Source organism: Oncorhynchus mykiss, chromosome 1 (genome assembly GCF_057628025.1).
Source record: "Oncorhynchus mykiss isolate SJ-2025 chromosome 1, ASM5762802v1, whole genome shotgun sequence".
Classification (NCBI taxonomy): domain Eukaryota; kingdom Metazoa; phylum Chordata; class Actinopteri; order Salmoniformes; family Salmonidae; genus Oncorhynchus; species Oncorhynchus mykiss.
In genome coordinates, this window is record NC_143022.1 from 30,221,443 (window position 1) to 30,509,800 (window position 288,358).

Genomic DNA, 288,358 nt, shown 5'->3' on the forward strand with positions numbered 1-288,358 from the left:
AATGTTGCAATTCTTCAGCCATTCCTGGACCTGTGACCAAAAATGAGCTACATATGGACAATACCAAAATAAATGATTTAATGACTCTGCCTCCTCACAGCAGAATCTGCAGAGCTGGGAAGATTGTATCCCCCATATATATAACATTCTATTAGTTGCAAGAATTTTGTATAGTAATTTAAATTGAAAAATTCGAATTTTTGCATCCGGCGTTGTTTTGCGTATCAATTCATAAACCATGTGCCATGGAACATCGAAAATCTCTTCCCAACTATTTTGCAATTTATATGGCACAGCTGTCAGTTTTTTGGTCCTTAAATGAAATTGGTATATGTTTTTATTTATCACAGTTTTTTTAACCATTTATGTTCTTTAATACAGGGCCAACATACAAGTTCCTTACCTTTTTCCCCTTCTACTTGCCTCTGCCATTTTTGTGGTAATGCTGCAATTAATTGGTTGTGATTTTGGGTAGAGCAGACATTTCCACCAGTCCTATTTATGATATCATTCACAAAAATGATACCTTTTTTAAAACATTTCTTCGAAAAAAACATTTTTTCTAAATCAATTAGTATATTTGAATTTAACAACAACATTTGTTGGATTATATGTTCTGTCTTTTCAGGTGGATTAAACTGAAATTGAAAACTTTCTGAGGCTTGTTTAAAAAAGAAAGATATTTTGGAGATTATTTCCTTTTCAAACAATCGAAAGTGGGCAGGTGTAATCTGAATAAAGGGAAAAATGCCCTTCTTGAACATAGGATGAGACATTCGTACCAATTTACTAGAGAACCAGTTTGGATTTAAGTATAACTTTTGTATGACTGCCTTTAGTGAGAGGTCTAATGCTTTAATATTTAATAATTTCTGCTCTCCGAATGTTTATTTTATCTGGCTTGCCGTTCCAAATAAAATGGAATATTTTATTTTCCACAAATAGACAGGTATTTGCCTTTCCATGGTAGTAAGATCTTATCTATTTTTTCTAACTTTCTATAAAAATGTATTGGAGTGAGATCATTTCTTTCTTTTGGGATTTTTATACCGAGTATGTCCACATCTCTGTCAAACCATTTTATTGGTAAACTACATGGTAATGTAAAATTAGAATTTTTTAGTGATCCAATATAGTATAATTTGGTTTTAATCCAGAGAGAATAGCAAAAGTATCTAGATTCTCTATTATTCCGTGGAGAGACTCTAATTGTGGTTTTAAAATAAAACATGAATCATCAGCGTACAATGACACCTTAGTTTTTAAACCACGGATTTCTAATCCCTTCATATTATTGTTTGATCTAATCTTAACAGCTAACATTTCGATGGCAATAATAAATTGATATGCCGATAGTGGACAACCTTGTTTTACTCCTCTAGCTAGTTTAAAACTTTCTGAGATGTAGCCATTATTTACTATTTTACACCTAGGGTTATTATACATAACTTTAACCCATTCTATAAGAGATTCCCCAAAATTGAAATATTCTAGGCATTTATATATAAACTCCAGTCGTACTTTATCAAAAGCCTTTTCAAAATCAGCTATGAAAACCAGGCCTGGTGTCTCCGATATTTCATAGTATTCTATTTTTTCCAGTACCTTGTATTTATTATTTGCAAACTTTGCCATGAAATGAGCAGCAGCAGTACAGAACCATGGCTAAACCAGAACATCAGACTGCACAATCCTCACTTGCTAGATACGCAATTGAAGGAGAATTACAGATTTTTTTTTAAATGTGTTAGTTTTCTTCCAGACCTAAAAAAACGTTTTTTCTTCTGGTGTGATTTAAGCGTTGGCATGGACTCAGAACTTCCAATGTTGTTGTTTCTCTATGAACAATTGTAATTTTGAGAGTGAAGTGGGGTTATATCCTTCCTGTTTGGCCCTGTCCGGGGGTGTCCTCGGATGGGGCCACAGTGTCTCCTGACCCCTCCTGTCTCAGCCTCCAGTATTTATGCTGCAGTAGTTTATGTGTCGGGGGCTAGGGTCAGTTTGTTATATCTGGAGTACTTCTCCTGTCCTATTCGGTGTCCTGTGTGAATTTAAGTGTGCTCTCTCTAATTCTCTCTTTCTCTCTTTCTTTCTCTCTCTTCGGAGGACCTGAGCCCTAGGACCATGCCTCAGGACTACCTGACATGATGACTCCTTGCTGTCCCCAGTCCACCTGGCCGTGCTGCTCCTCCAGTTTCAACTGTTCTGCCTTATTATTATTGGACCATGCAGGTCATTTATGAACATTTGAACATCTTGGCCATGTTCTGTTATAATCTCCACCGGCACAGCCAGAAGAGGACTGGCCACCCCACATAGCCTGGTTCCTCTCTAGGTTTCTTCCTAGGTTTTGGCCTTTCTAGGGAGTTTTTCCTAGCCACCGTGCTTCTACACCTGCATTGCTTGCTGTTTGGGGTTTTAGGCTGGGTTTCTGTACAGCACTTTGAGATATCAGCTGATGTACGAAGGGCTATATAAATACATTTGATTTGATTTGATTTGATTCTTAGACTTCAATGGCACACATTTCTATGTGAATTTGGTCGGGTAGCCCAAAAAGTTAAATATTGTAGCTTTAATCTGATTTTGTTAATCGAAAAGCAAATAGACCCGCGACGCTTGGTTGGAACATTAACACGGATCGCTTACAGTTTTGCAAGCATAAGGACCTTATCTTTCATATCGACGAGAAATAATAATAATAAAAAAAGGTGACATTTATACCTTTAGAAATGGCCATTATTATTCCATGTTACAGCGGTTGCTTACGGAAAACAGATGGAAGACAGAGTGGACTACCTGTTCTACTTAGCTATCTGTGTCATCGAACCTGTGTGTAAACGGAAGACGGATGCCACAAAATTGTTGTCACTGAAAAATTGTTGACTGCAACTATGTTAACACTGGTTTAAAAAATGTACAGTAAGTGTGTATTTTGCATTTCTGAAATAGAAACGCTTGTTTGCAACTGGTGGACTAATGACTACACTCTAGATCAGTTAGATGCACGCAAGAGTGCGCCAGTTGGTATTGAATGTGTCACTGTCTGTCACATTGATTACTCAAATTTTTCTCCCAACCTGTGCACCTATGTTGTAAACTTTAATTCATAGGCTAGGTTGTAGCAACCTCATGATGGGTATAAGGAAAATCTGGGTATCATAGAGCCTAAACCTATCGATGTTACAATGAGATGGGTGAATGGAATATGAATGATAGTCATCAAATATGGCTTAATAGAAATATGGCCATGCTTATAAACAAAATAATCGTCATCCCCATCTTAAATGTCACCGACCAACCCTGCTGCATACGGGTCTGAATACCAACTACTGAGAGGTACTTAAATAAAATTGGCCTAAATGACTTTAAATATGCACTCAGAATACTAAAGGTACATAATGTAGTTAGGCATAGTGTTTAAGTTACTGTTGGCAAGTATGGATTCAGTGACAATTATCCATTAACATGCTCCAGATTTTTTGGGGGATTATGATTTCAGAACTGTAATTTTTTTTCTCTCCCAATCATAACTTCCTAAAATGTATTTTCTCCTGCATGAGTGCTGTGAAGAAAAAATAGCCACTCATTAGCATATGTGACACGCTGGTGGTAAACACTTATTTCCACTTGAGTGCTAGGGCAGAATGAAATCAAACAAGTGGTGGTCAAGGTAGGTAGGCCATGGCGCCACTCTTTATGAGAAACTGTTTACAAGGATTTAACAAATGCAAGTGGACAGGCAGGTCAATCACTGGAGACCAGGGATAATTATGCAGGGATGACTCATCATATCTGCAGTCTGGGTGGCCAGATATCCTCTGCTTGTTTTTTGTAATATTTCTCAGTGAAAGGCTTAATCTCTTTGATACAGTTTGATTTTCTGATACAAAGGTTCTGCAGACACGCAAACAAATGACCAACATAAAATAAAGTATTTATGTTTTCAGTCATTACAACCAGAACTACTGTTTAACCTTTAATTAACTAATATGACCTTGGAATATTTTCCTTCAAAAACTACTTCTACCTATTTGTATAGAGTATTGCAGCCTCAAAAATCCTCCAAATCGAAGTGTTTGGGCCACACTACAAAGCTTCTATACACCTTTTCACAGTTTCTAGTTAGGATCAAAAGAACAAAGCGAGAGAAGCCTAGATTTATGACTGATTGACCATTTGGTCTATTGGCTTGCAATAATACTTGCAATACAACAGGGTTTCAGACAGAACAGACTCTGAAAAAGCTTTGACAGAGTAACACAGTCATGTACCCAACACAGTTTCAAATACCCTGGCATGAAGGTGCATTGTCCTCAGTGGTGCGTCAATACTATCTTTGAAGCAACAGAGGGCGCCAGTTATAAAAATTGTGCATGGACATAGCTCCTTGATTGCATGGCATAGAAGTGATCTAGACATATGGTAAAACAATACTGAAATGAATGGTTTGCAAATGTTTATAGGAGCAGTAGTTGACAGTAACATCAGTAGTGGTGGTATAATACAGGCACAAGAGTGCCAGTAAAATTGCTTTCATTCTGTGTCTCATTCGCTGTGTTATTATTTTGGTTTAGAGGCATCTTTAAAAAATATATACAGTTGAAGTCGGAAGTTTACATACACCTTAGCCAAATACATTTAAATGAAGTTTTTCGCAATTCCTGACTATTTAATCATAGTAAATCATAGTATTTATTTAAAAAATTTGAAATGTCAGAATAATACTAGAGAGAATGATTTATTTCAGCTTTTATTTCTTTCATCACATTCCCAGTGGGTCAGAAGTTTACATACACTCAATTAGTATTTGGAAGCATTGCCTTTAAATTGTTGAACGTTTCGTGTAGCCTTCCACAAGTTTCCCACAATAAGTTGGGTGAATTTTGGCCCATTCCTCCTGACAGAGCTGGTGTAACCGAGTCAGGTTTGTAGGCTTCCTTGCTCGCACATGCTTATTCAGATCTGCCCACATATTTTCTACGAGATTGAGGTCAGGGCTTTGTGATGGCCACTCCAATACCTTGACTTTGTTGTCCTTAAGCTATTTTGCCACAACTTTGGGAGTATGCTTGGGGTCATTGTCTATTTGGAGGACCCATTTGCGACCAAGCCTTAACATCCTGACTGATGTCTTGAGATTTTGTTTTAATGTATCCACATAATTTTTCTTCCTCATCTGTTTTGTGAAGTGCACCAGTCCCTACTGCAGCAAAGCACCCCCACAACATGATGCTGCCACCCCCGTGAAATCACGGTTGGGATGATGTTCTTTGGCTTGCAAGCATCCCCCTTTTTCCTCCTAACATAACGATGGTCATTATAGCCAAACAGTTCTATGTTTGTTTCATCAGACCAGAGGACACTTATCCAAAAGTACGATCTTTGTCCCCATGTGCAGTTGCAAACCGTAGTCTGTCTTTTTTATGGTGGTCTTAGAGCAGTGGCTTCTTCCTTGCTGAGTGGCCTTGCAGGTTATGTAGGCCTTGAAATAAATCCACAGGTACACCTCCAATTGACTCAAATGATGTCAATTAGCCTATCAGAAGCTTCTAAATCCATTACATAATTTTCTGGAATTTTCTAAGCTGTTTAAAGGCATAGTCAATTAAGTGCATGTAAACTTCTGACCTACTGGAATTGTGACACAGTGAATTATCAGTGAAATAATCTGTTTGTTAACAATTGTTTGAAAAATGACTTGTGTCATTCACAAAGTAGACGTCCTAACCAACTTGCCAAAACTATAGTTTGTTAAACAAGAAATTTGTGGAATAGTTTAAAAACAAGTTTTAATAACTCTAACCTAAGTGTATGTAAACTTCCGACTTCAACTGTCTATGTCTGTCACAATACATTTGAACAGACAGTATGTATTTTATGTTTATACAATTGTTAAATTCATATATCATAAACAATGACTGAATTACACCTGAGCAGTGGCATCATGCACCAACGGTTTTTGAGAGGGCACTGATGTTCACTGTGTATATATACTGCTTAGGTGTAATTAAATAATTGTTTATGAAATATGAATTTATTAACATAAAATACATGCTGTCTGTTCAAATGTATTCTGACAGACACACATTCTAATGAGAATGCCTTCATAAAAATAAATGAGTAGTAACTCTAATTGATTACATATCAAAACATTATTGGAGGTTTGGGGCCACCCAGATAGCTTAATGTAATGATTTGCAGGGAATTAGCTATAAAACTGCAACATTCTCTCTCAGCATCATGGAAAAAAATGTAGAATTGCAGGAAATTAGCTTTAAAACTGCAACATTTTCTCATAGCTTCTTGACAAAATGTTTAGAATAACATGATAAAACGGCACCTTTTTTCAACAACCTGGAGGTTGTTAGTCCGGCCCTGATTCTCCACATCATTTATTTATTATTGCTGAACAAATACACTATAAAAAATATGTACTAATATTTTGTAAATAACAAAATATGCTGCAAAATAAAATACGTTATGAAACAAATGCAAACAAGTGAAACTTTGTGAAACAAAAAGCATGCACCTGCAACATAGATGGCTCAGAAGTGCAAGTGCCTTTTGAATTTTGAAACAAAAAGCATGACGTATCTATAAGCTAACACCCCAAGTTAAAAATAAGAATTTGTGACCTGTTTTATTATTTGTATCCTATTCAAATTATAATGTTACTTTTGCAGAACTAACATTAATTATTTGAGCCCTGCCCATTGCGCGCTATCAATACAAAACAAGCGAGAGAGAGAACACAGATGAATGAACGCTAATATTGAGTCCAATCCGTGCATTTGAATGATACTCCATGGCGGATTTTACTACTCCCTTTGGGCTATGGTGTGTCAGGCAAAGTACTGTACGTGCACATCAAAAATGTGGAACTGGGTAAGATTATCTATTTGAACATGGTCAATATAGGCTATACAACACATACGGCAGTCTATTATAAGACTAGAATCAATAATCATAAACATTTAATTCCAAACATAAAGGTAGGCTATATAAACTATATAAACCTACATTTCCATCCATGTACAACCAACATATCCCGAAAGAATCAAACGGGCACTGCGGAAAATAGACTAGCATAGGCTAGGCTATTTATATGTTCGGTGTAAATTTATAGGCCTACCAATAATCTAATATAACAAATTGTTTTGCATTGTAAACACAATGCATCCAATAATAAAATGTTGTAGCCTACTGTGATTGTAATTATTTGCTTGCTAAATGTTTATCCCGGACATAGGACTTAGGCTACCTATTTTGAATTCAGAGGGAGCTGGATTCTAAAGTGTTTTTACATTTAAAATAACGTTTAGGCAACTGTTATATAATTCACTACTCCCAGGGAATAACAAGTAAATGAGCTCTTCTTCCATATATCGCACTTATTAGGCTACTACACAATATAATATATGGAAAGTAGATATAGCCTGTAGGCAGAATAATGTATATTTACTTTGCTTTTATTACCCTATAGACGAATATGGAACGTTATAACCTAATGACCACCAATCAAAGCAAATAGCTTAATTTAAGGCAACACCATTGGCTACGTGATTTAACGGTATGTAAAGGGTTTAGCTGTATGCAGATTCTAAACTCTTAATTACTAGTTAAGATATTATAAATGTAATGTAAATATAATACACAGTTATAACACATTGGTTGAAACTGTGTGTTTGTTATGGTGCTTGCCCATGACTGCACGGGCAATAATAAAAGTAGCCTAATAATGAATAACAGTAGCCTGGTCATATATCAACACACAATTTGGCAAATTCAGAAATAACAATCTCACAAATGTTTATTACAGATTTACAAATGTAGCCTATACAACTGGAGCTATAATTAACCGTTTACAAACGATTTATAACCTTTTGTTACACTTGTTTTGGAGGGATGCATCTTTTTTAATAGGCTAAATTACATTTATAATGACCTTAACATTGGTTATCCATGTCATTGGCTGCTTGCTCCATTCCAGCTTTTCTCCGTGACTTGCCGTATGCTTAGTGCTATGTGTTTCTGTGTGAGCGGAGCTTACTCTTGTTTACAGCAGTGATTCTACGGACTGGAGACCGACAACGAGGGCAAGTGATAGGATTGCTGCTTACTGGAGCTATACGGGAAAACTAAAAAATACACATCATCACCCATAAATGGCTCACAGGACATAACGGAAGCTTGAGTTTGGTGCAAGTATACCATACTACACCCCAACCGAAGCTCTTAAACTTGATAGTCTACTGTTGCGTGGCATAGGTATTTTTTTCAGCCGCAAAGGAGACGATTGACTGCGTTAACGGCGAAAACAGACAGTGCAGGGGGCGGGAGAAAAGGGGGGTGAGATTGGTGAAACAATTTCTGTTGTGGAGGATATTTTGGATTGCGCCCTGTTGGAAAGGCTCATTGAACGGAGTTACGTTCTCATTCATTTCCCATCTCAGCCACCACCCTGTGGAACTGGCCGTAGATTCTCCTTCTAATTCTCATCACTCAGACGGAAATGAATGATAGAAGATTGGAATTCCCTTTGGTCTACTACAAGTGAACGTTGTTCGATTGCGAGTCATAAAAACTCCTGCGCACAATTACTGGGGTTTCAAGAAATGGAGACTGAGGATGCGGATTACCATCATCTGTCGAGTGAAATCAGTGGCACGAATGTCTTGCCAGCAATCCTTAAATCATTGTGTCGTTGGCAAGAATAACGAATTGTTTTAATTTATTTAATCTTATATATATATATATATATATATTAAAATATATAGGCCTAGGCTATATATAATTCCACCAAAACACAAAACTTGGAAAAATAGTAGGCTATACTCTGAACACGAATTTGTATCTACCTGTCAAACAGTGTAGCCTATTTGCTGGACCACGTTTTTTTTTTTTTCTTTTACTTTTTGTGAACTCGGTGGCATCATCTCCCTTTTCCACTATTTTGGAATTAAGTTATTTGCTTTTTAGAGAGGTGAATAATTAATTGATCAGGAATGAGATCTGGGACAGAGAGGAATACTTTGACCTTGTTTTGGGGTCTGACGCTATCTGTCTCCACTATCTACCTATGGACGGCAAATGGAGAAAGTAAGTGCCATTGTGATGTCCTACTCAAAATAATACGGTATACATTGTCAGGTTTCTTCGGGTTTATCCTCATTCATGCGAGCCGTTACAATGCAACAATGTTTTTCCGCCAATGGTTTAACATTGTAGCTATTTTATGTTATTATTATTTAGTTACAGCTGTATTGTTGGTCTGACTACAGTACTAGTATCTTGTTTTGGTCCACATGACTGTAAAGAGATACATAGGCCTACATGCTAGGCTACATGTTATTGTAGGCTTCATCGCCAGCCTCACGTCAATTCAGAGATGAATTAATTTGGGAGTAGGCTGAATAGCAAAAGCAAATTGATGATTTAAAAAAATAATGCCGTATCTAGCTTGATTTAGCTATGGAAATAGCTGAAAATATGGTCACATTGCACAATGTAAACATATATCACATTAGGCTTTGAGATTGTTGATTTTTCCACAGTAGCCCACAAACATATTAGCCTATATGTTTTTGATTTTGATTCAATCTTACAGGCTCATATATTTTAGCAATGAATTAGGCCTACACCCGTAAAAATGTGAGCCTTTATAATGATGCTTTCCCGCAAACGAACGAGGATGAATCCATGGATGAAGGTTAGCCTACTACTTTGACCATGTGGCCATTTTGCATTCGTAGCGGTGGTGGTAGCGCGCGGTTTCCGAGTCCACCAATGTCATTATGTGTATGCACATGCACGCGCAAAGTATAGGTAAATACTGTCCTATTGGTTTATCTTAGCTTTTGGCCTTTTATTTTAGCGACAAAAAATGCATATAGGACCTGATGTCACATCCTGGAGGACTGTGTTAAATGAAATAAGCCTAGTTTTTCTCCAGTTTACAATAGCCTATACAAAGGACTAGTGCGTCTCTTTATCCACTTCAGTGCCTTCAAATAAAGGTACAGTCTTAGAAGAAAAAAGTGCTATCTATAACCAAAAAGGGTTCTTTGGCTGACCCAATAGAATAACCCTTTGAATAACCCCTTTTGGTTCCGTGTAGAACCCTAACTGGTTCCACAGCTGTTTTTTTAGTTTACTCAACTTTTGAATTAGTCTTACCTGAATGTAACATTTTTTTGTTGGCCCAAATTTAGCTCCAACTTGAGAAAATGTTGTCGATTTAAAGTTTTGTGTTTGCTCAACTTGTCTCATATGCTTGCTCAACTTGTCCCATATGCTTACTCAACTAGAAATTATTATTTGGGCATCTTCACTAAAAAATGCTGTGGAACAGGTTACACACACACAGTGCTTTTGGCATGCAATGTTTTCAACATACATATTTGACACACTTTGACATACATCATGACATTGTGCATGTATACAGTAATTATTATTCAACATCTCCTCACCTGGGATTTTAGCTCATAATCCCTTGGTTCACGGCACACCGATCTTCCTGCTATGCCACCAATTCTTTGTCAATGACTGATTTCATCTGTATTGCTATACTTTGCACTTCAAAGTAAATCTCAGCTCTGTTAAAAGTACACTCAAGTAAAAGTATTATTAAAGAGTAACATTAAAACAAAGTAATATTCCCCAACAACATTAGGCAAATATACAGGAAAAAAAAACACATTTCATTAATAAGTCAATCAAATCAATGATGAGAGAATAGTCAGATGAATTGCTAATTGACACAGACATGGTGGTGTAGAAGAAAGATCGGAATGCTGTGAACCAAAAGGTAGTCGAGTTCAAATCGCAAACATGTTGAATAATAATTACTGAATATGAACATGCACAATGTAATCATGTGTGTCAAATATGTACGTTGAAAATATTGTATGTCAAAAGCACTGTGTGTGTGTTACTGCACAGACTTGTTTTGTGTGAAAATGTCCAAATAATATTTTGTCTAGTTGAATGAACATATGAGACAAGTTCAGCAAAGACATAATTTTTGCCTAAGTTTTCTCAAGTTGGTGCTAAGTTTTAGCCTAAAATTTTTAAGTTCAGGTAACACTTTGACCGAAAAGTTTAGTAAACTAAAACAGGCTGTGGAACCAGTTACTTAATAATAATTAGTTGAAACTACTATATATATTTTTTTGCAGTGTATGCAACCTCTTAAAAGGGGTAGGCCTTTTCAGAAACAAGGATAAAGTCATTGGATACCCAAGTATCCAAAATGATTGTTTATATGCCATGAGTAGGCAAACAAGTGGTGGAATGCATATGAAATGCAGACATTCTCTGCTAAATTAAATGTACAATTGAGCTGCTACTCAGTCCTATTTCTATTGACAATGCCTCCAGTCTTATCCACATGCATGTTCTATGTCAAGGAAATAGACAGTTCTCAACTATTTTCTTTAAAGAATTTATACATAGTTCACACAAGTGCACCACACTGACTTTGAAGGACTGAGCAGCTTGTAAAGATGTGGATTATTTTCCATAGCATAAAAATATCAATGTTTTGAGGACTGTTGCTGTTGTCAGATCAGCATTATTCTTTACATTTCCTGTACCTCATCTGTCTTGCAATTAGTTAACATTTTAGTCATTTAGCAGATACTCGTATCTAGAGCGACTTACAGGAGCAATTAGGGTTAAGTGCCTTGCGCAAGGGCACATTGACAGATTGTTCACCTAGTCGGCTCGTGGATTCAAACCAGCAACCTTTCGGTTACTGGCCCAACACTATTAACCGCTAGGCTACCTGCCAGCCATTAACTATTGCTTGCTCTAGTGGTTACCCTCAACAGCTCAGGGAACCTGGGCACCTGGTTCCTGCAACCTGTCATAGCATCTTCCAATTGTGCTGAGTTATGTTAATAGTGTGCTTCATGATGTTTTGAGAAGGCTATGAAAAGGCAATGGCTTATTAGTTAGTGGAGAAGACAACTGGGCTTTGCTATAGCTTCTGACATCATCATTTGGAGCCCAGTTTCCAGCCAGCCTTCAAGAAGGGTCAGGTGTTTTTGGAGAGTGAATAAAGGGTCAAATGTAATAAGGTTTCGGAGCAAGCTTTGCAAGGTTTGCGCAGTATCCAATTTTCTTGTCTCATTCGTTTACACCAGTAAAGACAGGTGGAGGTGTCTAACTAAATAGAAAATATAACAAATGTTTAATCCAGTCATGTATTATCGGAATGGGAAAAGTCTAATGAGGCTCAATGCATTTCTGAAGACTGTGTCCCCTCTGAATTGAGTATATGCCCAGTTTGTGACCATTAATAACATGTAGGCTACTGTAACAGCTCACTTTGATCATGTTTGAGTTTGACTGCTGTTAAGCAACTTAGTGGAGTCTCTAAGGCTAAACACCATGTGGTGGAGCAAAGTGACCCAACAGTGACGGAATCATGTCTCCTGCAAAATCGATTAGGGGTGTAAAGGTACACATATTCGTACCGAACACGGGGAGTCAGTTCAGTCCGCACTGGGAACCCGAATGAATGCATAAAAAATATACTAAACAAAAATATAAACGCAACATGCAACAATTTCAAAGATTTTACTTAGTTACAGTTCATATAAGGAAATCAGTCAATTGAAAAAAATGAATTAGTCCCTAATCTATAGATTTCACATGACTGGAAATACAAATATGCATCTGTTGGTCACAGATACCTTAAAAAAAAGTAGGGGCGTGGATCAGAAAACCAGTCAGTATCTGGTGTGACCACCATTTGCCTCATGCAGCGCAACACATCTCTTTCGCATAGAGTTGATTAGGCTGTTGATTGTGGCCGGTAGAATGTTGTTGCACTCCTCTTCAATGGCTGGTTATGGAAGGAAACTGGAACATGCTGTCAATCCAGAGCATCCCAAACATGCTCAATGGGTGACATGTCTGGTGAGTATGCAGTCCTTGGAAGAACTGAGACATTTTAAGCTTCCATGAATTATGTACAGATCCTTGCGACATGGGGCCGTGTATTATCATGCATAAATATGAGGTGATGGTGGTGGATGAATAGCATGACAATTGGCCTACGGATCTCATCACTGTATTTTGGTGCATTCAAATTGCCATTGATAAAATGTAATTGTGTTCGTTTTCTGTAATTTATGCCTGCCTATACCATAATCTCACCGCCACCATGGGGCACTCTGTTCACAATGTTGACATCAACAACCCGCTCGCCCACACAATACTATACACGTGGTCTGCGGTTGTGAGGCCGGTTGGACGTACTGACAAATAGTCTAAAACGACACTGAGCGGGCTCATTATAGAGAAATTTACATGAAATTATCTGGCAACAGCTCTGGTGGACATTCCTACAGTAAGCATGCCAATTGCACACTTGCTCAAAACTTGAGACATCTGTGGCATTGTGTTGTGTGACAAAACTGTACATTTTAGAGTGACCTTTTATTGTCCCAGCACAAGGTGCACCTGTGTAATGATCATGCTGTTTATTCAGCTTCTTGATATGCCACACCTGTTAGGTGGATGGATTATCTTGGCAAAGGAGAAAGGTTCACCAACAGGGATGAAAACAAATTTGTGCACACCATGTCTGGGATCTTTTATTTCTGCTCATGAAACATGGCACCAACACTACATGTTGTGTTTATATTTTTGTTCATATAAAAACTAAAAACACTAGGCCTATAGGCTATGCTTATGCTGTGTTGTATGCCTTGAGTAAATCTGAGCTGACAAAAATTCAGGCTATTCCGTTAAAACAACGAGAGCCTATGCGCACGTTGTTATCAAAATTCAAATCTTAATTGGTGCATTTCATACTGTCCTTTTGTGAGCCGCAGCCGGGAACTAGTTCTGTACGATGGTGAGTGGTGGGGTCGATGAACCAGGAGGATTCTCTATCTTTGTTTAAATCTCCAGTTTGGGAACATTTTGTCTTCCCAGTAGATTTAATAGCGTTGGACAGAGTACTTCGCCACTGCTCAACGTGAATAACCTATACAGCTGCCAACACCTCAAACATGTTGATGCATTTACACCGACATCACTCTAATTTTCCTACCTGCGGAGCAAGATGGAAACGCAAAAAAACAACACAACTACGTCTCCCCTCTGCACTCAAGCAGCCCTTTGCAGCTGATTCTGACCCGGGACAAAGAAATTACAAGAGCAATATGTATGTTTATAGCTGTGGATATGCGCCCATTCACGGTGGTTGAGAAGAATAAGGGGTTTCAGCACCTTGTGAAAGTGCTCGAGCCACGTTACAAACATTGTCCTCTCGGACCCATTTTAGCAAGCATGTAGTACCTGCTCTATATAAGCAGGTTGAAGCCGAAGTTGTCAATGAATTGGCCAATGCATCCTGTGTTGCTCATACCACAGATGGATGGACCCTCAGGTCTACAGAGAGCTACTTAACAGTGACCACCCATCAACAACAAAAACAAACAAGTAAAACTACAGTAACTGTTGGCATTTCATTTCCCCCCTGTACCAGAACCGAACTGAACTGTGACCCCAAAATCACAATACCTACTGAACTGTGGGTTTGGTGAACCGTTACACCCCTAAAATCAATACATTAAGGCCCTTCAGAAACTAATGTTCAGAATTGCTCAATAAGGGGGTGCCATTTGTTTATTAGTTAAACAATAACATTACAACTCACAGATTATACGTAAGTACAGTCTTCATTGCTACTGTCTGTTAGTTGCTATTTATTGGTTGTCGGCTGTTTATTTTTGATAGAGGCCTATATCTGTAGTACTTTGGTGGTTGCATTTACGTTATAAGTGAGTATGGGTATCTATCAGAAATTAAACTGACAGTTGGCTTCTTTAGGAGGGGTGCTTGTTTATCTATGTGATGTCTGGTTGATTTTGTATAGTTACTAGCTAGTGTGTGTAGCCCTGTGGATGTAATTGATGAGAACGGCTGTGTTTTGTGCTACGAGGAAAGGAAGGGGATGTGGGATATTGCAGATGATTGTGACATGGAAAGGAAACAGGGAACAACCTCAATTAGCATTAAAAAAGGAGGAGGACTCAAACAACAAACAATTGAGAGCTATTGTCCAGTGTGGTCAGGCCAGTGTCCTCGCCACTGTGAATCACAGAGTGGGGCATTTCTCAGCATCCTGCTGAGCACGGCAGAGTCCCACCGCCTCTGTAAGGGCATGACATTTTTTTAATCTTGAACTTTGGGATTCCATTGAACTTCAGTCCCTCAAGCCATGGGTGGAGTTTCTCAACATATAGCTCACCATCATGTGTAGGAGGACTGGAGACAAGTTCAGAACTTTCAGGTGTCAGACCAATACAGCCAAGATAATGGTAAACAAGTCTGTGTTTACCATTTCACTTAGAGCAACAAACCTTGGTCACTTTCATTTCATGGTAAAGGTTTTTTTTACCCTAAATTATTGTTGATGCCGGCCAATCTGTTTTTACAATATACAGGGTAGAGGTCGACTGATTATGATTTTTCAATGCCGATACCGATTATTGGAGGACCAAAAAAGCCAATACCGATTAATCGGGCAATTTTTTATTTATTTATTTGTAATAATGACAATTACAACAATACTGAATGAACACTTATTTTAACTTCATATAATACATCAATAAAATTAATTTAGCCTCAAGTAAATAATGAAACATGTTCAATTTGGTTTAAATAATGCAAAAACAAAGTATTGGAAAGTAAAAGTGACAAGGTGAAAATCTGTCAATCTGCCCCTGAACGAGGCAGTTAACCCACCGTTCCTAGGCCGTCATTGAAAATAAGAATGTGTTCTTAACTGACTTGCCTGGTTAAATAAAGGTATAATTAAAAAAAAATAAAAATATTGCCAAATCGGCGCCCAAAAATACAGATTTCCGATTGTTATGAAAACTTGAAATCGGCCCTAATTAATCGGCCATTCCGATTAATCGGTCGACCTCTAATACAGGGTACAGAATATACATGTATTTTACTATGATATTGCCCATTTCCCAAAGGGTTTAAAAAATCTGCAAAATTTAATCAAGGGCTATATTTTATGCATAGAATATACAATTATTCCGGGCATAGCAAATTAATGGCCATGCTCCATCAAGTCTTGTATACTTTCTACCCTATGCATTTTAATAATCTGTCCACGCTAATAAAATTTAATTAAGTTCGCTTTTAACTCTCACCACAGTAAACTTTCCATGCCATTGCTTCCAAGTATACAGCAAACAAGGCTCAATGATACATTGAGAGGGAGGGAGAGAGAGCGAACGAGAGAGAGAGAGCGAGAGAGAGAGAGCAAGAGAGAGAGAGAGGGAGAAAAGGTGTGAGAGAGAGTTAGAGAGAGGAGAAAGTTGGTGTTTGGAAATAGAATGTGCAAAAATACTCCCACTAGGGAAACAGACATGGTTTTGTTGATTGAAAGAGTAGAGAGTTTGTGAACTGTTTTATTGGTCTTTGCTGTTCACACGGGCGGTCTCTGGACAGCCTGGCCTGGCAGCAGACAGATGCTCCTATCGAGTCCCAGCCACACTCTGACACACACACTATTTGAGGTACTCCTTTTGGCTAGCATGACTCATCATTTTACTCAGCTGCCTCTTTGCTGCAGCTCAAGTAAAGGTTTAAGTGAAGTGTGGGATTCAGGGCTAAAATCACAATTTAGAGTAATGACGCTATCCTCAACTGGATGGCCTTGAATGAAGACAGATCTCACTGTGTGTGCGTATTGTTAGACTCAGCTTCCTCTGTTTGTTCATGTCCTGTGACTGCTGGCTCTTGTTTAACACAGACACACTGGCATTTCTATTGCATAGTTACGACAGGACCCATTCCTCCTCGAAAGCAGAATGGCATTAGCTGTCACCAAGGTTACACAGAATGGGGGTTAGATGTTCCTCTGCACTTGACATCCACGCTCCCTCTCTACCTTTGGCTGAGTGGTACAGAGGACTGTGATGCAGTGGTCCTCGTGACTAGGGCTTGGGCTAGTGACTCAGACATGAATGCATCCTCTCTCTCTGTCTCATGGGTGAGACAGTAAGACTCTAGGGATGTAATGATTAACCAATACGCATCAATCCCTGGTTCAAATGTTTAAGATGCAAATGCATTCGGTTTGCGGGACCCCAAACTGATCCAAAATAAGTATGCATCGGAAAGAAAACCGAATCAAACGTTACGAATCACCGGTTTATTAATGTTTTTTACTTCTATTGTTTTATTCCGAAAATAAATCAATTTTGTGACTGAATTGATGCGTCCTCTCCTTCAGTTCAGTAGCCCAGGGGTTGCAAAGTTTTCACTCACACCCCCCTTCCAGCATTGGGGAACATCCCACGCCCCCGCTGCGCGAGCTCGTGCCATATGGGCGCAAGCACTGTTCATGACATAAATTGTTCACCTTTTGTTGGCGGAAAGAAAATGTTGCAGGTTTAATGCTTATTTCCTGCAATTATGCACATGATGTCATGGGGTACATAGAAAATGTTGCAGGTTTTTAAAAAATGTATTTTGCCATGTTAAATGTGGATTCATGTGATATTTGAGTAACTCGAACATTACTACAAAATCTACGGGCTAAAAAGCCTAGCTAAAAAATGTTAGCTGACATGAGCTAGTTGATCTGGACATTTCTGACTAGTTATAAATAGCTCTCTGCGGTATACAATGACTGACATGACAAGAGGAATACTGATGATGTACTACTCAATTTAAAAATGTCACCTTGTGCGTTCTACTATTACAACGTTCAAGAGTAATTTAATGTACGCTACCAGTCAAAAGTTTGGATACACCTACTCATTCAAGGGTTTTTCTTTATTTTTACTATTTTCTACATTGTAGAATAACAGTGGAGACATCAAAACTATGAAATAACACATAAGGAATCATGTATTAACCAAAAAAGTGTTAAACAAATCAAAATATATTTTATATTGTAGATTCTTCAAGTAGCCACCCTTTGCCATGATGACAGCTTTGCACACGCTTGACATTCTCTACTTTGAAGAATCTCAAATATAAAATATGTTTTAATTGTTTAACACTTTTTTGGTCATTGCATGATTACATATGTGTTATTCCATGGTTTTGATGTCTTCACTATGTCCCATAAGGCAGTGCACAATTGGCCCAGCGTCATCTGGGTTAGGGTTTGGCTGGGGTAGGCCATCATTGTAAATAAGAATTTGTGCGCTGTCCTATGGGACTCCCAATCACGGCCGGTTGTGATAAAGCCTGGTTCGATTCCAGCCTGGAATCAAACCAGAGTCTATAGTCACGCCTCTAGCACTGAGATGCAGTGCCTTAGACCAATGCTCCACTCTGGAGCCCAAAATGTATAGAATTGTGTTATAAAACAGCAATTTTTGTCTCTGCACCATGCTAAAATGTGTTGAAATGCAGTAAGTTACCTGATATTTATTTTTAGGATGAATAAATCCCCTCCTCCAAAAACAATATAAACCACACGCGATAGTCCTGTCCTACTAATTTCTAACATGCTGACCGCACCACTTGCGTTGCAAAATAAATGTAAACGTTCATGTTATTCAATTTTTGCACCCACACTGCTCGTGCGCGCCAATGAGCGTCTGATTTGCCAAGCGCTAAAATAGAAGTAAGTTCTATTTGTGAAGCTGAACACGATGCAAGTCCTGCCTCTTCCATCTCCTCATTGGTTATTCCCCCGTGGGTGATTGAAAGATGAACTGAGTTCGGTTGGTAGTCATGGTAACTATGAAAGTTAGATGCCAATCGCCATATGTCCAAAGAAGAAAAAGCCTGGAAGGAGGAGAGATGACTAGAAAATATTTGGTTTACCCTTTTATTTGTGGATTAATTGTCAGAGTAGAGGACCTTGTGCATTTCAGATAAAATAACAACTCACGGTTTATATCCTAGGACAAATTAGCTATCAACAGCAAGCTAGCTAAATAGGACAAGTTAGTTAGCTAAATTTCCATAAATATTTAATGCTTTTCGACCTGTCCCCAAATTAATATAATTGGTTATATACATGACCTGCGTGTCATGATCAAGTTCGATGTGGGGGGACAAAACCAATTTGCGCAAGATGGCGCACGCGTGCGGCTGGTTTGGGTTCGGTGTAATTGTAAATGTTAACATAGTACTATCTAGAAAAAAAATTTATCTGCAAAAATGACAAGTTAATCATTGTGTGAAGATGATTTCAGATGAAAGTTGGGTGGTATCTTATAGTGGGGTGGTAGATGCTCAGTCTGACCTATGGCTCAGCTCAGGTGCCTACACACACCATTGACATTGACACACACACACACACACACACACACACACACACACACACACAGCTTAGAAAAGTAATCTCAGAACGATCCAGCTCAGAGAGGCCCAAGTCCTGAGCTTCCATCATCAGCAGATATTAATTTAAAATGGAAAGTAATGTGTTCATTCAAAAAAAAATTGTGTGCATCGAATTGAACCGAATCGCATCAATTCGTTCTCCTAATCAAACCGAATCGTACACTGAATCGTTTCAGACTAAAACGTATTGTTCCTGTATCGTATCAGAGCCCATGTATCTAGATGTGTATCAAATAATTCATGAAAGGAGAGATGCACATTCCTATAAGACTCCCACTCTATCTCGTGACTGGAAGTGCTCGGTCTTTCCCACTATGCCTCTGCCCATCCCTCAGCCCTGGTTCCGCTAAGGGGGCAATGATGCCGGCATATCGTGTCTCACCCCCAGCGAGGGAGTCAGCGCAGTTTGCATGCCTGTGTGTGTGTGCCTTGTGCTCAGCTCTGCTCTCTCACTGCAGTCCACACAGCATGGCAGGCAGCCTGACAGGGACTGTGCAGGCAGGGATGGGAAAGTGTGTCACTGTGCTAGTTTATGAGAGTGCAGTCAAATCCTCTCCTACGGCCTCTCCAGGCCGCCAGCTGAGGTTTACAATGCTTAATTAAACACTTATTTAAAGTGGGCTGTCAAGAGTATTTGCTCATATGCAATCTCTGGCCAGACGCATACATGATCATGTACTGTGGGCCACGGGTTTAATAGCCCATGGAGTATTGTACAATTTGCAGTATGATTGCAAATGTTATCTCTTCTAATAGATTGCACAGTGACAGGCCGCAGATCAAGAGACTGTGGCCAGATCCATATTGAAACAGTGACTTTCATAATGTTTCTGATTGTTCTGGGGGAACCTCCTCTCTTTGGTAATGTGCAGCTCTTTGATTTGTAACACTTGATATGGACAAACCATATAAATAAGCTGCAACATACTGTGGATGTCGTTTCAAATGGCTGGGGAGGTAATGTTTCAGCCTCAATAGCTCAACTGCTAAACTTAAGTGGTATTGGAATGTGACCTGATTGTGCAAACCCATTAAACGTGACTATAAACTATATTTAAAAGACGACAGGTATGTGTGTGTTTACCCCTTCTCTGCCATGCTGCAGTCGGGCCGAGATAAGGGTTTGGAGTGTGTGTAAGGGGGTGACAGTGTTGTGTTACTAGTCTGGGTCTGATATCTGAACCTGTGCTTTTGAAGTGAGGACCATGCAGGGGAAGTGGCCCACCAGACCACTGGTCAGATGACTTCCAGCATGTGAGGGATTAAGTCAAGTTGAGGTGTCAGGTGTGAGGGACAAGTTTCAAGTTTTATTAGTCGTATGTACAGGATACACCTGGTATTCACCGTCTAATTAAATCCTTACTTGCAGGTTCCTTCTCGGCAATGCAACAGCAATAAGAAATAAGAAAAGATAAGAATACGACCATAAAGTACATGGCTCAGAATAGAATTAACATCTGAGCACAGTATAAAAAAACAAACCAAGGTTGAGCAGGAACCGGCAAGACTCGTGCCCTCCTCAGCGCTGCCATCTTACATTAAACTCGGAGGGATGGAGGTGACCTGGTCCACTGCATTTGCAACTGCTCATCAGGCTCTCACATTTGTCTGCATTAGAGGTCGACCGATTATGATTTTTCAACGCCGATACCGATTCTGATTATTGGAGGACCAAAAAAAGCCGATACCGATTAATCGGACGATTTTTATATATACAGTGCCTTGCGAAAGTATTCGGCCCCCTTGAACTTTGCGACCTTTTGCCACATTTCAGGCTTCAAACATAAAGATATAAAACTGTATTTTTTTGTGAAGAATCAACAACAAGTGGGACACAATCATGAAGTGGAACAACATTTATTGGATATTTCAAACTTTTTTAACAAATCAAAAACTGAAAAATTGGGCGTGCAAAATTATTCAGCCCCTTTACTTTCAGTGCAGCAAACTTTCTCCAGAAGTTCAGTGAGGATCTCTGAATGATCCAATGTTGACCTAAATGACTAATGATGATAAATACAATCCACCTGTGTGTAATCAAGTCTCCGTATAAATGCACCTGCACTGTGATAGTCTCAGAGGTCCGTTAAAAGCGCAGAGAGCATCTTGAAGAACAAGGAACACACCAGCCAGGTCCGAGATACTGTTGTGAAGAAGTTTAAAGCCGGATTTGGATACAAAAAGATTTCCCAAGCTTTAAACATCCCAAGGAGCACTGTGCAAGTGATAATATTGAAATGGAAGGAGTATCAGACAACTGCAAATCTACCAAGACCTGGCCGTCCCTCTAAACTTTCAGCTCATACAAGGAGAAGACTGATCAGAGATGCAGCCAAGAGGCCCATGATCACTCTGGATGAACTGCAGAGATCTACAGCTGAGGTGGGAGACTCTGTCCATAGGACAACAATCAGTCGTATATTGCACAAATCTGGCCTTTATGGAAGAGTGGCAAGAAGAAAGCCATTTCTTAAAGATATCCATAAAAAGTGTCGTTTAAAGTTTGCCACAAGCCACCTGGGAGACACACCAAACATGTGGAAGAAGGTGCTCTGGTCAGATGAAACCAAAATTGAACTTTTTGGCAACAATGCAAAACGTTATGTTTGGCGTAAAAGCAACACAGCTGAACACACCATCCCCACTGTCAAACATGGTGGTGGCAGCATCATGGTTTGGGCCTGCTTTTCTTCAGCAGGGACAGGGAAGATGGTTAAAATTGATGGGAAGATGGATGGAGCCAAATACAGGACCATTCTGGAAGAAAACCTGATGGAGTCTGCAAAAGACCTGAGACTGGGACGGAGATTTGTCTTCCAACAAGACAATGATCCAAAACATAAAGCAAAATCTACAATGGAATGGTTCAAAAATAAACATATCCAGGTGTTAGAATGGCCAAGTCAAAGTCCAGACCTGAATCCAATCGAGAATCTGTGGAAAGAACTGAAAACTGCTGTTCACAAATGCTCTCCATCCAACCTCACTGAGCTCGAGCTGTTTTGCAAGGAGGAATGGAAAAAATGTCAGTCTCTCGTTGTGCAAAACTGATAGAGACATACCCCAAGCGACTTACAGCTGTAATCACAGCAAAAGGTGGCGCTACAAAGTATTAACTTAAGGGGGCTGAATAATTTTGCATGCCCAATTTTTCAGTTTTTGATTTGTTAAAAAAGTTTGAAATATCCAATAAATGTCGTTCCATTTCATGATTGTGTCCCACTTGTTGTTGATTCTTCACAAAAAAATACAGTTTTATATCTTTATGTTTGAAGCCTGAAATGTGGCAAAAGGTCGCAAAGTTCAAGGGGGCCGAATACTTTCGCAAGGCACTGTATATTTGTAATAATGACAATTACAATAATTCTGAATGAACATTTTTATTTTAATTTAATATAATACATCAATAAAATCTATTTGGTCTCAAATAAATAATGAAACATGTTCAATTTGGTTTAAATAATGTAAAAACAAAGTGTTGGAGAAGAAAGTAAAAGTGCAATATTTGCCATGTAAAAAAGCTAACTTTTAAGTTCCTTGCTCAGAACATGATAACGTATGAAAGCTAGTGGTTCCTTTTAACATGAGTCTTCAATATTCCCAGGTAAGAAGTTTTAGGTTGTAATTATTATTGGAATTATAGGAATATTTCTCTCTATACCATATGTATTTCATATACCTTTGACTATTGGATGTTCTAATAGGTACTTTAGTATTACCAGCCTAATCTCGGGAGTTGATAGGCTTGAAGTCATAAACAGCGCAATGCTTGAAGCACAGCGAAGAGCTGCTGGCAAATGCAGGAAGGTGCTGTTTGAAGGAATGCTTACGAGCCTGCTGCTGCCTACCACCGCTCAGTCAGACTGCTATATCAAATCATATACTTAATTATAATATAATAACACACAGAAATATGAGCCTTAGGTTATTAATATGGTCAAATCCGGAAACTATCATTTCGAAAACTTAACGTTTATTCGGAACTGTTCGAATGGGTGTCATCCCTAAGTCTAAATATTGCTATTACATTGCACAACCTTCAATGTTATGTTATAATTATGTACAATTCTGGCAAATGAATTACGGTCTTTGTTAGGAAGAAATGGTCTTCACTCAGTTCGCAACGAGCCAGGCAGCCCAAACTGCTGCATATACCCTGACTCTGCTTGCACAGAATGCAAGAGTTAAAAGAAATTCATGTTAGCAGGCAATATTAACTAAATATGCAGGGTTAAAAATATATACTTGTGTATTGATTTTAATAAAGGCATTGATGTTTATGGTTAGGTACATATTGGTGCAACGACAGTGCTTTTTTCACGAATGAGCTTGTTAAATCATCACGTTTGGCGAAGTAGGCTGTGATTCGATGATAAATTAACAGGCACTGCATCGATTATATGCAACAAGGACAAGCTAGATAAACTAGTAATATCATCAACCATGTGTAGTTAACTAGTGATTATGTTAAGATTGATTGCTTTTTACAAGATAAGTTTAATGCTAGCTAGCAACTTATCTTGGCTCCTTGCTGCACTCGCATAACAGGTAGTCAGCCTGCCACGCAGTCTCCACGTGGAGTGCAATGTAATCGGCCATAATCGGTGTCCAAAAATGCTGATTACCGATTGTTATGAAAACTTGAAATCGGCCCTAATTAATCGGCCATTCCAATTAATCGGTCTACCTCTAGTCTGCATATCTGAGAAAAACAAACTATGTGAAAAATAGACTAGAACTGAAAAGTGTACAGGATAGCATAATGTGTTCTGATGGACAGAAACTTGTGGGTGAGTAAATTCAACAAGGTCCAGCCCCAGTGTTTTTTCCCCATCACATTACATTTCAGAGCCAAGAAAATACTTCCTCCTCTTAACAACTTTTCTGGAGTTTACAGCAGGAAAATATACAATTAATCCCATTCTGAGAATGGTCTCATAACGATCTTTTAAATGGTTTCAGTAACCTCTGATTAACAGATACTGATCTTGAGTTGGTACTGACTTCCTCTCCTGTTATGGGACGCAGCTTAACCGTGAAAGTTCAGTTAACACAGAATGTGCATTTTTTTATCTGTTAAAAGATTGCGGCTGATATATTGTGATAGTCAAGTGGTTTACTACACTTGGATTTTTACTTTGTTTGAGGATAGCAATATGCTGCGCAATGGCCATGTCTTGATTTCACTCTTTCACAGGGTCACCTGTGTGTGTGTTTGTTTGTGTGTGTATGACTGTGTGTGGAAGACATTCCTATGTAAGGTCAGGGCAAGGTTATCAATCATAACCATGAGCCGCTGGATTCCATTACACGCTGGAGATACGTGTGTTTACTCAGCAGTATGAACAGTGCAAAGGGACAGGAAGAAGCACTTTATTCTATGTGTGCTTATCCCACTGTGAGGACAGTGGCCAGAGACAGCTGTTACACAACAATAGGAAATGACTCCTGTCATGGTTGGCATTTTATTAATTTCCCCCATACTCTCTGTTCAAATGAATTTGGACAAATATGAAGATTGTTTTAGATTTAAAATACAATCAAAAGGGATGCCAGTGTAATGCACCTTAATTCACCTTTATTGCTTATTAAGTGATAGCCCATCACAACATATGGATCAGGCTTAGCAGGATGCACAGATCCCCGATGGCTTACCTTTGAAGCAGATCTACTCAAGCCTTTTCCAAGGAAATGATTGGAATTCCTGGTGCTTAACACAGTTAATGACTATAACAAGTGTGTGAGAAAGGAGGGAGTAGGAGTCTCTTTCTCCTGCTCTCTCTTTCCCCATTTGTTGGCATTATGTGGGAGAAGAGGATGTGGTGTTATGTTGGTTTGAGAACAGAGATGTCGCGACATGTTCAAGTGGAGGATTGTCACAGGTTTACTAGTACTATTATACATTCTTCTGCTAGTGTGGTCTTTTGTCAATCAATCAATCCAATGTATTTATAAAGCCGTTTTTACATCAGCGGTTTTCACAAAGTGCTTATACAGAACTGAGCCTAATACCCCAAAGAGCAAGTAATGCAGATGTAATTGCCACAATAGCGTTCCAAAATAATTTAATTCACCTTCTCCTTTTATCGCCGACGGGTTTTACATCAAGAGCAAGGCCTCAGATAGTCTTGCCTGGCAGAAACCCTATCTCCTCCGTTGCCACAATATCCACCACTGCCCCTGCTCCTGTCTCTTCCCCACCAGACTCCCCCTGATTCTATTAATGCCTCCAACAGGAAGTGAGGCCAAGAGTTTCTCTTTACTTAACAAACAAATTAGTCTTTGTGTTTGAGTTGCTCCACCCCTCCTCCCCTCTCTCTGGCTGGTCGAGGAGCAGGGAAATTCTCAATGAAACAAAGAGGACACGCAGCTTGGTGGCTCAGAAGTGGATCACCAGAGCTTTAGTGTCGATAGGAGAAAGCAAATACTATTTTCAACGGGAGTAATCATTTCCGTTCTAAATTTGAAAAAAGTCTACCACACTGACAGGAGAAAATAAAGTCCATTCATCCTGATAAACAATGTGCTCACTATTTTTGGCAGGATAGATTGAAAAAGGAACTTCAAGCAGGATATTTTGTCATTACTGAAGTTGAATCTCTTTTAGGCTAGCCTACTGCTAGAAATAATTTGAGAGTAAATGTTTGGCCTGTGGTGCAGTATGTGTTCTATGGATGTCATTCATATGAAAGTAGAGATGGCATCTTTTGGCTTCCATTCAATTTCAATAAAATTCAAATCTAAGTAGCAGTAGATCAACATGATTCAACTGGGAAGCTTTTGTTATGGTCATTAATGTGAGGTTAGATACAGTTTAGTTTATTGTTCAACTTTGTGGAAATTAGCAGAAAACATAGCGTCAATTAAATGGTGTGTTGACATGGATCAGGGCCGGGCGGTTTAAAGCAGGACTATTTGTCACTGCACAGGCCCTGTGACGCTGACACTCATTGAGAGGGTGTCCTAAGCCTCTGTAAGAACATTACAGGTTTAGCCAAAGGAGCTCATATGTCAAGACATTTCTCCTACTGATTACTTCACCTTCCAAGTAGCATTTCAAACCTCTTGTAGATCTGTCGGGTTTTCTATGTTTTTTTTGTTGTGTTTAAAATTTTTATATCACACATTACTGCCTTGACCAATACCTGCCTTGAAAAGGGAGTTGGTAATGAGTGTAGCAGGTCTCCCTCCTACTGTGAAAGGGCATATGTTAATACTGCTTGTTTTGTTTTGCCTTTGTACTACAGTCCTGAGAATCGTAGCACATTCCATGGTATGTCATGGCTTCAATGTAGCTCTGCTTCCCTGGTGTGAATGGACTGTTAGAAGAAATCATTATTACATCATTACATACTGTACGTATCAATACACCCAGAGGAGATGGCCTGCTCCAAGTGTTACAGTGAAAGGATTATCTTGGGTTTATAGGGAGACAGGGGCCAAGCAACAGCCAATACAGGTAGATGTGGGACATATAGTTTAGTTTACATTCTGACAGTACATTTAGTGTTATCCATGAAACACTTAGATAAACAGGGACTGGGTTTTATTTGGTTTGTTATCATAGCAGTCTTTCAGTGGTGATATCCCATTATGTATGCTTGTATCCATTCCCACTTGGAGTAATTGACAGACACAATTAAAAGCAGAGATGATTGTCATTAATGAATAATAGATCAAGGTGTCTGTGTGTATGAGTGTGTGTGTATGAGAGAGATAGTCAACTTCGGGGACTTTGGTTTCGTGTGTTGTTTTCTGTGTGCTGAGCTAAGATGGATGGGATCTTTTTAAACACGGGTTATCCCGGTAAAGGAGAGGAACCTAGGGTCCCAGATCTTACCAAAATATATAGCAATAGAATCTCAAAATATTGACCCTTGTCATTGAGAGAGAACTTCCTACGCCTGCTCAGAATGAAGAGCACACTCACCTCAGATGACCCTGTCTGTTTGTCTCTCTCTTTTGTCACAGTAAAATGAATAGTTATGTCCATAAAACAAAAGCAAAAATAAACTGTTGTACATGAAGAGAACAACATAACATAAGACATCCTGTTTTAAGCACTTTCAAGTCCAGATATTTTCAGAGATGATCTCAAGAAGATTAGATTACATCCTATTAATGGCTGCTGTGCTTGTTATTTTGGTGCTGTCATCTTACAGTATGTCTGGGACTGGCTGACAGTGAACCTTTAAGCCAGGTCACTACCTGAAAATACTTGAAATTGGATTTACATGATAGACATGGTAAACGGATTAACACAATGAATCGGTATGCAGACAAATTGATAAATACATTCTAAAATCAAATTAAATGGTACATTTTATTTAGGTACATTGAATAAAGGAAAAACAAATACTGTGTTTTAAAATGATAAACTAAGATGTGTAATAATTATGTCATGTGTGATTTTTCTTTCCCTTTCTCTGTCCAGTCTGTGGTCCAAGTATTGACATACGTAATGACATCAGTGAGTTCAAGCGTCTGGAGAACTGTACGGTGGTGGAGGGCTTCCTGCAGATACTCCTCATCGGAGACAAGACCAACAACCTCAACCAGGAGCTCTTCCGCTCCCTCAGCTTCCCCAAGCTGACCGTCATCACCGACTACCTGCTCCTGTTCCGGGTCTCCGGCCTGGACAGCCTCAGCACGCTCTTCCCCAACCTCAACGTCATTCACGGACGCAACCTCTTCTACAACTATGCCCTGGTTATCTTTGAGATGACCAGTCTGAAGGACATCGGCCTGTACAACCTGAGGAACATCACGCGAGGGGCCATCCGGATCGAGAAGAACCCGGAGCTCTGCTACCTGGACTCTGTGGACTGGTCTCTCATCATGGACGCAGAGTTTAACAACTTCATTGCGGGGAACAAGCAATCCAAAGAGTGTGGTGATGTGTGTCCAGGCATCACGGAGGACAACGCTCAGTGCATCAAGACCAGCTTTAACGGCAACTTTAACTCTCGCTGCTGGACATCCAACCACTGCCAGAAAGGTAAGGAGCTCTGAGCTTTTCTCTTTCCCACAGTGTGGGCAGCAGAGACCCAGTCAGGGTCACAGAGGACAGCCTGTTCACAGAGCTCCTGTTTATATTGCTAGCTATTTTTTTTACGATCTTTGTTTACACCTGCAGAAAATGAGATTTTTTAAAAATATTCTTTTAAGGTTTTAAGGTAGATTATTTCCCAAATACCTGGGATATTTGTCTATCCCACTTGTGATGCAAGTCTTGCATAGGTCTCTGACATCGGTAGGTGGGTTCCAGTCTCGCAAACATTCTCAAATTGTGCATTTCTTCCCCAGTGAACAAATCCCACGAATCTATGCAGTGTTTTCCCTTCATATTCAGCAGGGAGAAGGATTGTCCCCGGTCCAGTAAAAACCTTTCCTCTCTATTTATTATGGACGCCTTTTCTTTAGATCAACCTATTTGCTGACAGAACTAAGGATGGGTGCATTATACAGCTCTTGGTATTAAATACATGTTGAGTTGAGGTTACTTTTGCTCTTCCTGTCTAGACCATATCAGGTCAATATTTACTATATCTTACCTGATGTGATGAATAAGTTATGACACACCACACACAAGTTTTTAAAGGCTATGAAAAATGAAGGATACGTTTCAGGTAGCCTCTTTATAGTTATATTATTAAGATGTATATCTGTCTATTACTCACAGATATAACATTTGAATTAAGTAAATAAATATAATTAATTTCTGGTTGTAAGACTTTAACAGCTAACAATTTACTTATTTAGGACTGGACTCCTTAATTGGTGAAACTGACACGCCTGTTTGGGATATTGCAACAAGAAAGATGTTTCTACAAACAACAAACACAGTTTTTTCCCCCCTCGGTCATCATTGCACACACGATAGGACAGCAAAATATGCGCTGCAATGCTCCTCTTCTTTCTTTTCATCAACAAAACAATAACAAAGACACTGGGCGAACAGAGAGGCTGTTTACCCTAATGCGGATTCCATCTTTAAGGTCAAGGCATAGTGGAAAAAGTTGTTATGTTGTCTTTCTTAGGCATAGTGGGTGTTGTTGTTGATGTTGATGTGTGGGTGAGAGGGTGACAGCATTGACCAAACAGACTCCCACCATAACGTATTTATTTGTTTTGTCTAGACTATTAGAGAGAGCTTGAGTGAGACGGCGCCTGTTCAAAGCCTGTTTCGAGTGTCTCTCTGTGTGGACAGTTTCTGCAGAATCTCCCAGGTCCAAATCAAAGAGGTTCAGATACATTTGCCAGGTGAAGAAGATGAGGTCGACCTTGACTCCCAAAAGGTTGGGAGGAAAACAGGGCTTCTATGCTGCTACTCCTCCTGCCTGCCTGTCTGCTCCCATTTCCACTCATCAACATGGAATAATGGTGGGAAAATGTCCCTTCAGCCCTGGCCTTTTGAAGACCTGTCTACAAATCCCATGGATAACTGGTAGTTCTAAACATCTCCCCTTCCCTTCAGACCCAGAAAACAAATAGAGGAAATCAACCTCTAGCGACTTCCTTAGTGACCATTTATGTTTCTATAAACAAGGAATTGTCTTTATTGTTGTGATTATTGTTCTTTGAATGCAGAATTAAATTATTCAGGATGTTGAAGTTATTTGTTGGGCCTCTGGTGTAGCTAACTGTATGTTACAGTATAGACAGTCGTGACTGGCCGTGATGGACAAACAGTTGAAGTCGGAAGTTTACATACACTTAGGTTGGAGTCATTTAAACTTGTTTTTCAACCAATCCACACATTTCTTGTTAAACTATAGTTTTGGCAAGTTGGTTAGGACATCTACTTTGTTAATGACACAAGTCATTTTTCCAACAATTGTTTACAGACAGATTATTTCACTTATAATTCACTGTATCACAATTCCAGTGGGTCAGAAGTTTACATACACTAAGTTGACTGTGCTTTTAAACAGCTTGGAAAATTCCAGAAAATTATGTCATGGCTTTAGAAGCTTCTGATAGGCTAATTAACACAATTTGAGTCAATTGGAGGTGTACCTGTGGATCAAACTCAGTTCCTCTTTGCTTGATATCATGGCAAAATCAAAAGAAATCAGCCAAGACCTCAGAAATAAATTGTAGACCTCCACAAGTCTGGTTCATCCTTGGGATTCATTTCCAAACACCTGAAGGTACCACGTTCATCTGTACAAACAATTGTGCGCAAGTATAAACACCATGGGACCACGCAGCCGTCATACCGCTCAGGAAGGAGACGCATTCTGTCTCCTAGAGTTGAACGTACTTTGGTGTGAAAAGTGCAAATCAATCACAGAACAACAGCAAAGGACCTTGTGAAGATGCTGGAGGAAACCGGTACAAAAGTATCTATATCCATAGTAAAAACAAGTCCTATATCGACATAACCTGTAAGGCCACTCAGCAAGGAAGAAGCCACTGCTCCAAAATTGCCATCAAAAAGACAGACTATGGTTTGCAACTGCACATGGGGACAAAAATCATACTTTTTTTGAGAAATATCCTCTGGTCTGATGAAACAAAAATAGAACTGTTTGGCCATAATGACCATTGTTATGTTTGGAGGAAAAAGGAGGAGGCTTGCAAGCCAAAGAACACCATCCCAACCGTGGCAGCATCATGTTGTGGGGGTGCTTTGCTGCAGGAGGGACTGGTGCACTTCACAAAACAGATGGCATAATGAGGAAGAAAAATTATCTGGATATATTGAAGAAACATCTCAAGACATCAGTCAGGAAGTTAAATCTTGGTCGCAAATGGGTCTTCTAAATGGACAATGACCCCAGGCATACTTCCAAAGTTGTGGGAAAATGGATTAAGGACAACAAAGTCAAGGTATTGAAGTGGCCATCACAAAGCCCTGACCTCAATCCCATAGGAAATTTGTGGGCAGAACTGAAAAAGCATGTGTTAGCAAGGAGGCCTACAAACCTGACTGAGTTCCACCAGCTCTGTCAGGAGGAATGGGCCAAAATTCACCCAATTTATTGTGGGAAGCTTGTGGAAGGCTACACGAAACATTTGACCCAAGTTCAACAATTTAAAGGCAATGTTACCAAGTACTAATTGAGTGTATGTAAACTTCTGACCCACTGGGAATGTGATGAAAGAAATAAACGCTGAAATAAATCATACTCTACTATTATTCTGACATTTCACATTCATAAAATAAAGTGGTGATCCTAACTGACCTAAGACAGGGAATTTTTACTAGGATTAAATGTCAGGAATTGTGAAAAACTGAGTTTAAATGTATTTGGCTAAGGTGTATGTAAACGTCCCACTTCAACTGTACTTAAGTGACCATCCACTGGGCACAGACATCATTACAACATCTAACTTTGATTTACGTTTGCTGGAGATGTCAACAGAAAATACTAAATTCCCTTACGTTGATGACTTTTTGCAAATCCAATCAGCTTTACATGTTGATTCAGCATCATCAGATTTCATTTTTGGCTGAAATAACATGGAAACAACGTTGATGCAACCAGTTTTTGCGCGGTGGGCTATGCGGAACGAACATCCCTGATCTACAAAGATTTGTTTGTGCTTTACCTGATGTTGGTTGGAACCAATGTTAGGGGCCAACATCTTTGTTTTTCATAAGATTTGTAACAGAAAGTAGAGAAAGGGCATTTTTTATTTGCTCTCACAGATCCATTTTCCCACCTTAAAGCAGGATAAATCCTCTGAGCTTTGTGGTCTCAACTCTGAAGGTAAAGGCTATCAGAGATAGACTGTGTTGTGATATCACGATAGAATGGCTTATTTAGAGGGTGTGTGATTGTGGTTTAGTGGTTGTACTGCTAGATTTGTAGGCTCAAGTCTCACCCATGCAATGGTCAAGTCTCTGAGTCTAGCAGAGATGAGACTTTCTCTAGCCCTCACTGAAGGGTAGATACTCCACTCTGCATAATTGCCTTGTTTTTCTCCAGTACAGATGTTTCTTCAAGGGCATGCAGTGCAGTGGTTTCCTAGTCAATCCAGACCAGTCCTCTACTCTGAATGCCTCTCTTTAATTACAGTACGTGACTAGGAGATGCTTTTTGCTAGTAGGACTAGTTTAGCCTCCGGCGGATGTTTTTTGGAGCACTATTGTTTGTCAGGTCAAACAGGCCTTTACTCTATACTTGCCTTGCCTGCTTGTATATACACGCTGTGTACAGATTTAAACAACACCAACCTTCATAATGTTAGATTAAAAGGAACAGATAGCCTCAGAGATGCACATGAAAATAGCAACACATGACAGGTTAATTCCTGGCTCTATGGCTGGGCGTGGGTAGGATAGGATAGGGTTACCTGGCTGGTATTTGGCTCTTTGTCTGGGATAAGGCAGAGCCGGGCCGTGGAGATTACTGAGTTCTCTTTAGTAGCAGGCTGCGGTGTGTGGCGAGGCGCTAACGGAGGGCTTATATGAGGAGGGGGTTGAGGGAAAAATGTCACAGAAATGTCAAGTGCACAAGCACAATGGCAGGTTCTCACTAACACCCCGGAGGAGGCATAACACAGCCCAGCGCCCTCCTCCTCCAATGTTCCCCCTTTCCCTCCTTCCCTCCCTCCTTCCCTTCATCAGGTTTGGTCCAGACGTCTTCTTTTATTGGCCTTCTTGATAGTTTTACCAGTAATTTCCCTTCTCTCTTCCGCCAGCCTTATCAGAGGCTGTTAACAACTTTGACTGTGCGATATCTCTTGACTGTTTACACACTCCAGCCACCATACAGTGCAGTTGAGTGGTTTGGCTGGCCATGGCCCTGTGACACTGCGTGTTGTTGGTGTGTGTTTTTGGGTCTTGTGACTGAGCGTGCTCTCTGGCCTGCTTCAAATGGGCCCCTCAGGTCGCTCTGTTCCAGACAAGCATGTCTTCCTCGCCCAGAGGAGAAGGGAGCAAAGCCAGCCAACTGGAGAGAGACAGGCAGCATACAGGCAGGTAGACAGGCTGTCCCAACTAGAGCTGTTGTGGTGACCGTATAACCGCCACACCGGCGGTCATGAGTCATGAAGGCAGTCAAATTCTACATGACCGTTTAATCACAGTAATTAGGCTTCTCCAAACTCTGATGCTGCTGATGGTCATTAGTAGCCTACTAAACTTGCTAACTGCCTGGTACTCAGCACTCTATTGTCCCACGTTAATCCGCTTTACAAGTGGTGTAGAGCCTAAAAAAGCAGTGCGTGAGTTTCAAGTTTGAGGAAGATAATTTAACCATAAAAAGGCACCTTTATAATAAAAGCATTACACGCGTAATCACATTTGCGGTATCTTTTGATAATGGTGTTTTCTCACTCATCGAACATTCGCTGTTATACTGCCCTAACAAGCAACAAGGCAGTAACTGCTCATTTGGTCGAAAAATGAGTTAATGTCATTTCTGCTACATTAAATACATGCTTAATCATGTGGACAAGTATCCTACCTCTATTGTATTTTGGAGCAAATGGGGGTCATGTTAGCAGTAACTGCATAAAGTTACTGTGAAACCAAGGTTAATAAAAGCCATATTTCTCAGTTCCATGATATGAGCAGTTACTGCCTTTTTGCTTGGTAGGGCAGTATAGCCTGCTGCCGTGTGCGGATTGCTGTGCTTATAATGTGAAGAAATAGCCAAATAGTTATCAATATTTTAAGCTAAACGTTCTGATCTGTTGCGTCAGTCACATTGAATAAAACATGTTTTTTTTATGCCAGTGGTTGTATTCATTTTGGATTTATTGCACCGCACAACTGTCCCAGACTATGTTTGGGATATTTATTTCTCACACAGGATAAAATAGGTTGACTTTTGTACTATGGGGGATAGTAGATTCACATAGGCTAGTGCTTTTGCTGTTCATTAGGCCTACTTACAGTGCCTTGCGAAAGTATTCGGCCCCCTTGAACTTTGCGACCTTTTGCCACATTTCAGGCTTCAAACATAAAGATGTAAAACTGTATTTTTTTGTGAAGAATCAACAACAAGTGGGACACAATCATGAAGTGGAACGGCATTTATTGGATATTTCAAACTTTTTTAACAAATCAAAAACTGAAAAATTGGGCGTGCAAAATTAAGTAAAACCCTTTACTTTCAGTGCAGCAAACTCTCTCCAGAAGTTCAGTGAGGATCTCTGAATGATCCAATGTTGACCTAAATGACTAATGATGATAAATACAATCCACCTGTGTGTAATCAAGTCTCCGTATAAATGCACCTGCACTGTGATAGTCTCAGAGGTCCGTTAAAAGCGCAGAGAGCATCATGAATAACAAGGAACACACCAGGCAGGTCCGAGATACAGTTGTGAAGAAGTTTAAAGCCGGATTTGGATACAAAAAGATTTCCCAAGCTTTAAACATCCCAAGGAGCACTGTGCAAGCGATAATATTGAAATGGAAGGAGCATCAGACCACTGCAAATCTACCAAGACCTGGCCGTCCCTCTAAACTTTCAGCTCATACAAGGAGAAGACTGATCAGAGAAGCAGCCAAGAGGCCCATGATCACTCTGGATGAACTGCAGAGATCTACAGCTGAGGTGGGAGACTCTGTCCATAGGACAACAATCAGTCGTATATTGCACAAATCTGGCCTTTATGGAAGAGTGGCAAGAAGAAAGCCATTTCTTAAAGATATCCATAAAAAGTGTTGTTTAAAGTTTGCCACAAGCCACCTGGGAGACACACCAAACATGTGGAAGAAGGTGCTCTGGTCAGATGAAACCAAAATTGAACTTTTTGGCAACAATGCAAAACGTTATGTTTGGCGTAAAAGCAACACAGCTGAACACACCATCCCCACTGTCAAACATGGTGGTGGCAGCATCATGGTTTGGGCCTGCTTTTCTTCAGCAGGGACAGGGAAGATGGTTAAAATTGATGGGAAGATGGATGGAGCCAAATACAGGACCATTCTGGAAGAAAACCTGATGAGTCTGCAAAAGACCTGAGACTGGGACGGAGATTTGTCTTCCAACAAGACAATGATCCAAAACATAAAGCAAAATCTACAATGGAATGGTTCAAAAATAAACATATCCAGGTGTTAGAATGGCCAAGTCAAAGTCCAGACCTGAATCCAATCGAGAATCTGTGGAAAGAACTGAAAACTGCTGTTCACAAATGCTCTCCATCCAACCTCACTGAGCTCGAGCTGTTTTGCAAGGAGGAATGGGAAAAAATGTCAGTCTCTCGATTTGCAAAACTGATCGAGACATACCCCAAGCGACTTACAGCTGTAATCGCAGCAAAAGGTGGTGCTACAAAGTATTAACTTAAGGGGGCTGAATAATTTTGCACGCCCAATTTTTCAGTTTTTTGATTTGTTAAAAAAGTTTGAAATATCCAATAAATGTCGTTCCACTTCATGATTGTGTCCCACTTGTTGTTGATTCTTCACAAAAAAATACAGTTTTATATCTTTATGTTTGAAGCCTGAAATGTGGCAAAAGGTCGCAAAGTTTTGAGGGGGCCGAATACTTTCGCAAGGCACTGTATCTTGTTGGCTGACAAAAATAAATATGGACAGTTCTTCCAATATCTTCAATATGCACTTCGGAATTGGATAAGGAGGCGCACAGTTTCGTCCCTGATGTGTCTGTCTTCACTTGTAGCCTGTGAGATAGACCCGATCATGTTACGGAGACCCATGTGAGTGAGAGGCGCTTCAGATTGTGCAGCACTCAGGGAGAAGTGAACAACACAGCACTCCAGCATGGATTTTTTTTTAGGGTGCATTACGGCCACAGAGGGGATGCCGCCATGAAATTCGATGTGTACAGCCTTTGCAAAAAACATGACAGAGCTCATATCGTTCAAGTTACTTTTTTCAAATCATCATTAGAATCTCATCATGCAGCCTTACAATGTATTAAAAATCAAAACATATTGTATTCTTCATACTATAAAATAAAATAATGCCACAGAATTTTAAGAAAATCTTGTCTGCTAAATTAACTAGTGTAGCCCACAGCCATTTAGCATAGCCCCATCAGGAACTAACTCCAGAGTATGCTATTATTTTCTTCTGAAATAGACTACATTTTCTTCATATCATGCTTCTTTAGACCTGTCTAAAATACATAATGGTTTTATTGTGAAGGTGAAGGTGTACATGGATTTATTATTCTTTTGAAAATGTAAATGTTCCAAAGGTCTGCATCAGTGGAAGCCAGGAGATGCTACATGTGTTTATGTTAATTAACTGTCAATTACCGTGAGACCGACAGTTGCTTGACTAGCACCGGCGGATGAAATTTTGTAACCGCCACAGCCCTAGTCCCAACCAGCGTTGCTCTATAAGGGAAGGTCACACCACACAGCTCTGGAGAAAACTACTGAGTAACAGTAACAAGACACTCCTCGTCTGACCTCACATATCTAACATATTTGTGTTTGAATAATTACTTAAAAATTGCTCAGCTCCAATGAAACTCTGTTGTCTGGTTTCTTAACCACACTGCCCTTGACTTACATATTATTATGCAATAATGCCCGTGGAGGTGTGGTATATGGCCAATATACCATGGGCTAAGGACTATTCATAAGCACGACGCAACGCGGAGTGCCTGGACACAGCCCTTAGCCGTGGTATATTGACAATATACCACAAACCCTCTAGGTGCCTTGTTGCTATTATAAACTGGTTACCAACGTAATTAGAGCAGTAAAAATACATGTTTTTTCATACCCGTGGTATACGGTCTCATATACCAAGGCTGTCAGCCAATCAGCATTCAGGGCTCAAACTACCCAGGTTATAGAACCTGATAACACCCTATTGGTTTGTATCTTTCACTTTTTCCAAATATGTCAACTGTCCAAGGCAGCTGGTTTGTGATTTGTGATAAATCATCTGTGTGTCTACATGTTTCTACTATGCCCCGTTAGTCTGCATCTTGCAAGACTGGTTGTGTGTTTTCCTCAGTCTACGTAGTAGTAAAACTAGGCACTTGCCTTTCCTCGTTTGATGAGAAGGTTGATAAAGGGTCTTTGTGTGAGTTGATATGAGGGTGGGTCTTAGGGAGTAACTGTGGTATTAACTCAACTAGTGTTGTTGTGTCAGTGTTAGGGTCAAGGTTGGAGTGACTGTGGTATTAACTGAACTAGTGTTGTTGTGTCAGTGTTAGGGTCAAGGTTGGAGTGACTGTGGTATTAACTCAACTAGTGTTGTTGTGTCAGTGTTAGGGTCAAGGTTGGAGTGACTGTGGTATTAACTCAACTAGTGTTGTTGTGTCAGTGTTAGGGTCAAGGTTGAAGTGACTGTGGTATTAACTCAACTAGTGTTGTTGTGTCAGTGTTAGGGTCAAGGTTGGAGTGACTGTGGTATTAACTCAACTAGTGTTGTTGTGTCAGTGTTAGGGTCAAGGTTGGAGTGACTGTGGTATTAACTCAACTAGTGTTGTTGTGTCAGTGTTAGGGTCAAGGTTGGAGTGACTGTGGTATTAACTCAACTAGTGTTGTTGTGTCAGTGTTAGGGTCAAGGTTGGAGTGACTGTGGTATTAACTCAACTAGTGTTGTTGTGTCAGTGTTAGGGTCAAGGTTGGAGTGACTGTGGTATTAACTCAACTAGTGTTGTTGTGTCAGTGTTAGGGTCAAGGTTGGAGTGACTGTGGTATTAACTCAACTAGTGTTGTTGTGTCAGTGTTAGGGTCAAGGTTGGAGTGACTGTGGTATTAACTCAACTAGTGTTGTTGTGTCAGTGTTAGGGTCAAGGTTGAAGTGACTGTGGTATTAACTCAACTAGTGTTGTTGTGTCAGTGTTAGGGTCAAGGTTGAAGTGACTGGTCACAGAGAAAAAAATCAAATGGCAGCTGATTTTACAGTTTCAAAACCTTATCATTTCTAAACAAAATACCTTTTGGGGCGATTCTAATGAGGCTACAATGTTTTTTGGTTCATTGTTTGAACAGTCACGGAGATTATATTGGGTTATCAATTCAAAAATAGGCTACTTTGATGCATGGGCTATATAGATCAGCTTAAGGAACCAAGCGAGTTGGTGGTAAAATACAGCGTCATTGCCTACACAACAACTGCCTCCACGGCTGCGCAAACAATTATACGGTGCGTTCCAAATGTAATAGCACACAGGAGTACATAGAATGTTTGCACGTACTACAAGTAGCCACCCCTTTTGTGCCGAAAAACGACATTGCAACACTGCGCTACGCCCCCATACTTCCGTCTCCATAGGGTATAAATACTCCTTAACAGAGTAACAGACACTCATCCTCATCTGACCTCACATAGCTAACTTTTCCCTTGAACGTGTTTGAATATTCACTTACAATATGCTCAGCTTCAATGAAACTCTGGTGTCTGGTTTCTTACATCTGGCCCTTGACTTTCATATAACACCTGATAACAAACACCCTGTTGGTTTGACTGATAACAAACACCCTGTTGGCTTGACTTTCATATAACACCTGATAACAAACACCCTGTTGGTTTGACTGATAACAAACACCCTGTTGGCTTGACTTTCATATAACACCTGATAACAAACACCCTGTTGGCTTGACTTTCATATAACACCTGATAACAAACACCCTGTTGGTTTGACTTTCATATAACACCTGATAACAAACACCCTGTTGGTTTGACTTTCATATAACACCTGATAACAAACACCCTGTTGGTTTGACTTTCATATAACACCTGATAACAAACACCCTGTTGGTTTGACTGATAACAAACACCCTGTTGGTTTGACTTTCATATAACACCTGATAACAAACACCCTGTTGGCTTGACTTTCATATAACACCTGATAACAAACACCCTGTTGGTTTGACTTTCATATAACACCTGATAACAAACACCCTGTTGGTTTGTATCTTTTACTTTGCTCCAAATGTGTCAACTGTCCAAGGCAGCTGGTTTGTGATTTGTGATAAATCATCCCTGCATGTGTGTCTACACGTTTTTACTATGCCCCGTTAGTCAGCACCTTGCAAGACTGGTTTTGTGTTTTCCTCAGTCTACATAGTAGTAAAATAAAAACGGTGTCAACTTTTTGCCACTTGCGTTAATAAAGGGTCTTTGTGTGAGTTGATATGAGGGTGGGTCTGTAAGAGTAACTGTGGTATTAACTCAACTAGTGTTGTGTCAGTGTTAGGGTCAAGGTTGGAAAGGGAAATTCCTAGACAATTGTACATCTGAATGCATTCAACTGAAATGTCTTCCGCATCTCTGAATCAGAGAGGTGCGGGGGTTGCTTTAATCAACATCCTTTTACCCGGGGAACAGTTGGTTAGCTGCCTTGCTCAGGGGCAGAACAAAATATTTTTACCTTGTCAGGTCAGGGATTCGATCCAAAAACCTTTCGGTTACTGGCCCAACACTCCTACCAACCAGGCTACCTGCCTCCCCTAGTGACTAGTGTTGAAAAATGTATATATTACACATTTAACCAAAGTAATGCGTTAATTTACAAAATCACTTTGCATGGAAAGGAATGCCTTATATTACTCGTTATATTACTTTCATGAAATAAATCTCAAACCTCACCTTTTTGACTGTCTGAGGGAGTGAGGCGTGCCACGCACACTCTATCACCGATAGGCTACTTACTAACTCAGGTTTGATCACGGCAGGGTAGCCTAGTGGTTGGACTAGTAACCTGAAGGTTGCAAGTTCAAACCCCTGAGCTGACAAAAGTACAAATCTGTCGTTCTGCCCCTGAACAGGCCGTCATTGAAAATAAGAATTTGTTCTTAACTGACTTGCCTAGTAAAATAAAAACTAGTTTCTCTTTCCATCTGTGGTGCTGCTTTCCTGTGCTAGTCAAGAAGTGCTGCACAATCATATGGGCTGCATAATTAGACATACTGTACCAGTCAAACGTATTAACCAAAAAAGTGTTAAAAAATATACAATATTTTAGATTCTTCAAAGTAGCCACCCTTTGCCTTGATGACAGCTTTGCACACTCTTGGCATTCTCTCAACCAGCTTCATGAGGAATGCTTTTCCAACAGTCTTGAAGGAGTTCCCACATATGCTGAGTATTTGATGGCTGCTTTTCCTTTGCTCTGCAGTTCAACTCATCCCAAACCATCTCAATTGGGTTGAGGTCGGCTGATTGTGGAGGCCAGGTCATCGGATGCAGCACTCCATCACTCTCCTTCTTGGTCAAATAGCCCTTACACAGCCTGGAGGTGTGTTTTGGGTCATTGTCCTGTTGAAAAACAAATGATAGTCCGACTAAGCGCAAACCAGATGGGATGGCGTATCACTGCAGAATGCTGTGGTAGCCATGCTGGTTAAGTGTGCCTTGAATTCTAAATAAATCACAGACAGTGTCACCAACAAAGCACCATCACACCTCCTCCTCCATGCTTCACGGTGGGAACCACACATGCGGAGATCATCCATTCACCTACTCTGCGTCTCACAAAGACACGGTGGTTGGAACCAAACATCTCAAATTTAGACTCATCAGACAAAAGCATAGTTTTCCACCAGTCTAATGTCCATTTCTAGTGTTTCTTGGCCCAAGCAAGTATCTTCTTCTTATTGGTGTCCTTTAGTGGTGGTTTATTTGTAGCAATTTGACCATGGAGGCCTGATTTAAGCAGTCTCCTCTGAACAGTTGATGTTGAGATGTGTCTGTTACTTGAACTCTGTGAAGCATTTATTTGGGCTGCAATCTGAGGCTTGTAACTCTAATGAACTTATCATCTGCAGCAGAGGTAACTCTGGGTCTTCTTTTCCTGTGGCAGTCCTCATGAGAGCCAGTTTCATCATAGCGCTTGATGGTTTTTGCGACCGCACTTGAAGAAACTTCAAAAGTTCTTGAAATGTAACGGATTGACTGACCTTCATGTCTTAAAGTAAAGATGGACTGTCGTTTCTCTTTGCTTATTTGAGCTGTTCTTGCCATAATATGGAGTTGGTCTTTTACCAAATAGGGGTATCTTCTGTATACCCGCCCTTCCTTGTCACAACACAACTGATTGGCTCAAACGCATTAAGAGGGAAAGAAATTCCACAAATTAACTTTTAACAAAGCACGCCTGTTAATTGAAAGGCATTCCAGGTGACTACCTCATTTAGCTGTTGAGAGAATGCCAAGAGTGTGCAAAGCTGTCATCAATGCAAAGGTTGGCTACTTTGAAGAATCTCAAATATAACATATATTTTGATTTGTTTAACACTTTTTTGGTTACTACGTGATTCCATATGTGTTATATATATGTATATTTCAAAATCTTTCTCTCGAGCCTCCAGTTCTGGTTAGACTGCACGTACACGGACCCATAAAGATGTATAGATGGCATACTTGCCACTATACGGGAAAGCCCTCTATGCGGGCTTTGCTATCAAAGAAGTGATCAATGGCAAAGATCAGATGTGCGCCCTCTATACATTTTTATGGACAGCAGCTGTCATGACATTTCTCCAAACACTCTTTCTCCTTTCGCTTGAGAACTAAATGAGGAAGCAAGTCGAGATTGGATCCTGGAAACATGCACCCGGTAGAGATATGATTCTGAAAGTAACGCACGTGTTACTTAACAAAGTAACTATAATTATATTACCCAGTTTTCAAAAGTAACGCAATAAATTACTAGTTACTCATTAAAAATCATCCGATTACATTACGTGTCACTTTTGTAACAGGTTACCCCCAACACTGGGAGTGACTGGTCACACAGGGCTGATCACAGCATGTCCCAGCCCTGAACCCCTACAGAACCCAAAGGAACATCATTAGGAGCCTTGGCAGTTGGCACCATTGCTCTCTGCTCTCTCCTGCTCTGGGAGACTTAATCTATTTACTCCATGGATGCCAGAGACACACTTGATATCACTGCTCTGTGTGCTCTGACCTGAACTAGGCCTATGGTACAGAGGACAGACTGTGGGTGTCATTGTGGTTAAGGATTTTAAATTAAATGTTTAGTTTGTGGGATCTGATACATTTAACCTACCTCTACAGCAGACCTAGAGTGTGTACTGGACAGGAGTTGGGAAAGGGGCTTGTGACTGTCTCTTTAAGTGAGTATATAAGGTAGGAATTCCTGCTGGGTAAGTCATTGCAGCTCTGAGAGGATAAAGAGGGGAAACACACAGAACAGCCTGTATGTAAAGAGGCCATGTGGTATGGTGGATAAAGAATGTTTGTGAAAAACCAAGAGATCACTGAATGGAAGTATGGATGATGATGAGGGTGGCAGAGACAGGCGCTGGGAATGTGTTTGTGTGTGTGCACAGCGTTAGGTGGACTGTGTTATGCGATCGGTTGTCTTGTTTTTGTTTAACCAACGTAATCCCAGACCTTTGCCTCGACATGCAGGGAAGGCTTTTCAATTTTTAATGGCTTCTCTGAGGCTTATCAAAGGGCCGTGGTGAGGGACAGAAAGCAGGAAGGGCTCCAGTTTCAGCAGCCTCGCCTCCCTGGCCTCCAAGAGGCCTGTGCTTTCCTGGGGGTACGGTATTGCTGCTGGTGACTCACTGCCTGGATCCATCTCCCTGCGCCAGGCCTGCCTGGCTCTGCTCAGGCAGTGTGCCACAGTGACGACAGAGCCATGCCACTCTGTTGATCAACCTCACACCGTGAACACTCCCTCTCTCTCTACTCCCTCCTCCCCCACAGTAAAGACGGCATAATCAAATCCATCATCTTATTCTCCACTGCCCTCAGCCCTGCAGCATTCTCAATGGGTTACGACAGTGAAAGAGGGAAAAGCCATGGGAAACTGGGTCTGCACTACACACATTAGCTAGCTAGCCTAACCGCCATGTTTGTGTTGTGCCTCAAGGCCCTACCCACCAGTTCATCTGAGAGCAGTACAACAAAGCATTACAGGAGAGGTTCCCCATATGGAATCTATCCCCGATAGGTGTGAGAAGGGGGGTATTAATCAACACGTGAGACACAGTCCTCCTGTTCAGTTAACCCTGGGTCTACTACTGCTGTGTCTGCCACTACGCCCTTGTCTTTATTATTTTCCCAGAGGACTGAGCACGGTTGATTCCTGTTGCTACTACATGGTGCCATTGAAAATAAATACATAGAGAAGGTAGACAAGCCCCTCCCTCTATTTCTTTTCTCAGACTGTCTTTTTAAAGAGTGGTCGGGGGCAAGCAAACTGACAACAGGCTGTAAATAGGGTTATATGGTAGCATAGAGAGCTGATTTATCAGTGGACTGAGATTCTCCTCTCCCCTCACTACTGCCCCCTGTAGACAATAAAATCAACACCGTCAACTTGACGACAGTGAGACACTACAACTTGTGTCTGTATGAACACAAATATGTTATAGAGTGCTTATTAATGTTTAGGACTTGTGCAGGCACAAGTACAAAGTTTTGTTGCCCTAGAGTGGCTCTGTGTGTGTGTGTGTGTGTGTGTGTGTGTGTGTGTGTGTGTGTGTGTGTGTGTGTGTGTGTGTGTGTGTGTGTGTGAGTACATTCCATGCAGCTCTTCCCTCCCTCTCACCCCTCGCCCCTCTTCTGGCCTCTGACACATTTTCTCTCATCTAGGTCACATTCATAAATGTCATTCTTGAGAAATGTGAGCAGGAGATCTTAATATGTTTAGCTGTTACAGAGCCGCTCTTCAGTCGGCCCCAAGAACCTGAGACCTCGGAAAGCAAGGGAAAAATCTATTTGGTTACAAATAGTTTTTCTTCACAATTGGTTTTATAGTTTTCCTTTAGACTTTTGCTAGCCATAGAGGTTGAGTGGCGAGTGTGATTGGTCGGACAGGAATTATTTTCCCTCACTGTTTAGTATGTTTTTAGTTCTCCCCAAAAGCATTTAAAAAAACAACATATTATATACTGTTTCACTGCATTCACTGTTTGTAGTGATGAGGGAAGAAATCAGTAGAGTAACATATCGGGTTATTGTTTTTGATGATGTCTTGTATCGTTTTGACAATATCTCAATATTATGTTTGCGCTAGTTGGCTGTACCTGTACCTGCACCAAAACGTCAGTATTCTTCCTTCATAGATTGTTCTTCATTTCCTTTTTAAATAGGGAGCCAATTTCTTTTCAGCACTTTTATTTCCATGACTGATCAAAACTTGTTTTCTCATGGCTCTCTCATCCCTCTGCAGCAGACATACAGTTTGGACCATTGGATCGCAGATAAAAGCCCAGTATCGAATCAATAGATATAGAATGGTGAGAATCGCAATACATATTGCATCAGCACCAAATTATTGGGACAATCGTGAAGTCCCTACTAGTAAGTCCCTACCACTTACATGCCTGCCATGGTTCTGTCAACAACAAGTTCACTACAAAGCATTTTGAACAGTAATGTCTTTCAAGTTGTAATTTTAAATGTTTTGTTTATCTGCTGTTTATTTGTAAAATGTGAATACTTTTTTAAAATCAAAATACTGTCCTCAATGCCCTTCTAAAGACATTAAAAAGCTGGACAGTGTAGCTTATGCTGCCACTCCGGACACACACACACACGCACGCACGCACGCACGCACGCACACACACACACACACACACACACACACACACACACACACACACACACACACAGTGTGTGCGAGCCACTCAGTGCCTGTTCTGATGGGCTGCCTGCTGCCTTCTGGCCGCTCCGCGCGGCAGCTGTGACTCATCCGGCGCTCTCAACACTCATTCATAAATCTGTGTGAATACTATAACTTCCTCTCTCAGCGCCATGGGGCCTCCGCTCCATGGTAGATTCCGCTCAATCCTATTGTAATGGCAGGAAGGATGAGGCCTATCTCGTCTCCGCCTGTTAGCATTGCTACTTGCTAGCTGCTCCATACAGAGGTGAAAGGAGTAGCCGTGCCATGCCACCCTGCTCTGTTCCTCTCCACGCTGGGACTGCCTGCCTGAGCTCTCTGCCCGCTGTGGCCACTACTCACTGCTGGGGAGGCTTGGCATTGCCAGGGAGATAATGCGTCATGCCCGCAAGTAAACTCTTAAAGCCCAAGTTAATTCCACAGTTAGAAAAATAATATCTCATGCCGACAAATCTCTCCCGCAGAATTGAGGGTGTGTGCAATGTTGGTGCCTTGCAAAAGTATTCAGACCCCTTGGATTTCTTCACATTTTGTGTTACAAAGTGGGATTAAAATGGTTTTAATTGTAATTTTTGGTGAACAATCTACACAAAATACTATGCAATGTCAAAGTGGAATATGTTTTGGGGGGGGGGGAATATAGCCGTTGCATAAGTATTCATCCCCTTTGTTTAGGCAAGCCGAAATTGGTTCAGGAGTAAAATTTGTCTTACCAAAAATCACATAATAAGTTACATGCACTCACTCTGTGTAAAATAATAGGAGTCGACATGATTTTTGAATGACAAACCCTTCCTCTGTCCCTCATCTGTAAGGTCCTACAGTCAAGTATTGAATTTTAAGCACAGATTTAACTACTAAGACCAGGAAGATTTCGGAAAGCCTCATAAAGAAGGGCAGTGATTGGTAGATGGGTAACAATAACAAATCAAACATTGAATATCTCTTTAATTATTATGCTATGGATTATATATTAAACAACCCAGGTACAGCAAAGATACAAAAGTCATTCTGAACTGAACTGTAGGAGACGAATGAAACTGCTCAGTAATGTTACCATGAGGCAAATTTGTGAATTTAAAACAGCTACAGAGTTCAATGTCTGCGATGGTAGAAAACTGAGGATGGATCAACAATATTGTAGTGACTCAACAATAATGACCTAAATGACAGTGAAAAGAAGAATACAAATATACGGAATACAAAACTTGCATCTTGTAAGCAAAAGGCACCAAAGTAATACTGCATAAAACACAGCAAAGGAATACACTTTTTGGCCTAAATGCAAGGCCTTATGTTTGGTTGCAAATCCAGCACAACACATCACTGAGTACCTGCCTCTTTATTTTCAAGCATGCTGGTGACTGCATCCTGGAATGGGTATGCTTGACCTCAGAAAATATACTGGGGGGTTTTTTAGGATAAAAAGAAATGGGATGCACAGGCAAAATCCTAGAGGAAAACCTGCTTCAGTCTGCTTTACCCCAGAGATTGGGAGAGGAATTCACCTTGCAGAAGGACAATAACCGACAACACAAGGCCAAATCTACACAGGAGTTTCTTATCAAAAAGACATAGAATGTTCCTGAGTGGCCAAGTTACAGTTTTCACTTAAATTTGCTTGAAAATCTTTGGCAAGATTAGAAAATTGCTGTCTAGCCATGATCCCCAACATCTTGACAGAGTTTGAAGAATTTAAAAAATAATAAAGGGAAAATTTTGCACAATCCAGGTGTGCAAAGCTCTTAGAGACTCACCCAAGACGACTCACAGCTCTAATCAATGCCCAAGTTGTTTCTAACATGTATTGACTCAGGGAGCTGAATACTTATGCAACGACTATTTGTTGTTATTTCATTTCTAATCATCTAAAAAAACAATAGAATGCTTCCACTTTGACATTACAGAGTATTTTGTGTAGATTGTTGAAAAAAAATGACAATGAAATCCATTTGTCCCACTTTGTAACACAATACAATGTGTAGAAATACTTTTGCAAGGCATTGTATTTGACATACCGCAGAGAAGGAATATTTTTCTGCCATGGTTGAATAGCTAGTTTCAGGGTCAACAGGATCAGATACGTCTCTCTGCTGGCATCTTCCCCTGCTCCCTTTATGGTGTGTGTGTTTGTTTATGTGTGTCACGCCCTGACCTTAGTTCCTTTTTTATGTCTCTATTTTGGTTTGGTCGGGGCGTGAGTTGGGGTGGGCATTCTATGTTGTTTTTCTATGTTTTCTTTTCTGTGTGTTTGGCCTGGTATGATTCCCAATCAGAGGCAGCTGTCTATCGTTGTCTCTGATTGAGAACCATACTTAGGTAGCCTTTTCCCACTTGGTGTTTGTGGGTAGTTGTTTCCTGTTTTGTGTTTTCACCTTTCAGGACTGTTTCGATTTTCATTTCTTACGTTCACTTTGTTATTTGGTATTTTCGTGTTCTGTTATAAGAGATAATCATGGACACTTACCACGCTGCGTTTTGGTCCGATCCTTCCTACTCCTCATCCGATGAAGACGAAGATCGTTACAATGTGTGTATTTTCTGTTCATGTATGAGGCCCCTCACATTGCATAAATGTGAAGGCAGAAGCTTATGACAGACGCACTGAAGGGACAGTGTGTGGATGTGGTACGTGTGATAACTGAAAAGCAGGTGGGTCCATCCTGAGATGCCCAGTGGAGCTACATGGATCTGGGCCCTGACCCAGTCCCTTTGGGTAGTGAGGAGATATCAGCTGGTAGGTAGACGAAGGATGAGACCCCAATGATGTCTCAGTTCCAGAACAATGTTGATCGCTCTCTATCCTTTCTAATGTATTTTCTAATTTTGCTTATTATTTTAGCTAGGGTTTTTGTTACTCTTTACAGCTGGGTGTGTGATAAGATAGGGTAACAGAAATCACTGGTCAATGCTATCATGAGTTCATATCATGAAGCAATTTGGTAAAGGAGCAGTAAACGGACACTTTAGGAGTGTGGGGAAATTTAAATAATGCTCTTCAATGACAGTAGGCCGTCATTGTAAATGATAATTTGTTTTTAACTGACTTGCCTAGTTAAATAAAGGTAAAATCAAGTTTAAAAAAGTTTTAAATTGCTGTAGCTGGTCTTCATCGATAGAACAAATGTACGTACTTTTATGACTTATCTCTTTCAGGATGAAGTGGTAAGGAACTTCTTTGAAATAACAGAGGTTAGTATAACAACTTGCTCTGTCACTTCTTAAGAGTTAAAGAATAGCCACATGAAGGAGTGTGTGTGTGTGTGTGTGTGTGTGTGTGTGTGTGTGTGTGTGTGTGTGTGTGTGTGACAACAGGCTGCAACGTGACAGCAGCACCAACGTTTATTCTTATGCTAGCTTGTTCACACTGAGGAGATGAAACGGTGTCATAAAATTACAAAGGAAATCTTATGGAGTTACTCAGCTCATTGAAATGCCTCTTCACTCTCTTCAATGTGAAGAGAGAACAGAATACCTTGTTGATATAGATAGGGCTCACTCAACATTTATAGGTAGCTAGCCTCCAGAGTCCTTTAGGTTCTAGCTTCAAATCAAATCTAGCTTCTGTCTATCTTAGCATTGTAATTCATGTGTGCTCTGTCTCCGATTTGTTGGTGTTCGAAGGATGATCTTGACACCATCTGCGAGGAGAAGGAGAGTGCTTCCTTTTCCTCTGTCCCCCGGTCTGTTTGATTCTAATCCCTGAGCAGTTGTTAGCACCCTGGGTAATATGCTCAGGTGTCTGTGGCTCCTGTGGTCTTCTGCTGCTGGCCCTCAGTCTTGGCCTGTCTGTCTCTCCTGGTCCTGGCAGGCCCACTGCCTCTTGGCCAGACGCCCCACAGGGCTACTCCGACAGACCAACAGGCCTATAACCAGCTGGCGCTTTGCTAGCACCAGGGTGGCCAAGGATGAAATATGTGATCTTCAATGCTCTGAGTTGCTCCTGTTCAGAGAACTCTGTAGGTGTCTTTGGGCACACAACATTTTTTTCTTGAGGCAAGCCGAAGTCAGTAGCTGAAGTCTACGCCCCTTCGTGGGTGATTGGTCAACAGTAGTGATTCGTCAGTACAAGTCTGTTCTCATTCAACGAGAGACGACTCGTTTTCATGTACATTTTTTCATTGAGAAATAATGCACCAAAATTTTGTGACTAAGATCTCCTTAACTCAATAAATCTTTTTTTTTTGCTATCTTAGATTAATTCTGATTATTTTGAGTAAGGGTATACAGACTACAGCATCTCAAAATGGACAAACAGTAGTATTGCCATTTCTCTTCTCATTTTTCATGCGAAGGTCTTTTAAGGGAGCATGCAAGCACACTTGTTCGGTTCGCCAAGCCAACTTTGGGTAGCTGCCATGCGAACTGAAGCATGCTGACTCCTTAAAGAGGAGTTAGACAGTGCTGCAGTTTGTTTCAATATAATTTCAGGCTGATCTTGTTGGAGGTGTAAGTGCTCTTCATTTTTGGAGGATGTTATGTTATTTGATATATGTTTATGTCTGGGGTGTATTTATGTGCCATATCCTTAGCCCCGTTCTCACCCCCATCCTCACCCCTTGCTGCATTGCTGTAGTAAGGTCGGGGGGCTGAGGAGGTTCAGCACAGCTGCACTCCAGTTTCATCAGCAGACGGAAGAACGGCCGGTGGGCCGTTACTGTGTCAGTTAAATATAGACCATCTCTGAAGCAGCAACAACAGCAGCTCTATCTCAGCCTGTTAGGAGGCGAGGGAGAGGCCACGTCACCTAGGGAACCTCACTATCCTCATTCATCCAGCCGGCTATACACTAATTTAGTGTTCCTTATTGTCATTTTAAGGCTGTAGTTTAGGGTTAAAGAGGGGGTAAGGGTTAATATAAGGTGACACCAGGGGATAGTCTCTCTTTTTCCTGTTACGTTTTCCATATTTCCACAAAGTATCCGAAGGTCACCCCTGGTATCACTACTGGTAAATAGTTGGAAAACAGCCTATTTGTAAGTGACGTCATGGAGATGGACACTGTTCCTCTCTACCATTCCAAGATGGAGTTGTCTATTGGGTATCTGTTCGGATGTCCTACCGAACCCCCCACACTGTCTGGCCTGTTTCCCTATTTCATGTCGTTATCTGGCTCCCATCCCCAGGCCCAGTGCTGAAAGAGCATAGTAGAGTGGCGCTGTGGGAGCGAAGGTGCATTAGTCTTCCTTTCATCTGCCCGTCCTCTTGTGTCTGAGGAGAGCACGTTTGTTGATAAGTGTCCAACAGGCCTTTGAAGTCCCAGCCTCCGTTACTCTCTCCCCAACCATCCTCAACCCCCCTATCCCTCCCATTAGTGCATCAATTACTGAGACATGACCAGCCGAGCCAGGCTAGTTTGCACTTGAGTGTGTTTTAGGGTCCACCTCTCTCTGGTCTTCTGATAAACATGACAGCGCTAGCCCACAGCGTTCATGTAAACACCTCTGATTCTCATTCATGTTTTATTAGGCCACATTACTTACACTCATTTACACAAGGCTGCCTCTTGTTGCTAAACAATGTTTTTGGAGGGTTTTTGTTATACTTGCCTGGGTCCTTTGGATATAATTGTAACATTGACTGCACAAACATGAATTATTGTGGATACATGAGTTAGAATGGTCTTTTCCGTCACGATACATGGCATCATATCTCCTCTGCTGTGTGGTCCCATCTCCCATATCTCCAGTCAGTCTTTCTCATGTACTGCAGTTAGCGCTGTTTCTTGGCCAGGCATGTACTAACGTGTTAAAAGGCTTGTTTTTACATTCCACCCTCTTCACTAGGTGATATATGGTTTATATTGCTGTTTTGTTTAGTTTTTCCCTCCATCCACATGTGGTAATAATACTGATGCTCCGGTTGAGGAAAGCCCCTGGAATCTCAGGCTGGTGGTTTTAGCTGTTACAGTTATGTAACTGCTCTGTCTGTCTGTCTACCCAACCAAACTACTGCTCTATCTGTCCATGTACTGTATATGCTGTTGATACTGGCACTGAGGGTAGTTAAGATGTTTCTGAAGAATTAAAAAAAAAATATGAAAAGATATGTTACATAAGGTTGCTTTAGGGATGCACAGTATATCGGTGAACATCGGAATCTGGTTTAACATCGGAATCATCGGAACATCGGAATCTAGTTTAACGCTGATGTTAAAAACCGATGTCAAAGCTACTGTGCAAACCTATGTTATGCCCTGGCCATAGATGCTTTTATTCTCTATTTTGGCCGAGTGTGGTTCCCAATCAGGGGCAGCTGTCTTACGTTGTCTCTGATTAGGAATCACACTTAGGCAGCCTTTTTTCCCACCTGTGTTTTGTGGGTAGTTATTTTCTGTTTAGTGTCTGCACCTGACAGAACTGTTTCGTTTTTTCACTTTGTTATTTTGTTTGAGTGTTTTTGAGTAATAAAGAATCATGAACACTTACCACGCTGCGTGTTGCACGCAAAATTGTACATGGCGTCATTACGTCATGTACCAGAACTGTTAAGTCTCTCGTCGGAAGGCATGGACCAAAACGCAGCGTGGTAAGTAAAACATTTAAAATAGTTTTTCTCCCCAATTTCGTGGTATCCAATTGTTAGTAGTTACTGTCTTGTATCATCGCAACAACTTCGTACGGGCTCAGGAGAGACGAAGGTCGAGAGCCATGCGTCCTCCCTGAAACACAACCCAACCAAGCGGCACTGCTTCTTAACACAGCGCGCATCCAACCCGGAAGCCAGCCGCACCAATGTGTCGGAGGAAACACCGTACACCTAGCGACCTGGTCAGCATGCATTGTGCCTGGCCCGCCACATGAGTCACTAGTGCGTGATGAGACAAGGATATCCCTACCGACCTAACCCGGATGACACTAGGCCAATTGTGCGTCGCACCATGGACCTCCCGGTCGCGGCCGGCTGCGACAGAGCCTGGGCTCAAACCCAGAGTCTCTGGTGCCTTAGACCACTGCGCCATCCGGGAGGCCCGCAACACAGCATTTCTAACCTAGCCCACACAATGTCTGCTGTGTGGATCGAGCAGTCAACAAGTCGAGCAGTCAACAAGTCGAGCAGTCATTTGAAAGAACATTTCAGTGAGACAACTCAAGGCGAAATCCATTAAAGCCAAGATAATGGGTGATGTTGGCTTTCGCCGACTGGTCGAGCACTGGTACACACTACCAAGTGGGCTACTTTTCAGATGTTGCCCTACTGTAACGGTTTTCTTGTGTCGAAGGAGAGGCGGACCAATACGCAGCGTGGTTGAAGTTCATGGTTTTTAATAAGAAAAACTATACATGAACAAACTACAAAACAATAAATGTGAAAACCCTAAACCAGTCCCGTGTGGTACTGACACAGGAGACAATCACCCACAAACCCCAACACCAAACAGGCTACCTAAATATGGTTCCCAATCAGAGACAATGACTAACACCTGCCTCTGATTGAGAACCATATCAGGCCAAACACAGAAACAGACAAACTAGACACACAACATAGAATGCCCACTCAGATCACACCCTGACCAAACAAAACATAGAAACATACAAAGCAAACTATGGTCAGGGTGTGACAGTACCCCCCCCCCCCCCCCCAAGGTGCGGACTCTGGCCGCAAAACCTGAACCTATTGGGGAGGGTCTGGGTGGGCATGTGTCTGCGGTGGCGGCTCTGGTGCTGAACGTGGCCCCCACTTCACCATAGTCTTAGTCCGCCCCATTGTCCGCTTCCGTGGCCTCCTACCCACGGCGACAACTCTAAATGAACCCACTGGACTGAGGGGCAGCTCGGGACAGAGGGGCGTAAGCTCTGGCGCCTCTGGGCTGAGGGGCTCTGTCACCTCTGGGCTGAGGGGCTCTGGCGCATCTGGGCTGAGGGGCTCTGGCGCCTCAGACTCCGGCAGCGCCGGACAGGCGGGAGACTCCGCAGCGCTGGAGAGGAGGAAGGCTCTGGCAGCACTGGACAGGCGGGAGCAGCTGTAGGGATGAAACGGAGAGACAGCCTGGTGCGGGGGGGCTGCCACCGGAGGGCTGGTGCGTGGAGGTGGTACCGGATAGACCGGACCGTGCAGGCGCACTGGAGCTCTTGAGCACCGAGCCTGCCCAACCTTACCCGGTCGCCCTGCCAGTGCGGCGAGGTGGAATAGCCCGCACTGGGCTATGCAGGCGAACCGGGGACACCATGCGCAAGGCTGGTGCCATATAAGCCGGCCCAAGGAGACGCACTGGAGACCAGATGCGTAGAGCCGGCTTCATGGCACTTGGCTCGATGCCCACTCTAGCCCGGCCGATACGCGGAGCTGGTATGTACCGCACCGGGCTATGCACCCGCACTGGGGACACCGTGCGCTTCACAGCATAACGCGGTGCCTGCCCGGTCTCTCTAGCCCCCCGATAAGCACAGGAAGTTGGCGCAGGTCTCCTACCTGGCTTCGCCACACTTCCTGTGTACCCCCCCCAATAATTTTTTGGGGCTGATTCTCGGGCTTCCATCCACGCCGCCGTGCTGCCTCCTCATACCAGCGCCTCTCGGTCTTCGCCGCCTCCAGCTCTTCTTTGGGGCGGCGATATTCTCCAGGCTGTGCCCAGGGTCCTTTTCCATCCAACTCATCCTTCCATGTCCAGTACTCCTCGCACTGCTCCTGCTGCCGCTGCCTGTCACCACGCCGCTTGGTCCTGTTGTGGTGGGTGATTCTGTCACGGTCTTCCTCCTCTTCATCTGAAGAGGAGAGGCGAGAAGGATCAGGTGGACCAATACGCAGCGTGGTTGAAGTTCATGGTTTTTAATAAGAAACTACAAACTACAAAACAATAAATGTGAAAACCCTAAACCAGTCCCGTGTGGTACTGACACAGGTGACAATCACCCACAAACCCCAACACCAAACAGGCTACCTAAATATAGTTCCCAATCAGAGACAATGACTAACACCTGCCTCTGATTTAGAACCATATCAGGCCAAACACAGAAACAGACAAACTAGACACACAACATAGAATGCCCACTCAGATCACACCCTGACCAAACAAAACATAGTTTGCTTTGTATGTTTCTATGGTCAGGGTGTGACACCTACTGGAGTTACACAATAATAGCGTCACTGCTATTAGCTTCACGACATGCATACTATGGAACGCCGTATGGGTCTTTGCATGTCAAAAAAGATACAGTAGCAGAATCAAAGCTGCACAAAAAAAGTCTGCAAACAAGAAAACCCTGGACACGAACGATGTGTTTACAGTACCGCGTTGGTAATAAAGCATAATTTGTTTGACCGCAACTTCTGGGGTAGCTAGCTAACCTTGGTACCTAGCTAGCACCAATACAACCAGCCTGAAAACAATGACCAGTAGAAACTGCAGTCATTTTCATTATTCTTAGCAATGATTTAGGAATCCTTGTGAGTAAGTATTAGCAATGTTGCCACTTGTTGCCACCTATTGAAATTGAACTTCAGTTCATGAAAATAAATAGCTAGCCACCTACTTAACCCTGTTGCCCAAAGCTAACGTTATAATCAACCAGCTAGCTTCATCAAATAATAACTGTCTTATAAATTAGGGTTATTGTAGATGATGGCACCTAGCTAGCTAGCTAACTATAGCTACTGACACATTATGTCATTTTGCTGTGTTTTTGGGAAAGAACATTGCTTACATCCATCAGCTAGCTATCTTTTTTTATGACCAGCACTGTAGGTGCGTGAGACAGTGATAGTGTAATCAATGAAATCCTGGTTGAGGATGAAACGACTGAACAGATGAACAACGAAATAGCACAGCATGTAAGTGAAAGAAATTGGTTTTGATTATGTTTTACTGGTAATGGGAACATACGTAAATGCCAACAAAATTACTTTTGGGTGAGTGTGTGTGTGTGTGTGTGTGTGTGTGTGTAACCTTTGTTTAACTAGGCAAGTCAGTTAAGAACAAATTCTTATTTACAATGACGGCCCGGACGATGTTGGGCCAATTGTGCGCCGCCCTATGGGACTCCCAATCACAGCCGGATGTGATACAGCCTGGATGTGAACCAGGGACTGTTACGCCTCTTGCACTGAGATGCAGTGCCATAGACCGCTGCGTTCACGTGTGTGTGTTAACTATGTAACTGTACTAGAATGCTTAAAAGGCTGCAAAAATGTTAAATATCGGTTATCGGTATTGGGGTTTTTTTTGGCAAGGAAAATATTGCATATCGGTATCGGCCAAAAATGTCATATCGGTGCATCACTAGTTGCTTTACACAATCATTTTGTTCAGAACCACATTGTGTTCTCTCCGGCCTGGTGTAGTTGAGAGCTGACAGACCTTTCGTCTGTTACCAGCTTGAGAGTGGCTGTCTGCGAATAACTCTAGGCCTACATACTGGATGCATGTGTTTAGACAAATACGCCCTTAAACGTCAAAGCCCAAAGCCCAGCTCCAGATGTGTGTCCTCCAGCTAGCTGGGGTTTGGAGGCGTGGTGTGATAGGAAGTGTGTGTGTGTAGCATGCCTGTAGCATGCAGGAACACAAAGTGGCTTTTGTTCAAGGGGATTGCAGCATTGCTACTCTGATGTTTTTCACTCTGCATACGAAGTCATTCATCCGCACCATGGAATGCTGTTTCCTCTAGGTCATATTTATGCGTGTGGAGTTATTTTCTCTCTTTCGCTCCATTTTTCTCATTTGCTAATTTTTCAAAAGACTGGCTAATTTTGTTTATATCAGAGTCATTAAGGGTGAATCGTGTCCCCAGCACCGAAGAGGGTCTGCATTGTGCCACACAAATGGCCAATTGTAGTCGTTGTTGATTATTAGATTAAGCACTTAGTTGACCCCCCTTTCCAATGTGTTTTCATCTGTTCTCGTTAACTGTGGATTCATTCACTCTCTGCTTCCATTGCTCTGCTTTGTGTTTTATACATGGGCAGAAAATGGAATCCAATATGTTTTTAACTGTGGGCTGTCCCAAAGGGACTGTGAATATCACTGGGCTGTGTGAGAGAACGAGACCATGCAGTATAGATGGAACTGAAATAAACCATAAACCAGGCTGTCTGTCAGTCCAAGAACTCTGCTTTCCTTTGTTTGATTACCACTGGCTGACAAGATGCTTGATCAAATAAAACTGATATGAGAGGACATTGAGTTTCATTGGCTGGCAGTGGGAGGATTATATTACGTACAGTACCAGTCAAAGGTTTGGACACACCTACTCATTTTTCTTTATTTTACTATTTTCTACATTGTATAATAAATAGTGAAGACATAACACATATGGAATCATGTAGTAACCAAAAAAGTTTTTTAAAATATATATATTTTATATTCTTCAAAGTAGCCAACCTCTCTTTGCCTTGATGACAGCTTTGCACATGCTTGGCTTTCTCTCAACCAGCTTCACCTGGAATGCTTTTGCAACAGTCTTGAAGGAGTTCCCACATATGCTGAGCACTTGTTGGCTGCTTTTCCTTCACTCTACGGTCCAACTCATCCCAAACCACCCCAACTGGGTTGAGGTCGGGTGATTGTGGAGGCCAGGTTATCTGATGCTGCACTCCATCACTCTCCTTCTTGGTCAAATAGACCTTAAACAGCCAGGAGGTATGTTGGGTTATTGTCCTGTTGAAAAACAAATGATAGTCCGACTAAGCGCAAACCAGATGGGATGGCGTATCACTGCAGAATGCTGTGGTAGCCATGCTGGTTAAGTGTGCCTTGAATTCTAAATAAATCACTGACCGTGTCACCAGCAAAGCACCCCCACACAATCACACTTCCTCCTCCATTCTTCACAGTGGGAAACACACATGCGAAGATCATCCGTTCACCTACTCTGTGTCTCACAAAGACACGGCGGTTGGAACCAAAAATCTCAAATTTGGACTCATCAGACCAGAGGACAGATTTCCAGTCTAATGTTCATCGCTCGTGTTTATTGAACCAAGCATGTCTCTTCTTCTTATTGGTGTCCTTTAGTAGTGGTTTCTTTGCAGCAATTCAACCGTGAACAGTTGCTGTTGAGATGTGTCTGTTACTTGAACTCTGAAGCATTTATTTGGGCTGCAATTTCTGAGGCTGGTAACTCTAATGAACTTATCCTCTGCAGCAGAGGTAACTCTGGGTCTTCCATTCCTGTGGCGGTCCTCATGAGAACCAGTTTCATCATAGCGCTTGATGGTTTTTGCGACTTGAAGACATTTTCAAAGTTCTTAAAGTTTTCCGCATTGACAGAGCTTCATGTCTTAAAGTAATGATGGACTGTCGTTTCTCTTTGCTTATTTGAGCTGTTCTTGTCATAATATGGAGTTGGTCTTTTACCAAGTGGGGCTATCTTCTGTATACCCCCCTACCTTGTCACAACACAACTGATTGGCTCAAACGCATTATGAGGGAAAGAAATTCCACCATTTAACTTCTAACAAGGTACACCTGTTAATTGAAATGCATTTTTCATGAAGCTGGATGAGAGAATGCCAAGAGTGTTCAAAGTTGTCATAAAGGCAAAGAGTGGCTACTTTGAAGAATCTCAAATATAAAACATATTTTGATTTGTTGAACACTTTTTTTTTTTTTGGTTACTACATGATTACATATGTGTATTTTTGATGTCTTCACTATTATTCTACAATGTAGAAAATAGTCAAAAATAAAGAAAAGGGGTAGGTGTGTCCAAACTTTTGACTGGTACTGTATCTTTATTGCTGACCTTGTATGTGTTCTGTAGATCCTGGTGGTCCTTGGCTTTATCTAGTGTGCAGCACAGTGAATGTTGATGTAACATGATCTCGTTACAGCCAGGCAAACGGACTGGCTGGAGCCTCGCTAGGGGCTGAACAGAGGAGAGAGGACGTCTCGCTACCTGACATTTACCCTCCACTCTGCCGTCGCCATGGAAGACAGTGCTGACATTAGTGCCATACCACAGGATTCCTCAGCACAGCACTTGCTGACCGGGTGGAAGAGCGGCAGGTGCAGCCGGTGCTAAAGTTCACAGGTTTCCCAGCCAGGGCTGAGGACTGAGGCCCCTATTGGTGCTAATGTATTGTCTGCTGCATCTCACTCCCTGTCTCTCTCCTCCCCCTCCTCTAACCAACAGAGAAGCTAAGAATTGGGGTTAGTTAGAGTCTGGAGTGCTTTTTGTGTGTGTTTTTGATGTTGTCCTCAGCCAGTTGTGTTGGTAATACGCAGTACAGAGTAGCATGGATAGTTCAGGCTTGAACCCAAGCAGTGATACGGGTTGAAAGGGGGAGTATGTAGAGGTTTTTAAAGTTTTACAAAGTTGCACAGCACAGGAGGTTGGTGGCAACTTAATTATGGAGAACAGGCTTGTGGTAATGACTGGAGCGGGATAATTGGCATGGTATCAAATACATCAAACACATGGTTTCCAGGTGTTTGATGCCATTCCGTTCATTGTTATGAGCCGTCCTCCCCTCAGCAGCCTCCTGTGGCGTACAGGATAAACCAGGTGTAAAACAGTACAGTGAAGATCTTATCTTGAGAGCTCTTTCATAACAATGCATTGAAAATAATAATAATACTTTATTATCGTATCTATATTATTAGTATAATCAAAAATATAAATATAAACCACACAAGAACTACGATGTGAGTTAGACACAAGAATGCAAGTATATAGAGGTAAGTGCCAGCACGTTCCTCAGTGGGGTGGCAGGTGGCCTAGCGTTTAGAGCGTTGGTCGGTTGCAAGATCGAATCCCTGAGCTGACAAGGTAAAAATCTGTCATTCTGCTCCTGAACAAGGCAGTTAACCCACTGTTCCTTGGCCATCATTGAAAATAAGAATTTGTTCTTAACTGACTTGCCTAGTTAAATAAAGGTAAAAAAATAAATGTGCAGGGGTACTGGAGTGGTTGTGGTGGGTTTATACATAACAAGTGACTAGTAGTAGGAAATACAGTGCCTTCATTAGTCACACCCCTTGACATTTTTCAAATGTTGTGTTACAGCCTGAATTTAAAATTGATTAAATTGTGGTGTGTCACTGGCCTAAACACAATGTCCCATGATGTCAAAGTGGAATTATGTTTTTAGAATTGCTTCGAAATTAGTCTAATATTTTAAGCTGAAATGTCTTGAGTCAGTTTGTATTCAACCCCTTTGTTCTGGCACGTATAGATAAGTTCAGGAGTAAAAATGTACTTAACAAGTGATAGGAGAACGCTGAGGATGAATCAACAACGTTGTTGTTACTCCATAGAAGTAACTTAAATGGCAGAGTGAAACTAAGTAAGCCTGTACACATTTTTTTCTCCCCAAAACATGCATTTTGTTTGCAATAAGGTACTAAATTAAAACTGCAAACAACGTGGCAAACAAATCAACTTTATGTCCTGAATACAAATACATATTTTCAAGCATGGTGGTGACTGCATCATATTATGGGAATGCTTGTCATGGGCAAGGACTAGGGAGTTTTTTAAATAAAAAGAAATAAAAAGAATAGAGCTAAGCACAAGCAAAATCCTAGAGAAAAACCTGGTTCTGTGTGCTTTCCAACAGACACTGGGAGACAAATTCACCTTAAAGCTGGTCAATAACCTAAAACACAAGGCCAAATATACACTGAAGTTGCTTACCAAGGCGAAGTTGAATGTTCCTGAGTGGCCAAGTTACAGTTTTTACCTAAATCGGCTTGAAAATCTATGGCAAGACTTGAAAATGGCTGTCTAGCAATGATCAACAACCAACTTGACAGAACTTAAAGAATTAAAAAAAAAATAATAATAATAATAAGACTCATGGTTGTAATCGCTGCCAAAGGTAATTCTAATGTGTTAACTGAGAGGTGTGAATATGCATGTAAATGAGATATTTCATTATCAAAAATGTACCAAAATGTCAAAAGTTTTTACTGTGTCATTAATCCATTTTGAATTCAGGCTGTAACACAACAACATTTGAAATAAGTCAAGGGGTATGAATACATTCTGAAGGCACTGTACATGTAAACACTAAAAGTGACTGGTAGCAGGAATATAGAAATACGTATGGTAATATACTAATGGTAATATATACATGTAGTAGGACCATGCCTTAGGACTACCTGACATGATGACTCCTTGCTGTCCCCAGTCCACCTGGCCGTGCTGCTGCTCCAGTTTCAACTGTTCTGCCTTATTATTATTGGACCATGCTGGTCATTTATGAACATTTGAACATCTTGGCCATGTTCTGTTATAATCTCCACCCGGCACAGCCAGAAGAGGACTGGCCATCCCACATAGCCTGGTTCCTCTCTAGGTTTCTTCCTAGGTTTTGGCCTTTCTAGGGAGTTTTTCCTAGCTACCGTGCTTCTACACCTGCATTGCTTGCTGTTTGGGGTTTTAGGCTGGGTTTCTGTACAGCACTTTGAGATATCAGCTGATGTACGAAGGGCTATATAAATAAATTTGATTTGATTTGAATAGGAGTACTTGTGACCAGTAGCAGGATAATAGATAAATACTAATGCTAATTTCAATCAATAATTGTATTTATTGAACCTTTATTTTGACAGAGAAGACATATTAAGACCTAGGTCTCTTTTCCAAATGCACCCTGTATTATACAATATAAAATACATATTAAACACACAAAAAAAGAAAACGAATATATATACACACACACACATTTAAAAAAAATAAAGTCATGGTAAGCACAAATAAAACACCACAAATTACCCAGAAAAACAGTTACGTTCATCCACAAATCCCCAATCAATATTTTAAATTGAACAGACAGGAATATATTTTACATTTTGTTCCAGCAATTCGGTGCTTTAAAACTAAAAGCAGATTTACCTAACTCGGTGTAGACCCTAGGAACCTCAAGCGTTAACCAACCCTGTGAACGGGTTAGGAACTTTAGGTGTCTATACTTCAACAGCAAATTTAGATAAGATGGAAGTTTATGAAGTAGGGGCTTGTAAACAAAAAGGTAGTAACGTAGAGATCTATGGGTCTTTAGCAAAGTGCAGCCAATCTTTTGATACAGGATACACCGCTGAGTGTCAAACCTTTTGCCAGTAACAAAATAAAGGACACTATGTTAGATGACATCCAAAGGTTTAAGAGTCGTAGCAGCTGCACTTTGATAAATAATATCACCATAATCAATAACAGATTAAAAGGTTAACTGGATAATCTGCTTCCTACTGCTTAAAGAAAGGCGCGATCTGTTTCTGTAGAAAAAGCCAACTTTAAATCTTAGCTTCTTAACCATCTATATATGTTTTTTTAAATCAATGGACAGCAGTTTAATGGAGTAATAAATCAAATCAATAATCATTTTAGCAGCAGTGTAGGTTGTGTCTGAATGGGTAGAGACCTGTGGATGGGCAAAGAGTCCATGTGGATAGTCTGTGGGAGAGGAATAGCAGTAGTTAGCCATTTATACTGAATCCTGGTTGGTTAAAATCGTATTCCAGCCGGTGTCTTTTCGACAAGTCACCACTGGCTAAATCTATGACGTTAAAATGCCTATTTACTCTGTTCCATCTGACTGTGCAATCCACTGTCTCATCAACCCAGCAAAGAAATGTATAAACTTTATCTCCACTACAAATAGCATCTAGACATTATCTCACATTTCTTTTAGATTAACATTTAGTTTTCAACAGCGGAGATTTGTACACACCTAGCTGTCTGTCTCTCCGACATTTGCAACATTGTTTCAATATTCAACTTCGATCTCCATCTGTCCCATAGTAATGAACGTGTCTGGAGTCGGGACAAGACAGACAGGCAGGCAGCATTTCTCATCCAGTTGAAATCATGAATCAGTATCATTTTTATGGATGTTTGCAAAGAAATGTCAATTAAAAAAAAAGGTCAGACGAAACAAAGTGCATCTAGTTTGCAGTCTTTCCATCTTCAGTTTGAAGTGATTGTTTTAGCTGTGTTGTTGGCTAGCTCCTCTGAAGATCTGTGTCCTGACGAGTGAGCACATTTTCTATGCCTGGCGAAATCGCGCCTCATTAGCCCATTGTTATGGATGTGTCCAAATAAATGTCACTAGTAAACAGCTTAAACAAATGCAAATGCAGCTACTTTGTTGTTATTCTGACTGCACTTTTTGAAGTGACTGTAAGTTAGCTGTAGTTGGCTAGCAAGCAAGCAAGGGATAAGAACGTTGCCAGCCAGTATAGATTTTTGTCCGGACTATATCTTGTGGAAGGATGAAATAGTATGAATAAATTCAGCAAAATACATTTTTTTACTAAAATATGTAAATCATTATTTGAATATGTAAATAATTACTCAACTTTGTCTCGGGCCTAACAACACACGTGCTAATATAACCTCTAAACGCTGGCTTCTCGGGCATTATCACTTAATTAACAGTCTTATTGTATTGATCAGGGTTGATTGTGACATCTCTACTTCAGTCTGACAGAGAAAAGGCCATGTTCAGGGTCGTCTGTGTCTGTATGCCGCACAAGCCCACTCACTGGGGGTCTGCTCTAGCACTGACCCTGAACTCACTATAATCTGCTCATGTGGCTTGTGTGAGTGTCTGAGGCTGCGATTACACAGGCAGCCCAATTCTGATATTTTTTCCACTAATGGGTGTAATGACCAATCATATCAGCTCTTTTGACAAAAATTGGGCAAAAGATCACAATTGGGCTGCCTGTGTCTTTGTGTGAGAGTTCATCTACACTCCAGAGAGCACAGCTAAGATGGAAAGATACATACTGCACTAGGACATTATGCGTGTCCCCCCTCCCGGAATAAATGTTTAACACTTTTCATGAACCATCCATATTGGATTCCTAGTATGTCAGATGGGCTACTGTAAGAAGGAGAAGGTTCAGTCAGCCAGGAGGAGTCAGATGGCGAGGCACTATGTTTGCATGACTGGCACATAGTCAGACATGCTGGACTCTGTCCCGCTCCCTGAGTTAGTCAGTGTTACCATTGGTACACTAAAAATGAAGTGCTTTGTAACACTAAAACTAGTTGCAACTGAGCTGCCATCACCTTAAAGGAGACAACCTTAATTTTGCTGGAGTATTGAAGACACATGGTTGTGAAGGTATTGGGACAGATTTAAGGTGTACTTAAACATTTACCCTGAAGTCTTCTGGAACATGACATGGTGTGTTGTAACAAACCATAATCAAAAGTTGTGCAACACCTTGCCAGAGACTGGGAGCCCTAACCCAGAAAAGGTTGTGCACACTTATGTTGTTTTGAGTTCTATATAGTGCAGCATTAGATCTCTTCTGGAGTTTCCAAATATTGTAAATGGGAGTCTCTCCCTGATTGTATATTCCCTGCTCTTATATGGTTTTTATAAACGCCTCAGTAATTCTAAAAGGTCAAATGGACAGTATTATGCTCAAAAGACCCACACAAAAATGTTGTTAAAATACAAATTAATAAGTTTGTCCAGGATAGTAATTAATGAGTACAAAATGACATTTTCAAGACACAATGGGGCTTTAAATGCTTTATCTTTTAGTAACAAATTATCACATGACAAAACATTAAAAGGTCTTAAACATTTGTATATTGATAAAGGCATTTCAAAGATCTGCAAGGTATTTATCATATCCTTCAAGATCAGAATGTGGCATATTCATGGAAAAAAATAGACAATGACCGCTAATGTCAGAAGTGGCACTCATACAAAAACTGTAAAAGAAAGCATTGAACTCTGGGCTGAAGAGTTATCGACCGATCATCCATTATGCTAATTCCTGAACAAGGTAGTTAACCCACTGTTCCCTGGTAGGCCGTCATTGTAAATAAGAAATTGTTCTTTATTGACATGCCTTGATAAATAAAAATTTTTTTCGATGAATTGAATCACAATACAGTTGAGTTAGATGATATGATCGACAGTTGACAGTTCAGTTGGCTGTAGTCTGATCCTGGTCTTAATTGGCTTTTGGTATGATTTGCTAGCCGGTGGGAAACATGTATGTTTTTCAGCAGGAAGACAGAAATAGCAAATAATAACAAGCAATAATGATAGTACATTAATACATAATTAGGTCAAATACTATATTAATATGAATTATTATTATTAAACATATCAATACCAATATGCAAAAAGCTAATACTTGATTAAGCTATGCAAATATTACAACAAGATAACAATATGAATGTCAAAAGTGGGATGCAATAATAACAGCGTGTGGTAGGCCAAAACTAGAGAAGGCTAAAATGGCAGTGGCTATATAGTGTAGCATATAGCATGTGGTGTATACATCAAACAGTAGATACAACTTAAAACTAGTGGGCAAACAAGTCAGTAGTATTAACTCAAAAGCAGGCCTTCATTTGCATATAAAACAAGTGCACAAAAGGTGCAAAAATGACATGTCAATTAACAGCATGTAGCATCAAGAAAACGGATCAATGAATCAAAATGTCTGAAATGCTACACAAAACAAATGTTCTTATCGAGCGAATTCCTTTTCTGTTTCCTTCAACGTAATAACATTGTGTACTCAAGTTTTCATTGACGCATCATTTCTTGGATTGTTTTGGAGAGTTTCATCTGAGCGTTTGGTGTGCTCTCAGGTGTCTGAGTTCCTGAAGAACCTGAATACAGTGGAGTTGCTCGCAAACTTGCCTATTTTTATGCTTGACCATAAAGTTTGCTAAATGGCACGAATGTGCTCCCTCCACCTCTATGCCTCAGACTGGGGGAATTCTGAACAGTACAAAAGCACACGCTTGAAGTTCACATTTAGTCTTTAAATGAAACATTTTGTCTTCTGATATGAAGGTATGAAAAAATTAAGGTAGTATTTTACGCAAAAAAAACATTCTCCCTAGGCCCTATTCAGACTTGAGATAATTTGATTTAACGTGGACTAATTATGACTGTAGTCCATTTTTCTTCAGTTCATGTAAAGTCTACTTATGTCAAGTCTGAATCAGGCCCTATGTGATCAGTGTAACAAGGGTTGTTCAGCACAACAGTTTACTCCTGAAGACTGGCTGAGTGGACTAAAGGAGCTAGAATGCTTCAATTTGCCTGGTGGCTAGCTGAAGTTGGCTAAGCGAACCAAACAAGTGTGCTTGCATACTCCCTTAAAAGACTTAAACTAGAAAAAAGTGCAATAATCTTAGAATTAATCTAAAATAACTCAATAAATTTCTCATTAATTTTGACATTTTTGCGGAGGAGATCTTAATTGTGCAATTTTACATCTAACTAAGATGTTTGGTGCAGTATTGTTCAATGAAAAAATGTGCATGAAAATGACTCGTCTCTTGTTCAATGACAACAAAGACTTTATTGAATAATCCCTACTGTTGACCACTCACCGGCGAAGAGCCGTAGACTTCAGCTTCGAACTTCAGATTGCATCCAGAAAAAATGTTGTATGCCCTAAAAAAAAAACTCACAAAAACGTTACAAAATGTCCTCAGAATATATGCACAAACTCTACTGAACTGTTTCGGCTTGGAGGCATGCGGTCCCCCGAAGGCAGTGTTTTGACAAGCAAGAGACCTGGGTTCACATCCACCTTCTCACATGCATACCATTGATGAAGGCTTACTTTATACATGTCACCTCTGCTATAATTTACATAGCCCTAAATAACATTATTTATAATCTCATAAAGTTGCCTGGCAACTGTAGCCTGTAACTAGTGCCAAAGTTTACCCTAGGAAAAGTATTACTTTCCCAGTATCTTCTTTAAAATGTTAATTCAAATATTGACTGAAAATTCAATTAATATTTATAACCAATCAATATTTATGTTATGTTTATATGAGAGACAGTCTGCCAAAACATTTGTGCTACCTTTTACATGCACTGAAACACCAAAAAGTGTTTTCACAACACTCTTAAAAACACAATGATTCAGAATGAAGAACCACTTTGGGTGGCTCAGAATGCTTCCATTCTGTTTCGAAATCCATTCAGTGTATCATAGCACTTCCATTGAGTTTACATTCAAACACCCTCCAAACGCCAAACATCTCAGCTTAGGTGCATTACTTATCATGGTTTTACTACACAATGATGATGTTTTGAGTTATTCTACTTTAACAGTGTATTATATTAGCCCGTAATCCCTCAGGAAGGCCTCGTGGTAATAAAAAGACTCCCTTGCCCTACTGGTTATGGTATCGGAGTGACATGGAATGCTCTTGAAGTGATACACCGGCCAATGTTTGAATGAACTGAAAGCAGTAAGTGTTGGTGTAGTTGTGTAAGTATTTCAGACCACCAGGGATGCTTTTGACTCTTGACCTTTTTCCACTCAGTGCTTCCTTTGCCACTTAAATCAAGGATTACAGTAAGACTTGATTTTGAGCTCTCTTGGAATTCAGTTTTTCCTAGTTGGTTTCACTTCAAGCTAGGCAATTGTTCTTTATTAATGTTCTCCGCTTAAGTGCTTGGTAGTTTTAAGATTGGTATTAGGGTCTTTTGTTTGTGTAGATTTTTATTAATAGTGTAAAGAGTCATGCTCCATACGGTGTGAGTGAACTGCTCCTAGGCTATGGGGGAGTACAACCTCCCTCTACCAAGCTTGAAACATTAAAAGTGTTTTAAGTGATCTCCTCTTGGTTGTTTCTCTTCAAGCTGCACAGCAGAACACACGAGCCCATTGTGATTTTGCATTGAAGTGTATGTAAATATCAAAGGCGTTTGCTATTTCTTAGCGTGTAAGTACGTGCTCCGGAGAACGCACTCCCCACACTGCCATGGAGACAGACACCTCTGTGCACTGTACGTCACTTTGTGCCTGCAGGTGATGAAAAGTGCTGCACAAAAGTATGTGTTTTAAATCTTGGCTCCTCACAGGCCAGCGCAGTGGGAGGAAGCGGCCTCTTGGAGTACAGCACAGAAAGGCAGCGCTGCAGCCTCTTTTTTTCAACTGCACAGTGGAGACGCGGCCTGTGATTTATGGAGTGAGTGGGAGCTGGGCAGGTCATGTCCTGCCGGAGAGCTCTGCTACTGGGGAGGTGGATGGACAGGCAAAACTTTGGACGGAGGGAGGAAGGGAAAGAGAGAGAAAGTAGAGAGAGAGACAGAGAGTGGGAGAAAGTAGTCTCTCTCTGTCTGTCTCTATCTCCCCACTGGGCTCAGAAGTTTCTGGCCTGGGTCACACACAACACTAAGATCTCTGGTCCCAGTGTTGGTTCTCAGGGTTGATACTGTATATGGGCCTTTACTAATCACCAACTAAGGCTGCTGAGAAACTCACAGGAGATGGAACTTAATATCAGAAGGCCCAAAACACTTCTGTTTGATAGAATCATTTTCTTTCAAAGTAGGCTTACATGTAATTGGCAACGCGCATGCCCCGCCCCCCTGAGGATCTTTCCTTTTCAGCCACTTCAATCTTGCTGGATTGATTGCTTTCATTCTAGTCTGGTGACTCTTTCCCACTCTTGATTGTGCCATTTTGTTTTTTTCCCTTTAATGTAAGAATTGACTAATATTTGCCATATTCTAAAAATTCTCATGTACCAACAACGACTGTGGAAACATTTGTAATGACCTGTCAAACACACTCCAGTAATGGCTGAAATGGGCTCAATTGAATACATTAGGCAGGTTTCCATTGACCCAGGTTTATTCAACAATTGCGACATGTGTAATGGAAATGGCAGCTAAAGGAAAAATGTTCTAAAGATTTTCTTAAATATCTGTTCAACGGGGTTGGATTTATTTTCTCAAACTTTCTTTATTGCAACAAATGATGGAAAGTGTTTTTCGAATAAATTAAGACAGCAGAATAATTTTGAAGGTATGCGGTGCACGTGATACCATCATAGAGGCCTAACTATAAAGCTCCACTCCACATGCAATTCTAAATGCCTATTGCTTCTAAATCTATTTTCAACTCTAAAATAATGTTTCTGCAGGACAAGAATTGTCCTGACTTTCACGAATTTCAGATCTACAGGAGTGCAAGTTTCCCCATGGCACGGCCTGTGGTTATACGTTGTTGGTACATGAGAATTTTTAGAATATGGCAAATATTAGTCAATTCTTGCATTCTATCCATGGTGGATTTTACGAGCTATCTGAGAAATGAAACAGATTATAATGACAGAGAGCCAGACCCAGATGCAGACACAGGAGGCAGATGGTTTGAGTCTCTATTTATTAAACAACAAGGGGCAGGTTGAGGACAGGCAAAAGTTCATTAACCAGGTCAGACTTCCAAACGGTACAGGGAGGCAGACTCAAGGTCAGGGCAGGCTGAATGGACAGGCAATTGGGCAGGCAAAAGGTCAAAACCAGGAGGTCTAGAAAAACAGAGACAAGTAAAAAGCGGGAGCACGGAAAACACGCTGGTTGACACGCTGGGTGGTGGGTGGAGACAATCACAAAGACAGGTGAAACAGATCAGGGTGTGACACAGAAGGTGGAAGGGCATACAGGCTGTCACCAATTGATACATTTTTTGGGGTGTGGTGTCATTATGTCCAGGTGTTTTAATCCCATGACAGTTCAATGGAAATGCACTGTAGCAGGTAACTGACACATCTATTTTCTTTGCAAACGTTTTAAATGTTGACAAAAAAAATCACTGGACAAGTTTGTTAGGCGTAATGGAAAAATAGCTAATGGCTTTCTGTTGCATCTATAAAACACTAACACTTCGTCAGATTTAACACACCGTCTCTATACCAACTTCACAAAAAAGAGAAGAAAGATAGCTTTATTTTGGTGGTTGTTGTTCTTTTGTGCAACTGAAAAAAGTAATGATTTAATACAGTTGAAATGTTTACAATTTAGATATGCTGAAATTAAGCATGTTCCGAAAAGGAACACTCTGAATAAAGGGATATTATGTCTTATCTCGCAAACAATTTAAAGTATGTATCGGTAGGTATAATCAAGAGCGAAGTGTTTGGTTGTAAATTGCGTGGGTTTCTTTCTCTTGACACACTTGTGGAATTATGAAAGTGAAAGTGACAACAGTAATGAATAATGAATGAGGCAGTTTAGACAGTGCAGGTGCCATAAGTTGGCCTAGCCCTGGCCCTAGACCTAGCCCTGGCCCTAGACCTGGCCCTAGCCCTATACCTGGCCCAGCCCTATACCTGGCCCTAGACCTAGCCCTGGCCCTAGCCCTATACCTAGCCCTGGCCCTAACCCTAGCCCTAGTCCTAGACAGAGCAAGTTTTGTTCCACCCCTTTCATATTAATTTAGTCATGTATGCAAATACATCCAGTGTATATGCAAATGAAGCACATATAATTGTCTTTATTTTATCCCAAAGTATTCAAAAAATACCTGACATACAAATACATTTTATATTTGAGTGCATATAAGAAACATTTTTACATTTTACAATACATGAAACATCTGGATTCCCACCAAAATACCTGAACTGCATCCGTTATTCGTCTGTGTCAGTACAATGTTTTATGTGCTATAATTCAGTCAGAATCTGATACATTTTTTTTATTCTAAATGTTTGTAGTATCTTTGGCCATTTATTCAAGTTTGTATTCAAATTCAAATGTTTAACCTTTAACTATTTTGATGACCGTTGCTTGATGACCGTTGCTTGATGACCGTTGCTTGATGACCGTTGCTTGATGGCCGTTGCTTGATGACCGTTGCTGATGTACCTCAGCCCATTGTTGATTATAGCTGTGAGGCTTTGCCTAGATGCTGTGGGAGAGGAGAGCAGCTCTGTCTCCTCACTGTTTGCCATCTGTAATTGTAGTGAGGGCATTGTGCTGAGAAGAAGTGCATCCGTCTTTGACATTTTCTCTCTTTGTTATTTTTTTGTGTGTAAACGGACACACCCATTACAGGAATCTGGTGGTTTTACTGAGTTGAACTTTCCCATCTAATTACATCCCCTTTGACTGGGGGAAGATTAGGGTTATCATAGATTGATTAAAATATTGGCAATAGGCCAAGGTAGGGATGCTTATAGTGTGGTATTCTCTGGCAGCACTTGATGGAGGAGGTCTTGTCGGTCTCCTTTTAGGTGGTGGGGGCAGGGGTTATGAAAAAACAACAGACGACAGCTCTGGGGTCTGTCGCCTGTTCCTAGCCTCTTGGCAGTGAACTTGATCCGTGAAGAAAAATACACACTCTGCCTTTACAATGAAGCCCTTTGTCTCGGGTCGGCATCAGAACCGTCAACCATTTTAGAAATAGTTTCCAGCTTATTAAAACGGTTCCAGACCGTGACTGTTGAACCAGTGAGTTTCCATTTAATTGCTTGGCATCCATCTCCCTCTTGGGCTGCGGGCATCCTTTGAGAGCAAAGGCATTCTCATTCGGATTAAAGTCCTGAGAATGGTGGTGTCACCTCACTGGTATAAGCAGCAGAAAAGAGCGATGGCATGATGACTGGACTACCCCCTCAGAGGGAAGACACATCGTCACTTCAATCCCCTCTGCTTGAGCCTTTCTTTCTCTCCTTTAGTTTACCCTGCCTAATCTTCCCTTCTTCCTGTCCTCTCCTCTTTGATCAACTCTAACATATTTGAAGTGTGGCCTCAGTCTTGAGGACTCATCCTGACTGTGAGTGTTGTAAGCTAAAGCTAGGCTATGTTACTCAAGAGAAATGAAGCAGCTCTCTGTGCTAATGGCCTCTTACAACTGGGGATTAATGAGCTGTTCGTTTAGTTTGGAGTCAACACGGGGAGAATGCACTTATTCTGGACTTATTCTGCTCCACGCAGTTTGACACTTGGCTCTCCCATTGGAGGCCCCAGACAAAAGGCCCCAGATGACCTCACATTGGTTTCTTGAAATGTACATTGGAATGGAGAAGTAATTATTTTGTAGTCTTGTTGTTACGTTGGTTGACATTTGGCAAAGTAGCACCATTGCCATTTTATTAAATCTGAATATTGAATATTTCACTGCTGCTATCATTGTTGAATTGGTTCCAAGACGTAAATGAGCCTATTGTTGTATAATCCAAGGCTAGTCCGTGTCCATCTGGGCAGCACGGTTGTCCTCTCTCTCTCCCAGGCCATGTGTGACTTGAGGCTGAAGGGCTATAAATCTGTTAATTGAGTTTTCGAGAGTGTGCCGCTCTGTTAAACCCATAGAAGCAAATGTCTCAACCAGGAATAAACAAGTGAGCTCACAGACGTTATTGAAAAGAAAAGCCTCTTCCATGATTTCATTTTGCTCTGGCTCTTCTGGCATTTTTTCCTCTGGGAGGGAAGTACACAATGCCTTGTATAAACTCTAGGTAATAATGCTCTGTCTTCTACAGCGTTCAATGGCTGTGAAAACTGAGGATGGATCAACAACATTGTAGTGATTCCACAATAATGACCGAATGAAAGAGTGAAAAGAGGAATACAAATAAAAAATATTCTAAGACAAGCATCCTGTATGCAACAAGGCACTAAAGTAGTACTGAGAAGAAGAAAAAACACAGCAAAGGAATACACCTTAGGGCCTAAATGCAAAGCCTTATGTCTGAGGCTAGTCATGGTGATGGGTACATCATGGTATGCTTATGCTTGACATAGGCAAAGACTGGGGAGTTTTTCTGGATAAAAAGAAACGGGAAGGAGCTAAGCACAGGCCAAATCTACACTGGAGTTGCCAAGTTACAGTTTTGATTTAAATCGGCTTGAAAATCAATGTCAAGACTTAAAGATTGCTTTCTAGCCATGATTCCCAACACCTTGACAGAGCTTGAAGAATTTTTAAAAGAATAATGGGCAAATATTGCACAATCCATGTCTGTAAAGCTCTTAGAGACTTACCCAAGACGACTCACAGTTGTAAAGGTGCTTCTAACGTGTATTGACCCAGGGGGGTGAATACAAGGTATATTGGGGCATTGGTTAGAGCATTGGACTTGTAACCGAAAGGTTGCAAGATCGAATCCCTAAACTGACAAGGTAAAAATATGTCGTTCTGCCCCTGAACAAGGCAGTTAACCCACTGTTCTGACTTGCCTGACTTGCCTAGTTAAATAAAGGTAAAAACAAAAAAACATTTTGGTTATATTCGTCACTAATCTTTAATTTAATTTAAGAGTGTTTTAGATTGTTGACAAAAAATGACAATTAAATAGATTTTAATCCCACTTTGTAAAAATAATTCCAACAGGGGAGAATACTTATGATAGACACTATTTCTGGCGACTGACCATGATCAAACAGACACTCATAAAGGTTACTGTGAAACCCAACAGTATATGTTTCTTGGAAAGAATACTGGCATGGAGAATAGGATATGAGCTTGGGTGGGTTATTCTTCTCTAACCTGCTATCTCCTGTTGGAGGATCCTTGATCTTCCTCAGAGAGACTCACCTGAGGTGTCAGTTGACCCAGGCATGGCCTAAATTGTGGGCATTCCTGCTGCATTCTGGGAATTCTTCTGTCTGGGCCAGAGATAAGGAGACGAGACAGACAATGGTGCCTGGATCTGAGAGAGACAAAGCGATGAGGGATGAGGCACTTCAAACCAAAGTCAAACAAAAGTCAGATTCTTAGTTGGGATGGGTATGTGGTGTTGGTTGGTATTGACCCAGGCTCTCAGAGTGCCCCTACTTGATTGTCATGGCTTTGTCGTTATTCATCGCCAGGTGATGTCATGTCTAGCTTATGGCAGTTTGTTTCTTGTTATTCTTTCAAAGCAGCGTACGGTACGACTTAGTTACAGCTTACATAACAGCACAATAGGAGACGGCTAGCTCCTCACTGTTATTGCTTTTGTAGGCCACTGCTGTGGGCGCTCATTTCATTGGCTTCAACTCAAATCCAATGTTATTCGTCACATGCTTCGTAAACAACAGGTGTAGACTCACGGTAAAATTCTTATTTACTGGCCCTTCCCAACAATTCAGAGAGAAAGAAAATAGAGAAATAATAGAAAAGTAAAACATGTAATAATAATAATTCTCTCACAGAGAGAATGATTCCAGGAATGTCTATTGTTTTCTCATGACTTGTCTGATGAACTCTGGGACAGCTCCATCTGGTCCAAAAACTGATAGCCTCTCTCTTCACCTGCCCTATTTATTCTTTATTTACTCGCCCCCTCTTCCTCATTCTTTTCCCTCAGCTCCCCCTGGTCTGCTCATCTTTAGTAGAACAGCTGCAGAGCAGAGCAGGGAGACCTCTCCTCACCCTGTGGGCACTGCTGGCCTGCTTACCCAGGATAAAAAGCCTTGATCTGGACAGGATTACGTAAAGGATACTTTGTCTCTCTCACGTCATGGCTGCTGCTGTTGTTGTTACTCTTCTATTGTTACAGAGGGCACAGTGTGTTTGTGTGTGTGTGTGAGTGTGTGTATGTGGCGCTTTATGTAATTACATAGGGAAAATGAGGACACAACCTCTGTCCTCCCAAGACCCTGTTCCTCAATCCACCCTCAATCCAGACAGACAGCTGGCACTCCTCTGCCCATCTTTCCTACCCTCATTTCACTGGATAAGTACAATTAAACAATGTAAGCCGGCACATTTAAGCTATGACTTAATGTTTTTCCTTGTGTCATTTTGTCCAGAGAGTGCAAATGGAAAATGTGGAGTTCTGAGAGGGTATCATCTGGAATTTTCTTTGTAGTCTCTAATAAAAGAGAGCATTGGGGATGTGGAGTTCCTAATTGGCTAGCAGTGTGTTGTTGAAGAACCAGAGGGCCTAGTTCTGGTTCTGTCCTGTCACCATGACGATGCCGTAGCATGACGTGCGTTAGATTAGTTTAAACAGTCATGGGAACACAGCTCAAGTAAAGAATGTATGATGGGAAATTAGCCTCCCAAAACATCACTCCCTATTCAGCTCACACCAGGGCGTCAGAACACAGCTACTCTATCATGCCGCACTTAGCCTCTTAGACCCCAACAATCAAGGTATTTATAGCAAATTCCGCCCTTCTTATGTTTTTTAAAACTGTTAATCGTGATTAGCGGATACCGAATGGTATTTGGGATTTCCATTGTTTCTCTCAATGCATTGGAGGTGATGGGGAATCAGGGTGAAGAGTTAAGGGCTATGCTAGGCTGTCATGCAGGTGGTGTCATGAGTTGGCAAGTTTATGCTGTTTTAAGGAAGCTGATCTGGTTTGGAGGAGCATTGGTGTGCTGGTGCTGTAACTCATAGCCTGCCCACCATCTGTGTGTCGTTCTAACCCGGGAGAAAGAAGAGCTGGCTACATGGCCTGCTACTCCTCACTCTCCCATTGGCTCAGTGCCATATTGCACCTGTTCCCAATCTCACAAGACCCTCTCTACACCCTTTATTGTAAATAAAGTTAAAGATAGATTTATCCACCTCCTCAACAGCCCTTGGTCCCATCTATCGAACCCTGCTGCTAGGTGGTGTCTGTTTCTTCAGAGGTTTTGAGTAATGGCTTGGAATGCACTCATGGAACGGTTGCAATTGAATTCCAAAAATATTGACAAATGTTTAGACTGTCGTAAGCTTTGGCGGTATACCGTATACCAGGGTATTTATAAAAACATTTAGGGGGAGGGGGTTGGGTGCCCCCTAAAGCTCGGTTGCGGGGGTGTGTGCTATACTACTGCTTATAAGTTAACTATCTAAGAAAAATAAATTATCTTCAGCTCAGGGCTCCAGTTATGCATTTGGTTTGCCAACTTGCTAGCTAAGTGGCTAGATTGCAAGATCAAGCTTCTTGTTTACAAGACAATCAATCCCCTCCTTGATCAAGATCCCTTTAGCGTCATTTATCAAAGGCGCGTAACTCCAAACCCTGCCTTGGGTTGGTATTTATCCATTTTGAACTTGACGTGAAAGTATGAGTATCTCCACGCAAATCTCAGATCATGCGTACGCACAACTTCTAGTGGTTGATCAACTGTATTGCAAGCAAATATTGTTATTTTTTGGGAAACGGAGGTGTTTGCTGTGCACAGGAATTATGATAATGATAAAACAGATACATTTACATACATCTGTTGGTAAGAGGATTGCATAGCAGCATGTCTCCTAAAATATTTTTTTCCCTTTCATTATATAGGTCTAAATTATAAGCATATTGCAGGGCATGTCTCTCCTTTTTTGATATGACTGGTTTATTAACAAATATTATGCTACCATTTATCCATCACTCATTCAAATGCCAAACATGCTTGAAAGTAAATAGACTGGTAGCCTATGGCAGTATGGGTAGGCTACAGTATTGCTGTGTGATGGGAGCGCAGCATAATATCCTATTTAATCTCAGAGCCTATACCAAGGCAGGATATTGTAATCACAATAATGTATTGATAAACAAAATATTGAACAATTTGTCTTGAACGGTTTTTTTTGTAAGTGCGGGCTGTATGCAACATTTCTTTTTGAATTGTTCAATAGACAGTCTTGCAAAATGCGTGGCCAATTTTTGGCACTCGCTATAGGCGGCATGCATTTTCTATTTAAAAAGTCACTGCAAAAGATGAAAACATTCTGCCCACACCTCTACAGAAATGTCATAACATTTGCCATTGCGCTTTAGAAACTGTCATGGCCCAGTTCCAACATCTCCACATCATACAGCAAGTGAGCACCTTTTTCCTTTCATAAAAGGTGAATGGAGGGCAGGGTTGTACGCTCGTTCACAAGCGCAGATTTATCAATAAAACATGTGGATGTTTGTTGTGTACGACAGTTTGATAAATCCCAATAATATGTTGCGCATGCAAATCCTAGAATCTTCACATACGGCAGAATTTTGTGAGAAATGTTATGCATGGTTGATAAACGAGGCCCTTGCTGGTTAAATTTGTTTTGTGTGTAAAAATAAATGCAAACTTTTTATAATAGCTTCCCTTGGGTGCACTGCCGGTAATACTGCATACCCGGGTTTGGTACAGGAATGGTATGAACATCTGGATACCGGCCAACCCTAGACTGGTGGAACCTTTTTGAAGTCCCTCACGAGTCTACAGTACCTTTTTTTCCTGTTCTGCTTGTGATCGGAGGATAAGTGGGATGGATGACTTGGAACCATTACCCCTGTTTAATTCACTAAATGGATTAGAGGTACCCTCTGGAGAAAGGTGCCAAAATGAGATTTTTTTCAACAGAACATGGAGGTATTCCCACAATAGCCCAAGTCTCAGCTCTCTCATGGCTATTAATCACATACCTGTATATGTATGTGACACATACCTGTATATGTAGATGAATGGGTAGAGAGCCTAGAGCCTTGTGACAGAGGAACTCTGCTGGACAGCTGTCTAGAGAGCCAGCCAATCAGACAGGTTACCAGTTAATTTCCTCTCATAACCACTTCTTAACCTGCGCCCTGTGGAGGTAGCCTGGTAGGCAGGCTGGCAGTTTAGGGTATGTATGATGGAAGCTCTCTGCTCTGCCCCCTATGTGAGCTTGGTAAACATAACAGTCACTCTTCTGGGCCTCCCTGACGGCTGCAGCGATCTGAGAACTCTAGGAGTCAGGCGACTGGGAGGAGGGATGTAGGGACACACCTTACAGAAACAGCATCGAACTGAGGAGGGACAGAATGAGGCATAGAGAGAGAGAGCCATGTGTCCCTCTTACAAAGTGGGGTTAAGTGCCACCCTGCCATGTTCTATTATGAGTTGCATTTCGAGGAGGAGACAGAGGGAGCACAGGGAATTTTTCCCATCAGGACTGGGTGTAACTGAATGGTTTGAGTAATGCCTGGAAATAATGTGCGCGCACACACACACACACACACACACACCAGTGTTTCCGTTAGCCGGCAATAACCAGCTTTTGGGCGCTACATTTTTATAAAGGCCGATAAATACAATTGGCCCCTGGCCAATTGTCCGGGAGAAGAAGAAAAAATCCCATTGCGAAATAATGCTTTTTAGCCTATTCATTGATGGAAATAGCAATTGATATAAATACATTTGACTGGTCATGCTTATCAGTCTATGGGCAAATTTGCATATTTAGTGGAATGAAATTGGAGCGTGTGTACAGTATATTCGTTATGTATCTTATTTATCACACTTGTACAGCATACAGATACAGAGCATTTGAGTGGAAAATCTGCTGCAACAGCATCTCAAACAGCAAATGCAAAGACCACGGAAGTCAGGCTTCATCAGCACGTCACAAACCACTTTGCAATGAGCTGGAGGCAGTATGCATTTTGAAAATAATTGTTAATTGATTGAAACCTGAACGTTTTACTACATATTATGAGGCATATCTAAACAATCTTCAAAGTAGCCAAAATCACCCCATATACGTGGGGGCAATTATTTTATATCAACTTTCTTTCATTGTCCTGTAGCCAAAGGCACAATCCTAGTCATATTGGCAACCCATGCTAATTGTTGCATATTAGATCTCCCCTCTTTCTAAATGTCTAACGGATATTTTCATCTCTGTCACATGAAACCGCTCACATGTGCGGTGTGCGTTTGACAGCTGTGTTTTCCCGCAGCCTATAGGGACGAGGTCAGAGACCTGGCCATGTGGTTCCAGGACAACAACCTCTCCCTCAATGTGATCAAGATAAAGGAGATGATTGTGGACTACAGGAAAAGGAAGACCAAGCACACCGCCATTCTCATCGACGGGGCTGTAGAGGAGCAGGTTGAGAGCTTCAAGTTCCTTGGTGTCCAGATAACCAACAAACTATCATGGTCCAAACACACCAAGACCTTTTTGAAGAGGGCACGACAAAGCCTATTTCCCCTCAGTAGACTGAAAAGATTTGGCATGGGTCCTCAGAACCTCAAATGGTTCTACAGCTGCACCATCGAGAGCGTCCTAACTGATTGCATCACTGCCTGGTATGCAACTGCTCGGCCCCCGACCCCACGACACTACAGAGGGTAGTGCGTACGGCCCAGTACATCACGAGGTGTCAGAGGAAGCCCCTAAAAATGGTCAAAGACTCCAGCCACACTAGTCACAGACTGTTCTCTCTCCTACCGCACGGCAAGCGGTACCGGAGTGCCAAGTCTAGGTCCAACAGGCTTCTAAATAGGTTCTACCCACAAGCCATAAGACTCCTGAACATCTAATCAAATGGCTACCCAGACTATTTGCATTGCCCCCCCCCCCCCCCACCCCTCTCTTTTACGGTGCTGATACTCTCTGTTTATTATCTATGCATAGTCACTTTAACTCTACCTACATGTATATATTACCTCAATTACCTCGACTAACCGTTGCCCCTGCACATTGACTCTGTACCGGTACCCCCTGTATATAGACTCACTCTTGTTATTTTACTGCTGCTCTTTAATGATTTGTTATTTGTGTTTTTTTTTACTTATATATTTTTTACTTAACACTTATTTTTCTTAAAACTACATTGTTGGTTAAAGGCTTGTAAGTAAGCATTTCACTGTTGTATTTGGCGCATGTGACAAATAACATTTGATTTGATTTGGAATTTGGTATCTAGCATCCCACAACTGTCTCAGAGTCTGTTTGGAATAGGCTATTTCTTTCTCGACAAGCTGACCAATAGAATAGGTAAACTTTTCTGCTATGGGATATTAGATTGACATAGGCTAGTGATTTTTCTGTTTGTTACTCATCTTGTTGGCTGAGGAAAAGAAAATGTTGTCAGTTAAAGTGAGCTCCAGAAGTATTGGGACAGTGACACAATATGTTGTTGTTTTGGCTCTGTACTCCAGCACTTTGGATTTCAAATGATATAATGACTATGATGTTAAAGGGCAGACTGTTGGCTTTAATTTGAGGGTATTTTTTAATCCATATCGGGTGAATTCTTTAGAAATTACAGAACATTTTGTACATAGTCTTTCCATTTTAGGGGACCAAAAGTATTGGGACAAACTCACTTATATTTGTATTAAAGGGATACTTCGGGATTTTGGTAATGATGGCCTTCATCTACTCTCCCAGACTCGAATAAACTTGTGGATAACATTTTTATGTTTCTGTGTCCAGTATTAAGGAAGTTAGAGGTAGTGTCACGAACCAATGCTACGGTATATGCATGCTAGCATATACCGTAGACTTCCAATTACTTAGCTAATGCTGGTTAGCAATTACGCTAGCGCAAGTTAGCAACTTCCTTCAAACTGCACGCAGAGACAAAATGGTATCCACGAGTTAATCTGACTTTGGGGAAATAGATAAAGGGCCTCTTTGCCAAAAAGTATTCTATTAAAGTAGTAAAAAGTTAAGTATATGGTCCCATATTTATAGCACGCAATCACTACATACAACATTAATGTGGATGGTACCATGATTACAGATAATCCTGAATGAATTGTGAATAATGATGAGTGAGAAAGTTAGAAGCACATATCATACCCTCCCAAAAAATGCAGGATTATTTGTAATCATGGTAGCATCCACATTCATGTAAAAGTGTTTAGAAACATATTCTGTTCTTATTTACAATAAAAGTTAGTCCTAAATGACACAATACATTATTTACCATTCATTTCTAATGGGCACAAAATAATCTGAAAACAAACAACAAATGCATCCAATGAATTTGTGGAGTCACAAGCTTGATGTAGTCATTGCATGCTATGAATATGGGACCAAATACTTAACTTTTTACTACCTTAATACACATACAGTGCATTCTGAAAGTATTCAGGCCCCTTGAATTTTTCCACATTTTGTTATGTTACAGCCTTATTTTAAAATTGATTTAAAAAATGTTTTCCCCTCGTCAATCTACACATAATATCCCCAAATTGATTTGTTTGATTTTTTTGCAACAAAAAAAACTAATTTAAGTATCACATTAACATAAGTATTCAGACCCTTGACTCAGTACTTTGTTGAAGCACCTTTGGCAGCAATTACAGCCTCGAGTCTTCTTGGGCATGATGCTACAAGCTTGGCACACCTTTATTTGGGGTGTTTCTCCCATGCTTTTCTGCAGATCCTCTAAAGCTCTGTCAGGGTGGATGGGGAGCATCGCTGCACAGCTATTTTCAGGTCTCTACAGAGATGTTAGATCGGGTTCAAGGCTCTGGCTGGGCCACTCAAGGACATTCAGAGACTTGCCCCGAAGCCACTCCTGCATTGTCTTGGCGGTGTGCTTAGGGTCGTTGTCCTGTTGGAAGGTGAACCTTCGTCCCAGTCTGTGTTCCTGAGTGCTCTGGACCAGGTTTTCATCAAGGATCGTTGTACTTTGCTCCATTCATCTTTCCCTCGATCCTGACTAGTCTCCCAGTCCCTGCCGCTGAAAAACATCCCCACAGCATGATGCTGCCACCACCGTGCTTTATGGTACCAGGTTTCCTGCAGACATGACACTTGGCATTCAGGGCAAAGTGTTCAATCTTGGTTTTATCAGACCAGATAATCTTGTTTCTCATGGTCTGAGAGTCCTTTAGGTGCCTTTTGGCAAACTCCAAGTGGGCTGTCATGTGCCTTTTACTGAGGAGTGGCTTCTGTCTTGCCACGCTACCATAAAGACCTGATTAGTGGAGTGCTGCGGAGATGCTTGTCCTTCTGGAAGGTTCTCCCATCTCCACAGAGGAACTCTGGAGCTCTGTCAGTGACCATTGGGTTCTTGGTCACCTCCCTGAGAAAGACCCTTCTCCCCCGATTGCTCAGTTTGGCCTGGTGGCCAGCTCAATGAAGAGTCTTGGTGGTTCCAAACTTCTTTCATTTAAGAAGGAGACCACTGTGTTCTTGGGGACCTTCATGCTGCAGAAATGTTTTGGTAACCTTCCCCAGATCTGACCCTGGACACAATCCTCTCGGAGTTCTACAGACGATTCAATTGACCTCATAGCTTGGTTTTTGCTCTGACATGCACTGTCAACTGTGGGACCTTATATAGACAAGTGTGTGCCTTCCCAGATCATGTCCAATCAATTGAATTTACCACAGGTGGACTCAAATGAAGTTGTAGAAACATCTCAAGGATGATCAATGTAAACAGGATGCACCTGAGCTCAATTTCGAGTCTCATAGCAAAGACTCTTGTCATTATGGGGTATTGTGTGTAGATTGATAAAAAAATATATACAGTGGGGCAAAAAGGTATTTAGTCAGCCACCAATTGTGCATGTTCACCCACTTAAAAAGATGAGAGAGGCCTGTAATTTTCATCATAGGTACACTTCAACTATGACAGACAAAAGGAGAAAAGAAAATCCAGAAAATCACATGAATTTTAATGAATTTATTTGCAAATGATGGTGGAAAATAAGTATTTGGTCACCTACAAACAAGCAAGATTTCTGGCTCTCACAGACCTGTAACTTCTTCTTTAAGAGGCTCCTCTGTCCTCCACTCGTTACCTGTATTAATGGCACCTGCTTAAACTTGTTATCAGTATAAAAGACACCTGTCCACAACCTCAAACAGTCACACTCCAAACTCTACTATGGCCAAGACCAAAGAGCTGTCAAAGGACACCAGAAACAAAATTGTAGACCTGCACCAGGCTGGGAGGACTGAATCTGCAATAGGTAAGCAGCGTGGTTTGAAGAAATCAACTGTGGGAGCAATTATTAGGAAATGGAAGACATAGAAGACCACTGATAATCTCCCTTGTGCATTCGGAAATTAATGGTAAATAATATATTGTGTCATTTAGGACTAACTTTTATTGTAAATAAGAATAAGAACATAATATGTTTCTAAACACTCGAAATTGAGCTCAGGTGCATCCTGTTTACATTGATCATCCTTGAGATGTTTCTACAACTTCATTGGAGTCCACCTGTGGTAAATTCAATTGATTGGACATGATCTGGAAAGGCAAGATCTCACCCTGTGGGGTCAAAATGATCACAAGAACGGTGAGCAAAAATCCCAGAACCACACAGGGGGACCTAGTGAATGACCTGCAGAGAGCTGGGACCAAAGTAACAAAGCCTACCATCAGTAACACACTACGCCGCCAGGGACTCAAATCCTGCAGTGCCAGACATGTCCCCCTGCTTAAGCCAGTACATGTCCAGGCCCGTCTGAAGTTTGCTAGAGAGCATTTGGATGATCCAGAAGAAGATTGGGAGAATGTCATATGGTCAGATGAAACCAAAATATAACTTTTTGGTAAAAACTCAACTCGTCGTGTTTGGAGGACAAAGAATGCTGAGTTGCATCCAAAGAACACCATACCTACTGTGAAGCATGGGGGTGGAAACATCATGGTTTGGGGCTGTTTTTCTGCAGAGGGACCAGGATGACTGATCCGTGTAAAGGATAGAATGAATGGGGCCATGTATCGTGAGATTTTGAGTGAAAACCTCCTCCCATCAGCAAGGGCATTGAAGATGAAACGTGGCTGGGTCTTTCAGCATGACAATGATCCCAAACACACTGCCCGGGCAACGGAGGAGTGGCTTCGTAAGAAGCATTTCAAGGTCCTGGAGTGGCCTAGCCAATCTCCAGATCTCAACCCCATAGAAAATCTTTGGAGGGAGTTGAAAGTCCGTGTTGCCCAGCAACAGCCCCAAAACATCACTGCTCTATAGGAGATCTGCATGGAGGAATGGGCCAAAATACCAGCAAAAGTGTGTGAAAACCTTGTGTAGACTTACAGAAAACGTTTGACCTCTGTCATTGCCAACAAAGGGTATATAACAAAGTATTGAGATAAACTTTTGTTATTGACCAAATACTTATTTTCCACCATCATTTGCAAATAAATTCATTAACCTCTAGCGACGAGCAATCCCATATCCGGGAGCGTAGTCATAGCCTCAAGCGCATTACCATAACGCAACTTTTCCTATTCACGAAAATCGCAAATGAAATGAAATAAATATATTCAAACACAAGCTTTGCCTTTTGTTAAAAACACTGTCATCTCAGATTTTCAAAATATGCGTAACAGCCAACGCTAGACAAGGATTTGTGTAAGTTTATCATGGCATAATGCTATGCTAGCTCTGCTGGCAGCAGGCAACATTTTCACAAAAATAAGAAAAGCAACCAAATTAAATAATTTACCCTTGAAGAACTTCGGATGCTTTCACTCAGGAGACGCCCAGTTAGATAGCAAATGTTCCTTTTTTCCAAAAATATAATTTTTGTAGGCGAAATAACTCCCGTTTCTTCATCATGCTTGGCTGAGAAATCGACCGGAAAATGCTACAACTACAACGACAAACTTTTTTCAAAATTTGCTCGATAATATCGACAGAAACACGGCAAACGTTGTTTAGGATCCATCCTCAAGGTGTTTTTAACATATGTATTCGATAATATATCCGTCGAGGCAGTTGGTTTCTCATAAGAAATGATTGGAAAAATGGCTACCTCAGTATTTTACGCAAGGTTTTCTCCGGGAGACACCATGCGACCACTCACCCTATATGGTCTCTTACAGCCATTCTCCAATGGAAATGCCTAAAAAGACGTCACAATGCTGTAGACACCTTGGGGAAAACGTGGAAAACGTAAGCTGACTCCTAGCTCCTTCACAGCCATATAAGGAGTCATTGGCATGAGGTGGTTTCAAAAAATACGGCACTTCCTGATTGGATTTTTATCTGGGTTTCGCCTGTAACATCAGTTCTGTGGCACTCACAGACAATATCTTTGCAGTTTTGGAAACGTCAGAGTGTTTTCTTTCCAAAGCTGTCAATTATATGCTTAGTCAAGCATCTTTTCATGACAAAATATATTGTTTAAAACGGGAACGTTTTTCATCCAAAAATGAAAAGAGCGCCCCCTATATCCAACTAGTTAAAAATCCTACAATGTGATTTTCTGGAATTTTTTTCTCATTTTGTCTGTCATAGTTGAAGTGTACATATGATGAAAATTACAGGCCTCTCATCTTTTTAAGTGGGATAACTTGCACAATTGGTGGCTGACTAAATACTTTTTTGCCCCACTGTATATCCATTTTAGAACAAGGCTATAATGTAACAAATTGTGGAAAAAGTCTAGGGGTCTGAATACTTTCCAAATGCACTGTATAAATGAATTTGTCTCTACTTTTGTTCCCCTAAAATGGGGGGATGATGTTCTAAAAGTGCTGTAATTTTTAGAAGATTCACCTGATATATATGTAAATACCCTCAAGTTAAAGTTGACAATCTGCACTTTAACCTCATAGTCATTGTATACAGTTGAAGTCATCACATTCCAGTGGGTCAGAAGTTTACATACACTCAATTAGTATTTGGTAGCATTGCCTTTAAATTGTTTAACTTGGGTCAAACGTTTCGGGTAGCCTTCCACAAGCTTCCCACAATAAGTTGGGTGAATTTTGGCCCATTCCTCCTGACAGAGCTGGAGTAACTGAGTCAGGTTTGTAAGGCCTCCTTGATCGCACACGCTTTTTCCGTTCTGCCCACAATTTGTCTATAGGATTGAGGTCAGGGCTTTGTGACGGCCACTCCAATACCTTGACTTTGTTGTCCTTAAGCCATTTTGCCACAACTTTGGAAGTATGCTTGGGGTCATTGTCTATTTGGAACACCCAATTGCGACCAAGCTTTAACTTCCAGACTGATGTCTTGAGACGTTGCTTCAATATATCCACATAATTTCCACCCTCATGATGCCATCTATTTTGTGAAGTGCACCAGTCCCTCCCACAACAAAGCACCCCCACAACATGATGCTGCCACCCCCATGGCATGGTGTTGCCACTGGGGTGGCAGTCAATGTTCCTGGATGGTTGGGAGAAGTTTTTCTCGGAGGATGTTTTGGTACCATTTTTTATTCGTGGCTGTGTTCTTAGGCAAAATTGTGAGTGAGCCCACTCCCTTGGCTGAGAAGCAACCCCACACGTGAATGGTCTTGGGATGCTTTACTTTTGGCATGACACAGGACTGATGGTAGCGCTCACCTTGTCTTCTCCGGACAAGCTTTTTTCCGGATGCCCCAACCAATCGGAAAGGGGATTCATCAGAGAAAATGACTTTACCCCAGTCCTCAGCAGTCCAATCCCTGTACCTTTTGCAGAATATCAGTCTGTTCTTGATGTTTTTCCTGGAGAGATGTGGCTTCTTTGCTGCTCTTCTTGACACCAGGCCATCCTCCAAAAGTCTTCGCCTCACTGTGCGTGCAGATGCACTCACACCTGCCTGCTGCCATTCCTGAGCAAGCTCTGTACTGGTGGTGCCCCGAAGCCGCAGCTGAATCAACTTTAGGAGACTGTCCTGGCGCTTGCTGGACTTTCTTGGGCGCCCTGAAGCCTTCTTCACAACAATTGAACCACTCTCCTTGAAGTTCTTGATGATTCAATAGATGGTTGATTTAGGTGCAATCTTACTGGCAGCAATATCCTTGCCTGTGAAGCCTTTTTTGTACAAAACAATGATGACGGCACGTGTCTCCTTGCAGGTAACCATGATTGACAGAGGAAGAACAATGATTCCAAGCACCACCCTCCTTTTGAAGCTTCCAGTCTGTTATTCGAAGTCAATCAGCATGACAGAGTGATCTCCAGCCTTGTCCTCATCAACACTCATAACTGTGTTAACGAGAGAATCACTGACATGATGTCAGCTGGTCCTTTTGTGGCAGGGCTGAAATGCAGTGGAAATGTTTTTGGGGGATTCAGTTCATTTGCATGGCAAATAGGGACTTTGCAATTAATTGCAATTCATCTGATCACTCTTCATAACATTCTGGAGTATATGCAAATTGCCATCATACAAACTGAGGCAGCACACTGAAAATTAATATTTGTGTCATTCTCAACTTTTGGCCACGACTGTACTGTACTGTACAGCTGACAAACAGGCTCCATCACACTGTTGTTGTTTTCCTCCTCTTGTCCACATTGTTTGGATCACAGTAGCTCTGTAGCTGTTATAAGCTGGTGTGGAGGGAAATGGCTGCTCTGTCATACTCACTTTCCTCTGGTGGATTATGTCTCTTACACCATAGCAATGCCATAAATGACAGTTTGAACAGCAGGAGACTAAAGACATGGCTACTGCAGAGCTGCGAAGTACATGTTTGTGTCATACAGTGAGAGAGAGACAGACGTGTGTGTAGCTGCAGTCCGATCTGTACATCAGTCACCGTCAGCTACACACCCACCCACCCACCCTCTACATGAGGCTGTGGGCGGTAAAGATGGCGGCTGATCCTGAAAGTCCATAACGAAGGAAGTCAATATTGCCTTTTGTTCTGTTGGAAGAGAGGTTGACGGTTGGTGGCGTAAATGGGAGGAGTGGCCGCTGCGCGGGAGTGTGTTTAGCCTTTCAGAGCACTCCCTTAAGTCAGTGCGTGAGTGAGGCGCTCTCTAGCCGTCTTTAGACAACAGACAGCTGGTCAAACAGGGTTTAGGAGAGCAGTGGGCAGTCTGGACACTCACTTAAACCCATTAGGCCTCCTCCACTCCCCATTGGTCACAAGGCTCAGTTCAAATGCTGCTCCCATGTTTTGATGGTAACGTAGTCTGGATGATGGGTGGGGAGGTCTGTAACCTTGACCATATGGAGCCTCACCAGCTCACCAGCACAGGAACATAATAGATATCACAAATCAAAACATTTGGGAAAGACTTCAAAACCCTTTTTTTAAAGATATATTATGACATGGCATTGTTTGTGGGAAGGTCTTTGTATTGAGGCCATGCATCCTGTTGTGATTGAGTGTTATTGGTTGTGCTGGGACTGCCCCATTCCTGCCATTGTGTCTGCCCAGCTAACAACAAATGTTACCACAACTTTAGAGAACGTTCCCTTATGAGTCTCATTAGGTCATTAATGTTTTCATAGGAATGTTCCCGTGATGTGCAAGGACTGTTTCCAAGAGACCATTCCCTTAATGTCAATTAGAACTTACACAGAACATGGTTGCCATGTTCTTAAAACATAAGATATTAATGATCTAGACACGTTTCATGGGAACCTTGCAGGAACATTTCCGTGTATCAGTTTTCAACACATGCCTGATGGTCCCAAAGAAACATTCTCTCTCCTCAAAGTGTTTCATTACCTAAACCCTTACTGTTGCCGAGCCAATCAGTGTTTTCGAGTTACATATTTGACGATTACATTGTCCTTGTTCTTTCATACAGTAATTATTATTCAACACGTCCTCTCCTGGACATTGAACTCACCAATCTCTTGGTTCACAGTAGTCCAATCTTCCCGCTACACCACCATGTCTTCGTCAGGTGTCGGTTAATCTGACTATTCTCATTGATTTGATTTACTTATTTCAGCAATTTAAGGGCTTTCAGTAGAGTTGTCTAATGTTGGTGGGGCATGTTAACCTGTTTTTAATGATACTCCTGAATCACTATGATCAGTAAATGTTTATCTTGAGTGTAAACATGGGACCAACACTTTACATGTTGTGTTTATATTTTTGTTCAGTGTACATAAGTGCCTAGAGAGGAGGGGTTAGGGTTTCTTCTGGACAGGTCCTAACTATACTGACCCAATAAGCACATGCTTATTGATATTCCTTATTAGCACAGTGGTTAGGGTGTTTGACATTGGTGTAGGTGGTTTGGGTTTGATATCCACTATAAGGAATATCAGTTCCACTACTCTCTTGTATCTTAATGTCATTATTTGGCAACAGTTACAACACACAAATCTGATCTAATTAAAAGTAGTTTGTCAATGGTACTTTTGTATATATAGTGTATGTGGACACCCGTTCAAATGAGTGGATTTGGCTATTTTAACCACAAACATTGACAGTAGATTGGCCTTACGGAAGAGCTCAGTGACTTTCAACGTAGCAGCGTCATATGGTGCCAACTTTCTAAAAAGTCAGTTTGTAAAAGTTCTTCCCTGCTAGAGATGCCTTGGTCAAATGTAAATGAATGCTGTTATTGTGAAGTGGAAAAGTCTAGGAAAAACAACGGCTCAGCTGCAAAGTGGTAGGCCACACAAGTTCACAGAACGGGACTCGTAATGCGTAAAAATGGTCTTTCCTTAGTTGCAACAATCACTACCGAGTTCCAAACTGCCTCTGGAAGCAACGTCAACACAATAACTGTTCGTCAGGAGCTTCATGAAATGGGTTTTAATGGCCGAGCAGCCGCACACAAGCCTAAAATCACCATGCGCAATGCCAAGCGTCGGCTGGAGTGGTGTAAAGCTCGCAGAAATTGGACTCTGGAGCAGTGGAAACGTGTTTTCTGGAGTGATGAATCACGTTTCACCATCTGGCAGTTCGACAGACGAATCTTGGTTTGGCGGATGCCAGGAGAACGCTACCTGTCCAAATGCATAGTGCCAATTGTAAAGTTTGTTGGAGGATAAATAATGGTCTGGGGCTGTTTTTCATGGTTCGGGCGAAGGCCCCTTAGTTCTAGTGAAGGGAAATCTTAACGCTACAGCATACAGTGACATTCTAGACGATTCTGTGCTTCCAACTTTGTATTAACAGCTTAGGGAAGGCCCTTTCCTGTTTCAGCATGACAATGCCCCCGTGCACAAAAGGAAGTCCATACATAAATGGTTTGTTGAGATTAGTGTGCAAGAACTTGACTGGTTTGCACAGAGCCCTGACCTCAACCCCGTCGAACACCTTTGGGGTGAATTGGAACGCCGACTGCAAGCTAGGCCTAATCGCCCAACATCAGTGCCTGATCTCACTAATGCTCTTGTGGCTGAATGTAAGCAAGTCCGCAGTAATGTTCCAACATCTAGTGGAAAACCTTCCTAGAAGAGTGGAGGCTGTTATTGCAGCAAAAGGGGGACCAACTCCATATTAATGCCCATGATTTTGGAATGAGATGTTCGACAATCTGGTGTCCACATACTTTTGGTCATGTAGTGTACTTTTTTCCTACATGGTATATGGGGTGTAGATTTAAAAAATACGGTAGAGTTATATTTGAGATGTTCAGCTGTATAGAATTAATAAATACTGAATTCATGTTGAAAGTGGAAATTTGGTCATAATTCATTCTAAAGGGGAAATCGTGACCTTGGGACTGTATGGTTCAATCTGCGCAAACCATAGTTCTGAGATATTGAGCATCAACGTTTTCACAGCCCAGATCTCATAACTGTTTTGTAGTGAATATTTTTATCAACCATTATTAAGGTCCTCACCTTTAAAGGCACCTAAATTGCAGACTATCAACATGTGTTTTAGAGTTGTGCAGATAGAGCCTTATGGTTCTGAAATGTCCATCTGGGTTCAGCCCTAAGGTTCTATCTGGCACAGAATGTTATAATTATTTACATTTCAATAGAAAAGTACAGACATTCAATTATTATTATGTCTTCCTCTTTTATGACTCAAAAAGTACATCACATTACACACAATTATTCACAACCCAGCATTGAGGGACCTCCTAAAGAGCAACTCTATCTTTTTTTTTTTTAAACCAAAATGTCAGATAGAAAAGTATATTCCCAAAGTCTCGAAATCCTACATATTCCCATCTTTTAATGAAAAACACATTTTAATTCAATCAGATAGGTGTGTTCAAATAATGTCAGTAACATATATTTTGGTAAGACTTTTAGAGTAGGGTGATTCCCTCAGCAGGTCTCGAGCCCAGGGCCAGAATAGTTTGGCCCTGTCCTGTACAGAAGAAAATCTACCCCTTCCTCCATAGGCACTTGTATAGATTTGAAACAACTTAATAGGTGTAAGGCTGTAAGCAATAGGGTGAATGCTCTTTGAAGTAAATCTCAGCTCTGTTAAAAGTACCCTCAAGAAAAACATTTATTGATCATAGTGATTTAGTATCTCTAACCTTGCCAACAGACAAAGAGCTATAAATGGATCAGTGGTTCACCAATCAGGGCCTTGATTGGCTCGGCAACAGTAACAAAGCGTGATGTGTAATAAAATATTTTTGGGTAGAGAACGTTTCTTTGGTTCCATCATGCAACGTCCTGACGACTGATACACATAAATGTTCTTTCAACGTTCCCATGAAACGTGTCAAAAAAATAAATATTGTATGTTCTGATGGTAACCACGTTCTGGCTATGTTCTGTTTCACATTAAGGGGACTCTAATGCCAAAACATGCTAAAAAAGGTTCTCGGAAAGTTTTTGCCAACATAGAATGTTCCCCTAACTAACGGAAAACTGGACACTCAAACATTAGGGGAACATTACATGAAACATTACAAAAACGTTCCTTCTACCTAGAATTGTTAGCTGGGTATGCTGTTGTGTGGTGTTGCAAGTATCCCTGTGGAATGTCAGACCCTGCTCATGCCGGGTGGCCCTAGGGGAGGAGTCCCAGACTGAGGCACAGGGAGTCTGCAGAGGGAGGGATGGAATGCACTCCGAGGTATATGTTTATGTGGTTTTTTTCTCTCTTTCGCTAACCCCCTTCTCGCAACCCAGAGCTACTCCCCTTTGTTTCATTCATCCAGTCATATCTAGACAACTCAGTTGAGCGGCAACAGGATGCCATTTATTAGTTAACGTAATACAATATTAACCCTGTCATTCTGTTATCCCTCACTGGACAGAGCTGGAGTACATGGTTGCTGTTTTAATAAGGAATGTTGACTTAAAGAAGTCAGTTACATGATTTCATTTGTAGAGACCTGTTTTTCCAATTTGACTTGACTTTGATGTACATTATATCTCCCCCTGTTTATTTTTTTGTTGTGTTTATTACTATACACTCTGCCATCCTTATCTCTTCTCTGTAAATATGTCAGCACCCACAGGTCAACTAGACGCAAGTGTTTCTATGCTTGCACTGAAATACTGCTGCTTTATTTTGCTACTCTAATCAAAGCTGATCTCACTCTATCTTATGGTGGGCCACATTTTCAACATGACATCCAGACAGTTTTTTCCCTCGTTGAAACCAAGTCCTTCAGGCTCCTGGTCAAAGCACACATCTGTTGACGTCACACGGGCCGCTTGCGGGCTGACGTCGTTGTTCATCTCTGGATATATCAGAGGAGAGAGTGGGCTAGAGTGTGGCTGGGATCTCAATCCACAATGGCTCCTGTTCAGACCTCATAGTGACTGAGATACCACAACCACACTAGTTTGTGTGTGCGTGCTTGTGTCTGCTTTCACAATGCAGGCTGGTGCAAATCTGATGCAACACTGGATCAAAAGTTCAGTATGTAATTTCTGAGAATACTGAGCTGAGTATACTTAAACTGAATGTTTTTCTGTCCACATCTGAAAATGCATGGGAGTACTGTACTATGATTATAGAGCCAGAGGTGACTGGATTACTGGTTGACCAGATTCTCCATTGTCCACAGTCTGAAAACCGCTCTCTTGACTGGACATCACGTGTGTGTGTGTGTGTGTGTGTGTGTGTGTGTGTGTGTGTGTGTGTGTGTGTGTGTGTGTGTGTGTGTGTGTGTGTGTGTGTGTGTGTGTGTGTGTGTGTGTGTGTGTGTGTGTGTGAGAGACCCTCTCCTGGCCTATGTGGCCCTTCCAACCCCCTGCGAGCTGTGCCCAGAGATTGATGATGTGTCATTGGTAGGTTGGCCACTGGCAATTCACCATCAGGGGTCACAATACATTTAGCCATGTCTCACAAGTACTCATTGTCATTCAAATGTTGTGGTCCTGCAGGGGCGGGGAGAACTACGCTGGGCTAAGCTCTCCAGATGAGCACACACTTTACCCTGACTAATTCTTAAAATCTCCAATGCAGCTTGACCAGGGCCAATGAAATATTTAAAAAAGGTTTACCCATTTTTAATGTTATGTTGATTTTGAGTGATGTTCTATCGATTCCCTGGGTAATTTAATGTTTTGATGTGTATCTGTGTTATTGGCGTTCAAGTAGGCAGAAACCCGTCAGGTATGACGTAGCACTGTGATAAAGTCTCTCTCAATACACTGGAAGTTAATAGGAATACTACTTTTAGATCACGAAAACGTCTATCATACATTTCAGATTTCAATACTGGTCGATTTCATAAATCGGGAGGATGTCTTCTCTCGATTAAGCCATTGGGCATATTTTTTGCGATATTCCTACTTAGAGAAATGTGTAATTTAACGGAGGGTCTAGCATATAGTTCCTATTTGTCTAGCTCTTTAGTCCAGGGTGCATTGCATGGTGCAGTTACCATAGATATTATATAAAGGAGTTAGAAATCCAATGAATGAAGGAATTTATAACGCCCCCCACATATAATCGTGTTCACGTTGTCATGCTGCGTCACACGGTTGCTAAGTTAATTGTCACGCAATCCCTTCTCAAAGTCAGTTTATATGTTGAAAAACGTGCCTATTTTCCTCAAAAGTAGGGAATGTCACAATTCCTAAGCTATACGATACTACAGATAGCAAGTTAATTATCTCACATATCGGAAAAGATTTGTAATGTTGTACTTCTTGTTGACGAAATTCGTGCTAATGTTAAGTTTTTGAGCTAGCGCCCAATCGACTGCCATTCACTCCTTGAAGGAGTGTAACGATCGAAGAATTGGACCAAGTTGCAGCGTGGAAGGTGTTCATCCAGTTTTATTAATGTGAGCCAGCAACAAAACAATAAAGAGTAACAAAACTAACGTGCAGCTTTGTAGTGCAAAAAGGCTACAATACAAAAACAAGATCCCACACACAACAGGTGGTAAAAGGATGCCTAAATATGATCCCCAATCAGAGACAACGATAGACAGCTGCCTCTGCCTAGAAACGAAAAACTAGAATGTCCACCCTAGTCACACCCTGACCTAACCAAATAGAGAAAAGGATCTCTAAGGTCAGGGCATGACAGTACCCCCCCCCCCCCCCCAAAGGTGCGGACTCTGGTCGCAAAATCTGACTCTATAGGGGAGGGTCCGTGTGGGCATCCAGCCTCGGTGGCGGCTCCGGTGCGGGACGTCGACCCCGCTCCGCTTGCGAATCCGCCAGCTCAGGTGGCGACTCTGGTGCGGGGATCATCGCCGGAAGCTCCGGACCGTGGATCCTCGCTAGAGACTCCGGACCGTGGATCGTCACCGGAGGAACCGGACCGTGGATCGTCGCCGGGGACTCCGGACCGTGGATCGTCGCCGGAGGCTCTGGGCCATGGATCGTCACTGGAGGCTCCGGGTTATGGATCATCACTGGAGTTCTGGAGCGCAGAGCCGGCACAACGTGTCCTGGACAGATAACCACGGCAAGAAGAAAGTTCTTTGTTTCTGGCCATTTTGAGCCTGTAATTGAAGTCACAAATGCTGATGCTCCAGAGACTCAACTAGTCTAAAGAAGGACAGTTTTATTGCTTCTTTAATCAGGACAACAGTTTTCAGCTGTGCTAACAAAGTTGCAAAAGGGTTTTCTAATGATCAATTAGCCTTTTAAAATGATAAACTTGGATTAGCTAACACATGCCATTGGAACTCAGGAGTGATGGTTGCTGATAATGGGCCTCTGTACCCCTGTGTAGATATTCCATTAAAAATAAGCAGTTTCCAGCTACAACAGTCATTTACAACATTAACACGGTCTACACTGAATTTCTGATCATTTTGATGTTTTAATGGACGAAAAAGTAGCTTTTTTTCCAAAACAAGGAAATGTTTGTGACCCCAAACTTTTGAACTGTAGTGTATGTGTGTGTGTGTGACTGATGGGTGATGTTTTGAACAAGTATGTTTAGGATGTTGGTATGTGCACTGTCCCGCCCTACACATCACGCGGTACTGTCCAGTCTCTATTTGTCTCTACATATTTGTAACGTTATAGGAATGTATGTGCCTGTGAACTCTTTGAATGTTCATATTTCCTGTCTTAAGTGTGTGTGTTCATCTGTACTTGTCCCATATATGAATGTTACGACTCTCTCCTCCTTGTGAACCCATGTTGAGGGAGAGTGACATTGATCTCCTCTGGTCTCTCTCTAACTTAGTATCATCTCCTACCTGTTTTTTTGTGACTGAGTGTTCCTTGTTCAGACACCGTAGGGTGCCACTCTGGCCCAGTCTGTCTCCTCCAGCTCTGGTTCTGTCTTGTGCCTTCTGTCTGTCCTCTCACATCTGGATTCAATAGGTCCAGCTTCCTTCTCTGAAGAAGAGACACATATAAATAGCCTGGCTGCAGTAACCACACTATGCAGCAGGGCCTGTGTGTTAAACCGGCCCTTCTCCCGTGTCGGCCCCTCAGATATGTGTGACGTCGCCATGCTGATGCCTTAGCCTGCCCTCTGGAGTCAGGCTGTCGTCTCCTGGCTCCGCCCCTGTGGCAGCCTCTGGTCCCCAGGCTGTGGTGTGGCTGACGCAGGCTGCGTGCTAAACGCACCGACCGCCACAGAGCCCTTGCCCAACTGTGGAAAGTTTGAGTGGAGCTGGGCCAGGGCTGAGAGACAGGCAGGCGGTGGGTGGGTGGGCTGCCGGTATCCTGCGTGGGTAGTGGGTTGAGGAAGGGAAATTTAATATCCTGGTTGTAGCTCCATAACTCAACAACTGAAAATTCTGGCTTTTTAAGATGTACGGTGCGGTGTAACACAGTACAGTACATACAGTGCCTTCAGAAAGTATTCATACCCCTTGACTTATTCCACATTTTGTTGTGTTACAGCGTGAATTCAACATGTATTTAACTAAGCAAGTCAGTTAAGAACAAATTCTTATTTTACAATGATGGCCTACCCCAGCCAAACCCTCCCCTAACCCGGACAACGCAGCGCCAATTGTGCGCCACCCTATGGGTCTCACGATCACGGTCGGTGGTGATAGAACCCGGGATCGAACCAGAATCTGTAGTGACGCCTCTAGCACTGAGATGCAGTGCCTTAGACCGCTACGCCACTCGAGAGTGCCCAACAATACTAAACCCATCTAAACACAATACTCCATAATGATGAAGAGAAAACATGTTTTTAGAAATTTAGAAATGCTAATTTACGGAGAATGAAATATCTAATTTACATACAGTACCAGTCAAAAGTTCTCATTCAAGGGTTTTTTATTTATTTGTACTATGTTATACATTGTAGAGTAATAGTGAAGATATCACAACTATGAAATAACACATGGATCATGTAGTAACCAAAAATGTGTTAAAAAAAATCTAAATACCTGTATATTTTATGTTTGAGATTCTTCAAATTAGCCACCCTTTGTCTTGATGACAGCTTTGTACGCTCTTGGCATTCTCTCAACCAACTTCTCCTGGAATGCTTTTCCAACAATCTTGAAGGAGTTCCCACATATGCTGAGCACTTGTTGGCTGCTTTTTCTTCACTCTGTGGTCCAACTAATCCCAAACCATCGCAATTGGGTTGTAATCGGTAATTGTGGCGGTCAGGTCATCTGATGCAGCACTCCATTATCCTTCTTGGTCAGATAGCTCTTACATAGCCTGGGGGTGTGTTGGGTTATTGTCCTGTTGAAAAACAAATGATAGTCCCACTAAGCGCAAACCAGATAGGATGGCGTATCACTGCAGAATGCTGTGGTAGCCATGCTGGTAATGTGTGCCTTGAATTCTAAATAAATCACTGACAGTGTCACCAGCAAAGCATCCCCACACCATCACATCTCCTCCATGCTTGATGGTGAGAAACAACATGCGGAGATCATCCGTTCATCTACTGTGGTTCCTCCTTTAAAAGTTGCGTCATACTGCAGCACACCTTGCGGGCTGCTGCAGCATTCTATGGCACGCTAATTCATTGTCAGCCATTTTTTTACGTTAATGCAGGTTAGTGCTAGTTTGACCACCAGAGGGCAACTTTGAGAAGCATTTGATAGTCTCCCATATTGGCATTATTAGAGAATTTAAACCCTTTTTTGTAATAACATAGCACATGGGATTGATTTAAAAAAGAATTGGCTTAATTCATTTGATTAATATTGTGGTGTTTCTATTCCGAGAAAAACGAAACCCTCAGGGTTTCCGTTAGGAATGGAAAATATTGCACTGTACAACACGATGGTCGGGAGTAGGCTACAGCATAAGAGGATTGGAGGATTCTAAATGAATATCTAAGGGACGTAACATTTCCACACCCTAATTGTAGTGTAACCAATACTCATTTCGCCTATGGTAGGCCTGCAGTATATCTACAAATATTTTTTTCAATGACATGACTCTCTGCCAATAATTACATTTAGAGGATTGGAGGATTCTAAATTAATATCTAAGGGGTATTTTCCATTAGGATCTGTGAGAATATCTAAGGAGCTTTTATATCATTCTAAATTAATTAATAATAATAATAATCGCTTTGTTTAAAAAGTAAGGTTATTTTGGAGATTTCGTTTTCATTTAACCTAGAGTGAGTGAGAAAAAGACAATTCTTGAACATGGGGTGAGACATTCTCACTAATATGTAAATAAAGCAAGTTTGTTATTTAGAATGATTTATTTCTGGAGAGACCTCACTTAATTATTTAGCAGACATCACTTGCTTATATTCAGTCAACCATTTATATTTCAATAAGTATTTTTCTACGGCTGGCCATGCTACCACTAACCCGGTCAACAGCTTTGCACTCCCCACAGCAACTTGCCCAAGCCTCCCCATTTCTCCTTCTCCCAAATCCAGATAGCTGATGTTCTGAAAGAGCTGCAAAATCTGGACCCCTACAAATCAGCTGGGCTAGACAATCTGGACCCTCTCTTTCTAAAATGATCCTCTGCAATTGTTGCAACCCCATTTACTAGCCTGTTCAACCTCTCTTTCGTATTGTCTGAGATCCCTAAAGTTTGGAAAGCTCTTCAAGGGGGAGACACTCTAGACCCAAACAGTTACAGACAGTTTCTATCCTACCCTGCCTTTCTAAAGTCTTCGAAAGCCAAGTTAACAAACAGATCACCGACCATTTTGATTCCCACCGTACCTTCTCCTCTATGCAATCTGGTTTCTGAGCTGGTCATGGGTGCACCTCAGCCACGCTCAAGGTCCTAAACAATATCATAACTGCTATCGATAAAAGACAGTACTGTGCAGCCGTCTTCATCAACCTGGCCAAGGCTTTCGACTCTGTCAATCACAGCATTCTTATCGGCAGACTCAACAGCCATGGTTTCTAAAATGACTACCTCGCCTGGTTCACCAACTACTTCTCAGATAGAGTTCAATATGTCAAATCGGAGGGCCTGTTGTCCGGACCTCTGGCAGTCTCTATGGGGGTGCCACAGGGTTCAATTCTCGGGCTGACTCTGACAAACCTCCAGATGAGCTTCAATGCCATACAACACTCCTTCCGTGGTCCCAAACTGCTTTTAACTTACTTGCCTAGTTAAATAAAGGTTAAACTATGAGCATAACATTTCTGCACCCTCATTTGTTTATTCTAGTTTAATCAATACCCAAACGGAGATTAAGTGCAAATAAAAATCTCATTGATTTAACAAAACCAGTCTCCATGCTTGTCTCAGACCAGCACGAAACGTTGTTAAAATCGTTGTAGGCTTTTGCTTCAAATCCTATTGCTTCTAACTTCAATATGCTCTTTAAATAAATGAGACCTGCAACACTTAACAGCATATTTCGCAACACTAGTGAGACTCATGTCACCTATGGTAGGCCTACAGTATATGTAGGCCTATGGTATAAAATATGACGTGACTCTCCGTAATTACATATAGAGGATTGGAGGATTCGAAATTAAAACCAAAAGCCACCTCATGGGTCTCCCGATGGCGGCCGGCATGGGTATCGAACCTGCATCTGTAGCAACGCATTTTGCACTGCGGTAGCCCCCATCCAGTCCGGAGCCCCCATCCACAATGTATCAAAATACAGAGAGGTGTTGGTGAAGGTATATTGTCCTTCCAATAGCCCATTTTCCTTGCCCCAAAAAATGATACTGATAACCGATTTTGAAAAAGTTTTGCTGTCTTTTAAGCATTCTAATACAGTTAAATAGTTAACACACACACATGGACGCAGCACTCTAAGGCACTGCATCTCAGTGCAAGAGGCGTCACTACAGTCCCTGGTTTGAGTCCAGGCTATATCACATCGGGCTTTGATTGGGAGTCCCATAGGGCGGCGCACAATTGGCCCATCGTTGTCCGGGCCGTCATTGTAAATAAGAATTTGTTCTTAACTGACTTGCCTAGTTAAATAATGGTTACACACACACACACTACACTGACCAAAAGGTTATTTTGAAACCTATTTCTTTCACTTACTTGCTGTGCTGTTTCGTTGTTTATTTGTTTAATTCTCAACCATGATTTCTATGGAACGCCGTTTGGGTTTTTGCGTGTCAAAAAAAGTCAACACGACATCTGTTTCAGTAGCTATAGTTAGCTAGCTAACTATATAGCTGGGGGTCATCATCTAAAATAACCCTAATTGATAAGACACTTCTTATTTGATTAATGGTGGTCGGACCCATCTATGTGAAGCTAGCTACAATAAGGATTAGGCACAATGGAATTTGAGGTTTGCCTTCAAAATAAAAGAATGGCATGATTCTGCTATTTGTATTCATTTGCATCACTTTCAATGACATACTTTTATTTTGAATGCAAACCTCAAATTGCATTATTGTGCCTAATCCTTATTGTGGCTAGCTTCACAACACATAACCCGGGTCAAGCCTCACTAGCCAGATGAAGCTAGCTGGCTACTTATAACGTTAGCTTTGGGCAACAGGGTTAAGTAGCTGGCTAGCGATTTATTTTCATGAACTGAAGTTCAATTTCAATAGGCGAGCAAGAAGTGGCAACCTAGCTAATACTTACTAATAACAATTTCTAAATCATTGCTAAGAATAAGGAAAATGACTGTAGTCATTGTTTTCAAGCTGGTTGTATTGATGCTAGCTAGGGATGAAGCTAAAGCTAGCTACCCCAGAAGTTGCGGTCGAACAAATGATGCTTTATTACTAATGCGGTATTGTTAACACGTCGTTCGTGGCCGGGGTGTTTGCTTGTTTGCAGACCTTTTTTAGTACAGCGTTTACAATGCTACTGTATCTTTTTTGACACTCAAAGACCCAAACGGTGTTCCATAGTATGTATGTCGTGAAGCTAATAGCAGTGACTCTATTATTGTGTAACACCCAGGAGGGAAACATTGGAAAAATAACGCACTTGTTAACCCGTGCTCGACCAGTTGGCGAAAGCCAACATCACCCACGACAGAACGATTGATTGTTAAGGGCAATGAATTCCATTATCTTGGCTTTAATGGATTTTGCCTTTGGGTTGTCTCGCTGAAATTTTGTTACTCTTTCAAATGACTGCTTGGCATGTTTTCTTATTTTATTTCATCTTTATTTAACCAGGTAGGCCAGCTGAGAACAAGTTCTCATTTACAACTGCGACCTGGCCAAGGTAAAGCAAAGCTGTGTGTCACGGTTGTCATAAGGAGGAGATCAAGTTGCAGTGTGGTATGCGTACATTCTCTTTCATTATACGAATGAACACTGAACAAACTAACAAAAAAATAAAAATAACCCATGACGCTATTTAAAGAATGCTGACAGGCAACTACACATAGACAAGAACCCACGAACCCAAAAGGGAAAATGGCAACTTAAATAGGATCCCCAATCAGAGACAACGATAAACAGCTGCCTCTGATTGGGAACCAATTCAGGTCACCACAGACATACAATTACCTAGACTTACAAAAAACCCTAGATATACAAGCATACGTCCCTCATCACACCCTGACCTAACCAAAATAATAAAGAAAACATAGATAACTAAGGTCAGGGCGTGACACTGTGCCACAAAATCAAACAACACAGAGTTACACATAAACAAACGCACAGTAATAAAGAAAAATTGTGGATATATTGAAGAAACATCTCAAGACATCAGTCAGGAAGTTAAATCTTGGTCGCAAATGGGTCTTCCAAATGGACAATGACCCCAAGCATACTTCCAAAGTTATGGCAAAATGGCTTAAGGACAACAAAGTCAAGGTATTGGAGTGGCCATCACAAAGCTCAGACCTCAATCCTATAGAAAATTTGTGGGCAGAACTGAAAAAGCGTGTGCGAGCAAGGAGGCCTACAAACCTGACTCAGTTACTCCAGCTCTGTCAGGAGGAATGGGGCAAAATTCACCCAATTTATTGTGGGAATCTTGTGGAAGGCTACCCTAAATGTTTGACCCAAGTTAAACAACATAAAGGCATTGCTACCAAATACTAAATGAGTGTATGTAAACTTCTGACCTACTGGGAATGTGATGAAAGAAATAAAAGCTGAAATAAATAATTCTCTCTACTATTATTCTGACATTTCACATACTTAATATAAAGTGGTGATCCTAACTGACCTAAGACAGGGAATTTTTACTATGATTAAATGTCAGGAATTGTGAAAAACAGAGTTTAAATGTATTTGGCTAAGGTGTATGTAAACTTCCGACTTCAACTGTGTATTATCCTGTTCGAAAGGAGACTCAATTCCATTATGAAGTAATGGGTCATACAGGGGTTGGTATCCATATTGGCTCATTAGAGAGTAGTGATGATATGAGGGGTGACAGCAGGTGGCAGCAGGGTTTGTTTTTGTCCTCATGCATCTTAGGACTGGCCCTTGTCAGTCACTAACTCTGTGTGTGTCCCCTTATGTTCCGTAAACACATACCCCTTTGTGTGGCACACATGTTGTGTCCTGTCCTGCCATAGAGCCCCCCCCCCCCCCCCCCCCCGCCCCCACTGTCTGACAAGGGGGCTGCAGTAGCAGGAGGGAGGAGAAGGGGCGTGGAGGGTGGTGGTGAGGGAGGGGGTATAGCCAAGCCTCTTGCTTGAGCGAGTTTTAATTTTATCTGCTTACAGCAGAAGACACTGCAGTGTGGCGGAAAGGAGGAGGAGACGCAGTACTGCTCATGCACTCATTCACCTCATATACACACGCACGCACATGCCTATACACTCACTGGCTGATGCAGGATGTCTGCCTGCGCCCTGTGGCTTTGTCTGAACTGTTTTGGTGCTGCTGTCTCAGTCATCTCCCCTGGAACTCAACCCTGGTACCGTCCCACTCCCTCTCCTTCTGATTGATCAATTTATAAGGCTGTGTTGCAGTAGCGAATGAGCTGCTCAGGGACACAGTACATTGGTGCTCCTTGCCTTGTCTGTTTTCTCTTTTCAGATGCAATCTCTCACTGGATCTAGATCAGGGGTGTCAAACAAATGTTGCCTCTGGTGTTCGGTCTTCAAGGATGTATGGAGGGCCGCACTGAAAATTGGCTATATTTCCTCGCCGTTAAAATGTGCAGAAAATAGTCCTCTATCAATTTTTGCGGGAATTTTCAGTGCGGCCCTCCCATAGAATCAAGAAACAGAATAAATGTAGGTTCATTATCATTTCTACACAGTTTGATTTGGTTTTAGTCATTCTAAAGTATATTGAGTTTGTTCATAAAATAAAAAGTAAAAAACAAACTGTTTCTGTAGAGAGAAACAGCAGAGCATCATACAGTAACAGTAGGTTATATGTTTCCTTGCCCCAGGGCTCAGTGTGTGATGTAGTAAAATGACAGTCACATGAATGTTGTGTTCCTGAGCTGGAACGTGATAATGTCCCTGCCCCCTCTCGCTGGCCTCTGAGGAGGAGCCCCCCGCTCCTGTCCCCGCTCTTACCCCTTCTACTGCCCCCTTTTTCCTTGCTGGAGACAGAGCTTCAGTTTCCCTCCCAGGCCGTTGGGGTATCAGGTTTGTTTTGGTGGGGAAGGGAAGGGGGCTAGGACTGGCATATGCATAGAGAAGAAACTGACTACCGGTGGGAGAAATCTTTACATCGTGCGTAATGAAAAAAGCATGTGTGGAATCAAACATACAGAGCGAAGAAAAATACAAACACCACTTCCTCCCTCCCTCCCGTTACGCCACTGCTGATGACCCTTCATCCATACATCCCATGCCAGCCGCTGGAGTTGTGAAGCGGCCATTTTATGAATGAGGGTGGGAAGGAGGTAGGAAAAGAGAGGGGGAGGTGGAGTTGGTCAGGTGGTGTGCCTGACGCGGCTCAACGAGGCGCTAGTGGGGAAGTTCTGTGTGTTTGTGTATATTCACTGGCTGAGGAGGAGTCTGGGCTCGGCCCACACACTCTGCTTCTCTACTCCGCAGGCTTTATGCGTTTGTGTTTTGTTCCTGCCTTTTCCGAGGCACAGAGCAGTGTAGCAAAAAGCCTAGTTTGGACTGAGCTTCCCTTCCGCCCCGAGCTGCCTCCGTCTGAGGTGTTGAAGGAAGAATGGCCCACTCCAGTGCTCTCCATTTTCCATTCTCTAATTCACATTGTGAACACGTCAATGACTTGCAGGAATGGTTTTATGTATCTGTTTGTGCATGTTTGTGTGTGAGGTGTTGACGGTCGGGCTCAGCCTGTTCAAAGCCCTTTCTCTCCTATCATGTCCCCCATACATCACCATCTGAAGATAAATGAATCTTTTTGCATATATATCTCCAGTATCTTCAGTTTACCCACAAGTGGAGTAAAAATCTGCATGTATTATTACAATTGATTGGTGCCTGCTTCTTTTCAACAGTTTCCCCAGTAGAATGACATCAATATCAGTGTCTCCTGAAGGCATAGAAGGAACAATGAAAACTGTGAACACTGGAAGTGCTCTCTTTGTCCCAATCTGAGGGAACATTGTTAGTCCCATTTTTCTTATACATTGCCAGTGTAACGTCACAGCGAGGTGAAATCTCTGTACTCCTTTGTGGAGGCAGGATATGGGGGGTCCTGAGTGGCGCAGCACTCGATAGCACTGCATCTCGGCGTCACTGAAGTACCTGGTTCGAATCCACGCTGTATCACATCCGGCTGAGATTGGGAGTCCCGTAGGGCGTCACACATTTGGCCCAGCATCGCCCGGGTTTGGCCGGAGTAGGGCATCATTGTAAATAAGAATTTGTTCTAAACTGACTTGCCTAGTTAAATAAAATTATATTTTGCGGTGTGTGGGGAAAACCACTGAAGAAGCCAAGCCAGTAAAACATGTACCACCCCCACCACGGCCAGTAGCGGTGTGTGGGTAAAACCACTGAAGAAGCCAAGCCAGTAAAACATGTACCACCCCCACCACGGCCAGTAGCGGTGTGTGGGTAAAACCACTGAAGAAGCCAAGCCAGTAAAATGTGTACCACCCCCACCACGGCCAGTAGAGGTGTGTGGGTAAAACCACTGAAGAAGCCAAGCCAGTAAAACATGTACCACCCCCACCACGGCCAGTAGCGGTGTGTGGGTAAAACCACTGAAGAAGCCAAGCCAGTAAAACGTGTACCACCCCCACCACGGCCAGTAGAGGTGTGTGGGTAAAACCAGTGAGGAAGCCAAGCCAGTAAAACATGTACCACCCCCACCACGGCCAGTAGAGGTGTGTGGGTAAAACCACTGAGGAAGCCAAGCCAGTAAAACATGTACCACCCCCACCACGGCCAGTAGAGGTGTGTGGGTAAAACCACTGAAGAAGCCAAGCCAGTAAAACATGTACCACCCCCACCACGGCCAGTAGAGGTGTGTGGGTAAAACCACTGAGGAAGCCAAGCCAGTAAAACATGTACCACCCCCACCACGGCCAGTAGAGGTGTGTGGGTAAAACCACTGAGGAAGCCAAGCCAGTAAAACATGTACCACCCCCACCACGGCCAGTAGAGGTGTGTGGGTAAAACCACTGAGGAAGCCAAGCCAGTAAAACATGTACCACCCCCACCACGGCCAGTAGAGGTGTGTGGGTAAAGCCACTGAGGAAGCCAAGCCAGTAAAAAGCCATATTACAACCTATGTTGTGATAATTGCATTGTTTGCTCTATAACCCATTCATTCATACACCAGCGTGATATACAATAAGGCTGAGACAACAAACAGACAACAGTCACAGCTGCTACTGCAGAATAAAGTCAACTACACATACGTTTTTTTCATCACAAAACCGGGGAGCAACATCTGTCCGTTCAAGTCCACAAAGCAAATATAGAATGTAACAAACAGTTACATGACCTACAGTTACATTTCCAACAAAACAACCACAGATTTAGATCCACCGAGAGTTACCGCAAGTTACCGCAAATTACCGCAAGTCAGCACAAAGAAAACAGGAGCACTGTTTCCGCTATTCCATCACCATTTCAACATCATTAAATCAACTAAGCTATATTCACTGAGTGTACAAAACATCCATGACATAGACTGACCAGGTGAATCCAGGTGAAAGTTATGATCCTGTTAAATCCCCTTCAATTGGTGTAAATGAAGGGGAGGAGACAGGTTAAGGAAGGATTTTTAAGCCTTGAGGCAATTGAGACATGGACTGTGTATTTGTGCCATTCAGAGGGTGAATGGGCAAGACAAAAGTTTTAAGTGCCTTTGAACAGGGTATGGTAGTAGGTGCCAGGTGCACTGGTTTGAGTGTGTCAAGAACTGCAACACTGCTGTGTTTTTCACTCTCAACAGTTTCCCATGTGTATAATCTAGGCTACATATTGAACTTCAATCGTCTCAGGCCAGTGGCACAATATATGAATGTATGGTTAGATTAGAATCTCCGTTGTAATCATTGGCCTGTACGGAGAATAAAAAATAAAAAAGTCAAAATCCCCATCTCTATCCATGGCTTAGGAAAGGGCAGATTTAAGCTAGCTAACTACAGCGGGACAAAAACACAAGCAGACCAGATCATTCTGACAATGATGTTTTGCTTTTGATGTGATTTGATTGGTGTGAAGCCAAATCCAAACTGGCCTCCCTCAGGGCGTTGTTTTGCTCGCCAGGGCGACACACTGTTGAGCTCAGCTCAATGCTGATTGGCTAATTATTCTCTTTTTTTATCAAGGGAGGCCAAATGCTTGATGGCATCAATCAATCAAATGCTACAGCGGCAACATGTCATGCTATTTTGTTCCAGACAGCATCAGATACATGGTCTATACATACTGAGACAGAGGGGCACTGTTTCACTGTCCAGACAGCATCAGATACATGGTCTATACATACTGAGACAGAGGGGCACTGTTTCACTGTCCAGACAGCATCAGATACATGGTCTATACATACTGAGACAGAGGGGCACTGTTTCACTGTCCAGACAGCATCAGATACATGGTCTATACATACTGAGACAGAGGGGCACTGTTTCACTGTCCAGACAGCATCAGATACATGGTCTATACATACTGAGACAGAGGGGCACTGTTTCACTGTCCAGACAGCATCAGATACATGGTCTATACATACTGAGACAGAGGGGCGCTGTTTCACTGTCCAGACAGCATCAGATACATGGTCTATACATACTGAGACAGAGGGGCACTGTTTCACTGTCCAGACAGCATCAGATACATGGTCTATACATACTGAGACAGAGGGGCACTGTTTCACTGTCCAGACAGCATCAGATACATGGTCTATACATACTGAGACAGAGGGGCGCTGTTTCACTGTCCAGACAGCATCAGATACATGGTCTATACATACTGAGACAGAGGGGCACTGTTTCACTGTCCAGACAGCATCAGATACATGGTCTATACATACTGAGACAGAGGGGCACTGTTTCACTGTCCAGACAGCATCAGATACATGGTCTATACATACTGAGACAGAGGGGCACTGTTTCACTGTCCAGACAGCATCAGATACATGGTCTATACATACTGAGACAGAGGGGCACTGTTTCACTGTCCAGACAGCATCAGATACATGGTCTATACATACTGAGACAGAGGGGCGCTGTTTCACTGTCCAGACAGCATCAGATACATGGTCTATACATACTGAGACAGAGGGGCACTGTTTCAATCTCCAGACAGCATCAGATACATGGTCTATACATACTGAGACAGAGGGACACTGTTTCACTGTCCAGACAGCATCAGATACATGGTCTATACACACTGAGACAGAGGGGCACTGTTTCACTGTCCAGACAGCATCAGATACATGGTCTATACATACTGAGACAGAGGGGCACTGTTTCACTGTCCAGACAGCATCAGATACATGGTCTATACATACTGAGACAGAGGGACACTGTTTCACTGTCCAGACAGCATCAGATACATGGTCTATACATACTGAGACAGAGGGGCACTGTTTCACTGTCCAGACAGCATCAGATACATGGTCTATACATACTGAGACAGAGGGGCACTGTTTCACTGTCCAGACAGCATCAGATACATGGTCTATACATACTGAGACAGAGGGGCACTGTTTCACTGTCCAGACAGCATCAGATACATGGTCTATACATACTGAGACAGATGGGCACTGTTTCACTGTCCAGACAGCATCAGATACATGGTCTATACATACTGAGACAGAGGGGCACTGTATCACTGTCCAGACAGCATCAGATACATGGTCTATACATACTGAGACAGAGGGGCACTGTTTCACTGTCCAGACAGCATCAGATACATGGTCTATACATACTGAGACAGATGGGTCTGTTCCCCTCGATCTCATCATTTTTCCAGTGAGAGAGGATTCAGCAAATTGAAGGAAAATGATGAAAACACAGACTAATATATTTTTATTGGTCTGATATTTGGGAAGCCTGGCTCCCTCTGATGTGGTGTTCAGATCACGACTTATCGATCCATGCTCCCATTACTAGTTGACTTGCATCCATCCTTAAACCGCCAACAATGCTGACATGGCTACCACTCCGTCCTGAGAAGTCTGAGAGGCATGCAGCCTCTTAGGGGAAATGGGTCAACATTCACCACCCCCCACCACCACTCCCTATTTTTATTTCCAGATAACTCAGTTCTGCTGTTAAATACGCAGACAGGGGCTTTTATGACGGCAGAAGGCCATTTTGTTCAGGTGAAGAGACGTCTGGGGGAGTCTTTTTGATTCAGCCTGTCCCCTCCTGACACATATTTGTACATCTGAACATTTTGGCATTTGTTTTTTCCTTACGTAAAATCACATCCCGTAAAAAGGAAACTACCTAGCTCATTGAGAAATGAGAAGGCATAGTGTGAACATGGAAGGGTAGGCTAATGCTTGATACACTGTGGATGAATTGGAGGATATACTGTAGTGCCTCAGCAGAGTTAGATTTACCTGAGACTTGGCAAGCTTTCCATGAAAGCTGGTAACTCAAGAGGTGAACAAGGTTGTGTTTTTCCAGGGCCTGTGAGTTGTCGTGGTGATCCCCCCCCAAAGACAGTGCAGGTGCCATTAGACAGTAATGGCCAGTAATCAGAGCTGACACGGAGTGGCACAGTAGATAGGAGGACATGTTGCCGGCCGGCCCAGGACATGAGTAGGACGTCCCCAGTGTTGTTTTCTACTCACCACCTGCACTTACTCAACAGAGGCTGTCCTTCCTCTCTTTAGCCTGACCTTACACTGAGGCCATGGAGACAAACAACAGACCCTGGCGCCATTACCATGCTCTGCACACTGTTTTAGAGATTGTCTCATTCAAAGTTAAAGCCATATTAATCAAAACACCAACTGCTGAGGTGTGTGAGCTCACAGGTTGTAAGGTTTTATTTGGTCTAAGTTCCCTCCAGAGAAGGTAGGCGTGCGGGTAATAAAATGCTTCAGGTGTGCCTTGTGTTGCATGTAGTCAGTAAGAATGTCCTCCTGCAGGCAGAATAGGGCTGGAGCTACAGAGGGAGGTTGGAATGTGCCTTTGATCTGCAGGCTGTCTGGTGCTAACCTAACCTTCAGCTGGGTTGTGTTCCTGTTCCCCCTCTCTCTCCCACACTGTAGAATACACAGACAATCAATCCCACCCCTCCCCTTCCCAACCTTTCCCCAAACCCATACTTTCCTGAAAACAAAGTGCTGCAAACCCCTACTTGTCTGGAAGCCCAGTACAGTGTAGTGGTGGGCTGGGCAGTAGCTGGATATAGCCTAGAAGCAGGTACCACATCAGGCTGCAGGACAGAGGGAACTCTTCTCTGAGGGGTCACAGCACCAGTGGTTCTAATCAAATCACCACAAGTGAAACCAATGCTTGGAAATTTGACCGGAAAAATCTGAAGTCCTAGCCAGCTCTTTGAGGGGTTTCTTTTGAGTGCTAGTTAAAGGATATGGCCTCTAGTTTCCTGTTTTTCTCCCTCTCTCTCTCCATCTCTTCTCTCCCTCTCTCTCTGTGTGATTGATGGATCATAGATTGAGCAGCGTGCTCCCACTTCCTCTCTGAGCCAGGCAGCTATCTGCTCCCTGTCTGCAACCCTGCTCAGCCTTCCAGCACTCACAGCCTGTTAGGTTAGAAGGAAACATGTTAGTTAGAGGACCTAACTAATTTATCTAGCAGGTGGGATTTGACATCTCACCCAGTCTCTACACTGTTATACCATTGTTAAACAGTCATATATTTCTAATATGTGACTAGCAGCAATCCAAAACCAGGGCAATGTTTAACACATTGGGGAAATATCACTTGGTACAAAATCTGTCTCAACTGACAAGCGAGAGAAAACGACTTTTGATGAATCAACTTGAGCTCCTGTCCAAGTCAAGCACTGCACACTACACTCTTAAGCTCTTGATGGTTGCTAGGCAGCGCCCGTTACTACTATCCTCCGGGCAGTTCTAAACTTTGCGAGCCACGTCACTTTACCAATCTCTTCTCATAGCCCACCATATGCACTGTTTTCTTAACCACAACTGGATGGATCCATAAAGAATAACTGTGGGAATAAACATCACCGAATGACGAAAATATTGGAATCAAGTAGGCTAATGCAATTGAATTCATCAAATTGTTGCTTACTGAAACTCCCAAAGTCATCCAATTGTTATAATGCATTTGAAACAATAGACTGCCCGCGTGGTCAACTATATCAGCACCGTTTCACACTGCTTTGAGACAAGCGTAGAGACTCACCTTGATAAATCAGTTAATATCAGATTTTTCTTTTCATTGATTTTCCCTTTGGATATTGGTTGGGCTACAATTTGGCTGTGGAAATAAAAATTGAGGTGAGTGCTGCTCACGATCCTCTTGTCTGGTTGGCTTATTTATTAGCACTGATCAGGACATTTACATTTTTAAAAATGGTACCGCCTTTTTGGTGGTATCCAATTGCTGGTAGTTACTGTCTTGTCTCATTGCTACAACTCCCGCACGGACTCGGGAGAGGCGAAGGTCGAGAGCCATGCGTCCTCCAAAACACAACCCAACCAAGCCGCACTGCTTCTTAACACAGCGCGCATCCAACCTGGAAGCCAGCCGCACCAATGTGTCAGAGGAAACACCGTACACCTAGCGACCTTGTCAGCATGCACTGCGCCTGGCCTGCCACAGGAGTCACTAGTGCACGATGAGACAAGGACATCCCTGCTGGCCAATCCCTCCCTAACCCGGATGACGCTAGGCCAATTGTGTGCTGCCTCATGGGCCTCACGGTCGTGGCCGGCTGCGACAGAGCCTGGGCTCGAACCCAGAGTGTCTGGTGGCACAGCCTTAGACCACTGCGCCACCCGGGAGGCCTGATCAGAACATTTTGCCAGCATATTATGTAGCTTAACAAGTGGATTATGTTGCTCTTCACTCGCAGTCACTTAGTAGCTTAGGCCTACTCCTGACAAAAAGCCTGTGACTTGTCTTAATCAATTATTGTGGTTTTGTTTCACCAGTCAATGTGATTTTGTTTAATTGAATCTCCGCCTGTATATTTGGTTAATTCTCTGGTTGGGCAGATAAGTGGAGGTGGTATCGCTCATCTATTCGTTTGCTCATCTATCACTGATCAGAAACATTTAGCATGCAATAATGTAGCCTAAATCAAGTGCAGGCCTATTATTTTACTCAAACTCTAAAAGCCTGTGGAGGTTGTAAAATATGAATACGAGACTCACATGCTTTTGAAATTCTAGATTGCTACTAGGCCTATTTTCTATGGGCATCATGATAAAGAAACTGTCACAAAGTGGAGTGAGGGTAGGAAAGAGATGAAACAAGGATAAAGAACAGCATAGTCTTGCCTTGTTTCAAAATATCTATTTTTTATATGACAGTGGTTCTAAGTGGTTCTAAACGTTGCCGTGGCGCAAGTTGTGTGGTATTTAAAAACTTTTTTTTTTAAATTATATATTTGTTTATGTTATATTCTTACCCTACTATTAAATATATGTGTGTTGACTGTGATCAGGGTAGCCTAAGTGTGTCTTGTCTGTTTAATGAACCAAATAACTGTTGATGTCCTGTGCATACCACAGCCATGTAGCCTATAGGCTACACAGATCATTAATCCCGAAACATGCCATTCTATTCCTTTCAAAATACATTTTATTAGTCTTATAATGTTTCTTAGAACCTGCCTGTGATGGTGTATATTCAATGGATTTATTAAAATAGGAGTCCACCCACATCGGCCCACGTCTACTTATACTCCTAAACTTTCCGTCATGTGCACTGGAGATATAAAAGGCTTATCCCAGCAAGAATGTGGTAAAAATGGGACTGTATGAATTGGGTTAAAAAAAACAGGCAACATACCGTAAAATCTGTCTGTAAAGGGTATTAGTTACTTGGTTGTGGTAGGCTAGGTTTGGGACTTGTGCTGAAAGTCCAGGTCAGGTGCAGGAGCCTCCTTTTTCAGGTTCACACTGGCATTTGAGTGGAACAAAATATCCTCCTTTTGATTGAAGGGAAAATAGAAGTTAGCAATGTGTTAGGGAAAGCCCCACAGGCAGAATGAGGTAAGCCATAGACTGTATTGTTTGAATGAGAAGAAGTCTGATGTGGCCAACAATTGTTCCATCTCAGACAAGCCCATTGAGTTGACTCAATGAGGAATTGTTAGTTTGTTATTGTGTCTGATCGTGTAACGTGATTGGCTGGTAGTCACTGACTGTGACCTTGAGTGTGACTGGAGAACCTAGGAGTCATTTTTCACTTTGGGATCATGTATGGAAAACAAATATTTTGTTTTATTTTCATCAACAGATTAAGATTAAATACTCTAGGGACCATATACAAATATGCTGTAACTAAAAACACCATGAATCTTTATTATAATATTGCGGGCTGGATCTAGGGGTCTGGTATTGGTAATAATCCCCATGATTAGGAAACAGTTGCTTCCTACGTTTTTGTTTCGGTTGTTCACATGTAATCATGTGGGTAACATTACTCTGCTTTTCATTCCCCTGTCGTAGAACAGTACAAAGTGGCGGCAGCAGCAGCTTGTTTTTCTCCTCAAGTCTAATCTGGTGTAGTCCAACCCCACAGCCCCCCGCTGGCCGGCAGCGGTAGTGCTGCTGAACCTGGGCCTGCATGGCTGTTGAGCTGTGTGAGGTCTCTGGCGACAAGAAGACAAAGGGCATATTTTTCAGAGCAGGGGCCCCAGAGTGGGCTGGGGCATTGCCTGGCCTCGTCAATGTCCCATCTGAGAGGGAGAGGGGAGAGCCTTTTTCAAACTGTGTCTTTATGTCTCCCCTGGCTGTGAGTGTGCCACAACATTCCACAATGGCTCCATTGTTTGTTTGGGGGAGAGAGCGTGGGTATTCCGTTTCAATCATTTCTGGAAGTCTAATGTTTGACGTGGTGGGGGCTAAGCACTTCCTGTGGCTCGGACTCTTGTTTTTGCCCCCTGCTCCTCCTCCTCGCTCAGTAGAGGTTAGGGACTGACTGACTAACTGACTGACTGTTGCCTGTGTCGTGCCGTGGTGTGCCTGTGGAGTGGGAGCAGAACTTTGGCCGTCTGCCCCTGGCCCAGCGGCCTACTCCCTGAGCCCCCCGCTGTGCTGCACTCCTCACTGCAGTGCAGCCCCTTTGACTTCTCCTGCAGTGCTCTGACGACATTTCACCTCTCCTACGTGGAGCTAAAGTTGACTCCTCCTTAATCCGACTAAGGGCTAATCTGTCACGGGGGGATGTGGGTTGTTGGGCCAGGCCTCAGAACAGAACAGAGCAGAGCTGCCTAGTAGACTGGCTGAGTCACTCCTCCCCTTCCCCCTATCCATCCCTCCATATCTCTGTCTGTCTCTCCCTCCCTGCCCCGCCAGACAAGAGACACCTGTCTGGTACAGAGATCAATCCTTGTGATTCAGAGACACCTAAACCCCACTGTTATGTCGCACAGTCTCTCTGTGTCTCTTTTTCTCTGTCTCATTCTTGGGTTAGCTATATTTTTGTGAAACTCAGCTGGTGTTGAAGCAAGTTAACACACCATAACACATCTACTTTCAGCTGGGGAGTACTGGCCAGTTGTTAGATTGAGGAGCGCTGTGTTTGTGTGCGTGCGCACGCGCGCGCGCTCCTGCCCTGTCCAAGCTGACCACACACTGACTCTTGGGAGCCCACACTGACTATGGACATTAATGTTAACTGAGTGTGATGTGGCAGAGGGCGATCACTGGGGGTGGGCTCTGCAGCCCTGCGCACATGCCACATCCTGTGAGTGTCACACACACAGAGCGTGCACTTTCCACACCAACGCACGAATGCTGGCCTCGCACAGCTCAACCACCAGCCAGCTCCACCAAGAGGCACAGTATCAAAACAAGGGGAAGCACGGAGAGAGAAAACGGTTTAGTTAAGCCTTTCTACATTATGGGCTTTTGTAGTTCTGATGCTCATACCAGTGCCTACAACTTCTCTTTGTCTCTCCTTTTTGTCTCTTGTTCTTTCCCTTGTTCTTATTTCTCCTCTCGCACTAGGGTGGCCATATGAGCTGCTGGGGGGGGGGGGGGGGGGGGGGAGAGGGAGAGAGACTGAAAAGGGGGAATAAAATGATGATGTCACTGACAGCCAATAGGAAGTGTGGGCTGCAGACTGTTTAAGGGCTGTCAGCTGTCCTGCTCCATCCACATCAGCTGCCTGCTTGTACTGTTGGAGGGCTGACTAGGCCAGGCTTTCTCTGGCCCTGGCCCTTATCCTCAGTCCCGTGATCCCTGTGTCAGACTACGTGTGCCAGCCAGGGGACCTCACATTTTGCCCCTCTTACTGACTAACAACAGGACTTGGGTTTTTCCCAGCAACCCTCTCCATGAATTAGATAGGAGCAGAGGCTACACACATCCCTTTTTACTTTTAGCCCTTTATATTGTTACTTCAACCTTATATCTGAAGCCAGTAGTGCAAAAGGTGTGGTATAATACCTTAGATTAACTTCAGCTCTACTGCAAAGCTACGACTGTGTTTACTCAGTCTGGGAGAGAAACTTAGGTGACGTAACCCCCAATTTGTTCTGAGACTGTAAACAGTGACATTTTTTAAACTCTACTGCATATGTGTAACTGTAGAGCCTTATTTGGTTCTGTTGTTACCCAATGCTTAATGAGGACAAGCAATTATGAGTTCATTGTTTACGGCAATGTAATAGCTTCTTAGTGTAATCAAAGCCTTTTAATGCTCACCGTAATCCATACCGGCTGTTTTTATTGTCCTCTTTAACAAAGGAGCATAAAGAAGAGTGCTAATATCTCATCTGTACAGTTTGTATTCTGATGTGCCCCTTTGATACAACATGATCAAATTGAAAACAGGGGAGGCTATAATACTCTTAAGTCTTTCCTGTGTAACCTATACAAAAGGAGTATATCTTCTAATATGATTACACCTCTATAATGTTATCAGTGTGTCAACATGGCAATAATTGAGTATTAAAGACCTTTTTCTGCTCTGTATGTTTGTTCAAGTGTCCATGAATGGCCAGGGAGCCCTGGGCTTTAATATAGATAGGCAGGTATGAAATGAACAAAACAAGCATTGAACCCTTGATATTCCTGTGATGTGAATGTCTCTTTCATGTGAAATGAAGCTAATGGTACTTTGTGTTGGATACTTGGTCTATGTTATCATGTCCTACCTATTGATACAGTCAGGCTGCGTAGAACCTTAGCAGGCCATTACACTTAAGGCTTAAAACCCAAACAAAGTCCTCAGTGAAGTTGAGCAGACTGCTGGAATAGTCTTTCTGCCCGATCTGGACAGATGTCAAGAGCAGGCACAACTGCACTTGTTGACCCTGGGCTTGTCCTTATGAAAAGAAAAACAGCCACACACCTCCCCTATATAAGTCCCTGAGAAACAGAATATGAACATGAAATGACACTGGGAAAACAGGGCTCCCTGCCAGATGTCAGATCTTAAGTGGCCACCAGCGTTCTCTTGAAGATCGGAATGCCAGCCGGAGAGGTGGCAGATGCATGCTGGCATCCCCATAACAAAATGAAACCAAGAAAGCCAGTGAAATGGGCAGCAAAACAAAATGTCTCTCGCCACAGGCTGGTCTGGGTGTGCCAGCTGCCTGGCCACGCTCGTACGAGAGAGAGGGAGTAAATAGAAAGTGGGAGGGAGAGAAGAGGGAGAGAGAGAGGAAAGAGAAGAAACTGCAGAGAGTCTGAGGGGCTGCAACCTAGACTGTGCAGTCACACATATCGCCCCTGACAACCTCTGTTAAAGAGTGGCTCAAGACAACAGTACTGTCATCTGGGTTAAAACACACACACAGCTTTATTTTCATGACGTTTCTGTACTTTTTGGGGAGTAAAAATTTTGACCATTAAAAATGATATTTTTCCTAAACATATCCTTTAACCTAACCCTAACCCTAACCTTAACCCCCAAACCCTAAACCTAACCCTTAAGCTAAAAATAGCATTTTAACAAATTTGGACTTGAAAAATGTCCAGACTTTTCTAAAAAAAAAGGTTTTGGTTTTCCTACCTTGACAGGACATTCAAATTAATTGTTAGGGCACCGGGATCCTGGTGAAGTAAGAAAACAAGTACACACAATTTTAGGATTTTATATCCATCAGCTGTCTGATTAACAATTCACTAATGACCTTATAAGTTTAGGTAAAGCACTCCCATTTTATCCAGATGAGGAAGCCCAGAGTGAATATGAGCTAGAGCTGACCCATTTTAGTCGACTGGTCGATTGTTTGGTCGATAGGCTGTTAGTCGACTGAGATTTCTTTAGTTGAGTAGTAGCAAAAAAAAGAAAAGACATTTCATGGTGTACAAGACCTGTCTGAGTCACACCTGTCTGAGTGGACTGATCCATTGTGGAGACTGTGGGGATGGCACAGTCCATCACTCTAAGACATGTGCTACTGAAATTGTATATGGCTATATTACAGTAATTTAACCATATACAATTCAGGTAAAAATTGGATTATTTGATAACAAATGCGCTTTCTCCCGCATCGGATAGCAGTTGCTGTCCACGGTTCTGAAACACATCAGTGCACTGTTGAATTAGCGTCTTTTCCTTGACCATGTGCATAATAGCAAAGTTAACCAGCAACTGCGGGGAAGGCAGCAGCTGAGTTAGGAGACGACAAAACAGCCTTTTCATTAATTGTCTAAGAAAAGTGAGGAAAGAGGAAACCCCAACTTAATTATGTCTATAATCAATATCCTAACTGTTAAATGTGCCTGGCTTTATAAATCATGCATATACAGTATATCTACAGAAATAAGACAGATCCTGCTTCTGTTGCATGTTTGAGTGTTTTTTTAATAGCTTACTGATTCCTTGAGCACCAAGCCTCATGCAACCACAACATTCACAAACTGTTCCAAATTGTCGAAAAAAGAGTGCATCCGGTTTAGTCTTAATACCGTAACTTACTTAGGCCTATATTTCAATACTTATATAGGCTACTGTATAAATAAATCATTCAATTAGTTTAAGTCATCACACAGCATACGAGTCATTCATGATTTGAAATGCTATCAAGGATTTTAGTTTTAAAATAAAATAACAAAGTGAAACTTGAATAATTGCGTAAACAATAAATAAATTGTTAAATTTTTTGTGTTTTTAGTCTTTGCTATAATGTAGGCTTTTACAAAAAAACAAAAACGTTACAATAGACTTTCTGGTATGCTTATCATTTATTTAGTGTTTACATTATTCCAAACGGTCTGAAAAATGATATTGTAATCTAGCAGCACCTGTTTGGCACAAATATGCACGCAGCTCTTGCGCCTTATCCTATTTTTCTTGATCTCCAGTATTTTCCACAACTAGTCAAATGTATCCCACATATCTGACTTCCCCTTTCCCTCCTAAGCAACCAGTAAACATTCCTCCGTTTCGACATCCATTTTGCTGTCCCATGTGTTGCTGTGTTCAGAGTTTGTTATAACCTATTTATTAATGTGATTATTATATGCTATAGGTTAGGCCCTATTGGTCACACATAAAGAGAGCAAGGGTTGAGGGAATAAGGAATGTTTTTCCTAAACAAATTATGGATTTTGGTAACAGAACTTTTCAGTCAGAAATGGCTATAACATCGGCCTCCCGGGTGGCGCAGTGGTCTAAGGCACTGCATCGCAGTGCTAGCTGTGCCACCGGAGATTCTGTCGCAGCCGGCCGTGACTGGGAGGTCCATGGGGCAACGCGCAATTGGCCCAGCGTCGTCCGGGTTAGGGAGGGTTTGGCCAGCAGGGATATCCTTGTCTCATCGCGCACTAGCGACTCCTGTGGTGCACGCTGACCAGGTCGCCAGGTGTACGGTGTTTCCTCCGACACATTGGTGCGGCTGGCTTCTGGGTTGGATGTGCATTGTGTCAAGAAGCAGTGCGGCTAGATTGGGTTGTGTTTCGGAGGACGCATGGCTCTCGACCTTCGACCTCTCCCACGTCTGTATGGGAGTTGCAGCGATGAGACAAGACAGTAACTACTACCAATTGGGGAGAAAAAAGGGGTAAAAAATAAAAAATAAATGGCTATAATTACGTTGCAGCTTCAACAACGCGTACAGCGTGATAAACTGTTGATCTTCTGTGGTGATCACTGCAGCAGGGAGGAGAGCCCAGCACAATCACATCAATTACGGTCAGACTCCCTCTAGTCATTTGTGTTTCTTAATTTTTTTCATCAAACAGTGCACTTAAAAGCATCAGACAAGCTCAGTGCATATACTGTAGTTGATTTGATTAAAAACACATGTCTATATATGGAAAAAAACACGTTTACATTTTTTGGGGACCAAGACTTGTCTATTCTTTCAACTAATCGATTGAAATAAAAATTTTAAATGTCTATTTTTCCATATATAAACACATCCTATGTGTTATAATCAAATCAACTACAGTATATGCACTAGTCTGATGCTTTAAGCGCACTGTTTGATGAAAAAATGAAGACAAAAATGACTAGAGGGACCAAGATTTTTTTTAGTCGGGGAGAGCCCTAATATGAACACAGCTTCATACACTTTTGAAATGAGGGTAAATGTTTGTATGCTTAATCAGGATTAGGGCCTCCTTGAAGTAAATGTAAAATACAGATGTGTCGTTTTAAATCCAGATGTTGTGCCAGCAGAGAGAGTGTGTGCAGGCCGCAGTGCCAGGATGAAGTGTGTGTGCTGTGTGCCAATCGTACTGAAGCCTGCCGCAAAGCTGCAGATGGCTATCCACAAAAATAGGGCTTGGCAGCATCAGAACCACCACAATCCAGAGACTCTGATTGGCTCTGTGCTTGTGGACTCTCAGTCTCTGTTCCGTGCAGACAGCGTACTTACAGGCAGTGTAATAATCCAGTTAATGAAAAAAGGACCGGTTTGCAGCCAAGGTGTTGGCCTGTTTTAGTATTAGCTTTTGTTGTGATGTAATGTTCCCCTATAATGCTCCTAGTCTCTGACTCCTGCAGTCTGGGGATAGGGAGGTGCAGAGCCACACTGAAGTGCGTCACTCATCCCTCCTTCAGTCAAAATGTAGTAGGGGACAAAGGCCATGTGTAGTGATATTGTTGTGACGGGAGTCTTATGCATCTGAATAAAATATGGGATATGCTATAGAATGTGTCAAGTAGAAGTATGGGGCATGTCTTAGGTGAACATGCAGACTCGTGGCCAGAAATCATGGGCTTAGTTGTTTCTTCTCTTTTGGAAATGGGGAAATAGTACAAGTACATAGTGTGTGGCTGTAGCGCTTAGAGGTGTGATGGTTGGACTCTTCACTGCTGGCATATCTGGATGGAGGCTGTGGCTGGTGGTTCTACCCCAAACCAGTCATCCAGCTAACTAGCCAGCCAGCTAGTAAGCCAGCCAGCCAGCCAGCCAACTAGCCAGCCAGCCAGCCAGTCAGCCAGCCAACTCAGGGCTGCCAGGAAACAGTGCATTTAATGAAGCAGATCTGGGAACGCAGGTATTTTTAGAAGCCACTTACAGTGAGAGGAAACACCTCTGAATCTGTGAAAAAAAAGCCTGGTTTCTCTCCGAGTTTGCCTTTTCCCATACTAATGTGGGTTTAAGCCATGGAGAAGGCATGGCTGCTTTGGCCCTGCCAGATAAAACCTTGAGTGCCGGAATGCTTCCCATGTTTGTGTTCGACCAATAATGTCATCATCATCATGCCTGACCAGAAAAAAAACCGGACAGTAATTTGATTTGCTCTTGTTGACAGTCTTAACATGGCTTTACATTCTTTTGTGAATGGGTTTACCACAGAAATGCAGTATGCACTATATTCCCCCATAGTTTATTTCATGATACACTTTGCTGGCTGTCTAGAAAGGAAGTTCACAAAACAGGCATCTCAATAAAACTCCTTGATTTAAAAGTGGTCTACAGTGGAGCAGAGTGGAGATCAAATGTTGTACTGTTGTGAATTTGAGCAATGTCATAGTGGCCATGTTAGTCACACTGGGAGGTGACAGACGAGAAAACAAGACCAAAAGGAGAGTGTTCCATGCCAGCGAACACAAACAGTTTTTCAAAAACACGCCAATTCAAGACAGCCAGAACCACCGTGAGGACTCCTTAGATGAACGGAGAGTTTTCTGAATTAATAAGGGAGACTGCTGAAGCCACTGTTTGGCCTAAAAATAAGATCCAGATGCGTCCTCTGTGTGTATCTGGGGATGAGCTGAGAGACTGGGCTGGGAGACTGGGCTGGGAGAGATGGGCTGGGAGACTGGGCTGGGAGACTGGGCTGGGAGAGATGGGCTGGGAGACTGGGCTGGGAGACTGGGCTGGGAGAGATGGGCTGGGAGACTGGGCAGGGAGACTGGGATAAGAGACTGGGCTGGGAGACTGGGATAAGAGACTGGGATAAGAGACTGGGCTGGGAGACTGGGATAAGAGACTGGGCAGGGAGACTGGGCAGGGAGACTGGGCTGGGAGACTGGGCTGAGAGACTGGGCTGGGAGACTGGGCTGGGAGACTGGGCAGGGAGACTGGGATAAGAGACTGGGATAAGAGACTGGGCAGGGAGACTGGGATAAGAGACTGGGCTGGGAGACTGGGCTGGGAGACTGGGCTGAGAGACTGGGCTGGGAGACTGGGCTGGGAGACTGGGCTGGGAGACTGGGCAGGGAGACTGGGATAAGAGACTGGGCTGGGAGACTGGGCAGGGAGACTGGGCAGGGAGACTGGGATAAGAGACTGGGCAGGGCGACTGGGATAAGAGACTGGGCTGGGAGACTGGAATAAGAGACTGGGCTGGGAGACTGGGAAGGGAGACTGGGATAAGAGACCTGGCTGAGAGACTGGGCAGGGAGACTGGGCAGGGAGACTGGGATAAGAGACTGGGCAGGGAGACTGGGCAGGGAGACTGGGCTGGGAGACTGGGCTGGGAGACTGGGCTGGGAGACTGGGCAGGGAGACTGGGATAAGAGACTGGGCAGGGAGACTGGGATAAGAGACTGGGCAGGGAGACTGGGCTGGGAGACTGTGATAAGAGACTGGGCAGGGAGACTGGGCTGGGAGACTGGGATAAGAGACTGGGATAAGAGACTGGGCTGGGAGACTGGGCAGGGAGACTGGGAAAAGAGACCTGGCTGAGAGACTGGGCTGGGAGACTGGGCAGGGAGACTGGGATAAGAGACTGGGCTGGGAGACTGGGCTGGGAGACTGGGCTGGGAGACTGGGATAAGAGACTGGGATAAGAGACTGGGCTGGGAGACTGGGCAGGGAGACTGGGCAGGGAGACTGGGCAGGGAGACTGGGCTGGGAGACTGGGCAGGGAGACTGGGCAGGGAGACTGGGCTGGGAGACTGGGCTGTTTCATCTGTGAAGCCCACGACCTCACACAACCACTATGATTAGACAACACATTTAAGGTCCAGAAAGGTTCCGGGTCAGATATTCTATTTTTTTCACTATCTGTCGATTATGACAAGAAAGACTCCCTGTATATACTGTACAATGTGAATTTCTGGATTTTTTTTCTCATTTTGTCTGTCATAGTTGAAGTGTACCTATGATGAAAATTACATGCCTCTCTCATCTTTTTAAGTGGGAGAACATGCACAATTGGTGGCTGACTAAATACTTTTTCCCCCCACTGTATGTGTAAGTACATATGCACAACACAACAACAACATCAATAACAACAGCAGCTGCAGTGGGTTGAGGCCTGAGGGTGGAAGGAAGGGTGTGTGTTGTTGTGACTGAACGCGGGTGATGGGAAATGCCATGCATGCCTGAACACACAGACCAGCACATACCTCAGTGAAAAACACAGTGCTGGTCTTTAGTGTGCATGGGAGTGGAAGAGACCCAAACACACTGGGTTGGGAGGAATGAGTTCACATACACCTATTTGTGCAAAACACTGAAGATACATTTTTCAGGCTTACCAGCCTAGTCTCCCAGTCGGCAGCTGTCTGCACGAGAAAAATAGATCTGGAATGATTGTAGATTGTACAGAGTTTGACCATGAAAAATACTGTTTAAAGCAAAACATGTACAGTAACTCCATAAATGTGCAGGGGATGTTGTGTCTCTAAGTGTACAAAACATCTGATTAAATTGTCCCATTTAAAATAGTCCTTGAAAACACTTTGCTGTAATAGGTTAAATAAAGGTGAAATAAATCAAATAATATAACAGCAACAGTAGTATTGGATTGGTGGTGCGGTTTGTCTTTCGGCTGTGCTAGTGTAGGAAGCATCCTCTCCCTGGCTCTCTGTGCTGATGTGGTTTAAACAAGTGTCTAGAGTGATCCGATGGGGGCTCCAGGGGAGAATCGGGTTGCCGGATGAGGATGTGGCCTGATGGAGGCCAGGGAGCTGGGGGTCGGGGGGAGCTACACAGCCAGTCAGATGCAGACTGCTGTTCCTGCTCTTGGCTCTGCTGGTAATCTGAGACGCAGAGCTTTGACTGTATACAAAATGAGGGGCTACCGTACCTGACTGCTGGGGCCAGCATTGAGCTCACTATTTTCAACCTTCATAGATGGCCTTGGTGTGCAGGCTGAAAAATGCAATAAATGGATGCTTGTGCAGATTACTTGAACCATTAATGAATCTATGTTAATAGGGCAAGGAAGGAGATAACCAATCTGATCAAACATATGGTACATTTGATTTGCCACAGATGTAGGTCTGTTTCCAGGTCAGATGAAATACAAAGATCTTGGTTTTGTTCCAGCGAAAGCAAAATAACATCCTCTACAACAAAGAGGACTGGCCTATTGGGTTTAGGAGAGTAATATTGTATTGTATCGTATCAAACAACATATTTTCAGGCTTTTCCTGAAGGAATAAAGACACTGCATGCTGAAAAGGGCATGTTTAATCACCATGGTTACAGCTCCCCCTCCCACTCCCCTCACCAGAGAGGACTTGTTTACCATCTCTACTCCAGACTCAATAACATGTCAATCATCCAGAACCGCCCCTGCAAGCCTGCTATTGGTCCACAAGAAATCTCTCCCAGTTACACCCCTCAAACTCCTCCCCCTTTAATAATGAATTATTTCCAAACAGTCTGTCCTATATCCTATTCATGACACTGGTAAATTGTATATTTATGATTAGAAAAATATGTTAAATAATACTTATACTAATAATCCAGTGTGAATAATAATAACAGTTATTTTTGTTATTACTACAGTATATATATATTTTTTATTTCTGTTTCTAGAGGTAATCTAAATCGGCCTTGAAAAGCATAGATCACATTTTGCCATCTTCATGGCTTTAAATTACATTCCTTTGAATCTGTATCCAGTTCGATTATTTTACCTTCACCTTATGACTTTGTGAGATAGCAAATACAGCAGTAGAGGTATGCACATAGAATAGGCTACTATTCCACTGCAGCATCGTTGCGTGTGGGCTGCAAATGCGTCACTAGTCTCCCCAGATGTAAACACTGTAGTAGCCGACGCAAGCACCTTGGCTAGAGCGACATGCCACGCATTCAAATAACCCAGAGGAGGATTGTGGTGCATAATGCTCTCTGCAAGGATCAGTCTTTTAAGAAAAACTGAAACTCTGTCATAAAATATTAGGATTATAAATGTCGAAAGGAGAAATGTTGTTCTCCTGATCAACGAAGCGTCATGTGGGAGAAAAACAGGCATCAATTGAAACCTCTCCTTTTCAGATCAGAACGGAGCAGAGCATATTGTGACAGACAGACAGACAGACAGGGTGAGAAAGAGAGAGAGGGGAGGGGGCGTTGGCGTGTGGGGGACACACATGAAGTTCCCATAGGCTACTAAACCCACGATCGCAGATTCAAAACAGCTCCCCATCGCATGTCCCCCACCAGCCAAGCAAGGCGAGTCCTCTCGATGTAGGGATCTGACGCTCTCTCTCTGATGCAGATGCTGCGTGTCAGCAAACCTCCGTTTGTCTCAGATCACTTATCGGCATCCTGGCCCTGCAGTCACATTCCTGCAGCAAAACAAGCATTCTAATTCTTCTTCTACATCCATAGCCCACTACAATATATCCAGGATTTATGATCTACAGTATTTGAGTCAAGTCATAACAAGCTTTTATATTTCTTCATTGTCTCCTGAAGTGTGTATATTGTATGTTGGTGAAGAGGACAAAGGGATTTACATTCTACTCCTTGATTACTAAACTGATAGATATTCTTTGTATACTCCACTGACTTCAGACCACAGGCAAACAACATGTCACAGGAAAAACATCCAAGTGGGTCAATGGGCTTTTAAACAGCATGTAGGTTTTCCAGTCTGTTACAGCACTGTTGTGACTGTTGTGACAGTAGCTCTTCGTTCATTCTCTGTTTATTGAGGGTACAGGAATGTGTGATTGTCTCTGTGGGGAGCCGACTCTGTCGCTATCTCTGTGTTCATTGTGTTGTTTACTACAGAGGAGATGGACCGTGCCGCTCCTTACATTGCAGTAATTTTGCTGCCTGCAGCAGGGGCAGGCTGGGCAGCTGCAGTGTCTATGGCGTCTGACCTGTCAGTTTTCTCTAGGAGGGAGAGATTGTGCAGAAATGAGAGTGTGGTACATAACCCCTACACCCACTCCCCAACCCTCTGGATCTCTGCAGCAGGAGTGTGTTGTCAGCTGTACGAAGCCTCTCTCCTCTACTGACAGTCACACATGACTGGGCACAACCACAACATACCGCTATCTTAGCTTTCTTAATGGGGCCATACAATCTTATCGGAGCCAAGTGTTTGGCATTGATTATTCCAGTATCATAATCAACTCTTGAGTTACTAATTTAAAGATAACAGTAAGTGCACTATTTACACTGTATCTATTTACATTTTATCCTCAATTCATTGATATACCTACATTTCCTATAGATACAATACTTTGCAATATAGACCATTACTTCCTGATAAGGACTATTGGGCCTAACTAACTAAACTGATGAGACACACTCTCTGATCAGTCGTGCATTTCTTGTCAGGTAATCTGGTGGTCCCTTCCCTTTCCTCTGAAGCAGTGGAAACCCACGATGCCATGTATAGCTGTGTGTAGAGCAGAGCAGCGTGGAAATAGGCTGGCTGCACTTGGAGCGTTTATAAATATAGGATTGTATTCTTGATACCACATTTTGTTTGGTCACACAGGGAAATTGTCTTGACTTATATGGATTGTGAGGCAGCAGCTACCCCTTCTTCTTCCCAGCGAAAGGTATACATGTTTGGAATTTCTCTTCATTGAGGGATCTGTTCAAATGATGCGGAACCTCTCCTAACGAGGCCCCTTTGAGCTTGTCTGGGCTGCCCCCTTTTGGTGGAATTCCAAAAAATGAATGGCTTCCAGTTTTTTTCTCCCTCTCGCTGCTTTTCTCTCTCTCTGCTCACCTCCATCATGGGATTCAACTTCTAGATCAGGGGTGTCAAAGTCAAATGGACGGAGGGCCAAATAAAAAAATCAGCTACAAGACGAGGGCCGGACTGTTCGAATGTTCATTGAAAAATTTTTAAATGACGCATATAGTCTAGTGAACCTAATTGAACCTACTGAAAACCTAACAAATATATTACAATATGATCAGATAAATAAAGCAATATTTTCTTATGGCTCTGTCAGTAATCTTTAATTTTCAACAGACACAAAAGACAAATTTCCTTTATATAAATATCCCCATAACATGAACATTAAATGAAAGAAACCGGTATTCAAGGCACCATCAGTAGACTATATTTTCTATTTTAGCAAAAGTGGGCTAAATTTACTTCAAAGAAAAAACAATAATAGCAATTTTCTATCATCCACTCAACTGAAATATTTTTAAAATATAATTGGATTGAAATACAAAAAAATAAAGTGCAAAAATCTATTAATCAAAAACAACACTTTGTTTAAGGAGAAGTAACATGCAGTGAAAACAAATATTAAATTTTAACTTTTAAACTTGAACTGAGTAAAAACTCTAAATATGTGATTGCACAGTAATGTTCACTTGTTTGAGGTTGAGGGTGATACTTGGTGGTGTCCCATCTTTTCCACAAGTTCATCAATGTTCGGGGTAAGGCTCTGAGCTGAAGAAATCCTCAGAATTGAGTGGAGGTGTTCAGCAGTAAGTCGACTTCTGTGTGATGTTTTGTTCAGGTTCATCAAAGAAAACAGTTGTTCACACAGGTATGTGCTGCCAAACATAGACAACGTTTGAGCAGCCTGGATGCGCAGCTGGGGCATTGTGCCGGGGAGGAAACGGGCGAACTCCGCAGCACCCACTGCCGCATATTTTGCCCTCAGTGCATCATTGCATTGGAGGTCAATCAACTCCATTTGGAGGTTTGGTGGTGAGCTTTCCACGTCAACAGCAAATGGGTTACCGAGCAGTTCCAACCTGCTTTTTTGTGCTTCAAAGTCAGCAAATCGGCGTCGAAAGTCAGCGGCAAGCATACCTATTTTATCAGCCAACTGTGTGCTCGGGAACGCACTGGTAGAGAGCTTCTCTTTCATGGTCTGGCAGCTGGGAAAGTGGCTCAAATTTTCTTTCCGCATCTGCGTCTCCCACAGAGTCAGTTTGGTTTTAAATGCCTTCACTGTACTGTACATATCAGAGATGACACGATCCCGACCCTGCAGCTGCAAGTTTATTGCATTCAGATGACTCGTAATGTCACACAGAAAAGCCATTTCACACAGAAACATTTCGTCTCGGAGTTGTGTTGTGTCTTTCCCTTTGCTGTCCAAGAACAGACAAATCTCCTCACGAAGCTCGAAACATCTTTGAAGCACCTTTCCCTGGCTTAGCCATCGCACCTCTGTGTGATAAGGCAAATCACCATGCTCCGTTTCTAACTCCGTCAGAAATGCCTTGAACTGGCGGTGATTCAAACCTTTGGCTCTGATAAAGTTAACTGTGCGCGTGATGATGCTCATTACATGCTCCATTTTCAAGGCTTTACCGCACAACGCTTCCTGGTGTATGATACAATGATAAGCTGTCAGCTCACCTGTCGCGTTTTCCTCTTGCATCTTTTCCCGTATCTTCGCCACCAGTCCGCTCCTGTGTCCACACATCGCAGGTGCTCCGTCGGTTGTCAAACCCACGAGTTTTTCCCAAGGCAGCTCCATCTCATTTACACATCTTGACACCTCTTCATACAAATCATGCCCCGTAGTTGTGCCATGCATAGGACGTAAAGCCAAAAACTCCTCTGTCACGCTTAGGTTGGAGTCCACTCCGCGGATGAAAATTGACAACTGGGCAATGTCAGAAATGTCGGTGCTCTCATCCACAGCCAAGGAATATGCAATAAAATCTTTTCCCTTTTTCACAAGCTGCTCTTTTAGATTGATGGACAACTGGTCTACTCTCTCGGCAATGGTGTTTCTGCTCAGACTCACATTTAAAAAGAGTTGCCTTTTTTCTGGGCAAACTTCGTCACAAACTTTAATCATGCAGTTTTTGATGAAATCCCCCTCCGTAAATGGCCGGGCTGATTTAGCGATCTCTTCTGCCAAAATAAAACTGGCCTTGACAGCAGCCTGGCCTTGTGATTTGGCTTTTTTGAACAGAGCCTGTCGAGATTTGAGGCCTCGTTTTAATTCCTCTGCCTTTTGTAGCCTTTGTTCCATGTCCATATTCTTGTTTTTGTCCGCGTGTTTCGTTTCATAATGTCGTCTCAGATTATACTCTTTCAGTACCGCCGCACTTTCTCCACACAGAAGACACACAGGTTTTCCAGCTACCTTCGTGAACATATACTCCGACTCCCACCTTGTTTGAAACCCCCGGTTCTCAGTATCCACCTTCCGTTTTGCCATTTTTGATGGGTATCTGAAAGTTAATTTTACTGTGATGCTGACGACTGCTGTGCCAATAAATATTGAAATGAAGCAGCCTACTGCTCGGTGCGTCACCTTTGCATTGTGGGAAATGTAGTATTGGTGCGTGTAAAAGATCTGCGGGCTGCCGGCTTGCTGCGGGCCGGTTCTAATAATAAATCAAGATCATCCCAGGGGCCGTAAAAAACCTTCTTGCGGGCCGGATGTGGCCCGCGGGCCTTGACTCTGACATATGTGTTCTAGATCAATGCCTAGTATGTGTTGGTATTGGATAGGCTAGTTAAATTAATGCTTTTGTCTTCATGGGCTAGGTCCGGAATGGCTAGGTATTTATGGAGCATTGAGCTAGAGCCTGGTTAGAGAGTTGGAATTGGAACAAGGAACTGTCCATCTATATATAGCTCATAAAAGGGCCATATGGCTATTTAAGGAAGTGCAGTTCTCATTTACCACCCATACTCATTCCAACACACCAATCCTGTGTTATGGTTTAGAAAAGGTTTTCAATCAATCCTGTGTGTTAAAGGTGATGAGTGGATTAGTAATAATGGATGGCAATAAATAGATTGATTAGCACAAGCCTTGGCTAAAGATATCAGCAGAATTAAGAAGGATCATGCTGTGTTCTTTTGACCAAATAGCTGATTTTTATTTTTCTATTGAAAAAAAAACGTGCATTTTTCTGTTGGTTACAGAACTCTAATGGAATGTTTGATGACTAATTTCACCTCTTGTATGTTCAGCTTGTGATTTGACCAAATGTGAGAAAGAATCTCAACTATTTGAGAAATGGTTAAGAGTGGGAATGATGAGTCTCCTCCCTTGTGAAGAAGAGAAGCACTCTAGGCTAGTTGGTACTGTGGGAGTATGATGTGTTTGCTTTGCAACATTGCTGTAGTGCATTGTCACATTCTTCTTCACTTACACAGATGTTTGCTAAAGCAGCATGAAATATTCATGTTTAGATTAGTTTAGCAGCCCCGCTCCCTCTCTCCCCTGGTTCATAAAGCACCGCTGATCTTCTGACACCAGACACATCTTACACAAGCAAACACATATATCGAAGAAACACTCCTACTATACACACTCTCTCTCTCTCTTTCATTTTCTAGTTCTTTCTCTGCACCACACCCAGTATACACCTAATATGGAGGAGGCTGGTGGGAGGAGCTATAGGAGGATGGGCTCGTTGTAATGGCTGGAATGGAATCCATGGAATGGAGTTAAATGTTTTTGATATGTTTGATACCATTCCATGTATTCCATTCCAGCCATTACAATGAGCCCATCCTCCGATAGGTCCTCCCACCAGCCTCCTCTGACCTAATACAATAATCATTCTATAGGTCAATATGCAGATTAATTACCCCAATAAACACACAATGGGTGGATTTTCTTATTAGTGCGGAGGCTAATGAACAGACAGAATGATGGAGACGTGTCGTGTGTGTGTGGTTGTGCCCCCCCCCCCCCAGCCTACAGGGCTCGGCACCAAGAGGCCGTTGCCTAGGAACCAGGATTGTCATCGTGTCGCTCGGTGGCATTCTCAGTTGGAGTTAGATCCTCTTCAGACAGGGGATAAAAAAGCACTAGATCACCAAGAGCTCCTCCACATCCATTCACTTGGGCCCACACCCAGGCCTGTCTCTGTGTAGTAGACTTCCCTTGGCCTCCAGATTAGAGCTCCTGTCATTCAGTTACCATGGGGACATGCTGCCTCACCTTCCCTCATGCATACCTGGGGCCCCTGATAAAGTATTTTTGCCTTTCCTGTCCAAACTCAGATGGCACTTGATACATTATAAATAACTACTGAGTTTCCTCACTAGACAGAATCACCTCACCTCCTCTTCCCCTGCCAGGGACAACATCACCAAATAATACATAAGGATTATAATACACATAATAACTATGGGTTAATAGCACTTAGGTCTAAACATCTAACAGCATAGGCTTAATACCTGGGCGGATGGTCAGAGCTGATTACAGGCAGATTAAATGTATAGAGTTCATAGGGCAGCAACTCCAAATGAACTGTTTGAAGCCTGTCTTTCCCACCATTGTAACCAAAGTCAGTGCATTTCTCAACCAGAGGTAATGCTGGTGTTATTGATACCACATTTCTGTGTGGTTTAGTCCCTTTGCTATCCTCAGTAAACACTGACAATTGTTATTTGTGAAGCTAAAATTTTAATTTGAAACATGCCAGTGTTCTCCACATAATTGTCTTACTGTTGATTTTCTCACGGTCTTGAAGGAAGTTCATATGTATTGGAAGCTACTCTAGGAGTTCTGATTTCTGTAAGTGACATCATTTTTGTCCAGTTTTTTGCACAGTATTGGTAAACCAATGAAATGTTGTTTCTCAAGCAATTGACTGAAAGTGATCTATCAGCTGAGGGGTTTTCTTTGCTGCGGTTTTTTGCTCTTGTCTTGGGTGGTAGCTGCTTTAATAAAATCTACACTTGAATAAAGGGGAGCACTGTAATCTGGTATGGGTGCACTGTCCATCGGCAGGTTATTGTCAGTGGGACCTGGTCCAGGTCTGCTCCCCAACTGCCATGTAGATGTAGTATCAGAGAAGCTCAGTCTGATTGGCAATCCATCTACTGGCGATACAACTGCTTTACTTCTCCCCCCTCTCTCTTCACCCTCCCTAGAATTCCCTTAATAGTCCCAAACAGCAATAATATTTATCTGTAGTGGGGCCAGCTCTGCAGTTTACTAACAAGGCTGGCATAGAGCAGAGTGGGGCCCTGCGCAAACATTCAACGCCCTGACGGCACACCACTTCCTCTCTGAGAGCGTTCTCCAGCTCCCCAGCTCTGCTCAGCGATTACCATTTTACAGCCCACTAATCCTAAAGCCTGCCTCTCCTCGACCTCCAACGAGCACAGTACAGGCTAGGCATGCACACACACACACACACACACACACACACACACACACACACACACACACACACACACACACACACACACACACCGTCCAGCTTAATCAGAGTCTCATCATGCCACCCATCCCCACTCCTGTCCTCAGAACTTGATATAGGTCTAATAATAGTTAACACATTTAACCCTTTATCCTCTCCAGGGAAAGAAGCTCATACATGTATTCCAGTATAAAAACCTTTGAATTTATTGTCATTTGACACAGTATATAAGCTAATTAGAGTGATCGGTGCTTTATCTGTTAGCTCCATTAGTGTGTTTCCTCTCAGACCCTGTCATCCAGACCTAGAGTGATATGGTGACTGTTTACTCTGATCCTGTCATCCAGACCTAGAGTGATATGGTGACTGTTTACTCTGATCCTGTCATCCAGACCTAGAGTGATATGGTGACTGTTTACTCTGATCCTGTCATCCAGACCTAGAGTGATATGGTGACTGTTTACTCTGATCCTGTCATCCAGACCTAGAGTTATATGGTGACTGTTTACTCTGATCCTGTCATCCAGACCTAGAGTGATATGGTGACTGTTTACTCTGACCCTGTCATCCAGACCTACAGTAATATGGTGACTGTTTACTCAGGCCCTGTCATCCAGACCTACAGTAATATGGTGACTGTTTACTCTGACCCTGCCATCCAGACCTAGAGTGATATGGTGACTATTTACTCTGATCCTGTCATCCAGACCTAGAGTGATATGGTGACTGTTTACTCTGATCCTGTCATCCAGACCTAGAGTGATATGGTGACTGTTTACTCTGATCCTGTCATCCAGACCTAGAGTGATATGGTGACTGTTTACTCTGATCCTGTCATCCAGACCTAGAGTGATATGGTGACTGTTTACTCTGACCCTGTCATCCAGACCTAGAGTGATATGGTGACTGTTTACTCTGACCCTGTCATCCAGACCTAGAGTGATATGGTGACTGTTTACTCTGATCCTGTCATCCAGACCTAGAGTTATATGGTGACTGTTTACTCTGATCCTGTCATCCAGACCTAGAGTGATATGGTGACTGTTTACTCTGACCCTGTCATCCAGACCTACAGTAATATGGTGACTGTTTACTCAGACCCTGTCATCCAGACCTACAGTAATATGGTGACTGTTTACTCTGACCCTGCCATCCAGACCTAGAGTGATATGGTGACTGTTTACTCTGATCCTGTCATCCAGACCTAGAGTGATATGGTGACTGTTTACTCTGATCCTGTCATCCAGACGTAGAGTGATATGGTGACTGTTTACTCTGATCCTGTCATCCAGACCTAGAGTTATATGGTGACTGTTTACTCTGACCCTATCATCCAGACCTAGAGTGATATGGTGACTGTTTACTCTGACCCTGTCATCCAGACCTAGAGTGATATGGTGACTGTTTACTCAGGCCCTGTCATCCAGACTTACAGTACTATGGTGACTGTTTACTCTGACCCTGTCATCCAGACCTACAGTAATATGGTGACTGTTTACTCTGACCCTGTCATCCAGACCTAGAGTAATATGGTGACTGTTTACTCTGACCCACTAATCTGTTTCTCTCTGTCTGTTTTGCCCAGTGTGCCCAGAGAAGAAGTGTGAGCGGCGGGCATGTACGGACGGTGGTGAGTGTTGCCATGCCCAGTGCCTGGGAAGCTGTACGGAGCCGGACGACGACATGGCCTGCGCAGCCTGCCTGCACTACTACCACGAGGGCCGCTGCGTGCAGGACTGCCCCCCAGACACTTACAAGTTTGAGGGCTGGCGCTGCATTACCATGGACCTGTGTGAACATGTGCACCTGGCCGGTGACTTTCACTTTGTCATCCACGGAGGGGAGTGCATGCCTGAGTGTCCATCAGGCTTCACACGCAATGAGAGCAATAAGTAAGACAGTAGAGATCACACTTCACCTCAAGGGCTCCCCAGTATCAGGCATGGTCCTGGTTATGGGTTGTCTACAGTATTATATTGAGTAGTATCATGATTTCACCCCAGTCATTGTTACTGTAAATAGTCCTCTGACATATTGATTGTGGGGTGACTTTCTGGCAGTGTGTGTTTTGTTGCATTACGAATCTGCATGCAGATGTCTTCTGAATAATTCACCTCTATCTCAAAACCTCCTCCGCCTGGTCCTTTAAGAGATAACATTCTTAAAAACAAAAATATGTGTTTTATTGTCACATACACCAGATAGGTGCAGTGAAATGTGTTGTTGTACAGGGTCAGCCATAGTAGTATAGCGCCCCTGGAGCAAATTATGGTTTAGTGCCTTACTGAAGGGAATATCGACAGATTTGTTCACCTTGTTGGCTCGGGTATTCAAACCAGAAATCTTTCAGTTACTGGCCCAATGCTTTATTACCGCTAGGCTACCTCTCCAAGGAGAAGCTTCAGAGCTAAACATGCTTCGGGCAGAATGTAATGTTCCGTCATGAATGATTGAAGCCTGTGGACTTTCCAGGTAATTCTGAATCAGAGGAAGATGCTCACCTCAGTACTCAGTACACAAGACTAATCCATTGGGGAATTTCCGTAAATTAGGTCCGGGCCCGTAGGGTGTAGTCATACTGTAGCAAGCATAAATGTAAACATCAGATACAGAAGGGACTTTCTGAACATTGCTTGAATGCGTTCAGGAGGGATTTATCATAGCAGCGCTGTAACTCAGAACATTTCCATTGTTTGACATTTCCCCGTTTGACATCATTAAGTTTGAATAAGAGAATATCTTTGTTAATGTCTCAGGGTAACTTATCTCCGTATTTAGATTTTTCATTCTCCAAACTTTCCATGTCGAGTCTTTGTTGCAGGTTTCATCATATTGAGTAGGGCTGTTGCGGTGACCGCCACACCGGCGGTCACGAGTCATGAAGGTAGTGAATTTCCACGTGACTGTTTAGTCCCGGTAATTCGTTTCTCCAGGCTCTGATGCTGCTGATGGTCATTAGTAGCCTACCAAACTTGCTAACTGCCTGGTACTCAGCACTCTATTGTCTCTCTAATCACTCTGACATCAATGCAAAGGTAATCAAAAATCTAATCAAACACTTCATGAGAGCCCTATGCAATTGTGCAAAAAAAAAAAACAGAGTGATGGCTTCTAATAAAAAGAGGAGGATCAGCTTTCTATAGACTAGGCCTACTATATTTATTTCTCAACTTTCCTAATATTAAGCACATTTTATCTTTACAACAGGAGTATAGCCTACCTGGCTGGCATGAAAATGAACCACAGGAAAAGCGTCCTCCATTCGCTATTTAAGTACATTTATACAGGTGCATGATAATGGTCCATTCTAAATCAAAACAAATTTTACACATACATTATTTTGTATATGTAAACACAAGATTAAATCACGAATAGTCTGATGAGTGACAATATTCACATATCACTTGTGAATTAAATATTATCACTTGTGAATGATGCCCAGCATAAGAAACTGCCTTTTTTTGCGACTTTTTCGAATCATAGTCGCACACCTCATGTAGCCTAGCCCATAGGCCTATATGTTTTGATAAGGTTTGTATCACAACTAAAGTGGACAAAATGAATCACCTTAATCTGCTTTACAAAGGGTTTATAGCCTAACTGGCACACATAAGCAGTGCGTGAGTTTCAAGTTTGGAGAAGATCATTTTCACCATAAAAATGCACCTTAATAATAAATGCATTACATGTATAATCGCATTTGCGGTATCTTTTGATAATGGTATTTTCGCACTAATGGAACATTTGCGCTTATGGCCTTCTGCCATGTGCGTATTGCTGCGCTTATAATGTGAAGAAATAGCCTCGTAGTTTATCAACATTTTAAGCTAAACGTTCTGTTCTGTTTCGTCAGCCATATTACTTTAAAAAACAGTTTTTTAAAATTATGCTAGTGGATGTATTAACTGTCCCAGACTATGTTTGGAATATTTATTTCTTGCACAGAATGAAAAAGGTTGACTTTTGTACTATGGGGGATAGTGGATTGACATAGGCTAGTACTTTTGCTGTTCGTTAGGCCTACTCATCTTGTTGGCTGACAAAAATAAATGTGGACCGTTCTTCAATATGCACCTTGGAATTGGTTAAGGACGCGCGCAGTTCCGTCCCCGATGTGTCTGTCTTCACTTGTAGCCTGTGAGAAAGCACCAATCACATGACGAGAGCCATGTGAGTGAGAGGTGCTTTGGATTGCGCAGCACTCAGGGAGAAGGGCACTTCGCAGCACTCCGGGCCTCAAAAGGCATCAATTTTTTTTAGGGTGTATTACGGCCACAAAGGTGATACCACCGTGAAATTCGAGGCATTATCAAGTGCTTGTCAAATTGTGAATGAGAGTGGATTGTGTACAGCCTGCGCAAAAACTAAGCAGAGCTCATGCCTTTCAAGCGACTTTTTTCAAATCATCATTAGAATCTCATTATGCAGCCTTACAAAAATCTAAACATACAGCCCAACGTTTGTAGAACAACTAAAGTTACATTAATATCTCTAAATTAAGCATATAAGAGTACCTATTTCTTTGTTAACCGCTCAACACAGAATAGCCACATGAGCGCACAAATATGATATTTGATATCAGTGGCTTGTAGGCTATATGGGGCGGCAGGGTAGCCTAGTGGTTAGAGAGTTGGACTAGTAAGTTCAAACCCCCGAGCTGACAAGGTACAAATCTGTTGTTCTGCCCCTGAACAGGCAGTTAACCCACTGTTCCTAGGCCGTCATTGAAAATAGGAATTTGTTCTTAACTGACTTGCCTAGTTAAATAAAGGTAAAATAAAATTTGTGGAAGCCAGGAGATGCTAAATGTGTTTATGTTAATTCACTGTCAATTACAGTGAGACCAACAGTTATTTGCTTGACAATCACCAGCTGACTAAATTTCTTGACCGCCACTGGCTTAGTCATGAGTCTTGACCCGGAGGCAGCACTGAGCGAAATCAAAATTGTCTCTATTGTAAAAATCCATGAAAACAAAAATGTGTTTTTTTGGTCTTAATTTAAGGTTAGGGTTAGGCATTAGGGTTAACAGTGTGTTTAAAGTAGGTTAAGGTTAGTGTTAGGTTTATATAAGATTTGATGACATTGTGGCTGTGCCAGCTAATGACCACTGCAGAGCTGCCTACAGAACAAGATTCATGACGAAAAACGACAACTTGCTGTATTTTTTATCTTATCAGTCTTGTTTTGTCTTTAGGACTGTTTAGTGAGTCATTTTCTCATGAAACCATGGGTTCATATGAGGACTCGTAAAAAATACATAGTTCACAAAGAAAGTGTCCTTGTATTTTAGAAAGCTCAAATTAGACTCATTTTTACTTCTGGAAGTTTGGGATTTTTAAGGTGAGTTGGGGTGAGGCGTCTTAATTACGTTTCTTGGAAATTGTCTTTTTTTTAAAAGTTTTATTTAGTTAAGGTCATTTCTTGAATGTTTTCTCTCTTCTCTCCCCCTCCTTTCTCTCCCTCAGTCACAGTATGTTCTGCAGTGCCTGTGATGGCTTGTGTGATAAGATCTGCGACTCCAAGACCATCGACTCAGTGGATGCTGCTCAGTCTCTAATGGGCTGCACAGTCATCAAAGGCAACCTGCAAATCAACATCCGCCGTGGCAGTGAGTACCAGTACCAGTAACCAGGACCACTCAGTCTGTCTGTCTCCCCAGAGACTGGGAGGGGAACACAGAGCACGGGGCCACTGGGAGAGCTAGTGTGGGCCACAGAGTCAACATTACATCAGCTGCCTTCTCTGTGCCCCAAACCAATTATCACATTATGCTATTATGCTATTTATTTGCTCAACTTGACAGAGTGACTTACAGCTTATCTTTAGATATGACAACTTTTGTACAACTCTGGATTTGCTGGAGCCAGGGTTATTCTCCTCTAGAGCATTGAGTATAGTCATATAGTATAGTCATACAGTATAGTATACAGTATAGTCATACAGTATAGCAGTACAGTTGCCTGTGGGATTTGATGTATTCAGAGCTGTGGTTCTTACACACTGGCTGTTGTGTCTGACTAGTGTTTGCTGACTCTCTCCTCTCCCCAGATAACATTGCCTCAGAGCTGGAGAGTTTCATGGGCCTGATCCAGACAGTGACAGGCTATGTGAGGATCCGACATTCCCACACACTAGGATCGCTCTCCTTCCTCAAGAGCCTGCGCTACATCAACGGGGAGGAGCTCATGGAAGGGTACGGCAGGCTGCTCTCTGAGTCTGAGATGTGTTTGGGGACGTGTCAGCCTTGAACCACAGCCTAGAGAGGAAAGATGTTGTCACTCCAATATCAGCCATATTTTTGAACAGGAAAATTGACACGGATGATTTAAATGAATTTTTGGAATCTATCTCATGTCAAATGTATCCCAGCAGGTTTTGAATGCTTCACTCATGATTTATTTATGAGTAGAGGCTACCAGCCATAACATTTACAGTACAAAGGAATTCACACAAAACCACCATAACAAGGCACCTCTCCAAGTTATATAATGAAAAGGTGGATGAACTATCCCACTGGGCACACCATGTTATTTCAACGTGGATAATTGGGTATTATTTGGTTGAGAGGTTGATCAATGAGATTACAACCTACAGTATATTCACTCTAAAAGGCAGCCAAAAGTTTGTTGAAGTTCCAATGTGTTATCACTGTGCTTTCAACCTTCTAAAAACACAACCACATTCCAATCAAAAAACAAAGCCAGAGTTTTGATTCAGTTGTCATCCAAATGTCTATCACTGTGCTTCCAACCATTTAAAAGCACAGAAAAGTTCCAATGGGAATACAATGTCAGATATTTTGTTTATTTATACAACAGATGAATATCACTGTGCTTCATCTAATAGCGGAATCAAAGAACTGGATTACAGTTGAAGTTACATTAAAAGCACATGGTGCAAGTGATCAATGCTATTCACGATTCTGTGCAGAATATGACAGCGATTGTGCATGCTATCTTGAACATGCACGTGGTCACTTTATATGATTACATAAGAAAGGTATAGTTACAGCAACTTCAAAATGTGGCCGTTGATGTTTTACTCATTTTAAGGTTGAATGTTAAATTTGTTTTTAAGATAGCCTTAACTTTAGGCTATTTACTGTATTACAAAAGTAATATTGTATTTGATTGACAACACAACCAAATATCAACGTTTAAAACAGGCATATCTGCTGCTTGAATAGTTCCAGCTGAGCCACTGGCTTAATCCTATTATTTAACTGTTATTTTTGGTGGAGACTCGTACCTATAATGTGTTAAATTTTCGGCAAGTTAATAGGCTAAATATATATATATTCTATATCAAATGTGATATTGAATTGGGTTTAGTTGTCAATGCAATAAGATATCAACATTAGAAGGAGATCTATCTTCTGCTTGGATAGTTCCATCTGTGCCACTGATTTAGTCTACCTTTAAAGGAGAATTTAAATTTAGAATAAAAAAATGTATGTAAATGGGATGTTATAGAAGGGTCCAGACATTTTTTCCCCCGCTATTTCACTTATTTTTGAGAAACTTAGCCCAACCAGTGATTCACTTCCTCATCCTCATTGTGCAGTACGAGGGCTCTGAAAAACATGAACAAACAGAAAGGCTTTCAGTATAGTGATGCAGGTCTTTAAATGTTGTAGACATGAAATTGCGTCATTCCAAACTTTATCCGCAACTTATATTCCATTTTGTTGCAACTCGAGCGATACCTCTGTCCATTCCAGCAGCAGCCTACACAGAGAATGGAACAGCTGGATAGGGGAAACAGCTTGAGTCGCACAAAATGTAATATAACGTTAAGGATAAAGTTCGGAATGACACAATTTAATCGAAAGTCCCGCATCACTATACTTAGAGCGTTTCTGTTTCTAAAAGGATGTATTTGGGTCTTTTTGGAGCATTTGTTCATGTTTTTTCAGAGCAACGCACAACGAGGATGAGGAAGTGAATCGCTGGTTCGGGTAAGTTTCTCAAAAACAAGGAGAAGATGGAAAACAAGTGTTTGGACTCTGGACCCTTCTATAACATGCCATTTACATCAAAAATTGAGATTTGGTTATTAAAAAGCCATTCCAGTTGTCAATAAATTAGTAATAGATATGTTAGATTCATATCTTCTCAGTTAAACAATAGGACTAAATAAAATAAAACTTCAAATGCACTTTAAATAACATTTTATCTTATTTAGTCTTACTCTTTAACTTATATTTTTGGTTGAAATGGAGATGTGAATCCAACATATCAATTATTAATTTGTAGTGCATATAACAATGAAGGTCTGACATCGTCTATGTTGAAACTTGGTTACCATGATGGCATAATCCTGTGGTTTAAATTTCACCGCAAACACAGCAGTTGATTACTTTAAAAAAAATCAAATGTGCATTATTTTCCACGTAGACTCCACGTCACAATACGCTGACAAATTACATCGAAACAACGCTGATTCAACCAGTTTGTGCCCAGAGGGCTCTGTCTGAATGGAAACCCAGGTGTACCAGCCTATTCTGGCTGTAGCATGACATCACCAGGGTCCTATCCCCTGTCAGAGATAGGGAGAGTGTTTCTGGAGATGACCAGGAGGGTCGTGGGAAAGCCTCTCAGGTCTCTTGTTGTCATCCCTCCCAGGCTAGAGTTACAGTGCGAGGAATGCTCTAGAGAAGGGCTGGCATTCCGCTCGTTCCCAAGGTATTCCATGTAGCTGAGAGGCTCTGAGTCGCTCTGTTTCATCTCTGGCCCTCTCTGTGTGCACAGCTCAGTGTTAGACAGACACACCCACGCACACTGAAACACAATCCGCTCTGACGTCTTCTCCTCTTAACACTTTACATATCCACCAGATGGAAAACTAGGCCAACCACTCTACAACATTTTGACGACTTTATCCTCAGTGCTCTATTGTGTGCTTAAAGTAAATCAATTGACTGATTTAAAAAGTGGTTTGGTCCCATCTATGCCAGCACAGCTGCGAGGTGTGATAGTAAGTTAACACCTGTCTGTTGTCTCCCCTCAGGATGTATGCTTTTTCTGCCATTGACAACCAGCGCCTGCAGTACCTGTGGGACTGGACCCAACACAACCTGACCATCAGGGCTGGGAGGCTGTCCTTCCGCTTCAACCCCAAACTCTGCATGTCTGAGATCCACAATATGTGGGAGAAGACTGACATCACTGAGAAGTTTGAGGAGGGCGATTTCCGCAACAATGGAGACAGAGCAAGCTGTGAGTACACCTATGTGATTTAATAAGAAGCCTTAATCTAATGCAACACTGTTATCACAACTAACTTTTCTGTATGTGTTGTGAGAAGATTATATGAGACAGGGGTTCAGAACTTTTGTGAAACAACACAATTAAAAATATATGGCAAATAGATGGGAGAGGTTGGATGGACATCAGAAACCGATGGGAGAGGTTGGATGGACATCAGAAACCGATGGGAGAGGTTGAGGGTAGAGGAAGGACAGGACTAGAAACAAACAAAATATAACTATTGTAAAATAGATTGTGTCTGTAAAATATATATAGTGTGTATTAGAGGTCGACTGATTATGATTTTTCAATGCCGAAACCGATTATTGTAGGAGCAAAAAAAGCAGATACTGATTAATCTGACAATTTTATATATATATATATATATATATATATATATACATACAGTGGGGCAAAAAAGTATTTAGTCAGCCACCAATTGTGCAAGTTCTCCCACTTAAAAGATGAGAGAGGCCTGTAATTTTCATCATAGGTACACTTCAACTATGACAGACAAAATGAGAAAAAAAAATCCAGAAAATCACATTTTTAATGAATTTATTTGCAAACCGTTTTTTTATGGCAGTTTTGGAGCAGTTGCTTCTACCTTGCTGAGTGATATAGGACTTGTTTTACTGTGGATATACAGTGCCTTGCGAAAGTATTCGGCCCCCTTGAACTTTGCGACCTTTTGCCACATTTCAGGCTTCAAACATAAAAATATAAAACTGTATTTTTTTGTGAAGAATCAACAACAAGTTGGACACAATCATGAAGTGGAATGACATTTATTGGATATTTCAAACTTTTTTAACAAATCAAAAACTGAAAAATTGGGCGTGCAAAATTATTCAGCCCCTTTACTTTCAGTGCAGCAAACTCTCTCCAGAAGTTCAGTGAGGATCTCTGAATGATCCAATGTTGACCTAAATGACTAATGATGATAAATACAATCCACCTGTGTGTAATCAAGTCTCCGTATAAATGCACCTGCACTGTGATAGTCTCAGAGGTCCGTTAAAAGCGCAGAGAGCATCATGAAGAACAAGGAACACACCAGGCAGGTCCGAGATACTGTTGTGAAGAAGTTTAAAGCCGGATTTGGATACAAAAAGATTTCCCAAGCTTTAAACATCCCAAGGAGCACTGTGCAAGCGATAATATTGAAATGGAAGGAGTATCAGACCACTGCAAATCTACCAAGACCTGGCCGTCCCTCTAAACTTTCAGCTCATACAAGGAGAAGACTGATCAGAGATGCAGCCAAGTCGAGTGGCAAGAAGAAAGCCATTTCTTAAAGATATCCATAAAAAGTGTTGTTTAAAGTTTGCCACAAGCCACCTGGGAGACACACCAAACATGTGGAAGAAGGTGCTCTGGTCAGATGAAACCAAAATTGAACTTTTTGGCAACAATGCAAAACGTTATGTTTGGCGTAAAAGCAACACAGCTGAACACACCATCCCCACTGTCAAACATGGTGGTGGCAGCATCATGGTTTGGGCCTGCTTTTCTTCAGCAGGGACAGGGAAGATGTTTAAAATTGATGGGAAGATGGATGGAGCCAAATACAGGACCATTCTGGAAGAAAACCTGATGGAGTCTGCAAAAGACCTGAGACTGGGACGGAGATTTGTCTTCCAACAAGACAATGATCCAAAACATAAAGCAAAATCTACAATAGAATGGTTCAAAAATAAACATATCCAGGTGTTAGAATGGCCAAGTCAAAGTCCAGACCTGAATCCAATCGAGAATCTGTGGAAAGAACTGAAAACTGCTGTTCACAAATGCTCTCCATCCAACCTCACTGAGCTCGAGCTGTTTTGCAAGGAGGAATGGGAAAAAATGTCAGTCTCTCGATGTGCAAAACTGATAGAGACATACCCCAAGCAACTTACAGCTGTAATCGCAGCAAAAGGTGGCGCTACAAAGTATTAACTTAAGGGGGCTGAATAATTTTGCACGCCCAATTTTTCAGTTTTTGATTTGTTAAAAAAGTTAGAAATATCCAATAAATGTCGTTCCACTTCATGATTGTGTCCCACTTGTTGTTGATTCTTCACAAAAAAATACAGTTTTATATCTTTATGTTTAAAGCCTGAAATGTGGCAAAAGGTCGCAAAGTTCAAGGGGGCCGGATACTTTCGCAAGGCACTGTAGATCATTTTGTACCTGTTTCCTCCCGCATCTTCACAAGGTCTTTTGCTGATGTTCTGGGATTGATTTGCACTTTTCGCACCAAAGTTCGTTCATCTCTAGGAGACAGAATGCGTCTCCTTCCTGAGCGGTATGACAGTTGCGTGGTCCCATGGTGTTTATACTTGCGTACTATTGTTTGTACAGATGAACGTGGTATCTTCAGGCGTTTGGAAATTGCTCCCAAGGATGAACCAGACTTGTGGAGGTCTATAATTTCTTTCTGAGGTCTTAGCTGATTTCTTTTGATTTTCCCATGATGTCAAGCAAAGAGGCACTGAGTTTGAGGGTAGGCCTTGAAATACATCCACAGGGACACCTCCAATTGACTCAAATGATGTCAATTAGCCTATCAGAAGTTTCTAAAGCCATGACATCATTTTCTGAAATGTTCCAAGCTGTCTAAAGGCACAGTCAACTTGGTGTATGTAAACTTCTGACCCACTGGAATTGTGATACAGTGAATTATAAGTGAAATAATCTCTGGGTCTTCCATTCCTGTGGCGGTCCTCATGAGAGCCAGTTTCATCACAGTGCTTGATGGTTTTTGAGACAGCACTGACATTTTCCGTATTGACTGACCTTCATATCTTAAAGCAATGCTGGACTGTTGTTTCGCTTTGCTTATTTGAGCTATTCTTGCCATAATATGGACTTGGTCTTTTTTATGGCTATCTTCTGTATACCACCCCTACCTTGTCACAACATAACTGATTAGCTCAAACGCTTTAAGGAAAGAAATTCCACAAATTAACTTTTAACAAGGCACAACTGTTAATTGAAATGCATTCCTCATGAAGCTGGTTGAGAGAATGCCAAGATTGTGCAAAGCTGCCATCAAGGCAAGGGGTGGCTTTGAAGAATCTCAAAAATAAAATATATTTTGATTTGTTTAACACTTTTTTTGGTCACTACATGATTCCATATGTGTTATTTCATAGTTTTGATGTAAAGAAAAACCCTTGAATGAGTAGGTGTGTCCAAACTTATGACTGGTACTGTATATTTACAAAATATATACAGTGAGGGAAAAAAGTATTTGATCCCCTGCTGATTTTGTACGTTTGCCCACTGACAAATAAATTATCAGTCAAACATTTTAATGGTAGGTTTATTTGAACAGTGAGAGACAGAATAACAACAAAAAAATCCAGAAAAACGCTTGTCAAAAATGTTATAAATTGATTTGCATTTTAATGAGGGAAATAGCATCTTACGCATTCTACTATTAGCTACAACTTTCAAGAGTAAGTTGAAAGCCGGACAGAATTCCTTTTTGGCAGGGGCGGGGGGACTACCACACACCAGTTTGGGAACTACTGATCTAAGGTGTGGTTTGTGTTTGTAGGTGAGAGTCATATCCTGAAGTTCAAGTCCAACAGCACTATGAGTAACCGGATCAAGCTGACTTGGGAGCGCTACCGACCACCAGACTACAGAGACCTCATCAGCTTCATCGTCTACTACAAGGAAGCGTAAGTATTCTCATGGAGATATACCATTCCCTATTGTACTGCGTAGAGCCTTTATTTTTTATGTTTTTTATTTAACTAGGCAAGTCAGTTAAGAACAAATTCGGCCTAGGAACAGTAGGTTAACTGCCTTGTTCAGAACAACAGATTTTTACCTTGTCAGCTCGGGAATTCGATTTAGCAACCTTTCGGTTACTGGCCCAACGCGCTAACCACTAGGCTACCTGCTGCCCCAAATACTTATACTTGTAGACAGGACATTATCTGCTGTGTTTGTGGATTCAGAGTTGCTGTACTAAATTGACATAAGGTGTCTTAACCATGCAATCCAGACCGCACCAGAACATCACAGAGTTTGATGGCCAGGATGGGTGTGGCTCCAACAGTTGGAACATGGTTGACGTGGACCTACCGCAAGACAAAGAGATAGACCCTGGTGTGCTGCTGTCCCCACTGAAGCCCTGGACCCAGTACGCCATCTTTGTCAAGGCCATCACCCTGGTGGTGGAGGACAAACACATCCCTGGAGCCAAGAGTGACGTGGTCTATATACGCACCAGCCCCTCAGGTAAGACACTGTACAGCTGCTGTACACAGACCAGACTACAGTACAGCTACTGTACACAGCATCAGGTCGCCTCAGCCGTGAACATGTTTTCACCCAAGATAAACTGAAACACTTCTTATCAGAACTTTCAATAAGGAAATGTATCACTCTTATTTTAAGCTTCATGAAAACAATACATTTAAAACTTTATACACTGAACAAAAATATATATAAACACAACATAAATAAAAGCTCCCAGAAATATTCTATAATATGCACGAAAAGCTTATTTCTTTCAAATGTTGTGCACAATTTTGTTTATATCCCTGTTTGTGAACATTTCTTTGCCAAGATAATCCATCCAACTGACAGGTGTGGCATATCAAGAAGCTGATTAAACAGCATGATAATTACACAGGTGCACCTTGTGCTATGGACAATAAAAGGACACTATAAAATGTTCAGTTTTGTCACACAACACAATGTCACAGATGTCGCAAGTTTTGAAGGAGCACGCAATTGGCATGCTGACTGCAGGAATGTCCATCAAAGCTGTTGCCAATGAATTTAGTGTTCATTTCACTACCATAAGCCACCTCCAACGTCGTTTTTGAGAATTTGGCAGTGCATCCAACCGGCCTCACAACCACAGACCATGTGTAACCACGCCAGCTCAGGACCTCCACATCTGGCTTCTTCACCTGCGGGATCGTCTGAGACCAGTCACACGGACAGCTGATGAAACGGTGGGTTTGCACAACCAAAGAATTTCTGCACAAACTGTCAAAAACCATCTCTGGGAAGCTCTTCTGTGTGCTCATTGTCCTCACCAGGGTCTTGACTTGAATGCAGTTCAGCGTCGTAACTGACTTCAGTGGGCAAAGTCTCACCTTTGATAGTCACTGGCACACTGGAGACGTGTGCTCTTCACCAATGAATCCCTGTTTACACTGTACTGGGCAGATGGCAGACAGCGTGTATGGCGTCGTGTGGGCGAGCGGTTTGCTGATTTCAATGTTGTGAACAGAGTGCCCCATGGTAGCGGTGGAGTTGTGTTATGGTATTGGCAGGTATAAGCTATGAACAACAAACACAATTGCATTTTATCGTTGGCAATTTGAATGCACAGAGATACCGTGACCAGATCCTGAGGCATTGTCTTGCCATTCATCCGCCGCCATCACCTTATGTTTCAGCATGATAATACACGCCCCATTCCGCAAGCTGAAAATCTCCCAGATCTTCCATGGCCTGGATACTCACCAGACATGTCACCCATTGAGCATGTTTAGGATGCTCCGGATCGACGTGTACGACAGCGTGTTCCAGTTCCTGCCAATATCCAGCAACTTCGCACAGCCATTGAAGAGGAGTGGGACAACATTCCACAGGCCACAATCAACAGCCTGATCAACTTTATGTGAAGGAGATGCACTGCATGATGCAAATGGTGGTCACACCAGATACTGACTGGTTTTCTGAGCCACACCCATACCTTTTTTAAGGTAACCAACAGATGCATATCTGTATTCCCAGTCGTGTGAAATCCATAGATTAGGGCCTAATGATTTCATCTCAATTGACTGATTTCCTTATACGAACTGTAAGTCAGTAAAATCTTTGTAATTGTTGCATGTTGTGTTTATATTTTGGTTCAGTGTAGTAAACACCACTCACAGCATTTCAACATTTGTGTGTTTTTGTCACAGAGCCGTCTATGCCAATGGATACCCGGGCGTATTCCAACTCGTCCTCCAAGCTGGTGGTGAAATGGTCACCTCCCCTCAACCCTAACGGCAATCTCACCTTTTACCTGATCCGCTGGCAGCAGCAAGCTGAAGACAAGGAGCTGTACCAACACAACTACTGCTCCAAAGGTCAGCATTCCAACTCCTCCTCTTTCTCTTCCCTTGTCTACTTTTCATCTTTGTGCATTATGGAGTCCAAACTGTAGGTATCTCTCCTCCTCTAGAATTATAATGCTCTGTACACTCTGGTGGAAATTCAACACCAGGGACACCTGAAGTCAATCTTAAATGAATCACTCTTTATTATCAGCAAGCTGGAGAGGTTTACAACAAATTCTGCACAACGTACAGGTCTATCAGAAACTCCGCTGGATCATTCCCAGCAGTTGTCTTATATACCGCTATACACAGACAAGTTATATATGCATGATTTAGCATTATTAATTCATCATTACTGGTGGCTCGCACATGTGACTGACCAATACCTCACAAGGCTTTCTCTCTCCAAGTTGAGACCTTAAAACTGAGATACCTTGGTTGTTCTCATAGCAATATTCTGGGTGTACTGCCAAGTTGCTTATCAGTGATAGTGAGGATTCCTCCATACACGATCAGTCAGTTACCTGCATTAACCCAGCTAATTAGTTATTAGAAAAGTAGCATTGATTTGATACACAAACATAAGATTTCCCTCACAACACCACCTAATCCCTTTTCATTTTTGTTTTCTTTGGTGAATGCTGTCATTTGCTAATGGGTCCTGTTCCCCTCCAACTCTCAACAAAAGAGCTGAAGATCCCCATTAGAATCTCAGCCACGGGGTTGGCAGACATGGAGGACGACACCAAGCCCACCAAGCCTGACCTGTCTGGGGGGGACAAGGGCCCCTGCTGCCCCTGCCCCAAGACCAAGGAGGACCTGAAGGCAGAGATAGATGACGCATCCTACCGCAAAGTCTTTGAGAACTTCCTGCACAACTCCATCTTCACCCCCAGGTAGGTGCCAGGCAGCAGGCAGTCTTTCTCTATGGTGAGAGATCATTCAACAGTGTGGTTGTAAAGCGCTGGCTATAACCTCCCCCATTTGATTACAGCTTTTGGACCAAACCCTTCTCTGAGACTTTGTCGATTATTATCAGAGAGCTGAGCTCACAGTCTGGGTCCTGTTTGCTTTAATAGCCCAGAGAGAGATCCAGGATCAGGAGGCAATGGTGCTGTAATTACCCAGCCCTGAGACTGGGACTGACAGGATCTAAACATCATGAGGGTTTGGAGGGAGGGAGGGTGTAGGGCTGCTGGGCTGTAGCTGTGTCAGAGGACCCTGCCTGACGGTGAGAAACATGGGGAGCAGGAATTCAATGCCTGCTTACGGCACTTGTGGCTTTTCCATCGCCATGACGACGGCGGCGGCGGATATTAAGGCCTAGCAGGCTGTAATTTAGGCAGCACAAACAAACCCAGGGAGAGGGATCTGATTAATGAGTCTGAAGGGCCTGCGCTGCGCTCTGCTTGCTGGGCTGGCTGCACCCTTTCAGCCCGTTAGCCTTTTGTTTGCCAGAATGGGGAACGACATCTGTGTTGTGTTATAATTTTACCTTCTCATGGCTACGGATGCTTTACAGTTTCAAAGACTCCAACCCCTTCCCACACACACATTCACTCTATGTCATACACACACAGATGTACTCACTGTGTTTTGAAATTGATCATTTTTCAGGGTAAACTCAGGCCACTTGTTTCTCCATACCAGATGGCAGATCAGGCCCTGTGTGTGTCTGTGTGTGTGAGGTGAATGAGTGCATGAGCGATACTGCGTTTGTATACTCAGTGTATTCAGGGTAGAGGTTTGAGTATTCACTGAATTAGTACCATTTCATCGCAAAACAAATTGAATGGAAAACAAATTCTAATGCACTTGTTAACCTCCATAGACTTCTCTGGTGCTTGATACCTTCCAGTGTTTATATCTTGCCCTGACGCCAGCCTGCTTAGTACAGTGTGCTCTTCATCACCTGCTGGACTGAGCTCATGCATTTATGTAATGTTATGACGCCCTTTCCTTCGCCTCTGTGATGCTCTCTTTCACAGTATTAAAACAAACAATAAAACAAGACCACTATTCTGCCCTACCAAGCAAAAAGGCAGTAACTGCTCATATTGTGGAACTGAGAAAAATGGCTTTTATTAACCTTGGTTTCACAGTAACCGAGTGCAGTTCCTGCTAACATGACCCCCATTTTCTCCAAAACACAATAGAGGCAGGATACTTGTCCACATGATTAAGCATGTATTTAATGTAGCACAAATGACTAACACATTTTCGTCCAAGTGAGCAGTTACTGCCTTTTTGCTTGGTAGGGCAGTATTGTTACTAATTGTTTTCTTTCACTCTCTTATTGATTTGTTATAGTTGTCTAGGAAACCGAGGAGTGCCAGGTCTCTGGCCTGCCGCTAAGGACTATGCTTGTGTATGCACAGGTACTCCACCACAACAGAGCCAGCATTATCACAAAACACTCTAGGGAAGTGCCTCTGAATGAGTGCAATTTTTTTTCTCAGAAGTCCAGGGTTAACAGAGAAGGCGAAAGGGAGCTGGGAAACAGAAACAGAGAGAGAGGAAATGTTTTCCATTCTGTCGCCCTCCTTCCCTCACACGCTCTCTTTGTCCGCGGCATGGTTCGGAGTGACCTGCTGCCAGGAAATGTACAGAGAAGCCATCTGGAATTCAAATGAATGAGGAGAGAAAGGGAAGATCCCCTTAATGCTGGCCAGACCAGTGAACACCATTCAGCAAGACAGACTGACTGGCTGGAGAAGTAGACGAGAGTAATCAGGGGACAGGGATGGGTGACAACCTTTCAGATTCACCGAGTGGACATCAGCTGATTGGGTTGTTGCAACCATGACATCACCTAACTCATGATGTACTTCTCAATGTCCTTGTCCAAGGACACACAGAAGGACATTGAGAAGTACCGCAAAGGTTCCTGTGTTTATCCTGTTGATGGCAGTTGGCACTGCCCTTACCATCTGGTTATCACCCTGTATGTCCTTCAGAGAGCACTCGCCATCACAGCTGTGCTTTCATATTGTATATGATCATTAAGTAGAAAAAAGTGTCCTTTCTCTGGCCTCTCTTTTCACTGGCATGAGAGGCTGCTATGTTCAGCTGCTGTGGTAAAAGAGTACCGCTAAATCACGCTGTTCTGGCTCCAGACAGAGAGTGCAGTCATGTCTCTCTTAGGATCCCTCGTACAGCGTAAAGGTGAGAAAGAGGGAGGTATTTTTTTAGGAGGGGAGCTGGGGAGGGAGTACACCAGCTGCAGTCAGCAGCGCCTGGTTAGAAGGTCACGCTTCAGTATCAGTCCTCTGTCTAAAGTTCATTTGAGGACAGGTCTGCTTTACTCTGCTCTGCTCTGCCTTGTAGCTCTCTGGCAACCCAGCCATCTGTCCCCTCTCCTGGGCAAATTGGCACAAGGGGGTGTCTACCCATCACCCCTCTCATTCATCTTGGGGCGACCCAGTCTTCAATGGCAGGCTGTCTCGTGCTCCCTTCCATGCACTTGTCTCTTATACAAGATGTTCATTAAAGCTCTGCCAGTCCTCAGTGCTGTTGTGTATTGTTAATAGTAACTGATCGTTTTGGAGTGCTGTGCACCGTGGACTTTGCTGGAGCAGTTAAAACTTTCAGGATGGAATGTTGACAGAGGTGTGCGATGGCTTCTGTTTTCTTCCCACAGATCTGTGTGCCTGTCTGTGCCTGTTTGTGTTTTTCCACTCACCGTAAATACTTTTTTTCCCGTGGGTGCCGGTCAGTCTCAAGGGCTTTTGTCACCCGCTCATATTAGTCATTTCTTTTGTGGAATAGTTCTGAGAGAACATTGGCTTTGTACAGTATTTTTGAAGGTCTAGATGTTGGAATGTAAAATAAAGCAGAAACCACATTCTCTTGTATTCCTGAGTGAACCCTGCTGGCCTGTACTGTTAGGTGGAGTTAGAGAGAGATACTCAGGAGTCCTTTCAGACACACTCATCCATCAGTCACTTTTATTCACTAATGAATTTATCTCTCCTTAAAGACTCTTTACATATTTACTTTGTCTTGTTCATGTGTACTGTAAACACCCTATGAATCTAAATATGTTCTGGATTCATTGTTGTTTAAGCCAACATATACACAGCACATCCCACCACTGTCAGACAGTCCTGTATTTTCCTTACCTCAGTTGAATGCACTGTGGTCTGACTGCACAGGAGGCTGCTGAGGGGAGGACAGCTCATAATAATGGCTGGAATGGACAGCTCGGAATGGTTTCAAACACATGGGAATCATGTGTTTGATTAGTTCGATACCATTCCATTTATTCTGTTTCAGCCATTACTATGAGCTCGTCCTCCCCAATTAAGGTGCCACCAGCCGCCTGTGGCTGACTGTTGAATTCTTTCAGAGACCCAGAGAGAGCCAGTCGTTACACGTCTCCTAAAGGTGACTCTAGGTAAGGTCTGCTCCTCTCGGTATCGGCACAGCGCCCCGTGTGTTGTGGAGTCCCAGTGGCCCCACCTAGTAGTGTCTGGTGATCTGCTACTGCTACCACTGCCTGCATGTTGTCAGTGGCTCCAGCCAGGATCCACTTGCAGCCGGCCGGCTCTCCAGCTTCTGTGGCTCACACCGTCATCCTCATCATTGTGTTTACAACCATCTCCATCACTCCATGAAAGAGGGCTGCAGTCCTGTTGCAGGTTCTCTTGTTTGCTCTTTTTGACGGAATGTACCATTTGATTTTGTGTTTATTGCTTTATTTGCCTTATTTTAGTATCATGCAAAAAAAACGCCTCTCTATGCTTCAAACAGGTGGTCATTATTCTCCCATAACTTTCCCTTGAAAAGTGCATTTGTCCTGTGGATGAGGACATGTAGGCTAACAGAGTAGACAGGCAGGGTGCTGACAGTGTGTGGATGTGTGCTCTCTCTGCACCTCTGTCCCACCTCTCTGACCTCATCACACCACACAGCTCCACAGGGAGCAGACCACTGCAGCTGGACAGACACACTGCAACAACAAATACAACCAGGCCACTTCAACATAATGTACTCTACTCTCAGTTAAGTTGTATCCCACTGGAAATGGTCATTTTACTGCTTGATAGTACTTATTACTACTTCTTATTCCCATATTATATTCCTGTAGAGGACCCCGCCCTGTCCTGTGAGGTTGAAGGGGATGCTTTTGCTCAGTGTGACTCGTGTCAATGACATCATGTGGGCTCGGTATGAAGTCTACAGTATACTGTATGTACAGTATGGTGTTCCAGAGTATATTACTGCAGCGATTCTCAACTGGTGGGTTGCGCCCGGGAGGTTTTGGGTCGCAGAGTTAAAAAAATAAAAAACAGCAAGAAGTGTGTAGAAATGATAATGAACTTAATAATTTAATTTCATCTCAGATATTTTTAATTCTATCACAGAATTTTCAATATAGAGCTATTAGCAGCACTATTTTGGTTGATTTTGTGCTCTCAAACCAACTTATTGTTTATTGACATTCTTCATCAAGAACATGGGAATGATTTCATTATTGACAATTAAACAGGTGGGAATGTTGTTCCCTTGTCATATAATTACTACATTTACTATAAAATATAGCACTAAAAATAGTTTTCCATTTTTATATTTCGCAATATGAATATTAGGTCGCGACGGAGACAACCTCGTTCAATTTGGATCCCGAGGCAAAACCAGTTGAGAACCACTATATTACTGTATGGCTAGCTGACTTGATATTCCCCTCTCTCCTCTTTAACTGTGCCTCAGCTCCGTTCCAGAGAAGCTGAAAGCCCACACATCTTCTTCACTCCTTCTTCTCCTCAACCTTTGTCGCTTATCCTTTGCACACATGTGCCTTTTCTGCTACAGTGAGTCAGTGGGTCTCTCTCTATAGAATTTCTTTATGCAACCCCCTTTGTCCTTCAGGCCCCCCGACCGGCGGCGTAGGGATCTATTTGGGGTGGCTAACAGCACCTTGGCGCGGGGTGGCAACACCACAGGCCTGGAGGGTAATGGGACAGACGGAGAATCCCCCGAGAGGGAGTTCCCCTTCATGGAGGACCGGAGCAAGACAGAGTTTATAGAGATCACCAACCTACAGCCCTTCACTGTCTACCGCATCGACATCCACGCCTGTAACCAGGAGGTCCGTCGCTGCAGTGCTGGAGCCTTCGTCTTCTCCAGGACCAAACCTGCAGGTGAGGCAGTCACACACACACACAGACACAGACAACACTAAACACAAATGCTTCAACAACAACACCTTGACCATGGCCATCTGCATAGCGTTATTGTTCCTTTTTGGAAATGGCTTATGTGTAGGAAGCCATCTGATATTTAGTGTCTGTATCTCTGCCCATCAGACAAAGCGGATGACATGCCAGGCACGGTGAATCAGGAGAGGGATGAGAAGGTGGAGGGGTCGGTGCTGCTGAGGTGGCCGGAGCCTGTCAACCCCAACGGTCTCATCCTAATGTATGAGATTAAGTTTCGCCAAGGCACCGAGGTGAGTCTGTATGGGCCAGGGCCCCTGGGAGTTCTGCAGGGCCTCAACCCCTCAACCCACTGTGGCCATCAGACATCAGGTTGACACTTTGTCTGTGTGTGTGTGTGTGTGTGTGTTTTCCAGCCTGAGAAACATGAGTGTGTGTCACGCCAGCACTACAGAGTGCACAAAGGAGCTCGTCTGACCAACCTAGGCTCTGGGAACTACTCTGCCCGCGTGCGCGCCACCTCCCTGGCAGGAAACGGGTCCTGGACTGGGCCAGTGTCCTTCTACGTAACCCCACGCACACGTAGGGAGAACACGTGCATTTCCTCATTAAAATGCCTTTTATATGGATGATTTTTATGCCCAGAAATTATATTTCTGTTAAATCCTCCTTTTCTCATTGGTCAGATTTGAATAGTTGTTCTGTTATCATCTTGTTGCAGGGGACTACGACATCACGTTCTATCTGGTCATCATCATCCCCATCATAGTGATAATTCTTATCGCCAGCCTCATTACTGCACTCTTTTTTATCAACAAAAAAAGGTAAGAGGAGCTGAATGATCACTATAACAAACAACTGTGTCTCTGTAACAAAATGTTTGACTTGTGTGATATTAATCAGTTTAATAATATAATAGTGCTATTGTGATAATTTTCCTGCCTTAGGCAGTTCATAAGATTGTCGGCTTTTCTGCTGAATGAACGATCCCATTTATCTTTTGCCGAAGCTGCCTCCACTGGCTCACACAGATGTGTTTGTGTCCACAGGAACAGTGACAGGCTGGGGAATGGTGTCCTCTATGCTTCTGTCAACCCTGAGTACTTCAGTGCTGCTGAGAGTAAGAACCATCTGAACACCTACAGTGTCATTATAAATGCAAAATATCCGACTCTCCTCGGGTGATGGTATTTTGTGTCTGTCTCTGACTGTCCTCTACTCCTGTGTTCAGTGTATGTTCCAGATGAGTGGGAGGTGGCCAGGGAAAAGATCACCATGCACAAGGAGTTGGGCCAGGGTTCCTTTGGCATGGTGTACGAGGGCCTCGCTAAGGGCGTGGTTAAAGACGACCCAGAGACGCGCGTGGCCATCAAGACGGTCAACGAGTCAGCCAGCATGAGGGAGAGGATAGAGTTCCTCAATGAGGCTTCCGTCATGAAGGAGTTCAACTGTCACCACGTGGTGAGAGAGACAAAACACCAGTTAACATCAGGGACATTGGCTCAGAAACACTAGCTTTGAGTGATGAGATTATTGCTTCAATTTCACAAGGTTCACAATTTCAAGGTTAGAAACAAAGGGCCCCAGGCAGAGACCGCTGCATAGGGTCGGAGACACCTGGCTGGCTGATGAGGTCAGAGGTCAAAGCCAGGGCAAACTACCCAGGGCACAGGGAGCTGCAGTATAATTCCAGTATAACCTGAGGCCAGCTGTAACTGTGTGATCGAGACCTTTGTGCTCTATCACAGCCGAATCCTCATTAATTCAGATAAACGGAAATGTTAAGGATTTCCCCCTTGGAAAAACTCTGTTACAACCTTTTAGCATGTCTGGGTGATTAAAAGCCGAACACTTAATTATTAAGCTCAATTTGAATAATTTAGAGGCAAGGAGGAGTTTTTTTCTGCTTTCCTCAAAGCTCCACAGTCGTTTTAGTTAAAAGGAGCCAGAGTAGTTTCAAAAGCAAGAACATTCCACATCACTTCAGTCACTTAGTGAATATTAGCACTTAGATATCTGTTTCTTTCCCAAAAGTTTCAGAAGGAATACTACACCAATGTTGTTTGTGCTCATCTACCCTGATACCCTCTCGGTGCTGTGTTGTGATTGGTGTAGGTGCGTCTGCTGGGCGTGGTCTCTCAGGGACAGCCCACCTTGGTGATAATGGAGCTGATGACCCGTGGAGACCTGAAGAGTCACCTGCGCTCGCTCCGTAAAGAGGTATGTGTACATTACCCCTCCTGCTCTTTATAACATAGTCTCTCACAGAACTCAAGTCTGTGTGTCAGTGCATTAATCATCTATTAATACGGCACACACACACACCTCCGTCAGTTGGTCTCTCACATTGTGTGGTGTGCCCTGGCCATGGTTCAGTGCTGCAGACAGCAGGGAGAAGGAGGTTGGAGGGATAGACTGAATGGCCTGCTTGTGCTCACGTCTCTGCCTCTTTGCCACAGAACACGTCCAGCCAGGTTCTGCCCCCGCTGAAGAAGATGATCCAGATGGCAGGGGAGATTGCGGACGGCATGGCATACCTCAACGCCAACAAGTTCGTCCACAGAGACCTGGCTGCCAGGAACTGCATGGTGGCGGAGGACTTCACCGTCAAGATCGGGGGTGAGTGCCTTAAAATACAGTATTACTTCTACTTCCCCCTGTTTGTTTAATGCTAAACTCCCTCTGCTCTGCTGTACTCCAAAGTAAGTATTTTGAGATCACTGAGTGCTTGAGGGAGAGGAATAGCTTTCAGATGTAAATGGACAGAAGAGAAGGAGAGGTGAGGAATGGATTAGGCCTCATGAGCATCCACTCCCTCACATTAGTGGGATATTTAGTGGCCACTCAAAATTCTCTTCTCTTCTTCTCAGACTTTGGCATGACGCGAGACATCTACGAGACGGATTACTATCGGAAAGGAGGGAAGGGCCTTCTGCCAGTCCGCTGGATGTCCCCAGAGTCGCTGAAAGACGGAGTGTTCACCACAAACTCTGATGTCTGGTAAGAGCTCCTCGCCTCTGACTCACACACACGCGCATACACAGACCTGCGCAGTACACTAGCTGTATGTGTGCTAGAATATTGCATGCTCTCTCCGGGACTAGCGTGGGGAAAACAGGCCTATCACTTCACACACACAGTCCATGTCCTAAGGAAGTTAGGAATTCATCTGGATGCTATTATAGTTAGTAGGTACAGTACATTTTGGCAGTGAAAAGTAGTTCCTGTTTAGTCCAGTTCCTCTGTGCTTTCAGGAACATAGAGTGAGTTTAGAACAGCAGATCAACGCTCCTTCCAGTTCTCTCTCTGGAATGGGTTGCTTTAGAGAACTATAGCTGTTTCCTAGCTCCTTAGTTTTTGTTTCCCAATCGAAAGTGTCCCACGGGTCTGTCCCTACAAGCACACTTAAACTCCTCCAGATGTTTTCCAATGATGGTTTAGAGTGCCAACAGAAATTCACCTCCACGTCCCATTCCCTATCTTTGTCTTTGAAGTCACGCAGATGAAAACAAGCATTGTGGGAACTTATTCTGGGCTCCTATGAAATTACCAGTAGGTGTCTTTTCTTGTTTATCTAAAAAAAAGTATCTTTCAACACACTCCTGTTTCAGCCAATTAGATACAAGTCAATGTAATAAAATGTTTTTTTAACCCTCATACTACCAACATCTTTTACATACATGGATTACTCACTGGGGTCATTTTGACCCAAAGAAGAAACTATTGGAAAAAGCAACAATCATAGCAAAATATCAACATATTTCTTATTAAAACATTATTAGTCATGTAAATAATGTGTATCTGAAATTTAACAAAATAGTCAAAACAGATTGTTATTCTAGCAATCATTTTAATATTCTGTAAAGCAAAAATATATATATTTTCCCTTAAATGATATGCAGCTTTTTTTTAGAAGTACAATCCACATTTGTACTAAAAAGCTGATTTACAATAATTTGGTTGAAGTATAATTTAGTTCTTAGAATTTTGAAGTAAATACAAATTTTGTCATATTTGGTCAAATCGACTCCCATTTAAAGGGTGGTACACCAAAATTTGAAGTATTCTTAATTTGATTCATCCATTGATCATGAGAGACAATGAACAAAAATATGGCATAGTTTTATTTATTTATTTACCTCACAGATAGCATTTGCATTGCTGCTAGTGAAACAATGGGAGTGGTAAGGCCGTGGTAAGGCCTATGGCAGGATGCTTCAAAAAGCATGCCCAAATCCTCAATGTCACGTTAAACCAAATGTTATAGCAACCAAAGTACCATAACAAGTTGCACATATAACATATACTATAGGATTTCTGCTATTTATGTAACATTTCCTGGAGAATAACTATTATTCGGAGAATACACACCAATACAGCACTATGTGTACATTCGGAGGGTAGGTGATTTCTTTACTCTAGTTCTATCAAGTATTCCTACCACTGACAGACTTTATATGAGTTGTTTTGACTGCAACTAAGCATATATGTAAGGTCATTTTGATTCTGTACACAGTCATACCTAATTCTAAACAGTAATAACCATAGGTGAGTATATAAGGTGCTCTATCTCTGCCGGTGATATATTTATCTGCTCAAAATCACTAATACAGGTCATCCTTCACCCTCTGATGATATGTAGAACTTAATATTATGTCTCCCGAGTATTCTGGATTCAAATACACTCTGAATCTACAGAGAAAAGTCTATCTGAGTTCTGTAATTGCAGTTCTATCAAGTATTTATATGAGTTTTATATGCACAAAAAGAAGGTCATTCTCCTTTTGTGCAGTCATTTGATACGTGATATAGAAAAGTACAAACTTAGTACATGGAGAGCTATATCTCTGCAGATGATCTGTCTGTCTGGTCACAATTGCTGATACAGGTCCCCATCCAACCTCTGGTGATAAGGATAACGTGTTATTACGCCTCCAGAGAAACCTAGATTCAAATAAATGTCCTGTTCATCAAATTACTATAGGTGGAATTATGTGTTTAAAAGTACATATTGATACAGGAACACTTAACAATGATTTTGATTTATTGAGAACAAGCTGACTGACAAAGTCACAATGATGCTGTCTACACATAATGCACAAACAGGGCCGATGGAGAAATGTTGTTTTTCATCACAAAATGGGCGGCTCTTGTAATGCGCTCCAGCATTCAACGCAGTTTTTTCCTACCTGGAAATTGAGACCCGACATACTATTCCTTGAGAAGACTGAGGGGAAGTGTGAGGTGAGTTTTGCACTCTTTCATGGAGAAAGATTTGGGACCGGTATGTTCACAATCTGAAAAGGGTGAAGGAGATGAGGAGTGGGGCTGCCTCTGGTGTGTCCCCTACCGATTTTCAGACAACTGGATTGGTTTCGTGTTCACGGGAGACATCGTCAGACAGACACAAATATGCCAGAAACGGTATGTACTCGTCATGCAACCGAGTCCTTTTGTATAGTCAGTGTGTGTGTTTGTGACCTTATGTTTAGCAGACATAGTTAGAACATGTGAAATCAGTTATTTTCTGGATGTGAGAAATTGTGAGTGGGAAATATTCCGTGCCTGTGTTATCATAATGAATAGCAGGCTAGTTCAAACATCAGAAAACAGACAGTGTGTTGTGTTAAGTAGATTGAGATGTTGATGAAATCAGTTATTTGGGGTAAACATTTTAACTCAAAGGAGCCAATGGAGATGTTTTAAGATTGCTTACATTGTATTCTAATACATTCGCCATCTTCTTGTTGGTCTTGGAGGGAGTGGTGTTTTGGACAGTCCAGAGACGGAGCTGAGCCCTGAGGGCCCATCTACAGGTGGTTCATCATGCCTTCTCACCAACACCCAACCCACCGTCCAGGCGCACCCTTTTCTCTTCCCTGTACCTCCATCAACCTCTACCCCATCTCCCCGACACAGATCCAATGGCCGGAAGAGGAAGGCAACGGAGGATCCTTTGGACACTGACATTATGCAGCGGGTAGATGACTTAAAGAAACAGCAGCAGGAGTTACAGAAACAGCAGCGGTGTCCAGCAAAGGCCGTCTACAACGTCATGGTACCATGGATGGTCTATTCCTGCTGATCAGTCTCCCATTTGTCTCACCCCAAAAAATATGTTGTTGTGTTTTTTTTTCTTATTCATACGTTAAGGCCGTGGGTAATTTCCTAGATTTTTTTGGTGCATGTTTCTTTTACTTGCAGTGCTTTCGGAAGTGTTCAGACCCCTTTGCTTTTAATCCCCCCCCTCATCAATCTACACACAATACCTCATAATGACAAAGCAAAAACAGGTTTTTATACATTTTTGCAAATTTGTTAAAAACAATGATATCACATTTACATAAGTATTCAGACCCTTTACTCAGTACTTTGTTTAAGCATCTTTAGAAGTGATTACAGCCTTGATTCTTCTTGCGTATGACGCTACAAGCTTGGCACACATGTATTTGGGGAGATTCTCCCATTCTTCTCTCAAGATCCTCTCAAGCCCCATCAGGTTGGATGGGGAGCGTCGCTGCACAGCTATTTTCAGGTCTCTCCAGAGATGTTTGATCGGGTTCAAGTCTGACCTCTGGCTGGGCCACTACAGGACATTCAGAGACTTGTTTCCGAAGCCACTCCTACATTGTCCTGTTGGAAGGTGAACCTTCGCCCCAGTCTAAGGTCCTGAGCGCTCTGGAGCAGGTTTTCATCAAGGATCTCTCTGTACTTTGCTCCGTTCATCTTTTCCTTGATCCTGACTGTCTCCCAGTCCCTGCCACTGAAAAACATCCCCACAGCATGATGCTGCCACCAGCATATCTTCACCATAGGGATGGTGCCAGGTTTCCTCCAGACGTGACGCTTGGCATTCAAAGAGTTCGATCTTAGTTTCATCAGACCAGAGAATCTTGTTTCTTATGGTCTGAGAGTCCTTTAGGTGCCTTATGGTAAACTCCAAGTGAGCTGTCATGTGCCTTTTTACTGAGGAGTGGCTTCCGTCTGGCCATTCCACCATAAAGGCCTGATTGGTGGAGTGCTGCATAGATGATTGTCCTTCTGGAAAGTTCTCCCATCTCCACAGAGGAACTCTGGAGCTCTGTCAGAGTGACAATCCCGATTCCCCACTTTGGCCGGGCGGCCAGCTCTAGGAAGAGTCTTGGTGGTTCCAAACTTCATCCATTTAAGAATGATGGAGCCAACTGTGTTCTTGGGGACCTTCAATGCTGCAGAAATGTTTTTGTACTCTTCCCCAGATCTGTGCCTCGACACAATCCTGTCTCGGCACTCTACGGACAATTCCTTCGACCTCATCACTTGGTTTTTGCTCTGACATGCACAGTCAACTGTGGGACCTTATATAGACAGGTGTGTGCCTTTCCAAATAATTTCCAATCAATTGAATTTACCACAGGTGGACACCAATCAAGTTAAAGAAACATCTCAAGGATGATCAATGGAAACAGGATGTTCCTGAACTCAATTTCAAGTCTCATAGCATAGGTTCTGAATACTTATGTAAATAAGGTATTTCTGTTTTTATTTTTATTACATTTGCAAAAATGTCTAAAAACCTGTTTTCGCTTTGTCATTGTGGGGTATTGTGTGTAGATTGATGAGGAAAAAATGAAATGTAATCAATTTTAGAATAAGGGTAAGGAATAAGGAAGGGGTCTGAATACGTTCTGATTGCACTGTATTTCCTCATTCACATGTTACAGGTGTTTACTTTGTTTTTTTTCTTTTATTTCCCCTTTCATCACACTTTTCACCTGTATATTACATTGTTTTACATTGCACTATTTTCCTCTTGTGATAGTAAATGCATATCTAAAAGGCTTACAAATGTATTTGTCTGGTTATTTGTACTTGTGGCAGAAAATATTACAGTTTTGAATCATTCACTCAGTAAACTTGCACTGCGTTGTACATGAGCTATGTAGATGAGGTTAATGTCTTGGGGGCGGGGGTCTGTCCTTGTTGTCCACATTTGGACACACCCATGTACCAAAGCAGGAAGGTCTCCATTGAAAGGCCACTACACAAGACCATGTACAAACTTGTGTTATGTAGATGAGGTTAATGTCTGGAAGGCCTAGACCTTTTATCTCCAGCTGGATGGCCTTTCTCACCCATTTACCATAGCAGGAAAGTTCTCATTGAAAGGCCACTTCACATAACAAGGTTAGGTAAAACGAGAACAAGGACAACGTGATAGTACTCTTTATTGTGATTTGTAAAGTGTGAATAAGAAAACTCCTAAATCCAAACAGCAACATCAAATTCTGTAGCTCACAACATGAAACAAACAGTCATCAACCAGAAGAAGAGAATGTATGTGTGCGTATGTTTTCCAAACCACACCAACATTTACTGTAGTGTAATAGCATGTGTAATAGCAGCATCTTGGAAAGACACTTGACCTGCTGGTGTGAGGAAGTACTCCTTGAGGTTGTTGAACATGTCTATAGCCATTCTGCTGACATGTTTCTTGGCTCCAGGAAGCTGGTGTCCCCTTTGCTGTGTGCTGCCACTCGGCAAAAACCAAATGGTCACAGACAGCCTTTCTGCAGCACTTACGGGTAAGCTGTGAGTTCTCTCGTGCGAGATGTGAGGGGCAAGCCGCTGAAACAAGTCGTAAAATCTGTCAACCCGCATCCGAAAGTATTGAAAATGTCTTTCCTCGTCAATGTTGGACAAGAGACGTGCATTCTCCATCGTTCCCTCTTGTAGTGTTCAGTGGACACATTTTCTCAGTCTTTGTGTTCTTCACCTCCTTAGTAATAGTAGCAGTTCAAGCTCTAGCAATTTCAATTAAATAAGTGTCACGTATACTCCCTCTCCGTCCTCACCTGTCACCATCGTCAAGCGCACCAGCGCCTCATGACCCTCACCTGGACTCCATCACCTCCTTGATTATCTTCCCTACATCTGTCACTCCCCTTGGTTCTTTCCTCAGGTGTTATTGACTCTGTTTCATGTCGGTGTGTTGTTTGTGTTTCGTGTTTATTGTTTTGTTTATTTATTAAAAACACACACCCTGTACTTGCTTCCCGACTCTCAGTGCACTCGTTACAAAGAGACATGTTTGCTTCTGTGGCTAAAAAATTGTGTCATAAAGCATAGAACACCAGACTAGCCTGACATGTAGCTAGCATTTGTAAACAGGCATATAACACCGGATCCGGAAGTTCAAATGTCATCGCTAGCTAGTCAAAAAGAGTTCCTCGGCCCCTCTTGCTTGGTAAGCTTCTCTGGCTCCCCAAGCCCCTAGTGGATTTACACTACACAAGGTGGACTTTCTCTCTGGTAGAAACGCAACGAAAACAGTCTGCTGCCCAAAAAACGACTCCACCCACGTGCATGCACGCACGTCGATCAAGAGTGGAGCTTTTAGCCGCCTTTAGATCCCACAACAGTGGGGGAAATATGGCTTAAGAGAGCTAACAAATAATCATTGGTAATGATGAGTTATTTTGTGTCAAGCTTAGAGTTAAGTTTTGTTTTCTGTTGCAGTTCCTTAGTGGTCTCTAGGTAGTATACAGGCTCATTGTATGGATAAAATATGGATAAGGCAAAATTACACAAACATTTACATTTGTCCTTATTTGATTAATATATGTAGCATGAATGTATGAATAAACGTTTCTTCTGTTCTTTGCACAATCTGCTTCGCACTGTTAGAGAACAGTCCTACTCAACATTACACAATGCAGCACCATCCTTGTAAAGCGCAGCCAGAGGTTATTTACATGCCCTGCTGGGCCCTGTGTATGGATGGTTTTGCCTGTATTACCCTGCATGGTCCTGCTGCTGATGATGGAAGATGCCATTTCCATCGCTTTTCACTAGGCCTGGACAAGAGGAACACCTACAGTATGTGAAAATGCTGTTCATTGACTAGAGTTCAGCATTCAACACTATTCTTCCCTCCAAGGTCGACACCAAGCTCAGAGCCCTGGGACTGGAAACCACTGTCTGCAACTGGAATCCAGACTTCCTGACGGTGGTCTACACAGGCTGTGTGGATTGGAAACAACACCTTCTCCACACTGACTCTTAACACAGGGGACCCCCAGGGGTGTGTCCTCAGCCCTCTGCTGTACTCCCTGTTCACCAACAACTGCATGGCTTTGCACGACTCCAACTCCATCAAGTTTACTGGTAACACCAGAGATGTAGGCCTGATAACCCCACAATGACGAGTTCGCCTATAGGAAGGAGATAAGTGAACTGGCATTGTGCTGCCAGGACAACAACTTCTACCTCAACAACAGCTAAATAAAATATGTTGATTGTTGACTTCAGGAAGCAGGGGGAACATACCATGATCCACATCAATTGGACTGCAGTAGAGAGAGTCAGCAGTTTTAAGTTCCTCGGCGTCCACATCACCGAGGACTTGAGATGGACCAACAACACCACCATTCTTGTCAAGAGGGTGCAACAGATAACTAAAGTTTAAATAAAACAATTAAAATAAGAACAGCGTGTCTACTTCCTAAGGGCGGCTAAAGAAATTCAGCATACTAGCCCTGGTCCTCTCCAAATACTACCACTGCACAATCGAGAGCGTCCTGACCCTTTGCAGCACAGCCTGGTATGGGAATTGCTCGGTCTATAACCGCAAGGCCCTCCAGCGGGTGGTGAAGATGGCCCAGTACATCACCGGGACCATGCTCCCACCCATCCAGGACATCTACTTGAAGCTGTGCCCGAGGAAGGCCAGCAGCATCATCAAGGACCCCACACACCCCAGCCACACTTGAACTGGACTGACCACCTGCACTGACTCTCCGCACCTTAGCTTAGCTCACATGCACTCACTCATGCAAACTCCCACACAGACACATGCATGTACGCACGCACGTCACATCACGTGCTGCTACCAGACTATTATTATTATTGCTAAATACTGCACAATTTAAACACTTGCCCCCCAATCTCCCCCATCCCCAAAACGGGTAGATATTGGACAATAAATTGTGCTTTCCTGTATTATACTTTACAAATATGTATATATTCTACTGAGCCATTTACTTTATGTTCGTATTCTTATCTTGTATTATTTGTTATTGTTGTTGCATTGTCAAGAAAGAGCCTGCAAGTAAGCATTTCACTGGACGATGTACACCATGTCTATCCTATATATACAACTAATAAAACTTGACATTTTAAATTTGTGTTGTTTCTAATATACCTGTCTCCTCTCTGTCTCCCCCTGCAGGTCATTTGGGGTGGTGCTGTGGGAGATTTCTACCTTGTCTGAGCAGCCGTATCAGGGCATGTCCAACGAGCAGGTGCTGCGTTTCGTCATGGAGGGAGGACTCCTGGACAAGCCTGACAACTGTCCTGACATGCTGTGAGTCCCCTGCTCTTTCTTTCAATGTCACTCTGGGACTGAGTCAGAAGCAGGAGAATTTCTCAATGACAGTCTTAGCCACATCTTTCAATATGTGGTGTTTTTCCTATTGTCTGTTCCACTGTTAGGCTTATTCCTTAGGTGCATTTTCTGAAGATATTGTCCTCTAGTACCAGCTCACTGTCATTGTTAAATAAAGGTTCAATTGAATAAAGGTAGGTTCCCTTGCTAAATCTGCCAATATTTCCCTTGCAGCTACTATTTAGAGTTGAGGGGCCAAATGTGCATACTATATCATGAGAGCCATATGCCAGTGGGGAGCCAAGCGAAGGCCTGACTGGTGACATTTACATCACAGGTTAAATGGAGCACAGTGACATCATGGCCCACATGCTCAGCTGGTGTTATGGGAGCTCCCTCCTCAGCAGTAAGCCGAGGTCCATAGAAGGGATGCCACGGCCCGTGTGTGAAAGATGCTGCTCATTCCTGATTAGTGAGGGTTCTGTCATTTTTTTAATATATATTTTGTCCCCCATTTATTTAACCAGGTAGGCCAGTTGAGAACAAGTTCTCATTTACAAGTTCTCATTTTCTCATCAACAACAGCGACCTGGCCAAGATAAAGCAAAGCAGTGCGACAAAAACAACAACACAGAGTTACACATAAATAAACGTACAGTCAATAACACAATAGAAAAATGTATAAACAGTGTGTGAAAATGTAGAAGAGTAGATAGGTAAGGCAATAAATAGGCCATAGTGGTGAAGTAATTACAATTTAGCATTAACACTGGAGTGTTAGATGTGCAGATGATGATGTCCAAGTAGAAATACTGGGGGGGCAAAAGAGCAATATAGGGCTGAGGTAGTTGGATGGGCTATTTACAGAGGGGCTGTGTACAGGTACAGTGATCAGTAAGCTGCTCTGACAGCTGATGCTTAAAGTTAGAGAGGGAGATATGACTCCAGCTTCAGTGATTTATGCAATTTGTTCCAGTCATTGGCAGCAGAGAACTGGAAGGAAAGGCGGCCAAAGGGAAGGTTGGCTTTGGAGATGACCAGTGAAATATACCTGCTGGAGCGCGTGCTACGGGTGGGTGTTGCTATGGTGACCAGTGAGCTGAGATAAGGAGGGGCTTTACCTAGCAAAGACTTATAGATGACCTGGAGCCAGTGGGTTTGGCGACGAATATGTAGTGAGGGCCAGCCAACAAGAACATATCGGTCACAATGGTGGGTAGTATATGGGGCTTTGGTGACAAAACAGATGGCACTGTGATAGACTACATCCAGTTTGCTGAGTGGAGTGTTAGAGGCTATTTTGTAAAGGATCGGTAGGATCGTCAGTTTTACGAGGGTATGTTTGGCAGCATGAGTGAAGGAGGCTTTGTTGCGAAATAGGAAACTGATTCTAGATTTAATTTTAGATTGGAGATACTTAATGTGAGTCTGGAAGAAGAGTTTACAGTCTAACCAGACACCTAGGTATTTGTAGTTGTCCACATATTCTACGTCAGAATCGTCCAGAGTAGTGATGCTCGTCGGGCGGGAGGGTGCAGACAGCAATCGGTTGAAGAGTATGCACTTAGTTTTACTAGCATTTAAAAGCAGTTGGAGGTCACGGTAGGAGTGTTCTATGGCATTGAAGCTTGCTGCTGAGGGTGCTGAGATGTTGGGCGGGGTAGGGGTAGCCAGGTGGAAAGCATGGCCAGCCATGGAAAAATGCTTATTGAAATGATCAATTATCATAGATTTATCTGTGGTGACAGTGTTTTCTATCCTCAGTGCAGTGGGCAACTGGGGGGAGGTGCCCTTATTCTCCATGGACTTTACAGTGTCCCATAAGTTTTTGGAATTAGTGCTACAGGATGCAAATTTCTGTTTGAAAAGTTGCATAACGCGGGGGCTATTCAATGCTAATGCAGAACGCCACAGGATGTTTTTGTGCTGGTCAAGGGAAGTCAAGTCTGGGGTAAACCATGGGCTATATCTGTTCTTAGAGAGAGACTGTCTGTCGATCTTGGTCTTGGTCTTGTCTGGAAAAGTGGAATGGAACAGCCTCCCTAGCTGTCAGGCAGCTCTGCTGTGTACATGCATTTCTCCTCTCTGCCTCTCATCTCAATGCGAAGGCTTTCCCTCTTTCCCTCACCTTACAGAGAGGGGAGAGAGGGGCTGGTGTTATGCAGACACAAACCTTGGGTTTCTATGGCAGCCTCAGAGTGGTGTCCTGATTGCAAGAGTGTGTGAATTGTGTTACGCAGGGGAGGGAGAGAGTGTGGGGTGGGGGAGGGTTTGTACTGGAAAGGTTGCCGCTGCTGGTAGCTTCTCCTCTAGTGAGTTAGTGGAGAGTTACAGTACGGAGACCTGCAGAGCCAGGAGCCAACAAGGGCTGTAGAACAATGCTGTAGTCAGGCTGAAGAAAGAGGGGGATTGAGAGAGAAGACAACGAGAGAGAGAAGAGAAGAAGACAATGATAACATCATTTTTAAAGTATGAGTCATATTTGAAAAGTTTTCCCATCTTTACCAATATACAGTTGAAGTTGGAAGTTTACATACACTTTGGTTGGAGTCATTAAAACTCGTTTTTCAACCACTCCACAAATTTCTTGTTAACAAACTATAGTTTTTCTACTTTGTGCATGACATAAGTAATTTTTCCAACAAGTGTTTACAGACAGATTATTTCACATATAATTCAATGTATCACAATTACAATTGGGTCAGAAGTTTACATACACAAAGTTGACTATGCCTTTAAACAGCTTGGAAAATTCCTGAAAACGATGTCATGGCTTTAGAAGCTTCTGAAAGGCTAATTGACCCCATTTGAGTCAATAGAAGGTGTACCTGTTGATGTATTTCATGGCCTACTTTCAAACTAAGTGCCCCTGTCACAGTTGTTGAAGGAGGACCAAGGTGTAGCGTGGTGAGCGTACATTTTACTTTATTTAAGAAATGACGGCGACAAAACAATAAACATACAAAACAAACCGTGAAGCTTAAGGCTAAGTGCCATCAAACAAAGTGAACTTCCCACAAGCACAGGTGGGAAAAAGGGTACGGTTCCCAATCAGAGACAACTATAGACAGCTGCCCCTGATTGAGAACCATACCCGGCCAAAACATAGAAATAGAAAATCATAGAAACACAAAACATAGAATGCCCACTCCAACTCACGCCCTGACCAAACCAAAATAGAGACATAAAAATGATCTCTAAGGTCAGGGCGTGACAGCCCCTTTGCTTGACATCATGGGAAAATCAAAAGAAGTCAGCCAAAAACAAAAAATTGTAGACCTCCACAAGTCTGGTTCATCCATGGAAGCAATTTCCAAATGCCTGAAGGTACCACGTTCATCTGAACAAACAATAGTACGCAAGTATAAACACCATGGGACCACGCAGCCGTCATCAGGAAGGAGACACATTCTGTCTCCTAGAGATGAATGTACTTTGGTGCGAAAAGTGCAAATCAATCCCAGAACATCAGCAAAGGACCTTGTGAAGATGCTGGAGGAAACAGGTAAAAAAAGTATCTATATCCACAGTAAAACGAGTCCTATATCGATATAACCTGAAAGGCCGCTCAGCAAGGAAGAAGCCACTGCTCCAAAACTGCCATAAAAAAGCCAGACTACGGTTTGCAACTGCACATGGGGACAAAGATTGTACTTTTTGGAGAAATGTACTCTGGTCTGATGAAACAAAAATAGAACTGTTTGGCCATAATGACCATTGTTATGTTTGGAGGAAAAAGGGGGAGGCTTGCAAGCCGAAGAACACCATCCCAACCGTGAAGCACGGGGGTGGCAGCATAATTTTGTGGTGGTGCTTTGCTGCAGGAGGTACTGATGCACTTCACAAAATAGATTGCGTCATGAGGGAGGAAATTATGTGGATACTATGAAGCAACATCTCAAGACATCAGTTAAAGCTTGGTCACAAATTTGGTCACAAATTGGTCTTCCAAATGGACAATGACCCCAAGCATACGTCCAAAGTTGTGGGAAAATGGCTTAAGGACAACAAAGTCAAGGTATTGGAGTGGCCATCACAAAGCCCTGACCTCAATCCTACAGAAAAGTTGTGGGCAGAACTGAAAAAGCGTGTGCGAGCAAGGAGGCCTACAAACCTGACTCAGTTACTCCAGCTCTGTCAGGAGGAATGGGCCAAAATCCACCCAACTTATTGTTGGATTCTTGTGGAAGGCTACCCAAACCGTTTGACCCAAGTTAAACAATTTAAAGTTAATTATATCAAATACTGAGTGTATGTAAACTTCTGACCCACTGGGAATGTGATGAAAGAAATGAAAGCTGAAATAAATCATTCTCTCTACTATTATTCTGACATTTCACATTCTTAAAATAAAACGGTGATCTGAACTGACCTAAGACAGGGATTTCTTACTAGGATTAAATGTCAGGAATTGTGAAAAACTGAGTTTAAATGTATTTGGCTAAGGTGTATGTAAATTTCCGACTTCAACTGTATGGGTATCAAATCAGTCAAATGAAAAAAAACTTACTGTGAAATGCTTCCTTACAAGCCCTTAACCAACAATGGAAAAGAAAGATAATAGTTAAGAAAGATATTTACTAGATAAACTAAAGTTAATAAAATAAATTAGCAACAATAAAATAACAATAACGAGGCTTTATACAGGTTAGTCGATGTAATTGAGGTAATATGTACATGTAGGTAGGGGTAAAGTGACTATGCATAGATAATAAACAGCGTGTAACAGCAGTGTAAAATCAGAATTATTATGGGGATGAGTGAAAATGTAAATGCACATATGCTATACTATACTGAACAAAACTGTTGGTCCCATGTTTCATGAGCTGAAATCAAAGATCCCCGAAATTTTCCATACACACAAAAAGCTTATTTCTCTCCAATTTTGTGCACTAATTTGTTTACAATCCATGTTGGTGATCGTTTATCCTTAGCAAAGATAATTATTCCACCTGACAGGTGTGGCATATCAAGAAGCTGATTCAAAGACATGATCATTACACAGGTGCACCTTGTTCTGGGGACAATTAAAGGCCACTCTAAAATGTGTTTTGTCATACAACACAATGCCAAAGATGTTTCAAGTTTTGAGGGAGCATGTAATTGGCATGCTGACTGCAGGAATGTCCACCAGAGCTGTTGCCAGAGAATTGAATGATAATTTCTATACCATAAGCTGCCTCCAACATCTTTTTAAAGACCACGTGTAACCATGCCAGCTCAGGAGCTCCACATCTGGCTTCTTTACCTTAGACCAGTCACCCGGAGAGCTGATGAAATTGTGGGTTTGCACAACCAAAGAATCGTCAGAAACCTACTCAGGGAAGCTCATCTGTGTGCTTGTCATCCTCACCTGGGTTTTGACCTGACTGCAGTTCGATGTCGTAACCAATTTCAGTGGGCAAATGCTCACCTTCGATGGCCACTGGCACGCTGGAGAAGTGTACTCTTCACGGATGAATACCGCTTTCCACTCTACCAAGCAGATGGCAGACAGCGTGTATGGTGTCGTGTTAGCGAGCGGTTTGCTGATATCAACTTTGTGAACAGAGTGCCCCATGATGGCGGTGGGGTTATTGTATGGGCAGACATAAGCTACGGACAACGAACCCAATTACATTTTATCTATGGCAATTTGAATGCAATTTATCCACCGCCATTGCCTCATGTTTCAGCATGATAATGCACAGCCCCATGTCGCAAGGATCTGTACACAAATCCTGGAACCTGAAAATGTCCCAGTTCTTCCATGGCCTGTATATTCACCAGACATGTCACCCATTGAGATCGTTTGGGATTCAATGTGTACGACAGCATGTTCCACTTCCCGCCAATATCCAGCAACTTCTCACAGACATTGAAAAGGACTGGAACAACATTCTACAGGCAGCCTGATCAACAGCCTGATCAACTTTATGCGAAGGAGATGTATCACACTGCATGAGGCAAATGATGGTCACACCAGATACTGACTGGTTTTCTGATCCATGCTCCTAGCTTTTCTTTTAGGTATAATTGACCAACATGTGAAATACATGTGAAATCACAGTCATGTGAAATACATAGATTTGGACCTAATGAATTTATTTTAAATGACTGATTTTTATGTATGAACTGTATCTCAGTATAATCTTTGAAATTGTTGCATGTTGAGTTCATATTTTAGTTCAGTATAGATAGAATTATGGCAATATCTAAGATACTGTTCTATGGTGAAATATGACTAGACCTTTGGTCCAATGTTAGAAAGCTGCACGAAAAGAACAGATTTTCTGAGTGGTGATATTGTGGAACATGTTACTGGTCAGGCCTGCAGCTGCAGATTCCTGTTTATTAATGGTCTGTCATAGCATAGGTTGCTCTCTTTTGTAGCTCTCTCGATCTCTACTCTGGTAGAGGCTTGCATTGGTATTTATAATGTTGTGAACGATGCAACATTTACATATCGTGATGTGAGTGAAATTATGTGAAAAGTAAAATGTGTTTGTGTGTGATGAGGAGCTGGGTGCTGACATGATTTATTGTAGCGTATTTTCTCATTTCACAAACGACCGAAAGTTATACACAGCGACAGATTGTCCAGGAAGAATTTTCAGCGTGCCAACGTCAAGCAGACAGGTTACTCTGGTACATGGGCCCAGCTCCAAGCATTACGACCATTTTCATGGGAGGTCTTGCAGCCGGGGTTTAGTTTAGCCATCTGAAAGGCAACTTTAAGAGACTCACTCACTGAGAGGCTAAAGAACAAGCCATGACCAACCCTCCCTCCTGCTGGCTGAAACTTAGTTTGAAGTTAAGTGTCTTCTTCAGAGAGAACTACCCAGAAAGCTTTGGTGCGGAGAGGCTGAGATACCCAGCTGTACAGGCTGTTGTGGGATCGGACATAGAGAGGTGGCTGCCGGGAGAGAGGGAGATGACTAAGTGATTTATGTCAGTAGGCTGTAGAAGGTATTCTTAGCTTGTTTGTGTATAATGTAATATGTGGTGTGTGGTCGAGCACCACACCAAACTGTAATGATTCTCTTTTCATGGTGTTGTTTTGATGTTTTCTGTGTTCTGTCGCTAGCCTAGCACAGTATGCTCATGTATGATTTACTGTCTATTTGTACACATGCTGTAGTATGATATATGATGGTAGATTCTTACTGACGTTCTATGCATAGTTGGCAGTAGCTGTTTGTATAGAAACCTCTGGAAGTTGTTTGTTTCAGTGAGTATCAGAAACATTTTCATTGGCTCTATCTTGGTGCACTCTGCCACCTTATGGTGAGAAGATGCAATGATAGATTTATTGGATCCTATTTTAGTTGAATCCTTCATATTATGTATAATAAATTAGGTCATGTGTTTGTGCCCTTAGGTTTGAGCTGATGCGGATGTGCTGGCAGTACAACCCCAAGATGCGTCCTTCCTTCCTGGAGATCATCAACAGCCTCAAGGAGGAGCTGGAGCCTCCGTTCAGTGAGATGAGCTTCTTCTTCAGCGAGGAGAACAAGCCCCCGGACACTGAGGAGCTGGACATGGAGGTGGAGAACATGGAGAACGTGCCACTGGACCCTGCACCCAGCAGACCCCCCACTGCTGTTCCTCTGCCCTCCCAGGGACCCATGGGGGCCACAGGGGGCTCAGCACCCCCTCCTCCCCAGCAGTTATCCCCAATGCAATGCCCTTCTAATACCCTGAAGGGACCTGGCTCTCCCTCCACCTCAGTCCCGGCTGCCTCTGTCTCGGCCTCCCCAGGCCTGGCCTTGGACAAGCACTCAGGACAGATATCGGCCAACGGGCCAGTGGTGGTGCTGCGGCCCAACTTTGAGGACACACAGAACTACGCTCACATGAACGGGGGGCGCAAGAATGAGCGGGCGCTGCCACTGCCCCAGTCTTCAGCCTGCTGATCCCCTCCTCCCCCCTCAGCCAGATCACCCCACTCCTTCTCTTCTCACACAGGGTAACATAAACTTCTCCCCTGTTTTAGTTATAATGGGGTGATGGATGAGTGAATAACTGACACATTATACTACTCTACTGCAGTAGGAGTCTTTAATTTTTAAATAATAATATCAAGATTTATTATTGAATACCAAGACTGAGAAACAGCACAGAAACCTGCTAAAGCGTTTGGAGTATGGTGACTCAGAACGAACAACACTGGGAAGCTCTAGTGTTTACTTCTTATTTAGTATTTGTTACTTTAAAAACATCATTAAAGAAGGACATCATCAAATATTCCCTGACTGACAGGTATTGTAAGTGAGAGACAATAACTTTAAAAAATAATTTGAAGCATATCTGCTAGAAAATCCAACAGACGAGCTCATTTAGATCATTTCTGAGAGAATAATGTGTATATCTGAGTGTGTTTATACTGCCTTCAGAAAGTATTAAGACCCCTTGACTTTTTCCCCAAAAAATTACGTTACAGCCTTATTCTAAGATATTTTTACCCTATAATGACAAAGCAAAAATAGATTTAGCAAGTATTCCTGCCCTTTGTTATGAGATGCATACTGTTTCCATTGATCATCCTTGAGATGTTTCTACAACTTGATTGGAGTCAACGAGTGGTAAATTCAGTTGATTGAACGTGATTTGGAAAGGCACACACCTGTCTATATAAGGTCCCACAGTTGACAGTGCACGTCAGAGCAAACACCAAGCCCTGAGATTGTCCGTACAGTTCCAGGACAGGGTTGTGTCGAGGCACAGATCTTAGGAAGGGTAGCAAAATAATTATGCCGCATTGAAGGTCCCCAAGAACACAGTGGCCTCCATCATTCTTAAATGGAAGAAGTTTGGCACCACCAAGACTCTTCCTAGAGCTGGCTGCCCGGCCAAACTGAGCAATCGGAGGAGGTGACCAAGAACCGGATGGTCACTCTGACAGAGCTCCAAAGTTCCTCTGTGGAGATGGGAGACAACCATCTCTGCAGCACTCCATCAGACATTTTTGGTTGAGTGGCCAGACGGAAGCCACTCCTTAGTAAAAGGCACATGACAGCTCGCCTGGAGTTTGCCAAAAGGCACACAAAGGACTCTCAAACCATGAGAATCAAGATTCTGTGGTCTGATGAACCAAGATTGAACTCTTTGGCCTGAATGCCAAGGGTCACATCTGGAGGAAACCTGGTACCATCCCTGCGGTGAAGCATGGTGATGGCAGCATCATGCTGTTGGGATGTTTTTCAGCAGCAGGGAGACTAGTCAGGGTCAAGGCAAAGATGAACGGAGCAAAGCACAGAGAGATCCTTGATGAAAACCTGCTCGGGACAAGTCTAAGCACGCAGCCAAGTTGGAACAAGTCTCTGAATGTCCTTGAGTGGCCCAGCCAGAGCCCGGACTTGAACCTGACCAAACATCTCTGGAGAGACCTGAAAATACCTGTGCATCGACGCTCCCCATCCAACCTGACAGAGCTTGAGAGGATCTGCAGAGAAGAATGGGAGAAACTCCTCAAATACATTTGTGCCAAGCTTTTAGCATCATACCCAAGAAGAATTGAGGCTGTAATTGCTGCCAAAGTTGCTTCAACAAAGTACTGAGTAAAGGATCTGAATACTTATGTAAATGTCATTACATTTTTTCATTTTTAATAGATTTGCTAAAATGTCTAAACCTGTTTTTGCTTCGTCATTATGGGGTATTGTGTGTAGATTGATGAGGATTTTTTAAAATCCATTTTAGAATCAGGCTGTAACGTAACAAAATGTGGAAAAAGACGAGGGGTCTGAACACATTCCAAATGCACTGTATTTATATACCAACACATGATTCTCTCAACAGCATGATATAGCTCCTCTTAAAAACCTATGGTCATCGGTATACTTCTCCCACATTTCAGACATTGATGTGTTCTGGACTAGGATAATTGGTTTTCCTGTAAATATTCCTGGAAGGATTTCAGGAGTGGGTAGATATCATAGAGGGAGGGCAATTGTGAATTGGACACATTTTTTGTCAAATCAAAGTTAGTAGTTTTCTCCTTCTTGCTCTTCATTTGTCCTATTGATTTGACATGAAGAGAAACATAATCAAGCATCCTAAAAAACCCAAATTGCTGTTTATTTTGTTTTCTACTTCACAATTACAATCAAATTGTAAAAGGAATTTGCCTGTTTTCTCTTGTTTTTTTTCCTCCGAGTTACATCAGAGCCCTTATTGGATTCCTCTTCTATTGTATGTGTCATCTGAGAGATGAAAACACCAACATCACCAACAGAGACATTTAGCGAAAAGGACTTGGCGCCAAAAATGCAACACATACAGTTTCAAACCTGAAGTGGAAGGTATTGGATCAGTTCTAATACAAGGAGAACTAAAGGACTCAACAGAACTCCACCTTGTGACTATACATACGTCTGCTAAAAGCATGCGAGGCATTGTACGCAGCAGATCTTTTTTAGACTTGTCATTAGTCTCTCTGTACAATTCAAACATTTATATAAAGGTCTTACAGTTGTATGTTAGACCTTAGGATCATTTTCACACACATCAATGGTTTGTCACTTTTATAACTTTTGTACTGTTCAGATGTTCACCTGTACAGAATGAAGCTGCTATTTTATTATTTTTCTTTTTTAGATGTTTTATATATATATATATATATATATATATATATATATATATATATATATATATATATATATATATATATATATATATATATATATATATATATATATATATATATATAAAAGGAATCATATATATATATATATATATATATATATATAAAAGGAATCCTTCAGGTTTAATAGTTTATGATCTCCACTACAGTCCATTTCTTATGCATCATACTTCTCCAAGCAAAGAAAATGATCATTTAGATATAAAATGACTTTTCTCTCTTCTTTACCCCAGAAGGTTGTCTGTATCACCACATATTCTCCATTGCCTTTAACATTTTTATGAACATGTTTTCCTTTGCATTCTTTTTTTGTAGATTTCTATATTATTATTGTTATTATTATTATTAGTTTGAATGGACACCTTAGCTCCATGTGTGAGCGTGTACATTTTGTCACCCTTCTTGTACCAGTTGTCTAGCAATGCGCCTAGTTATTCCCCCCTAGGTGCAACTCAATCTCAGGTCGAAGTAAAGGTTTTGCTTTCTCCATACATTCTCATTACTGTCCTCTGCTTGTTTCACCTCTCTGTCGAGTCCAATAGTGCCCTCTCCCCTCCCCTCCAGCCCCACACTGAAATGTACAGTACACCTGCCTCCCCCAGTGCCTCCTTTTGAAGTCAGGATTAGTTCCACAGGATTTTCTTTTTTTCTACTGCATCTGGTGTTTTAACCCATCCATTTTCCTGCCTCTCAATTAATAGGGCTAATTGGGTTGTCTTGTTTGCCTTAATTATCCCAACCACTCACCATCCCCTCAAAGAAGACTCATCCATAATCATGGTTCTCTTTTTGTGTCTTAGATTTCAAACGCAGCATTACTGCTTATTCTCCTTTATCATTCGATTCATTTCTGTTGTCATACTCATTTTCTTGTGATGAAAGTGAAAACAGTTTCTGTTGTTATTCTCCTTAAACATGGCATCTGTAAACCAAATAAGGATGGGTTAAAGTCCAGGGAAGTGGTCACATTTCAATGTCATGAATGGAATAGGTCTTAGTGGGGGTGTCGGTATGAAACATGTTTTTGAAGCACTTCTCCTTTTGAAAAAGTGTTGCTTGGTGATTATTTTTTCCTTCTTTGAAGGTTCTCTCTGTAGGATTGTTATTTATTTTTTAATTTTCCTTTTGTGATATCAGTTTAAATCACTGTATAAAGGCCCCATGATTCAGTATAAAGTTGGATTTTTTTATATGTATTTTCTTTGGTGTCATGACTGGGGATGTTTTTCTTTTTTTCCCTTCAAGTATATATCTACCTCACTCTTTTAAAGTATATGTATGTGTATGAAAACAAAAGTACATCTCACCTTTTCTCATTAGTCCGTATAAGGTAACCTCACAGTCCTCTGGATCCGGGTAGACCTCATTATCAATACACACCACACACACACCTAGGTTGGAGTGGAGATGGGATGTAGCTCGTGTGGTTCTAATTCTATTTGGTCCCGTATGCTTAACGATTGCTGTATCAACAAAACTTTCTGCTGGTCCAAAGATTTTAAATAGAAAATAAAGTATGTTGGTAGTATGAGAAAGTATGAGGATTTTTAATGTATGTGGTACAGATTATGTTACAGGTTTGATTTAATAAAAGACATTGACTGGCCTGTATTTCTCAGGAAATGGCTAAAGTCCGACTCTCATGGTTTGAGCGCTAACATGCTAACCTGGTTACCTAATAATGCTAACTTAGAATAACATCAAATTACTATTGTGATAGGAAGTGTTTATAGTAGGCTACATAAAATCACAGTACAGTATGTATTGGTAGAGAGAAGGACACAGCTAACTCAGACATGCAGGGCCGTAGCCAAGACATTTTAATAAAGTAGAATCTCATTTACTGCATTTCTGTACAATTTAAAAACTGCCAAATGCTATTTGGAGAACAGCAAAAACAACCATTGTCATATTGGTTGCTGTAGCTTCATTCACCTCAGTTGTTCTACAAATGCATAGCCTACTAGTTATACAATTAGATGAAAAACTATAATTGAAAATGTACAGAGTTGTGTAGCAGAAAAAGCATTTTATTAACAAAAGGTGAACAAATACGTTTGCTAAACATAACTTTTTTGTTGTTGCAGTTTTATAGTTCATTTCCTGCAATTCTACACATGACTTATGCCATGTTAATATGATATCTGAGTGAGAGTAACTAACTAAATCAATGGAGGAGGCCACTTGGAGGTCTGGGCACCTGGGCACATGCCCTGCGTTCCCGGTCAGTAATTTGGCCATGATTACTACAAGTCTAGATAGCTAACTAGAGTAATTTACCAATCTACAATGTTTTCTGACATGGGCTGATTGAGTGACTGTCAGTGACATATACACAAGAGAGACTGCTGATGCACAGCCAAGTTTCAAAATTGCACCTTATGTATTCTATTATTCTAACTCTCAACAGTAATTCAAAATAATTACTGATGTCTGGACCTCGGTGTCCTCATATGTAGCTACACCCTGCAGAAATCCCATCTCACCTCCTCCGCAAACAAGGATTTCACAACAAGAAATCCTCAGATCATACAGCTGCCAAGAAGGGTGAAGCTGAACGATAACTTCTTTATTTTCAATTGTATCTATGTATTTAGGTAGAGTTCAAACAAATCAGTATGTTGGAATCAAGCAATTCTTTTTAAACAAAAAATGGGAAACATTGCATTTATCATCTTTAATCATTCAAGACATTTTGCAAGACAGAAATCCTTTGCTATTGTAATGTACTGTATATTGGAAAACAAGGTAGGTCAGAGGATGTTTGGCTTTAGCCTGAATTCTGGATAACTAAACCACTACTGACATCGAAACAACTCCTGTAGAATGTTTGCCGACACTGGCTTCTGGTTACAGCTTACACATTTCTTCTTGTAAAACTGGTCATTGCTAATATGCTATGTAAAGTACTGATTTCCCCTAAAGTAAAACTGATGGCACTTATTTCTGTGAAACCCTACTCAACATAAACCATACTCACATACTCCTACACTCAATAGCCCCACAAGTTCTCAAAGTCAGGGCTACAACTATGAAAATAAGCTTTGTCCCTTATGTTGCTGGGAGCAGTTGAGTGTGGAAATAACTGGCGTTCGAGAGATATTAGGTCAATATGGAGTAATTGTGGTACATGAAGGCAAACACAGGTTAAGACACCACATACTCTGTCCTGGGAGGGATGTCTCAAAGCAGACCAACTGTAGAAAGAACATCTACAGCCGTCTGCTGCTGCTCCAACTCCTTATTCATCTGACAGACAGGACACTGTTGGTTCCTCTGTACCCCTTCATCATCTAATCTCTCCATCCTATCCACCTGCTCCCAATGACTAACTTTTCTAAATAGCTCCCACATTCAAATATTGTAGTATTTTTTTTGTCCCCTGTTAAGATTTTTTAAACAGTTCCAATTGGCTTGGAATAGACTTAACCTCTGAATAGACTCAGAAGTTGAGGTAGTTGATGTTAATGTCCCTTCATTGTAATCTTCATGATCCTCCTCATTGTGATTAGTCTTAAGACTGCACCCCCTGCTTTCTCTATTCTACTGCTGCTGATAATGGCGCTGCTTCAAAAAGGGTGTCTCAATCTGTGGGTGTAAATCCTCTAAGACTGGGCCAATATCAATGGAAGTGTAGTTGAGATGGCATGGTTGGATTTAGACCTCAAATTCTCATCAAAGGTCTTTGTCATTAAGGTTCATAGAAAGGTGAAGCTCTGATTTTGTAGAGCAAAAGACAAGTGGAGTTGAGGGCATATAAACATGATTCTGATTTATGGAGCGAAATGGAGAAAGGTTTTTGGTTCACAGCTCAACAAAACCTGGAAGGCTTACGTGTTCAATATTCTGAAGTTGTACTTTTTTTAGGCTGTAAATCCAAGTTGGGGGGGCAGCAAAAGAGACTTGGTTGGATGAATGGCACATTGGCAGAAACAAATGGCTATATATATATATATATATATACATACACTACCAGATTTTTAAGAAATAATTCAGATCACCGTTTTAACAAGGGCCCTGTGCTACTGTTGTTGAGTACAGTATAATGGATGGGAGTGTTTCACATTTAGATGTAGTGTTTCAAGTGTTGGTGTCTGTAATGATGAAAGATAGAGATATGTGATATGTATTTCTTCTTTTATTCAGTTATCAAAATTGGTTAAAGGGTTCGCCTGTTGCGAAGTGATTATTTGTTTTCTTGGAATGCTGGCTGTGTTCCTTAGTTACCAGAGGGTTACATACCTATTATAGCCACAACTCAAGTAGATACATGGACATAAATAGGACAGACATGTTCAGTAGATTACGGGTAGTCATGGCAGAGAGTAAATAGCATGACTAGAGTTTTAAGAAGAGTTGTTTACAGTAGAGAGATGGTTTCTTTTTGCATTGCCAATTTGCAAACATGGAGATAAGATTGACTGAAAAGGTTTCATTTCAATTATTATTAATATAATTGTAATTGTATTTTCTTCAGAATGTCCTATATGCAAACCTCAGGTTTATAGAAGATGCATCCATGCAATCAAATCGCAATAATGAGCTTGAGGTTTATCAGTATAATTTTTCAGGCACTGTTGTTCTGCTTTGCATTCCGACAACTTCAAAAAGGGGCCTTGATCTACTGAGAAGATTTTACTTCGTTTTATTTACCTATACTTTCACAAAATCTGAATCTCTGTGTCATTTCAATGATTGGCAAATAGATTTGGTTAAACAGCTTGGCTAGACTGTCTTTTTGCAAGTTCTGTATCTGAGGCCTCCTGGTTTTTCACACGTATAGTTGAGATGGTGTATTTTTGACATGCCATTCTCTTAATGTATATCTATGAGAATTTCTTGTATTTTTTTCTTAAAATTTGAATAAAAAAGTGAATGAGAAAGATGACTTGCTGTCGTGACTGATTGCTTATGAGTTATACATTATCCACATCTCAACATACCTGACTATATTCCATACTTGTATATTTAGCAGAATGACTTACTGTTTACAACACATTGTTACAGTATGAATAGTAACAATACGAGTGGGATGATCTAACCAGTCATGGATCATCTCCTGTGTGCACTAAGCCTGAGGTAGCCATGGTTGGGTCTTCGGGAGTCTTGGAGACAGTTGTCATGTGGTCTTTGGCTGTTTGTAGGGCCTCCAGCTGGTTGAGCATGGCCCGAATGACAGTCTGCAGCAGTGGTACCAGTCTTTCAGGAGTGGCCATGCTGCCTGAGGCTGGCACATGGATGAAGGCTGCCCTCCCATGGTCATGGTGCAGAGAGCAGTAATACACAAAATCACACAGGTACCTGGATAAGAGGGAATGCCTTACAAATCATTGTCTTTACTATTGATGTACAGTATGTCTGGGATATATGGAACTCTACCTTCCTGCGTCCCTTGAGTAGATGACCTCCAGACCCATTTGTTTGAGGTCCTTGGAGAGGGACCTCATGTCTATGATTGAGTCTAGTCTATCTGATCCTCCCTCAATGCAGCAATGATTAACAGGACAAAAGGCACACACATCTCTATCTCTGTAACCATGGTTCTTGCCTGTCTGCTCCAGAGAGATGCCTCTAGAGCCCGGGGCTATTCCAAGGTGTATGGCAAACTGGGAATCACAGAGAAAAGTCAGTAAGTCAACCTTTACATGTGATTACTGTACAGTAATGGGGCTGAAAAGCAGTATACACAGGTAAAGAAGCAAAACATATTTGAGTTATTTGACTGTTCGAAGGGGATTGCACTCTTGTCCCAACCCCCCCTCCCATCATGGTATGCATATTTATCTTTGGGTTAACAGTTTCCCACATGCCAACTATCACCTGCGGTGATTTGATGTAGCTCACTGGTACCTCTTTAATGTAGATATTAATGTTCTCTCCCAGTCCAACCTTCTCCAAACCCTATTGCAAATGCTCGACATGGTATATGTAGTTTGCACAATAATTAAATGTATTGAATGAAATGTACACATTCAATTGAGATATCCAACATGTTACATTACCTGAGCTGCCTGCCAACTAGGATTTACCAAGTACTCTCTGAAAGGTCCGAACCCTGATCAAAAATAAAAACAGAAGGGGAACAACAGCGCTTTCCATTCCAGTAGCCAAGCAATAGCCTACATAGCAGAAGCTTACATTTGCTTAGCTGTCAATACAACATACAACAGCCTAATATATCTTCGAAATAAAACTCTAAAAGTAACACAGACCAGTTAATAATACCACGGAGACTTCATCTGCGTCCATTACGCGCAACGGATACTCTCCATTTTAAGCAGGCAGATGAGTCAGACATATTCTGTACGTGCAGAAATTAGAATCCCTACCAATGAATAACATTTATATCTGTGAAGTGTAATCAAGAACAGTTTGTTTTCAAAAAATGGTTACATTTTGATTTTATTTTATTTGTAGGGTGTAGTCAACTGTCTCTGTTGGAACGGGTGTGCGGTTGCATCGTAAATTTCTCTCCACTTGGTAGAGCTATAGCCCAACATAGGAAAAGCAAATAAGAATTTCAACCCACTAACATCTGCCAGGATAACGAGCCGCTGGAAGCCTTGATTAAGCCTCCGCCCACCTTCTGCTCTTAACAAGTCAAGCCCTCATGCTGAGTTGCATCACAGCTCTGCTCCCAGACGCACTGGCAAATAAGACCAGAATAACATTTTCTCCGTACTGAAATATAAAGAAGCGAAGGAGTAACATTTGTAAATGACAAGATGTTACAATCCAGGAGAAGCGTTGAAGCCGAAAAACATCAATTACAGGAGCTCAACAACAGACTGGGCCAGTACCTGTCAAGAACAATGCAATTGGAGCATGAAAACGCAATCCTCATAACTGAAATAAACAAGATAAGACAAGAGAAGACAGTGGAATGGGACAACCAATGTATGGCTGAAATGCGGGACCTGAGGAGAATGGTGGGGCAACTATCTTTTGAAAAGTCCCGAGCCGAGACTGAACGAGAGAAGCTTTGGCAAGAGTTTCAGATGTTACAGTTGATGTGTTGTGAGGAGCAGGTAGTATGCAAAGACATAGGTGGAGAGCTAAAAGGTTGCGAGAAGCAGCTTCATAAAGCTCAACAGACCAATGGGGAACTTGAAGAATGTCTGTTCCAGCTTGAGAACGAGCACAAATTCATTGAGGATGCACACAGACAAGAAATGACCAAGCTCCGGAGCCAGGTGCATTCACGACCTATTGTTACCCAAACCTACCATGGTCCTCCAGCGGTCTCGATGGAAGAGATGCAACATTATGCCCTCAGCCTGTCCGAAGGATGGACGGACACCTTAGAGGTGTATCGAAGGAAGGTCGAAGATATGGAGGAATCGATCAACGCGGACCAGACGAGGCTGGATGATCTCCAAAGGGAAAAGATGCAGTATGCCTCAGAGTTTGACAAATTACGTAAAGAGGCTGAAAAGCAAGGTCAGATTCAAATACACCTGGAGGAACAGCTCATATACATGCAGGATAACTTCCACGGGGACATCACCCAGTATCAGGTCAGCAAATGGGGTTTGCATCCAATGTTTAGACACCATTCAGTGTCTGTCTTTTGACAGTATATATACAAAAGTCATAACAATGCAGAAATGTGTGTTATTTTTGGTTCTGTTCATGGATTATGTAATGCATGCATTTCTACAACATGATTGGTGCTGCGCACAGATCGCACAGCCTTTCCATTAGCGATTGACTGCCTCCTCCTCTAGGTGCCACACCCACTATTTTAGGAGAAAGAGCTGTATTGTTACTCCATAGCAAATTCAATTGCTGCAATCTCAAACATCGTTTTTTTTTGTTCGTTTTTTCCAGTTATTTCTCATTATCATATTTTATACTATGATGCATAATTATTATGAGTGAGATGGATCCTTTACCTCCTTATAATAAATTATACTTCTCTGAAGTTTCACTATATGACTTTATTGATCAGATATTTCTTCAATGATAATGTTCACAGTATGCTTCAAAGTAATGTTTAAACGACACAAAATGTGCATATATTTGTGCATGTACTTCAATCACATTGGCCCACAGGAATTAAAATGGGAGCAAAGGTTACTTTTAGGAACTGAGAAATTGATACATGAGCCTCACCTTGTGAAGTATCGCTTTCCTACTTGGAGGGGCCTTGTACTACTTTGCAATTCTAAATGAGCACAACTACTCCATATAAACTATCAACCAGCACCTGTTCCCTGACAGGCCTGTTGGGACCACAGTGAGGAGTGACATTTGGTTGTATCACACCCACTGCCTACAATCCATCCACTAGTATCAGCCTCTTATAGATGATGTCAACACTTGGTCGATGGTTTTGAAGCCAATAAATCTTGAAAATAATCTCCGCAGCTTTGATTTATAGGCCTGTGCCATTAAAATGGCAACCCCAGGGTGGTGGAAGGCCCATAACTTCCCTCGTAACTACAGAGAAACATGCATTCTGCACCAGTTCAGTGTTTCAGGCCAGACTAAAAGGATTGAATGGCCAATCATATTACGGCTGTTAGCGGTACCAGCCACTTAAACCAATTAGCTGTCACAGAGACTAATCCTCAGTATCCTACTAACGATGGAGCCCTACCAAGCAGATCAAGCATTTTACTCCCATGCACATTTCCAAAATAATTTCAAGGTACATCATGCATAATGTTGTCATAAACTCTTAAGTGATGTTAAATTGTTCAAAATAATATTCAAATTCCTGGAAATGGGTTTGAAATTGAACCTGACACTCATTCAGTGGGATGCACATGTCAGGGATCATCAACTAGATTCAGCCAGGGACCGTTTCTTTTTGAGTGGATGGTCAGGGGGCCGGAACATAATTACTAATCATTTGTAGACTGCAAATTGACCACAAGAAGCCCAAACAGATATAATATTTGACTAAAACATAATCATTTGAAACCTTGCTTATATTTGTCTAAGATGACGTCTCTTTATTATGCATGTAAATACGTGAGAAAAGATTCCCAAAACTAAAATCACTTGGAGCGGATTTCCTGGTGTTTTTTCATTTCCAACAACAAACATTTTTTTTGTATTATTATTTTTAGCTCAGAAAACCAAATAAAACCACGGGACAAATTTCACCTGCGGGCTGCCAGTTGGGGAGCCCGCAGGTGAAACATCAGACTAGACATAAAGGGACAGTTGTTTACCTAGCTGTTTAGTCTGATGTGTTTGAGGGATCACCCATGATTCAGCCAGTCCATCCTGCTTATCCTTTAAATGAGAGGTGACTAGGAAAGGTGTCTCAAGGGCCTTTAAAACAGGTGCACAACACAAACAGCAGTGCCACATTCACCTGTACACACTCAATACAATTGGATCTGTTACCTACTGAGGGAGAAACGAGAGGGTTAGATGGTGAACCAAAATACCTTATTGAAACTGACATGTAGTACAGTGAATGATCATATGGGTACATTAGAGGGTCAAATCTGGACAGTAAATTGTGGCCTGAAAGATGGGTTTATATTCGTATTCAAAAATGAATTGCATGACCGATTGGTTTACAAAACAACAATTGCACCCGCACCAGACCACTTCAGATAATCTTCAGATGGTAACCTAAACCCAACCACCACCTCTCATCTGAATTCCCTACATCTGATATTGCAATATGTAATGAGCAATGTAATAAATACATTAATATGTAATCCATATAGACCGACCCTATAATTATAGTCTCATAACAGTATTTGAGAAAAATGTATGACCGGATAGAAGACAATGCACATGCTCACAATTACATTCCATCGTCTCTTTGCAGGTGATTATTGATCAGTTGGAGCGGGAGCGGGAAATGTTGGCCAACACCATGGCAGAAAAGGTCAGAGACCACCAGCAGCTACTGCAGGTCAAGATGGATCTGGGCATGGAGGTGGCTTACTACAGGTATGTCTTCTTCTGTACTGCTAGTCCTTTCTGAGTTTTATAGTGGCCACTATAGAGATTTTTAGCAGAGATTGCTGTTATGCAACCAACAGTAATTACCAAGACATAGTACTGACAACCTTATTTCCCACATGATCCAAGCACAGTTAAAAATGTCATGTTACATTATTCTGCCTCATGGGTTAGAGCTTGTGTAGTGCTCCTTTTTACCATAGTAAATCGGTGGAGGTGGCTGAAAATGCTGATTCTGAGGAAATGCTGAGAGAATTGTGGTGTAGTGCTTTTGTAATTACAGTCAGTTTATTATTGCGGCTTAAAAGTACCATAGAATTACAAAGCAGACTTTACAGTATAGTATACAATGGTTTTGCCTGTCGAACCAGAAATTTGATTTGATTCTGTCGTGTTAGGTCCAACACTGACCCTTCAATGCTGCAGTGTTGTTGGACTTGAAATGTATTTATAGTGATTTCACCCTTCACTGTAGCTGCAAAGCAACTGCTCTGCTGCCCTCCCATTTGGCAGGGGCACTTAGCATTCCTCCAGACAGCCTTCTCTAATATTAACTCCTGATGTTATCTACAGTGTGTCATGTCCTGACCATAGAGAGTCCTTATTTTCTATGGTGGAGTAGGTCAGGGCGTGACTGGGGGTTAGTCTAGTTTATTATTTCTATGTGGGGTTCTAGTTTTGTTTTCTATGTTGGTGAATTTGTATGATTCCCAATTAGAGGCAGCTGGTTGTCTCTAATTGGGGATCATATTTAGGTAGCTTTTTCCACCTGTGTTTTGTGGGATATTGTTTATGGGTAGTTGTATGTCATTGTCGTCACATTTCGTTGTTCTTTATTGTTTTGTGTGTTTCACTAAATATAGATGTGGAACCCAGATCACGCTGCAGCTTGGTCCGATAATTATTCCAGCGAACGTGACACAGTGTGATTGTCACGCCCTGGCCATAGAGGCTTTTATTCTCTATTTTGGTTAGGCTAGGGTGGGCATACTAGTTTCTTTATTTCTATGTTTTCTGTTTCTATATTTTTGCAGGGTATGGTTTTCAATCAGGGACAGCTGTCTATCGTTGTCTCTGATTGGGAATCATACTTAGGCAGCCTGTTTTTCCACCTTAGTTGTGGGTAGTTGTCTTTGTTAGAGGCCTGTATACCCCTAGTAAGGTTCATGTTTGTTTTTGTTGTTTCTTGTTTTTGTTGGTGACATTTTCAAATAAAAAGAAATGTACGCTCACCACGCTGCACCTTGGTCCGGTCATTTCCCTGACGACGTTCTTGACAGTGATATCTGTAGGGATATTTTGCTCATTTGTAAACAGCCAAGACCTAAACAGTTTGGTCTTAGGTGAACAGGAAATATTTGCTATTTATATCTCTGTTAGAAAAAAAGTATTAAAGTGATTTGTGTTGTTGAGCCCTGATATGGCAATGGCAGACTAATAGCATGTCACTACAATTCACATTGGATCACTTCAAGAACACTTCAATATTATCATAAGAGGCTAGTTTAGTCCCACAACACTAGTACAATCCATGCACATAGTTATATCAAGCAATGGCATTTAAGATTAAATAGCCATGTCAATACTTACTTGCTTCACACTTGTTATCCTGCTTTATTTTATTTATTTTAAATTTAACCTTTATTTAACTAGTTAAGTCAGTTAAGAGCAACTTCTTATTTACACTGGGCCAATTGTGCTCCTCCCTATGGGACTCCCAATCACGGCCAGATGTGATACAGCCTGGAATTGAACCAGGGTGTCTGTAGTGACATCTCAAGCACTGAGATGTAGTGCCTTAGCCCTTTACCATGTCTGATATCCATGTCCTTACCATGCTTCGCCTCGTTGCTATGACCACATCACAGCCATGATAAAAATGTCATGGTAAAACACATGGCTTCTCACATATTATTGCTTAATTCAGAAATCTAATACAAACACTAGTCTCTTTGTGGTCTCTTCTGGGGTCTCTCTTTGTGTCATCTGGTCTGTGGCCTATATAAAGGATATTATTTACATAATATTCCCTTGTCTCCCTAGGCTCTTTATGTCTTCCTTGAGTTAGCGGGAAAGCTGGTCTGTCAACTAGGTGTGCGTGCCTGTGTTCACATTAGAATAGTAGAGATCAGACAGCAGCACATTGTAGCTGTTATTTTTAGGTCAGCCTTTCGGGAGACACACCGGGGACTTTCACAGGGGTTATAGCTTCAGCAAAGTCTCATAGCTTTTGTTTTCCAACTCTTATTTTGTGGAGCCATTACTTTGCAGAGATAGGTGAGCTGTTCAACTTTACTGGTACACTATGTTTGTTGTTAGATGTCTTTTGGTCTGTTGTGGTAAAGTGTTGTTGTTGACCTCTGCTCTTTTCTGTATATGGCCAGATCCATGGGTTGTGTTCATCGTTTGGTAGCCTACCTCTGTGTTTTATTTGAGGTTTGAGATGGCAGGGCAGAAAGATCAGCATCCTCCTGTGAGGTGATTTGTATTTGTGTGAAAACAAACCATTGCTTAATTTTGAAGAAGTAATATTGCCCTAAGAATACAAATCAAATCATTCCAATGCCATGTATGTACCCTTGGTTTTAATGCCATTTTGTTTTTGTTTCTCTATAGGGCGCTTATTGAAGGAGATCATCAGCAGCATCTGCAGTCAAGAGGAAGAGTCATAGGTATTGTACATAACTTTCAAATAAGTCATACTTTCAGCCGGGACGTTTGTGTTACTATACATTTGAGAGTAAATTTACTTTAGACATTTTTTCTATTGCTTACATCCTTTTGGTAGTATTTATTTGTTTTACTCAATTCTACAAACTTACTGTATATACAGGGAATTTCCAAAATAAAGCAAACATCAACATAGGACTTTGGGCCACCACGACCCAGAACAGTGTTAAATTGGGTTGATATCTGGTGACTGAGATGGCCATGGCATATGGTTTATATAGTTTTCATGCTTATCAAACCATTCAGTGACCACTCGTGCCCTGTGGATGGGGGGAATTGCCATCCTATAGGGGCATAGCTATGGTAGCCAAAATAATGGCCTGCCCTGCAGTTTTTAAACATGACCCTAAGCATGATAGGATGTTAATTGCTTAATTAACTGAGGAACCACATCTGTGTGGAAGCATTTGCTTTCAATTTACTTTGTATTCCTCATATTTCCATGATTTTGTCAGTTACCTGTAAATACACTGAGTGTACACAACATTATGGACACCTGCTCTTTCCATGACATAGACTGACCAGCTGAATCCAGGGGAAAGCTATGATCCCTTATTGATGTCACTTGTTAAATCCACTTCAATCAGTGTAGATAAAGGGGAGGAGACAGGTTAAAGAAAGATATCAAAGCCTTGAGGCAATTTAGATATGAATTGTGTATGTGTGCCATTCAAAGGGTGAATGGGCAAGACAAATATTGAAATGCCTTTGAAAGGGGTATGATAGTAGAAACTAGGCGCACCGGTTTGTTTCAAGAACTGCAACGCTGCTGGGGTTTTCACACTTTTCACAGGTTTTTCCTGTGTGTATCAAGAATGGTCCACCACCCAAAGGACATCCAGTCAATTTGACACAACTGTGGAAAGCATTGGTGTCAACATTGGCCAGCATCCCTGTTGAACACTTTCGGCACCTTGTAGAGTCAATGAATTGAGGCAGTTCTGAGGGCAAAAGGGGGGATGCAACGTAATATTAGGAAGGTGCCCATAATGTTTTATACACTCAGTGTATATTCAGTGATAGACATTTCCCAATTTATAACAACATTCATTTGGTGCTTCACTCTCCACCTCAGATATTAAGATGATGCCTCCACAACAGTACAAACCAAGAGTTTTCACATCCAGACAGGATGTAAGGAAACATCTGGATGTGAAATACATGGAGCCAACCTCAAGCTTGAGAAGATCACCTGTTCCATCTCAGTATGGTCGCACCAGTCCTTCCAGGGTCATACCTATCTCAGTCAAAGGAAGCAGCTACAACAGGAATCAGAGTCCTACCACCAGAAGGGACATGGTCTCATTCACTAAATCCCAGTCTGCATCCTCAAGCTCTTCCTCCACTACCGTTAAACCTGTGGCCCAGAGTACGGTCAGGAAAAATATAGATGCTCAGAAGAAAGTTGTGGAGGAGAGGAGTGTGAGAATCAAAGAGGTGTCACAACACTCAGCTAAGTATTCTCTTGACCATTCACGAGGCACAGCAAACACATCCAGTCCCATTGCCTCACCCACTGCTGACCCCAAATCAGTAAGAATAGTGTCACCACCAATGATGAGTCTTAGCAGAAACACAGAGGAGGACAGCAAAAAGAAAGCAGAGAGGCAAGTTGAAAGAGAGGTGAGAGGAGATGCATTTGGTCTTCAGAATGTCAAGATGCATGCCAAAGATGGCAGCATTACAGCAACCACGACAAGTGATAAGATGGTCCTAGACTCTGTGTCTATGGAGGAACTCATTGAGAAGGTCATGAAACCTGCTGGTTTGGATCGAAAGGTCTGCAGCTCATCTCCAGACTCCAAGATCACTTACCATGTGGAGAAAACGGAGAAGGAGGACGGGTCAACAAAGACACAGATTATCCTGGAGTCCAAGGTGCAGGAGGAGCTGGATATGTCAGAGGACTTTGCACTGGAGGAACTTCTCAGCAAGGAAGTGAAACACGTGTCACTGGAGGATATCAAGGGCACTGCAACAGGAAACATGATTCAGAATCTGCTCAGCCTTGGGCTGCATGGAGGAGAGGACATGGGAAACAAGACTGTCAATGTGGAGATCATCGAGGAACCAGTGGAGGGTTACAGTGACGAGGAGTACGAGTTTGAGGAGAAGTCCACACCCAAGTTCTCCCAGCCCTCTTCAATGTTCTTTCAGATTGAAGAACTAGAGAATGACCCTCACGGCACCATATACCATGAGGGTGGTGCTGAAGTAATGAAAACCTCCATGACAGCAGCAAACTATGGCAGTAATGGTGGATCTGTGAAGGTCCAGGAAGACTTCAGAGATAGTGAATCTCCATACTACAGCCACAACCAAGAGTCTCAAGAGTATTTTGTCTCCACACCTGATGGAAATCTGTCAGAGCCTGAGGAGGGTGGTGGTATAGCATCATATGGACATGGTGAACGACCCTCCAGTGGTGGACGAATGGTGGACGACTTTTCAGATGAAAGGTACTACCAGGAGGGGGAAGTCTCAAAGAACAGAATTTTTGTTGAGGAAAGCGATAGTTACAGACCTGCATCGGACAGCCAGTACATGAAAGATGACCACTCCTTGGCCCAAAATAGTTACTCAGAGTGCATCATTGAAGAGGAGACCATCCGTGTCTCCCCCACAGTGCAGGAGTCAATGCTTGGATACCTGAGAGAGGAAACCTTACACCCCAAAGAGCAACTGAGGGGAGCCCTAGAGAAGCTCCAAGGAACAGTGTCAGGGAGCCTGAAAGAAGAGTTGGCTCTCCTCACAAGACGCGGCAGTGATAGTCCTCAGAACATATCTGTGGACATAAAAAAAGTACACCAGTCCTCTGACAACGGAACCACGACTATTGTGGCAGAGCTCAAGAGCTCAACAACTCTAGAGGACTCTGGGCAGCTGGGGGAGCAGGGGGATGATGTATCTGAGGAGCAGATAATGGCGGCTCTATGCTCCTCCAACCTTGGAGCAGAGGGAGGATACACCCTGGACACAAAGGAGATGTGCTGGGTGACTAGCAGTGAGGGACAGGGAGGCGAGTCCTCAACTGATGTCACTGAGAAGCACATCAAGCTGGGGCCATCAGAGAAGTCATTCCCATTCCAGATGGATGTAAATAATGGCCAAGGACAGGATCCCCCACTGAAGGTCACTCATAAGAAAAGAGTTGCCACAGTCTATCTTGAATCTAATGAAGATTAGTTCTGATTCAAATGAGATTTTTATTATAATACTCCCCATATTAAGTCACACATCAGTCAATCAGTTGCAACAAACTGTAAGGTGATGTTATTCAATGTGATTCATAAATTGCTATGCCTACAATTGTGATAAGAGTACAAATTATAGCTACTGCATATATATATATATAAAAGGTTTTAATAGCATTTGTTACCCATTTTCGTACTAACCTGTACCACAGAATAGGGCTGTCTTTTTGCCAGAGATACTATAACCAAATATGGAACAATGCTAATATATCCTCCATTGTTATGGTTAATGTTGCAGTCTTAAAACATGTTCAACATTTACAGTATGTATCTAGAAAAAAAACATTATACCTATTGTTTCCTGTAATGCCATGTTATTTTTAACCACATTTAAAGCTAGTGGTTTGTTACTGAGGGAGTTCCTGTTGTTAATAAGGTTGTTAATGCTTATTAATTGTTCATGCTTGTTAATGCTAATGATGGCTATATTTGAATGTGTTTATGATCGGGGACAATAGTATGTGTATCATGTCTTGTCAAATGAAATCTACTCACTATTAATGATTTGAATTGGAAAGAAAAAAAAGAAAAAAATCAAATGCAATTCTAAATCAGATGGGGTGTAATCGAGTGATTCTGATCACCACTTAGCAAAACCACTAAATGTTTTCTACACGTATGACATTACTATTAAGTTTCAAAAATTTGTACCCTCAAAAGGGTTTTATAGTTTATCCTTCCGGTTCCCTCACCATGATCTTTTAACCTGCAAATAGCTTTAGAGGGAACAAGAAGAAATCCAACCATCTTGAATTCCAAAGACAGGTGTTTTTCTCTGCTTGTAGAGACACTGGTAGCAAGACAGACATACTGTAAACAAGGTGGAGTGAACTTAAGGAAAGGAGAGACAGACAACTAGAGAGAGAAGCTGGAGATAAGCATATGGTTCATGTCTAAGACAAGACCTGTACATCTACACTGAACAAAAATAAACACAACATGCAACAATTTTAAAGATTTTACTGAGTTACAGTTCATATAAAGAAATCAGTCAATTTAAATAAATCTATGGATTTCACATGACTGGGGATACAGATATGCATCTGTTGGTCACATATACCCTTAAAAAAAGGTAGGGGCGTGGATCAGAAAACCAGTCAGTATCTGGTGTGACCACCATTTGTCTCAATCAGTGCGACACATGTTCTGAATGTTGTCCCACTCCTCTTCAATGGCTGTGCGAAGTTGCTGGATATTGTTGGGAACTGGAACACGCTATCGTACGCGTCGATCCGGAGCATCCCAAACATGCTCAATGGGTGACATGTCTGGTGAGTATGCAGTCCATGGAAGAACTGGCCAATTTTCTGCTTCCAGAAATTGTGTACAGATCCTTGCGACACGGGGCCGTGCACTATCATGCTGAAACCTGCTGAGGTGATGGCGGCGGATGAATGGCAAGACAATGGGCCTCAGGATCTCGTCACTGTATATCTGTGCTTTCAAATTACCATCAATAAAATGCAATTGTATTCATTGTCCATAGCTTATATCTACCCATACTGTAACCCTCCTCACAACATGGATATCAGCAAACCGCTCGCCCACACGACGCCATACACTCTGTCTGCCATCTGCGCGGTAAAGTTGAGACTAGGATTCATCCATGATAAGCACACTTCTGCAGTGTGCCAGTGACTATCAAAGGTGAGCATTAGCCCACTGAAGTCAGTTACAATGCCGAACTGCAGTCAAGTCAAGACCCTGTTGAGTACGACGAGCACACAGATGAGGTTCCCTGAGATGATTTCTGATAGTTTGTGCAGAAATTCTTCCGTTATGCAAACCCACAGTTTCATCAGCTGTCCGAGTGGCTGGTTCCAGACGATCCCACAGGTGAAGAAGCCGGATGTGGAGGTCCTGGGCAGGCGAGGTTACACGTGGTCTGCGGTTGTGAGGACAGTTTGAAGTATTGTCAAATTCTCTAAAACAATATTGGAGGCAGCTTATTGTAGAGAAATTAACATTCAATTCTCGCAACAGCTCTGGTGGATATTCCTGCAGTCAGTATGCCAATTGCAAGCTTCCTCTAAACTTGAGACATTTGTGGCATTGTGTGATCAAACTGCACATTTTAGAGTGGCCTTTTAATGTCCCCAGCACAAGGCGAGCCTGTATAATGATCATGCTGTTTAATCAGTTTCTTGATATGCCACACCTGTCAGGTGGATGGATTGTCTTGGCAAAGGAGAAATGCTCACTAACAGGGATGTAAACAAATTTGTTCACAACATTTGAGGGGAGTAAGCTTTTTGTGAGTATGGAACATTTCTGGGAGCTTTAGTTTAAACTCACAAAATATAAAACACTTTACATGTTGCATTTATATTTTTGTTCAGTGTAATTTCAGTAAACCACAGTACATATGAATTCCCTTGGCTTGAGCCATGTTGTGTTGGTGACCAGTGTCAGGATTCACCTTGGCTTAGAGGTGAGTCAGGGATCTAGTCAATCAGATCCGCTTTAGCCGACATCCACATAGCGGTTGTTTTGAAAGTGTCAGAAGTGGAACTGCATTAGAGCTGTCAAATCCAGAAATGGCTCCAGGCGTTATACCTAAAGCGGACATTGCCAATTATTTCTATATAGCCTACACTTTCTCATTCTAAACTTCTTAACACGAGTGGGGGTGTGGCTTCGAGACAATGATTGCAAGAGCAGCTGCTCACTGATTTTACCACTCCATTGCAGTACCACCTCCAACACCACTTCCAACACCTCCAAAACATCCTCTTTGTGAGAGTGTCTGCTATCGGTTAATGCTTGATCAGACTGAATCTAGACCTTACTGTACATGCTGATCACACTGCTTGCGTTGTGTGCTCGAGAGCGTTGCAAAGTAAATGTACTCATACAGTACCAGTCAAAGGTTTGGACACACCTACTCATTCAAGGGTTTTTCCTTATTTTAAAAATAACTTTTTTCTACATTGTAGAATAATAGTGAATATGTGAAAACTATGAAATAACACATATGGAATCATGTAGTAACCAAAAAAAGTGTTAAACAAATACAAATATTTTATATTTGAGATTCTTCAAATAGTCACCCTTTGCTTTGATGACAACTTTGCACACTCTTGGCATTCTCTCAATCAGCTTCATGAGGAATGCTTTTCCAACAGTCTTGAAGGAGTTCCCTCATATGCTGAGCACTTGTTGGCTTCTTTTCCTTCACTTTGAAGGAAAAACTCATCCCAAACCATCTCAATTGGGTTGAGGTCAGGTGATTGTGGAGGACAGGTCATCTGATGCAGCACTCCATCATTCTCCTTCTTGGTCAAATAGCCCTTACACAGACTGGAGGTGTGTTGGGTCATTGTCATATAAATAATAGTCCCACTAAGCGCAAGCCAGATGGGATGGTGATTCACTGCAGAATGCTGTGGTAGCCATGCTGGTTCATTGTGCCTTGAATTCAAAATAAATCATAGACAGTGTCACCAGCAAAGCACCCCCACATCCTCACACCTCCACCATGCTTCACGGTGGGAACCCCACATGGGGAGATCATCCATTCACATACTCTGAGTATCACAAAAACATGGCGTTTGCAACCAATTATCTCAAATTTGGACAGATTTCCACTGGTATAATGTCCATTGCTCGTGTTTCTTGGCCCAAGCAAGTCTTCTTATTATTGGTGTCCTTTAGTAGTGGTTTATTTGCAGCAATTCAACCACGAAGGCCTAATTCACACAGTGTCCTCCGAACAGTTGATGTTGAGATGAGTCTGTTACTTGAACTCTGTGAAGCATTTATTTGGCCTGCAATTTGAGGTGCAGTTAACTCTAATGAACTTATCCTCTGCAGCAGAGGTAACTCTGGGTCTTCCTTTCTTGTGGTGGTCCTCATGAGAGCCAGTTTCAACATAGCGCTTGATGGTTTTTGCGACTGCACTTGAAGGAACTTAAAAAGTTATTGAAATGTTCCATATTGACTGACCTTCATGTCTTAAAGTAATGATGGACTGTCATTTCTCTTTGCTTATTTGAGCTGTTCTTGAAATAATATGGACTTGGTCTTTTACCAAATGGGGCTATCTTCTGTATACCCACCCTACCTTGTCACAACACAACTGATTGGCTCAAGCGCATTAAGAAGAATACTACTACTACTACTACAACTGAAGGAGGAGAGATTACTAGAAACTAACTAGGTTTCCTGTTTTGTCTGTGGATTAAATGTCGGAGTAGAGAACACACACTTTTGTGTGACTCAAATTGGTCAAAATTCTACAAAGGTCCAGAAAATAAGAACCTTGTGCATTTCAGTTGAAATAACAACCCAATGTTTATATCCCAGGACTAGCAACAGTAAGCTAGCTAGCTAAATGCCCATGAGTGTCAAAAATTTTTTTTCAACCTGCCCCAAATTAATATATTTGGTTCAGAGTTCGTTTTTATATTTCATCCTGCGTGTCTTGGATCGTGTCTCGTGTGGATGTACAAAATCAACATGTGTGCGATGGCACACATGGACGCACATGCGTGTTCGGTCTAGACAGCATGTTTGTGTGTGCACAACTATGGCTATTTTAGGAACAGAGTACCAGCTTTGTATCACTGCCTGTTTGTATGTGTGAGTTTCCATGTGTGTGTGTGTGTGTGAGTTTGTGTGTGTGACTACGTGTGCAAAATAAAAAATACCCCCAATATGGCTTCACCCCACAAGCCCCTTTCTTTTTTCTCAATAAGGTGCTTTAGAGTTCTATGCATCAGTACAGAAACACTGAACTCAGGTCATTCACATTATGCTTCCTTGGCACTGTCTTGCTATAACAGATTATAAAGAGCATGGAATTACAATATCATTGCATTACAAATGCTATTGCGACTAAGCTAAATGCAAATTAGGTAAAGTAGAGCACTTTGGAGTTGAAAGATTTATAACTGATAATAGTTTGTTGCACTCAGAGGCATCATGCCCATAGGGGGCACAGGAAGTTTAGGAGGTTGGCTTTAGCTAGCTAGCCCTTTAGCTTTAGCTAGCCCAGATAGGTTTCCAACCTCCTAACTAGCTACTAAGAAGACATTTCAGGCTATCAATCAAGTTAGAGTAGCTAGCTTGTCTAACTATCTTAGCTGGCATGCCTGCTGGCAAGGTTGGTAGACTTTAGAAAATCAAACAATAACTAAATGTACAGAATAAGACTCACATTCCTTTCAAGCTTTTACCCAGATTTTTTCAGAGAAGCATATTAAGTTTGGTTAAAAAAAGAATCAGTCAGGAGGATACAGACAGCTCTAGGCATATGCTTAGATATGCTGAATTATTATAATAATTTTTTACATAGAATTAAGAATAATGATTATGGCTCTTGATGAAGCTGAAAAAATAAAACCATCCTCACATACTTTGTGCCCTTTCAGATTTTTGGGGTGCATGACGCCCCTGGTTGCACTTGCACTTAAGTGCCCAGATACATTAGGAAATAGGTGGCCTTTCACAGTGCTTACAAATCTCTTTAGTGTGTGAAAATAACATAAACACTTTTTGATCAATGCACATATATTGTAGGTTAATTTTGGGCTTAAGAACATTGTCAAAAAGGCAATATTTTTGATACAAAACATTGTAGGTTAAATTAAATCTCCAAACTAGCCAATGTGCTGTGTTGCATTTCGTTACACTTGCAATTACATCTGCTAACTATGTGCATGTGACCAATATAATTTGATTTGATTTAAACACACTGCGGTGCCCAAGAGCCTTTTATGCCTCCATTCTTTATGTTTAAAAAGGGGTGTGCTACTCTCTTGACTGATTGGTGTAATTCATTTATTGAAAGTAAGTGCTTCATGAATTAGCCTACATTGTTCTTCTTTTATGGAAGATGGGTGAATTGTCAGAATATTTTCAACCATTGTTTAAATACCAGTTCATATTGCAAAAACAATTAAATGACTACTCGAGTGTGTTTACTGAGTTTGAGTCTTTATTAATAAGCCTTGGGTCATTTATTTGACAAAATCAACAACATTGCTACAGAAAACACAACATGGAATCTCTTCATTGTATACACAGAGAGGAATGGAAGAGACAGATGGTGATCTGCTGCAGCTCTTCTCTGAGCAATAGATCCCTCTGCCACTTCATTCTGAAGAGTTCTGTCTGCGTGGTCTTAACAACAGCCTGACACCAATTTCTCAGAAAATGGACTATGAAAACAGAGATGATTGTCAGGGGTCTTCTTGGTCCACTTGCTACAAACGGAGGGTATCTATTTTTTTAGTGGGCCCAAGCCCAGCTCAGCTCTGATGGTATGTTAGGAGTCAGACATTTTGGCGTTTCCTCCTGCATTGCTATAGGAAGGTACTACTGCACAGATAGGAGGCCTTGTTTTCAGGCTGCCTTCCCTCCGTCTCCCAGCAACATTGGGTATCCTGGAAAAAAAATACAGTTCAACAAACGATATGAAAAGTTAGAGCTACACTCAGACAGCTGAGGGGTAACAAAACACTTCCTGTCCAGTTCTGTAGAGAGCTCTTCCCATCCAGAAATAACTCCTGTAAACAGGGTTCAGTTAACACTAGTCTGTCTCACTCACCCCAGTTAGTAGACACTGACCAGCACAGACCGGCTCGTCGCAGGGTATTTCTAGAAGCAAACTTTAATAACCCTGACAACTGCTCGGGTTTATACTGGTTTACTGGCTCATCACTGCTAACACAAGTAGCAGTGATGGGCATCTTCCATTCCAGAATGACTTGGCTTCAACCAATTCAAATAAGAATGCCATGACCATGTCTATTTGTTTGTTTATGTTGTCAGAGCATATTTGCTGAATGTACAGGAGCCATGTACCCAAAACACTATGTTGTTGTTGTCACACACAAGTTTGATGAAGCAACAACAAAGATTATTCAACGTTTCCACAATCAAGATAAATCACAGGATGTCAACAGAACTTTGTGAAAGCAAGGAATGTGAGTGCTCAATGTTTCCTACCTAGCAATGGAAGAGTCAGAGTAAAGGACTCAGGGAAAGTTTTACAGATGGCCTTGATTCATGTTTTTATCCGTTGTCCCTGCTGCATTATTTAATGGAAGAAATACAAGATGGAGGAAAACTACAAGTGCTTGTGTAAGCCATTGCTTTCCCCTTTCATCAACATGTCATGTTGGAGTCAGGTTTCCTTGGTAGCCCCTATAGAGGAAAAGGTTTAGGATAAGAACAACTCTCACTGCCAGCTTTTGTTTATTTTTCCCTTCTGTCAAATCGTCTTCGATCCCATCCAGAATCCTAAATTGAACATCATGGCTCCATAGAGCAGCTGTTGTCATGATTTACTGGAGGAAGAACATGATATCGCTGCACATTATCTGTCAGGGGTACTTCAGAAAGGTTATAAGTCCCGTCCTGACGACGAGCAGCAGAGTGTGAGAGCTCTGATTCACTCTGGGATACTTGGACCCCCTTCGCACTTGGATACAATAACAAAGCAACATAGCAACGAGGCTCCTTCATTTACAGGCATGTTTTTACTGGTACTCTGAAATCCCCCTGAACTAAGCTATTTCAGTGTCTTTCTGAGGACGGAGAGACTGAGGCCGCAAAGGCCAGGACGAAGAAAGTGTGTCAATGTGTATGTGCATCATACTTTGTACATAAATATTCATGGTGGGTATTTGCTATAAGCATTAACTGTGTCTTTTATAAATCAAACATAATTGGAATATAATGACAATGGTGTTGCCAAGGAACTTGTAACACAACTTTTTGTCACTTGTTTGCCAACTGAGTGAATGTCATCATATACAGTACTTCTCACATTCCAACCACATACAGAGACATATTTAGGAATGTCACTTTTGGCTTAGAAGGACGTAATGGCTTGCCATCCTAATTGAGGTCAGTGGTCCTTTAATTGACAGCAGTCAGAAAGGTTCTACTCTCCATCCACCCTCACCAGGCCCATCTCTCTGTCTGGCTGTATCCAAAGAAAAAGCGGCACAATGTCATTCTGTATAACATGTTACACCAGAGATTGACTGGCTGAGCCTGGATTAGCGCATGTTACTCTCCACTGAGCCTTAGGGACCTTGGTGGAAATAGTTGCTCTCACAAATACAGGGACTATGTGTGTGTGTGTGTGTGTGTGTGTGCAAATAAATAAGTGAGCTTCATAAACATACTCTCAGTGGTGTATTCATGTTAGGGTGCCGCTCCCTGTGACTCCTGGCCTTTAGCAGAGCCCTCTCAAATAGCTTGGCAATAAGAAAGGTCAATATTCTATACGTGGGTGAGAGAGAGAGAGAACCCCACTTAAACACAACATACACATTTTTCCCAAGCTGAAAATATAGTCTATCCAACTGAACAATAATACAGAATTGATGCAAAAAAGAAATGCCCCTTTTTCAGGACCCTGTCTTTCAAAGATAATTTGTAAAAATCCAATAACTTCACAGATCTTCCTTGTAAAGAGTTTAAACACTGTTTCCCATGCTAGTTCAATTAACCATAAACAATTCATGAACATGCACCTGTGAAACGGTCGTTAAGACACTAATAGCTTACAGGCAATTAAGGTCACAGTTATGAAAACCTAGGACACTGACTCTACTGACTCTGGAAAAACACCAAAAGAAAGATGCCCAGGGTCTCTGCTCATCTGCGTGAACGTGCCTTAGGCATGCTGCAAGGAGGCACGAGGACTGCAGATGTGGCCAGGGCAATAAATTGCAATGTCCGTACTGTGAGATGCCTAAGACAGCGCTACAGGGAGACAGGACGGACAGCTGATCGTCCTCGCAGTGGCAGACCACGTGTAACAACACCTGCACAGGATCGGTACATCCGAACATCACACCTGCGGTACAGGTACAGGATGGCAACAACAGCTGTCTGAATTACAACAGGAACGCACAATCCCTCCATCAGTACTCAGACTGTCCGCAATAGGCTGAGAGAGGCTGGACTGAGGGCTTGTAGGCCTGTTGTAAGGCAGGTCCTCACCAGACATCACCGGCAACAACATCGCTTATGGGCACAAACCCACCGTCGCTGGACCAGACAGGGCTGGCAAAAAGTGCTCTTCAATGACGAGTCACGGTTTTGTCTCACCAGGGGTGATGGTCGGATTCGCGTTTATTGTCGAAGGAATGAGCTTTACACCGAGGCCTGTACTCTGGAGCGGGATCGATTTGGAGGTGGAGGGTCCGTCATGGTCTGGGGCGGTGTTATCACAGTATCATCAGACTGAGCTTGTTGTCAATGCAGGCAATCTCAACGCTGTGTGTTACAGGGAAGACATTCTCCTCCCTCATATGGTACCCTTCCTGCAGGCTCATCCTGACCCTGACCCTCCAGCATGACATCCTGACCCTCCAGCATGACAATGCCACCAGCCATACTGCTCGTTCTGTGCGTGATATCCTGCAAGACAGGAATGTCAGTGTTCTGCCATGGCCAGCGAATAGCCCGGATCTCAATCCCATTCAACACGTCTGAGACCTGTCGGATCGGAGGGTAAGGGCTAGAGCCATTCCCCCCAGAAATGTCCGGGATCTTGCAGGTGCCTTGGTGGAAGAGTGGGGTAACATCTCACAGCAAGAACTGGCAAATATGGTGCAGTCCATGAGGAGGAGATGCACTGCAGTACTTAATGCAGCTGGTGGCCACACCAGATACTGACAGTTACTTTTGATTTGACACCCCCTTTGTTCAGGGACACATTATTCAATTTCTGTTAGTCACATGTCTGTGGAACTTGTCAGTGTAGGTCTCAGTTGTTGAATCTTATGTTCATACAAATATTTACACGTTAAGTTTGCTGAAAATAAAAGTTGACAGTGAGAGGACATTTATTTTTTTGTTGAGTTCATGGAGGTAGGGGTAAAGTGTCTGCATAGACAAACAGTAGCAGCAGTGTAAAAAAGGGGGTCAATGCAAATAGTTGGGGTAGGCATTTGATTAAGCGTTTAGCAGTCTTATGGCTTGGGTGTAGAAGCTGTTAAGGAGCCTTTTTGGACCTAAACTTTGCCGTGCGGTAGCGGAGAGAATGGTCATTGACTAGGGTGGCTGGAGTCTTGGACAATTTTTAGGGCCTTCCTCTGACAGCCTGGTATAGAGGTCCTGGATGGCAGGAAGCTTGGCCCCAGTGATGCACCACTTTTTGAGTACTTTTTGAGTATCTGAGGACCCATCTTTTCTGTCCAATGAGGGGGAATGGGTGTTGTCGTGCCCTCTTCACGACTGTCTTGGTGTGTTTGGGCCATGATAGTTTGTTGTTGATGTGGACACCAAGGAACATGAAGCTCTCGACCCGCTCCATTACAGCCCCGTCAATGTTAATGGGGTTGTGCTCGACCCTCCTTTTCCTGTAGTCCACAATCAACACTTTTGTGTGGTTCACATTGAGGGAGAGGTTGTTGACCTGGCACCACACAGGCAGGTCTCTCACCTCCCTATAGGCTGTCTCATCGTTGTCAGTGATCAGGCCTACTGCTGTTGCATCGTCTGCAAACTTAATGATGGTGTTTGAGTCGTGCATGGTCACACAGTCGTGGGTGAACAGGGAGTGCAGATGTCATGAGCCTGTACCAGAAGCACCCACATGAAATAAGACAGATCACACTAAGGACTGAGGGGAACATTAGTCAGTGACAGGTCTCAGAAGTATTCAAACAGCCCCAAGCTCATCTTAAGATAATATGGTCAGTATGTGTGCAATATTAATATAGTAATGTTGTGTGTGTTGCTGTTTTGTGCCCTCTTAAGCCTGTGTCCAGATTTCATAAGTCCCTTACCTTGGAGGTGCTCTGTGGCTCTGTCCAGCCTTCCTTGGGTCTGTGCTATAGCAGCCATGTCCTTATAGACAGAGCAGGCCTGACCTCTCCTAACCCTCCAGCAGTCCCACCCACCTCTCACACTAAGAAAGAGTAAAGCAGAACATTAGCAGGCTGGCCCTTTCTGTAGGCCTGTTGCAGTGTTGAGAGCTTGGCCCAGTGTATTAGTCGGAGCTACTGCCTGATGCTGGGCCAAGCGTGGGGCCTGAAGAGGAATGCCGAGCTAGGCCTGGCTGTGTCTAGCGGACTGGTGCCTCTGAAGTCTGATGCAGTGAGTGCAGACTATAATAGGGAATTCGCATACAAAGCACTGTTTACTTTGTCATTAGTTGAAGGTCTCTATTGATCTCTCCTCTGGGCAGACTGAGGAGTGTGTTGCACTCAGAGCCACATTATAAATAGACTTACTGATACTGCCAAATAACTCCAGCACCTTGCTGAACAACCACACTCCTCTAGAACTCCACACCAGGATGTCTAAATTAGGTTAGTCCTGGTAGTCGCAACACAGTGATCCATCTGCAGCAGCAAAAACTCCAGAGACAGTCCCTTATAGAGGCTGTGTGGATGTGAACAGAAATATAATAAAACATCAAGATAACGGTCAAAATTCCCCTATTCTAAAATATTGTTAAAAATACAAGAATATGTACGTGTCGTTGATATGAGCAGCATGTACTGTAGGTGGTTAATATTATGCCATTCAGCACCAGCACACAATACCAGCTCTAAATCTCTGTACAATAGGCCTTCAGTCTTACACCCTCCCTCACAATACTACGGTGAGGTGGGGGATCTCTGCTGAAGCAGAGAGGAGACTTGCATCATCATCAGCAAGGGCAATAGTCTGACTCCATCAATCTAGCCTGCTAACGGCCTCAACTCCCCCACAGGATTCAGAAGCTCTAATGGTGTCTAAATTCAATTCAGCTCCACTGTCAGAAGGTGGCCTTCCTCAGAAGGCATCTTACACATACAGTATCAATACCACGCTACAGTACCGCCACTGCAGCAGGAAAATTACCCATTATAATCAATCCCTCTACATGGACATTGCACAGTAAAGCAGGGAATTGGTGTCGACAGTAATTGTCTATTTACCCCGTAGATACTGGTATAAATTACGACAAATCAAACATCAGTGTGTATAGTTACTGCAGTAGAATAGATGGTGGTAGATGGTAGTACTAAATCCATCTCTTTCTGAGTTTTCCCATGGATGCCAGATTATTCAAACCAGCCTTGATAGGAGCTGGCCTACATGGGAGTGGGACTTTTCCACCCATCTGCTGTGCATCAGAAATTCCAGGGAACAGCACAACCTTTTAGGGCAGCTGGGATGGTTGGCTACAGGAGCAGCTTTGTGTGTGTACTGCCCAGGCCAGTGTAATGCCTTCCTGCCCACATAGACAGACCTGTGGACAATGCCACTGTATCCCCTCATCCAGCAGCCGATGACATCCTCACAGGCTTCCTGGTGCAGGAGGCAGCATGTCATCTGCAGCTGAAATCGAATTCACTGTCCACAGAGCGGAGTAATAATGTAATTAGAGATTTTGCCATGACCTGCCAAGCAGTCCACACGGCCCTCTGTTTAGTAATGTTTACCAGACCAATGCTGACGTAAGTTGTCCTATGAAGGTTTGCGCTTTAAACAGGGAAAATTATAGTGTTCACAAAGCCAGCAAAGTAACTATTCAGGTGAAAATATAGGAAAATGAATACAGAAACCCTGCTCTGTTAGACTTTGGTGCTTTGGTAGGCTGAGGGTGCCCCATTGGAACATAACACAATCGTCTTTCACTGTTACATCAACTAGATATGAGAGCAAAACATGACATGTAGCCATAGGAATGCAACAGTCAGTGGGCGATGAGAACCATAATCGCCGCCTCAACTGTGAACGTCCAATGTCAAGGTGGCAAAATAAACTTTATAATACTGTGACTATGATCAGTATTTAATATTGTGCTCATCACACTCCCACCTTCAATGGGTTGAATAGAAAATCTCCCCCTGGAACCAAAACGGTGTAAAAGCTTGTTCCATTGTTCAAGGCTTTTGTGGGTACATTCACACTGGTCACAACACTACAGTCCTATTGGCTATGATGCTATAGAAGCCAGACAAGTTCAGAGTCATCATCCAACAAAAGAGATTTAGCAAGCTAACACACCAGCGAGAGTCTGCACATTTTTCCAATTTCACAAATCGCGTAAACAAACTATCAGTCATAAAAACCTTAAAAGGATGACCTCACCCCCAAATAATTTCTACCTCCCTGCAAGTTGAAACACTAATGCTACTATTCCAACCCGAGTATATATTCAGAATTACCATGATCATTATATTCAATTCTATATATTGGTACCACATTTGCATCAGCCATGTCTTGTAATTAATATTGACTTGTACAGAAAATTTTCGGCATTCATTAATTACACAAATTATGTTTGGACAAATCCATAACACTGAAGCCAATGCAACTCCCAGACAGGGGTATCAGATGTTCATGTAGTGGTTGTGTTTGTGTTGAAGGTATCCAAACCTCAACCTCTATCTTTCCCTGAGCCAATGTCTCCTGTGAGAGCTCCCAAACCCTATCAACGCCATGCTGGTTGTAACAACACATCTTCTTGAGTGTAGAAGGGTGGGAAGGCATTAATATTTTGTGGCTAAAACAATGTTGCCTGTAGCGCCTTGCGGTTGGATGCCAAGCAGTGCTCTGCAGCTGTATAACTTTTTGAGGATCTGAGGGCCCATGCAAAATCTTTTAGCCAACTGTGGGGGAAGAGGTGTTGTCGTGCCCTCTTCACGACTGTGTTTGTGTGTTTGGACCATGATAGATCCTTAGTGATGTGGACACCGAGGAACTTGAAGCTCTCTACCTACTCCACTAGAGCCCTGTCGAAGTGAATGGGGTCATGCTCAGACCCATTTCCTGTAGATCACGGTCAGCTTCTTTGTCTTGCTGACGTTGAGGGAGAGGTGTTGTTCTGCCACCACACTGCCGGTCTCTGACCTCCTCCCTATAAACTGTGAGTTGTGCAGTCGTGGGTATACAGGGAGTATAGGAGGGGAGCACACACCCCTGAAGGGCTGAGCTATAGTCAATGAACAGCATTCTCATGTAGCTGTTCCTCTTGTCCAGGTGGGAGAGGGCAGTGTGGAGTGCAATGGAGATTGTATCATCTGTGGCTCTGTTGTGGCGGTATGTGAATTGGAGTGGGTCCAGGGTGTCTGAGATGGTGTTGATGTGAGCCATGACCAGACTTTCAATACATTTCATGGCTACAGATGTGAGTGCTATGGGGCGTTCGTCATTTAGTCAGGTTACCTTGGCATTCTTGGGCACATGGATGATGGTGGTCTGCTTGAAACATGTAGGTATTACAGACTGTCAGGGACAGATTGAAAATGTTATTGTAGGCACTTGTCAGTTGGTCAGTGCATGCTCTGAGTACACACCCTTTGTAATCCGTGGCAGTTTGCAAGCCGTGCCACATCTTACGAGCGTCAGAACCGGTGTAGTAGGATTTGATCTTAGTCCTGTATTGATGATTTCCCTATTTGATGGTTCATCAGAGGGTGGGATTTCTTACAAGTGTCCGGGTTAGCGTCACGCTCATTGAAAGCGGCAGCTCTATCCCTTAGCTCAATGTGGATGTTGCCTGTAATAGATGGCTTCTGGTTGGGATATGTACAGTATGTAAGGTAAATGTGGGGACGACGTCGATGCACTTATTAATAAAGCCGGTGACTGATGTGGTAAACTCCGCAATGCCATCAGAAAAAAACATATTCTAGCGAAACAGTCCTGTAGCTTCGCATCCGCTTCGTCTGACCACCTCCTTTTTGAATTTTTGCTTGTAAGCAGGAATCAGGAGGATAGAGTTATGGTCAGATTTGCGAAATGGAGGGCGAAAGAAAGCTTTGTACAGTATGTGTGTGGATTTAAGGTGATCTTGAGCTATTTTGCCTCTAGTTGCACAGGTACTGGTAGAAATGAGGTAAAACAGATTTCAGTTTTCCTGCATTAAAATCACCAGCCTCTAGGAGCGCCTGATCAATGCAGTTTTGTGCAAAAAATGTCCCCAGTACACAAGGGTTAGCTTTTACAGCCAGAGCATTGAGGGGAATCATGAATCATTTATGCAGGGTATCGGGATGTGTTGTCCTCCATGCTCCTGCTCCACTGCTCCAGCAGACACTGAACGAGTGGGACGGGCAGTAACCCCACCCAAAGCTGGCCTGCAGCTGCGCACACTCTCCCCAGTTTTGTACTTGACAACAGGCCTGAGAGAAAGCTTGATGTTGACATAAAAAATTGCAACTTTAAGGGTACTAAATTCACTTCTAATGTGAAGACTTTCCATGACACTACAGGCCTAAACTAGAGCAGAAAATGCCATATTGTCTGAGCTAACTGAAACATTACAATTTATCTCAGGGATCATCAACAAGATTCAGTCGTGGGCCGGAACATAATTACAAATCATTTGTAGGCTGCCAATTGATCGCAAGAAGCCCAAACCGATAAAATATTTATCTAAAACAATCATTTCAAACCTTGCTCACGTTTCCATACGATCACATCATTTGTGCATTCTTAAAGTATTCAGACCGCTTCCCTTTTTCCTCATTTTTTTACGCTACAGTCTTATTATGGAATTGATCAAATGTTTTGTCCCCTCATCAATCTACACACAATACCCGATAATGGCAACAAAAAGCAAATTTAATTTTTTTTGCAAATGTATTAAAAATAAAAAACAGAAATACCTATTTTACATAAATATTCAGACCCTTTGCTATGAGACTCGAAAATTACCTCAGGCGCATCCAGTTTCCATTGATCATCCTTGAGATGTTTCTACGAGTCCACTTGTGGTAAATTCAATTGATTGGACATGATTTAGAAAGGCACACATCTGTCTATATAAGGTCCCACAGTTGACAGTGCTTGTCAGAGCAAAAACCATGAGGTCAAAGGAATTGTCCATAGAGCTCCGAGACAGGATTGTGTCGAGGCACAGATATGGGGAAGGGTACAAAAAAATGTCTTCAGCATTGAAGGTCTCCTAGAACCCAGTGGCCTCCATCATTCTTAAATGAAAGAAGTTTGGAACCGCCTAGACTCTTCCTAGAGCTGGCTGCCTGGTCAAACTGAGCAATCTGGGGAGAAGGGCCTTGGTCAGGGAGGTGACCAAGAACCTGATGGTCACGCCGACAGAGCTCCAGAGTTCCTCTGTGGAGATGGGAGAACCTTCCAGAAGGACAACCATCTCTGCAGGACTCCACCAATCAGAAATATATACAGTACCAGTCAAAACTTTGGACATACCCACTCCTTCCAGGGTTTTTCTTTATTTTTACTAATAAATCAGGTGGAGTGCTGGGAGTTTGCCACAAGGCACCTAAAGGACTCTCAGACCATGAGAATGATGTAACCAAGATTGAACTTGTTGGCCTGAATGCCAAGCGTCACGTCTGGAGGAAACTTGGCACCATCCCTACGGTGAAGCATGGTGGTGGCAGTATCATGCTATTGGGATGTTTTTCAGTGGCAGGGACTGGGAGACAAGTCAGGATTAAGGGAAAGATGAACGAAGCAAAGTACAGAGATATCCTTGGTGAAAACGTGCTAAAGAGCGCTCAAGACTTCAAACTGAGGCAAAGATTCAACCTTCCAACAGGACAACGACTCTAAGCACACAGCCAAGACAACGCTGGAGTGGCTTTGGGACAAGTCTCTGAATGTCATTACATCCAAAAAACTGTTTTTGCTTTGTCATTATGGGATATTGTGTGTAGATTGATGAGGAAAAATAACTATTTAATCTATTTTTTTTAATCTATACAAAATGTGGAAAAAGTCAAGGGGTCTGAATACTTTCCGAATGAGCTGTATATCTCTATTATGTGTGGGAATACTTTGTAACAGATGTCCTAAGTTAAAATTACTTGGAGCTGATTTACAATCTTTTATGTCCCAAAAGAAATATATACAGCACCAGCACATTTTTTCTCATCCCAGGGATTTAACAATGGTGTAAAGTATACTATATACATACACAAGTATGACCCTATAACCCTTCAAATGAGTGGATTCGGCTATTTCAGCAACATCCTTTGTTGACAGGTGTATAAAATTGAGCACACTGCAATGCAATCTCCATAGACAAACATTAGCAGTAGAATGGCCTTACTGAAGAGCTCAGTGACTTTCAGGATGCCACCTTTCTAACAAGTCAGTTCGTCAAATTTCTGCCCTGCTAGAGCTGCCCCGGTCAACTGTAAGTGCTGCTATTGTGAAGTAGAAACGTCTAGGAGCAACAATGGCTCAGCTGCAGTGTGGTAAGCCACACAAGCTCACTGAATGGGATCACCGGAGTGCTGAAGCGCATAGCGTGTAAAAATCATCTGTCCTCGGTTGTAACACTCACTACCAAGTTCCAAACTGCTTTCTTCCTGGGAAGGAGAGGCGGACCAAAACGCAGCGTGGTTAGAGTTCATGTTCTTTAATAAGAGACACATCACATGAACTAACTACAAAACAATAAATGTGAAAACCGGCTTCATGGCTCGAAAACCCACTCCATCATAGTCTTTGTCCACCTCCTTAGCGTCCTTTGAGTGGCGACCCTCGCCGCCGACCTTGGCCTAGTAACCCTAACAAAGGGCCCCACTGGACTGAGGGGCAGCTCGGGACTGAGGGGCAGCTCGGGACTGAGGGGCAGCTCAGGACTGAGGGGTAGCTCAGGACTGAGAGGTAGCTCAGGACTGAGAGGTAGCTCAGGCTGGTTGACGGCTCTGGCAGCTTCTGGCTGAATAGCGGCTCTGGCAGATCCTGGCTGACTGGCGGCTCTGGCAGATCCTGGCTGACTGGCGGCTCTGGCAGATCCTGGCTGACTGGCGGCTCTGGAAGATCCTGGCTGACTGCCGGCTCTGGTAGATCCTGGCTGACTGGCGGCTCTGGAAGATCCTAGCTGACTGGCGGCTCTGGAAGATCCTGGCTGACTGGCAGCTCTGGCGGCTCCATGCTGACTGGCGGCTCTGGCGGCTCTGGACAGACGGGAGACTCTAGCGGCTCTGGACAGACGGGAGACTCTAGCGGCTCTGGACAGATGGGAGACTCTAGCGGCTCTGGACAGACGGGAGACTCTAGCGGCTCTGGACAGACGGGCAGCTCAGGCGGCACTGGGCAGATGGGCAGCTCAGGCGGCGCTGGGCAGACGGGCAGCTCCGGCATCGCTGGAGAGGAGGAAGGCTCTGGCAGCGCTGGACTGAGGGGCGGAAGCTCTGGCAGCACCGGACAGGCGGGAGACTCCGGCTGCGCTGGAGAGGAGGAAGGCTCTGGCAGCGCTGGACAGGCGAGGCGCACTGAAGGCCTGGTGCGTGGTGCTGGCACTGGTGGTACTGGGCCGAGGACACACACCTCAGGGCGAGTGCGGGGAGCTGCCACCGGAGGACTGATGCGTGGAGGTGGTACTGGATAGACCGGACCGTGCAGGCGCACTGGAGCTCTTGAGCACCGAGCCTGCCCAACCTTACCTGGTTGAATGCTCCCGGTCGCCCTGCCAGTGCGGCGAGGTGGAATAGCCTGCACTGGGCTGTGCAGGCGAACACCATGCGCAAGGCTGGTGCCATGTACGCCGGCCCAAGGAGACGCACTGGAGACCAGATGCGTAGAACCGGCTTCATGGCACCTGGCTCGATGCCCACTGTAGCCTGGCCGATCTGAGGAGCTGGTATGTACCGCACCGGGCTATGCACCCGCACTGGGGACACTGTGCGCTCCACAGCATAACACGGTGCCTGCCCGGTCTCTCTCGCCCTCCGGTAAGCACAGGAAGTTGGCGCAGGTCTCCTACCTGGCTTCGCCACACTTCATGTGTGCCTCCCCCCAAGAAATGTTTGGGGCTGACTCTCGGGCTTCCTTGCCAGCCGTATTCCCTCGTATCGCCGGCTGCCTCTGCTCTCCTAGCTGCATCCACCTGTTCCCATGGGAGGCGATCCATTCCCGCCAGGATCTCCTCCCAAGTGTAGCAACCCTTGCCATCCAACACATCATCCCATGTCCATTCCTCCTTGCGCTGCTCCTGCTGCCGCTGCCTGTCACCACGCCGCTTGGTCCTGTTGTGGTGGGTGATTCTGTAACGGCTTTCTTCCTGGGAAGGAGAGGCGGACCAAAATGCAGCGTGGTTAGAGTTCATGTTCTTTAATAAGAGACACATAACATGAACTAACTACAAAACAATTAATGTGAAAACCGAACACAGTCTTATCTGGTGCATAGACACAAAGACAAGAAACAATCACCCACAAAACCCAACACAAAACAGGCTACCTAAATATGGTTCCCAAAACAAGGAAAACACAAAAGAACTATGGTCAGAACGTGACACAAACTCCCTCTGGAAGCAACGTCAGCACAATAATTGTTTGTCGGGAGCTTCATGAAATGGGTTTCCATGGCCAAGCAGCTGCACAAAAGCCTAAGATCATCATGTGCATTGCCAAGCGTTGGCTGTAGTGGTGTAAAGCTTGTGTCCATTGGACTCTAGAGCAGAGGAAATGCCTTCTCTGGAAAGATGAGTCTGTGTTTGGCGGATGCCAGGAGAGCGCTACCTGCCCGAATGCGTAGTGCCAACTGTAAAGTTTGGTGGAGGAAGAATAATGGTCTACGGCTGTTTTCATGGTTCGGGCTAGGCCCGTTAGTTCCAGTGAAGGAAAATCTTAATGCTACAGCATACAATGACATTCTAGATGCTTTTGTGCTTCCAACTTTATGGCAACAGTTTTGGGAAGGCCCTTTCTTGTTTCAGCATAACAATGCCTCCGTGCACAAAGCGAGGTCCATACAGAAATGGTTTGTCGAGATCGGTGTGAAAGAACTTGATTGGCCTGCACAGAGCCCTGACCTCAAACCCATCGAACACCTTTGGGATGAATTAGAAAGCTGACTGCGAGCCAGGTCTAATCGCCCAACATCAGTGGCCGATCTCACTAATGCCCCGCAGCAATATTCCAACGTCTAATGGAAAGCCTTCCCAGAAGAGTGGAGGCTGTTATAGCAGCAAAGGGGGTCCAACTTAATATTAATGCCAATGATTTTGGAATGAGATGTTCGACGAGCAGATGTCCACATGGTAATGTAGTGTAGCTCAAGCCAATGCTTACACCTATCCAATGCTTGGCAATTAATGAGGAAAGGGATGGACAATTGTCATGCAGCCATTGATTTCAGGTGACTTCATCAACAGACGGAATATGTCCCAAATGGCACCCTATTCCCTATACATAGTGCACTAATTTTGACCAGGGCTCATAGCGCTCTGTTCCGAAGTAGTGCATTATACAGGGAAAAGTTCTAGGAATAGGGTACCCTTTGGGATGCATTCTGTCTGTTGAGCCCCACCCTGCCTATTGTAAAAAATATTCCCCCAGTTAAGCAAATTAAGGGGAGAGGCTATAACTATAATTTATGTAGTAAAGTACTTTTCCTGTCAATGACTTTATTTGACAAACTTCCTTTATTGTGTAGGTTTGTGTCAATTGTCGAAAGTTTAGTAAAACCTTTATTCAGCCAAGAAATCCATATTTTCATTGATGGAATGTTCAATAGACTGAACAGTCATGTACCAATGAAATTCATTAGTTGCATTGCAGTTGTGTGTGTTGCTGCCCCATCTAGCCTTGGTATGGAATAACCAATGACTGACAAAATACCTCAGCCTTAGGAAAACATTGGGGAAAGAAGTCACACTTCCAATGTGCAATCATCTTTATTTGAATTGCTGGAATACAGATAAACAAACTGTTTAAAAAATAAACCCTGGAGGTGTGTTGGGTCATTGTTCTGGTCATCTTCCTGTTGAAAAACAAATGATAGTCCCACAAAGCACAAACCAGATGGGATGGCGTATTGCTGCAGAATGCTGAGGTAGCCATGCTGGTTAAGTGTGCTTTGAATTCTAAATAAATCACCAAAAGTGTCACCAGCAAAGCACCCTCACCCCATCACATCTCCTCCTCCATGCTTGACGGTGGGAACCACACATGTAGAGATCATCCTTTCATGTACTTTTTGTCTCACAAAGACAGAGCCGTTAGAACCAAAAATCACAAATTTGCACTCATCAGACCAACGGACAGATTTCCACCAGTCTAATTGTCATGTTGTCTTGTCTCTGTCCTTTCCCTTCACCCTGTCTCCCTCTGCTGGTCGTGTCAGGTTACCTTTTCTCCCCTTCTTTCCCCCAGCTGTTCCCTGTCTCCTCCTAACTACCCATTCACCCCGTTCCCCACCTGTTCCCTTTTTCCCTCTGATTAGGTCCCTATATCTCCCTCTGTTTCTGCTCCTGTCCTTGTCGGATTCTTGTTTGTTTGTGTTTCATGCCTGAGCCAGACTATCGTCATGTTTGCTGTAACCTTGTCCTGTCCTGTCGGAATCTGCCGGTCTATCTGAGCCTACCTATGTTTTGTTATTAAAGAAGCTCAGTTTAAGTTAGTTCGCTTTTGGGTCCTCATTCACTCACCATAACAGAAGAATCCGACCAAGAATGGACCCAGCGACTTCGGATCCTCTCCACTCAGCCGTCGGGATCCAGGGAGCGATGCTAGGCAGACACGAGCAGGAAGTGTCTGCTGCTCGACATGCCGTTGAGACCCTGGCCACCCAAGTCTCCAACCTCACAGAACAGGTTCACCATCTCCGCCTCGATCCACCGGCCACTTCCAGGGCTTTCGAATCTCCGGAGCCCAGAATCAATAACCCGCCGTGTTACTCTGGGGAGCCCACTGAATGCCGCTCGTTCCTCACCCAGTGTGATATTGTGTTTTCTCTCCAGCCCAACACTTACTCCAGGAGCACTGCTCGTGTCGCCTACGTCATATCTCTCCTTATTGGACGGGCTCGTGAGTGGGGCACGGCAATCTGGGAGGCAAGGGCTGAGTGTACTAACCAGTATCAGGACTTTAAGGAGGAGATGATACGGGTTTTTGATCGATCTGTTTTTGGGGAGGAGGCTTCCAGGGCCCTGTCTTCCCTATGTCAAGGTAATCGATCCATAACAGACTACTCTATTGAGTTTCGCACTCTTGCTGCCTCCAGTGGCTGGAACGAGCCGGCTTTGCTCGCTCGTTTTCTGGAGGGTCTCCGCGCAGAGGTAAAGGATGAGATTCTCTCCCGGGAGGTCCCTTCCAGCGTGGATTCCCTGATTGAACTCGCTATTCGCATTGAGCGACGGGTTGATCTGCGTCACCGAGCTCGTGGAAAGGAGCTCGCGTTCTCCGTTGCCCCCCTCTCCGCATCACTACCATCTTCCTCTGCCGGCTCGGGAGCTGAGCCTATGCAGCTGGGAGGTATCCACATCTCGACTAAGGAGAGGGAACGGAGAATCACCAACCGCCTCTGTCTCTATTGCGGTTCTGCTGGTCATTTTGTCACTTCATGTCCAGTAAAAGCCAGAGCTCATCAGTAAGCGGAGGGCTACTGGTGAGCGCTACTACTCCTGTCTCTCCTTCAAGATCCTGCACTACCTTGTCGGTCCATCTACGCTGGACCGGTTCGTCAGCTTCCTGCAGTGCCTTAATAGACTCTGGGGCGGAGGGCTGTTTTATGGACGAGACCTGGGCTCGGGAACATGACATTCCTCTCAGACAGTTAAGGGAGTCCACGGCCTTGTTCGCCCTGGATGGTAGTCCTCTCCCCAGGATTCAGCGTGAGACGCTACCTTTAACCCTCACTGTTTCTGGTAATCATAGCGAAACCATTTCTTTTTTGATTTTTCGTTCACCTTTTACACCTGTTGTTTTGGGCCATCCCTGGCTAGTTTGTCATAATCCTTCCATTAATTGGTCTAGTAATTCTATCCTCTCCTGGAACGTCTCTTGTCATGTGAAATGTTTAATGTCTGCTATCCCTCCTGTTTCCTCTGTCTCTTCTTCACAGGAGGAGCCTGGTGATTTGACAGGGGTGCCGGAGGAATATCACGATCTGCGCACGGTGTTCAGTCGGTCCAGGGCCACCTCTCTTCCTCCACACCGGTCGTATGATTGTAGTATTGATCTCCTTCCGGGAACCACTCCCCCCCGGGGTAGACTATACTCTCTGTCGGCTCCCGAACGTAAGGCTCTCGAGGATTATTTGTCTGTAGCTCTTGACGCCGGTACCATAGTCCCCTCCTCCTCTCCCGCCGGAGCGGGGTTTTTTTTTGTCAAGAAGAAGGACGGGTCTCTGCGCCCCTGCATAGATTATCGAGGGCTGAATGACATAACAGTTAAGAATCGTTATCCGCTTCCTCTTATGTCTTCAGCCTTCGAGATCCTGCAGGGAGCCAGGTTTTTCACTAAGTTGGACCTTCGTAACGCTTACCATCTCGTGCGCATCAGGGAGGGGGACGAGTGGAAGACGGCGTTTAACACTCCGTTAGGGCACTTTGAATACCGGGTTCTTCCTTTCGGCCTCGCTAACGCTCCAGCTGTCTTTCAGGCATTAGTCAATGATGTCCTGAGAGACATGCTGAACATCTTTGTTTTCGTTTACCTTGACGATATCCTGATTTTTTCACCGTCACTCCAGATTCATGTTCAGCACGTTCGACGTGTCCTCCAGCGCCTTTTAGAGAATTGTCTTTTTGTGAAGGCTGAGAAGTGCACTTTTCATGCCTCCTCCGTCACATTTCTCGGTTCTGTTATTTCCGCTGAAGGCATTAAGATGGATCCCGCTAAAGTCCAAGCTGTCATTGATTGGCCCGTCCCTAAGTCACGCGTCGAGCTGCAGCGCTTTCTCGGCTTCGCGAACTTCTATCGTCGTTTCATCCGTAATTTCGGTCAGGTGGCCGCTCCTCTCACAGCCCTTACTTCTGTCAAGACGTGCTTTAAGTGGTCCGTTTCCGCCCAGGGAGCTTTTGATCTCCTCAAGAATCGTTTTACATCCGCTCCTATCCTTGTTACACCTGACGTCTCTAGACAGTTCGTTGTCGAGGTTGACGCGTCAGAGGTGGGCGTGGGAGCCATTCTTTCTCAGCGCTCCCTCTCTGACGACAAGGTCCACCCATGCGCGTATTTTTCTCATCGCCTGTCGCCGTCGGAACGTAACTATGATGTGGGTAACCGCGAACTGCTCGCCATCCGGTTAGCCCTAGGCGAATGGCGACAGTGGTTGGAGGGGGCGACCGTTCCTTTTGTCGTTTGGACTGACCATAGGAACCTTGAGTACATCCGTTCTGCCAAACGACTTAATGCGCGTCAGGCGCGTTGGGCGCTGTTTTTCGCTCGTTTCGAGTTCGTGATTTCTTATCGTCCGGGCTCTAAGAACACCAAGCCTGATGCTTTGTCTCGTCTCTTCAGTTCTTCAGTAGCCTCCACTGACCCCGAGGGGATTCTCCCTGAGGGGCGTGTTGTCGGGTTGACTGTCTGGGGAATTGAGAGGCAGGTAAAACAAGCGCTCACTCACACTCCGTCGCCGCGCGCTTGTCCTAGGAACCTTCTTTTCGTTCCCGTTCCTACTCGTCTGGCCGTTCTTCAGTGGGCTCACTCTGCCAAGTTAGCCGGCCACCCTGGCGTTCGGGGTACGCTTGCTTCCATTCGCCAGCGTTTTTGGTGGCCCACCCGGGAGCATGACACGCGTCGTTTCGTGGCTGCTTGTTCGGTCTGCGCGCAGACTAAGTCCGGTAACTCTCCTCCTGCCGGCCGTCTCAGGCCGCTTCCTATTCCCTCTCGACCGTGGTCTCACATCGCCTTAGATTTTGTCACCGGACTGCCTTCGTCAGCGGGGAAGACTGTTATTCTTACGGTTGTCGATAGGTTCTCTAAGGCGGCCCATTTCATTCCCCTTGCTAAGCTTCCTTCTGCTAAAGAGACGGCACAAATCATCATCGAGAATGTTTTCAGAATTCATGGCCTTCCGTCAGACGTCGTTTCGGACAGAGGTCCGCAATTCACGTCTCAATTTTGGAGGGAGTTTTGCCGTTTGATTGGGGCTTCCGTCAGTCTCTCTTCCGGCTTTCACCCCCAGTCTAACGGTCAAGCAGAACGGGCCAATCAGACTATTGGTCGCATCTTACGCAGTCTTTCTTTTCGCAACCCTGCGTCTTGGTCAGAACAGCTCCCCTGGGCAGAATACGCCCACAACTCGCTTCCTTCGTCTGCGACCGGGCTATCTCCTTTTCAGAGTAGCCTCGGGTACCAGCCTCCGCTGTTCTCATCTCAGTTCGCCGAGTCCAGCGTCCCCTCCGCTCAGGCTTTTGTCCAACGTTGCGAGCGCACCTGGAAGAGGGTCAGGTCTGCACTTTGCCGTTATAGGACGCAGACTGTGAGGGCTGCTAATAAGCGTAGAACTAAGAGTCCTAGATATTGTCGCGGTCAGAGAGTTTGGCTCTCCACTCAGAACCTTCCCCTTAAGACGGCTTCTCGCAAGTTGACCCCGCGGTTCATTGGTCCGTTCCGTATTTCTCGGGTCATTAATCCTGTCGCAGTTCGACTTCTTCTTCCGCGATACCTTCGTCGCGTCCACCCGGTCTTCCACGTCTCCTGCATTAAGCCCGTTCTTCGCGCCCCCGCTCGTCTTCCCCCCCCCCCCCCCATCCTTGTCGAGGGCGCACCCATCTACAGGGTCCGCAGGATTTTGGACATGCGTCCTCGGGGCCGTGGTCACCAGTACCTTGTCGATTGGGAGGGGTACGGTCCTGAGGAGAGGAGTTGGGTTCCCTCTCGGGACGTGCTGGACCGTGCGCTGATCGAGGATTTCCTCCGTTGCCGCCAGGTTTCCTCCTCGAGTGCGCCAGGAGGCGCTCGGTGAGTGGGGGGGTACTGTCATGTTGTCTTGTCTCTGTCCTTTCCCTTCACCCTGTCTCCCTCTGCTGGTCGTGTCAGGTTACCTTTTCTCCCCTTCTTTCCCCCAGCTGTTCCCTGTCTCCTCCTAACTACCCATTCACCCCGTTCCCCACCTGTTCCCTTTTTCCCTCTGATTAGGTCCCTATATCTCCCTCTGTTTCTGCTCCTGTCCTTGTCGGATTCTTGTTTGTTTGTGTTTCATGCCTGAGCCAGACTATCGTCATGTTTGCTGTAACCTTGTCCTGTCCTGTCGGAATCTGCCGGTCTATCTGAGCCTACCTATGTTTTGTTATTAAAGAAGCTCAGTTTAAGTTAGTTCGCTTTTGGGTCCTCATTCACTCACCATAACACTAATGTCCATTGCTCGTGTTTCTTGGCCCAAGCAAGTATTTTCTTCTTATTGGTGTCCTTTAGTAGTGGTTTCTTTTAAGCTTTTTGAAGCAATTTGACCATGAAGGCCTGATTCATACAGTCTCCTCTGAACAGTTGATGTTGAGATGTGTCTGTTACTTGAACTCTGTGAAGCATTCATTTGGGCCTCAATTTCTGAGGCTGTTAACTCTAATGAACTTATCCTCTGCAGCAGAGGTAACTCTGGGTCTTCCATTTCTGTGGCAGTCCTCATGAGAGCTAGTTTCAACATAGCGCTTGATGTTTTTTGCGATAGCACTTGAAGAATCTTTAAAAGTTCTTGACATTTTCTGTATTGACTGATCTTCATGTCTTAAAGTAATGAGGCAAGCAACACTGAACCATGCATGAGAGCACCAGCTGTTCTGGACTAATGTGTGATTTCACTCTCCGTAGTAAGACCAGGTTAACACGCACAAGGCCGCAGGGCCAGACGGATTACCTGACCACACACTCAGAGCATGCGCTGACCAGCTGGGAAGTGTCTTCACTGACATTTTCAACTTCTCCCTGACCCAGTCTGTAATACCTACATGTTTCAAGCAGGCCACCATAGTCCCTGTGCCCAAGAACACCAAGGCAACCTGTCGAAATGACAAAAAGATACAATAAATAAAATGTTTTATTGTCACATACAATTGAAGTCAGAAGTTTACATGCACCTTACATGCACCTTTACATGAAACACTTTGAAAAGCTGTTCATGGCTCACATCAATACCATCATCCCTGGACCCAGGGTAAACAATTGTGGATTTAGAACCAAGGAGTGTTACTGCAAGTCGCAAGGAAAACAATAGCTTTCTCCGCTATTCCAGTACCATTTCAACTTCAGCATTTCAACATCATCAAATCACCTATGCTTAGTCTAATACAGTGACAAATAAAAGATACCAAAAACAATTTAGTCCAATCAACATAAGCTAAATATGATGTAGCTGTCCATGGGACTGAATTATGTGTACATGTGTGTGTTTGTGCATGAAAGTAGAAGAAACATTTTGACTCACCAATGCCATCCTCCTCTCTTTCGTATCGCCGAAATGCTCTATGACTGTCATAGAGTATGGTACACACGTTTAGCTTTTGTTTTCCTGGCTAAAATGTTTGCTCGCGAGCCTAATTTCCTTTCATGGGCAATGATGAGCCAGCTAGTAGACATTAGCCTACTACATCTAGCTACATATTGAACTTCCATCCTCACAGGCCAGGGGAACAATTATATTCATTGGCCAGTACAGAGAATTAAGTAAAACCACAAGTCCAAATCTCTATCTCCATCCACGGCTAATTTAGGAAAGAGACAGTTTTTGCCAGCTAGCTAGCCACTGGAGGACAGCAACACAACAAGATGCAACAATTCAAGTTTTTTTTGTCAATGACGTTTGTTTTTTGTTGTGATGTGATTGGTTTGAAGCCAAATCCAAACTGAATTCCCCTTGAGACTTTTTTTTGGTGCGCCACGACCATTCACAGTTGAGCTCGCTCAGTTTAGCTCAATGTTGATTGGTTATTATTTTATTTAAAAAATTATCAAGGGAGGCCAAATGCTTGCTGACTTCCTTGCATTCAATGCTACGGGAGGCAACAATATAATATTATTTTTTGAACAGACAACATCAGATAGATTGTCTACACATAAAGAGACAGAGAGGTGCTGTTTCGATCGCTTGGATGCTTTCTCCAGTGAGATACATTCAGCCTCTTGAATGAAAAGACAATTATGAAACACATATGAAAGACACATATTTTTTTCTTGGTCAATTTTTTGGGGAAGCCTGGCTTCCCTTGGCATCCATGAATATATGCCACTGCGTTTATTTCAATCTCTAGTTGAGTAAAATAAGTAGTTTTGTTTTGGTCACAAAATAATCTAGAAAATTGCAGTTAACAGTGTCACACTCAGGCAGAAAACGGAATGTTCTATTCTCAGCCAGGCCCATCTTTTCAAAGAAAACACCATTTCATTCTATCAGTATTTGAGCAAAATGAGTTGTTTTTTTGTGATCACAAGAAAATCCTAACAATTCAGGTAAAGAGTGCCACAGTCAGGCAGACAAATAGGAATATTCTATCAAAGTGAGGACATTTAGTTTCCCTGGCTGCTAGTTATAAATACTATAATAATAGATGACATTCACTGCTATAAACCTGTCTCCGATATAATCACATAGATTACACAGATCCACCACAAACCTTGGACAAATAAATCTCTGTGTGAAAAGGCATCCCATGTTCTGTTTTGTCGACAAACTCAATGTATTCCAAACACTGGTGGTAACCTGATGATGTCAATAATTTAGGTAGTAAACGATGCCCCCCTCTGGTATGTTCTAGTGCAAACTATCTGGGACTTACTACTTACTCAATAATATTTTACTTATTAAGTCAAAGACAGTTGCAACCTGGTCTCAGAGCATTTCATATGATTTTGTATGTAAAGCCAAGACACTCCATTTAGTATATGTTACATTTTGTATGGTTTGTATTAATTTGTGGTTTTCCATCATTCATTTCACATGATATGCTACAAATTACAATTCGTATGATATGTTACAAATTTGCTAAATGTACAGTAATGTTATGAATTTGCAAAACATATGATATGTTACGAATTCAAATTTGTTGTGGCTACACAAATTTTAGCAAGCTGGCTAACTTTAGCTAGGCTAGAGCTTAGGGTTAAGGTTAGGGTTAAGCTTTGGAGTTAGGTTAAAGGGTTGGCTAAAAGGGTTAAGGTTAAGGTTAGGGGAAGGGTTAGCTAACAAGTAGTAGCAAAGTAGCAAAACATTTGTAAGTAGTTGAAAAGTTACTTAAAATGCTAACGTTTTCCATGATGAGATTCGAACACGCAATTTTTGGGTTTGTAACCTTCGGTCTTATGTAACCATACTAAATGTAACATATCATGCTAATTTCAGTGTCCCAGATTTACATTTCCTATGTTACATCTAGCCTATGAGACCAGCCTGAAATACACTGGTCTCAAATATATTAGCGTAACTAGGCTACACAGAACCATAGTGGACCCATTGATGAGAGGCTTTTCTCCATATGAAAACATGTCCAGTCCAACATGCCTAGCTCTGCCCACTGGGGTGTAGATTACATAGCACTTAAGCTCTACAAGTAAGCAGGAAGCAGCTACACAAAACAGCATTGAGTGGCAACCAATCTGCCCAATTAACTGTTAGGTTTTGACACACCCTCTTGTGTTGGTCCTCCCATTTGTTTCACAACGACCACTTTCAGACACACTCTAATTGTGCAGTCACCATTACTTGAAACTTCCCACCACTAATTTACAAACGGCACACACCGCAAACTCCAGACTGAATTTAGGAACGAGCTGATTGGCTGTGTTCTGTAATTGGATGAAGGAGGCTATGTGCTGGGGCACATTTTTGCTGTTGTGCCGGGTGCGTTAATGGTATTCACCAGTAGGCCTTCACTGCCTCAACATAGATTATGTCAAAGTATACGTTTTGATAGTAGGCCTATGTATTCTTTTTGAACTCCATAAAGTTCAAAAGCAAATTCTGAGCCGTTTAAACCACAAACACCAAACCAACATTATTTTTTTTTATTACAGAGCATGTAGTAAAGCTTCATATTACACAAATTCTTGCTTTGTAGTACTTACGGATGAAACATTATCCTGGGTAAGGCCAAAATTGTATTAATTATTTCTCAACAATACATACACATTTCAAATATGTACCAAACATCCTTGCTCCAAAGGACTTTTTCATGTATTACATTTCAGAAATATATAAAAAGTTATGGTCTTATTTGACCATAAACCATTAGCCAAATGTGGACCGTGTGCTGATTGTAAAATGTGTGCCAATTGACTGTCCCTCATTGTTTTAAATACAGTGTTCTAAACAACTCCAAAATACCCCAAACAACCACAACATATTGGGTTTTGGCAAGACTCTAATGGTCTGGTGTTTCAGGACTTTTAAGTGTCAATCTAAAAATCTGCCAAAATACAGACATGAAAGTTGCTTAGCCAATGACGGGTTAGACCCAACCTTTGATCTTCAGGGAATCTAAGGCAGCCAGGCACAGTCCACTCACTGACAAATCAAATATTATCCGTGGACCACCTTGTCGTGGTGGAGAAGCTCCCAAGCGGGGGAGCTTCCAGACTAAGAGCAATCCAAAACTTGCTATCAGTTTGTCAAAACCCCTCTTACTGCAACATAGCCCTTAAGCCTAATTTATACCCAACATAAGTACGCAACACAAAAATGAAGTGCCTGGAGCTGAAGACAAACATAATTGTTTGTGTAACTCAGTAGAAAAATACGTTGTTACATGCCATGTTGTTGCTTCATTCCCATCCCTGATGCAACGAACCTGTGTTTTGGTGCTAGCTCTGAGGACCTCGCCTCATGATACAAAACGGTGGGGTTGTATCAAATGGCTCCATGGGACATGTCTGCTTATTGTTAAATCCCCTATGAAAAATATAGCTTTTCTAGTTTCCTCATTTTATCTTCCCTCTGTTTTGATAACCAACTTTACAGTATGCATACTGTCATAGTTGCGGCATATAAATAATATGCTTTCTTATTATTTGATTCATAAAATTCCTTATTTCGGTTAGGATCTTTGAAGGACACTAGGGAAGGAGGAAATTGCTCCTTTGACTACTCCATAAATGTCTAATGTGAATGATCTTTGTGGGTTTATTGGTTTATAGTCAATTGTCCCGGAGTGTAAGGATATACAGACCACCTTGCTGTGGTTCCACATGGGACGGGGTAATCATTTTCCAATTGAGACATTTAATAAAAGCTTGCTCCAGCCAAGTGAAAATCCGGTTAGGGGAATCCCTATCCATTATCGTTCCCCAGTGTCTTTGGGTCTGTGTATTTGCACATTTTTCCATGGGCTATGCCAAATCCTTTTCTTTTGCTGTCTGATGATGTAAAGAAAGGCAACTTGACTGAATTCAAACTAAGATGTTATTTTATTAGGGTTGCTTTTAAAGCAGTGAACAATACACAAAATAGTGCCACAATATCAGGAAGCCTATATTAATTAGAGTTTTAAAGGTGCACTATGCATAAATCGCTCCTCCATTTCTTGTTTACAAAAATTATAATAGTTCGCCTAATTTCAATTTGTGTGACAAAACAAACAAGGGTAGTGAATCATTGTACCATCTAAACTGATTTGAAATATATTTTAGATAACCAAAAATATTTTATTTTCAGCTGTTTTAGGCTGGTGTACAAAACCAAAATTAAAAGACACAAAAACGGGAAGCATAGAAATAGCGCACATCGAACAGATCTACCACTTCTTAGACTTGCTTTCAATGAGAATGACAGATCTATATCTCAAGTTTCTATGTGAATTTGGTCAGGTCACCCAAAAATGTACACATTGCAACTTTAACATTACTAGACTGGATTGCCAGCTTTGCAATAGAAGTTACTTATAATAAGGGCACTTCAGATAGGTGCTTCAGTATACAGTTTCATTCTTATAACGTGTTATAATAATAATGTGGGTGCTTATTTGTCCTATTTTACACGTGTATTAATAGGAAACGTGTTTTTTTGCATATACCACTTTCCCTGAGACAGGCTCGGAGAATGGGGTCACGGCCTGCCACTATCAACGGCGACTCTGGAGCAATTCGGGTTAAGTGCTCATCAAAAGGTTTTTCAACTTGTTGGCTTGGGGGATTCAAACTTGCAACCTTTCAGTTACTAGCCCAACACTCTACCTGCTGTCCGTGTTTTAGTCCATGCTGTCACAACAGTCTCAAGGTGTTGAATTTATTCTGAGTTGACTGTATCAAGACAGATTAAATCATTGACCATCCTCATTCTCAAATTCCTGTAATAATCTACACATGCTATCATTATTCCTTCCCTGATGATAGGGGCTTCTGGACCGTAGACTGTATTGGAGAGCTGGATAAGTTCTCTAATGATCCAATAGATGTCAGTAAAGTACCAGACATAACTTCCATTTTCACTGTGACGTCCTTGAATATGGTGTGTGTTGTGATAATTCAACAATATTTGGAAGGGATATAGCCTACTGGCTTTAGACACTGATAGATTATGGATTGAAATGTTTATTTTATCTTGGGGATTGAGTCATTGCTTTACCTAAGTCAACTCTATTTCTATCAGTACTTAAAATCGTATTAAAGGTTACTAAAGAAGAAAATATTTGACTTCTATGGATGTTCATTAAATGTCTGTACTGGACAAGCCCCTCTGATGTAAACTGTATCAAGTTCTGTCTGAGCGTGATGTCCTGAAGGTCAGACAGGCCAGGTAATGGCTTGAGACCGCCCTGTTTATGCAGGTTGGTGCCTCTAATTTAAGCAGATGTTATAGGGTCTGAAGAATGTGTTTGTTTCATATGATTGTTTTTGCTTTTCGTGTTTTGTGTTTGCTTTCATGTATGTGTAATTAATGTGCATATACAGTGCCTTCAGAAAGTATTCATTTTTGTAAAAAAAAAAAGTTTTTTAACCTTTATTTAACTAGGCAAAACAGTTAAGAACAAATTCTTATTTACAATGACGGCCTACCCTGGCCAAACCCGGACGACGCTGGGCCAATTGTGCACCGCCCTATGGGACTCCTAATCCTGGCCAGTTGTGATACAGCCTGGAATCAAACCAGGGTTTGTAGTGATGCCTCTAGCACAGAGATGCAGTGCCTTCGGGAGCAGCGGTCTCTTGACTTATTCCACATTTTGCTGTGTTACAGCCTGAATTCAAAATGGATAAAATATTTTTTAAATGTACCCATCGACACATAATATCCCATGACAAAGTGAAAACATGCTTTTAGAAATTATAGCAAATTTATTGAAAATGAAATACAGAAATATCTCATTTACAAAAGTGTTCCCACCCCTGAGTCAATACTTTGTGGAAGCACCTTTGGCAGTGATTACAGCTGTAAGTATTTCTGGGTCTCTATTAGTCTCTATTATTTTCAAAGTTCTTCAAGCTCTGTCAAATTGGATGTTGATCATTGCTAGACAGCCATTTTCAGGTCTTGCCATAGATTTTCAAGTAGATTTAAAGTCAAAACTGTAACTCAGCCACTCAGGAACATTAACTGTCTTCTTGGTAAGCAACTTCAGTGTAGATTTGGCCTTGTGTTTTAGGTTATTGTCCTGCTGAAAGGTGAATTCATCTCCCAGTATCTGGGGGAAAGCAGACTAAATGAGGCTTCCTTTAGGATTTTGTCTGTGCTTAGCTCCATTCCATTTTTTATTTTATCTTGAAAAAGTCCCCAGTCCTTAATGTTTACAAGCATACCCATAACATGATGCAACCATCACTATGCTTTAAAATATGAAGAGTGGTACTCAGTAATGTGTTGTATTGGATTTGCCTCAAACATAACACTTGGTATTCAGGACAAAAGGTTAATTGCTTATTGCAGTATTAAGTATTCCTCAGATTTCTCCTATCACTGCCATTCAACTCTGTAACTGTTTGAAGTCACAATTGGCCTCATGGTGAAATCCTTGAGTTGTTTCCTTCCTCTCCAGCAACTGAGTTAGGAAGGACGCCTGTATCTTTGTAGTGACAGGGTATATTGATACACCATCCAAAGTGTAATTAATAACTTCACCATGCTCAAAGGGATATTCAATGTCTGCTTTTTTATCCATCTATCCATCTAGGTGCCTTTGTGAGGCATTGGAAACCCATGGTCTTTGTGGTTGAATCTGTGTTTGAAAATCCCTGCTCAACTGAAGGACCTTACAAATAATTGTATGTGTGGGGTACAGATATGTGGTAGTCATTAAAAAATAATGTTAAACACTATTATGGCACACAGAGTGAGTGAATGAAACTTATTATGTGACTTGTTAAGCAAATATTTACTCCTGCACTTGTTTAGGCTTGCCATAGCAAACTTGTTGAATACTTATTGACTCAAGACAATTAATTTTTTCATTTTTAATGAATGTGTAAAAATATTGAAAAACATTATTCCACTGACATTATGGTGTATTGTGTAAGCCAGTGACAAAACATCTAAATGTAATGAATATTAAATGCAGGCTGCAACACAGCAAAATGTGGAGGGGTGTGAATACTTTCTGAAGGCACTGTATATGTATAGTGTAATTGCTGTTTATTGATGTGTTCATGCAGGGTTCATCTGAGGAAGAGACTGTGGTCTCAGCATGACTCCCTGCTTAAATAAAGGTTAAATCAAATCCAGTTCTGCAGAGTGGTCACTAGCTGGCACAGCCATAAAGTCATACAATCTGATTTTATAACTAACACTAACCTTTACCCTAACAGTAACTACACTGCTAACCCTAATGTCTAACTCTAACCTTAAATTAAGACCAAAACGCAAATTTTTATGATATAGCAAATATTACTTTGCAGCTGGCACATCTCAGTTCAGCCTCCAGGGCAAGATTCATGAAAATAAACGTCAACCTGCAGTTGGCATTCTGCTTCAGCATACTGATCTCCAGGGTGGCGTTTTAGAAATATGTTTCTAAACAGAAATCCATGTCCTATTCCATACTTACAGATCAGACATAATGCCAACTGCATGAGAGATGAGGAAATGTACATTTCCTTTCATAAATATCCATCTGAACATTTCTGCCTTAAAACCATGCCAAACTAACAAGAAGTTATGTTTCTGTGGCTGCTTTAAGAAATTTGTCTCTAGAGAGAGTCTGTATTTTAATGAATTCTCTATCAGGTTGGCAGTGTGCGCGCTGTCACCAGGTTTAAACCTGCGGCAGTGCTCACCTTGTTTGCAGATAACTATTACAGCTCCTTAGGGTGGCTGCTGCCGATTGACTCTGGCAGTGCATAAGAAAAGCAGTTTATTTGTTTGTTTATCCTGTGAGTATTTGGCCAGGGTGTCCTGGGTCCTGTTTGGCTTGGGTCCCTGTTGGCCTTCTATTTCTGAAACCCAAGTGAGTCTTAATGAACCTGGCAGGGCTGGCACTGGCCCTCAGCAAACCCAGGCCTGAGCAGACCCTTTTTCTTCTGCCTTGGCAGACACCCTCCGTTTGCTCTCTCTGGATTCCTAATTTAGCAACGGCGGGTCAAAATAAGCACTAACGAACAAGGTCTGGTATGTCAGGCTGGTGTCCAGTGGAGACAGAGAGGGGAAGCGAGAGAGAGAAAGAGAGACAGAGAGGGACGTTGTTTTCAAAGCAGAACCCAGTGACGGAGGAGTGAAGCCACGACACAGACTTCTACATCTGTATGTGTGCTCTGAATTTCTTCCCCCAGCCAAACACCATTCCAGATCTCTCGCTCCCCCCTTTACCTTCAAATCCCACCGTTAGTAGCTTCACAGTGAGTGCCAATGTTACAGTGAGTCTACAATGAGTTTGGCCTCCAGGCTGTATTCATAACACGGTCTAGTGTGAAGATGCTGGGTGGTCTCTGGCCTCTCTGGGTCTTTCCAGGGCATCATAGGGAATTCTAAAGGGGAACTGCAGTTTGATTATTTTAAAACTTCTTCAGGATTGGTGGGTCCCCTGCGGGACAGTTGAGCAAACGTAGGCTAATGCGATTAGCATGAGGTTGTACGTAACAAGAATATTTCCCAGGACATAGACATATCTGATGTTGGCAGAAAGTTTAATTTACAGTAGCTATTACAGTGAAAGAATGCCACGCTATTGTTTGAGGAGAAGGCACAGTTTTGAACATGAAACGTTATTAATAAACAGATTAGGCACATTTGGGCAATCAAAATTTGGAACAGAAATGCAATGGTTCATTTTATCAGTCTAAAACTTTGCACATACACTGCTGCCATCTAGTGGCCAAAATCTAAATTGCACCTGGGCTTGAATAATACATTATGGCCTTTCTCTTCAAATCAAATAAAATCTAATTTCTTTATATAGCCTTTCTTACAACAGCTGATATCTCAAAGTGCTGTACAGAAACCCAGCCTAAAACCCCAAACAGCAAGCAATGCAGTTGTAGAAGCATGGTGGCTAGGAAAAACTCCCTAGAAAGGCCAAAACCTAGAAGAAACCTAGAGAGGAACCAGGCTATGAGAGGTGGCCAGTCCTCTTCTGCCTGTGCCAGGTGGAGCTTATAACAGAACATGGCCAAGATGTTCAAATGTTCATAAATGACCAGCATGGTCAAATAATAATAATCACAGTAGTTGTCGAGGGTGCAACAGGTCAGCACCTCAGGAGTAAATGTCAGTTGGCTTTTCACAGCCGATCATTGAGAGAATCTCTACCGCTCCTGCTGTCTCTAGAGAGTTGAAAACAGCTGGTCTGAGACAGGTAGCAAGTCCGGTGAACAGGTCAGGGTTCCATAGCCGCAGGCAGTACAGTTGAAACTGGAGCAGCAGCACGGCCAGGTGGACTGGGGACAGCAAGGAGTCATCATGCCAGGTAGTCCTGAGGCATGGTCCTAGGGCTCAGGTCCTCCGAGAGAGAGAAAGAGAGAAGGAGAGAATTAGAGAACGCACACTTAAATTCACACAGGACACCGGATAAGACAGGAGATGTACTCCAGATATAACAGACTGACCCTAGCCCCCCGACACATAAACTACTGCAGCATAAATACTGGAGGCTGAGACAGGAGGGTTCAGGAGACACTGTGGCCCCATCCGATGATACCCCCGGACAGGGCCAAACAGGCAGGATATAACCCCACCCACTTTGCCAAAGCACAGCCCCCACACCACTAGAGGGATATCTTCAAACACCAACTTACCATCCTGAGACAAGGCCGAGTATAGCCCACAAAGATCTCCGCCACGGCACAACCCAAGGGGGGGCGTCAACTCAGACAGGAAGACCACGTCAGTGACTCAACCCACTCAAGTGACGCACCCCTCCTAGGGACGGCATGGAAGAGCACCAGTAAGCCGGTGACTCAGCCCCTGTAATAGGGTTAGAGGCAGAGAATCCCAGTGGAGAGAGGGGAACTGGCCAGGCAGAGACAGCAAGGCCGGTTTGTTGCTCCAGTGCCTTTCCGTTCACCTTCACACTCCTGGGCCAGACTACACTCAATCATAGGACCTACTGAAGAGATGAGTCTTCAATAAAGACTTAAAGGTTGAGACCGAGTCTGCGTCTCTCACATGGACAGGCAGACCATAGAAATTCGAGGGACAATTAGGAGGCCTGCGTCTTGTGACTGTAACGGCAGGACCAAATCGGAAAGATAGGTAGGAGCAAGCCCATGTAATGCTTTGTAGGTTAGCAGTAAAACCTTGAAATCAGTCCTTGCCTTAACAGAAAGCCAGTGTAGGGAGGCTAGCACTGGAGTAATGTGATCACATTTTTTGGTTCTAGTCAGGATTCTAGCAGCTGTGTTTAGCACTAACTGAAGTTTATTTAGTGCTTTATCCGGGTAGCCGGAAAGTAGAGCATTGCAGTAATCTATTTTAGAAGTGACAAAAGCATGGGTCAATTTTTCTGCATCATTTTCTGCATCTTTCATTTCAAAGATGAACAGTTGTTTTTTTCTTTGTATTATCTTTTACCAGATATATTCTGTTATATTCTCCTACATTCCTTTCACATTTCCACAAATGTCAAACTGTTTAATTTCAAATGGTACCAAGAATATGTATATCCTTGCTTCAGGGCCTGAGCTACAGGCAGTTAGATTTGGGTATGTAATATTATGAGAAAATTGAAAAAAAATCGTTTTTTTTATATAGTAATGTGTTCATTAGGCTTATATGAAAAGTTATATAAGTTCCATAGTTTTTCTCTGATTGTAATTAATTAATCCTCACCTTTAGACATTGTCATTGCAATGTCCTGCAAGCACTTACTCTTCCGGTTCACAGTTCAAGGGGCTCATGGCAACCTTGTTGACTTGCACATCCCCCAGCTGCAAATTAAATCAGAAAACTCCTAGCATGTGATTAAAGGTTGCAATACCACACAGACACACATTATTTTTCTAATGTTGCATTTGAAGGCAGTGTGATCATCATGTAGCATTCAGTTCTTGGAAACGTAGCTCAATGAGTGACTCAATAAGAGATTATTAGTGTCTTAAACCAACCTGTGCTATACCTTTGTGGATAATGGAGAAGTGAATAGGGACTTCTGGTGATTTCCCCTGGGCTGCACTGTAGGTATAAGGCAGCACCTCTGTGTTTGTGATGTTGTCAAACCACTCTTTCTGCTTCTCAACAGCCCCTTTGCCACCCCCCACCTGGTGCGGTGCACTGAGCTCTCTGCCACACAGACACCAAGCTGACAAGCCACATGACCTCACTGTGCCCAGTATGTGCATAACAGCACACAGAAATCCCTGTAGACTTGCAGTGTGAGTTACGTAATGGAGACAGCTTCCACAACAACATTCTCTTTATTGGTCTGACTCAAAGATGAAAAGACCTTACACGCCATTAAGAGTTTTATTTTTTTAATTAATCTAATTGCCATGCACCATTTACAGATTTGAACCCGTTTACATCTCATCAAGGAGGGTAATTTGTTTTTGATTTACCCTCAGATTTCTCAGTTTAATTGTTTCACAATTCTGGCATCATGTGCCCGGCAGTTTGTGAATTCATTTGTAATTTTGAAACGATGCAAGCATGAGCATAACCCATTACATGAACATAACCCTTATGTTTGTAAGTAAAAACAGAAGGAATGGAAAGGAGCATGACAGTAAGATCTTACAATTTCACTAATTTACATATTTTAGGAATTTGTCTAATAATTTTCAATAAGAGTGACTCATATACTCATGTTTGACAAGGAAGTCACGGTTGTTTGACAGAGCCACAAACTAACACCTCACTTTCAGTCATACAGATGTCCCTGCTTCCTGTGTTAGTTTACCCACAAACATTCACCCCTCAGCACTTCATATTATCCCCTGCAAGGCTCAACCCACATTCTTTAAGGTTTCTCCAATCATGAAACTTTAGATGTGCTTTTGGAATAGAATACAGAACTTGGAGTACTGTGTTAAACATTGAAGTCACCGTTCCAAGTAAAGGGATAGTTTAACATATCATTTAACATATTATTTAAAGTTGTATTTGTGTTGAGTGCTTAGACTATGTGTTTGTATTGTTACATGATACTGTACTGTCATTTTGCTTGGATAGCCAAGGCTTTGAAGCAAGGTAAAAAAAGATTTTAAAAAACTCATCTAAGGAGCCAACTGTTTTCCTAACCTTGAGGTAAAACAATGTTCAAGTGGAACAACATAGTACTGTCTGCCAGAGAGAAGGAAAGATTTCCAACTTTCTCATATTGTGTCCTATTTCATTGCTTTTACAATGCTCTGCTCCGAGTTTATCTCCATCTTATGATTATTTATAATGAACTGAAACTACTTTTTCTGAAAAAGATGGAGCACATTCTTGGCTGTAAAATTGCATAAGTAGTTTAACACTTTAACAAAGGTGTCTTATTCTGACTCACAGAACATATGCTAATGTATTCACAGCTGCTGCACTTCAGATAAAGCCCACTATTCACGTGCAGAGGGAGTAATGTGTCCCAGTACTTTAATCAAAGTGTTTGTGCAAGAAATGCAGCAGTTAAGAAGAAGAAACAAAGCCAACCCCGTAAGTCAGGCGTCCCTAGCTTTGAATCGTAGTGAGGCTGTCCATAGCAATAGCATGATACAGTTATGATAAGATAAGCTGTATTTCCATCCAGCAGAACATCATTCCATGCCTGCATTTGGGAACATTTTAATTGTTCTATGCTATGGCCAAGTCTTAGAATGGCTTAGACTGCTGTTTATCCTCTCAAACCTTGGCCTAAATTTGAGGCGTATGCCGAGAACAAATATCCCATTGTTTCAGAGCTAAAGCCTCCACTCACACTCCTATTCAGTGTCAAAATCTAAGATTATAGAAAGCTTTGGAGGTGATATTGTCTGCCTTTGTTTAGACAATGGTGCAGTAAACCAATAACCATGCATGTTTTGTTTGCTGACAGTTTGTAAATGATTTTGTAATTGCAGTTTTAGCAGTGTTGTGACAGGGAGATACATGTATGTATTGGGGAGTTTTGTCAGCGAGCGATGGCTATGTAGCGTACCCAGGCTTAACTTTGCTCAGATACAGTCTATTTAGTAAACGCACAGCATGCTGCTCCAGGAGTGTGCTCAGGAATGTGTCTGCTTTGTGAGGCTCCCCTGAACTGTCTAGCAGAGGTCAGTGCTCCAGGTAGAGAGGGGGTCTAGTAGCCCGCTGTGTCCCTGGAACACCCTGCTACAACCACAGCCCTCTGTCATCCTGGTGTTAACCACAGGAAAATGTGAGAGATGCTTGTTCGCTCACTGGGGGAGCAGGAATTCACGGTTTATTATGCTAATGCAACTGAGAGGTCCAGTGTCAAAACATCATATTGCGGCCACATTTCACCTGTTTGTTTAACCAGAGTTGTCCAAATGGGTAGGAGTTATCCAGGTGATAACTAATACTCTTTTCTTCCGAATTTGTATAATTTCCCCCAGTTTTTTTGTAGGTTTTTCTCCTCACTTAGTTTATATAACAACATCTGAGATGATAGACCTCCAATCTCTCACAAGCATGGCTGTAGGCATTTTTGCCAAGGAAATAAGACTTTCCGCTGTGCTGAGATAGAGGCTCTTTTGAGTACTCACAAGTATTCTTGTACATCAATACACAATCAGTTCACTTTGTTGAATATACTGGACACAAATAGCAACTGTATTTTTTACAGTTCCTGTTGTTTTGACCTTGTGTTAACTACTTAAACTATGTATCTGCACCATCATTAGTTGAGTAAAACCTTTTTTTTGTAAAAAATGTCAACCATGAAGTTTTCAACAGAACCATATCTGTACCTGGTGTGTACTGAAACCACAAACGGTACAAGTGATCTCAGAGGGCGTTTTGCTTAAATCTAATCAAATGTTATTTCTCACATGCGCCGAATACAACTGGTGTAGACTTTATCGTTAAATACTTGCTTATGAGCCTTTCCCAATAATGGCGAGTTTAAAAATAGTAATACAAGAGGAATAAAATAAAATACACTAAAACACACATCTAAAATACTCTCTGTGAATGTCAGTGAGAGACTAAATGTCTGCCTGTGGTCCTCTGACCTTTGTGACTCCTCTGCTGTGTTGGTTGAGGCAAGTGGTGATCGTGTAACGCAGTGGTATCAATAATGGAGTAAAGGCACCCCCCTGCAGCTGCTTGCTATGTGGGTCAGAGGAGGCTCTCGGCGGATGGGAGAGATTGATGAAGAGCACCGGGGAGAGCTCCTGAATGCCCGCCTCAGCGCCGTGCGGCCCAAGCCTCTCCCCCTGCGCTCACTCACAGCCCCCACACTGAGCAGCACAGGCTGACGCTCTTTAAACGACCTTCAAAATAGCCTTGTTTTTCAGGGACCCGAACCCCTTCAGGGCCTTCCTGGAAAGATGCTCGTTCGGTTTGCTTTATTCTCTTTTGTTTCCCTCCCGTCATCAAATGACATGTGGCACATTAGTGGATGTCTGGAGTGTAGTGGATGGGAGGGGGCTGTGTGGTAGACTGGATGTAAGGTAGACTGGCTGTCTTTGGGACTGCCAGAAGTCAGCCAGTCTCCAGGGAGTCTTAAGGTGACTTTACATTTACTTCCACTGAACGAACCATACATGTAACCCCTGAACTGCACCAGAATGAATGTAAGCTGAATTCTGTCAATATTGTATCATGCATCAATATCTATGAGCCACAATGTTCCATTATGCATATGTCTGACCATCTGTGGTGTGTCTGGGTTTGACCATGGAGAGAAGTGTGTGATGGGATCTGAAAGAGAGAAGAGCTGGATGTGTGTGGACACAGTGGGAAATCTCCTCAGCTGAATGACACAGCAACAGTCTGACACACAGACCATCCATCAGTCCTCTAGTTTATGTTCACACAGCAGGCCTTGTTAGTCTGCTGTCCAAGCCATGTGTGTTACAAGCCCTAATCAGCACTTGTAAGAGACATGTCTCCTATACTGGAAATAATATTTGCCCCTAGTGAGGGATGCTCCATTCTGTGGTACGGTTTTCTGTTAAGGTTTTAGTTGTTCGGAGAAATTCAAGACAAGGTGCTGTCATACAAGTCCACATAACAAAGTTAGAAACATTTTGTTCCATATCCCTCAACAATCTGAAGAAGTTTGAGTGCCAACAACCATGTAGGTGTTGATTTGTATGGAAGCTAACACAGAGGCTAATTGACACGCCGACAGACCGTTGTATCATCTCGAGACACAGTGGCAAGAAAAAGTATGTGAACCCTTTGGAATTACCTGGATAAATTGGTCATGACATTTGATCTGAGCTTCATCTAAGTAACAATAGACAAACACAGTCCACTTAAACTAATAACACAATAACAATTACACATTTTCATGTCTTTATTGAACATATTGTGTAAACATTAACAGTGCAGGTGGAAAAAGTATATGAACCCTTAGATTTAATATCTGGTTGACCCTTCTTTGGCAGCAATAACCAAATGTTTTCTGTTGTTGCGGATCAGACCTGCACAACGGTCAGGAGGAATTTTGGACCCTTCCTCTTTACAAATTGTTTCAGTTCAGCAATATTCTTGGGATGTCTGGTGTGAACCACTCTCGAGGTCATGCCACAGCATCTCAATCAGGTTGACGTCAGGTCTTTGACTGGGCCACTCCAGAAGGCGTATTTTCTTCTGTTTTGGGTCGTTGTCCTGTTGCATCATCCAACTTCGGTTGAGCTTAATATGGCAGACAGATAAAGACATTTTGCAGGGGAATGTAAGGCTAAACTTGGGGAATTCATTTTTCCATTGATGATAGCAAGCTGTCCAGGCCCTGAGGCAGCAAAGCAGGCCCAAACCATGATGCTCCCTCCACCACACTTTACAGTTGGGATGAGGTTTTGACATTGTCGTGCTGTGCCCTTTTTCTCCACACATAGTGTTGTGTGTTCCTTCCAAACAACTCAACTTTCTTTTAATCTGTCCACAGAATATTTTGCCAGTAGCGCTGTGGAACATCCAGGTGCGCTTTAGCGAACTTCAGACATGGATCAATGTTTTTTTTAACAGCAGTGGCTACTTCAGTGGTGTCCTACCATTAACACAATTCTTATTTAGTGTATCGTAGACTCGTCAACAAAGATGTTAGCATGTTCCAGAGATTTCTGTAAGTCTTTAGCTGACAGTCTAGGATTCTTCTTAACCTCATTGAGCATTCAGCGTTGTGCTCTTGCAGTCATCTTTGCAGGACGGCCACTCCTAGGGACAGTAGCAACAGTGCAGAACGTGCTCCATTTATAGACATTTTGTCTTAACGTGGACTGATGAACATCAAGGCTTTTAGAGATACTTTTGCAACCCTTTCCAGCTTTATGCATGTCAACAATTCTTAACCTTTTGTGACTAGGGGGCAGTATTTTCATTTTTGGGAAAAAAACGTTCCCGTAGTAAACAGGATATTTTGCCAGGACAAGATGCTAGAATATGCATATAATTGACAGCTTAGGATAGAAAACACTCTAAAGTTTCCAAAACTGTAAAAATATTTCTGTGAGTATAACAGAACTGATGTTGCAGGCGAAAGCCTGAGAAAAATCCAATCCGGAAGTGCCTCATGTTTTGAAAGCGCTGCGTTCCAATGCGTCCCTATTGAGCAGTGAATGGACTATCAACCAGATTACTCTTTCTCCGTATTCCCGAAGATGTCTACAGCATTGTGACGTAGTTTTACGCATTTATGTTGAAGAATACACGTAGGCGGCTACATTGCGCAAGTGGTCACCTGATGCTCCCAGAGAGATTCTCGAGTAAAATAAAGAGGTAGCCATTACTCCAATCGGTCCTACTGAAAAATGAATTGTCCCGATGGATATATTATCGAATAGATATTTGAAAAACACCTTGAGGATTGATTATAAACAACGTTTGCCATGTTTATGTCGATATTATGGAGCTAATTTGGAATATTTTTTGCCGTTTTCGTGACTGCAATTTCCGAACAAACGGAGCTATTTCGCCTACAAAAATAATATTTTGGGAAAAAAGGAACATTTGCTATCTAACTGGGAGTCTCGTGAGTGAAAACATCCAAAGCTCATCAAAGGTAAACGATTTAATTTGATTGCTTTTCTGATTTCCATGACCAAGTTACCTGCTGCTAGCTGGACAAAATGGCTATCGATAAACTTACACAAATGCTTGTCTAGCTTTGGCTGTAAAGCATATTTTGAAAATCTGAGATGACAGGGTGATTAACAAAAGGCTAAGCTGTGTCTCAATATATTTCACTTGTGATTTTCATGAATAGGAATATTTTCTAGGAATATTTATGTCCGTTGCGTTATGCTAATTAGTGTCAGTCGATGATTACGCCCCCTCATGCAAGATGGGGAGTCACTCTTTTTTTCGAGGCATGGTTCACATCAGGCAATGCTTCTTGTAAATAGCCAAATTAAATTTTGTGAGTGTTTTTATAGGGCAGGTCACCTCTAACCAACATCTCCAATCTCGTCTCATTGATTGGACTTCAAGTTAGCTGACTCCTGACTCCAATTAGCTTTTGGAGAAGTGATTAGCCTAGGGGTTCACATACTTTTTCCAACTTACATTGTGAATGTTTAAATTATGTATTCAATGTAGACATGAAGAATACAACAACTTGTGTTATTAGTTTAAGCACACTGTGTTTGTCTATTGTTGTGACTTAGATGAAGATCAGATCAAATTTTATGACGAATTTATGCAGAAATCCAGTTAATTCCAAAGGGTTCACATACCTTTTCTTGCCACTGTATATACATATATACAGTGAGGGAAAAAAGTATTTGATCCCCTGCAGATTTTGTATGTTTGCCCACTGACAAAGAAATGATCAGTCTATAATTTTAATGGTAGGTTTATTTGAACAGTGAGAGACAGAATAACAACAGACAAATCGAGAAAAACGCATGTCAAAATTTTTATAAATTGATAGGAAGCCGATTCTAAATATAATTTTGGATTGGAGATGCTTAATATGAGTCTGGAAGGAGAGTTTACAGTCTAGCCAGACACCTAGGTATTTGTAGTTGTTCACATATTTAGAACCGTCCAGAGTAGTGATGCTGGACGGGCGGGTGGGTGCGGGCAGCGATTGGTTGAAGAGCATGCATTTACTTTTACTTGCATTTAAAAGCAGTTTGGGTCCACGGAAGGAGTGTGGTATGGCATTGAAACTCGTCTGGAGGTTTGTTAACACAGTGTCCAAAGACACACTAAACTCTATCTGAGAAGTAGTTGGTGAACCAGGCAGTCATTTGAGAATCCAAGTCTGTTGAGTCTACGGATAAGAATACGGTGATTGACAGAGTTGAAAGCCTTGGCCAGGTCGATGAAGATGGCTGCACAGTACTGTCTTTTTTTGATGGCGGTTTTGATATCGTTTAGTACCTTGAGCGTGGCTGAGATGCACCCGTGACCAGCTCGGAAACCGGATCGCACAGCAGAGAAGGCACGGTGGGATTTGAAATGGTCTGTGATCTGTTTGTTAACTTGGCTTTCGAAGACTTTAGAAAGGCAGGGCAGGATGGATATAGGTCTGTAACAGTTTCAGTCTAGAGTGTCACCCCCTTTGTTAAGGGGGATGACCGCGGCAGCTTTCCAATCTTTAGGAATCTCGGACGATACGAAAGAGAGGTTGAACAGAATAGTTATAGGGTTTGCAACAATGGCTGCGGATCATTTTAGAAAGACGGGGTCCAGAATGTCTAGCCAAGCTGATTTGTACGGGTTTTGCAGCTCTTTCAGAACATCTGCTATCTGGATTTGGGTGAAGGAGAATCTGGGGAGGCTTGGGCAAGTAGCTGCAGGGGGTGCGGAGCTGTTAGCCAGGGTTGAGGTAGCCAGGAGGAAAGCATGGCCAGTCTTGGTGAAATGCTTATTGAAATTCTCGATTATTGTGGATTTATGGGTGGTGACACTGTTTCCTAGCCTCAATGCAATGGGCAGCAGGGATGAGGTGCTCTTATTCTCCATGGACTTTACAGTGTCACAGAACTTTTTGGAGTTAGAGCTACAGGATAAAAAATTATATTTGAAAAAGCTAGCCTTAGCTTTCCTATCTGACTATGTGTATTGGTTCCTGACTTTCCTGAAAAGTTGCATATCGCGGGGACTATTCGATGCTAGTGCAATACGCCACAGGATGTTTTTGTGCTGGTCGAGGGCAGTTAGGTCTGAAGTGAACCAAGGGCTATATCTGTTCTTAGTTCTACATTTTTTTTAAAGGGGCATGCTTATTTAAGATGGTGAGGAAATTACTTTTATAGAAAACCAGGCATCCTCTACTGACGGGATGAGGTCAATATCCTTCGAGGATACCCGGGCCAGGTCGATTAGAAAGGCCTGCTTGCAGATGTGTTTAAGGGAGAGTTTGACAGTGATGAGGGATGGTTGTTTGACCACGGACCCATAACGGATACAGGCAATGAGGCAGTGATCGCTGAGATCCTGATTGAACACAGCAGAGGTGTATTTGGAGGGCAAGTTGGTCAGGATAATATCTATGAGGTTGCCCATGTTTACGGATTTAGGGTTGTGCCTGGTGGGTTACTTGATCTCTGCATTAGATTGCAACTCCTCCCCCTTTGGCAGTTCTATCTTGACGGAAAATGTTGCAGTTGGGGATGGAAATTTTTGGTGGCCTTCCTAAGCCAGGATTCAGACTTGGCAAGGACATCAGGGTTGGCGGAGTGTGCTAAAGCAGTGAGTAAAACAAACTTAGGGAGGAGGCTTCTGATGTTAACGTGCATGAAAACAAGGCTTTTACAGTTATAGAAGTCAACAAATGAGAGCGCCTGGGGACACACAGGGCCTGGGTTATCTCTACATCACCCGAGGAACAGAGGAGTAAGATGAGGGTACGGCTAAAGGCTATCAAAACTGGTTGTTGCGTTGGGGACAGAGAATAAAATAAGCAGATTTCTGGGCGTGGTAGAATAGATTCCGGGCATAATGTACAGACAGGGGTATGGTAGGGTGTGGGTACAATGGAGTAAACCTAGGCATTGAGTGACGATAAGAGAGGTTGCATCTCTGGATGCACTATTTATGCTAGGTGAGGTCACCTCATGTGTGGGAGGTGGGACAAAAGAGGTATCTGAGCATGTTGAGTGGGACTAGGGACTCCACAGTAAAATAAAACAATGATAACTACTATAATCAACAGTATACAAGGCATATTGACATTAGAGAGAGACATAAAGTGAGGCATAAAACAATCACAGGTGTTGATTGGGAGAGCTAGCTAAGACAACAACGGGTAAGACGGCTACAGCTAATCAGCTAAGACAACAACAACAGGTAAAATGACGATGAATAGGCAGAGAGTGTCAGTTAACTACACACAGAGCTTGAGTTCGAAGGCTGGGGCCGATAAACTAAATAAACTAAATGGAGTAGCGTGATTAATGACCAGTCCAGCAGGCATCAGCTATGTAGCCAGGTGATCATAGGGTCCAGTGAACAACAATAGATGAAACAGGGAAGTCTTTACTACGCTAGCAAGCGGGAGACACAGGGTTCATAAAGTTAGCAGGCCGGGGCTAGCAGAAGCCGAAGTCCGACAAAGGCCAGTTGAGGGCACATCGGACGGGATTACATTGGCAGACCAGACGTGATGGATCTGCGGGGCTCAGTGTCCACAAAGGGTCCAGGCCAGTTGGCAAAAGAGGTATTGTAGCGGGAGTCATTTTGTTTGCTAGCCGGGAGATGCGCATGACTCGAGGCTAACTGGTGCTAGCTTCGAGACAAGGGCGTTAGCCACTATAGCCACTCGGTTGCAGCTAGCTAGATGTTCCCATGAAAAGGTCCGGAGCTTACGGCAGGAATCCGGCGATGTAGTGGCTTCTAGTCGTGTTAGTGAATTGTCCGGGAGGCATCAGCTGTGTAGCCGAGTGATCATAGGATCCACTGAGCAGGCCGGAAGATGGGCCTGGCTCAAAGGCTAGCTTCAGGGCTGGGCCACTCGGTAGTAGCGAGCTAGCTGTGATGATCTGGATTAATGGTCCAGCAATGGAGTAATCTGGAGTAATGGAGGAGAAAAGCCTTCCGATATGCTCAGGGTTGATATCGCGCTGTGCAAATTGGCGGGTATTATCCAGGATAAAAGCAGCTGATGTCTGAGCTAGAGGTAAAGGCCGCTAGAAGTGGCTAACAATGACTAAATAGCTATTAGCTAATTAGCTGGTTAGCATCTGATGGCTAGTTTCTGATGGAGGTTCTAGCTATAAGGTCTAAAAAATAGCAGATCCGCACCACATTGGGTGAGGCGAGTTGCCGGAAGGTATATTGAATTTTAAAATGAAAAAAGAAGTTGAAATATAAACAAAAAAAAAATGAAAAAAATACTACATTTACACGGGACAATGACAAACACGTCTGCACTGCTACGCCATCTTGGAAAGAGATGAGTAGGTGTGTCCAAACTTTTGACTTGTACTGTATATGGTACGGTGCTTTCTCTCTACTTTGCGCCGTTCCCCCGATTCTGAATAGTCTCTCAGTCCCTGCCGTCAAAAAACAACCCCACAGCTGCCACCACCATGCTTCACCGTAGGGATGGTGCCAAGTTTCCTCCAGATGTGATGCTTGGCATTCAAGGTCAAAGTGTTCAATCTTGGTTTCATCAGACCAGAGAATCTTGTTTCTCATGGTCTGAGAGCCCTTTAGGTGCCTTTTGGCAAACTCCAAGTGGGCTGTCATGTGCCTTTGCCTGAGGAGTGGCTTCTGTCTGGCCACTCTACCATAAAGGCCTGATTGGTGGAATCCTGCAGAGATGGTTGTCCTTCTTGAAGGTTCTCCCACCTCCACAGAGGAACTCTGGAGCTCTGTCAGGCTGACAATCAGGTTCTTGGTCGCCTCCCTCACCAAGGCCCTTCTCCCCTGATTGTTCAGTTTGGCCGGGCGGCCAGCTCTAGGAAGAGTCTTGGTGGTTCCAAACTTCTTCCCTTTCAGAATGATGGAGGCCACTGTGTTCTTGGGGACCTTCAATGCTTCAGAAATGTTTTGGTAACCTTTCCCAGATCTGTGTCTCAACAAAAATCCTATCTCGGAGATCTACCAACAATTCCTTAAACCTCATGGCTTGGTTTTGGCTCTGACAAGCACTGTCAATTGTGGGACCTTGTATAGACAGATGTGTGCCTTTCCAAACTTTGTCCAATCAATTGAATTTACCGCAGGTGGACACCAATCAGGTTGTAGAAACATGTCAAGGATGATTAATGGAAACAGGATGCACTGGAGCTCAATTTCTAGTCTCATAGCAAAGGGTATGTAAATAAGGTATTTTAGTTTTTCTTTTCATTACATTTGCACAAATTTCTAAAAACCTGTTTTCGCTTTGTCATTATGGGTTATTGTGTGTGCATTGATGCGGTTTTTTATTTTATTTCATACATTTCAGAATAAGGCTGTAATGTAACAAAAGGTGGGAAAAGAGAAGGGGAACGCTTTGTGAATGTACGGTAAATATTTATATATATATATATCAAATTTTATTTTATTAGTCACATGCGCCGAATACAACAGGTGTAGGTATACGTTACATTGTAATGCTTACTGACGAGCCCCTAACTGACAGTGCAGTTTAAAAACGTGGATAAGAATAAGAGATAAATGTAACAAGTAAATAAAGAGTAAAAAATTAAAATGTCTACAGGTGGGTGCCTGTACAGAGTCAATGTACAGGGGCACCGGTTAGTTGAGGTAGTATGTACATGTAGGTAGAGTTAATTAAAGTGACTATGCATAGATGACAACAGAGAGTGGCCGTGGTGTGGAGAGGGGAGGGGGCAATATGAGTAGTCTGGGTAGCCATTTGACTAGATGTTCAGGAGTCTTATGGCTTGGGGTAGAAGCGTTTAAAAAGCCTCTTGGACCTAACCTTGGCGCTCCTGTACCGCTTGCCGTGTGGTAGCAGAGAGAGCAGACTATGACTAGTCAATTACAGCTGCAAGTCTCTTGGGGTATGTCTTTATAAGCTTGGCACATCTAGCCAGTGAGATTTTTGCCCATTCTTCAATGCAAAACTGCTCCAGCTCCTTCAAGTTAGATGGGTTCCGCTTGCGTACAGCAATCTTTAAGTCATACCACAGATTCTCCTTTCGGTTGAGGTCTGGGCTTTGACTAGGCCATTCCAAGACATTTAAATGTTTCCCTTATACTACTCAAGTGTTGCTTTAGCAGTATGCTTAGGGTCATTGTCCGGCTGGAATGTAAACCGCCGTCCCAGTCTCAAATCTATGGAAGACTGAAACAGGCTTCCCTCAAGAATTTCCCTGTATTTAGCGCCATCCATCATTCCTTCAATTCTGACCAGTTTCTCAATCCCTACCGATGAAAAACATCCCCACAGCATAATGCTGCCACCATCATGCTTCACTGTGGGGATGGTGTTCTCAGGGTGATGAGAGGTGTTGGGTTTACGCCAAACATAGCATTTTCCTTGATGGCCCAAAAGCTCAATTCTAGTCTCATCTGACCAGAGTACCATCTTCCATATGTTTGCGGAGTCTCCCACATGCCTTTTGGCGAACACCAAACGTGTTTGTTAATTTTGTTCTTTAAGCAATGGCTTTTTTTTCTGGACACTCTTCCATAAAGCCCAGCTATGTGGAGTGTAAGTCTTAAAGTGGTCCAATGGACAGATTCTCCAATCAAATCAAATTTCAAATCATATCAAATGTATTTATATAGCACTTCGTACATCAGCTGATATCTCAAAGTGCTGTACAGAAACCGAGCCTAAAACCACAAACAGCAAGCAATGCAGGTGTAGAAGCACAGTGGCTAGGAAAATCTCCCTAGAAAGGCCAAAACCTAGGAAGAAACCTAGAGAGGAACCAGGCTATGAGGGGTGGCCAGTCCTTTTCTGGCTGTGCCGGGTGGAGATTATAACAGAACATGGTCAAGATGTTCAAATGTTCATAAATGACCAGCATGGTCAAATAATAATAATCACAGTAGTTGTCGAGGGTGCAGCAAGTCAGTACCTCAGGAGTAAATGTCAGTTGGCTTTCCATAGCCGATCATTGAGAGAATCTCTACCACTCCTGCTGTCTCTAGAGAGTTGAAAACAGCAGGTCTGGGACAGGTAGCACGTCCGGTGAACAGGTCAGGGTTCCATAGCCGCAGGCAGAACAGTTGAAATTGGAGCAGCAGCACGGCCAGGTGGACTGGGGACAGCAAGTAGTCATCATGCCAGGTAGTCCTGAGGCATGGTCCTAGGGCTCAGGTCCTCCGAGAGAGAGAAAGAAAGAGAGAATTAGAGAGAGCATACTTAAATTCACACAGGACACCGGATAAGACAGGAGACGTACTCCAGATATAACAAACTGACCCTAGCCCCCGACACATAAACTACTTCAGCATAAATACTGGAGGCTGAGACAGGAGGGGTCAGGAGACACTGTGGTCCCATCCGATGATACCCCCGGACAGGGCCAAACAGGAAGGATATAACCCCACCGACTTTGCCAAAGCACAGCCCCCGCACCACTAGAGGGATATCTTCAACCACCAACTTACCATCCTGAGACAAGGCCGAGTATAGCCCTCCAATTTCTGCTGTGGAGCTTTGCTGCTCCTTCAGGGTTATCTTTGGTCTCTTTGTTGCCTCTCTGATTAATGCCCTCCTTGCCTGGTCCGTGAGTTTTGGTGGGCGGCCCTCTCTTGGCAGGTTTGTTCAAAGATTCAGATATTTTTTTATAACTTAACCCTGATCTGTACTTCTCCACATCTTTTTCCCTGACCTGTTTGGAGAGCTCCTTGGTCTTCATGGTGTCGCTTGCTTAGTGGTGCCCCTTGCTTAGTGGTGTTGCAGACTCTGGAACCTTTCAGAACAGGTGTGTATGTATACTGAGATCATGTGATGGATCATGTGACACTTAGATTGCACACAGGTGGACGTTATTTAACCTCTTCGAGGTAGGGGGCAGTATTCTGAAGTTTGGATGACTGAGGTGCCCAAAGTAAACAGCCTGTTACTCAGGCCCAGAAGCTAGGATATTGGATAGAAAAGGGTCCCACCTACCCCAAAGAAACAAATTATGTGACTTCTGAATGGTACTTGGTTGCACCAGATCTTATTTAGGGACTTCATAGCAAAGGGGGTGAATAGGCATCACCTTCCATTTAAAAAAAATGAAATTTTAACAAGTAATTATTTTATTTAACTTCACCAATTTGTACTATTTTGTGTATGTTCATTACATTAAATCCAAATAAAAATCTATTTAAATTACAGGTTGTAATGCAACAAAAAAATGGCAAGGGGGATGAATACTTTTGCAAGGCACTGTACCACACCTCCTCATGCCTTGCTTAAATATACAATGGGTGGTTCTAATCCTGAATGCTGATTGGTTAAAACCACATTCCGGCCAGTGTCTATTCCACAAGTTACCACCAGCTAAACCTATGACCTTAAAATGCCTATTTACTCTGTGGTATCCTGGTGTTGCTGTCTTTGTGAGTAGCATGGAATATTTATACCTCCCAATTGGCCTGACTCCAATGTTTTCTTGATGAAAGTTTTATCATTTATACAGGTGTTCATCTTCATATTCAGCTGAGAATGGTGATCAATTTACATAAATGCTGTTTAATATAGAATATTGTTCAATTGGACAGGGCTAATCTATCTGTGAGGTGAGAGGGATCTCCTTTCACCTCCTGCTGTGCTGAATGCATATATCAATTATAGGACGCTGGAGCACAATGGGATTTGACATCTCACATCTGAATATTCACCTAAGTGGTTTTGTATTTCTCACTAGGTTTCTAGCTCAAGTCTGTTGTGTTTTCTGGCTTACTGTCTGTGCAGCCTGTACTGTACGGCAGTGTTTCTTAATTCTATTCCTGGGGACCCAAAGGGGTAATTTCCAGCAACGTACTGTTAAGCCAAAGTTTCTTTGCAATTTACGGTAACATACTGTACTTTAAAAAATAATAACTTACAGGTAATTGGCTTCCAGTAATTGACCGGAAAAACAACAAGATGTTTTTAATAGTGCGTGAGTGAAGGAGCAGAGGAACAGACAGGTGCTTGATTAGTGGCTACTGGCCAGCCTCACATTTTGACGAGATTAACAGTGGGAAAAGGAATGAATGTATAATAATTTGGTGGGTGCTTATATTTGTCATGTACAAGTGTGTATTCTACACGCGTGAAATGGAAATGTTTTTTGCATATTCCAACTCCTCCTCAGAGAGTGGGGTCACAGCAAGGATCAGCCATTATTAAAAGCAACCCTGGACCAATTACAGTTCAATTCAATGCTCAATGGCACATCAACCATTTTTTCTCCCAACCTTTCAGTTGCTGGCCAAATGCTTTAACCGCTAGGCTACAGTATCTACAGACTACCCACAGAGAAGGTGTAAAGATTTTAAGCGCACTGACCCTGTTAAAATCAGAACAGGCACTCTACATCTAGCTCCCATCTCTCCCTCCTCAGGTGTTTTAATGGGACAGATGGGTTTTTATGTCAAGATTAATATTATTGCCAGAGTTCTACTGAAGGAGAATTACCACCAAAACTCCCAAAGCCAGTCCTTTTTCCCCCAGGTTTTCAAAGTTTGCTGACTGACACCTTGCCAGAAATTTGTAGATAATTCTCTAGCTATCGAGATGGAAAATCGAGGAAGGGGATCGTAACTCACAGGCAGAAAAGTGAGAAAGGAGTGTGAGTGCAAACAACAAAGGGAATCAAGTTGGTGGAAAACATAATAACTCATCATGTTAGCTATGTGGAGTGAGAGAAATGGTGTGAAAACAGGCGAGAGGACAAGCAGAGGCAGGAGAGATGACTGATGACTGGATGTGATGTTAGCTTGTTACTCCAGAAGGGCAAACCCAGTTGACTGATTGGTTAGTGTTTCACAGGGGCCCCCAGCCCATTTGCCTATGCTTCTCTTCTGGAGTGCTTCGGTGAGAGACTTTTCCAAAGTGAGAGAAAGATAATGACAGAGTGCTGAAGTTGATGAGTCAGCCAGCAAGATAACGAGCACCCCTTCCCAAAAGAGGAAGATTCAGACTAAAGGGAAGGGATGAGAGTAATCCCCCTAACATTGGTATTTTTAGGATTTTGACAAATTTGGTATAATCTGAATACTGCCATTTTAACACTCCTTTAACTTATAGTTGAAAAGGTTCAGGGGCCTAAAATGGGTATCCTTCCTTTCTCTCTTTTTCCCCAAAAACTTGTTTAGGGGGTAGATCAGCTTCAATACTGCAGATAGATTGTAGCTTCCATCAATGTAATTGCCTGCGTCATTTCCAATCCCCCATATTTTTTTGGTATATACACACATTGATATGAATATACTGTTCATACATATACATACATATAAATACACATATAAACAGTTGAAGTCGGAAGTTTACATACACTTAGGTTGGAGTCATTAAAACTTGTTTTTCAACCACTCCACAAATTTCTTGTTAACAAACTATAGTTTTGGCAAGTCGGTTAGGACATCTACTTTGTACATGACATAAGTAATTTTTCCAACAATTGTTTACAGACAGATTATTTCACTTATAATTCACTGTATCACAATTCCAGTGGGTCAGAAGTTTACATACACTAAGTTGACTGTGCCTATAAACAGCTTGTAAAATTCCAGATAATGATGTCATGGCTTTAAAAGCTTCTGATATGCTAATTGACATAATGTGAGTCGATGGGAGGTGTAACTGTGGATATATTTCAAGGCCTACCTTCAAACTCAGGTCCTCTTTGCGTGACATCATGGGAAAATCAAAAGAAATCAGCCAAGACCTCAGAAGATTGTAGACCTCCACAAGTCTGGTTCATCCTTGGGAGCAATTTCCAAACGCCTGAAGGTACCATGTTTGTCTGTACAAACAATAGTACGCAAGTATAAACACGATGGGACCACGCAGCTGTCATACTGCTTAGGAAAGAGACGTGTTCTATCTCCTAGAGATGAACATACTTTGGTGTCAAAGTGTGAATCAATCCCAGAACAACAGCAAAGGACCTTGTGAAGATGCTGGAGGAATCAGGTACAAAACTACACAGTAAAGTGAGTCGTATCGACATAATCTGAAAGGCCGCTCAGCAAGGAAGAAGCCACTGCTCCAACTGCACATGGGGAAAAATATTTTACTTTTTGGAGAAATGTCCTCTGGTCTGATGAAACAAAAATAGAACTGTTTGGCCATAATGACCATCGTTATGTTTGAAGGAAAAAGGGGGAGGCTTGCAAGCCAAAGAACACCATCTCAGCCATGAAGCACGGGGGTGGCAGCATCATGTTGTGGGGGTGCTTTGCTGCAGGAGGACTTCACAAAATAGATGGCATCATGAAGAAGGGAAATTATGTGGATATATTGAAGCAACATCTCCAGACATCAGTCAGGAAGTTAAATCTTGGTCGCAAATGGGACTTCCAAATGGACATTGACCTCAAGCATACTTTCAAAGTTGTGGAAAAATGGCTTAAGGACAACAAAGTCATGGTATTGGAGTAGCCATCACAAAGCCCACGACTGTATATATATATACATACATACAGTACATACATATCTTTTTCAAATGTATATTTTTCAAATATTTTTTCTTTGTTTTTTTTCCACTAACCCTACTTCCCCTTCCCTAATTGGAGTAAACTAATGAACAACAACACTTAGGCTTCTACGTCCAGTTTATACATACTATATACATTTTACGGACACAATCTATTTTACAACAGTTATATTTCGCGTGTTTTTAGTCCTGTCCTTTAGTCCTGTTGAGATCTGTCTGTTAATTGAACTCTGTGAAGCATTTATTTGAGCTGCAATTTCTGAGGTTGGTAACTCTAATGAACTCCTCTGTAGGTAACTCTGGGTCTTCCGTCCACATGAGAGCCAGTTTCATCATAATGCTTGATGGATTTTGCGACTGTACTTGAAGAAACTTCAAAGTTCGTGAAATTTTCAGAATTGTCTGACCTTCATGTCTTAAAGTAATGATGGACTGTCATTTCTCTTTGCTTATTTGAGCTTTTCTTGCCAAAATATGAACTTGGTCTTTTACCAAATAAGGCTCTCTTTTTCTACCGCTCCTACTGTACCTTGTCACAACACAACTGATTAGCTGAAACGCATTAACTTTTAACACGGCACACTTGTTAATTGAAATGCATTCCAGGTGACTACCTCAAGAAGCTGGTGGATAGAATACAAAGAGTGTGCAAAGCTGTCATCAAGGCAAAGTGTGGCTTCTTTGAAGAATCTCAAATATTAAATATATTTTGATTTGTTTAACACTTTTTTGGTTACTACACAATGTTATTTCATAGTTTTGATGTCATCTCTATTATTCTACAATGTAGAGAATAGCAAAAATAAAGAAAAACACTTGAATGAGTAGGTGTGTCCAAACTTTTGACAGGTACTGTATTTCTGATGTCCATCCAGTTTGATTTCTATTTGCCATATATTTTTAAATCTGCTGTTTCACAATACTTTTGAACCTACAGTATATACTTTTTACGGACACAGTACATTTTACATGAGTTAGCCTTGAGTTATTAGCCCCACCCTTCATCTCCATTCAACCCCTCCCATCTATATTGGATTTCTATTTGCCATATATTTTTCAACTGTGCTGTGGCTTCACAAAAGTTCTGAATCTTTCTATTCTTATCATTTCTACAGATTGTAAATTAAAGAAAAATTTTTGCAAAATGTTTTATTATTATCAGACCCAGATGCAGACAACGTCGAATTAACAATGGTTGAATAATCCAACAGGGGCAGGCAATGAACAGGTCAAGGCAGGCAGGGGTCAGTGTACCAGAGGTGGGGCAACGGTACCGGATGGCAGGCAGGCTCAGGGTCAGGGTAGGCAGAGGTCAATGATCCAGAGTCGGGGCAAAAGTACAGGTCGGCAGACAGGCTCGGGGGCAGGCAGATATGTCAGGCAGGTGGGCTCAGAGTCAGGACAGGTAAGGGTCAAAACCAGGAGGGTGAGAAGAAGAGAGACTGGGAAAAGCAGGAGCTGAGGCAAAAACGCTGGTTGACTTGACAAACAAGACGAACCGGCAACAGACGAACAGAGAACACAGGTATAAATACACAGGGGATAATAGGGAAGATGGGCAACACCTGGAGGGGGGTGTAGACAATCACAAAGGCAAGTGAAACAGATCAGGGTGTGACAATTATATTATTGATCAATTGACTATGACTTTTCAAATCACCCAGTAGTGCTATCTGCAGAGTTAGCTTCAGGTAAATGTTGCAATTCTTCAGTCATTCCTGGACCTGTGACCAAAAACAAGCTACATATGGACAGTACCAAAATAAGTTCTCATGACTTTGTCTCTTCGCAGCAAAATCTGCAAGCTGGGAAGGTTGTATCCCCCATATATATATATATATATATATATATATATATATATATATATATATATATATATATATATATATTCTATTGATATTCTATTGATCTAACATTCTATTGAATGCAATAATTTTGTATAACAATTTTTATAAAAAAACTATACGTTTTGAATCCGGAATTGAATTTTGCGTATCAGTTCATAAACCATGTGCAATGGAATCGGTATATCGAAAATCTTCCCAACTATTTTGATATCTATATGCCACAGCTGTCAATTTTTGGGTCCTTAAATGAAACTGGTCTACCTTTTTATTTATCACAATTTTCTTTAACCAATTTTGGTCTTTAATGCAGGGCTGACAGACCAGTTCCAGTTCCTCACTTTGATCCTTATTTTCTTTGTTAAACTCCTTCATTGCCACTCCTTAGTTAATATGATGCAGGGAGTCACATGCAGGCTCACACACAACCTGGTCTCAGAGAATTTCGTATTATTCTGTACGTAAATCCGAGATACTCTTTAGTATGATATGTTACGTTTTGTATGGTGTGACTTAATTTGTGGCTGTCCAGCACCCAATTCGTATGATATGTTACAAATAAAAAATCACATGATATGTTACCAATTTTCAAAACGTACAATATGTTACAAATTTGCAAAACATACAGTTTAAGAATGAGCAAAACGTATGATATATTACGAATTCTAACTAGGTGGCTAACATTAGCTAGCTGGCTAAAAAGTAGTAAGCAAATGAAAAGTTGCTAATAAGCTAAAATTGTCCATAATGAGATTTGAACTCACAGCCTTTGGGTTGCTAGACGTTCGTATTATACCCCAACCAACCACCCTACCTTCGTTTTTGCCTTAAGTAACCATCTGTCTTATGTAACCATACCAAACGTAACATATCATACCACTTAGCATACTAATATGTGAGAATGCTTTTCATTGACTACAGTTCAGCGTTCAACACTATAGTGCCCTCAAAGCTCATCAATAAGCTAAGGACCCTGGGACTAAATACTTCCCTCTGCACTGGATCCTGGACTTCCTGACGGGCCGCCCCCAGGTGGTAAGGGTAGGTAGCAACACATCCGCCACGCTGATCCTCAACACAGGGGCCCCTCAGGGGTGTGTGCTTGGTCCCCTCCTGTACTCCCTGTTCACTCACTGCACGGCCAGGCACGACTCCAACACCCTCATTAGGTTTGCTGATGACCCAACAGTGGTAGGCCTGATCACCGACAATGATGAGACAGCCTATAGGGAGGAGGTTAGAGACCTGGCCGTGTGGTGCTAGGACAGCAACCTCTCCCTCAACGTGATCAAGACTAAGGAGATGATTGTGGACTACAGGAAAAGGAGGACTGAGCGCGCACCGATTCTCATTGACTGGGCTGAAGTGGAGCAGGTTGAGAGCTTCAAGTTCTTTGGTGTCCACATCACCAACAAACTAACATGGTCCAAGCACACCAAGACAGTCGTGAAGAGGGAACAACAAAACCTATTCGCCCTCAGGAGACAGAAAAAATTTGGCATGGGTCCACAGATCCTCAAATGGTTCTACAGCTGCACCATCGAGAGCTGGTTGCTTCACTGCCTGGTATGGCAATTGCTCGGCCTCAAACCGCAAGGCACTACAGAGGGTAGTGCGTATTGCACTGTACATCACTGGGGCCAAGCTTCCTGCCAACCAGGACCACTATGCCAGGCGGTGTCAGAGGATGGCCCCAAAAATGGTCAAAAACTCCATCCACCCTAGTGATAGACTGTTCTCTCTGCTACCGCATGGTAAGCAGTACCGGAGCATCAAGTCTAGGTCCAAGAGGCATCTGAACAGCTTCTACCCCAAAGCCATAGGACTCCTGATCATCTAATCAAATGGTTACCCAGACTATTTGCATTGCTCACCCCCTCTTTTACACCGCTGCTACTCTCTGTTATTATCTATGCATAGTAACTTTAATAACTCTGCCTGCATGTACATATTGCCTCGATTGCCTCGACTGGCCGGTGCCCCCGCACATTGTTTCTGTACCGGTACCACGCTGTATATAATCTCACTATTGTTGTTTTACTGCTGCTCTTTAATTACTTGCTCCTTTTATTACATTCTTATTCATATTTTTTTAACTGCATTGTTGGTAAGTAAGCATTTCACCCTAAGGTGACTAATACAATTTGATTGGATTTGATTTGAGTTTCCCGGATTTAAATTTACTATGTTACGTCCAGTCTATGAGATCAGGCTGTCACGCCAAAGGGCTCTGACCTAAAATGATCTTATCATACAATATGCTCTGCGTTATTGTTTAAATACAGAGCACCTGATATTTCAGTGTATGATAAATACACATTCATCGGTACACACTAACCCACTCGCATGCACTTGCAGGTCATGTTGAGAATCTGACTTCATAAAGTCTAGACTACTGACTGTTCATGATCAGAAAACACAAAAATATCTTTCTTTACTATGTATGTATGTCTTTATTCCTTGTCTCTCCGCTGTATGCTCTCCTGGGATTGTTTTCCACCTGCTTTATGGGGGTGTAGTATTACAAAGTGTATTGAAATGTATTCCAGGACCCCGTACATTTACATCAAAAGGTTTTTCCTTTTGAAAGTTCTCCCCCACCTTTACTTTTATTCCTGTAAAATAATTATGCATAAAGGTCCCGGAAACGTATTTACTCTGCAATAGTAAAAAATACAAATCTGAAAGTCGTAATGGTTTGGGGATTTTATAGTGGTCTCACAGATCTCTCAATTTTTCATTTTTTTAAAATGTAACCTTTATTTAACTAGGCAAGTCAAATTTGATCTGATCTCACAAATCTCTCCTGATTAGTGTATGGCTTTTTTCCAGAGTGTGCTGCAGTGTGCCTGTTCAGGCTCTGCCGAGCACATAAACACTCCTTCCTTGTTGGAATCGCCATGGCTTTTCTTCATTCAGTTAAGTGGGATTTGCTGATCCCAAAATTATTGTCAAACCTCTATCAGGAGGGCTATAGAGATATTTATAACAAAGGAGGTGACCCTCTTTTACATTACACATTAATCACAGAAATGCACAGAGGAAAATATAGAATTTCCAAATACTAACGCATTTATATTATTTCTTTTTCTCAGAGGGGAGGAGGTTGTTGGCTGGACAGTTGGCAGATAACAGAGCGTTTTTAAAGGAGGAGACACATTAATGGGTTGCTTCCACATTGCACTCTGTCTCCACACTATCTTCCTTTGAACCTGCTTCAAACAATAGCCAGTGCGAACTGCCGACTACAGTGTGCGTTTTGATCCATGCCAGCCATGTGGATGGCATATGCTAACATTATGATGTAAAGGAGCCGAGTGGAGCGTTTGTATGAGGGGACCAGTAGCTCCTGGTCATTTCCCCACACTAGGGCTTTGATCTGAGGGTAGTAGTAGTGGGGGGGTGGGGCAGTCTGAGGCAAAGTGGGGAATGGAAACAATTCAGACGCAAGCAGTGTTCTCGACAGTAGCCACATGAAAAGAGCCTTTGTGGGATTGTGCTAGTTCGCAGATGGACAGCTTCCCTCAGCCATTAAAGAATACCAGTAAATCCTCCTCCAGGCCAGATGTGATGAATCATGGTAGCTGTTTGGGAGAACCAGGACCACTGGACGTTACACTAGCTACTGTAGCTGGTCACAAGTATTTTTTAAACTTTCTTTCTCCATTGAATGGACACAATTCTCTCCAGTCTGCCATCCTGCAATGGCCTGTCACACTTGTTTAAAGAGTCTCAAATCCAGGTCAGCCATTCCTGAGCAATCATACCCATACTCACCACAACCAAAATGAAAAACTTTCCAAGCAATTAAGTAAAGATAAATAATTCTGCCTTGCTATTATTGACTGATGTTTCCTTTGAAAGAATAACACATTGAATAGTCTCCTCCCTGTTTGTCTATGAAATAGGTCTTTGAACAAAATGTTGAACAAGACATTACAGACTCATCAGAGCTCCATACGTGGATGGCCATGGATCACTTGCAAGCATCGCACTTACAGTATTTGTACTGTATGACCCTGCATACAGAGGTAACACATGTAAGAGCAGCAGCCGCAGGGAGGTCGGCCTGACATCTTTATCATAACAGCCCTAAATACCCCCATTAGAGCATCGACCCAGTATCTTAAATAACACTAGTCATCTCTGGTCGCACGGCTGCATCTAATTGCCTGCCCCTTTATTTTGAAAGATTGCCTGGCTTGAACACAGCTCCCCCGGCTGGCCCTCTCCATTCCCTGCCCGGCAAAGCATATCATCATCACAGCCTGCAAAGAGCCCCTGCCTCCATGGTCCTGGATAATTAACTGTGTCGCTTAATAGCTTAATGGAAACAGGAACTTTTGCGGTGCTGTAGTTACTCAGGCAGACCTTTGTAGAGTAGCACAGTGAGATGGACTGGGGTCGTCCCACTCTCTGCTCTGGCCTGCCTGAGTGGGGAGAGTGATACCAGGATGAGGAGTAGAATATCAGGCAGAGAGCCATATGGGGGACTGGTTCCATATGATAATGAGCACCATATGCTAATAGTGGAGGAGCTTTGATTAATATCCGGCTCTCCATTCTCTAGCCCAGTGCTGCCTGGTGTTCCCATCAGCTGTCCCCAATGTCCTCATCTTCAAAGGGCTGCTCCATCTTTACAACTGCATAGGATTCACACTCCCGGCTATACACAGCCATGTCGGTGCCTGAGCTGGATGGGACGCCTGAACAAACACTACAACAACAAACTGTGTCTGCCTGTGTCATGGATATGCTGTGTTTGACATTTACAAGTCTTTTAGTGTTTTGCATGATGCATATCCTCTTTTGTGTAATTAGAGCAGTGCAGGATGGGATGTAGCTACCTGTATTGTATTTGTGTCTTTGTGTTGTGTATCATGGAGGGAGGCATCAAGGACAAGTGCATTAATGAACACCTGGAGGAGAGAGAACAGCTTGTGTGTCTCCTGGTTAGAGTGACCTCCAGCAGGGCACAGACTCCTTCACTGAGTCAGATGACTTGACTGATGGATGGGGAGAGTTTTGTCAGATCTGGGGCACTCCCATGAGCTGCAGTTTGTCTCCGCTGACAACAGCTAGTGCTCACCAAAGGGACCCGAAATTCCATCCAACACAGCAGCTCTAGTGGGGATAGAGGATGTGCACTCCTATCCTGCCCTGCCCTATTCTCCTGCTTTCTTGGTTTCTTCTTATATTTCTTTTCTTTTTTTCTTCCCTCTCTCAAAAATTGCAAAGCAATCAGTCCACCTCTGAGGGACCTAAGGTATACAGCTATGGCAATACATGAGTTGTGTGAATAACAACATTGTTGGGCCTGTGATGAGGTTTGTTGAAGGTACGTGAGGATATTTTGGTGCCAGGACATTTCCTAGATTTAAAGATACTTACAACCATAACCTGACCAAATGAGGCATCTGTACAGCATATATGGAAAAAAGAAAATACAATACATCGATGAATACATCTCACATAATATATTCTATCGATGAAGGTTTATTATACAACGTCCTTTCATTAAGGTCCAGGAATGAACGGGTAACCATATCATCATGCAAGTGATTAAACATTTTGTCAATTTAACTTGAATGCTCTATGGCAGTTTTGTGAATGGCAGAGGAACAAAGAGAGAAATATAAAGAGAGATGTCCTCTGTGACATATGGATTCAACAGGATGCACATGGACTCACATGGATTTTGGCCAAGTCGGGCATGCTTGGAATGTGTTCTGGGACTCTATGTCTCTGATCCACAACTACAATGGAATGATGCAATGGACAATGGAGTTGTGCCAATGGACAATGGAGTTGTGCCAATGGACAATGGAGTTGTGCCAATGGACAATGGAGTTGTGCCAATGGACAATGGAGTTGTGCCAATGGACAATGGAGTTGTGCCAATGGACAATGGAGTTGTGCCAATGGACAATGTAGTTGTGACAATGGACAATGGAGTTGTGACAATGGAGGACAGTCTTGTAATAACGGGTTATTCTGTGCCTTTTGCCCTTTTGGTTTCCCTGTCCACAAATAGGATCAAGTTGTCTCCCTTTGCCTGTGGCCCACATATCTGCATAGAATATTACCTTTAAATGCAAAAGCTTCAAGAATTCATGGAACAGAGAATACTTTTAAATCAACAGAATAATGTCTCAAACGTTTAAAACCTCAGTCCAATCTCTGAGTTCTGGACCAAATATTGCTCCATATGAAATGTGTTCTCTAGGTGCCAGCCTGCTGGTTTGAGAGATGTTACAATGGTCCTCTGTAGAGGTTCCAACCACACAGAGCCCACTACACTGAAACATCTCTGCTTCTGCTTCTGCTTTCTGCTGGAGAAAAACTAACCTGCTTAGAAAACTAATTGGAGCAGCATACCAAAGCATCCCTGTGATTTTTAATATAGTCTGGGTTTAGTCCGCCAATTTGGCCACAGTGAGATCTAACACAGTCTGGAATGGAGCAGGAAGAATGGACTGTAGGTGTTCTGCATTGAATTACGCTGAGCTTCCAAGTAAACCCCAGGCTCTCTTAACAGTCTGGGAGAAGTGTGGAAGCTTGGCTTTTCTCCTCACATTCCCCCACAACCACAGCAGTGGAGGCACAGCCAGACATTCGCCTCAAACTCTCTGCAGGTGGCTTTAACCATCAAGGTGTGTGAATTAGACATGCCTTGGGTTTTTGAGGCTTTGCATATTGTGAAAATGATTTCCAAGGAGAAAGATGATAACTATGTGGGCAGCATTTGTCTTTCATTCTGCAATACATTTCTTTGTTCTCCTTCGAGTACTGTGATTGAATGTCAATGTAATATAAACATTAATGTAAACATACAGTGGGAAATTGTTGCTGAACTTCCCCCTATCCATGTCCCTGCTCAAGGTCCCCAGCAGTGCCTGGTGCAGCTGCCCATGTTTACCACCCTTCCCCTCAGGCTCTGAGGCTCTCAGGCCGCTGAGAATGAGAGAGAAAGAGAGAGAGAGATGGCTGGGGTGCAACAGTGGTAATCCCACTTGGATGTGGCATTTGTAATAAATAACCTACAGGCATAGCTGTATGAATGCCACCCTTCCCATCCCTTTCCCTGTGTTCCCACTAAGGTATAAAGAGCTGGAGATGTCCGACCTGTTCTTTTCAAGGTAATCTATTTGCGTTTGCACACTTCGATTCATGGATAGGACCAACAACACATAATCACTAGCACTCAGTGCGCACAAGGAGAAGCGCGAGCAGCGAGTCATCACGTCATCCAAAAACATGCCAGACTGGATGAATATTAAATGTTAATATCTTCGTGATGTAAAAAAAAATAGTCCTCAGTGACAATTATTTGAACAATTCAATGGATGGTTTGTGAACAAAGGAGATTAAAGACTAAAGACTGAAGTGTCTTAATATATTTGTTCAAATCTGACTTCTCTATGTGGCAGTCTATGGAAATTGTCTTTCTGGGCATCAGTTAAACTGCAGTACCGAAGCAAGACTATAGGAGCAGTCGAAACCATTTTTCTAGACCAGATCCTTGGTCCCTTGTGTGTTCCCCCTGAAGCCCCTTCCCCGTATACATCCCTTTACAAGCTTACTGAACAGCCCCCTCATTTGTCCCCTGATTAGTGCCATATATGTTGTGGTTTCTTGTCTCACTCCATTGGTAACATGTGAGATGGGTGCTTTCATTGGAACGCCTCACAGTACTGCAGCCCTGCTTCATGGTCTTGGTCTGTCCTCCCTCTCAGTCACTTGGAGCGCATGAGGAGATACAGTCATTCAGGGAATTAAACGGCTCATTGGTGCCATATCTCATCACATGTTTTAGGGCCAAATGGCTGAGTTTCCATGGCGCTGGGCTGTGTTTACTGTGACGGCAGGGCCTCTCTGGTACAGAGGGATTTAGCACGCAGCAGTGGAGGGTATTTCAGTCCCCATCTGGAGTTTTGGGGCTTATTTCTCTCTCTCCTCCTCTCTCCTCCCACCTGCTCTCCTTGCTGTTCCTTGGCTGGGCTAGGTGCCTGCCTGTGCTCCGGTGCTCCTGGCCCTCCTCTCAGACAGATGAGGGCTAATTGAAAGGGAAGGCTGCTCTCCGATGATCTGCTCTGACAGCAGTGTCTTGCCAGAGGTGGGTTGCCACCCCATGCTAGGAGTTTTCACAGTGAAATAACAGCTCTGTCGTGAAAAATACAGTCCGTGCTACGATTACCTGGGCAGTCAGCCAAAGGAGCCAGATGAGTTTTGTGGAGAGAGGAAAGGGAAAAACCCACTCTGTCTGCCTTATTACTCCAGGAAGGAGTTCTCTTTCGGTGTTATGTGACACTCAAAGAGGCCCATATGCGTAGGGGAGAGTGGGGTATGTTGAGACATTTTTTACATTCAGCATCACTCTGTCAAGGGAAATATAGGTCTGTTTCTAACAAAGATACCTACATATCAAATCAAATCAAATCACATTTTATTTGTCACGTGTGCCGAATACAACAGGTGTAGTAGACCTTACCGTGAAATTCTTACTTACAAGCCATTAACCAACAATGCTGTTCAAGAAAGAGTTACTAAATAAATTAAAGTAAAACAACAACAAAAAGTAACAATAACAAGGCTATATACAGGGAGTACCGATACCAAGTCAATGTGCGGGGTACAGGTTTGTCGAGGTAATTTGTACATGTAGGTATGGGTAAGGTGACTATGCATAGATAATAAACATTGCGTAACAGCAGTGAAAAAACAAATGGGGGTGTCAATGTAAATAGTCCGGGTGGCCATTTGATTATTTGTTCAGCCGTCTTATGGCTTGGGAGCAAATCAAGTTTATTTGTCACGTGCGCTGAATACCACAGGTTTCACCTTACAGTGAAATGCTTACTTACAGGCTCTAACCAATAGTGCAAAATGTTTTATTAGGTGAACAATAGGTAGGTAAAGAAAGAGAACAACAGTAAAAAGGCAGGCTATAAAAGTAGCGAGGCTACATACAGACACCGGTTAGTCAGGTTGATTGAGGTAGTATGTACATGTAGATATGGTTAAAGTGACTATGCACATATGATGAACAGAGAGTAGCAGTAGCATAAAGAGGGGTTGGCGGGTGGTGGGTTCGACACAATGCAGATAGCCCGGTTAGCCAATGCTCGGGAGCACTGGTTGGTCGGCCCAATTGAGGTAGTATGTACATGAATCTATAGTTAAAATGACTATGCATATATTATAAACAGAGAGTAGCAGCAGCGTAAAAAGAGGGGTTGGGGGGGCACACAATGCAAATAGTAAGGGTAGCCATTTGATTACCTGTTCAGGAGTATTATGGCTTGGGGGTAAAAACTGTTTGTCCTAGACTTGGCACTCCGGTACCGCTTGCCATGCGGTAGTAGAGAGAACAGTCTATGACTGGGGTGGCTGGAGTCTTTGACAATTTTTAGGGCCTTCCTCTGACACCGCCTGGTGTAGAGGTCCTGGATGGCAGGCAGCTTAGCCCCAGTGATGTACTGGGCTGTACGCACTACCCTCTGTAGTGCCTTGCGGTCAGAGGCCGAGCAATTGCCGTACCAGGCAGTGATGCAACTAGTCAGGATGCTCGCAATGTTGCAGCTGTAGAACCTTTTGAGGATCTCAGGACCCATGCCAAATCTTTTCTGTTTCCTGAGGGGGAATAGGCTTTGTCGTGCCCTCTTCACAACTGTCTTGGTGTGTTTGAACCATTCTAGTTTGTTGTTGATGTGGACACCAAAGAACTTGAAGCTCTCAACCTGCTCCACTACAGCCACGTCGATGAGAATGGGGGCGTGCTCGGTCCTCCTTTTAATGTAGTCCACAATAATCTCCTTGGTCTTGGCTATGTTGAGGGATAGGTTGTTATTCTGGCACTACCCGGCCAGGTCTGACTTCCTCCCTGTAGGCTGTCTCGTCATTGTCGGTGATCAGGCCTACCACTGCTGTGTCATCTGCAAACTTAATGATGGTGTTGGAGTCATGCCTGGCCATGCAGTCGTGGGTGAACAGGGAGTACAGGAGGGGACTGAGCACGCACCCCTGGGGAGCTCCACCCACCCTCACCACCTGGGGGTGGCCCGTCAGGAAGTCCAGGATCCAGTTGCAGAGGCAGGTGTTTAGTCCCATAAAAGGCATTTACCTCATCTGGTAGGCTCGCGTCACTGGTCAGCTCGTGTTAGAGCCAGTGTAGTAGGATTCAATCTTAATCCTGTATTGATGCTTTGCCTGTTTGATGATTCGTCCAAGGGTGTAGTGGGATTTATTATAAGCGTCCAGATTAGTGTCCCTCTCCTTGAAAGCAGCAGCTCTAGCCTTTAGCTCGATGTGGATGTTGCCTGTAATCCATGGCTTTTGGTTGGGATATGTACGTAGAGTCACTGTGGGGACAACGTTATCGATGTATTTATTGATGAAAGCAGTGACTGAGGTGGTATACTCCTCAATGCCATAGGATGAATCTTGGAACATATTCCAGTCTATGCTAGCAAAACAGTCCTGTAGCGGAGCATCCGCGTCATCTGACCACTTCCGTATTGAGCGAGTCACTCTTACTTCCTGCTTTAGTTTTTGCTTGTAAGCAGGAATCAGGAGGATATAATTATGTTCAGATTTGCCAAATGGAGGGCGGGGAAGAGCTTTGTATGTGTCCCTGTGTGTGGAGTAAAGGTTGTCTAGAGTTTTTTCCCCTCTGGTTGCACATAGAAATGAGGTAAAACAAATGTAAGTTTGCCTGCATTAAAGTCCCCGGCCACTAGAGGCACCGCTTCTGGATGAGCATTTTCTTGTTTGCTTATAGACTTATACAGCTCGTTGAGTGCATTCTTAGTGCCAGCATCGGTTTGTGGTGGTAAATAGATGGCTACAAATAATATACATGAGAACTCTATTGGTAGATAGAGTCTACAGCTCATAATGAGGTACTCTACCTTAGGCGAGCAATACCTCCAGACTTCTTTAATATTAGACATTGCGCACCAGCTGTTATTGACCAATAGACACACACCCCCGCCTCTCGTCTTACTAGACATAGCTTCTCTGTCCTGCCGATGCACAGTAAACCCAGTCAGCTCTATATTATCCGTGTTGTCGTTCAGCCACACCTCAGGGAAACATAATATGTTACAGTTTTTAATGTCCCGTTGGTAGGATAGTCTTAATCATAGATCATACATTTTGTTTTCCAATGATTGCATGTTGGCCAATAGAACGGATGGTAGTGGAGGTTTACTCACACGCCTACGAATACTCAGAAGGCAGCCCGACCTCCGCCGCCTTTTTCTCCGTCTTTTCTTCACGCAAATGACGGGAATTTGGGCTTGTTCTCGAGAAAGCAGTATACAGTATCCTTCACGTCGGATTCACTAAAGAAAAAATCTTTGTCTAGTTCGAGGTGAGTAATCACTGTTCTGATGTCCAGAAGCTCTTCTCGGTCATAAGTGACTGTAGCAGCAACATTATGTAGTAAATAAGTAAAAAAGGAAATTACAAACACCGCAAAAAAATTAACACAATAGCAGAGTTGGTTAGGAGCCTTAAAATGGCAGTGCTGTTAATCTAGTCCATATATTTCAGGATGTTGTGTATCCCCAGAAATAATGAGAATTAATGTTATTTTACTTTACCTTTTTACCTCTAGGCAAGTCAGTTAAGAACAATTTCTTATTTTGAATGACAGCCTAGGAACAGTGGGTTAACTGCCTGTTCTGGGGCAGAACAAGAGATTTGTACCTTGTCAACTCGGGGATTTGAACTTGCAACCTTCCGGTTGCTAGTCCAACACTCTAACCACTAGGCTACCCTGCCACTCCAGGGTAGCCTAAACTGTAAACATAACAGTTTTGAAAACATCCCACTGGGCACAGACATCAATTCAACGTCTATTCCACGTTGGTTCAATGTCATTTTATTGAAATTACGTGGAAACAACCTTACCCCATACCCTGGTTATGGGGTATGTTGAGCTGAGGGACAGGGTAAGTTGAGCCACCTTGGGGTAAGTAGGTGATAGTGTCTTGTGAAAGAAGGGTGATGGTGCTGGTACTGTAGGTCAATGTTCAAATCATGGAATGGGGGTGTGGTATATTGTGTATATTGTACCAACTTGTGTATCTTAAATGTATGCCTACATACAGAATACTCCAGGACTTCAGATAAGACCTTGTATGCCTCTGATATTCTATCACAGACTCTCTTTCAAACAGGTACATCTTCGTTTCATTTTTGTCAATGTACCTCTTCAGTGTCATTCAGTCAATTCTTTAATTCCTTGCTGTTGCTCAAATGGACTTCTCACCTTCTCCCACTTCATTGGCTGCTCTCTCAAAAACCTCAAGGGGGGCTGGGCCCCTGTTTGCTTTAATTTTGTAAACATGGGGCTTGATGATATCTGCTCTGTAACAATAAAAATGCACTACCTTGAGTTCATATGCATGGCACATTGCAACAATACTATGCATTCTACGGACAAAACTGACAGAATGTAATCATAATTTGTATTGGGTATATGGTGACCATTGGTGCAACTTACCCCATGGCCATTGACTCAACTTACCCCATGGCCATTGACTCAACTTACCCCAAGGCCATTGGCTCAACTTACCCCAAGGCCATTGGCTCAACTTACCCCGTGGCCATTGACTCAACTTACCCCGTGGCCATTGACTCAACTTACCCTGTGGCCATTGGCTCAACTTACCCCAAGGCCATTGATTCAACTTACCCCAAGGCAATTGGCTCAACTTACCCCATGGCCATTGACTCAACTTACCCCATGGCCATTGACTCAACTTACCCCATGGCCATTGACTCAACTTACCCCAAGGCAAACATTTTGACTATATTACAGTAGCTCACACAGATACAAGGATGCACCTTCATCCTAGGTTTATGACCTCATATTGAAACGTATAGAGACCCCAACTGTTGTATAAAACGATCTACTTGGGTTTAGATACAAGCACAATACATTAATTGGACTTTGTGAAAATCTGTTTTTTGGACCTAACTTGCTTACCACGTTTTTCATGTAGTTTCTTCTTTGACAGACTCCATGAAATGATGACCGCTTCCTACATATTTGGTCACATGATTCATTTTGTGTATGGTTTCCTAGAAACAAGGGGCGGCTCAAGTAAGCCTTTAGCTCAAGTTCAACAAAACAGCATATTCACTTTTTGGGCGGAAGGAGCTTTAATAACATGGAATTCAGTCAGTCCAACATATTTCAGATGTTGACCCGTTCCCAGTGCTGATGTAATAAGCTCTGGTTTTGTCATCCCATGCTGAGCAGATAAGTAAATCAGTTTCCTTAGCTCTGTCCTGGGAGAGGAGAGGCAGCATCTCTTTGGAGCTAAGTTGGAGCTGTTGGCTTGGCCCACATGCAAGCCTGGCCTGGCCAGGTCCGCTGCCCCTGTCAGTGGTGCCAGGAAAGTGTGAATGGATGCACCTGGACAGGCTGGGACCCCTCGGCGGTGCCCCAGTGGACAACTGTGATTAATGCTGACAATAATTTATGGTCCCCCTGATTGAAAACATGAGTGAGAGCAGAAGATAGGATGGCGGGTGGAATAGGCACCACCTTAAGATATAAAGCTGGGGCCGCAGCTGCTGTTGGAAGCACAACTCCTGCCAAGCGCTGCATGCCTTCTGCCCCTCTAGTCAGAGAGGGGCTTTCACTCTCTTCTCTCCTCTTCTGTTTCACCCTCTATTTCTCGCTTTCCTTTCCCATTATTTATTGACCATTGACCCTGTTATCTCTGATTTTCTTCAGTGTGCTTTTGCACAGTCTCACCATCTACCAGTCTCTTCTGATAGTCTCACCATCTACCAGTCTCTTCTGATAGTCCCACCATCTATCTACCAGTCTCCCTGTGGTATTTTGTGTTTGGTCCAGTAAAATGTGTGGTTTGAACAACATCTTTGGTTGCACCACATAGCAGCCCAGCTACCTGGGTACATTTATAATACTTGGATCAATGCCTAAGTTGCTAGAAATGTGCAGCTCAGGTTTTTGCTGACTGCAGCAGAGGCAGAATTAGAGGAACAATGACTTATCCACCTAGGCTAATCATGCGTCTTTATGGTGATCACTTTCAGCGTTTCTTTGTTCTGAGCTGCTCATCCTAATCCCAACTGGTGAACATCATGCTGCTGATTCTAACAAGTATCTGCCCCATTGTTTATCTTGTCATACTCTCGGTCTCATGCAGAAAATCATTATAGTGGATTTGTAGTTACAATCGCATGCAATGGCGTAACCAGGAATGAAAACATCTCTTTGAAACAAGTATTCTTGTGTAGCCCACAATGTAGTCCTCAGCCTGAAATTTGTGCTGCACTTGACTATCGTCTTACCAGAAAAGGGGCAGCAAAGCTCTAAATATCTATTCAACTTTTATTAGATAAATACTTTACACAGTATATAAATATATTAGATAATATTAAGAGATTCTATATGAAAACAACCATTTCAATGAATACCATTTGTTATTCATACCACCATCTCAATGTATCACTGTGGTAATATTACCTGGAAGCCTCAGTCCTCCCCTCTCATGGGTAATATTTAGTCCTTATAGACCTGGCAACAGAGATGCCATTACCGTCTTCTGCCTGGAGGATTTCTTCTTCTTAATCTACTGTGATTACCCTTTGCCACTGGGTTGTGGTCATTAATCCCATCCCCTACAGTGACTGACAATAATCCCTGCACTTTGTGCAAGGGACACCACAGCCATGTGTTACTCTGTCACCTGTCTCTCACATGGGACTGTGCACCCTCCATTTATCTGTGTGAAGAGGAAACGCAAACTGTAACCACAGCCTCCATGACTACAAGAAATTCTACAGTATATAAATCACATTCTAAAGTTGTTATATTTAGAAAGCTGATATTATTAAAACATAATAATAGAGATACTCCTCCTGTCTCCTGTGTTTTTGCCCTGTTTTCTCCTGAGATGATCAGTATCAGGCCTCCCATCTCTCTCTCGCTCTCTCTCTCTCTCTCATCTGCTGGCACAACCAGGAGCGCGGCTTTTTGATTAGTACACATTCGTGTAAGTGTATTCTTATTTCAGCTAGTATTCTCCAGGGGCCCTCTCTACTCATAGAGTCCTCTCTCTTAAGTTCCTCTCCAACCCAATGGAGTCATTAGTCCCCTAGCCATGTTGAACTTTTTAATCATCTGTGTGTGTTAGATAAAAAGAGGACTATTCCTATGTGAAACACACATGGAGCCACCCTCAGTTAGGGATTTGATTTGATGTACTATACACAGGCTGTCTTACTACTGCTCTTCTTGGATAGTCAGGGTAAGAGAACTATTCCTTTCCCCATGGTAGAGCAGTTGTCACAGAGAGGGCAGTGTCAGTGTTCCCAGATGTGGCAAGTGGGCTTGTGTAGACTTGCACCTTATCACAGAGCACTACAGGGTTGGACCCACACGACCCTGGTCCCCTGGTGATAGTGGGTTGTCTACACATTCATCCCCCCTAAAGTATGCTGATACAGTAATGAGTGAGTGTATATCCGAGTATATCTGCAAATAGTGAGCAGCTTATTTCACAATAAATACACATCTATCAGATTGTATTTCTATACATTGTATCTAACACCCCCACACCTCTCGATTCAGAGGGGTTGGGTTAAATGCAGAAGACACATTTCAGTTGAATGCAACTGACCAGGTATCCCCTTTCGCTTTCCCTCTTCCCATATTACCATTCTTGATATCAAGCCCTACCCCCACCCGATGCACATACACCATTGTTCAATCACATGGCTCCTCTGCTCTATGGCTGGCTGGCTGGCTGGCTGGCTGGCTGGCTGGCTGGCTGGCAGAGACATTCTGCATCACTAGTCAGCTGGGATGGATGCAGGCGCCTGCTGCCATGGTATCAGGTTGCAGATCTGTCAGACACAATGGTGAGGTGTTCCCTGTAGCATTGCCTGAGCGGGCAGAACAATGGGTCCGCAGTGAAGGCGGAGCAGCAGAGGGCATGGAAGGCCTATCCGTCAGCCTGCCAGGGGCACTGGGCTGGCTCCTCTGGCCTCAAACCCCCTTCTCTCTCAAACAATGGGAGGTGGGCGGTCAAGCGCATGGGAAATCGTGGGGAATTCCCAGCATTATGTCATAAAACTGGGCCTTCTATTTTAATAATTGAAGCAATGGCATTAGGCTACACCCAGTAAATATATCACTGCAGGAAATGTACAGAATGCAACCATTTTCAATGGGTTAGTCTGTAGGCATTGATAATTAATCTATGGGCCAGTGGTTCAAACACTAATCGTCAAATTAAATATTTTAGTCTTGATCTGTAAGCATTTAGATCTGCAATAACATCTGCTAAACACATGTATGTGACAAATAACATTTGATGAGATTTGATTTCATCTTTGACTGCTAAATAGTTTTTATGAAATAATGATTAATAATTCAGAGTAGAAAAGTCCCTGCCATGTGATTAGAATGAATTAAATATCCTCTCTGTTCCCTTAATGTTGGTCAAAATAGAGCTTGTCATTGATTGCATGTGCTACTACATTAAGGACTATTTGACGTTTCAGGGAGAAAAAATGATGTCTATTGGTTTGCACTCTCTGAACTCTAAAAAGCATCTGTAGCAAATATGAATATCTTCTAGAAATGCTTTTGTGGTGTAAAATGTTATCACGTCAAAGCATAACATTCCTTTAAGCCAGTGGCGTAGCGCAGCTTCGCGGGGCCCTCCCGCGAAGTCCGCCTGGCCTGCCTGGCCTACCCCATTTTTTAAAATCCAGAATATGCAACTGGATTCATGTCAACTCTGTCTGACACCATAAAAAGCATTTCATTTTTACAATTATTGCCTAACAAATGTTGAAAAGCTTTGATTGTTTAATTCTAACATTAGATTATTTAAATATGTATTTAAATAATCTCCAAAACTTCCTTTTGTTTGGTTTTATAGCACTATTAAATATTCCAGGGCTGATTTCGTTAGCATTTAGGCACATTTCTATAGATTTGGAAGACAAAAACGACATTTATTGTCACGCCCTGACCTTAGAGATCCCTGTTCATTCTCTATATTTTGGTTAGGTCAGGGTGTGACTAGGGTGAGTACTCTAGATTTTGTATATCTATGTTTTCTTTGTTGGCCTAGTATGGTTCCCAATCAGAGGCAGCTGTCTATCGTTGTCTCTGATTGGGGATCATACTTAGGCAGCCCTTTTTCCCACCTTTAGTTGTGGGATCTGGTCTTTGTTTGGTTGCATGTATTTTTGCACGACAAAGCTTTTCGTACGTTGTGTTTATAGTTTTTTTTTTGCTGGTTCACATTTAAATAAAGTATGATGAACCCAAATCACGCTGCACCTTGGTCTACCCTTAACGACAAACGTTACATTTATAAAGCAAACATTATCCCTTATGTCTAGAACAGCAAATAATTCAACTGTTAAAGCATATGTTGCAGAACAGTGATTCAAATATTTTTTCTGAATATTGAGAAAAAATCTTTACTCCATTAATGATGGAGTTGACAACAAATACTCAAAACAGACCTATTTTTCCCTTTAAAATTAATAGTTTAATACAAATTTTTGTCAAATATGGAAAATACTTAATTTGAAAATTCTCAAAAGTACAACCATTCTGTCAGACCTTTCAGCACTCTGATGGAGTTGACGTTTAAAAAAATCTGACGGAGTTCATGTTTTACAGAGTTGACATAATTGCATTTTTCATTCAAGAAGGTATACACAGTAGCAATTTAGTTTTTTTCTCAGTTGCTTTATGACTCTAAAACCGAATTAAATGTAACATATTTGATCCAAAATTCATATTCTATTTTAATCTATCAGGCAGGTGGAGTTGACAGTTTATCGTTGTGACCATGGTGATTCCAATATTGTTTAAATATATCAAAAGTAGAGAACTTTACAGACCATGAGTGGTCTTGTTGCACTACATGTAATGAGGATATGATTAAGATGTCATTATGGTATAGCTGACCCTGCTCATTCGTGATTCATTTTAGACAAATCCGCTTAATATATATTTTAAGTTAAAATAATGTAACCAAACTATTAAACAAATGTTTCCCATCCGGACAAGGATTTTCCAGACTTTCAAGAATCTCTGAGCAAATTTTCTGCTATTCTACACATTTTGCCATAAGGATTACAGAAATGTTTGCATTTTTTTTAGCTAATTTCCTGCAATTTAAAAAATGTATTTAATGTCTTATGATATGTTCATATGCTATTTGGGGGGATGACCTCCGGGGGGACCCCCCCACCTTGCAGGGGCTGCAGGGAGCGTGCTATGCCAGTGCTTAAAGCTAAGGGTTATTGTGTTTGAGGATGCAGAGACCTCAGCCCTGCTGTCTCTCTCTCGCTCTCTCGAAGTGGTATGTACCAATCGTGTTTCTCCCCTATAGTATGTGTCTGATCCTTATGTCCTAATTAGACCGATTCAGGGAGAGCGTATAGAAAACATGGGGCCAGACAAACACACAGAGAGAGGGGGTTATCAGTTTGGAACACCTCTGAACCATGACATCTCTATTCTTCCCCTTAAATGTAAGTCCTTCCTTTTCCTTTTTCCATACCCAACTATAACATTTTCTGTCAAGATAGAACTGCCAAAGGGGGAGGAGTTGCAGTCTACTGCAGAGATAGCCTGCAAAGTAATGTCATACTTTCCAGGTCCATACCCAAACAGTTCGAACTACTAATTTTAAAAATGACTCTCTCCAGAAATAAGTCTCTCACTGTTGCCGCCTGCTACCGACCCCCTCAGCTCCCAGCTGTGCCCTAGACACCATTTATGAATTGATCACCCCCCATCTACCTTCAGAGTTTGTTCTGTTAGGTAACCTAAACTGGGATATGCTTAACACCCCGGCAGTCCTACAATCTAAGCTAGATGCCCTCAATCTCACACAAATCATCAAGGAACCCACCAGTTACAACCCTAAATCCTTAAACAAGGGCACCCTCATAGACATTATCCTGACCAACTGGCCCTCCAAATACACCTCTGCTGTCTTCAACCAGGATCTCAGCGATCACTGCCTCATTGCCTGTATTCGCAGTCAAACGACCACCCCTCATCACTGTCAAACGCTCCCTAAAACACTTCTGCGAGCAGGCCTTTCTAATCGACCTGGCTCGGGAATCCTGGAAGGATATTGACCTCATCCCGTCAGTTGAGGATGCCTGGTCATTCTTTAAAAGTAACTTCCTCACCATCTTAGATAACCATGCTCCGTTCAAAAAATGCAGAACTAAGAACAGATATAGCCCTTGGTTCACTCCAGACATGACTGCCCTCGACCAGCACAAAAACATCCTGTGGCGGACTGCAATAGCATCGAATAGTCCCCGCGATATGCAGCTGTTCAGGGAAGTCAGGAACCAATACACGCAGTCAGTCAGGAAAGCAAAGGCCAGCTTTTTCAAGCAGAAATTTGCATCCTGTAGCTCTAACCCCAAAAAGTTATGGGACACTGTAAAGTCCATGGAGAACAAGAGCACCTCCTCCTAGCTGCCCACTGAACTGAGGCTAGGTAACACGGTCACCACCGATAAATCCATGATGATTGAAAACTTCAACAAGCATTTCTCAACGGCTGAACAGGTCTTCCTCCTGGCTTCTCCAACCTCGGCCAACAGCTCCGCCCCCCCCCCCGCGCAGCTACTCGCCCAAGCATCCCCAGCTTCTCCTTTACCCAAATCCAGATAGCAGATGTTCTGAAAGAGCTGCAAAACCTGGACCCGTACAAATCAGCTGGGCTTGACAATCTGGACCCTCTATTTCTGAAACTATCCGCCGCCATTGTCGCAACCCCTATTACCAGCCTGTTCAACCTCTTTCATATCGTCTGAGATCCCCAAGGATTGGAAAGCTGCCACAGTCATCCCCCTCTTCAAAGGGGGAGACACCCTGGACCCAAACTGTTACAGACCTATATCCATCCTGCCCTGCCTATCTAAAGTCTTCGAAAGCCAAGTCAACAAACAGATCACTGACCATCTCGAATCCCACCGTACCTTCTCTGCTGTGCAATCTGGTTTCCGAGCCGGTCACGGGTGCACCTCAGCCATCATAACCGCCATCGATAAAAGACAGTACTGTGCAGGCGTCTTCATCGACCTGGCCAAGGCTTTCGACTCTGTCAATCACCATATTCTTATCGGCAGACTCAGTAGCCTCGGTTTTTCTAATGACTGCCTTGCCTCGTTCACCAACTACTTTGCAGACAGAGTTCAGTGGGTCAATCGGAGGGCATGTTGTCCGGTCTTCTGGCAGTCTCTATGGGGGTGCCACAGGGTTCAATTCTTGGGCCGACTCTTTTCTCTGTAAATATCAATGATGTTTCTCTTGCTGCCGGCGATTCCCTGATCCACCTCTACGCAGACGACACCATTCTATATCCTTCTGGCCCTTCCTTGGACACTGTGATATCTAACCTCCAAACGAGCTTCAATGCCATACAACACTCCTTCCGTGACCTCCAACTGCTCTTAAACACTAGTAAAACCAAATGCATGCTTTTCAACCATTCGCTGCCTGCACCCGCACGCCCGACTAGCATCACCACCCTGGATGGTTCCGACCTAGAATATGTGGACATCTATAAGTACCTAGGTGTCTGGCTAGACTGTAAACTCTCCTTCCAGACTCATATCAAACATCTCCAATCTAAAATCAAATCTAGAGTCGGCTTTCTATTCTGCAACAAAGCCTCCTTCACTCATGCCGCCAAACTTACCCTAGTAAAACTGACTATCCTACCGATCCTCGACTTCGGCGATGTCATCTACAAAATAGCTTCCAATACTCTACTCAGCAAACTGGATGCAGTTTATCACAGTGCCATCCGTTTTGTTACTAAAGCACCTTATACCACCCACCAGTGCGACCTGTATGCTCTAGTCGGCTGGCCCTCGCTACATATTCGTCACCAGACCCACTGGCTCCAGGTCATCTACAAGTCCATGCTGGGTAAAGCTCCGCCTTATCTCAGTTCACTCGTCACGATGGCAACGCGCTCCAGCAGGTGTATCTCACTGATCATCCCTAAAGCCAACACCTCATTTGGCCGCCTTTCCTTCCAGTTCTCTACTGCCTGTGACTGGAACGAATTGCAAAAATTGCTGAAGTTGGAGACTTTTATCTCCCTCACCAACTTTAAACATCTGCTATCTGAGCAGCTAACCGATCGCTGCAGCTGTACATAATCCATTGGTAAATAGCCCACCCAATTTACCTACCTCATCCCCATACTGTTTTTATTTATTTACTTTTCTGCTCTTTTGCACACCAGTATCTCTACCTGCACATGACCATCTGATCATTTATCACCAGTGTTAATCTGCAAAATTTTAATTATTCGCCTACCTCCTCATGCCTTTTGCAGACAATGTATATAGACTCTTTTTTTTCTACTGTGTTATTGACTTGTTTATTGTTTACTCCATCATGTGTAACTCTGTGTTGTTGTCTGTTCACACTGCTATGCTTTATCTTGGCCAGGTCGCAGTTGTAAATGAGAACTTGTTCTCCACTAGCCTACCTGGTTAAATAAAGGTGAAATAAATAAATACAATAAAAATCCATAACATAAAATGTACTCTTCCAATCTGTTTAGGGATACTAGTGGGAATTAAGGCAGAGTAGTGTAAAAATGGACACTCTGCTTGCATGCCTGCAGTGCAGACCCTATCAGTGAATAAGGGGGGTGTTAGTGAAATCCAGACATTGTTAAAGATCTTAATAAGGAAGGCACAGTGTGATCTATGAGCATGGAAGCGGCACATGTCTCTTTGGGTTAACACTTGAGCTGTTCCTGTGATAGGCCCATCTCTCTTTGGGTTAACACAGGGTCTAACAACGTTGTTATTTCTCACACAACCCCATTTGGCCTCCCTGATAACCCTTTTTTTAATTTCATTTTATATAGGGCTGCAAATATTTGCTTAGGCACACATTAAAATGGTTTGCTCTGGAGGTTTCGATAAACAAACCGCAATGTTGGACTGAATTAAGTAAATGTTAAACAGTGCATGAAATTAAAGACTTAACATATCTGGCCCTACACACTGAAAGCATGTCTTTCTGTGCTTAAGATCTATTTTGAAATATCGTTATTCCTCTTCCTGAGCTACTACTATTACATCCAAAGATGAACTATTTATTAGCTGTGAATAAACACTCATGGTGCATGAGAAATAAAATTCTAAATATTTGCCAGGAAAACATATTTTGATATTAAAATGTTGACGATATCATGGAATTTTATGGTGACTGATCAAGTAGTATTTCAACTTGATGTCTGAATTCTGAATACACACTGAAAGCCTAGATTTGTTTCATATAGAATTTAAAGCTAATGCTATTACAGTATGTAGGCTATCTGTTACCTGCTAGCTCTATGAGCTTCCTGTCATTGTCTGAGCCTTCCTTCCTGCACACTCATTTCTTTCTTCCTCTTCATCGATCCTGCTTTCCACAGTCCTCCTTTTTTGGAGCCTTTCCATGCTGCCTCAAGTTTATGTCTGCCGTCACTGTTCTGGAGCTGGGAACAGGAACAATAGCCCTTTCCGAATGTCCTTACTGGACAATCAGGATGTGATGAACGAAGGCTCCTGGGTACAATAGATCTAGTCCTTGGGTAACCCTCTCAATATATTTTTGCCAGTATTATTACCATTCTTTCCTTTTAAAACTATTCAATGATATTGTTACATATAACTATAATCTCAAAATATACACTACATGACCAAAAGTATATGGACACCTGCTCAACGAATATCGCATTCCAAAATCATGGGCATTAATATGGAGTTGGTCCACCCTTTGCTGCTATAACAGCCTCCACTCTTCTGGGAAGGCTTTTCACTAGATGTTGGAACATTGCTGCGGGGACTTGCTTCCATTCAGCCACAATAGCATTAGTGAGGTCGGGCACTGATGTTGGGAGATTAGGCCTGGCTCTCAGTTGGCGTTCCAATTCATCCCAAAGGTGTTTGATGGGGTTGAGGTCAGGGCTCTGTGCAGGCCAGTCAAGTTCTTCCACACCGATCTCGACAAACCATTTCTGTATGGACCTCGCTTTGTGCATGGGGGTATTGTAATGCTGAAACAGGAAAGGGCCTTCCGCAAACTGTTGCCACAAAGTTGGAATCACAGAATAGTCTAGAATGTCATTGTACGCTGTAGCGTTAATATTTAATCTTCACTGGAACTAAGGGGCCTAGCCCGAACCATGATAAACAGCCCCAGATCAATATACCTCCTCCACCAAACTTTACAGTTGGTACTATGCATTCGGGCAGGTATCGTTCTCCTGGCATCCGCCACACCAAGATTAGTCTGTCGGACTGCCAGATGGTGAAGCGTGATTCCTCCCTCCAGAGCATGTGTTTCCACTGCTCCAGAGTCCAATGGCGGCAAGCTGTCCACCACTCCAGCCGATGCTTGTCATTGCACCTGGTGATCTTAGGCTTGTTTGCGGCTGCTTGGCCATGGAAACCCATTTCATGAAGCTCCCGACGAACAGTTATTGTGCTGACGTTGCTTCCAGAGGCTGTTTGGAACTTTGTAGTGATTGTTGCAACCGAGGGCAGACAATTTTTACGCGTTTTATGCTTCAGCACTCACGTTCTGTGAACTTGTGTGGCCTACTGCTTTGCGGCTTAGCCGCTGTTGCTCCTAGACCTTTCCACTTCACAATAACAACACTTAAAGTTGACCGGAGTAGCTCTACCAGGGCAGAAATTTGACAAACTGACTTGTTGGAAAGGTGGCATCCTATGACGGTGACACATTGAATGTCACTGAGCTCTTCAGTAAGGCCATTCTACTGCCAATGTTTGTCTATGGAGATTGCATGGCTGTGTGCTCGATTTTACACACCTGTCAGCAACGGGTGTGGCTGAAATATCCAAATCCACTAATTTGAAGAGGTGTCCACATACTTTTGTATAGTGTATCTCAGATTGTGGGGAGGAAGCTATAACAAGTTGTATAGCTATGTAAACTATGACCAGCCCACCTCCACTCAACATGCCTGGACATTTTATCTGATATACATATCAACTTGCTTTTAAACAAACACTGCTTGAGTGCCACTACTTGAAAAAGAGTCACCCGATTGCACAAATGCAGTGCATGCCTATCACTACTGCAGGTATCTGGATTACAATGGTCCCCTGAACTTGGCTGGGAAGTGGTTATTAAACAGAGCTGCCTATCATGTAAAAACAACCCTAAGCCTATCAAAGTCAAACACTGGCTGCCTCCTTTATGTACAATGTCAGCTTCAAGGACACCCTTCCAACCACAGATAAAACTGAGGAGATCTGGGGGCAGTTTAACCCTGTGAGTTCTCCCAGGATACAACACTGTAAAGGCAGTTCTGGATACCGGGACCAGAATGCCTGCAAATTTCTAAAAGAGTATCGGCGGCCAACCGTATTTGGTTTATAATTCGAGACGCTTTTACAGTAGCTGTGCATCCAGCTGACTCAGCTCTTTCTTTGCAAGGATAGTGAATTATCTTAATCTTGTGTATCTAGGAGACCTTTTCTGAAGGAGGATGGATATGAGGCAGAGAGACTCCATGCTTTGTCACAGCAAAACAGTGAGGAAGCCCTAGACATTAAAACAAAATATGGTTATAAGGTCCAGCATTGATTGGATTGAATTACGGATGAGTAACTTCTCAGGGATAATTTGCTCTCATTCTTTTTTCCATAGCATGACAAACATTGGCAGATTTCCATGCCGTAGTTATACAGAAGGCCTGAGAGCTGGAGTAGAGGGGGTACAAAGAGTTAGGGGCTCTCCTTTTTGGGTTAAATAAACCCCAGCCCCCTAAAATCTGCCTGCTTTTACACCGGGAGCACAGTACTATGCACTGTGTAAGTCCCAGAGGCCTCTGTGCCTAAGTATTTTGATGCCCTGGAGCTGCTGTGAAGGGCTTGGTGAGACCCCAGTCTCCTGGCAGCATGCAGCACCGAAGAGAGGAGGAGAAGACAAAGCACACAGCACTCTGAGGCTTCGTGTGATTAATGGCCGAGGTGTGTGTTGTAGTGGGTATCCTCAGAGCAGGTACAGATCAGTCTTCCTGTAAGACAAATTTGACACTGGCTCCCCCCCCTCTAACCTCACCGCCATCAAACCCTCAGCTCCTCACAGCCAAGTGCACCCAGGCATCAAAGCTATAAATCATTCCTAAACAAAGCATGTTTAATCTGTGATGCACAGGCCTGACACGCACATTCATTACCTGTTGTAGGAAAAGTGCATGAGTCCCCTGTGTCTGTCTCCTGTTTACCTTTGAGAAAATAGTCAAATAAAGGGAAAAACTAAAAACCATGAAACAAAACACAGGAAAGCTTATATGATGGCAGTGTTTTTCTGTAGAATTCCAGAGACACAGCCTGGCAATGCTGGATCATTTCACTGGCATTTTATGGCGGAGGACGTGCTTGCGATTTGTTCGATTGCTCTTGCCAAGGAGATTTAGCTAAGGATTTTACTCATGCATTTGTAAGACATGAATACCAAATTATCTTTCATGGATAAGAGTTGGATCGTCTATGCTTGCTATGAGTCATAACACTTTGTTGAAATTGTGTACCTTCAATTTTATGGCAACCTTTAGAGTCGGCGAATGGAACAAATGTTATCTAGTGCAGGTATTTCCAAACGGTGGTATGTGCGCGCAATGCTATTGGGGGTACGCCAAATAATAATAACATATATCTTTTGTATTTTTTAACATTTACTTTCAAACAGTGCATTTATATTTTCCAACGAGGCTATACATTTGGGTGAGTTTTTTTTCTTGCCAGAGTAGCCTCGTTTCACTGCCAAAAATAAAACGATACCATCTAGCGTTCAGCGAAATAACAACATAATGTCAAATACATGTAGCCTAGTCAAATAATTAACATCCAATCACATTAACCGTTACTCTCTCGCGGGAATTCCACTAACGGTCTGTATGTAGCTGCTGCTCATTCCGTTTTCTCAAAAATGTATATATGGTAAAAAAAAGTAAGGCCTGCATCCATAGTTTTGAGAATGACACAAATATTAATTTTCACAAAGTCTGCTGCCTCAGTTTGTATGGTGGCAATTTGCATATACTCCAGAATGTTATGAAGAATGATCAAATGAATTGCAAAAGTCCCTCTTTGCCATGCAAATTAACTGAATCCGCAAAATAACATTTCCACTGCATTTCAGCCACAAAAGGACCAGCTGACATCATGTCAGTGATTCTCTTGTTAAAACCTCTAGTAACTCCCCATCCCGCATGAGGGAGCGTAATCATCAACTGACACTAATTAGCATAACACAACGGACATAAATATTCCTAGACAATATTCCTATTCATGAAAATCACAAGTGAAATATATTGAGACACAGCTTAGCCTTTTGTTAATCACCCTGTCATCTCAGATTTTCAAAATATGCTTTACAGCCAAAGCTAGACAAGCATTTGTGTAAGTTTATCGATAGCCTAGCATAGCATTTTGTCCAGCTAACAGCAGGTAACTTGGTCACGGAAATCAGAAAAGCAATCAAATTAAATCGTTTACCTTTGATGAGGTCGGATGTTTTCACTCACGAGACTCCCAGTTAGATAGCCAATGTTCCTTTTTTCCAAAAATATTATTTGTGTAGGCGAAATAGCTCCGTTTGTTCTTCACGTTTGGCTGAGAAATCGCACGGAAATTGCAGTCACGAAAACACCGAAAAATATTCCAAATTAGCTCCATAATATCGGCAGAAACATGGCAAACGTTGTTTATAATCAATCCTCAAGGTGTTTTTCAAATATCTATTCGATAATATATCAACCGGGACTGGTGGCTTCTTAGTAGGATAGAGAGAAACAATGGCCGCATTTGTCCTTTACGCACCAAACACTCTGAGAGACTTCAGCTGACCACTGACGCAATGTTGTCGTTCAGGCTCATTTTTCAAAATAAAAGCCTGAAACTATGTATTGTGACACTAGACACATTAGGGAAGCCATAGAAAAAGGAATCTGGTTGATATCTCATTCACTGCTCAATAAAAAAAGCTTTCTAAATAAGAGTCCCTTCCTGATTGGATTTTTCTCAGGCTTTCGCCTGCAACATCAGTTCTGTTATACTCACAGACAATAGTGTTTTCTATCCTAAGCTGTCAATTATATGCATATTCTAGCATCTTGTCCTGACAAAATATCCTGTTTTCTACGGGAACGTTATTTTTCCAAACATGAAAATACTGCCCCCTAGTCACAATAGGTTTTAACACAGGTGTGAGTGTTGACGAGGACAAGCCTGGAGATCACTCTGTCATTCTGATTGAGTTCGAATAACAGACTGGAAGCTTCAAAAGGAGGGTGGTGCTTGGAATAATTGTTCTTCCACTGTCAACCATGGTTACCTGTAAGGAAACACGTGCCGTCATCATAGCTTTGCACAAAAAGGGCTTCACAGGCAAGGATATTGCTGCCAGTAAGATTGTGCCTAAATCAACCATTTATCGGATCATCAAGAACTTCAAGGAGAGCGATTCAATTGTTGTGAAGAATGCTTCAGGGCGCCCAAGAAAGTCCAGCAAGCGATAGGACGTCTCCTAAAGTTGACTCAGCTGCGGGATCGAGGCACCACCAGTACAGAGCTTGCTCAGGAATGGCAGCAGGCAGATGTGAGATGCCTTTGACACTTGTAATTATACTTCAGTATTCCATAGTAACATCTGACAAAAATATCTAAAGACACTGAGGCAGCAAACTTTGTGGAAATTAATATTTGTGTCATTCTCAAAACTTTTAGGTACAACGAGCACATCCAATGCTAGCATCAGGAATTCTACATTTGTTGTTAGCCCAGCTTGCATGGAAACTTACAGTTGTGAATCTGATGCAGCCGAAGACCTACTGCCCCCTTACCTGGGAAAGCACCGAACAGACAGGGATATTGGACTACCGAACAGGAACAAATATGATGAGAACTACATTGATTTGGGGTTCATGTATATTGGGAGTAGTGCCTTTCCTCAGCCAGTGTGTTATATGTGCAAAAGTATTATCTCACAACTCGATGAAACCATAAATCTTGCGCAGACATTTAGAAACAAAACATGCCAATATGAAAAATAAGCCACAGGAGTTTTTTGAGTGAGAATTAAGACAACTTTCGAGTAGTAAGATATGTATAAAAGAAACAGATACCATTAACCTCTCGGTAGCGGGATGAAATTCGACAACATACGGTGATCGCTACATAAATAGTCATATTAAACATTCATGAAAATACAAGTGTCTCACATGTATCGAAAGCCTAGAATCATTCTAATCCAACTGCGTTGTCAGATTTAAAAAAGGATTTACTGCGAAAGAATACGATGTGATTATCTGAGGATAGAGCCCCATATAAAACAACTATTTCAACCAGCACAGGCGGAACAAAATCACAAACTGCAATAAAATAAATAGTTTACCTTTGACGATCTTCTTCTGTTTGCAATCCCAATGCTCATTGTTACACAATGAATGGTCTATTGTTTGATAAAATCTATTTTTATAGCCTAACACGAAACATTTTTGTGAACCGCTTGTGTCGTGAATTCCGTCTCATTCCATTTTCGACGACACACTCGAGGTAAATACACACACAGAACGTGACTTTTCCAGTCATGTTTGGTTTCATTGCAATCAACTGGTTTGTTTGTAACACAACCAAACCTGATGGGTCATTTCGCGGGACGTATTGACTGGAAGAAACCGATTTGAAGACAACAAGTAATGACATCATTGTGCACCAATGATTTGCCCGCTGTTTCATTGATTGACTGTATTTTAACCCAATGACCACTGATTGTCTTGAAATCTAGCTGGGTAGATAGCCAATGAGCTGAGGTAAACGGCAATATGTAATGTTTATGTGTTGGAAGACCAACCCATGTAGTAAACTCCGCCGTAAAGAGGGTCATTCACCAATAAAGTTTCATACCGGAAGGAGCAACGTATGATGCGCACAGCATTGTTTTGGTAAAGCGTATATTCAGCTGTTTATATATCAATCAGTATGGCGACTAAGTCAGGGAAAGCTAAATCTAAGTCTAGATGTACAGATGTACACACAATTTTAGAAGAAATTGATCGAGGACGATTCATTTAGCGATTCCCAAATGGAGGAATATTTTTTGAACGGAGAGGACATCGTTTTGGACTGGTAAGTTCTTCTCATGCTAATGCCGTTGTTTGAAATTAATAATATAAAAATTATTTGTGAAATAAAATAGCCTAATTTGAGGCTGTTGAGGGGAGGGCAGGCCCACAACAATGGCCAAAGTGAAATGGAGACAGTAGATACAGCTGGTCTGTTGTAATATAATAAAGACAGTAGATCTAGCTGGTCTGTCATAATATAATAGAGACAGTATATCTAGCTGTAATGTCATAATATAAATGAGACAGTAGATCTAGCAGGTCTATAATAATATATTCAACCTTATGTTCCCTGTATTCTATATATATATATGTTTATTATACCTGTTGATACAGGGCTCATATGTGAAACTATTCTAACTGAACATTTTCTTTCACAGTGGCACTGACTCCGAATGGGAGCCCCCAGTGCCAAGGTGTCCATCCCCTACTGAAGCTGGTTCATCCAGTTCCTGCCACAAGTGGTGTTAATCTGTACAGATATATTTCTGCAGGTATGGAGCAGCAGCATAATATTGTGTGTAGAGGATTAAGGGTCTTCCAAATATTGAAAGTGTTATTTTGTAAATGTATATATTTTTTTCTTCGTGTTTTTTCTCCATTCATTATTTTTTGGGGGAGGGGGGGTGGTGTGTTAGAATACCATGTTGGTATTTTGTATATAGTTATTCCATTCAAAATGTATAACTTCACCAATTTGGCCACTTGGGTCACTTCATGATAAATGTCATGTAGCACACTCATTTTGGAAGTTATCATTCTGAAACTTTGCACAAGTACTGTTGCCCTCTTATGTTTTTCACTGATATTGTCCCCATCATCCTACCTGAATGTTTGTTTTATCTTCTTCATTTTAAAGATGATGATACAACAATAAAAATAAAAAACGTATGTTTTTTTTCATTGTATTATCTAAACCAGATCTATTGTGTTACAGTGGGGCAAAAAAAGTATTTAGTCAGCCACCAATTGTGCAAGTTTCCCACTTAAAAAGATGAGAGAGGCCTGTAATTTTCATCATAGGTACACTTCAACTATGACAGACAAAATGAGAGAAAAAAAATCCAGAAAATCACATTGTAGGATTTTTAATGAATTTATTTGCAAAAATAAATTATGGTGGAAAATCAGTATTTGCTCAATAACAAAAGTTTATCTCAATACTTATATACCCTTTGTTGGCAATGACAGAGGTCAAACGTTTTCTGTAAGTCTTCACAAGGTTTTCACACACTGTTGCTGGTATTTTGGCCCATTCCTCCATGCAGATCTCCTCTAGAGCAGTGATGTTTTTGGGCTGTTGCTGGGCAACACAGACTTTCAACTCCCTCCAAAGATTTTCTATGGGGTTGAGATCTGGAGACTGGCTAGGCCACTCCAGGACCTTGAAATGCTTCTTACGAAGCCACTCCTTCGTTGCCCGGGCGGTGTGTTTGAGATCATTGTCATGCTGAAAGACCCAGCCACGTTTCATCTTCAATGCCCTTGCTGATGGAAGGAGGTTTTCACTCAAAATCTCACGATACATGGCCCAATTCATTCTTTCCTTTACACGGATCAGTTGTCCTGGTCCCTTTGCAGAAAAACAGCCCCAAAGCATGATGTTTCCACCCCCATGCTTCACAGTAGGTATGGTGTTCTTTGGATGCAACTATGCAATGATATGGTCAGCAACCATAGTGCGCCGGTTATCAAGGGGCAAAGTATTAACACAAGCTTAAAGTTTTCTTTACTGAACATAATTTCACTTGTTTGACCACTTGCATGATGATGAGTTTCTCATACGACTGGCCTATCTGGGTGATGATTTTTCTCGCCTGAATGATCTGAATTTAGGATTACAGGGACTCTCCACATCTATATTCAATGTGCGGGACAAAGCTGAGGCTATGATTAAGAAGTTGGAACTCTTCTCTGTCTGCATCAACAAGGATAACACACAGGTCTTTCCATCATTGTATGATTTTTTGTGTGTAATTGAACTCAAGCTTACAGACAATGTCAAATGTGATATAGTGAAGCACCTGAGTTAGTTGGGTCCGCAATTACGTAGGTACTTTCCCATCTCCAGTCCACTTACCGATATCTGAACAAGACAGCCTCATCGAAATTGCAACAAGAGGTTCTGTGTAAATTGAATTTAATCACAAGCCATTGCTAGATTTCTGGATTGGGCTGCGCACAGAGTATACTGTCTTGGCAAATCACGCTGTTAAGACACTGATGCCCTTTGCAACCACGTACCTATGTGAGAGTGGATTTTCGGCCCTCACTAGCATGAAAACGAAATACAGGCACAGACTGTGTGCGGAAAATGATCTACGACTAAGACTCTTTCCAATACAACCCAAGTTATGTGCATCCTTTCAAGCACACTCTTCTCCTTAACCTGTGGTGAGTTATTCACAATTTTCAATGAACAAATAAGGTATGTAAGATGTAAGATGGTTGAATACAGAGCAAAATTATTGATTATTATTATATTATTATTTGTGCCCTAGTCCCATAAGAGCTCTTTGTCACTTCCCATGAGCCGGGTTGTGACAAAAACTCACACTCATTCTTATGCTTAATAAATATATTGTATAGTGTGTGTGTGGCAGGCTTACAATGATTGCAAAAAACAAAATTTGAGAGTGCGCTGACCCTGGTGCTAGAGGTACGCAGCTGGTTGAATGTTTGAAGGGGTACAGGACTATAAAAAGTTTGGGAACCACTGATCTAGTGTATACTATGAACACAGGGCAATGTGATATTCTAGTCATTATTCAAATTGAACGAATGCAATGTATTAAATAGAAATGCAGTAAGTAACGTACTGCATTTGTTAGAATATTACAGTTATTTTCCTACAATCACAATACATTTTTTTGTGGACAATTTTCTATTCTTAATCTATCCCTTAAAATATGTGAGGAAACAGGTTGTTTAATCTGGGTGCCACCCAATCAGTGGGAGGTGAACAGATTGTGTTAGAGAATTCAAGTGTAAATTGATCTTAGATGTGAAAGGATGGGAACAGAATCATTTTTTTAAATGACTCACAACAAAAGCAACACTATTAGATGGGTAGACAGCAATGCCTGTATTTTATGAACACAGCAGATTAAATAAGATGAAGTAGATGTTTTTCTGTTAAGCAGATATCTTGTATGTGCATTATTATAAGTTTAGACGTTAAACTTACTCTTTATCAAATCAATACTATCAGCTCTTTTATGTAGTATCTCAGATGCATTTCCCTGGTCAGTGTGGCAGTATTAGTACAGGGATATGCTTTAGAAGCCCCAACATCTGGAGAAGATGAGGTCTTGAAACGAACAAATAAAATTAAAAAGTCTCTATTAGGCATACAATTGATCCTGCTTCTAGTCAACATGTTCTTACATTAAAGGTGGTGGGAAAGTGAAGTGATGGCAACTGCTGATTCGTTAAAGCAATGGCAGACACAGAGACACTGGAAATGACAAGCAACAACTGCTTCCAAATTGGCTTTTTAGGCCCAGTCAGCACAATGCAAAGAGTCAAAAATGTTGTCTGGTATGATATAAACTGAGATGCATCCCACTCTCAAACATGTCATGACACTTTCATTATTAATGACTAAATTCATGCAGAAAATTCAGCTCTTAAGCTGAATTAAAGTACATGTTGGATACAAAAAATGCCACGATTTGTCGGTAAACTTTTCAAATGTTGACAAAACAAAATACTTTATATAAGGTGGGATCTTTTTGTGTCTGTAAAATGAATTATGCAAGAAATATTGCTGTAATAACCATCGGCAGGTAGCCTAGCGGTTAGAGGGTTGGGCCCGTAACTGCATGGTTGCTGGTTTGAATCCCCAAGCTGACTATCAGATCTCAGGATAAGAACCAGATGCAGACAGTTCGACATAACAAAAGTTTATTTACAAAACAGGGACAGGCAAGCGACAGGTCAAGGGCAAGCAGAGGTCAGTAATCCAGGGCATAGTCGTAAGGTACAGAACAGCAGGCAGGTCCAGGGTCAGGGCAGGCAGAATGGTCAAAAACCGGGAGAACTAGAAAACAGGAACTAACGAGAAACAGGAGTATGGGAAAAAACGCTGGTAGGCTTGACGAGGCAAGGCAAACTGGCAACAGATAATGGGGAAAATGGGCGACACCTGGATGGGGGTGGAGACAAGCACAAGACAGAGGAAACAGATCAGGGTGTGACACTGACTCTGTGAAAAATCGATGTGTCTTTGAGCAAGGCACTTAACTATGGATAAGGGTGTCTGCTAAATTACTAAAATGTCTATATTGGAGTAACACGAAGACATGTTGTTTGGTTCTCCCACTACAACTTGGTAAAGCATGCAGTTTTTTGGCTGCAGATGAAACAAATTATAATGAACTTCACAAGGTGGTGAAAGTGGAAGGTGACAAGGTTGATGCTCCTTTCCAATAAATATTGAGGGTCTTATTCTGGTCACATGATTATTGATGCTTGGCTGGGGTACATGCCAATACCAGAGCGGACAAATTTGCTATATAACACATGTTTTGTAACAAAACCATCAGTAGAGTTGAAAATATGATGGAAACCCATTTAACTTGTATTTTTAATTCGGTACATGGGAATTTAACCACAAAAGTCATTTTTATGTACACTATGTCATCACGCACAGACTTTTATTCGCAACAGTCAATTTAATGGAATAACATTTTGGGTGGGAAAAAGCGCATCTTTTATTTATGCAGATTTGAGAATATTCACATTAAAATCTGTCGCCAATTGGATGGAAACCTAGCTAGCGACATCTTTAATAAGTTAAAACTAAATATAAAGTTACTTTTTATTTAATCATCTATCCTGCCTTTCTTTTCTCTTAATTAAAATGCATTATGGGAATAGATTGGGTGTATGATTCAGAAATGGCTCCTGTCCTCAAGTACTCTATGGAATTCCTCAAGAGTTTCAAACAATCTGCTCGTATATCCACTCCTTAGCTGAGAAAGATCCTAAGCAAAGATGGGGTGCAATGGCTTTGATGGAAATTCATCAGAAAGAGGGGATGCGCAAGAACATCTTGCGCAAGAATAGGACTGTCGTTGGCAGAAGATTTGACCTCATTAGACCCCAACCTTCATCTAGAAGGTCTGATAACAAATCACAATGAAACTCGTGAACAACAGGCCATCCAACCATGCTATGTTATCTGTCATGTAGTGTCATGTTGTGTCTTGTTTCTGTCCTTTCCCTTCACCCTGTCTCCCTCTGCTGGTCGTTATTAGGTTACCTTTTCTCCCCCTCTTTCCCCCAGCTGTTCCTTGTCTCCTCCTAACTACCTCGTCACCCCTTTTCCCACCTGTTCCCTTTTTCCCTCTGATTAGTCCTCTATATCTCTCTCTGTTTTTGTTTCTGTCTTTGTCGGATTCTTGTTTGTGTTATTCATGCCTGAACCAGACTATCGTCATGTTTGCTGCAACCTTGTCCTGTCCTGTCGGAATCTGCCGGTCCATCTGAGCCTACGTTTGTTTTGTTATTAAAGAAGCTCTGTTTACGTTAATTCGCTTTTGGGTCCTCATTCACGCACCGTAACAGAAGAATCCGACCAAGAATGGACCCAGCGACTTCGGATCCTCTCCACTCAGCCGTCGAGATCCAGGGAGCGATGCTAGGCAGACACGAGCAGGAATTGTCTGCTGCTCGACATGCCGTTGAGACCCTGGCCACCCAAGTCTCCAACCTCACAGAACAGGTTCACCATCTCCGCCTCGATCCACCGGCCACTTCCAGGGCTTTCGAATCTCCGGAGCCCAGAATCAATAACCCGCCGTGTTACTCTGGGGAGCCCACTGAATGCCGCTCGTTCCTCACCCAGTGTGATATTGTGTTTTCTCTCCAGCCCAACACTTACTCCAGGAGCACTGCTCGTGTCGCCTACGTCATATCTCTCCTTATTGGACGGGCTCGTGAGTGGGGCACGGCAATCTGGGAGGCAAGGGCTGAGTGTACTAACCAGTATCAGGACTTTAAGGAGGAGATGATACGGGTTTTTGATCGATCTGTTTTTGGGGAGGAGGCTTCCAGGGTCCTGTCTTCCCTATGTCAAGGTAATCGATCCATAACAGACTACTCTATTGAGTTTCGCACTCTTGCTGCCTCCAGTGGCTGGAACGAGCCGGCTTTGCTCGCTCGTTTTCTGGAGGGTCTCCGCGCAGAGGTAAAGGATGAGATTCTCTCCCGGGAGGTTCCTTCCAGCGTGGATTCCTTGATTGAACTCGCTATTCGCATTGAGCGACGGGTTGATCTTCGTCACCGAGCTCGTGGAAAGGAGCTCGCGTTCTCCGTTGCCCCCCTCTCCGCATCACTACCATCTTCCTCTGCCGGCTCGGGTGCTGAGCCTATGCAGCTGGGAGGTATCCGCATCTCGACTAAGGAGAGGGAACGGAGAATCACCAACCGCCTCTGTCTCTATTGCGGTTCTGCTGGTCATTTTGTCACTTCATGTCCAGTAAAAGCCAGAGCTCATCAGTAAGCGGAGGGCTACTGGTGAGCGCTACTACTCCTGTCTCTCCTTCAAGATCCTGCACTACCTTGTCGGTCCATCTACGCTGGACCGGTTCGTCAGCTTCCTGCAGTGCCTTAATAGACTCTGGGGCGGAGGGCTGTTTTATGGACGAGACCTGGGCTCGGGAACATGACATTCCTCTCAGACAGTTAAGGGAGTCCACGGCCTTGTTCGCCCTGGATGGTAGTCCTCTCCCCAGGATTCAGCGTGAGACGCTACCTTTAACCCTCACTGTTTCTGGTAATCATAGCGAAACCATTTCTTTTTTAATTTTTCGTTCACCTTTTACACCTGTTGTTTTGGGCCATCCCTGGCTAGTTTGTCATAATCCTTCCATTAATTGGTCTAGTAATTCTATCCTCTCCTGGAACGTCTCTTGTCATGTGAAATGTTTAATGTCTGCTATCCCTCCTGTTTCCTCTGTCTCTTCTTCACAGGAGGAGCCTGGTGATTTGACAGGGGTGCCGGAGGAATATCACGATCTGCGCACGGTGTTCAGTCGGTCCAGGGCCACCTCTCTTCCTCCACACCGGTCGTATGATTGTAGTATTGATCTCCTTCCGGGAACCACTCCCCCCCGGGGTAGACTATACTCTCTGTCGGCTCCCGAACGTAAGGCTCTCGAAGATTATTTGTCTGTAGCTCTTGCCGCCGGTACCATAGTCCCCTCCTCCTCTCCCGCCGGAGCGGGGTTTTTTTTTGTTAAGAAGAAGGACGGGTCCCTGCGCCCCTGCATAGATTATCGAGGGCTGAATGACATAACAGTGAAGAATCGTTATCCGCTTCCTCTTATGTCTTAAGCCTTCGAGATCCTGCAGGGAGCCAGGTTTTTCACTAAGTTGGACCTTCGTAACGCTTACCATCTCGTGCGCATCAGGGAGGGGGACGAGTGGAAGACGGCGTTTAACACTCCGTTAGGGCACTTTGAATACCGGGTTCTTCCTTTCGGCCTCGCTAACGCTCCAGCTGTCTTTCAGGCATTAGTCAATGATGTCCTGAGAGACATGCTGAACATCTTTGTTTTCGTTTACCTTGACGATATCCTGATTTTTTCACCGTCACTCCAGATTTATGTTCAGCACGTTCGACGTGTCCTCCAGCGCCTTTTAGAGAATTGTCTTTTTGTGAAGGCTGAGAAGTGCTCTTTTCATGCCTCCTCCGTCACATTTCTCGGTTCTGTTATTTCCGCTGAAGGCATTAAGATGGATCCCGCTAAGGTCCAAGCTGTCATTGATTGGCCCGTCCCTAAGTCACGCGTCGAGCTGCAGCGCTTTCTCGGCTTCGCGAACTTCTATCGTCGTTTCATCCGTAATTTCGGTCAGGTGGCAGCTCCTCTCACAGCCCTTACTTCTGTCAAGACGTGCTTTAAGTGGTCCGTTTCCGCCCAGGGAGCTTTTGATCTCCTCAAGAATCGTTTTACATCCGCACCTATCCTTGTTACACCTGACGTCACTAGACAGTTCGTTGTCGAGGTTGACGCGTCAGAGGTGGGCGTGGGAGCCATTCTTTCTCAGCGCTCCCTCTCTGACGACAAGGTCCACCCTTGCGCGTATTTTTCTCATCGCCTGTCGCCGTCGGAACGTAACTATGATGTGGGAAACCGCGAACTGCTCGCCATCCGCTTAGCCCTAGGCGAATGGCGACAGTGGTTGGAGGGGGCGACCGTTCCTTTTGTCGTTTGGACTGACCATAGGAACCTTGAGTACATCCGTTCTGCCAAACGACTTAATGCGCGTCAGGCGCGCTGGGCGCTGTTTTTCGCTCGTTTCGAGTTCGTGATTTCTTATCGTCCGGGCTCTAAGAACACCAAGCCTGATGCTTTATCTCGTCTCTTCAGTTCTTCAGTAGCCTCCACTGACCCCGAGGGGATTCTCCCTGAGGGGCGTGTTGTCGGGTTGACTGTCTGGGGAATTGAGAGGCAGGTAAAGCAAGCACTCACTCAAACTCCGTCGCCGCGCGCTTGTCCTAGGAACCTTCTTTTCGTTCCCGTTCCTACTCGTCTGGCCGTTCTTCAGTGGGCTCACTCTGCCAAGTTAGCCGGCCACCCTGGCGTTCGGGGTACGCTTGCTTCCATTCGCCAGCGTTTTTGGTGGCCCACCCGGGAGCATGACACGCGTCGCTTCGTGGCTGCTTGTTCGGTCTGCGCGCAGACTAAGTCCGGTAACTCCCCTCCTGCCGGCCGTCTCAGGCCGCTTCCCATTCCCTCTCGACCGTGGTCTCACATCGCCTTAGATTTTGTCACCGGACTGCCTTCGTCAGCGGGGAAGACTGTTATTCTTACGGTTGTCGACAGGTTCTCTAAGGCGGCTCATTTTATTCCCCTTGCTAAGCTTCCTTCTGCTAAGGAGACGGCACAAATCATCATCGAGAATGTTTTCAGAATTCATGGCCTTCCGTCAGACGTCGTTTCGGACAGAGGTCCGCAATTCACGTCTCAATTTTGGAGGGAGTTTTGCCGTTTGATTGGGGCTTCCGTCAGTCTCTCTTCCGGCTTTCACCCCCAGTCTAACGGTCAAGCAGAACGGGCCAATCAGACTATTGGTCGCATCTTACGCAGTCTTTCTTTTCGCAACCCTGCGTCTTGGTCAGAACAGCTCCCCTGGGCAGAATACGCCCACAACTCGCTTCCTTCGTCTGCGACCGGGCTATCTCCTTTTCAGAGTAGCCTCGGGTACCAGCCTCCGCTGTTCTCATCTCAGTTCGCCGAGTCCAGCGTCCCCTCCGCTCAGGCTTTTGTCCAACGTTGCGAGCGCACCTGGAAGAGGGTCAGGTCTGCACTTTGCCGTTATAGGGCGCAGACTGTGAGGGCTGCTAATAAGCGTAGAACTAAGAGTCCTAGATATTGTCGCGGTCAGAGAGTTTGGCTCTCCACTCAGAACCTTCCCCTTAAGACCGCTTCTCGCAAGTTGACCCCGCGGTTCATTGGTCCGTTCCGTATTTCTCAGATCATTAATCCTGTCGCAGTTCGACTTCTTCTTCCGCGATATCTTCGTCGCGTCCACCCGGTCTTCCATGTCTCCTGTGTCAAGCCCGTTCTTCGCGCCCCCGCTCGTCTTCCCCCCCCCCCCCCCATCCTTGTTGAGGGCGCACCCATCTACAGGGTCCGTAGGATTTTGGACATGCGTCCTCGGGGCCGTGGTCATCAGTACCTAGTAGATTGGGAGGGGTACGGTCCTGAGGAGAGGAGTTGGGTTCCCTCTCGGGACGTGCTGGACCGTGCGCTGATCGAGGATTTCCTCCGTTGCCGCCAGGTTTCCTCCTCGAGTGCGCCAGGAGGCGCTCGGTGAGTGGGGGGGTACTGTCATGTAGTGTCATGTTGTGTCTTGTTTCTGTCCTTTCCCTTCACCCTGTCTCCCTCTGCTGGTCGTTATTAGGTTACCTTTTCTCCCCCCCTTTCCCCCAGCTGTTCCTTGTCTCCTCCTAACTACCTCGTCACCCCTTTTCCCACCTGTTCCCTTTTTCCCTCTGATTAGTCCTCTATATCTCTCTCTGTTTTTGTTTCTGTCTTTGTCGGATTCTTGTTTGTGTTATTCATGCCTGAACCAGACTATCGTCATGTTTGCTGCAACCTTGTCCTGTCCTGTCGGAATCTGCCGGTCCATCTGAGCCTACGTTTGTTTTGTTATTAAAGAAGCTCTGTTTACGTTAATTCGCTTTTGGGTCCTCATTCACGCACCGTAACATTATCAACTTTCCCGATGTCGAATCCCAGATCTCTTGTAAGTAAGATTGATGAGTTTCAAGCCATTGTGACAAAAAAACACGTAGATGTTGCTGCAATCTCAGAGACTTGGTTTTCCCTCCACATACCTGAAGAGTTACTGGGCACTGATGGCTACACCCTTTTTTCCAAATGGCGAACCACTTGCCGTGGTGGAGGTGTTGCACTGTCAATCAGAGACTGTGTTTGTAACGGCTGTTGGAAGGAGAGGACCAAGGTGCAGCATGATATGTGTCCATATTTATTTAATGAACACAAAAATAACAAAGAGAACGACCGAAACAGTTCTGGCTGGTACAGACACACAACAAAAAACAACTACGACTCCGATGGGCGACTCCGGCAGCCACGGAGTGACGGGCGACTCTGGCAGCGCTGAACAGGAGCGAGACTCCGGAAGCGCTGGACAGGAGCGAGACTCCGGAAGCGCTGGACAGGAGCGAGACTCCGGAAGCGCTGGACAGGAGCGAGACTCCGGAAGCGCTGGACAGGAGCGAGACTCCGGAAGCGCTGGACAGGAGCGAGACTCCGGAAGCGCTGGACAGGAGGGAGCACCTGGAGGGAGACGGAGAGACAGGCTGCTGCGTGGGGCTGCCACAGAAGACCTGGTGCGTGGAGGAGGCACCGGATGGACCGGGCCGTGGAGGTGCACTGGAGGTCACGAGCACCGAGCCTGCACAACCTGTCCTGGCTGGATAGCCCGGAAAGTGCGGCGGGGTGGAACAGACCGCACTGGGGACACCGTGCGTAGGGCTGGTGCCATATAACCCGGGCAGAGGAGACGCACTGGAGACCAGATGCGCTGAGCCGGCTTCATTATTCCTGGCTCGATGCCCACTCTAGCCCGGCTGAAATGTAGCGCACCGGGCTATGCCTGCGCACTGGGGACACTGTGCGCCTCATGGCATAACACAGTGCCTGCTCGGTCAACCTCTCGCCACGGTAAGCACGGGGAGTTGGCTCAGGTCTCCTACCTGACTTAGCCACACTCCCCGTGTGTCCCCCCCAATAATTTTTGGGGGCTGCCTCTCGTCCCTGTTGCGCTACCGTGCTAACTCCTCATATCGCCACCGCTCGGCTTTAGCTGCCTCCAGCTCCTGGGGCGGCGATATTCCCCAGCCTGTGCCCAGGGTCCCCTACCGTCCAAAATCTTCTCCCATGTCCAGTAGTCCAGAACCCTCTGCTTGGTCGCTGCTTGGTCCGGTTGTGGTCGGTAGTTCTGTAACGGCTGTTGGAAGGAGAGGACCAAGGTGCATCGTGGTATGTGTCCATATTTATTTAATGAACACAGAAATAACAAAAATAACAAAGAGAACGACCGAAACAGTTCTGGCTGGTGCAGACACACAACAGAAAACAACTACCCACACCCATAGTGGGAAAACAGGCTGCCTAAGTATGGTTCTCAATCAGAGACAATGATAACCAGCTGCCTCTGATTGGGAACCATACCAGGACTAAACATAGAAACACAACACCTAGACATACAACATAGAATACCCATCCACATCACACCCTGACCAAATGAAAAATAGAAACATACAAAGCAATCTAGGGTCAGGGCGTGACAGTGTTCCATCATACCCCTTAATCTGCATTAGTGTTCCCGACCATCTGGAATGCTTGTGGGTGAAAGTGAGACACCTGGGAATCCTACAGCACATATCTGCTATTGTGGTGTACCCCCACAATCACCACATCAGGATGAACTCATTGAACATCTAATATCCTCATCTGTCCTGCTCTGTACTAAGTACCCAGACATCGGACTGGCAATTCTTGGAGACTTCTACCGCCTCAGTGTGCATGAAATCTGCCTTGACAACAAACTGTCATGTGGTTCAGAAAAACACCAGAGTTGAAGCCATCCTTGACATGATTGTCACCAACACGAAAACATACTTGAAGACTGAGATCCTCCTTCCCGTCAGCTCAAGTAACCACATCCATGGCTGGGGGTGAATGAAGCAACCAACTCTAATGCTAAAGCCGACGCCTTCTGAAACACCCTCCTGCCTGAAATTGATAGAAAATTCCCTATGAAGACTGTGAAAACCTAGCCTTCAGACAAACCATGGCCGTCAGAACCGTTCCACAGAACATTGCCTGTTCAGTCTGATTTTTCTGGCTCAGTGTGCACACTAGTTGCAACTGATTGTGACAAGGCATTCAATGTTGTAGAGTTGTAGACCACAGAACAGTAGTACAGTGCCTCCTTGATCTTGGTGTGAGACCTGCCTTGATCCCATGGATCTGCAGTTTAATGACCGACCACCATCAGAAAGTGCCCTACCAGGGGCATTTCTCTGACTGGGAATACCCCACTTGTGGAGTGGCACAGGGGACCATGCTTGGGCCTATAGTCGTTCTAGTCCTGATTGACAGTGCCCTCTTCGGGACACAACAAACCCCTGGAAATACGTGGATGACATGTATCTGGCTCAGACTTGGACACCTCAACTACCTTGTACCCTCCAACAGACCCTGAATGGTCTCAACATCTGGGTAGAGGAGCACAGAACCTAACCCAACGAAAATGTAAAGTTCTCCATGTCACCCACATGAGGCATCCACTCAGCCTGCCGACTCTCTCCATTGACCAGAACACCCTTGAAGTCTGTGACACCATCCAGAATAACTTACGATGGGACAGTCAAGCGTACCACATGCTGATATCTGCCAACAGGAAGCCGTTTACTCTGCAGAATCAGAAGAAATGTGGCATCCTATACCCAGAACTGGTTTCCATCTACACAGATTATGTGTGCCCTGTACTGGAATGCGCAGCCCCGGTCTGGCGCTGACGACAGACCAGGCTGAAAGGCTAGAACACACACATCCTTGGTCAGAGGTACTTAGGGTACTACTTAGGGTACCCAGAGGCAGTCTGTGCCCTCAACTTGTGCACCCTATCTGACAGATGCACTAAACTGTGCCTTGACTTTGCCAGGAAGCTGATGAAGACCGACTTCAGAGCCTGGTTCCCCCGCCCCCCCCCCCCCCCCCCCCCCCCTCCACCCTCTGGGAGGAGCTCACAGGTAGTCATACAAGAAACTCAAACAAACTCGTCATCCCAAACTGTCAAACGGAGAGATACAGGAGATCACCAATACCTTATCTGAGCAGGCTCCTAAATTAAAAAGGATTTTATATTTTAGCATAGACATTTTTAGCACTTTAAATTAGTTGTATTTATTCAACATTTGTTTTTTTTATTGTAACAGCAAAGTAATTCAGTGTTTTTAAGAACCTGTAATAATGCTGAAGGACCAAACTAAATAAACAAAACTA

At 42.8% G+C, this 288,358-nt stretch overlaps 4 protein-coding genes across 7 annotated transcripts; 2 read left to right on the top strand and 2 right to left on the bottom strand.

Moving 5' to 3' along the window:
* The first annotated feature begins 8,051 nt into the window (after positions 1 to 8,051).
* On the top strand, positions 8,052 to 173,820 carry LOC110520661 (insulin-like growth factor 1 receptor). Its single transcript, XM_021598084.3, has 21 exons — positions 8,052 to 9,102; positions 27,785 to 28,348; positions 130,332 to 130,638; positions 134,215 to 134,357; positions 134,798 to 134,942; positions 137,759 to 137,967; positions 141,545 to 141,671; positions 142,001 to 142,236; positions 143,925 to 144,092; positions 144,751 to 144,958; positions 149,934 to 150,205; positions 150,371 to 150,513; positions 150,637 to 150,802; positions 150,942 to 151,044; positions 151,270 to 151,340; positions 151,452 to 151,681; positions 152,336 to 152,440; positions 152,680 to 152,839; positions 153,091 to 153,220; positions 161,430 to 161,564; positions 168,946 to 173,820. Exons 1-21 carry the CDS (start codon positions 9,009 to 9,011, stop codon positions 169,478 to 169,480), a joined length of 4,251 nt encoding a protein of 1,416 aa, XP_021453759.2. The 5' UTR covers positions 8,052 to 9,008; the 3' UTR covers positions 169,481 to 173,820.
* LOC149985469 (uncharacterized) lies at positions 92,006 to 94,744 on the bottom strand. 2 transcript variants are annotated; one of them, XM_090225080.1, is made up of 2 exons: positions 93,408 to 94,744; positions 92,006 to 92,645 (listed from the first exon to the last, which is right to left on the bottom strand). In XM_090225080.1, exons 1-2 carry the CDS (start codon positions 94,000 to 94,002, stop codon positions 92,329 to 92,331), a joined length of 912 nt encoding a protein of 303 aa, XP_090081206.1. In that variant the 5' UTR covers positions 94,003 to 94,744; the 3' UTR covers positions 92,006 to 92,328. The 2 variants fall into 2 exon arrangements, with proteins under 2 accessions (XP_090081206.1, XP_090081174.1); XM_090225048.1 differs by having other exon boundaries at positions 92,006 to 92,699.
* Positions 173,821 to 177,126: 3,306 nt separating the features above from the next.
* pgpep1l (pyroglutamyl-peptidase I like) lies at positions 177,127 to 178,458 on the bottom strand. The gene is made up of 4 exons (XM_090184301.1): positions 178,435 to 178,458; positions 177,996 to 178,110; positions 177,589 to 177,817; positions 177,127 to 177,510 (listed from the first exon to the last, which is right to left on the bottom strand). Exons 1-4 carry the CDS (start codon positions 178,456 to 178,458, stop codon positions 177,255 to 177,257), a joined length of 624 nt encoding a protein of 207 aa, XP_090040427.1. The 3' UTR covers positions 177,127 to 177,254.
* Positions 178,459 to 178,749: 291 nt separating this feature from the next.
* LOC110520673 (synemin) lies at positions 178,750 to 194,046 on the top strand. 3 transcript variants are annotated; one of them, XM_021598093.3, is made up of 4 exons: positions 178,750 to 179,726; positions 182,006 to 182,130; positions 184,759 to 184,814; positions 185,948 to 194,046. In XM_021598093.3, exons 1-4 carry the CDS (start codon positions 178,935 to 178,937, stop codon positions 188,056 to 188,058), a joined length of 3,084 nt encoding a protein of 1,027 aa, XP_021453768.1. In that variant the 5' UTR covers positions 178,750 to 178,934; the 3' UTR covers positions 188,059 to 194,046. The 3 variants fall into 3 exon arrangements, with proteins under 3 accessions (XP_021453768.1, XP_090081091.1, XP_090081126.1); XM_090224965.1 differs by lacking the exons at positions 178,750 to 179,726; positions 182,006 to 182,130 and adding exons at positions 184,184 to 184,419; positions 184,527 to 184,620; XM_090225000.1 differs by lacking the exons at positions 178,750 to 179,726; positions 182,006 to 182,130 and adding an exon at positions 184,303 to 184,419.
* Positions 194,047 to 288,358: the final 94,312 nt, after the last annotated feature.

Excerpts from the sequence above, each read along its gene's own strand:
- LOC110520661 (XM_021598084.3), top strand. The coding sequence starts at position 9,009 with ATGAGATCTGGGACAGAGAGGAATACTTTGACCTTGTTTTGGGGTCTG. Across the intron at positions 150,206-150,370 it reads CTCCAGGACCAAACCTGCAG|ACAAAGCGGATGACATGCCA; the intron begins GTGAGGCAGTCA and ends TCTGCCCATCAG. Across the intron at positions 161,565-168,945 it reads GACAACTGTCCTGACATGCT|GTTTGAGCTGATGCGGATGT; the intron begins GTGAGTCCCCTG and ends TTGTGCCCTTAG.
- LOC149985469 (XM_090225048.1), bottom strand. The coding sequence starts at position 94,002 with ATGTACTGTACTGTGTTACACCGCACCGTACATCTTAAAAAGCCAGAA. Across the intron at positions 92,700-93,407 it reads ACTCAGTCACAAAAAAACAG|GCTCAAAATGGCCAGAAACA; the intron begins GTAGGAGATGAT and ends CTTCAATTACAG.
- pgpep1l (XM_090184301.1), bottom strand. The coding sequence starts at position 178,458 with ATGGACGCAGATGAAGTCTCCGTG. Across the intron at positions 178,111-178,434 it reads ACGCAGATGAAGTCTCCGTG|GGTTTGGAGAAGGTTGGACT; the intron begins GTATTATTAACT and ends CATTTGCAATAG. Across the intron at positions 177,511-177,588 it reads TACTCAAGGGACGCAGGAAG|GTACCTGTGTGATTTTGTGT; the intron begins GTAGAGTTCCAT and ends CCTCTTATCCAG.
- LOC110520673 (XM_021598093.3), top strand. The coding sequence starts at position 178,935 with ATGTTACAATCCAGGAGAAGCGTTGAAGCCGAAAAACATCAATTACAG. Across the intron at positions 179,727-182,005 it reads GGGACATCACCCAGTATCAG|GTGATTATTGATCAGTTGGA; the intron begins GTCAGCAAATGG and ends GTCTCTTTGCAG. Across the intron at positions 184,815-185,947 it reads GTCAAGAGGAAGAGTCATAG|ATATTAAGATGATGCCTCCA; the intron begins GTATTGTACATA and ends TCTCCACCTCAG.